The 285,791-nt window shown below is 35.0% G+C and overlaps 9 protein-coding genes, 7 long non-coding RNA genes and 2 pseudogenes across 36 annotated transcripts; 15 read left to right on the top strand and 3 right to left on the bottom strand.

The window, feature by feature from the left end:
* Nucleotides 1-36,876: 36,876 nt before the first annotated feature.
* Nucleotides 36,877-42,542, top strand: LOC122299024 (disease resistance protein RUN1-like). Its single transcript, XM_043108859.1, has 3 exons — nt 36,877-36,908; nt 38,644-39,243; nt 41,354-42,542. Exons 1-3 carry the CDS (start codon nt 36,877-36,879, stop codon nt 42,474-42,476), a joined length of 1,755 nt encoding a protein of 584 aa, XP_042964793.1. The 3' UTR covers nt 42,477-42,542.
* Nucleotides 42,543-42,666: 124 nt separating this feature from the next.
* LOC122299023 (disease resistance protein RPV1-like) lies at nt 42,667-45,754 on the top strand. Its single transcript, XM_043108858.1, has 4 exons — nt 42,667-42,708; nt 43,379-43,663; nt 43,755-44,735; nt 44,849-45,754. The coding sequence occupies exons 1-4, from the start codon at nt 42,667-42,669 to the stop codon at nt 45,752-45,754; spliced, it is 2,214 nt and encodes a 737-aa protein (XP_042964792.1).
* Nucleotides 45,755-51,682: 5,928 nt separating this feature from the next.
* Nucleotides 51,683-53,936, top strand: LOC122299142. Its single transcript, XR_006239603.1, has 2 exons — nt 51,683-52,000; nt 53,624-53,936. It is a non-coding gene; the product is annotated as an uncharacterized LOC122299142 (long non-coding RNA).
* A 9,840-nt stretch (nt 53,937-63,776) lies between these two features.
* Nucleotides 63,777-125,774, top strand: LOC122299131 (disease resistance protein RPV1-like). 10 transcript variants are annotated; one of them, XM_043109120.1, is made up of 13 exons: nt 63,777-64,362; nt 67,027-68,149; nt 69,087-69,368; nt 69,460-70,455; nt 70,565-71,595; nt 72,551-72,892; nt 72,977-73,050; nt 73,131-73,178; nt 73,370-73,458; nt 98,052-98,109; nt 124,886-125,027; nt 125,136-125,303; nt 125,479-125,774. In XM_043109120.1, the coding sequence occupies exons 1-5, from the start codon at nt 63,872-63,874 to the stop codon at nt 71,333-71,335; spliced, it is 3,663 nt and encodes a 1,220-aa protein (XP_042965054.1). In that variant the 5' UTR covers nt 63,777-63,871; the 3' UTR covers nt 71,336-71,595; nt 72,551-72,892; nt 72,977-73,050; nt 73,131-73,178; nt 73,370-73,458; nt 98,052-98,109; nt 124,886-125,027; nt 125,136-125,303; nt 125,479-125,774. The 10 variants fall into 10 exon arrangements, 9 of the variants coding, with proteins under 9 accessions (XP_042965054.1, XP_042965058.1, XP_042965056.1 ...); XM_043109124.1 differs by lacking the exons at nt 98,052-98,109; nt 124,886-125,027; nt 125,136-125,303; nt 125,479-125,774 and adding exons at nt 73,552-73,609; nt 73,744-73,884; nt 73,979-74,111; nt 74,285-74,524; XM_043109122.1 differs by lacking the exon at nt 72,977-73,050.
* Nucleotides 114,792-115,407, bottom strand: LOC122299143. Its single transcript, XR_006239604.1, has 2 exons — nt 115,265-115,407; nt 114,792-115,145 (listed from the first exon to the last, which is right to left on the bottom strand). It is a non-coding gene; the product is annotated as an uncharacterized LOC122299143 (long non-coding RNA).
* LOC122299137 (TMV resistance protein N-like) lies at nt 115,766-120,716 on the top strand. The gene is made up of 2 exons (XM_043109139.1): nt 115,766-116,304; nt 120,539-120,716. The coding sequence occupies exons 1-2, from the start codon at nt 115,802-115,804 to the stop codon at nt 120,567-120,569; spliced, it is 534 nt and encodes a 177-aa protein (XP_042965073.1). The 5' UTR covers nt 115,766-115,801; the 3' UTR covers nt 120,570-120,716.
* On the top strand, nt 120,623-122,476 carry LOC122299022 (disease resistance protein TAO1-like). Its single transcript, XM_043108857.1, has 3 exons — nt 120,623-120,820; nt 120,912-121,718; nt 121,832-122,476. Exons 1-3 carry the CDS (start codon nt 120,623-120,625, stop codon nt 122,474-122,476), a joined length of 1,650 nt encoding a protein of 549 aa, XP_042964791.1.
* A 16,955-nt stretch (nt 125,775-142,729) lies between the features above and the next one.
* LOC122299132 (disease resistance protein RUN1-like) lies at nt 142,730-152,730 on the top strand. Its single transcript, XM_043109127.1, has 12 exons — nt 142,730-143,342; nt 145,760-146,864; nt 147,584-147,865; nt 147,957-148,763; nt 148,877-151,053; nt 151,139-151,186; nt 151,293-151,340; nt 151,553-151,641; nt 151,735-151,792; nt 151,927-152,068; nt 152,177-152,344; nt 152,520-152,730. Exons 1-5 carry the CDS (start codon nt 142,840-142,842, stop codon nt 149,519-149,521), a joined length of 3,342 nt encoding a protein of 1,113 aa, XP_042965061.1. The 5' UTR covers nt 142,730-142,839; the 3' UTR covers nt 149,522-151,053; nt 151,139-151,186; nt 151,293-151,340; nt 151,553-151,641; nt 151,735-151,792; nt 151,927-152,068; nt 152,177-152,344; nt 152,520-152,730.
* Nucleotides 152,731-166,183: 13,453 nt separating this feature from the next.
* On the top strand, nt 166,184-166,923 carry LOC122299147. Its single transcript, XR_006239608.1, has 2 exons — nt 166,184-166,224; nt 166,779-166,923. It is a non-coding gene; the product is annotated as an uncharacterized LOC122299147 (long non-coding RNA).
* Nucleotides 166,924-203,435: 36,512 nt separating this feature from the next.
* Nucleotides 203,436-214,842, top strand: LOC122299130 (disease resistance protein RUN1-like). 7 transcript variants are annotated; one of them, XM_043109115.1, is made up of 11 exons: nt 203,437-204,103; nt 206,642-207,755; nt 208,680-208,961; nt 209,053-210,810; nt 210,921-211,151; nt 211,185-211,838; nt 213,415-213,462; nt 213,750-213,834; nt 214,093-214,234; nt 214,334-214,461; nt 214,622-214,842. In XM_043109115.1, the coding sequence occupies exons 1-6, from the start codon at nt 203,616-203,618 to the stop codon at nt 211,827-211,829; spliced, it is 4,518 nt and encodes a 1,505-aa protein (XP_042965049.1). In that variant the 5' UTR covers nt 203,437-203,615; the 3' UTR covers nt 211,830-211,838; nt 213,415-213,462; nt 213,750-213,834; nt 214,093-214,234; nt 214,334-214,461; nt 214,622-214,842. The 7 variants fall into 7 exon arrangements, with proteins under 7 accessions (XP_042965050.1, XP_042965049.1, XP_042965046.1 ...); XM_043109110.1 differs by having other exon boundaries at nt 203,438-204,103; nt 210,921-211,838; XM_043109111.1 differs by having other exon boundaries at nt 203,438-204,103; nt 210,921-211,838; nt 214,329-214,461.
* An 8,123-nt stretch (nt 214,843-222,965) lies between these two features.
* LOC122299146 lies at nt 222,966-224,334 on the top strand. The gene is made up of 2 exons (XR_006239607.1): nt 222,966-224,173; nt 224,244-224,334. It is a non-coding gene; the product is annotated as an uncharacterized LOC122299146 (long non-coding RNA).
* A 497-nt stretch (nt 224,335-224,831) lies between these two features.
* Nucleotides 224,832-226,571, top strand: LOC122299135 (annotated as a pseudogene).
* Nucleotides 226,572-228,023: 1,452 nt separating this feature from the next.
* LOC122299141 lies at nt 228,024-230,136 on the bottom strand. Its single transcript, XR_006239602.1, has 2 exons — nt 228,501-230,136; nt 228,024-228,360 (listed from the first exon to the last, which is right to left on the bottom strand). It is a non-coding gene; the product is annotated as an uncharacterized LOC122299141 (long non-coding RNA).
* A 7,925-nt stretch (nt 230,137-238,061) lies between these two features.
* Nucleotides 238,062-238,785, top strand: LOC122299145. Its single transcript, XR_006239606.1, has 2 exons — nt 238,062-238,256; nt 238,416-238,785. It is a non-coding gene; the product is annotated as an uncharacterized LOC122299145 (long non-coding RNA).
* A 123-nt stretch (nt 238,786-238,908) lies between these two features.
* On the bottom strand, nt 238,909-241,671 carry LOC122299144. The gene is made up of 3 exons (XR_006239605.1): nt 241,341-241,671; nt 239,353-239,457; nt 238,909-239,219 (listed from the first exon to the last, which is right to left on the bottom strand). It is a non-coding gene; the product is annotated as an uncharacterized LOC122299144 (long non-coding RNA).
* An 8,754-nt stretch (nt 241,672-250,425) lies between these two features.
* On the top strand, nt 250,426-250,881 carry LOC122299021. The gene has a single exon (XM_043108856.1). The coding sequence runs from the start codon at nt 250,426-250,428 to the stop codon at nt 250,879-250,881; it is 456 nt and encodes a 151-aa protein (XP_042964790.1).
* Nucleotides 250,882-268,845: 17,964 nt separating this feature from the next.
* On the top strand, nt 268,846-276,542 carry LOC122299020 (annotated as a pseudogene).
* On the top strand, nt 276,330-279,387 carry LOC122299140 (proteasome subunit beta type-7-A-like). 6 transcript variants are annotated; one of them, XM_043109147.1, is made up of 6 exons: nt 276,330-276,551; nt 277,972-278,019; nt 278,126-278,173; nt 278,448-278,532; nt 278,791-278,932; nt 279,032-279,347. In XM_043109147.1, the coding sequence occupies exons 2-6, from the start codon at nt 278,015-278,017 to the stop codon at nt 279,049-279,051; spliced, it is 300 nt and encodes a 99-aa protein (XP_042965081.1). In that variant the 5' UTR covers nt 276,330-276,551; nt 277,972-278,014; the 3' UTR covers nt 279,052-279,347. The 6 variants fall into 6 exon arrangements, 4 of the variants coding, with proteins under 4 accessions (XP_042965081.1, XP_042965082.1, XP_042965080.1 ...); XR_006239600.1 differs by lacking the exon at nt 276,330-276,551 and having other exon boundaries at nt 276,612-278,019; nt 279,032-279,159; nt 279,320-279,387; XR_006239601.1 differs by lacking the exon at nt 276,330-276,551 and having other exon boundaries at nt 276,612-278,019; nt 279,027-279,159; nt 279,320-279,336.
* The last annotated feature ends 6,404 nt before the right edge of the window (nt 279,388-285,791 follow it).

Raw genomic sequence — 285,791 nt, 5'->3', positions numbered from 1 at the left:
CCACCTCCTCAATAAGAATAGCTGCATCATCCACCAAAACTATCTGATCCCCTTCAGGCCTATCACTCTCCTGCAAATTAGTGTCTTCAACATTTACACCTACCACGGGCACCTCATTGCATTGATCCTCCATATTCGATTGTTTTGGCATTAGTTCCCCTGATGGTTTTTTCGTGCCACTCCTTTTCGGATTCGGTTTGCCTTTCTTACCACCAGCTTTACAAGTTCTCTCATTATGTCCTTGTAACTTACACTATGTGCAGAAAGCGGGAAGCATTTCGAAAACAACTTCATGCAACCAGCTAGAAGGAGACCCAGGGGAGCCAATCCAGAAAGAGCTCAGGGGAGGATTTGCGGCATCCATCTCCATGCAAATGCGAGTGCCATCAGTTCTTGTGGTGCACTGAGTAGAATTATCACGACAGATAAATCTCCCAATAGGCACATTGAAGATCTTCAGAAAGGATGAATGGTAAAAATGTGGTGGAAGCCCTGGAAGGTTAATCCAAATGGAGACAAATGTGGGTTCCTCATTCTCAGAAAATTCAATTGACCAACGAAAAGCCTGATAATGAACTCCATCAACATCCGTTGCTTCTTGGGACAAGGCTTTGTTTAAATCAACTTCAGATTGAAATCTAATAAAAACATTATGAGGCTTACTCATCGAGGAAACTATAAGGAGACCAGACAAACCCCATCGAGAATGGATGAACGACACAAGAGAAGGTCGTCGCAGGAGAAACTTCAGGACAAGAGAGAAATGAAACGGTTCTGCAGATCTTTTAATTTCATCATTTGAGAACAAAAAACAAAGTTCGCCATCTACAATTTTCGGTGCCTTGAACGGCACTTCAAACTCTGGAATCGGTTGGGGGGTCGCTTAGACAAAGTTTGTGAACATCCGAAGACGGCCCGGCGGAGCCACGGATCCAACGACGGCCTTAAGAGGTGCAGCCGCACCTACCCAGAGATCGTCAAACCAGTCGCCCTAATCGTCATATCAATCGTCAGAAAATTACAGAGCCAAATGAAAATTACAAAAATTAGTCGATAAATTTGCGCATTCATTACCGATGCTGGCATCGCACGTAAAATTTCCATCTCATCTCAACTTATTCTATCTTATTTCATTCTCAAATATCATTTCAATATAAATTCTATCAAATTAATCATTACAACTTTTTACAAACTAATCATTACAACTTTCTAAACCTTTTAAATAAAAAATAAAAAACAATTCAACTTTTTCAAATTCTAAAATAAAAATAATATAAAAAAAATAATATTTTAACAATATTTTAATTTTATAATATTTTTTATTCAACTTTTTCTCACTTATTTTCAAAAACTCAATAAATACTTAACTCAAACTATCTCATTACTATTTACAAACCATCTCACTACTAGTAACAAAATTTTAATCTCATTTCATTCCCTAAGCATCCCCTAAACTAATAAGCAGAGTCGGTGAGTTTTTGTGATACACTATGTTTCTCACAAGGGCCGGCCCTCCTTTTGTTATTAGTAAGTACAAATTGAGGGTGTAGCTTGCAAGCACTGCACAGTTGGATACACTCCCCACCTCTGAATCTTTCGGGTCTCGAACCTTCTACTTTGTTTGATTCTGCGTGTGTAGAATAGACGCTATTTCCGCCGCACATTCCTAATTGTAGCCAGCGATCCGAACTAACCAATTCTAGCTATTCGGTTATGTTTCAACTTTTCCTAATTGAGAATCTAGAGGATCCTATGCTCTCTCCTATTGTATTCTCTATTTTAATTCAATGCAAGTTTGTAGAAATAAAGGAATTACATTGGTGTGCACCTAGCATTGTCCTTCAAGTTGGTAAGAGTTGAGATAATTGGCAGATGGCTCTTTGAGAAGAAAGGTTTTCATTTGAAAGATATTATCTTTTTGCCCTGGCCCCTTAGGTTCAACCAATTAAGTCATTGGGTTTAAACGTTGAGAAGTGTTGTGAATAGTAATAAAAAAGTAGGTGAAAAATAATAAAAAGTAATGAATAGTAGTAAAAAGTAATAATAAAGTAGAGTTAATCTTATAATTGGTCCATCTGTTCTTCTTCAAATAACAGCCATCCAATGAGTGGATTTCACGTAGCCTCCTCACTTTAGCTTCCATGTGCCCCAATTGCATGAGAAAACCCACACGCTGTCCCTCTCTATTCCCTCCCAACCTACCCAGATGACTATCCCAGAGGCAACGCGAGCCCCCTCTCTTCCCTAACATTTCCATCATTATCAGTAAGAAACTTCTTTACTTCTCCCTCTTCGTTTGGTCGATGAGAAATTAAAATGAGCAGAATGAAAATAAAAAAATAAATCAAAAAGAGTTGGAAACTTAAAACATGCCTGTCAAAGGTTCCTTCTTTATGGTGCTCATTTATATTTTTTACGATGTAACAGAAACTTATAATCCTGTTTTTATGGCTTGGGAGGTTGAATTTTTATTTTGGTTATACAGAGAAGAAGACAGCCCCTTGTATTGATGGGTTCTTGGAGATATCTGATAATATGTTGCGTAGAGGGGGTTCTGAGAAATTGGAGGGTTTTTCAGAGAATGGGGGTGGTAGTTTAGGCTGTGCTTCATCCATCTTCCCTGTTTCAGAAACACCATGTTCTATACCTCATGGGCAACTGCATAGTAGAAGCCCTCAACTTCCGTGTGGAAGGGTCTGGGCAGAAGTTCCTGGTCCTTGCCCATGGCTTCGGCACCGACCAGTCTGTCCGGAAAGGCATTCTCCCCTCCTTCACCCCTTACTTCTGCGTCATTCTCTATGACGGAGACGGAATGGCCGATGTGGGCACAACGATCGACTCCAAGAACATCGAGAATATTCAGCAAGTCGTCAGCATAGGAATCGAGAGTGGTTGAAAATCGAAGTAATCCCGTGTGGTGATCTTCATAGTTTTAATGTGTGTAACGCTGAGCTGTCATGTTCTCGTTGGTGGCTGTTAAAGGGCTGAAACCAGCCCAACCGCTCCAAAGCGGTTTTGAATAAAGTAATGAATAGTAGTGTGTGGAATATGTTGAGAAGTGTTGGGGTACTTTCAGTACCCAAACACTTATGGTTATAAGTATTTTGTTGATAAATTATGGCCATCTTACTGTCACCGTTCGACCAACCCGAAAAATCCCCTTCTGACATGAAAACAAATGCTTTCGAAACTTACATATGCATTTACATCATTAAAAAAGTTTGAAAATTGTTCAGTTATTTTTTTATTTTATTTTATCAATATAAAATACACGATTCTAGTTATCAATTATAGTTTAGAAAACTCGTAAGTTCATTTTTTCTCAAACTTTTTTAATTTGAATTTTCTCAAAATGATCAATTATGGATAAAAATTACACAATTCTAAATAAAATCATGACCCGTACAGTTGTATAGTACGTAAGTGTCGTGCAGTCGTTTAAAAAAAAGTGGGATTCATTGTTAAAAAATTAATTTTTTTCATCAAAAACTCTATATGTATCACTTTTGCGTACTTTTTTATGTACTCTACTAATGTGATTGATTACGTTACTTTTTTTAATATAAAATACCTGATTTGACCAATTACTTTAATGGAATACGCAAGAAGTAAGCAAAAGTGACTATATGTAATAGAACTCTTTTTTCATATAAATTTCGTATTTATTTATTTTTTTTAAATAATTGTATGACACTTATACATTTACGACTGTAACTACCAATTCTTTAAAAAGAAAAGAAGATCAACCTACCCGCCCATAACATATGTGAAGAGAAAACGAAAAAAGTTGGGAAATAAAAGACATAAAAAAAAAGGAAAAAAAAAGACAAGGTCAGTACTGGGAGATGCTGATTGATTGGTGGGGTAGGGAACATGGTTACGAGTTCTTCTATGGAGCGACGACTATAGCTATGCACATAGCCACTGTAGCTGTGCACACATTGCACACTACGTGGCTGCTTCTGGTGTTATGTTTATTTTTTTTTTAATTTTTTAAAACCAAAACGTATGTTTTGGTTGAATTGGTTTCCCATTTTCATCTCATTCGAATTCATCACGCTAAACAGAGTCCTCCCTCGACAACAAGCCGCTTCAGCTTCCTTTACCCACCACCTCCAAGCGACACTGTTTCCTTCGTCAGTGACACCAAGCAGCACTCCTCCGTCTGACTAGCGCCACCACTCCCAATGAGCTCGTTGAATGGAGCAAATGAGATTTGAATCCCCCAAAACCCACGATCCTTCCTCGCCACGAACCCGTCGTTTGCTTCCTCGTAGGTAAAATTTTGTACCATGAATTTTTCTTCACACAAATACCAGCTCCAAGCCAAACACACACACGAAAAAATAAAGAAATATTGTGCTTCGCTCATGGTTTTCTTCTTTCCTCCATGAACTGAAACTTCACTTCTTTTACAGCTCCATACTTTTTTTTTTGTGTGTTGCCTTCTGGATTGGTGGTCATGTGTGGTTTGGTCTCTTCTATGGAAACCCACTTCCAAGTCTAAGAAATATCCAACTTTTTTTCTTTCATCTTTATTGTACTTGCTTTGCCTTTTCTGCTTTGATATTTTAATAAAACCAATTCGAATCCTCTAAATCCCAGTCCCATTCAAGTTACAAAATCCATTTTCCAAATTCCACCAGCACAACACTTTCAATCTCTCTACCAAACATTGATTCGCCAATTCCTCAAAAGCAAGTAATTTTCATCTCAAATTTTGGTATTTTTTTTTTTTTCTGATCTTGGAGGCTGTGGTGTGGTGGGCTTGGACTCGATGGCAGTCGAAGAAGACAAAGGGCTGTGTGTTTTGGGGTGGGGGCAATGACTGAGGGAGATTTTGAGACTGAGTGCTGAGAGATGAGAGTGTTTCTGAACTGGTTCAAAACTTTAGTGAACCCGGTCTACACAAAATGTGTGCAATGGCTTCACCGAAACAGTGGCTTTCGCGAAGAATTTTTCTGAAAGAAACTATGAGATGAAGTGAAATACGAAAGTGTTTTATAAAACGTTTGGAGATACAAGAAACTTTGGCCGTATGAAATCATCTTAGATGGGTTGTGTTTGATCTAAAGCTCCAAACGAGGCCTTATAATGTTTTAGTATATTTTTGAATAGTAATAAAATTATTTGAATTAAAATATTTTATTAGATTTTAGAAGATGTGAGAGGAAAAATTGAATAAAAATATTATAAAATTTAAAAATTATTTGAAAATAATAAGTTTATTTACAGTCTCTCTTCGTCTCTCCTCCTTACCGTATAATAGAGATCTCAAATATATCTGCTGACAAATATGTTCTCGCTTGAGCCCCTTTTAAGAGGTTGAAGAAGTTGAAGAAAAATTCGAAGCTCCCATAGAAATCGTTTGGCCATTTCCTTTTATCTAACCAATCTTTCTGCGTGCCCATAGGGAATAGTGAGGATTGGCCGCCTTCCTTTGCATGTCTGACATCTTCCTTTCATTTTTACTTTTTTCCTTCCCCTCGTATCATTTCCTGGCTTTTCTTTTGACATCCTCTTTCTCATTGTGCCCTCCTTGTCTTCCTTTGCTCTCTCTTTCTTGTCTCTTAGTAGTGGCTTTTAGGTGGGCTGAGCCTGGTCTTGGACTTGAGATATTTTATCTCCTTCACCTAGGCTTTAGGTTTTTTATTTATTTTTTTATGGGAAACAGACTTTATTCATTCATTAGATAAAAGTTACATCATTGATCTGATACATATAGAAAAATTCCTATATTACAAGCCAATTACTGCTATATGGGATTTTATGAGATTTACGCTTTAGTTTTTTTATGACTTTAGATTTGGGATTTTTTACGACCCTCAAACACTAGCTAGAAATTTTTTGTGATGAACGCACAGGTAGCAACTGTCCAAGCAATAATGGTAATGATCAGCTTGTCCAGCTAAGTCCAATAGTAGATGGAGAAAGAAAGAAGCCAAGTGTAAAATGAAGAAACAATATAAGTGGGTAGGGTAAAAGGGAATCCTATTTCCTGCACATGTATACGATATTAAATTAGGGTAGTAGCCATCTACTACCCAAGTAGATGTGTGGGACAAGAGCAGGACATGAACAGTGCTGGTCTTGTCATTCTAATTTTCATTTCTTTGCTGCTTTATGGTAGGATAGAAAACCGAAAGTATCGATGCAGTTTTGGTTCAAAATTGGTATCGGAGTTTAACAGTCAGCGCCATATCAGTTCATCAGTTAGGGGATCGATTGTCCCAGCCAGACGATTCCCCTCACCAAATTCACCATTCTCCAAACACAATCCACAAATAAAGTTTTGATCTCATTCTAACTACCAAATAGGCTAACAAAAGTTAAAAACCATTACCTGAGTCCTAAAGTCACGGAGTTCCATATTTTTCCATGGGCAGCGTCACAGCGAGATGAGTCACAGAGTTCTAGATCTTTCTATGGATGGCAAGGAGAGGGCAAGATGGCTGCAGGATGTGAGAGATGAGAGATCTGCAGCGTGGGACTTGGGTGGCCGCTGCTATGCATGAGAGAGAGCTAAAATCCATAAACGACGAAGGGAGAACTGGAGCAGTGGAGTGAAGAAGGAGAAAGATGGGGGGGGGTGAACCCTAAAGCGAAACAATGTTGTTTGGTGTTTTAAAGCAAACAACGTCGTTTCTCTTTATTTTTTTTAAAAGACAAGTAAAAAATGACGTTTCATATATAATGAAAAAACATATTTAACCCCCTATCGGCCAGTTCAGTGATTTGCCATTGGTTTAAACTAGGACCAAACTGACTGTCATCGGTTTCAAGGATCTGCAACTGCACGCAGACCGGTTCCTGAATCCGGCAGCCAATTCGCGTTGGTGGCAGCCAGTTCGCTTCGGTGACAGTCGGTTCAGGTACACCCCTACTTTATGGCAGATCTTGGTGTAGCCCATGTGATCAAACTTCTATCTCTCTTTTTCCCTTCGCACTTTTTTTAGACAGAGTGGGGTTGGAGGGACTGAAGACAGATGCCTCCACTAATTACCCGACCATCAAAGCTTATGTTGTTTTTCTTTCACCTTTGGTTCCAGTTAGTGATGATCATGAATAAAATGCACACAACGAACCTAAACAGAATCCTCTAAGCTTATGTCGACTTACCACTTAGAGCACTAGTAGTGGACTCAACAAATTTTGGCTAAAATTTGACTGAGAAATTCACTTTTACAAATTTAGCTAGTCACTTTTCAACGACATCAAATAATAAACTCAACAAATTTATCACATTTATTTTAAAATATTGATTTTAATATTTTCATTTATTTTAATTCTACTTGTAATTTAGATATTTATTCGTTATTAAAAAATTAACTTTTTAACGTTCATATTATTCTAACAGATAAAATGTTCAAACGGTTTTGTTTTTGTATTGGTCATATTTTTTCAACGGTTATATTTTTTCAAGTATAGTATAAATGCAAGTAAAAAGCTACACAAAAGATTAAATATGTTTAAGAAACAGAAACTAGGAAATGTAGTAGGTAAGAATTGAAAAGCAAGAGGGAGAGTGGATTTTTTATGCCAAAATAATATTTGGCCAGCAGTTGGGGCTCAACATATTTGTCTAGCGGAATTGATGAAAGTTAAAATTATTATAGTTTCGTTGAGTCTATTACAGCCCCTTTTTATACTTCATAATCAAATGTTGGCCAAATTTTAACTTTATTGAGCCCACTACTAGTGCTCTTAATAAGTTCTTTGACAAAAAAGAATCTACCATCGATATTTTCAAATTTTATTCTATGTTTGCTCTACGTACAATTTAGGGCTGGGCAACCGGGCCGGATTTTTTTCCAGTCCGGTCCGGAACCCAGATAACCGGGTTTCGGTTACGGGCACTGGCCTGAAAAAAACCCAGGCCGGTACCTGGTTTCTAAAACTCGGGTGTTCCCGAGTTGGATACCAGATTTAAAATTTGGTACTCGGGTTTTAAATCCGGTACCCGAGTTTTTTTTTTTAACCCAAACCCAGTACCAAAACGGCATCGATTTGGCATTGGGTTGTCACGCCTGTTTCCCGATTCCCCCCCCCCCCCCCCCCCCAATCTGACTCTCTCTCTCAACGAATCTTCCAGAAACCCTAGCCTCATCCCGTCGTCACCGTCATCTAGTCTTCGTTTTCATCTAGTCATCTTCAGAAACACTACAAATCAGGTTAGTTTTTTATTAACTCTTCTTCCATTTCAGTTCTTTAGTTTATGGTGTGGTTTGTTTAGTGAGTGTGATTTGTTTGGTGTGGTTTCTGTTTTTGGGTGTGATTTGTTAGGTGTGGTTTCTGTTTTTGGGTGTTTATCGGGCTGAATATATTTTTATTTGCCTCTGTTTATTTTTCTCTATCCATTTCCTATAACACAGAATGATTTGTTTATTTTTCTCTGTTTATTTCTGGGTGTGATTTGTTTATTTTTGGATGTGATTTGTTAGACAGAGACTTTATTCCTGACTAATCCAAAGTAAATGGAGCCTTAAATTTCTAAGATGGCTGCAAACCTGTAAATGGAGACTTCATCAACTTTTTCCTACGTTGTTTATGGAATTCTAGGAAATGCTTCAAGGCTAGTTTTTTTTTTTTTTTTCCTATTCTTTTTTGCCCTTTTTGAGCTAATGACGGCCAATACCTAACAATCTTTTTTTTTTCAGTTCTGTAGGATCAGTTACAAAATGGAAACAACATTATTGTATCTTAAATGGAAAGTACACTAACTACATCTTCATAATGAGGAGGAAACAACCCCCCAAAACAAAGTTTCGTTATGTTAATAAGGGCTTGAAATTGCCTGTAAGAGCGATCTCATCCCAAAACAAAGTTTCTGATTCCGAATGAGAACCAATTTTTTTTTGGCACTAGTATTAGTTTCCTCGTTTTGAATGGATTCCTTTGTTGTCTCATCATATTCATATTTTTCAATTCAAGGTTCGAGTTCTTTTTCTTTATCATTCTTTTTGTTTTACTACGTACAACTGATGTAAACTATAATAATAAATATTTAATTGTTGAGTGGAGCTCTGGCTGATGATTATATCTTATTCTTAATCATGAAAACATACTTAGAAGCTAACACAAGCACGTAGAGAGAGTGACATAAAGCTTGTCCTTTCAGTTTCCACCTTGTACTAGCGTTTCCTTATCCTTTGTCTTGTTTCAGTTTCCACCTTGTACTAGATGGGGAAGGGGAGGATGATGCAGTACGTCTTTACAAAAAAACAGTTCAAACTGTGCATATGATTTTTAAATTATGGTAATATCAAGATCAAGCCCGATTAGTTCTCTAATTTTTAAGTACCAAAACAAAATAAGTTTCCTAAAAAGTCAAGAAAATATTCCTTTGGCGGAAGGAGTACTCACGGACAAAAGGATTGAAAAAGTGTAGGGAGAGAAAAGAACCCTTTGCTTTCTACTCAAGGGATCTAAATGGTGTACATGATTTGAATTCTAACCCAAAATCAGCCTCTGGTGGTTCAATTAATATTGATCAGCCACGTACATTTTAATAACTTGTAAATATAACATCAAAATGCTAATCAAATCATGAGACCCTTTTTCAAAAGTGAATTCAGTGCATGATTTTTCTCCAGAGGCATGCACTTGAACGATATAATTAGAACTCTCATGTGTTTATTCTTCAGTTGCATAAGTTATGTACGTTTGAAGACTTAAGACGACAAAATTGCTGGGTTGGGGGGACCATTACTCTTATCCTCTGAATATCTTAGTATTAAGTTATTGTATGACATACATCATCTTCTTCAGTTTTCACCACTACGTACATATAACTTTCCTTTGTTTTTTGTACGTATATTAATATTGTCTACATTGAATATTGGTAGTAATTTGTTATACTTGTGTTTTAATTTCCTGCTTTTCTTTGATTTTGTTGTAACTTTAATAGATGGAAGAAGATTATGTGAGTTGTAATGTCGGTACAACCCAAGGGGTTGGCGACTCCTCTTCTATTCCATTGGATGTAGAGGGGCTTGGAACTCTTCCAACCCCTTCTTCATCCATACATACACAACAACCTACTCGTTCCATCCTACATTTACCCAAGAAATCCAAAAAAACACCTAGCAACTAATATGTAGTATGTGAACACTATACTAGAGTGCAACCTATTGACCACGATAACCCAAACGCTCAGTGCAATTATTACGCTAAGCTATACAGTTGCCACTACAAAAATAATACTTCATCTATGTTACACCACCTCCAGAATGCATGTGAGACTTCCCCTCTTAGAGTTAAAGGAGTTGGAAGAAGTCAATCCTCTAGTGTTAAGAGAGATGAGGAGGGAAGAGTGTGTAGTCCACAAGGCCTAGTGAAGTACGATGCAGAAAAACTTAGGGTGTCAACCGCTAAGTATTTTATTAGGTGCGAATTGCCTTTTAGGCTTGTGGAGCATGAAGGTTTTATTGAATATGTAGTTGATTTAGAGTCTCGATTTACTTTTCCATCCCGAGCCACTTTAAAAAGGGATTGTATTAAACTATATAATGAAGAGAAGATATAGCTAAAAAAATTATTGGATGGTCAAAGAATTTGTCTTACCACCGATACTTGGACGTCGGTGCAAAATCTGAACTACATGTGCATTACTGCACATTTTATTGATTGCAATTGGAAATTACACAAAAAAATACTTTAGTTTTGCCAAATTCCTGATTATAGGGACGAAACTATTGAGAGACTATTAAACTCGGGATTACATGAATGGGGTGTTGATAAAATTTTAACCATCACAGTTGATAATGCATCCTCAAATGATGTTACTGTTGATTACATGAGGAGGAGAATAAAAGACAATGATTGTACTATATTGGATGGTGAATTTCTTCACATGCGGTGTGCTATCCATATATTGAATCTGATTGTTATGGACGACTTGAAGGATGTTTATGATTTTGTGTCAAAGATTAGGGATGCCGTCCGGTATATGAAATCCTCGCCTTCAAGATTTGCCAAGTTCAAGGCTTGTGAGGTAAAGGAAAAAATTAGTGGAAGGATGATTTGCTTGGACGTTCCTACTAGATGAAACTTTACATATTTGATGTTGAGTACCGCTGAAAAACACAAACAAGCCTTTGAATAATATGTGTTTATGGATGACCAATTCGTGAACCCCACTAGCAATGATTGGAAAAATGCACGGATTTTTGTGGAGTTGCTGAAAGTTTTTTATGATGTTACATTGAGCATTTATGGTTCTTTGTATGTGACAACTAATGTTTATTTTGCGCAACTTTACACAATTGAGGATGCATTAAATGATATGTGCTTGAGTGATGATATTATCACTAGTACTATGGGCATAAATATAAGAAAAAAATATGAGAAGTATTGGGGTAGCACAAATAGGTTCAACTTGATGATATATGTTGCTTTTGTACTTGATCTACGATATAAAATGATGGCAATGAATTTCTGGTTGCAAAAATGCAGAGGGTATGAGTTGGCGAATAAGATAGAGGATAAGGTTAAACTCCTTTTAGGCCGCTTGATTGAGCAGTACAACACATTTCATGTGGCTAGTGGGAGGATTTCTAATGTGGCTCAAGGGAGGCCAAGCACTACTAATATAAATATTGGTAATGAGCTAGCACCGGTTCCTACTAAATTTAAGATCATGTTCACCAACTTCCTTAAGGAACGGGGTGTTACGGAATTTAGATCGGAGCTAGATAGATATTTTTTTGAGACGTGTATAGATCACTCGCTCGGTTTTGGATATTTTAGATTGGTGGAGAATTAATGTCGTTAATTATCCTGTCCTTGCTAAGGTAGCACGTGATGTGTTAGCCACCCCTATTTCCACTATTACCTTGGAGTCCGTATTTAGTACTGGATGACGCATATTGGATCATTTTAGGAGTTCCTTGTCTCCAGAAATAGTTGAAACTCTCATTTGCACCCAAAATTGGTTAAGGACCAAACCAATCAATATTTGGGATTTGGAAGAATACATACAGTCGATGGACCTTGAAGGTAAGTTTAAAACGTGAAATATTTTTTTTAATATCTATCTAACTCGTTTTATTATCTATCTAACTCAATTTTTAATTTTTTTTAGACGATCATCTAGCTTTATCTTCAACCGAGGCTGATGTGAGTCTCCATTCCCATTCATGCTGAAAAATTTAGATCCTGTTATGTAAGAGAATATGTTAATCTTCAATGGAGGTAAGAGATTTGTGCATTCTTTTTTAATTTTGGCAATGGAGAATATGTTAGGTTTGAAACCTAATGGAAATTAGGTGGCCACTCTTTGCTTGCAAATCTCAACCTATCCCTAATGACCCAAAGAGCTTCATGAGTACGCCCCTCTTAAGGTTAATCCTCTATACTTCACCATATCACTTTTATACTGTCTATGTACATTTTACATTATATATATATATATATATATTCGGTGAATTATATGCCTTCCCTCAACAAAGAAGCTAGCTAGGAAAGAGATTCTAATATTATAGGCCATTTGTTTTGAGGACTTCTATATTTTTTGGGTATCTTTGTAGTTTTATATTTGTTTCACACACACACTTTAATGAGTTTGGAGATCCCTCTTCCGATCAGTATGTACTGCCTTAACTCCAGTTGTTTGAGAAATATAGCATGCCACATTAGCATTGGCTGTCTAGTCGTTTACTGCCTCTTTCATGTCAAGGACTTTTTTTTTTGTTCCTAAGCAAGCTTCATTAATATATAAAAATACAGAATAAAGACTCAGGTAGATCCTTGCCACTATCAATATACAGATAACTAGAAGGGAGAGAAGCTAAAGGAATGCTACTGAACATAAAGTTGGTTGCGGCCCAACGCCACTGAGTGCGCAAATCGATTTTGTGAACGATCGATTTTTTAAAAGCTCCATCCTTTGTGGGAAAGTAGTTTAGATGCAATATCATCAGTAATAGTGGTAATTCTCCAATCAGTAGTGTCTCCTTCGATGGATGAGATTACTAGCTGAGAATCTCCTTCTATAGAGAAGGAAGGGAAATTTAGATGCTTTGCCATTTTTGTAGCCAAATTTGCCGCTGAAGCTTCCGCTAGGACTAGTATGATTGAATGAATTTTTTTTGTCCAGATCTCAATGATTGTTCCTTTAGAGCTTCTGCAAACTGCTGATGCTGTTGAATATGAATTTCTAACTGATGCATCAAAAGAAATGCTAAAATTGTCTTTAGTAGGGGCTGCCACTTTGGAGTTATTTTTGGCATTCTTTTCCTGATCCAAGCTTGAAGGTTTTCCTGATATGATAAATTCAGTTGCTTTGATGCTCTGTGTGGAGAGATTTCTAATTGATTGTGAGTTACTTCATTTCTCACCTTCCAAGTAAAATCAAGGATTAGTGCTGCAAATATCTAGAAAGGGTGTTCTTCTTGAGATGTCAGCCCCAATTTCCTCTTTGGGTTTAGGATGAAAAGAATCCAATCGTTTATGGAGTTTATCATCAACGAAAAGTTGTTTAGAGGCCAGCTACTTTGACTCCATAGAATTCTGGTGATTGGACCTTCGATGAAAAGATGGATAAGAGATTCTTAATGACCATTGCAGAGCGGACACTGAGTCGTTAGAATATTTGGAATGAAACTTTTGAGTCTGTCTCTTATGGGAAGAATATTCCAGGCTATTTTCCAAAGTAGGAGCTTATGTCGATCATGAATCTTCAGTTTCCAAATTGGAATAAGGTTCTCATTTTTGGAATATCCCCTATTTTGGAGATTTGGTTTATCAAATCAGAGACTTTAAGAGATGATGGGAATTCTGTAATATTACTCAGTGGGAGTGGTTTAAAATTATTCAGAGTTGGTATCCATGGATCTAGCCAAACCCTTACTGAAAAACCATTGGCAATTTGAAAGCATGTACCTTTTTCTAGAAGAGTTATTGTCTTGAGAATACCTTTCCAGAGATTTGAATCTGAGGTCTTCATTGATGCTTGTTCAAAGGAAGTAGAATGCAGATATTTCTTGGAGAGGAGTGTTTTCCACACATTGTTGCTGGGTAGTTTCATTTCCCATCCCATTTTTGTGAGCAAGGCTGCATTCATGTTTTCTGTTAGGCGCAGTCCTAAGCCTCCTGCTTTTTTGGGTTGACAAATGGATTTCCAGGATTTTAGATATAGCTTGTGCTTTTGGTCCTTTTTCGTACCCCACCAAAAATTTTTAAAGCTTGTATTTAGAGATTTGCACACTAACTTTGGAAGCTCATGAGTCGACATTTGGTAGGTGGGTATGGTATTTGCCACCGTTCTAATGAGCATCGTTCTTCCTGCTTGAGATAATACCTTTGATTTCCAACCTTCGAGTTTTTTGTTGATTTTCTCCAGCATTTCTTTGTAGTCATTCTTCTTTGATCTACTGAAAGCTGTCTGTATTCCCAAATATTTCATTCTGGCTGAGGCTTCCTTATAAGGTAGATTTGCCAAAATTGTCGCTCTTGCCGACCTGTTGGTGTTTTGAGTGATATAGATTGATGACTTCTGTTGGTTGATTTTTTGCCCCGACCAAGATTGATATTTTTCCAATTATCTCTCATAGATCTTGTTGTTTTCTCATTTGCTTTCCCAAAAATTATCAAATCATCTGCAAAGAAAAGATGTGATATAGAAGGGCTGTTGCGACTGATTTTGACCCCTTTAATTTGCCCTGTTGCTTCAGCTCTTGCTATGAGTCTTGAGAGTACCTCTGTGCATTGAATTAAAAGAAAAGGAGAAATTGGGTCGCCTTGTCTGAGACCTCTCTGAGCTTGGAAGAAACCTCTTGGAGAGCCATTGATGAGAATAGAGAAAGTAGTTGTAGTAATACACTCCCTGATTAAATTGATCCAAGTCTGGCTGTCTCCCAATGCTTTCATTATGGTGAACAAAAAATTCCATTCTATGTAGTCAAAAGCTTTCTCCATATCCAACTTCAAAGCCATTTGCCCTTTTTTCCCCATATCTTTTTTGAGGTAGTGGAACATTTCATGAGCAATGATAGAATTTTCTCTAATGTTACGGCCCGGGAGAAAGGCTGTTTGGAAAGGAGATATAATATTTGGGAGGGTTCTCTTTAATTTATTGGCCATGATTTTTGTGATGATTTTGTAGATGACATTTGTCAAGCTAATCGGCCTGTAACTCTGGGGGGAGTTTGGATTCTCAATTTTTGGGATGAGTGTAATGCTTGTATGATTCACTTGCTTTAGCAATTTACTACTTCTGAAAAAATTCTAGACTACTGTGATGACCTCTTTTTTGATAATCTTCTAGTAGTGTTTGTAGAAAACGGTGATCATTCCATCTGGACCTGGGGCTTTGTGATTCAGTATTTGCTTCGATGCTCCATATATTTCTCCTTCCATTGGTGAAGCTGTAAGTGACTCATTTTCTTGGTCTGAGATTTGCTTATCAAATAAATTTTCAAGATCCTCTGGGACATTTGTGTTCGAAGAAGCATAAATTGTCCTGAAATTGTTAATGAAAAGTGATTCAATAATATCCGGGTCCATGGTCCTATTACCTGGGCTTATTTTGATGGAGTCTATTCCATTTCTTCTTCTTCTGATTGTTGTTGAAAGATGATAGAATTTTGTGTTTAGATCTGAAGTCGAGAGCCAATTTACTCTTGATTTTTGTCTCCATAAAGTTTCTTCATTCTTGAGTTATTCTTGAAGCTTGAATTGTAAATATTTTTCTCTTTGCAAACCCCATTGTGTTGGAGGATTACTTTGTAAAAAATTGAGTCCCCCTTCAATTTTCTGAATATTGTCCTGGATTTTCCCGAAATGCACTTTGTTCCAATGCTTGAGAGCTTCCTTAGTAGCCTTTAATTTACTGCAGAGTATAAAGGCTAGGTTGCCATTGAAATTTTTCTGCCAACCTTCTTGGATGATAAGGCTACTAAGTGGATCCCATGTCCAGAATTCTTCAAATTTAAACGATGAAGCTCTTCTCTCTATTTTTGTTGTATTTATTAAGAGAGGATGGTGGTGCAAGGCTGAGTTTGTGAGGTGCTATTTTGAATTTGCTATTCCACGATCCAGTCGTTCTCTAATCATTGTTGAACCATGCCGGTTATTTGTCCATGTGAAAGAGGGTCTAGAGAAACCGATGTCAATGAGTCCATGCATGGCCATAAGGTGTTTCAGCCCTCCTATTGATGTTGAATTGACTGGCCGTCCTCCATATTTTTCAAATTGACTTATTAGACCATTGAAGTCACCAATACAGAGCTAAGGTCCTAGGAATGATTTTTGAGTTGATTCAAGGAGCTTCCAAAATTGAGTCTTGTTTTTCCATTGTGCTGGTGCATAAACAAAGGTAGCTAGCCAAGGATTGTTAGGAGGATCAGAGTAAACCAAAATAGATATTGCATTAGTAATAATATGGACCAGTTCAATATCAACACCTGGTCTCCAAAGCAACAAAAGGCTTCCTTTTTTCCCTGAGGCTGGGGATTTTACAAAATGGTGGAAACCCAGACTATTTACTATAGTACTAGTATTATCGTCTGACATCATGGTTTCCAACAAAAAAGATAATATCCGGGTTATGTATTCTAATATTTGCCCTTAGACTCCTGATTGCTTTGGGGCGGGCAAGTCCCCTGCAATTCCATACCAAAGCTCTCATGGAGGTGTTGGAGGCTTGGAGCCCATATCGTCAGCATGTTTTGGATTTTTTGGAGTGGTCATTTTTTTGGAGGTTCTGCTATATGGCTTTGCTTTTGCAGTTGCTTTTTGCTTCCTTGCTTTCACAAAGTTTTTTTGCTTGCATTGATAATAGCATAAGTGCCATTTCCTTATCCTCTGGATTGATATCCTTCTCTAATTGCATTGCTTGAGTAGAACTGCCTGAGGATATTTTTTGCATCTTCTGACTTGGTTGGTGATCAGCTTCAGCACTTGGAGATTTTTCCCTTTTCGGCACTACCACTGGTTGTGTAACCATTTGGGTAGAGGAGGATGTTCCTTTGAGATTGAGTTCTGAGAAGAAAGCTTGGGTGAAAGTAGATGGGGTTGCAACATGGGGCTATTTTTGTAGGTTGCCTATTGGTGGGTTGGGGGGGGGGGGGGGTGAGATGGACTGGACAAAAGGAAATTTTGGGAATGAAGTTAGTTGCTTTGATCCGTGGGTTGGATAGGTTTTTTCGCATCTTAGAAAGGGGATTGTGGGGGCTTGGGCTGATAAAAGGGGAAAGGGGTATTTTTGGGCTTACTGGAAAAGGCTCCTCATTTTGTGCGACTGGTGCTTCCACAGAATTATTCATGGCAATTGAAATTGCGGGCCCATCTTTTTTTTTTTTTCTGTTTCAGAAAATCTTCATCATTTTTTGGCTCCATTGTGGGCTTGAGATTCTAAGAGTTGGGCTTCAGTAGAGAAAGAAGTTGGCCCGTGAAATTGTTGTTGACTTTGCAGTGCTTTAAAGCTCATAACTGTTTGTTGTATTTTCAGCCATTGACTTGCCTACTCTTCTGAGTTCAAAGCTGATGGATATGTGAAACTTTGCAGTGCCGACTCCATTAAATTCGAGTAAAGAAGCTTGAAAAAGCAGTGGTTCTACCCAACACTACACCTAGAGGGGGGTGAATAGGTGTAATCTAATTTTTATGGCCTTTTGAAAATTAAACAAAGAAACAGTTAATAAATGAATTAAATAACACAAACAATCAACACATGATTTTGATCACGGAGTGGAAACTCATTTGAAGAACATCTTCAAAATCTAAAACCACTCCGGGTGTAAGGCACCACCTCAAATCCACTATAGAAATTTTAGTTTGTTACAACCAATTTAGAGACACTCACAAAACCTTTGTAGTAACTAAACTTGGCTTGCAACACCACGAGTGACCCACTCGATCTTTACACGCATGTAGTGTCGGAACTCCGACCTTCCTATAGCTTCCCACGAGAACCTCTCGATCTCTGCATCAACGGCAGCTCCGGACTCTTCCGGCCAACAAAAATGTCCACTTCAATGGACTCAAGTAAGAGTTGATTTTGAATGTGTTGTGGTGGAGAAATGTTTATCCAAGAGAGAATCAAACAAATGGGGGTAAGAAGTTCTTGGAGGCCCTTAGGGTTTTTGCTCTGATTCTCCACCCCAAGAACAGAAGTTAACCTGTTCTATTTATAGTTTCCATCAAATGAGGCGTTCAAAACCCTAGTGATCTGGAACATTGGCTCGAGCGAAGTGTCGAGCGAAACAATCTGCCAAAGTTCGCTCGAGCGACCTGTCGAGCGAGTATCGAGCGGTTGACTCTGCCTGAGTTCGCTCGAGCTCAGTGTCGAGCGAGGGTCGAGCGACTCACTCTGCCTGAGTTCGCTCGAGCTCAGTGTCGAGCGAGGGTCAAGCAGTTGAATCTGCCTGAGTTCGTTCGAGCTGTATGTCGAGCGAGGGTCGAGCGGTTGAATCTGCCTGAGTTCGCTCGAGCTGTATGTCGAGCGAAGGTCGAGCGGTGCAATCTGCCCAAGTTCGCTCGAGCGCTCCATCGAGCGAAGGTCAAGCGAAGTTGACTTCTTTGACCAATTTTCAAGCCTTTCCGCAACAACACTTGTTACAACACTATTTTACACAGGTTTTCACAAGAATATGCCAATACGCTCATTTTTCCCTCAACAATCTCCCCCTTTGGCATTTCTGTGACAAAACCTCTAACCTATACATATGACTTAATCCTAACACACCCAACTAGATCCATATTCTTGAACATGTTCAAATATTTCTGCACACGCTTAGCAAACAGTTAAACATACCCATTCACATATGCACAAAAACATATTTGCAATTCCCAAATCATAATTCATGAACAATCATGTCAAGAAAAGAAATATTTCATTAAACAACAAATCAGAGATTGAGTTCAAAGAAACATTAATCAAACAACAGCAGCTAACAAGAGATATAATTCAACAAACATAACCAAAAGCTGCTATTCCCCCAAAAAAATGTTAGTACAAGTAACACTCCCCCTGAGTTAATACTATTGTACTACTCCCCCTCAACAATATCTCCCCCTTTTTGTCACAAGAGGCCAAGGGTCTCAATCATCACCATCGGCATCCTCATCATCTTCATTGAGCTGCCTCTCGATGTCGTTGAAACGTTGAGTCACAAGTTGTTGCAGGTTATCAACTTTCACCTCAAGGCTGGCGAACCGGGCGTCAAGGCGAGCTAGATACTCAAGTACCTGCTGAAGACTAGGCTCCGACGAACTGGGGGCTGAGGAAGATGGCTGAGAGCTGGATGGGGCCGAGGTAGACGGCTGAGAACTAAATGGTCGGGAGCTCGAAGGCTGAGAGGAGGGAGCGGGAGGATGCTCAACACGGAGAGGGTGTGGAGTTGTGTGAGCACGACTCAGCTGGATGGTCCTACGACTAATAGGAGCCTTAAGTGCAATTCTAGGCTCCTGAGGATGGAAAGCAACAGATTGGGAGAGAGCTAGTTGGGTGATTAAGCACGGTAAGGGCAAACCAGTCCGTGTTTTGGAGGACCGATACGCCTCAATAATAACCCGACACAAAAGACTTCCTAGATCAATGGAGACACCATTGATCAAGGCATACAGCAGAAGGGCTCGGTCAAGACCCACATCACTATTATGACCAGTAGGATCTAAGTTCGTAAGAACAATCCTACTGAGAATGAGGTGATCAGGGGTAAAACGAGCAGTTGAAATAGGGGTTGTCCCTTCCCAACTACTAGGTCGACCACAAAGACAACTAGCAATGACTTGTGGACTGGGAGGAGATGTCCGTGAGTAGGGAAACTCAGGATAGGATACACGAGGGGCATTTAGCAGAGTCGCTATCATGCCCGGAGTTACTCGAAAAACAACGTTCCTGAGACTGACTTCAAACGAGTCGTCAACAGACACGTCATGAATATTGGAGTAAAACTCCCTAACCAACTCCACAGAAGGAGTGGGATGACCAGTGGTCAATGCCTGCCACTGACGAGACTCAAAAATACGGGGAATGATAGTCTCGGTAAGCTCACCTAAGGCCACTTCACGCTCGACTATGGGAGTACGATGCGAGAAGTTCTGAGAATATAACTCCTGAGCTCTAGCACTATGGAAGTGAGCTTGAGCGGGTGCAGGGGGGTTTTGGTGAGGATGAACTCGTCGAGACATGGTTTCAGCTGTAGACAGAGTCAACGACGTTAGACAAGGTTAAGGCAATGTGAAGACGTGATGAATGCATGCATGCTGACACAACAATGCCATCCGACAATGTAAGACTTGGTGCATGCCCTATGCCACTCTTCATTTTGCAAAACAATGATAAATGCCTAGTCCAACTCATGTGCATGATCAACATGCATGCTAATGCCAACCCATGTGCATGACTCTTATGCAATGACAATCCACATGCAAAGCCATTTGCAAGCCAATGCCACAATCTAAACCAAAATACCTTCAAACCCAATGCAATCCTAGTTAAACGATGTCCCAAACCTAGTATAGACATAAAATAGATATGGGGACAATGCTATGCCAATGCATGATGAAAAAGAGAATACAAACTTCATTTAGGCATTTTATCGAGCACTTGGAGTGCATTCAAGTGGGAAACTCGAGCATAAGCCCATGGGAGTTCCAAAAACTGCCTAAATACACTAAAAAACCCAACAATAGCTCCACAATAGCCTCAATAAATCAAAATAAATGGAAAACAATCGAAGAAAAATCTTAAACACCCAATTTGAAACCTATATGCATAACACTCGGAAAACACCCAAAATAAATACACCAAATCATGAAAATACTAAAGAGAAAGGGCTTTACCTTGATTTGGAGATGATTTCGGAAGTAAAACACTCGATTATACAAAGAAATTTGAGAAAAGAGGAAGAAAATCGCACGGGAGGGAGAAAAGAGCACGAAATAGAGCAGTCTGCTCGAGCGGCTCGAGCGGCGCTCGAGTTTTATAACAGTCGTTCGCTCGAGCGAACTTAAAACCCTCGAGCGGCTGTCGAGCGGGTTTCGCTCGAGCGGAGTCGAGCGAGGGTCGAGCGAGACCACCAGAAAATCACATTTTGCCCAGTTTTGAAGTACACAACACTCACATGACTTGGACAAATATTGGGAATGCCAATTTTCACACCAAGAGTACATATCAAATGTAGAAGAGCATCATATTCCCATAAAACACGCAGTTAAAAACAAAGTATCACAAGTAATATAGACGTGCGTGTTTAAAGTGGTCCTTGCTCAATCAAGAAATTTCAACCGTAAGGCGTGAGCGGGGTTGGGCTGAACATGAAACCATAAGTGCTTGGGAAGCTCATTCAAGATATAGAAAGTCAAACCCAATGCTGCTAGGACCTGAATCTTTCTGTTTAAATACTTGTTTCAGTATGTTCAAGAAAACAGAAAACTCATTCTGTTTTTCACCCCTTTTTTTATTTTTTATTTTTTTTATTTACAACTTCACTTTTTCTTTTCCTTTTGAGATACATATATATTTTTTTTTTTCACAAACGAACCATGATGAGGTCATCTAGCCCGTGGTCAATTCTATATGAAGATAGAGCTTCCAACCACTTTTGATTGCCTCCCCAATAAACTCACAAGTGGTGAAATGTCAATTGACCGAGTTTGGAGTGAAGTGTGTGATGCCAGTCACAGATTACACGAGATACTCATGTTCCAAACCTTTGTAAAACATAGGTATATGATACAAATCTCAAAAGATACATGCACCTAGATTTTAGAATTAACAACCCCACTATTATATAGCGCAATCATGGAGTGCATGTATGGGTAGCAAACAAGAACAAAGAAACCGAAAAAAAAATCAACAACAAAATAAAATAAAAATGCATGTAATGTATGTAATGCATGTAATGCATACTTGTCAGTCTACAGCACCAAGACCATGTGTGGCTTGCATCTTCCCCTTTTGGATAATCCACCTTGGTATCCATTTTCTTGGCTTTTCAGTTCTCTTGGTGTGCCTCCCAAGCTCAAAGCAGTTTGGTCGGATGTGACCAATCTTACCACAATGATGACACACGGGCTTGCTTTGTGAACTCTTTGTCTCACGAAGGTTGAGACATTCTTGGGGTCATTCATGTAATTCTTACCCCTTCCAGAAGGATAAGCAGTTCTACTGTTAACGAATGCAGGAGCATGCACAAAATGACTCATTAATTTAAAACAGTTTGGTCTAATATGGCCTAACTTCCCACAGTGATGACATATGGGGCTCATGTTGCGAGCGCCTTGTCTTTTGGGAGGAGGAACAGACTTTAGCGCTTGCATAGGCTTCTTACCCTTCTCAGATGGATGAGCCTTCATTTTCTTAGTCATTTCAGGAACAAACACTGTGGTTCTCACATTTTTACAAAAGGCTTTTGAGCTTGAAGGAGCATCAGGATTCTCTTTAAAATAGCCTAAACCACTCTTATCACTAGAGGACTTTCCTAAACTTAGGAGTTTGTCAAGCTGGTTTGTCCCAATGGAGAATTTCTGCAACTTAGTATTTAACAAAGTTAGCTCATTTTCATGAGTTGTCACTTTATCCTCCAAAGACACATTCCTCTTTTGTAACTCATCTGTTAGACCAATGGCTTCTCTTAGTTTGCCCTGAAGTCCTTCATTTTCTCTTTTGCATAAATCGATTTCCTCAATATGTGCTTTATTGAGTTTCCTCAATTTCACACATTCCTTATACAACTTCTCATAGATTTCCTGCAAGTCATCTTCATCCCCGGATTCATTTTCAGAAACACTCTCAATTTCAACCACAGATTCACTACTATGACTTTTTCCTGCAACAGAGGAAGTGAAAGCCATGTAGTTGTGATTTTTCTTCCTGGGAGAACTCTCTTGTGAGTCACTTGACTCAGACTCACTATCAGTCAAGGAAGCAGTATTAGCTTTCTCTTTGGCCTTTTTGTAATTCGCACACTCAAGTCGAATGTGACCAAAACCATGACATTCATGGCACTGAATATTGTCATTGACAGCTCTAGTTTCTCGTTTATACCTCCCTTCTCGGTTTTCTGAACTAGAACATCCATTGAAACCCTTGAACCTTCTCTTCTCCTGTCTTGGGTTTTTCTGGGCAAACATCTTCCTGAATTTTTTAGCATAAAATGCTATCTCCTTGTCACTCATGGCAAGTTCGTCAGAAGATTCACCAGACTCCTCTCTAATAGCATTGAGGGCTATGGACTTGTTTTTCTTATCCATAGGAAGAGTATGTTCATAGGTTTGTAAGGAACCCACCAACTCTTCAATTCTCATGTTGTCCAAGTCTTTGCTTTCTTCTATAGCAGTGACTTTGGGACGAAACCTCTCAGGAAGAGATCTAAGGACTTTTCTCACAATTTTGTCCTCAGGAATTCTATCCCCTAAATTAAAACGAGAATTGACAATATCATTAAGTTTGCTATAGAAGCCATCAAAAGTTTCATCATCCTTCATCCTAAGTTCTTCAAAGTTGGTGGTTAGCATTTGAAGTTTAGAATTCTTTACAGCCTTGGTACCTTCATGGGTAACCTCAAGAATGTCCCATGCCTCTTTGCAATTTTCACACATGGAGATTCTCTTGAACTCCTCCTGGGACACAGCCATGAATATCGCATTCAGGCCTCTGCTATTCCAACTACACTCGTTGACTTCATCCCTAGAGTAATTTTCCACACCCTTGGGGGTTTCGACTCCCTCAATGAATACAACCGGTTGTTTCCATCCCTTTGTTACGGAAGCCCACACTCGTTCATCCACAGACTTAAGGAAAGCTCTCATTCGAACCTTCCAATACGCATAGTTACTTCCATAAAAAAATGGTGGAGATATGAGTGATTGAGACCTATCCATTTAAACCACTACAGCAGGATCACACTCAGGAACTAAATCTTAGCGGAGTGAACCCGCTCTGATACCAATTGAAAAAGCAGTGGTTCTACCCAACACTACACCTAGAGGGGGGGTGAATAGGTATAATCTAATTTTTATGGCCTTTTGAAAATTAAACAAAGAAACAGTTAATAAATGAATTAAATAACACAAACAATCAACACATGATTTTGATCACGGAGTGGAAACTCATTTGAAGAACATCTTCAAAATCTAAAACCACTCCGGGTGTAAGGCACCACCTCAAATCCACTATAGAAATTTTAGTTTGTTACAACCAATTTAGAGACACTCACAAAACCTTTGTAGTAACTAAACTTGGCTTGCAACACCACGAGTGACCCACTCGATCTCTACACGCATGTAGTGTCGGAACTCCGACCTTCCTATAGCTTCCCACGAGAACCTCTCGATCTCTGCATCAACGGCAGCTTCGGACTCTTCCGGCCAACAAAAATGTCCACTTCAATGGACTCAAGTAAGAGTTGATTTTGAATGTGTTGTGGTGGAGAAATGTTTATCCAAGAGAGAATCAAACAAATGGGGGTAAGAAGTTCTTGGAGGCCCTTAGGGTTTTTGCTCTGATTCTCCACCCCAAGAACAGAAGTTAACCTGTTCTATTTATAGTTTCCATCAAATGAGGCGTTCAAAACCCTAGTGATCTGGAACATTGACTCGAGCGAAGTGTCGAGCGAAGGTCGAGCGAAACAATCTGCCAAAGTTCGCTCGAGCGACCTGTCGAGCGAGTATCGAGCGGTCGACTCTGCCTGAGTTCGCTCGAGCTCAGTGTCGAGAGAGGGTCGAGCGACTCACTCTGCCTGGGTTCGCTTGAGCTCAGTGTCGAGCGAGGGTCGAGCGGTTGAATCTGCCTGAGTTCGCTCGAGCTGTATGTCGAGCGAAGGTCGAGCGGTGCAATCTGCCCAAGTTCGCTCGAGCGCTCCATCGAGCGAGGGTCGAGCGAAGTTGACTTCTTTGACCAATTTTCAAGCCTTTCTGCAACAACACTTGTTACAACACTATTTTACACAGGTTTTCACAAGAATATGCCAATACGCTCATTTTTCCCTCAACAAAGCTGAGTTGTCGTCAATTGAGTATTCTGATGTGAGTGAAAGACTGATGGAACCGTATTAGGTGGGAAGGAGTAAACGCCCGGAGTGGTCTAGTACACACTGGTTGGTGACAAGCTTTTATTGCAAACAATGTTTGCATTACAGTACTCTACGGTGGGCGGAGCTCCTGTTTGAGTTACTGTTTGCGCAACAGTGCTACCCAGGATGGTGCAGCAGAGCATACCTGGGTTGTGGGTGTTTTCCGGCATGTATACATTTTCTGGCGTGTCAAGCTGTTCAGAGAAAACACTTTCCGATGTAGTCTTCTTCCCGTTGTTTTCTTTTCTACTGAACGGCTTTGTGATGCTTTCCATTTTCTGTTGCTTTTCCATCATGTTCATCTCGAGTGAAAGTGATTGTGCTGAGTCTAACTAAATTTCTTTCCTAGTGTTGATAGATATTCCCTTCCCGCTAGATTTTTTGCTTGTATCTTGAGTATAAGTGATGAGTTCTCTTGGAGAGTGAACCCGGATTGGCGTGTTGATTACTTTTTAAATTTTCCCCTGTAACTGCATCCAGCTTCCGACGTCGACCTGCATGTTTTGATCTTCAATCATCAATTCTTTCCCTTTTTTGAGTTTTGCTTCTTTTTTCATTTCTTCCGACTTCATTTTCAACCAGTGGGTATTTTCTTCATTTCCCCTAAAATGCAAGACTGGTTTGTGAGTAATGGGTTTAGCATTATTGGGTTTGGGATGTCCAGTATCATACTTGGACTGTTTTCGTTCATGACCGATTGATGCATTGGATTTTCACTCGCTGAAGAATTTTCCAGTTGGAGGAAACTAGATATTATCGCTTGGCTTTGATGGGGTGGGATATAAGGGGATGAATTTTGGAACTCAGCTCTCAGCCATGGTCCGTATGGAAGTGGGTTTGGAATATTTTTCAGGAAGGTACAGAAAACTTGGGAATGTCCTATTCGACCACATGCATAGCGAAAGTCTGAAAGACGTTCGAATTTTAGATAAACCCAAGTATCAATGTTATAATCCCTTGGAAGCCAGAAGCCTATTTTTAAAGGCTTTGTAATGTCTATTTCAACCTTGATTCTGAGTGACTTTTTACATGCGATACCAAACTGAGGGTCAACATCCATGTCCAGAAATTTCCCCAGTGCATTCCCTATTTTCTCAGCATTTATCTCATTCATAAGGTCTCTTGTCAACCCATGTACTTGAATATAAAAGATTGAGGTGTTGAGACTTATCTTTTGCCAAGTAGAACCAGTTGGCCATGGCTTTAGAATGAGAAGGTGACCTCTGATGTTCCAAGGAGCTTGATTCCAGACTCTTTGTTTGTCTCCTATTGTTTGGAAGGTGAATAGGAAAAAGTTAACGTCCAAATCTTCAATGTGAAAATTTTTTATAAAGCTCCAAGCTGCTTTGACGGTTGAATGTAAGGATATTCTATTAAGAAGGCGAGTCGCCACTACTCTTCCAATAAGGGATAGCTCAGAATTTTCATTTGAGGTGTTAGTATTTGGGTTAGTAGGATGGCTTTGAGTTCATAGGAAAGGAGTTTTAATAACTTGAAAGATGAAGATCGTTTGGAGACTTCTGGAGACACTATGCAGTGTAGAGAGACTCTAGTGAGAGAGTGGGAGATAAATCTAGTCTCGGAATAGTATATGTCATGGACTTGAATACAGTGAATTTCTTCATGTTTGATTGCCCACACCTGTAGTCAAGAAATGCATACAGCAACTCCTTAGTAAGATTTAGTAAAACAAAAGACTTGGGAACAAGTAGCAACTTTTTTTCCAAGAATTTATGCTTTAGCTTTATCTCAAACGTAAAATGTGGGACATGTTATCATGGAAGAATTGCGTTAGAGAGAGAGAGAGAGAGAGAGAGAAGAAAAGAAATATAAGAAATAGACAGCCCAATATTTACCTAGCATGTGTTTGCAAGTGTAGGTGTATGTATATTTATATGAATGGAATGATTTGTGTTCATGCAGGAATCTGTGACCTTCAGCAGGCATAAAAAATTTTCTGTCCCTGATTGCCCACACCTGTAGTCAAGAAATGCATACAGCAACTCCTTAGTAAGATTTAGTAAAACAAAAGACTTGGGAACAAGTAGTAACTTTTTTTCCAAGAATTTGTGTTTTAGCTTTATCTCAAACGTAAAATGTGGGACATGTTATCATGGAAGAATTGCGTTAGAGAGAGAGAGAAGAAAATAAATATAAGAAATAGACAGCCCAATATTTACCTAGCGCGTGTTTGTAAGTGTAGGTGTATGTATATTTATATGAATGGAATGATTTGTGTTCATGCAGGAATCTGTGACCTTCAGCAGGCATAAAAAATTTTCTGTCCCTTACTTGCATATAAAGTAGTGACTCGTTCTTCTTGTTTTTCGTTTCTTGAAATGTCTCTATCTACTGTATTCTATTTCTAAGTTCTACTTACCACTCACGCACCAATATCTAAGTACACCAACTGTACTGATCTGATCATTTCGTTTAATTACTATGATTTTGAGTTCTTAAACATCAAAAAGAGAAGAATATTTATACAAGGGCAAAACAACGTGGTTTTGATATATCTTGCTGTTCCTTCAGTAGGAAAACTGTGGCTAGCTAGCTTTGTTTGTAGGGCATTGTAACATATGACTGGTGACTGTTTTTGCTTTTAGTTCTGATGAAGGCAGGAAGCCTTGAAAGGATTTTGATTCTAAAGAAAGAGACTTGGGGTTGCTTTCACACTGTTTCTCGGATTTGTTATATATCTTCAGTTCTCACCAGCTCATATCCAGTGAAAATCTTCCTCTGGTAAATTGTGATTACCTTTGTACCTGACAATCTAGTTTTTGGGTGCATATCTGTTCGAGAATATGTGTATATGTACTTGGAATTGATACCAATGTTGGTGGGATTTTTTACTTACAAGATTGTAACTTTCATTCAAGCTATAGGGGAATCACTTCCAGTTATTGAGAAAAAAACATATATCTAGTAGTGGATTATATAATTTTTTCAGTAATCAATATAAATGAATATAGAATATAATCTTTCAATTTTAACATTATTTTTTCTTGAATATGTAATTTTGATATATTTTTTTGAAAAAAGTGCAATATAATATAGGCTTTGCATTATTTTTTTCTCGAAAGAAAATTTAATAATATAGACTTTGTTAAAAAAAAAATAGTATATGCCGGAATTCAGATATCCGGATTATAAAAACTCGGATCAATCTAGGTTTAAGCTTAGGTCATAATTCGAGTATATCCAAACTGAAACTCGACCCGAATTTAAAATTTGGGATACAAGCCGAATATTCCCAAATACCCAATCCAGTACCTGCTCTCCTAGCAATCCCATACAACCCATGGCTATATCTTTAAACTAAACGGTCAAAATATCATCTCAGTACTGAACAAAAGAATATAACTTGTGATCAAAATGATTAATTAACGTGGATCAGGAATTTTGAAAATAAAATTTTTATGTAGAATTATTTTTATGTATTTTTTATATATTTTATTAATATGACTAACTGTTTTATATTTTTTAATAAAAATTAAGTATATTATTTAATTATATTAATAAAATTTAAAATATATAAAAATAACCATACTTAAGTTTAGGAGGGCTTCTACGTACAGTCGGGTGTTGCAAGCGGCAGGGAGTCGCCTGACATCATTTCAGAAAAACAAAATAATAATAATAATAAAAAAGATCTAAAAGCAAAAGTAATAAATGATGAAAAGTAGAGGGACAAGCTGCAGCTAGGATAGGTAAGTGTAATAAAAATAAAGGTAAGAGGGAATAGGAATGGATGGATGGATGGATGATGCCATAAATGATCGACGGTGCAGAATGCTAGAGGGTGTGGGCACTGGTACAACTCAGAAAGCAAAGAAAAAAAAAAAAAAAGCAAAACGCTGGAATACGGAAAAGGAAACCAAAACAGAGTTTGCTTATCGGAGAGAAATTTTACAGTTTCGTCCATCATCCAATTCATCTCTTCGGATAGTTTCTTTTACAAATTTTATCTATCGTCCATCATTCTTTCCATCACAAGAAAACTCACTGATCAAGCTATTTACAGAGCTCGTCTGATCTCTACCCCAATTTTCGTGGGTCACGAACTCCATGTGGTTCATTTTGCAAGAAGCTGTAAGCAGCCGCTGAGCTGGTTTTTTTCTTCATGTGAGTATTTTTGTGGGTATTTTCTACTGGTTCATCTTTGTGGGGGTGTGGGTCATCTTCGCATAAGAAAAACTATGAAGGATTGCTGAAGAAGGATTGTACGTAGAAGGATTGCTGAAGAAAAACTCTGAAAAAAAACCAGTATTTTCTACTGGTTCATCTTCGTGGAGGAGTATTTTCGATTGTATGTAGAAGGATCGCTGAAGAAAAACTCTGAAGAAAAATCAGTATTTTCTACTGGTTCATCTTCGTGGGGGTGTGGGTCATCTTTGCTGGGGTCATCTCCATGGTGAGGACTTACGAACATAATGAAAATGGTTATAAGTTTCGTAGTCTGAAAATGAAATAATGAAAGAGTTAAAAGTTAAAATAGTGCGTTGTAATTTTTGACACATCAGAAAAGCCGATTATGTGCCGTTTGCGTTAGGCGACTGCATTTAGAGTTTTTCTAAGTTTAGTGGCATGAGTTTTCCACGAATCCAACTGGAAATTCTCAACATTAACGCGGGGCCAATGTAATTTGGACAGAGACAAGGCCTTCTAGTCCACGCTAACGACAAATTCCACCGAAAGCGAAGGCTCTAGTCATGCTTGTTGGGGCAAGACTGGCAACGTATGCAGTGAAAGCCCTGAATCAACTGCCCTATCTTTGTCTCCACGCAAAAATTATTTATAAATAATAATAAAGTAATTGAAAATAGTTATATTTTTAAATAAATCCTAAATAATTCAATGAAAGATCTTTCACCTAGCTTTTAGTAGTTGTTTATTAGATCTCATATCATTTTTGGAAAAGTTGTTTATTAGATCTCAAATCATTGACGGAAAATATAGAAAGATCTTTTATTTATTATCAATTTTTTTTATCATTCTTTTAACATTTCTTAATATAACATATAATATACAGCCATCTTAGATAGACATTAAAAAAGGTTAAAAATTGTTCATTTATTTATTTTATTTATAAAAAAAAAAAAAGGTAAGGGAAAGTCATGTTTCTGCAATTGAGTCTGCATTGCCATATATGTGAATGAGTAACGACAAATCCCACCGAAAGCTGCACTTGCCGAGAAATTTCTCCTCGTTTTCTTCCTATTTGTATTTCTTTTTCCTTTCCCAATAAATAATTGTGCAAAGCTGTATTGCTCCTCTATTTAAAGATGGTGGACATCTTATCTCTGTCAGAATTGCATACACTTCTCATCAATTCAATGGCATTCAGTTCACCATCTTCTTCGCCTTCTCTTCCTTCCATTTCACGATGGGCTTACGATGTATTCTTAAGTTTTAGAAAAATAGATACTTACGATAATTTTGCTTACTATCTATACTATGCTCTATGTCGAAGGGGAATCAAAATCTATAGAGATGATGAAGATTCTGAAATTGAAAGAGGAGAGGTAATTTCACCTTCACCTACAGCTCTTAAAGCCATTGAGGATTCAAAGATTATTATTATTATATTATCTCCAAATTATGTATCATCCTGGTGGTGCTTGGAGGAGCTAACGAAGATCCTTAAGTGTAAGGAAATTGTTTTACCAGTGTTTTATGATGTAAATCCATCAGAAGTACGAAATCAAAGAAAAAGTTTTGGAGAAGCATTGGCTAAACATTAGGAGAGGTTTAAAGAGAACCCAAAGGTGCAGAAGTGGAAGGAAGCGCTCCAAAAGGTTGCCGATTTGGCTAGCGAACATTTGATAGTCGGGTATTTCTTTAACTATTACATTAATTGAGAATAGAGTTTTCCTTCAAACTAAATTGTTTATTTAAAAAATTATAATATGTTTTTTAAGCATGTGTGAAACATATAGTTTTATGACATGTCAATTTTTTAACCTAACTTTTTAAAAAAGCATGTGCTGTCATATGTTTAATATAACGCTTTTCATTTTTATCGATCTATTAGAAAATTGGAATTTTCCCAATCCAATTTGAAGAAAAACTCTGAAAAAAACCCAATTGTTATACACTATCTTGAATTGTATGACCACATTTAGCTAGTCGTCAAATGCATAGTGTCAGCATAGTACTGACATAGTGAATGGCCGACATATGCACAGTGCATAGTGCCAGCATAGTATTAGCATAGTAAGCTAGCATAGTCCCCTTTGTACTCCTATATATATCGCCGTATCCTTTAAGGAATTTATAAGTTTGATAACATATCAGAATCTCCTCTCTCGCTCTCTCTCAATCTCTTGAAATTCTTTTTTTATTTTCATTGATTTACAACACGTTATCAGCACGATTACTCTCCATTCTCTCTTGCTCCCTCTTCTCTCTCTCTCTCGCCGACTCTGAAATCCACGCTGCCAAAGCTTTCGGTTCTTCTGGTTTGCTACCAGGAGCTCTAGGACGTTCAAGAAGAATACCGACGTTCTCGTGCACAGCATCGCCGAACGATTACGGAGGGAGAGAATCGCTGAGATTTTATACTCTTATGTTTTCGATTTTTGCTTATTATCACATGATCTGTAAAGCGATAATATCACTCACTTCATTCAATTTTCTGTCTTTTAATTACAAGCGAAATGATCTAACAAGCTGAACGATCCAACGATCCAACGATCCAACAGCCGAGAGAGACGCAGGTTTCCGTGTGAGCTTCATGCAAGATCTGCGCGGCGACCGAACAGAGTATCAGGATGGATCTAATGACTTGGAAGACTTCCCTTATGAGGAAAGAGTTGTAGAGCTCCTCCAACGATGGAGGCAAGAAGCACAGAAGGGTGTACAAGCACGCTGAGGAGAAGCTAATTTTTTTTATCTCTAATTTTTTTCTTTTAAGCTGCAGAAGATATGAGGAACTCGAAACAGGGACTTGCACAAGAACGATCTTCGATTGGCAGAGCAGCTTCGAAAGCCGATCGTGAAAGAACAAGAGATCGATCACCTGATGAGAACAAGAATCTGCAGTTTAATCTCAAACTCTGCTTCTCTGACAAACTTCTAGATCTGGACGGGGTCCTTTCGTTCGAGCTAGATAGAAAAACTCTGCTGCTCTACCCACTGGGTCCTTCCTTATCAGTTTACCACGAGAATTCATATATTAATTAACTTTGGTTTAAAGATTTTACGTACGGTAAAGAAAGATTGACATCTATGGCCGCCGATGTATATATACTCACTTCAAATAGGGAATAAAAAAAAAAAAGAAAAAGAAAAGAGAAAGAGAGGCAGAAATCTTGAAAAGATCATGATTATTTATGATGTCCTTTTTCAAATCTAACAATAGACCTGCAGGCATTCTACAACTTGAAAGGGTGGGACCCTTACTATTTCGGCTTTATGCAACAAAGTCAGCAAAGAAGGCGTTTGTGGATTTTAAATTATCACTTGAGCTATGCCATGCTAATGAACAAGGTTCTGTTGATTTTAAAATGCAGATGGCTAGCTTTCTGATGAGCACAGATCATAAAGCATGAAATTACTAGTTCCAGTACGCATCATTGGTATTTGTTTCGTCCATTCGAGATCCAGAGGCTTGTCAATCATGGCTGCGAATGGACGTAAAAGAAAATAGAAGAAAAGTCTGCTCTAATATACGAAGGTTATGATGATATCTTTTATTTCAAGTAAATTTTTTAATATATTATTTGAAATTTCTAAGATATAAATTTTATTTATTCTTTTATACTTGTTATAAATTATTGATATGATTTATCTGAGAATGGAAATGGAGCATCCCTGAAGGATCGCCCTAAATCAATAACAGCTTTTGAGTATCTCATAGTTTAAATGATTGATACTTATACCAAAAGCTCATTATGATTCATGCACCTGAAGTTGCATAATTGAAATTGTGGAAAGAATATATATTTGAATGAACGTCTCGAATATGCTCCTGAAGTAGCAATATCGAGTATGCTCCTGAAGTAGCAATATGAAATGCAAACGCTCCTGATATATATTTGAATGAACGTCTCGAATGTGCTCCTGAAGTAGCAATGTCGAGTATGCTCCTGAAGTAGCAATATGAAATGCAAACGCTCCTGAAGTAGCAATATGAAATGCAAACGTTCACAATATATTCTAAATTTATATCTAGTCTTTCAGTGACTGAGCAAAATAATGAGCTTTTGATAAGAATCATTAGTCACGTCTTACTAGATCTACATCATTCCCTGAAGTGAATGATAATGAATTTATATCATTCTATTCCCTGAAGTGAAAAGAATGATGCGTTTCATTCAAAGAAACTAAGAGATTGTACGTGATAATGAATATCTTTCCGGGCTAGAAGCTCGTATTGGAAAAGCTGTAAGCTTTCTCTTTGAGATGATATTATACAAATTATTGAATCAAATATTATGATGCATCAAAAGGTGATATGATTCAAAATATTTGTATCATTTATGGTTATCTTGATCATCCAAAATCAATTACGATAAGTCGAATGATTTTCATATGGACATCCATAAAAGAACCAGAAGATTCTTTTACTATAAAGTCTTACCACCAGAAGTGGAAAGAAAAATTTGCCAGAAGCAAATAAGATGAAATAATTCGACGTTATCTTGATTATCATATGTGAACCAGAAGTTCAGATGATAATTAAATTTTGGATGCAATAAGATAAAAAATGTCTCATATTCTAGCTGCTAAAATCCCAGCGAGGATTGAAGTCCCTGTAGGACAATTAAGAAATTCAGCAGTCTAAAGAGATGTCTAAAGGCATGTGAGACGTATTGATACAAAAGATAGAGCATCTCAAAAGAGAAAGACATAAATAATTGGCGCTCCTGAAGAGGCCATACCCACAGAACAAGCAATAAAGTCCATCCAAATTTTCTGTATAAAATTCTCCTATATAAACTCTTGAAGAGTATAAATCTCCTGAAGAGTGCCTCCTGAAGAGGTTTTTCATGAAAATGTCTTCCCTTGAAGAGGGACAGGTACCTGAAAATAACGAGATCTCGTTACATTTCATGAATAATGGAGAAATTATGGATAGAAATAAAATCGTTGTCGACAACGTATTTCCATATGAGATGGCAATTGACATTACCAGAAGTAATGATGAAAGTGAATCAAGAATCGTCGAAGAATACGACGTAAAATATTGGCCAAATTTGAAAGAAACAATTCCTGCAGAATTGATTCACTAGTAAAATATGATGCATCGGGACTTATAGTCCAAACACCTAAAGAGGTGATGCTTGTTGAATGTCAGTGGGTATTTATAAAAAGGAAATAAAAATGTGATATATAAATCACGAGTCAGTTCCTCAATTCCTGCAGAATTGATATCACTAAGTAAAATGTGATAAATATGGACTTGAAATCCAAATACCTAAAGAGGTGATTTTTGTTAAATATCAGTGGATATTTATATACATGATATAAAAAGCCTGAAGCTTTTAAATGAAAAGGTGATATAGAAATCACAAGTTAGTTTCTCGAAGAAACAATATTGATATGATTTTAAAGTGGTTGAAATCATATTGAGATTTTTATTAGCTTGAAAGTTACCGAGAGTTTGGATTGCATGATTAACTGCATATTTATATGGATCATTGGATCATGATATATATATATATATATATATATATGTGAAAATCCCTGAAGGATAGAAAATGCCTGAAACTTCTAATCTGAATGCATCAAGAAATATGTATTCTATCAAGTTTCAAAGATCCTTATATGATCTAAGGCAATCCAAACGCAAATGGAAACAAGCTATTATTGCAGTTTATGTTTTAAATGTCATTGAGGCTCCAGAAGAGCTCATGGAAACTGCACATATTTGAAATATAAATCTGAAACCCTTGCGACTTCAAGGGGAACAAGTTATTATTGCAGTTTATATATATGATTTAAATGTCATTGAGGCTCCAGAAGAGCTCATGAAAACTGCACATATTTGAAATATAAATCTGAAACCCCTGCGGCTTCAAGGGGAAGATGGATGATGTTATTAGTCATGAAATACCATCTTTTAATACAATTAGTATTTCAGATTCATATTATGGGTTTGATATGAAGTGTGCATTATTAAAGAAATAAAAGGGAGCACACAGAACATCTACCAGAAGATAGAAACACAAATATGAATATTTGTGAAATATTATTTTATTATCTTGAAGCAAGAATTACAGAAATTTGAGGCACTTTGCCTCATTCTTCAAACGCTCTTGTTCTTCAAGAATCTGCATGGCATCCCTATCTAAAGGGGTGGGCAATCGAAAAGAAGATTTAAGTAAGGATTTTAAATTCCTATTCTCTTGTTTTATTGATTCTATCTTCATGTTGGACTCCAGAAGAAGTCTCTGAAGTATAGCAATATTTTTATGGAGATTGTCAACTCCACAAGTTCTGGATTGCAGTCGCTGAGAAAATGCGACAATGGATGATGAGTATCGGGTACCGAGACTCACAAGCTCATAGATAGCTTCATTATCTGACCTATGAGTCAGATCATTACATTGCATGATAGCACCTGTGGTAGAAGCAGGTACAGCTGATGAACGAGGTGCAGAGTACCTCATATATTGGCCATGAGAAGATCGCTGAGTCATTGCAGAGTAAAAATGCAGAAAGAGATTGCAGAGTAAAAATGCAGTATGATTACAGAAAAGTGAAGAAGATGTGATGCGAATGAAGATGAGCTGAATATCTCTTTTATAGAGAAAATTATGATACAGCATCTCTCGTGAAACAAGAGAAAATAGACGAAATATAGCTTCATAGCTCTGCGGCGCCTGACAGCATGCCTGACAGCTGCGGCCCCTGACAGCACGCCTGACACCTACAGAAGAGTTGAAAAAACCTACGATGCTTGTCTGATCTAAAAAGGCTGGCCACCGTTTTTATGAGGTTAGCGGTTTAATGTTGATGAATTCTCCACTAACTGTATTATTTACAAGAACTCCAGAAGAGTACAACTCCAGAAGAGTAGTGATGAGCAGAAAGATCCAGTTGTGATTATTTTATCAACATGGATCAAGTCCACAGTTAGTTGGATGTACAGATGCAAGTTATCTTTCAGATACACACAAGAAGATCATTGCAATTCATGAGAAGAAAGTTGAAATTGATACGGTCAAGTAAAAATCTGGCAGATTTATTCACTAAAGCATTACCAACTGCAACATTTAAGAAGATTATGCAGAACATTGGAATGCGGAGGTTTGAAGACATGTTATCATGCACTTTTCAGGGGAAGTAATGTCTTGAAGACTTGTGCTGATTGTACTCTTTTTCCTTCGCTAAGGTTTTATCCCACTGGGTTTTCCTTTGCAAGGTTTTAATGAGGCAATCCTAAAGCACTCGGCGATACACATGAATACTGTACTCTTTTTCCTTCGCCATTGGTTTTTTTCCCACAGGGTTTTTCCTTGGCAAGGTTTTAACGAGGCATATTCCTTAAATATGGTCATCCAAAGGGGAAGTGTTATAAACTATCTTGAATTGTATGACCACATTTAGCTAGTCGTCAAATGCATAGTGTCAGCATAGTACTGGCATAGTGAATGGCCGACATATGCACAGTGCATAGTGCCAGCATAGTACTAGCATAGTAAGCTAGCATAGTCCCCTTTGTACTCCTATATATATCGCCGTATCCTTTAAGGAATTTATAAGTTTGATAACATATCAGAATCTCCTCTCTCGCTCTCTCTCAATCTCTTGAAATTCTTTTTTTATTTTCATTGATTTACAACACCAATGAGTGCGTATATCTATACCTATTTTCGTTATTGTCTTTCTCATTTAATATTAACGGGACATGGGCCTTATAACCATGGTGGACTTTACTGGGTTTTGTCTACCTTATATCAATACATTAAAAAAATGATAAATACACGTCACTTTTTACGATATTTTACGTAACAATGTTTTAAAATGAGGTATTTTTGTAAAATATTTTATAAAACTAATATCACTTTACAAAAATGTGTGAAATGCATTGTTTTTTTCCAAATTTCTCAGTAAGTAAGATTTGATCAAGCAAGGGGAAAAAGCAAAAAAATAAAAATAAAAAGAAAAAAAACTGTCACATGGCTTATGCAGAGAGGGATTCAATCCCAAGATCTCCTCACATGCTGGGAAAAAGCCAAATTGTTTATTTAAAAAATTATCATGTGTTTTTTGAACATGTGAGAAACATATAGTTTTTGAATTACATGTCACTTTTTAAACTTAGCATTTAAAAAAGCATGTGATAGCGTTTGTCATTTCTACATATCTATAAGAGGAAAATTCCGATCCAATTTAAAGAAAAACTCTCAATAAAAAATCCAATGAATGCATACATGATACATCTATTCCTATTTTCGTTATTGTTTTTATGATAGGTGTCACCACTTTTTTAAAAACTATATATAACTAGTCTTAAACAGTTTTTAAGTTTTACAACTATTTCACAAACGCACACTCTACACGAAATCACCTTATACCCAAACAAGTCCTTAAGCCCTTTTATAGAAGGATTTAACATTGAACTAGCACATTTATATATATGTCACTATAGATTTTAAAATTATGGATCAATTTCACCTGCTCGCTGTAAGTTCTCTCGAGTTTCCTGCTATCTTTGAATTTTTTTAAAAATAATTTCAGGTGCTAAGTAAGGTCGTGATCCCTAATTTCTTACAAATTTTAACAGATTCTCAAATTGCATAAGTGCATGCCATGCTAGGCTCATAATAGATAAGATATTACAATTTAAGCTTTTTCGTTTCTCAAATAGGAAGTTCCAAATCCATTATTTTCTAGGCATATCCATATGTAGGAGAAGTGCGCCAATTATAGCTAATAGAAACTTTATCACACTTGAAGCAATAAATGTACTGGAAAAAAAAAGGTTTTTAATGTAAAACCCTACAAACAAACAAGAACATACATAAATCCCCAATCTTCAATGTAGTGTTTCCTAGCTAATTAATTAAGTAGAGTATAAAATGAAAGCACAATTATCCATCAGCCACCACAGGCGCCTTAGACTCTTCATGAATTTAATCCACTGGCCTTCCTATTTGTCTATTGTCCTTGCGTTGGTTTGACTCATGCTTTGGGTAGGTTTTGTATCTCTACATTTCTTGTGCTACATTGGTTATGGTTTGTGCATCCGTGCAATGTGCTGATTTTTTTTCTACAAGATTTCTTTTGCTGCTATGAACACCTAAATTTGCTTTTATAGTTCTTTAATTTTGTGGTAGTCGCAGCCACTGTAATTTGGGTGTGTTGCAAATTGTAGCCCAATGGTGTCTTTTTGTTTCATTTTTATGGGTTTCATACTAATTTATTGGTATTGAGTAAGGAAATCTAAAGAAGAAAAAAAATCTTGTAACAAGACCATGTGTATCGAAGATGATCTTCTACATAAGCTATTATTAAAATTTATATATTAGTCTTTTCTTTTAACTTTTTCGTAATTGTAATGGATGATACTATAATTGATGTGTTGACACACCAATTTATATATAATGAAACTCTATATCTTTTTATGTGAAAAATGTGACTCATTTAATGTTCTTTTTCCTTGAATTGGCAGGCTTGAATCTGACTGTATACGTAAAATCCTTCAATGGGTGGACACAAAAATATTTCCATCTACATCTCAGTTAGACATTGCTGAAACTTCCTTATCAGTTAAATCTACATATGGGAGAGTGGACGTCTTATCTCGATCAGAATTGCATACACCTCTCTTCAATTCAATGACATTCAGTTCACCATCTTCTTCGTCTCCTCCTCCTTCCACTCCTAGATGGTCTTACGATGTATTTTTGAGTTTTAGAGGAACAGATACTCGCAATAATTTTATTGCCTCTCTATACGCTACTCTATGTCAAGGGGGAATCAAAACCTATAGAGATGACAATGATCTTGAAAGAGGAGAGATAATTTCACCTACACTTCTCAAAGCCATTGAGGATTCAATGATTTCTATTATTGTATTATCTCCAAATTATGCATCATCCTCATGGTGCTTGGAGGAGCTAACGAAGATCCTTGAGTGTAGGAAAACAAAACAACAGATAGTTTTACCAGTGTTTTATCATGTAGATCCATCAGAAGTACGAAAACAGAAAGAAAGTTTTGGAGAAGCATTGGCTAACCATCAAGAGAGGTTCAAGGAGGACCCGAAGGTGTAGAGGTGGAAAGAAGCCCTACAAGAGGTTGCCGGTTTGGCTGGAGAACATTTGGCCAAAGACAGGTACTTCTTTAACTATTATATTAATTGAGAATAGAGTTTTTCTTCAAACGAAATTGTTTATTTAAAAAATTATAATGTGTTTTTTGAGCATGTGTGAAACATATAGTTTTATAACATGTCAATTTTTTAACCTAACTTTTTAAAAAAGCACGTGCTGTCACATGTTTAATATAACGCTTTTAATTTTTATTGATCTATTAGAGGAATTGGAATTTCCTAATCCAATTTGAAGAAAAACTCTATAAAAACCCAATGAGTGCATATATCTATACATATTTTCGTTATTGTTTTTCTCATTTAATATTAACGGGCAGGGGCCTCATAACTATGGTAGACATTACTGGATTTTGTTCACCTTATACCAATATATTGAAAAATGATAAACACACGTCACTCTTCATGATATTTTACATAATAATGTTTTAAGATGAGAGATATTTTTGTAAAATACTTTATAAAACTAATATCACTTTACAAAAATGTGTGAAATGCATTGTTTTTTTTTTTCCAAATTTCTTGGTAAGTAAGATTGGATCAAGGAAGGGGAAAAAGCCAAAAAAAAAAAAAAAAAAAAATGGAAATTTGTCAATACACGAGTTTATAAACTTCATTTATATAAGGCCATGTTTGGCAAACAAGACCATCTCTAAATTCAAAGATAATCTTTAAGTTAAGAACTGTTTTATTTCCAAACAGATAACATGATCTATAGTCTTAAAACTCCTCAATATTTTATAAAGCATTTAAAACTCAAGAAACCATTTTCACATATTCATAAGAAAACCATCCCATAGGGTGGCTAGACACCACGTCAAACCGAGTTTTTTGGCCGCCAGTGGTGCAGCCACCTTTGGGCCGGAGGCTATACAACAGTACGAGTATGGTTCTCTCTTTCGAAAAAGTATTTAACTAATAAAATGTTTATTTAGTATATCATCTCTAAAGACTTCTTCAATATATTTTTCATATCTAGACATGATTTTATGATAGGTGTCACCACTGTTTTAAAACTATATCAAATTTTAAAATTATGGATCAATCTCACCTGCTTGCTGTAAGTTCTCTCGAGTTTTCCGCTATCTTTGAATTTTTTTAAAAATAATTTCAGGTGCTAAGTAAGGTCGTGATCCCTAATTTCTTACAAATTTTAACAGATTCTCAAATTGCATAAGTGCATGCCATGCTAGGCTCATAATATATAAGATATTACAATTTAAGCTTTTTCGTTTCTCAAATCGGAAGTTCCAAATCCATTATTTTTTAGGCATACCATATGTAGGAGAAGTGCGCCAATTATCGCTAACAGAAACTTTATCACACTTGAAGCAATAAATGTACTGGAAAAAAAAAAGGTTTTTAATGTAAAACCCTACAAACAAACAAGAACATACATAAATCCCCAATCTTCAATGTAGTGTTTCCTAGCTAATTAATTAAGTAGAGTATAAAAGGAAAGCACAATTATCCATCAGCCACCACAGGCGCCTTAGACTCTTCATGAATCCACTGGCCTTACTATTTTTCTATTGTCCTTGCGTTGGTTTGACTCATGCTTTGGGTAGGTTTTGTATCTCTACATTTCTTGTGCTACATTGGTTATGGTTTGTGCATCCGTGCAATGTGCTGATTTTTTTTCTACAAGATTTCTTTTGCTGCTATGAACACCTAAATTTGCTTTTATAGTTCTTTAATTTTGTGGTAGTCGCAGCCACTGTAATTTGGGTGTGTTGCAAATTGTAGCCCAATGGTGTCTTTTTGTTTCATTTTTATGGGTTTCATACTAATTTATTGGTATTGAGTAAGGAAATCTAAAGAAGAAAAAAAATCTTGTAACGAGACCATTTGTATCGAAGATGATCTTCTACATCAGTTGTTATTAAAATTTATATATTAGTCTCTTTTTTTGTTTTTTTTTTTTAACTTTTTTCGTAATTGTAATGGGTGATACTATAGTTGATGTGTCGACACACCAACTTATATATAATGAAACTCTCTATCTTTTTATGTGAAAAATGTGACTTATTCTTTTTGCTTGTATTGACAGGAATGAATATGAATTTATGCATAAAATCATTCAATGGGTGGACTCAAAAATAGATAAATCTACATATCGGTTAGACATTGCTGAGTATCCAATTGGACTAGAGTCTCGTATAAAAGAATTGAATACTAAGTTAGGAATTGGAAGGAATGACACTACTCTCATGATAGAGATTTATGGAACTGGTGGAGTTGGTAAAACAACTATCGCCAAAGCAGTCTTTAACTCAATTGGACAAGAATTTGAAGTTAGATGTTTTCTACCAAATGTTAGAGAGCTTTTGAGTCGAGAGGACGGTCTGGTCAAACTGCAAGAAAAACTTCTTCGTGAGCTCTCAGGAAACTTTGGAAGTTTTAATAATGGCAGTGTTGGAGGTACTAATGTTATAAAGCATAGGCTTTGCTCTAAAAGGATACTTCTAATTCTTGATGATGTGAATGAGTCGCGCCAATTAAAAGAATTAGCTGGTGATAGAAATTGGTTCGGTCCAGGAAGTAGAATAGTAATAACAACAAGAGATCAACATCTATTAACTTATCATCAAGTTGATTCAACGTACGAAGTGCAGGGATTGGACAACAACCAAGCTATTCAGCTATTTAGTTGGCATGCATTTAAAAGAGACAGGCCAGATGAAAGTTTTGTAAAATTCACAAAATGTATAATAGGTTATGCTAAGGGCCTTCCACTAGCTCTTGAAGTGCTTGGTTCAGATTTGCGTGGTAGAAGTATACAAGAATGGAAAAGTGCATTGGAAAAGTATAAAAGAAGTCCTCACAAGGATATTTATGAAATTCTTAAAATAAGCTATGACGGCCTGGATGATAATGAAAAGGATATTTTCCTTGACATTGCATGTTTTTTCAAGTGGAACTCTGTTGAATATGTCACAAAAATACTAGACGGCTGTCGTTTTTCATCATCTATTGGCATTGCAAAGCTTAAAGATAAGTGTCTCATCAATATTTGTGATCAGTTTGTGGAGATGCATGACTTGTTGCAAGAAATGGGTAAAGAAATTATTCGACAAGAATCGCCTAAAGAAGCTTGCGAACGTAGTCGATTGTGGTTTCATGAAGATGTTCGCCATGTATTAGAAGAAAATACGGTAAGATCACACAAATAAAAACCTTTGAATTTTTATTTGTTTTCTGCTCACAAATGAAACTCCCAAAAAACTTTTGAAGTTAAAAATGGCGAAGTAACTCGTTGGTGCATGTGTGTGTATATATTTTATTATATTTTCTTTTCTATTCGTAATTATGACCAATGCACCTCAGACTGGTGTTAAGTTTTGGTAGTTTTCTAAATGGAAAATGGTTAACCTACAACTCTTGCAACCTCTTAAGAACAGTTTTGTAAAGTTCAATTTTATTTTTATTGAAATGGCGTACGTGTTAGCTTTAGTTGATTGCAAAATGAATTATAAAAGAGTTTGTATGTATATGTGCTCCCGTTAAAGTTAACATTTGACTTTTCATAAAAGAAAATCACAATTCTCCCCTCAAAAAATTATATATTTTTTATTTTAATGAAACTTTATGTAGTTAAGTTTAAACTTAATTTATACAAATAAAATAGAAAAGTAGAAATAAAAAAACTTAATTTAAAATAGGGCCAGCGCCCATTTATAGTTGTGGCAGTCCAAAGCCACCATTAATGGTGGCCTTGTGGCAGCAACACAGAAAGGCGACCCATTGTGGGTACTGGCCCAACTAATATTTTTTATAATTATTTATTATGTTCTTTTTACATTATTTTCTTTTCTTATTTTCTTCTGAAATTATTTTTTCTTTTTTCTTATAATTTTCTAAGATTAAGTTTTCATTTTTCTGAATATTTTTCTATTTTTTAGTTTATAATGTCAATTGATTTGATTTTTTGAAAATTAATTTATTAAGTTTTTCATTTCAATAATTTAAGCTTAATTTGTTCTGATTTCTCTATGTTTTTGTAATTTTAGTGAGTGGTACTCGAAGAACTTTATGATTTGATTTTATTGGGATACTTATGCCTTTGTCTTTGTAGGGAACAATCAAAATTGAAGCGATTTATTTAGATATTCCTGAAGGCCATGATCACATGATATGTTTGCCTTCCGAGGCATTTATGAAGATGAGAAATCTTCAATTGTTTATAAACAAGAATGCACAATTTTCTGCAGCACCGAACTATCTCTCTAATGAGCTAAGAGTGCTTGTTTGGCCTCAATATCCTTCGTCATCTTTGCCTTCAGATTTTCATGGAAATAATCTCGTTGAATTTAAAATGCGAGATAGCCACATCAAGGAGTTAGGCGGCCTAAAATTGAAGGTACCACTATTATTTTCAATATTTCTTTCTTTAAAACTATGAAACAGAACTTCATTGAAGCTAATATATTTATTTTATTTAATTTGGACAGAACTTGACTGTTATGGATTTAATCCGTTGTAAATGCTTAACAAAAATTCCTGATGTTTCAAGTATCCCAAATTTAGAGAAGTTGGGTATTGTAGCTTGTGATAACTTAGTTGAGCTTCATCATTCCGTTGGATTCCTTGATAAGCTTGAGAGTCTTTCTGTTATCGGATGCTCCAAGTTTAGGATTTTGCCGAAAAGATTCAAGTTAAGATCTCTACATGTTCTTTTGCTTACCTATTGCTCGAGTCTTGAAGACTTTCCAGAGATTGAATGTGAAATGAAATTTTTATATGAGTTAGATCTTCGTGGCACTAGCATAAGAGAACTACCTTCATCAATTGAGAACTTCAAAGAACTTCAAACCTTATATCTAGAAGTCACTAGTATAATAGAGCTACCTTCATCAATTGGTAACCTTGCTTGGCTTAACGAATTATATGTAGAAGGCTTCATTGATCAGTTGGGAAGTGTACGTATTGTCAAAGTTGATGGTTATTCACAACCAATAAACATTGGAATGGTGGAGGAGGATGGTATACAATCCACGTCATTTGCGGAGTCTACAAGCAAATATGAAATTGCATCAACTACTCCGACAAATTCAAGCATTTGGGAATCGCTACAAGATTTAACGCTTAAATTCTGTCGCCTATCAGAATCAAATTTCTTCACGTATGCTAATTACTTTCCCGCTTTGACGAGGTTAGATCTAAGTGGGAGTGATATTGTTAACTTTCCAGCTCAAGGCGTCAGATTTCCTTGGTTGAGATACCTTAATTTGAACGAGTGCAAGAAACTTGAAGAAATTTTTCCTCTTCCATCGAGTATAATAAGTGTTGAAGCTCATGAATGCACGTCATTGGAAAGTTTTGCACTACTATCTGAAATACTAAATAAAAACAATGGAACGAATTTTCATGAACTCCGAATGATTGACTTGTATGGATGCCATAAACTGCTTGCGATTCCTTCATGGGAAGAGGTATGTATGTCTCTTTTCTCTCTTTCTCGATCTCTTTCAACGTGTTTGTGTGTGACCTTAGTTTATAACTTGTATTGCTGAATTTTTTTTTCTTTTTAATATTCGTATAACAGGGACTTCAAAATTTGGCATACCGGTCAAACTTTAACATTACATTTCCAGAAAAGAGGACTCCATGCTGGTTCAGCTATCGCAAGGAGGCCCATGATAATAATCTGTGTGAAATAGATATTAATCGACCGCATCATTGGAATGGCATAGATGAAATTCTTGTGATCTATGTTGTTTTTGGATTTGGATTTGGATCAGTTGGGATCATTCAGCCAACGAAGATCGAGAAGGTTTCTATTCGTGTTAAATTCCTTGATGGCTCGGATTGGAGGCTCTTAGATTATCTTGATACGGAATTTTATTGGACGGACAGCTCAAACCATGTATGGATGCACGGGATGATTTACAGTAAACAAGTGGACGTTTCAAGGTTTAGATTTGAATGTCGGTCAGAGCACGTGGTCTTTAAAAGAGTTGGGATCCATTTCGTAAAGAATCATGAAGAGAACGTAAGAGATGATATAGGTGATCACATAGAACCTAGTTACCCTTTTTCTTATTCCATTAATGATGAAGAAGGTGACAGATGTCTAGATTTAATGGATGAAAAGAGGCCGCATTCTTCAACCATGGGCATCATAATAACGGAATTAGAGAATGAAGATGAGTATCCAAAGGAAGATATGGATTTAGAGCTTAAACTTGGTTACCCTTTTTCTTACCCTTTTTTGGAATTGGAGAATGACGATGAGAATTCAAGTGAAGATTTGGAATTAGAGAAAGATGATGAGAATCTGAAGGAAATATTTGGTAAGAGGCATCGTGATGATGAATATGATTGCAACATGGAACCCAATAGGTGCCCTCAACAAAAGAGGCCGCATATATATTCTTCAACCATGGGCACAATAACGGAAGTAGAGAATGACTTGAACTTGGATTTAGAGCTTAAACTTGGATTGGTCTGATGTAGAAGGTATCTCTTAATTTACGGAAATTTATTTCTCTTTTGTGCATTGGTTATTTCATCTCCACAATTTTCTCACTCCAACCAAACAGACCCATGACTGTTTTTGCACACGAAACTTCGTTTGCCACTCTTTTCAAATTAAAGGGTTTGCTTTTGGAATATGCACCATGTTTTGTGATTCACACGAATGTGACAAGAAGTGAAAAACACTTGCAGCACTCGACTGTACGTAGAAGAATTGTTTCTTGATTAGATAAGGGTCAAAGACGTAAATATTATAATTCATGAGTTATGGTCGGTCTTTTTATTTTTATATAGGGGTGGAGAGTTTGGTACTTCTCTCATTTGAAGACGAAAAATTTTATTCATCATTCCTTACACTACACACCACATATAATTTTTTTATTTGTTATTTTTTTTCTTTCTAAATGTATTGTATATTAATGATGAGTAGAAGAATTCCTTTAATTTAACAAGAGTAAAACAAACAAAAATAAAAAAATAAAAAAGGATGTAATGTGTGGTGTAGAAAATGATGAGTATGATGACTCTTTGGAAACTGGGCCTTATGCCCTTTAGTCCATAGGACCTTGACTAGGGTCGGTCTTGGTCAGAGAATAATTTGCTTTTAAAAGTTAGATTCAAATACATTACCATCTATTCCAAATCGTCACACCTGCATTTTCTTTCGAAATGTTTCATGTACACTCAATATACAGTACTCATGAATCTATATGCTCTAGAAATATCATATATAGAAAATGTTTTCTACTATTTCTAATTATTCAATAAATATATAATTTAACAAGAACTATATATTTGAAATTAATTACTTTTACATGGTGCCAAGAGATGTTATATTGTTACAAGAGCCTAATGGCCTGATGGCATATAATCAGGTTCTTCAAATGAAAAATTTGGGTTTGAAACCCCCTACCCCCATATCAAAAATATATATATATATATATATATGTTATATTGTTTGAGTATTTATAAGTTTTAAATAATACTACTATAAAAAAAAAAAAAATTGGTTTCTTTTAATTTAAGTTTTACTAATTTAGGATGAAGCCCATTGATGATCACAACATAGGAATAACTAATACTAATTCTGTCATGCTACTTGTTTTTTTTTTTTTTTTTTCTTTCATCATGTTTATGAGGTAGATTGATTTTTATGTTAATGAGATACAAGGAGACAGCTTTAACTATGTTGTCTAGATGAGCACTGATAGGAAATAATGAATTGAACTTCACTTACTGTTATAGCCTCGTTCTATTTTGCTAAATTCTTGTTTGGGATCAACCAGTGCATCAGTTTTTCAAGTGTTGAAGATTCTTCAGTTTCCCTTCTCTACTATTGATTCTGAGTTGACATTCAGCTTTTGGATCGTGTGTTAGATTCATTACGAAACTCCTTGGCCCCAAAAACAGTTGAAACTCTTATTTACACACAAAATTGGTTAAAAGCTCCCTCCATCAATCATGACTTCCAAGACTTAATAGAAGATGCCGAAAGTTATAAGCTGGAAAAATGGTAAGATTCATTTTGAAATATCATATATTTTCCTATGGTTTTTTTAATAGTTATATTTTTAAAATAGTGTTTTTTTTTCATGTAGTGATAACTTTGAATAATGTTTTAATATGGATGGTTGAAGAATATGAGGTATTGTAACTTCCTGATCAATTGGGGTTTGTATTCATGATATATATTGAAATTCTAGCAATATTTATTTTATGTGTTGAAAATATGTTTAACTTGGTTGTTGCAAGGATATGATTCAATTCCAGCAAAGATTCCTGACCCAAAAGCCAAAAGGGTTAGTTTAGCTTAAGAAGCCATAGCATAAGCAAGGTCATGTGTATGAATTACTGCTTGGCTTTAATAATAATATTGACAAGACTTTGACACCTTTTGGAACTTCATTTGCAAACCAAAAGGCTGCTTTATTTTAATCTATTCTCCATGTTTCCACTTCCAGCGTTTATTTTTATTTTTTATTTATTTTTATTTTTTATGTTGACTGCTGCTATTTTGTGACATGATGCCTTTGAAAAGCATTAAACTAATATTAAAGATGGTGAAAACATCTCACTATTCTTTTACTGCTATTTTGTGACATGATGCCGTTGAAAAGCATTAAACTAATATTAAAGATGGTGAAAACATCTCACTATTATTTTCCCTTATAAGCTTGATCATTGGGACAAAGAAGAGGATGTGGAATAAGGAAACCCTCCACGGTACCTAACCCAGCATATAAAGGACCATGGAAGCCCAAGGTATGGCAATTAAGCTTAATTGCTACATAAAAAGTTTGAAACTTTATTCTTCTTTGCAGTTTCTGATAAAATTGCTCTTTTTGAATTTGACAGCAATTTAAGAACCCCAATTATAAAGGGAAATGGAAGACTCATTGGATTGATAATCCAGGTATTTTGAAGCATACACATTTATTTTTATTCATCAGTTTCAGCCTGAAGAAACTGCAATTGAAGTAGTTTCCATTTATCACATCCAGATTATGTATTTGATTAATGTTTTACTTGTTTTCAACATATATTCAGGATGGTATCATTCTTGGAGTAGATACAAGAACTATTGAAGGACCAATAATCACTGAAAAGAATGTGAAAAGATTCATTATGTGGCACCAAACATATATTGTTGTGGAACAGGAACTGCTGCCGATACAGGGGCAATGACAGGTATTTGTTAGATCTGAGTTTAAGGTGATGATGTTGCACTCTTTATCATCTTTTTTTAAGAATGGCTAATGCACTATTTTGGTGTTTGCTTTCTTTCAACATGGTCAGTTCACAACTGCAACTGTATTCCACCATATTGGTCAAGAATCAAGGTTGTCACAACACTCACCCTCATGAAGCATCACCTTTTCAAGTAAAGTTTCATTTGTTGCAAACCAAGAAATGAAAGTTGCATTTGATGAGTTGATGTTACAGGATGTCGTCTGCATACTGTGAGTCTATTTTCAAGAATTAAATTGGAAAATATCATGTGTTTTTTTTGGCTTACATATTTGGTGGTGTGTCATTGCCTGATCTTGTAGAAACTAGAATTGTTTTCATGATTTTATTAGGCTAAATGATTACTTTGGCTTGTTTATCATGTTTTGCAGGAGAAAGAATAACCAGATGTATCAAGTCATGTCAGAAGTTTTGTAGAAACAATATTGTTGTTGCTTTCCTTTTATGTATATATATATATTATAAATTTGTCGGGTTTGGTTTATTGAAGATCTTTGCTTATTTGTTTTTGGATTGGTGTAAGTTTCTTTCAAGAGTTGTAGCACATTGTTTAAAGTGTACCTACTCGAAGATATGCTTGATATTGCAACACAACTCATGCAAATAATAATAATAATAATAATAATAATAATAATAATAATAATAATAAAATTTGATAAAATAGTGATCAATCTTCTTCAATGTTTACTCGGCTTCTATGATTATCTGTAAGAGAGGCTACAAAAACTTCATGTGCATCTCCCATCTAACATTCATCAGTTGCAAAGTCTACGTTCTTTTGAACTCGACGGTTGTTCACAACCAATAAACATTGGAAAGGTGGAGGAGGATGATGGTACACATGAATCCATGCTGCCTGTTGTTCATGTAGGCAAATATGAAATTGGTTACTCCTCAAGCACGAATCGGGCATCGCTAGTTTTAAGTAGTAGAGTATTCTTTGAGAATACTCTACTACCCAAACTTCTGTCTTCAATTGATTTGTTGCCTCTAAGACTGAAATTTCTTCACGAATGCTAATTATTTTCGCAATTTGGTTGAGTTAGATTTAATTGGGAGTGATATTGTTATCTTTCCTCCAAGCGTCAGATTTGATGGGTTGAGACACCTTAATTTGTTTCAACAATTGCAAGCAACTTCAAGAAATTCTACCACTTCCATTGAGTATAGAAAGGTTGAAGCTTGTGGATGCACATCATTGGAAAGTTTTTCACAACTATCTAAAATATTTTTTAAAGACAATGGAACGGATTCAAGTGGCCCAAAGATTGACTTGTATGGATGCTATAGACTACTTGTGAATATGAGGACTCCTTCATGGGAAGAGGTATGTATGTCTCTTTTCCTCTCTTTCTTTTCAACGTGTTTGTGTGTGACCTTTGTAATTTATAACTTGTATTGCTCAATTTTCTTTTTATATATATTCGTGTCACAGAGAGATCATTGGGCATACCGATCATGTAAAGGAATGAGTATGGGCATTATATTTCCAAGCTGGTTTACCTATCGCAAGGAGGCCCATGATAGTGAATGGCGTGAAATAGATATTAATGAGCCACAACATTGGGACGACATAAAAAATATTGTTTTCTGTGTTGTTATTGGATTTGAATTTGGGATCAACCCAGAAATGGAGGAGACTAAAATTTGTGTTAGAATACATGATGGATGGAATTGGAATGTCTTACGTACTCCACATATATTTGAATGTGATGCATGGTCCGTGGTCTTTAGAAGTGTTGGGGTCCATTTCTTAAAGAAGCATGAAGAGAAGGAAAGAGATCATACTGATGTTGGTGTGCTCCCTGAAGATGTTAGTGCCCATTTTGATGCATTCAATAAAGAAATTGAAAGTTGGGTAGATTTAATGGATGATCATGATATTGCACGAGGCGTCGTGATGAATATGATTGCAACCTGAAGCCCCAATTGGTACACTCAACAAAAGAGGCATTCCTCGGCATCAGAACAACATAATTAGAGAATGACGATGAGAACAAGGACCAATCCCAGTCGATATTGGAGTCTAGTCCACCGCTGGCTAGGCTTTGGCCCATCGATCTTATCCGGGTCCGCCTCAAGAGTATAGCAGCCTATTTTCTGTAATGTTTTCTTCGATACTTGCACCATTACCTGCGATTTCGATTCGAATATGGAGGTCGATCGTACGACTTCCCACGGCTGTACCAAGGTCTGTCTCGGTTTTCTCTCTCCCTCATTGCGTTTTCTCACCAATTCATACTGGGATTTGACCTTGTTTTTCAATGTTACAAAGCTTCTCGAACATCTCTAGGCAGTGCCATCTCGCTCTCGAATACGACCAACCGCTGCTCCAAGATTGGGTAGGGTAGTCTGTCTCGGTTATGTTCTTTGGAATCATAATTGAGATGATGATGCATTTATTGAGATTTTGTGGGGTTTTCTTATTTTTTATAAATTGGAGGAGTTCAATTCGCTGTCCATGCTACAAACAATTGTTCATGTGGAATTTCATAGCTGTAAGTGTGTATGAAGAATTTGGAGATATGAAGATGTCACTGCAACTCGCATTGAAGGAATCTCTTTTAAGGTTTTTTTTTGTTTGGATGAAATTCCGTGTGCCACTCTTTTCAAATTAATGGGTCTGCTTGTGCACACAGAAAGAAGAATTTCATGCCTTTTATTATTTCTGATAGAAAGCATGCATAATCGTTTTCTATTTTACTTTTTAGTAACAAATATTTGTTTTCTCATGCTATCTATTAGATATATTACTTTTTAGGACTTAAAAGCTTAATTTGGGCTGCTTAGTAACAAAGGAGCTTGATTTTCTACAGCATTTATCTGCGTTTCAAGTTGGCAAGAATTGATATCATTGGCAGATTTGAGAAGAAAGGGTTTCACTTGAAAGGTAATATCTTTTTGCCCTTGATTGGGTTCAACCCATTCCTAGTTGAAATTGGGAAGTAACTTTATCTAATTCATTAATTGCTTGGCATTGTTTGTTCTCTCTCTTGTAGCCGTTGATCTTAGTTATTATTACGATCTATAAGTATTTTGTGGATAAATTAGTTATATAATTCACATCTCTTATTAAATAAATGGCATGGACATGGTAGATGTTTTGGCTTGAAAATACCACTCGATGCTCTTAAAAGGTCTAGAAATAAAAAGAAGCAGGAGCATCTATTTTATTGCAATCAACAAGAACAATGCACTTACAAGTTAGTTCTTGGATTTATTTGCTTGAAAGAGACATCAATTTTCAGACAGATAACACTAGCATCAATTTTCAGTGCACCACATAGACAGATAACACTATATAGGAATCTTTCTCAGTATACTATCTAGGTGTATGGTTCTTATATGGGTTATTTGGTTGTAAATGATGACACTGTTTTATTGTGATTAGGAGTATGTGACAGTGCATGATGGAGCCATAGTCAAGGCAAGGTGGGAGGTTGAGTTACCACAACAGCAGCAGCAACAACAGGTGGGGTTCAATGCCACTACTTTGCAGACTGAGATAAAAAAAGAAGAAAAAAGTTTGGGGAAAAGTGCTAATTTCAGAATTGCTTTTGGTCTTATTTTGGGTCATATGCTAGGTATGCTATGGTAAAGTTGTTTGATTGACTAGGGGTGATGTAACCCAGCAGAAAAGAAAAAAGTAGGAAAAAGGTTAGGGACACGGAGAAGAAACTTTGACAAACAAACAAAAAAAAAAATAGTTTGGGCATTTTTGTATGTTTCCTAAAAAGAAAGGCTTATATCCTGTAAACTGACATTCTTGACTCTATGTAAACTCCATGGTTAACTTAAAAAATCCCCCATAATAGGGCCCAAAGTCTCCAATCAACTCACTTTCAAAACAACATCACACCCTCCCAAAGATAATAAGTAAAAAGATGGAGCAATCTGGTTGTAACCTTGTTACAGAATACTTCGCTGTGAATCAGGTCACCATTAGCTATCTTTGCCACTGCCTCTTGTAGAAACTAGAATTGTTTTTGTAATTTTGTTAGCCTAAATGATTACTTTGGCTTGTTTATCATGTTTTGCAGGAGAAAGAATAACCAATGTATTAAGTCATGTAAGAAGTTTTGTAGAAACAATATTGTGGTTGCTTTCCTTTTATGTATACATATATATATATTTTATAAGTAATAATTTTATTGAAGAAATAGGCATAAGCCCAAGTACACACGAGGTATACAAAGGATAAACCTACAACTTCCAGAAAAAAAAAAAAAAAAAAAAAAAAAAAAAACAACCCAGAAAACTAAAACAGGTTCAGAAAATTATCCACATTACATAAGCTTTAGCCCAAAAAGCCAAAGTACTCATGAAAAAATCCCTAAGATCTTCCAAAGAACGTTCTTTATCTTCGAAGCATCTCCTATTTCTTTCGATCCATAAGCACCACATGAGACAAGGAGGAATCATCTTCCAAACACTCGCCGCCTTTTTACAGCCCTTCAAACCCTTCCACCCTACCAATAAATCCAGCAAATCTTTAGGCATTACCCAATGTAAACCTGTCCAGCTCAGAACCTCATCCCACAAGAATCTAGTCACTTCGCAGTGAAGGAGAAGATGATTTACTGATTCTCCATCCCTTTTGCACATGACACACCAGTCAGTAATAAACAATCCTCTCCTTCTAAGATTGTCAGTTGTCAAGACTTTGCCCAAAGAAGCCACCCAACAGAGAAAAGCGACCTTGGGAGGAACTTTCACTTTCCAAATACTTTTCCAAGGGAAAACACAACTACTATGACTTGACATAACTCTATAATAGGATGAAACTGAAAACTTAGCATTTCCAGCAGATGTCCATGCCATGCTATCCTCCCTTTCAAGCGCCAACTTTAAGTTGTAAAGTTTAACCAGCAATGCCTGAACTCCATCCACTTCCCAATCATTAACATCCCTTTCGAAAATAATATTCGATTCAACCTTATTATTGCTGCTGCAGTAAGAATCATAAACAGCAGCAATAATATATATATATATATATATATATTATAAATTTGTTGGGTTTGGTTTATGATTGTTTATAATGTGTTTGAACTAAAATGACATTTTAGTAGGACATTTATTTTTACCATTTGCACAGAAATGATATGACCAAGACAATGGTGTCCAACATATCTTATATGTGTTCAACTGTACGTCCAAAATATTAGATTTGCAACAAAAGTTCTTGGAGACATGATTCAATAATTGAGAGACATGGGAAAGAAATTGTTATGGTTCCCTGAAGCCCCTGTTAGCTGGGAGAGCAACCTTCCCCATTGAATGTAGGAGTAAATGCTTGATCATATCATTGCTTGATGGAAATACGGTTTGTTTCACATCTCCCTCAGCTTTCCAAGTACATGGTTGGTATATTTTTTTATCACAGCACATTGACCAGGCATTAGCTTTAATGTTGTTGCTCTTATTATTATTATATTTTATATTGTTTGGTTTTTCTATGCATGAACGTTTATGAATAAGGATAATATTTTTGTTTATTCCTAGACCTTACGTTTTTTATGAGCTTGGTTTTAGGTTTTTACTTTGTAACCTTCTAGCTCGTTCTTGTAAAATGTATTCTTCTGTCATAAATGAGGATATATTAATAAAATTCAGTTATCTGGTAGCGCTCTTTCTTGTATGCCAATCTGCTAACAAAAAACAGAGTATCTAAGCACATGTAGAGCATTTCAAAAAATTTTATTCTAGCAACAGCACCTATTTATAATAAAGGTTTATTGCAGCTTAATAGCCCAATGTGTAAGATGGGATGTCATGCATACATGTCTAAAGAAATAATATCGGATATCCGTGAAAGAAATTTTTAAGACTTCTATCACAGTTGACGTGCACAGTTCTGTGTGAAAAGCAAAACAAACGTATCATCCATATTTTTGTATATCCGATCATTAATTCAAAACACACCTAAACTGATCAAAAGCCACCCTGAAAAATTTGGATTAATTGCAAAATCAGTATCTCAATTTTCATTTTTAACAAATCGAAATCACAATTTTATCTCTCCAGCATTAATCTCTGTATTTAAAAAAAAGAGTAATTACTTTTCCAGTTTGGAGAAGTTAGATCTAAGTTGGGAGTGATGTTGTTAGCCTTCCTCCAAGCATCGAAAGATTTGCTAGGTTGCGGCATCTTTGTTTGAATGAATAATTGCAAGCAACTTGAAGAAATTTTGCATCTTCCATTGAGTATAGGAGAGGTAGAAGCTCATGGATGCACATCATTGGAAAGTTTTCAGAACTATTAAAACTATTTTTGGAAAACAATGCATGGGATATATGGATTGACTTGTTTGGATGCCATAAACTGCTTGTGAATGTAGAGACTCCTTCATGGGATGAGGCATATTATGTCTCTTTTTCTCTCCCCTTTTATATGTGTTTGTGACTGACCTTGGTTTATAGCTAATTAATCGTATTGCTGAAAATTTGTTATATTCGTTTAATAGGGTTGACATTATATGAAAGAATGTTGTAGAGAAAGAACTAGAATTATATTTCCAGGAAATAGGATTCCAAGCTGGTTGAGTCATCGCAAGGCGGCCAACATGTGAAATAGATATTAATGAGCCCCTCCTCCTGTATTTGTTTGCGATAGAAGAAATTTTTTTCTGTGTTGTTATTGGATCTAGAGTTGAGGTCAACCGAGAAGCTATGGCCAAAGAGAGAAAAGAACACGTAAAGGTGAAAAACCAGCTTCAACAAGTCCTACAAGACCTCCAGGTTGGTTTAGATAGACAATCATCATTGTGAAACCAAATTGAAGAATATGATGAGATGGTAACGGGTGTTAGAAAGGCATTCATTATAGCACTCAGATCAGGTGCAGCCATGGGCTTGCTCCTTACTGCAAGTGGTCTTTTTTTTTTTTTCTTTACATTGCCATTAAAATTTTTAGGCCTTGCCATGGTGATGTTTGGGAACGCTTTTTTAAACCAACACTGAAGAGGCTGCTCATTATCTCTCCATTGTTCTCATGACCATGGAAATTCTGATTGATAGCTGGATTACCCTACCATCATTCTTCATAATTTACAATTTTGATGTTCAAAGAGTTGTAAGGAATTAGGAACTCTTCTGGTGTGTGGGTGTTGGTCGTTGGGCTGGACTTATTGTTGGATTGGTAACTGAGTGCTACTCTAGCAGTGCATAAAGATGTTGTTGACTCCTACCAGGCGGGAGTTGCTATTAAGACCATTTTTGGCCTTGCACTGGGTTACAAATCTGTCAATATTCCTATCTTTTCAATTGCTGTTAGCACCTACATTAGTTTCAGTTTTGCTACTATGCATGGTATTGCTATGGCTGACTTTGGAATGCTGAGTAGCATAGCTACTGGATTGACCATTGATGTATATGGTCCAATTAGTGATAATGTTCGAGAAATTGCTTTGGAGATCGAGGTATCAATTGTCATGTCCAGGGAGCTAGTGTACACATCTGACATGCTTCATATATTAGAAAAGATTGATGGCATCTCTTTTGAGACAATGTTATTGTGGTGGAGCATGAAGGAGAGGCATAATTGCTTTTCAAAATTCAAGATTTATTTTGATATGCTGCCATCGATGAATATGTTATGGTCAGCTCAAGAAAATTGAAGACAAGAAACTTGTCTCAGCTACAAAGGCAGTATTGGAGCATAACGATGCCTTGTGGGCAAGGTGCTTTAAGGGGGGAGAATGTGAGGAACCTAACTGGTTGAGTTGGGGTAGGGGATGAAGTGAAGCTGTTACAATGGTCTGTTGAAGGATTGAAGTGAAGAAGAAGTTGAATCTCATTATGGTGCCGTTTGGTGCTTGGAGAGTGACAACGTCGTTTGAAGGAATAAATGGGACGCTGAGTTTTAAGGGTCGTTTGGTATTAAGGAAACAGAGGATCTTCCCATTGATAGCCAATCTTGCCAGCGAGCTGCCTCCCATGCAACGTGATTTGTATGTGCGTGAGAGGAGATGAGATGAGAATTTTGTGAATAGTAGTAATATAGTTTGTGAATAGTAGTGAGAAAGTCTAAGTTTGTATGTGCGTGACTTTGTTTATAACTTGTATTGCTAAGAATTTGTTTATATTCGAATAACAAAGACATTCTAAGGAACGACATTGGGCATACTGATTTAGAGCAATACGGGGCATTATATTTCCAGGAAAGAAGATTCCAAGCTGATTCAGCTTTTGCGAGGAGGCCCATGCATTCAACATATAATATTTGATTGGACGGACTCAGACCGTGTATTATGGATGGGATGCTTTGGTGCCTTACAATGAAGGGTATACTTCAAGCTAGTCCCTAGCTATTAGATGAAAAAAGTATATTGTTTTTATGTTTTGTGTGGAAGTTTGGAATAGTATGAAAAAATTATGTGATGATTTATGGCAGATCTTGGTGTAGCCCATGCCCAATAAATCTTGAACATTTGTCGACTTTTACTACTTAATCAGTTCTATGAGGAAACAAGAATCTCTTTTAATGTTGTTGCTCTTATTATTATTATTTTTTATATTGTTTGGGTTTTCTCTGCATGAACTTTTATGAATAAGGATAATATTTTTGTTTATTCCTAGGCCTTAGGTTTTTTATGCGCTTGGTTTTAGGATTTTACTTTGTAACCTTCAAGCTTTCTTGTAAAAGGTATTCATATGTCATAAATGAGGATGTATTAATAAAATTCAGTTATCTGTTAGCGCTCTTTCTTGTATGCCAATCTGCTAACAAAAAACAAAGTATCTAAGCACATGTAGAGCATTTCAAAAATTTTATTCGAGCAATATCTATTAAGCAAGATATCATTAGATTTTCCTTCCAAGTTCTTTTACCATTGTTGGCATCACAAATTAGAGAAAAAAAATATTAATTAAAAAAATACGTTCAATTATAATTTATAATAAAGGTTTATTGCAGCTTTATAGCCCAATGTGTAAGATAGGATGTCATGCATACATGTCTAAAGAAATAATATCGGATATCCATGAAAGAAATTTTTAAGACTTCTATCACAGTTGACGTGCAGAGTTCTGTGTGAAAAGAAAAACAAACGTATCATCCATATGTAATTAAAAAAAGTGTAATTACTTTTCCAGTTTGCATTAGTTAGATCTAAGTGAGAGTGATGTTGTTAGCCTTCCTCCAAGCATCGAAAGATTTGTTGGGTTGCGGCATCTTTGTTTGAATGAATAATTGCAAGCAACTTGAAGAAATTTTGCATCTTCCATTGAGTATAGGAGAGGTAGAAGCTCATAGATGCACATCATTGGAAAGTTTTCAGAACTATTAAAAATATTTTTTGAAAACAATGAATGGGATATATGGATTGACTTGTTCGGATGCCATAAACTGCTTGTGAATGTAGAGACTCCTTCATGGCATGATGCATATTATGTCTCTTTTTCTCTCCTTTTATAAGTGTTTGTGACTGACCTTGGTTTATAGCTAATTAATTGTATTTCTGAAAATTTGTTGTATTCGTATAATAGGGTTGACATTATATGAAAGAATGTTGTAGAGAAAGAACTAGAATTATATTTCCAGGAAATGGCTTTAGCAGACAGTCATCATTGGGAAACCAAATTGCAGAATATTATGAGGTGGTAAAGGGTGTTAGAAAGGCATTCATTATAGCACTCAGATCAGATGCAGCCATGGGCTTGCTCCTTGCTGCAAGTGGTCTGTTTTTTTCTTTACATTGCCATTAAATTTTTTAGGCCTTGCTATGGTGATGTTTGGGAACGCTTTTTTAAACCAACACTGAAGAGGCAGCTCATTATCTCCATTGTTCTCATGACCATGGAAATTCTGATTGATTGCTGGATTACCCTACCATCATCCTTCATAATTTACAATTTTGATGTTCAAAGAGTTGTAAGAGCATTCACATTGGCTTCATCAAAGCCATCTTCAAATTTTGAAAGTACAAGTTTTCCATAATTCAAAAATCTTCCTATCCATAATCCCACATTGGATTAGCCATTGGATTCATCAAAATAATAATATAATATTATTTTTTTAATAATTTTTTTTTCATATTTTGCAATTAAACCTACTATATGTAAATTAATAATTTAATTTGATATTTAAATTATTGATTTCCATTTAATTTGAAGGCAGTATATATTGTGCCTTTTATTAACTTATATGGATATATTTATATTTATTTATATTGAAGGCAATATCACAAATAATTATATGGAGCTAAATCTCGTATATAGCTGCAACATCTTCTTAAAAGCAAGACAAATTCAGCAGGTGGCATCAATACACATCTCTACAAATTCAGCTCCATAAAAGCTACACATCTCTACAAACTATACTATTAAGTTAAAAAATACAGCTGCAACATCTGGAGCTAATAAAACCTACACAAATTCAGCTTCTTAAGTTAAAAAATACAGCCTCAAAACAGAAAAATCCAGCCACATAACAGCTGCAACATCTTCTTAAAAGCAAGACAAATTCAGCTGCTTAAAAGCTACACATCTCTACAAATTCAGCTTCTTAAAAGCTACACATCTCTACAAACTATACTATTAAGTTAAAAAATACAGCTGCAACATCTGGAGCTAATAAAACCTTTTTTTTTTTTGATAGGTTGGAGCTAATAAAACCTACACAAATTCAGCTTCTTAAGTTAAAAAATACAGCCTCAAAACAGAAAAATCCAACCACATAACAGCATACAAAATCAGCCTTACTAAATGACATCCATAAACAACTTGCATTATCATTTTAATGTCCACTTTACAGATCCAAAAGACAAGTTTAAAAATACAACTTCCATTCACCAAACATTTCCAGCAAATACAAGTTGCATCACATACAATTGAGATTGCTATTTGCATGAATAGCAATCTCATACCAGAAAGAATCAATACTAAATGTTATAAGCACACATGAGTTGGTTTTCAGATGTTATGGATGCAGAAAATACAATACCAGAATCTGTGTGGTTGCTAGAGCCAAAAGCAAGACTGAGTGCACCTTAGAAAATCACAAAATTAATAAAACCAAAGTCAGTCATATGCATTGGAAGCCACCAAAGTTAAGTGCAGTAAGATAAATATGATATTTTTATGTACTTGGTATATTGGAACTCTAAAAATGCTTAGCCAAATGCTACTAAGTCAGAGTGTACCCCACAATCTGACTGGCCCTGCCCGTGACCCAAAATAGAGAGGAAATAAATACTTAATGTGTTGGTATAATGAAATTAGTACCAGGTTGTGAGATGGTTAAAATGCTTTACATACTTTTCTTTTTCTCCTCTCGGGCTTTGTATCCACCAAGGACCCCCCCCCTTCTCTCTCTCTCTGGTTTGGAAAGTTAAAAAACTCTTTTGACCACAGGTTGTTCTCTCTCTCTCTCTCTCTCTCTCTCTCTCTCTAGGTTGGGAAAGTTAAAAAACTCCCATTGACCACAGGTTGTTATGGGTTAGACTTCGAGAAGTACAACCCCACCAAGCTTTATTTTTTTTTTCTTCAAATATGGTTAAAATATGGTCGTGCTTGAAATTTCTCGGGTGCTTGAAATATGTATATATATATTGTGTTCGTGGCTTATTAATCTGGGTTCTTGTTCTTTTGCTGCAGAGCCCTGATGGTGATGTAATAGACTGCGTGCTATCTTATCTCCAGCCTGCTTTTGACCATCCTAAGCTCAAAGGACATAAACCATTGGTAACTTCACTCTTTCCTTCCCTCTTTTATCAAGATTTTTTAAACTTGGACAAGAAAAAAAAGGAACATGTTCTGTTATTTTAAAATCGTAAACGTTCATTTTTACATTTTCGACTTTGCAGAAAGATTTCTTCTTTTGATTATTATAGATAATTGAGGTAATAAAAGGCTTCAGCTCTACAGGATCCACCTGAAAGGCCAAAGGGCAATGACACTACGGATACAGTGGCAGAGAGCCTGCAGCTATGGACACAATCTGGCGAATCATGCCCAGAGGGAACTGTTCCAATTAGAAGAACCACAGAAAAAGATATTTTGAGAGCAAGTTCTCTTAGGAGATATGGAAGAAAACGAGCAAGACATGTGAGAAGAGACTCTATGGGCAGTGGTCACGAGGTTAGAATCCTGAAGAAAATTAGTTTATACACAAGCATAGAGAAAAGAACACCAAAAGGGTGAATGAAAATGGAAACTGGATTCTGAAAATCTGTCCTGGGAAGTAGATTTCATTACCACTTCAGCAAAATTCTTCTAAATTTCATTTTTCGTTGTCATCATTTGAAAGGTAAATCTGTTTTGTCATTTACGATCTCTCTCTGATTCCTAGGATCAAGGCAACAAAAGAGCTAATTTTCAGCCTCCTCTCTCAACCTCACCCTCGTTCTCCGATCCATAGGCTGAAAAGTGAACATGTTCACTGCATCATGACCCGCTCTCTAACACCCCATTATCCCCAACCCATCCTCTCCCAGACCCACCACCACAAAAACCACCCTCCGCTCCACCTCAAAACAAAACAAAACAAACAAACAAAAATAAGAAAAAACGAAAGATAGACCTAGGGTTGCAGAAATTAGGAGAGGAGACGAACCTGAAGGGAGCAGAAGGTTGCGCCAAGTGCTGAAGGAAGCAACCCAGTAAATCACTCTGCTTCTACGTGAAGAAAAGAGAAGGGGAAGAATCGGTGAGGAAATACCGTTACAGAGAGAAATAGAGAAAGGGAGAGAGCAAAAAACATGGGAAGAAAATAGAGAAGAAGATCGCACCTGATTTGAGGAGAGAAACCATGGATTTGCTTTGATTTTGCATGGAGGAGAAGAGTCCCTTTCGATTTTCTGAGCTCGGACGAAAACGAGAGAAAGAGAGAAAGGGGGGAGAAAGACGCGGGGAGGGAAAGGAGAGAGAGAGAAAATTAACCGGCTATGTATTAAAATTACAATAAAATATAAGGATAAATGTGATACAATAGCCTTTTAAATAAGAAAGAAGTGAACGAATCACTGTAGCTCAAAACTTGAGCGAATTACTTTTACCGAATCCAATGCAGGTCAGTTTTATGTATATTCATCAAATTTTAAAAATACATTGACTTTTGATAAATCAAATTTTAAAGATACATTAGTTTTTGATGAACCCAATGCCAATCCCAATGCTATAAGGAATTAGGAACTCTTCTGGTGTGTGGGTGTTGGTTGTTGGGCTGGACTTATTGTTGGATTGGTAATTGAGTGCTACTCTTAGCAGTGCATAAAGATGATGTTGACTCCTACCGGGCGGGATTTGCTATTAAGGCCATTTTTGGCCTTGCACTGGGTTACAAATCTGTCATTATTCCCATCTTTTCAATTGCTGTTTGCACCTACGTTAGTTTCAGTTTTGCTACTATGCATGGTTTTGCTATGGCTGACTTTGGAATGCTGAGTACCATAGCTACTGGATCCAGGTATCAATTGTCATGTCCAAGGGGCTAGTGTAGACATCTGACGTGCTTCATTTATTAGAAAAGATTGATGGCATCTCTTTTGAGACAATGTTTTCGTGGTTGAGCATGAAGGAGAGGCATAATTGCTTTTCAAAATTCAATATTTATTTTGATACGCTGCCATCGATGAATATGTTATGGTCGGCTCAAGAAAATTGAAGACAAGAAACTTGTCTCAGCTACAAAGGCAGTATTGGAGCATGACGACACCTTGTGGCCAAGGTGCCTTAAGGGGGAGAATGTTAGGAACCTAACTGGGTGAGTTGGGGTAAGGGATGAAGTGAAGCTGTTGCAATGGTCTGTTGAAGGATTGAAGTGAAGAAGAAGTTGAATCTAGCTGGGTGCTGTTTGGAGCTTGGAGAGTGACGATGCCGTTTGAAGGAATAAATGGAACGTTGAGTTTTAAAGGCTCATTTAAGGAATGAGATGAGATGAGATGAGAATTTTGTAAATAGTAGTAAGATAGTTTGTGAATAGTAATAAGATAGTTTGAGTTGAGTATTTTTTAAATTTTTAGAAAAGAGAAAAAAATTAAATAAAAAATATTATAAAATTAAAAATATTGTTGGAATATAGTTAATAATATTATTTTTGTTTGAAGATTTAAAAAATTTTATTGTATTTTATTTTTTGTTTGAATGGAAAGTTATAATGATTAATTTGAAGAAGTTGTAATAGTTAGTTTGAAAATATTTATATTTAAATTATGTTTAGAAATGAGATGGAATTTGAATGAAATACGATGAAATGAGATAAGATCTGTTACCAAACAAGCCCAAGCGCTTTGAGTGTATTGAAGCTGTTCGTTTAAAGGGGGCCCAATGCTGTGCGTTTTGGTGCCATCTTTTCAATGTACTACGGTCTGTCATTCTAGCTTTCTGCGCTTTCTGCTGGGTGGTTACTTCTGAGGGTGCCGAGTGACTTGTAAAAGGGGAGAGAGAGAAAAAGAAGAGGAAAAAGCAAGTGGTGAGGTGAGTGGAAAAGCCAAAGATAAGGTCGGTAGGCGAAGACTGTCGGCAAAGAAGACCCGTGAAGGAGGAAAAAAAAAAGCATGAAAAGATAAAGAGAGAACAACATAGGCTCGATTAATAAAATGACAAAGTTGGTGAAATAGTAATAAGACCTGTGAGTGGAAAAGAAAATTATTATTTAAATAATATGAATAGTATGTGAAATTTTCATAATACGAAAATAAAATAACACAATAAGAAAATTATAGTGCAATAAGAAAATAGACTGTAAATTAACTTAACTTATTTAAGCGTACTGTTTTTTTAATGGTTTTGATATTAATATTATTTAATACACCGACGCGTATTTGTAATCAAAACGTGGAGTGGTCCAAAAGTTGGAATGAAGTTGCAACTCTTTTCTCTATTTTTTATTTTATTTTTTGAAAGTAAACTCTTTTGTTTATTAATATGCAAACTCGACCTCATTTCTACTAACAGGAAAAAGTACATTTTTGATAAAATAATATGCTAGCCCTTATTTGAAATTTTTATTCTTTTAAACATTTTTAGCCATTAAAAAATATATAAATTTATTAATAATCAATTTTTTAATTATTAAAAAAATAAAAAAAATACTTATAATTTTAAACGATAATATTAAAAGATTAAATAGTATCTTACAAATAATACTAACCAGGACACAATGTTTGACTCAACTCAACTCACCTAGTACATTTGTCCACACTAACGACAAATGGGGCGCTAAAGTAGATTCCCACCGAAAGCTCCAAAGGCACTTGCCAAGAAGTTGCTCGACCTTTTTTTTCTCTTTTGTATTTGTTTTTCCTTTCCCAATAAATAATTGTGCAAAGTTGCATCTGCTCCTCCATTTAAAGAGAGTGGACGTCTCATCTCTATCAAAACTGCATACACTTCTCTTCAATTCAATGGCTTCCAGTTCACCCTCTTCTTCGTTTTCTCCTGTTTCTACTCATAGATGGGATGTATTTTTGAGTTTTAGAGGAACTGATACTCGCAATAATTTTATTGCCCATTTATACCCTGCTCTATGTCAAAGGGGAATCGATACCTATAAAGATGACGAAAATCTTGAAAGCGGAGAGATAATTTCACCTACACTTTTAGAAGCCATTGAGAATTCAATGATTTCTATTATTGTATTATCTCCAAATTATGCATCATCCTCATGGTGCTTGGAGGAGCTAACGAAGATCCTTGAGTGCAAGGAAACAAAACAACAGATTGTTTTACCAGTGTTTTACCATGTAGATCCATCAGAAGTACGAAAACAGGAAGGAAGTTTTGGAAAAGCATTGGCTAAACATCAAGAGAGGTTCAAGGAGGACCCGAAGGTGCAAAGGTGGAAGGAAGCCCTGCAAGAGGTTGCCGGTTTGGCTGGAAAACATTTGAAAGACGGGTACTTCTTTAACTATTATTTTAATTGAGAATAGAGTTTTTCTTCAAACAAAATTGTTCATTTAAAAAATTATAATGTATTCTTTGAGCATATGAGAAACATATAGTTTTATGACATGTCAATTTTTTGACCTAGCCTTTTAAAAATGTGCTGTCACATGCTCAATATAAGGCTCTTCATTTCTATCGATCTATTAGAGGAATTTCCCTCCGATTCAATTTGAAGAAAAACTCTACAAAACCCCAATAAATGCATACATCTATACCAATTTTTGTTATTATTTTTCTCATTTAATATTAAAGGGACAGGGGCCTTATAACCATGGTGGACTTCACTGAGTTTTGTCCACCTTATACCATTATAATGAAAAATGATAAACACATATCACTCTTCAGGATACTTTACACAACAATATTTTAAAATGAGGGATATTTTTGTAAAATACCTTATAAAACTAACATCCCTTTACAAAAATGTTTGAAATGTGTTGTTTGTTTTCTAAATTTCTCGATAAGTAAGATTGGATCAAGCAATCTTGTGTAAAGAGGGATTCAATCCCAAGATCACCTCACATGCTGAGTTGCAGCTCAATACTTAAAAAAGAAATAAGTCATTATTATAGCCATAAGACTGGCCCTATATATGCATGCGAATATTCGATAATCGTGCATACAATTAGCTATGATCTCAAAGATATGCATGTGAACATTATAAGAATCCTCATTAATCATTTAACTAATCAATCTTTCCATTATTTTAATCTTTGCATGTGACATATGTTTTGATTAATTCAAGTTGTTGGAAGGATGAGATCAGAAAGCATTAAACCAATGTGTTGATTAATGTATACAATTTACGTAGAATCATGTACGTACGTGGTAGTAACCTAACGATTAATTAGGAATTTATGTGTTGTAAAATATGTTGTATGGGTATCATTAATCTATCAAAAAGTTATTATATAAATTTATGTGATATATCAAATAAGTTATTTGTATTATAAAATAAATTTATAAACCTCATTTATATAAGGCCATGTTCGGCAATCAAAACCATGTCTAAAGTCAAAGATAACCTTTAAATTAAAAAGAGTTTCATTTCCTAACATATCACATCTATAATCTTAAAACTCCTCAATATTTTCTAAAGCATTAAAAACTCAAGAAAATATTTTCACATTTTCACAAGAAAACCACCCCACAAGGTGGCTAGACACCATGTTGGCCCGAGTTTTGTGCAGCCATCGTTGGGAGACTATACAACAGTATGAGTATGGTTCTCTCTTTAGAAAAAGTACTTAACTAAGAAAAAGTTTATTTATTATATATATCATCTATCTGAAGACTTCTTCAATATATTTTTCATATCTAAACACAATTTTATGATAGGTCTCACCACTTTTTTAAAACTATATCAAACTATTATCTTAAAAGTTTTTTACGTTTTACAACTATTTCATAAACGCATACACTCTACACGAATTCACCTTACACCCAAACAAGTCCTTAAGCTCTTTTATAGAAGGATTTAACATTGAACTAGCACATTTATATATATATATATATATATATATATATATATATATATATGTCACTGTAGATTTTAAAATTTTCGATCAATCTCACCTGCTTAATTGCTAGTTGTAAGTTCTCGATCTAGAGTTTCCCTCTATCTTTTTATTTTTTTTTAAAATAATTCCAGATGCTAAGTAAGGTATTCGTGATCCCTAATTTCTTACAAATTTTAACAAATTCTCAAGTTGCATAAGTGCATGCCATGCTAGGCTCATAACAGAGCAAATATTACAATTAAACCTTTTCAATTCATTTCTCAAATAGGAAGTTCCAAATGCATTATTTTTTAGGCATATCCATATGTAGGAGAAGCGCACAAATTATAGCTAACAGAAACTTTATCACACTTGAAGCAATAAATGTAGTGAAAAAAATGTTCTTAATGTAAAACCCTACAAACAAACAAGAACTTACATAAGTCCCCAATCTTCAATGTAGTGTTTCCTAGCTAATTAATTAAGTAGAGTATAAAATGAAAGCACAATTATCCATCAGCCACCACAGGCGCCAGACTCTTCATGAATCAACTGGCCTTCCTAATTGTTTATTGTCCTTGCATTGGTTTGACTCATGCTTTGGGTAGGTTTTGTATCTCTACATTTATTGTGCTACATTGGTTATGGTTTGTGCATCCATGCAATGTGCTGATGTTTTTTCTACAAGATTTCTTGTGCTGCCATGAAAGCTTGTATTTGCTTTTATAGTTCTTTAATTTTGTGGTAGTCGTAGCCCACTGTAATTTGGCTGTGTTGCAAATTGTAGCGAAACTTGGTTTTACCTAGTGGCCCGATGGTGTCTTTTTATTTCATTTTAATTGGTTTCATGCTAATTTATTGGTAGAGTAAGGAAATCTAAAAAGGCAAAAAAAAAAAAAAAAAAAAAAATCTTGTAACAAGACCATGTGGAAGATCTTCTACACTAGTATAAAAATTTATATATTACTCTCTCTTTTTTTTTTAACTTTTTCGTAATTGTAATGGGTGATACCATAATTGATGTGTTGAAACACCAACTTATATATAATGAAACTCTATATCTTTATGTGTGAAAAATGTGACTCATTGACTGTTCTTTTTCCTTGTATTGGCAGGATTAATGAATATGAATTTATGCATAAAATCATTCAATGGGTGGACTCAAAAATAGTTAAATCTACATATCAATTAGACATTGCTGAGTATCCAATTGGACTAGAGTCTCGTATAAAAGACTTGAATACTTATTTAGGAATTGGAAGGAATGACCTTACTCTCATGATAGGGATTTATGGAATTGGAGGAATCGGTAAAACAACTATCGCCAAAGCAGTCTTTAACTCGATTGGAAACCAATTTGAAGCTAGATGTTTTCTAGCAGATGTTAGAGAGATTTCGAGTCGAGAGGATGGTCTGGTCAAATTGCAAAAACAACTTCTTGATGATCTCTTAGGAAACTTGGGAAGTTTTAATATTGGCAATGTTGGTGCTACTAATGTTATGAAGAATAAGCTTTGGTATAAAAGGGTACTTCTAATTCTTGATGATGTGAATGAGTTGCGCCAATTAAAAGAATTAGCTGGAAATAAAAATTGGTTCGGTCCTGGAAGTAGAATAGTAATAACAACAAGAGATCAACATCTATTAACTTGTCATGATCAAGTTGATTCAACGTACGAAGTGCAGGAATTGGACGACAACCAATCTATTCAGCTATTTAGTTGGCATGCATTTATAAGAGACAAGCCAGATGAAAGTTATGTAGAACTCACAAAATGTATAATAGGTTACGCTAAGGGCCTTCCACTAGCTCTTACAGTGCTTGGTTCAGCTTTGCGTGGTAGACGTATACAAGAATGGGAAAGTGCATTGAAAAAGTATGGAAAATGTCCTCACAAGGGTATTTATGAAATTCTTAAAATAAGCTATGACGGGCTGGATGATAATGAAAAGGATATTTTCCTTCACATTGCATGTTTCTTCAAGGGGGAGTCTGTTAAATATGTCACGAAAATACTAGACAGTTGTTGTTTTTCATCATCTATTGACATTGCAAGTCTGGAAGATAAGTGTCTCATCAATATTAGTCACAAATATTTTGATCAGTATGTGGAGATGCATGACTTATTGCAAGAAATGGGTAAAGAAATTGTTCGACGAGAATCGCCTAAAGAAGCTGGCGAACGTAGTAGATTGTTTTTTCATGAAGATGTTCGCCATGTATTAGAAGAAAATACGGTAAGATCACACTAGTAAAAACCTTTGAATTTACATTTATTTTCTGTTCACGAGTGAAACTCCCAAAAAAATATTGAAGTTAAAAATGGTGAAGTTACTCTTTGTTGCATGTGTGTGTGTATATATATATATGATTATATTTTCTTTTCTATTCCTAATTATGACCAATACAACTCAGACTGTTGTTGAGTTTTGGTAGTTTTCTAAAGGAAAATGGTTAACCTACAACTCTTGCAACCCCTTAAGAACAATTTTGTAAAGTTAAATTTTTTTTTTTTTTTTTTTTTTTATTGAAATGGCGTGTTAGCTTTAGTTGATTGCAAAATGAATTATAAAAGAGTTTGTATGTATATATAATATTTGCTCCTGTACTTAAAGTTAACAATTTACTTTTCTGAAAAGAAAATCACAATCCTGTCCACAAAAAAGTATATTTTTTGTTTTAATGAAACTTTCTAAAATTTAGTATTAAACTTAATTTATATAAATAAAATAGTAAAATAGAAACAAAAAAACTTAATTTAAAAAAGGGCCACCGCCCATAGTTGTGGCAGTCCAGAGCCACCATTAATGGTGGCCTTATAGCAACAACACACAAGGGCGACCCATTGTGGGTACTGGCCCAACTAATCTTTTTTTTTTTTTTTTTTTTTTTACATTAATTTCCTTTTTTATTTTCTTCTGAAATTATTTTTTTTCTTTTTTCTTATAATTTTCTAATATTAAGTTTTCATTTTTCTGAATATTTTTCTATTTTTTAGTTTTTAATGTTAATTGATTTGATTTTTTGAAAATTAATTTATTAAGTTTTTTAATTCAATAATTTAAGCTTAATTTGTTGTGGTTTCTCTGTGTTTGCATGATTTTATCAAGTGGTACTGGAAGAAGAGCTTTGTGATTTGATTTTGTTGGGATACTTATGCCCTTGTCTTTTTAGGAAACGAACAAAATTGAAGGGATGTTGTTAGATTTTCCTCGAGGCCATGACAAGATATGCTTGCATTCCAAGGCATTTAAGAAGATGAGGAATCTTCGATTGTTTATAAACCATAATGCACAATTTTCTGTAGGACCGAAATATCTCTCTAATGAATTAAGAGTGCTTGATTGGCCTCAATATCCCTTGTCATCTTTGCCTCCAAATTTTCGTGGAAATAATCTTGTTGAATTTAAAATCCCAAGTAGCCTCATCAAGGAGTTAGGCGGCCTAAAATTCAAGGTACCACTATTATTTTCAATATTTCTTTCTTTAAAACTATGAAACAAAACTTCATTGAAGCTAATACATTTATTTTATTTTATTTGGACAGAACTTGATAGTCATGGATTTATCGAATTGTAAATTCTTAACAGAAACTCCTGATCTTTCAAGTAGCCCAAATTTAGAGAAGTTGGAACTTGCAGGTTGTAATAACTTAGTTGAGGTTCATCATTCTGTTGGATTACTTGATAAGCTTTGGAGTTTTTCTGTTACGGGATGCTGCGAACTTCGGATTTTGCCGAAAAGATTCAAGTTGAGATCTCTACAGTTTTTTCATCTTGAATATTGCTCGAGTCTTGAACACTTTCCAGAGATTGAATGTGAAATGGAATTTTTAGATGAGTTAAGTCTTTCCGGCACTAGCATAAAAGAGCTACCTTCATCAATTGAGAACCTCAAAGGACTTGAAACCTTATATTTAGACCGCTCTAGTGTAACAGAGCTACCTTCAACAATTGGTAACCTTGCTCGGCTTCGAGAAGTATATGCATCAGGTTGCATTGATCAGTTGGCAAGTCTACGTATTGTCAAAGTCAACGGTTATTCACAACCAATAAACATTGGAGAGGTGGAGGAGGATGGTCTACAATCCACGCCATCTGTTGTGTCTGCAGGCGAATATGAAATTGCATCAACTACTGTAGAATTGACTCCTACAAATTCAAGCATTTGGAAATCGCTAGAAGAATTAAGGCTTGAATTCTGTTGCCTCTCAGAATCAAATTTCTTCACCTATGCTAATTACTTTCCCGCTTTGCTTAGTTTAGATCTAAGTGGGAGTGATATTGTTATCTTTCCAGCTCATCAAGGCGTCAGATTTCCTAAGTTGCAAGAACTTTGTTTGAACAATTGCAAGAAACTTGAAGAAATTTTACCTCTTCCATCGAGTATAGTAAGTGTTATAGCTCATGAATGCACGTCATTGGAAAGTTTTGCACTACTATCTGAAATACTAATTAAAAACAATGGAAGGAATTTTTCTAACATCCAAAGGATTGACTTGTACGGATGCCATAAACTGCTTGCGATTCCTTCATGGGAAGAGGTATGTACGCCTCTTTTCCTCTCTTTCTGTTTCAACGTGTTTGTGTGTGACCTAGTTTATAACTTGTATTGCTGAAAGTTTTTTTTTTTTTTAAATATTCATATAACAGAGACGTTCTAAGGAACGAAATTGGCCATTTGATCTACCAAGAAATATTAGCTTCATATTTCCAGGAATGAGGATTCCAAGCTGGTTCAGCTATAGCAAGGAGGCCCATGATAGTAATCTGTGCGAAATAGACATTATTCAACCGCATCATTGGAATGGCATAGATGTAAATATTGTTTTCTATGTTATTTTTGGATTTAGATCAGTTGGGATCATTGAGCCAATGCAAGAGGATATTTCTGTTAGAATCCATGATGTCTCGGGTTGGAAGGACTTATATAGTCAACATACGAGTTTTTTTGGGACAGACTCAGATCATGTATGGATGTACTCAGACCATATAAAGGCAGAAGTTTCAAGGTTTAGATTTGAAAGTAAGTCAAAGCGTGTGGTCTTTAGAAGTGTTGGGATCCATTTCCTAAAGAAGCATGAAGAGAACTTAAGAGATGAAGATCATACTGGTGTGCTCTACAAAATTCGTTTCAAATATTTTGGTCCCCATTTCTTATATTCCAGTAGTGATAAAGAAGGTGACGATGAGAAGAGGCATTCCTCAATTTCGGAATTGGAGAATGACGATGAGAATCCAAATGAAGATTTGGAATTAGAGAAAGATGATGAGAATCCGAATGAAAGATTTGGAAAGTGGCGTCGTGAGGATGATTATAATTGCAACATGGAACCAAATAGGTGCCCCCAACTAAAGAGGCCGCATTCTACAACCACGGGCATCACAATAACGGAATTAGAGAATGATGATGAGAATCCATAGGAAGATATGGATTTAGAGCTTAAACTAATTGGGTTGTAATTAAAAGGTGCAATCTTCAATTTTCTTTGCTGTTTGGCTGCCTTCTTGAGATAGCGAGATGCATGAACTTGAGAAGATAGAATCTGGACTGAACCAAACATATCACTATCCATGCTTCCAAACAACTGGAATGTGGAATTTTATAGCTTTTAGTGCGTATAATGAATCTGTAGATCATGTGAAGCTGTCACAACCACTCGCATAAAATGCTGACATAGAAGGTATCTCTTAAATTTACCGAAATTTTTTTCTTTTTTGTGCATTGGTTATTTCATCTCCAAAATTTTCTCACTCCAACCAAACAAACCCATGACTGTTTTTGCACATGAAATTTCGTGTGCCACTCTTTTCAAATTAATGGGTCTGGTTTGGGAATTTGCTCCGTGTTTTGTAATTTTCTCAATATTTTTGTGATTTGCACGAATGCGACAGGAAGGAAACATTTGCAGGTATTTTCTTGATTAGATAAGGGTCAAAGATGTAAATATCATAATTCATGAGTTGTAGTCGGTCTTTTTACCTTTATATAGGGGTGGGGAGTTTGGTACTTCTCCTATTTGGAGATGAAAAATTTTACTCATCATTCCCTACACCACACACTACATATAATTTTTTTATTTGTTATTTTTTTTAAAATATATGGTATATTAATGATGAGTAGAAGAATTCCTTTAATTTAGCAAGAATAAAACAAACATAAAATTAAAAAAAGTGTAATGTGTGGTGTAAAAAATGATGAGTAAAGGACCTTGACTAGGGTCGGTCATGGTTAAAGATTTGCTATTAAAAGTTAGATTCACATACTTTACCATCCATTCCAAATCGTCACACATGCATTTTCTTTCGAAATGCTTCATGTACACTCAAGTAATATTTAAACAGTACTCATGAATCTATATGCTCCAGAAATACCATATAGAGAAAATATTTTCTACTATTTCTAATTATTCAATAAATATATAATTTAACAAGAACTATATATTTTAAATAATATTGCCAAAAAAAATAAAAAATAGTCTAGTTTCTTTTAATTTAAGTTTTACCAATTTAGGGTGAAGCCCATCGATGATCACAACACAGGAATAACTAATACTAATTCTGTCATGCTACAGTTTTTTTTTTTTTTCTTTCATCATGTTTATGAGTTAGATTGATTTTTATGTTAATGATATACAGGGAGACAACTTTAACTTTGTTGTCTAGATGAGCACTGATCGGAAATAATGAACTGAACTTCACGTACTGTTATAGCCTTGTTCTGCTTTGCTAAACTCTTGTTTGGGATCAACCAGTGCATCGGTTTTTCAACTGTTGAAGATGCTTCATTTTCCCATCTCTACTATTGCTTCTAAGTTGGCACTCAGCTTTGGGGTCATGTGTAAGATTCATTTCAAAACTCCTTGGCCCCAAAAATAGTTGAAGCTCTTATTTGCACACAAAATTGGTTGAAAGTTTCCTTCATTAATCATGACTTCCAAGACTTAATAGAAGATGCCAAAAGTTATAAGCTGGAAAATGGTAAGATTCATTTTGAAATATCATATGTTTTCCTTTGGTTTTTTAATAATTATATTTTTTAAATAGTGTTTTTTCTTCTTGTAGAGATAACTTTAAATAATGTTTTGAATATGGATGGTTGAAGAATACGAGGGATTGTAACTTCTTGATTAACTGGGGTTTGTATTCATGATATATATTGAAATTCTAGCAATTTTCATTTTATGTGTTGAAAATATGTTTAACTTGGTTGTTGCAGGGATATGATTCAATTCCAATAGAGGCTCCTGACCCAAAAGCCAAAAGGGTTAGTTTAGCTTAAGAAGCCATAGCATAAGCAAGGCCATTTCTCTTCTTTTTTTTTTTTTTTGAAGTTTTTTTTAAATTTTTTTAATGTTGACTCGATCTGCTGCTATTTTGTGACATGATGCCTTTGAAAAGCATTAAAACTAATATTAAAGATGGTAAAAACATCTCACTATTCTTTTCCATTATAAGCCTGATCATTGGGACAAAGAAGAGGATGTGGAATAAGGAAACCCTCCACGGTACCTAAACCAGCATATAAAGGACCATGGAAGCGCAAGGTATGACAATTAAGCTTAATTGCTACATAAAAAGCTTGAAACTTTATTCTTCTTTGCAGTTTCTAATAAAATTGCTTTTATTGACTTTGATAGAATATTAAGAACCCCAATTATAAAGGGAAATGGAAGACTCATTCGATTGGTTTTCCAGGTATTTTGAAGCATGCATATTTATTTTTATTCATTAGTTTCAGCCTGAAGAACATGCAATTGAAGTAGTTTCCTATTATCACCTCTAGATTATGTATTTGATTAATGTTTTACTCTTTTTCAACATATATTCAGGACCGTATCATTCTTGGACAGATACAAGAACCATTGAAGATCCCATAGTCACTGAAAAGAACTGTGAAAAGATTCATTTTATGGCACCAAACATATATTGTTGTGGAGCAAGAACTGTTGCCTATACAGAGGCAATAACAGGTATTTGTTAGGTCTGAGTTTAAGGTGATGATGTTGTACTCTTTATCATCTAATGGCTAGTGCACTGTCTTGGTGTTTGCTTTCTTTCAACAAGGTCAGTTCACAACTGAACGTCATGAAGAATCACCATCATGAAGAATCACCTTTTCAAGTGAAGTTTCATTTGTTGCAAACCAAGAAATGAAGGTTGCATTTGAGTTGGTGTTATTGGACGTCATCTGCATACTGTGAGTCTATTTTCAAGAATTAAATTGGAAAATATCATGTGTTTTTTTTTTTTTTTTTGGCTTACATATTTGGTGGTGTGTCACTGACTTTTGCAGAAACTAGAATTTTTTTTTTTTTTTTGTAATTTTATTAGGCTAAATGATTACTTTGGCTTGTTTATCATGTTTTGTAGGAGAAAGAATAACCAGATGTATCAAGTCATGCCAGAAGTTTTGTAGCAACAATATTGTGGTTTCTTTCCTTTTATGTATATATATTATAAATTTGTCGCGTTTGGTTTATTGAAGATCTTTGCTTATTTGTTTTTGGATTGGGGTAAGTTTCTTTCAAGAGTTGTGGTTACTTTTTGGAGATATTGAATACATTCTGATTGTTCATAATGCGTTTGAACTAAAATGACGTTTTAGTAGGACATTTATTTTTACCATTTGCATAGAAATGATATGACCAAGACAATGGTGTCCAACATATCTTATATGTGTTCAACTGTACGTCCAAAACATTAGACTTGCAACAAAAGTTCTTGGAGTTGGAATTGTTTAAAGTGTACCTACTCGAAGATATGCTTGGAATTGCAACACAACTCATGCAAAAAAACAAAAAAAGGATAAAATAGTGATCAATCTTCTTCAATGTTTACTAGGCTTCTATGATTATCTGTAAGAAAGGCTGTAAAAACCTTCATGTGCATCTCCCATCTAGCATTCATCAGTTGCAAAGTCTACGTTCTTTTGAACTCGACGGTTGTTCACAACCAATAAACATTGGAAAGGTGGAGGAGGATGATGGTACACATGAATCCATGCCATCTGTTGTTCATGTAGGTGAATATGAAATTGGTTACTCCTCGAGCACGAATCGAGCATCGCTAGTTTTAAGTACAAGAGTATTCTCCGAATACTCTTACCCAAGCTTCCGTCTTCAATTGATCTGTTGCCTCTCAGAATCAAATTTCTTCACGAATGCTAATTATTTTCACAATTTGGTTGAGTTAGATCTAACTGGGAGTGATATTGTTATCTTTCCTCCAAGCATCAGATTTGATGGGTTGAGACACCTTTGTTTGAACAATTGCTAGCAACTTCAAGAAATTCTCCCATTTCCAATATTGAGTATAGAAAAGGTTGAAGCTCGTGGATGCACCTCATTGGAAAGTTTTTCATAACTATCTAAAATATTTTTTAAAGACAATGGAACGGATTCAAGTGGCCTAAATATTGACTTGTATGGATGCTATAAACTAATTGTGAATATGAGGATTCCTTCATGGGAAGAGGTGTATATGTCTCTTTTCCTCTCTTTCTTTTCAATGTGTTTGTGTGTGACCTTTGTAATTTATAACTTGTATTGCTCTATTTATATATATAGATATATATATTCGTGTCCCAGAGAGATCATTGGGCATACCGATCATGTAAAGGAACGAGTATGGGCATTATATTTCCAAGCTGATTTAGCCATCGCAAGGAGGCCCATCATAGTAAATGGTGTGAAATAAATATTAATGAGACGCAGCATTGGGACGACATAAAAAATATTTTTTTCTATGTTCTTATTAGATTTGAATTTGGGATCAGCCCAGAATAGAGGAGACTAAAATTTGTGAGAATACATGATGGATGGAATTGGAATTGGAATGTCTTATGTACTCAACATATAAGATTTGATCGGACGGGCTCAGACTATGTATTTGAAGGAATCCCTAAGGCTTTTTCTTTTTTTTTTTTTTGGCAGATGAAATTTCGTGTGACACTCTTTTCAAATTAATGGGTCTGCTTGTGCACACATAAAGAAGAATTTCATGCCTTTTATCATTTCTGATAGAAAGCATGCATAACTAGACCTCAGGCCCAAAGGGCATCATGAGAAATTCGTAATGACCCTTGTAGGTCCTAAAGGCTGTTTTAGGCAAATCTTTAGGAACTACCCTAATTTGATGATAACTAGACCTCAGGCCCAGCTTAGAAAATACCACTGATCCATGTAACTCATCAAGTAGTTCATCAATTACCGGTACTGGAAATTTATCTTTAACTGTTTCTTGTTTGAGGGATCTATAGTCAACACATAGATGCCAACTGCCATCGGCCTTTCTAACTAGTAAAACAGAAGAGGAGAAAAGGCTAGAGCTTGGTCTGATCACCCCAGAAGCCAGTAGTTTAGTAGCTATCTTTCTATTTCAACTTTATGATAATAAGGGTAATGATATGGTTGTGTTGAGATAGGCTGGGTACCCTCTTTTAAAACAATTATGTGATCATGGGATTGTGAAGGAGGTAACCCCTAGGGAGTTTAAAAAACTTGCTGGAATTTTTATAATAGTTGTTGTGTGTCATTAGGCACACTACTGGGACAATCAACAATTTCCTTTCCCAACAGTTATAAAATTAGACCCTTGCCTTGGCTCACAGAAGTTAACATGAATTTGTCACTACCTTCAAATAATAATCCCTTAGCCCCAATCCCCTGTAAACTGACATTCTTGACTCAATATGTAAACGCCACGATTAACTTAAAAAAATCCCCCATAATAGGACCCAAAGTCTCCAACCAATTCACTCCCAAAACAACATCACACCCTCCCGAAGATAATAAGTAAAAAGATGAAGCAAAATGATTACTTGGAGTTTGGTTGTAACCCTATTATAGAATCCTTCGCTGTGTATCAGCTTACCATTAGCTAACTTGATTGGAAGTTTCCAAGCTTTATCCACCCACAACCTATTTTTCTGTGCAATCGAGGGATCCATAAAATTGTGCTACTACCAAAGTCAACTAAAATGACCATTTGCTCCTCTCCAATTTTCCCTAAAAGCCTCATAGTGTTAGGGCTAGGGGTACCCGAGATGGCACTTGATGAAATTTCTGGTTCAGCTTCAACAGTCACAACTAGATTGGCTTCTACTGTTTCTACTTCAGCAACTTCCTCTTCAACTCCAGTGCTGCCAGTTGTCTCATCATTGCCTTGCAATAGGTAAGTCTTGGGGGTCTTACAATTGTGTGAGGGGTTCCATTTCTAATCACAGTAGTAACAAAACCATTTTTCCATTTCTAATCCAAGGTTGTTGAAGATACCCTCCTGGTAGGGGCTGAAAGTCATGGGACCTTGTTGCTTCCTTCACCTGATGTGCCCCAAGATTAGAAAATCCCCCAGTTGGGTAAATGCCTCTATCATATACTGGTTTAAATGATTTCCTTGTACTAGCTAAGTACTCTTCTTGGATCTTAGCTAATCCAAAGGACGCCCCAAGAGTAAGTGAATTCAACATTCTGATTGGCAATCGAATCTCGTCCTTAAGCCCACTAACAAAACAGCTAAGCTTATGGTGATCTGATTAACCCCTCAATATGTTGAAGAGTGACTCAACTTGTGTCTTGTATGCAGATACTGAGGACCTTTGTTTGAGCCGTGTTTGAGTTTCCATAAATTCGTCGTATGCAGTAGGGCCAAATCTCAGTAATAAAGCTATACGAAAAAGTATCCCAACTTGTAAACTGACCAGAATCGACAACATCCTTGTGCCACACTAGAGCTTCATCATTCATGTGGTAAGAAGCCATTAATAAATGCTGGGCATGGGGTGTTCGGTGAAATTCAAAATACTGTGTGACCTTAAATACCCACCCTGATGCGTTTTCACCATCATACTAAGGGAAATCTAAACGAAACCCTTTGGAAAATCCTCCTCTGTGAAACATTTGCTCACCCTCCATACCCACTTGAAGCAGCTCCCCATTAACAATGTTGTTTTTGTTGTCAACTAGAGTTCTTATCATATCTGTGAGCTGATCTAACCTCTCTTTAACTTCTTGTAGGCCTTCTCCATGGGAATCCACTTGCTGTTGGAGACTTTCATGCTGTTGCTTGAAGCGTGTACCTTTTGCCATCAAGACCGTAGGCTCTACATACCAAAAGTTAAGCTCGTAGAGATGAAGGTTCTTGCAAAAATGGCTATAGAAACAGATCTAATAAGAATTATCAAGCAATGGAAGATGAAAAATGGGTGAAAATGTCATACGATTAATTCATTCATACGTAGTCAAAATCCAACCTCTTGGAAATATTTTGGAATTACAATTCTCTAGTCTAATCTATTCCTCTACTCCCTTCACTCTTATACATATCTCTGACACTCTGTAACCGAAACCCATAACAAAACAGGAAAAAAAACAGCTAATAATGGAGATTGATTTACAGTAGCATAAATCAGCACAACACAAAAAGAAAGGAAAGGAGATCATCAGTGCTGAAGAATAAAGTCTGCTACCTTTGTTCTCAGAAACTTTAGTTTTCTGTTAGTCTTTTGTCGTTTCTTTTGCTAAGTTGTATAGACAAAGCATTAGTGTCTTTACAGACTTGAAAGGCAGTTAGAATATTCTCAGGCAATTGTATATAGATACGTGACTTGTAATCTTTCTAGAATTAATTCAATTCACACGGATATCATTTTCCTCTCTTTCTAGAATTTCACTTCTGCAAACTTTTCTTCCATTTCGTTAAGGAATTGAAGCATCAAAAGAATCTACTGCACCACAAGAGAATGAAGACAGCACAACATCTCACAGCAGGACCACAACCATTTCAAAAAAGTCTAGAAGACTACAGTAGAGCAAAAAGGCATATTCGGAATACACGAAAAATAGACTGGAAGGACAAATGGCAGAAGATCCAAGAGCCATAGAATAAAAGTTTGTTACAATTTCTTCTATATATACGCACTGTACAGATTGTTATTTTCATCAAGTAAGAAATACAAAACAGAGGAATTCTCTTTCATCTTCTGTCGAATACTCTTTGTGCATGGTTACTCATAATCTCAATATGGTATCAACGCTTTCTAAAGACTCGCATCTCTCTCTTTTTTTTTTATTCTTATTTTTTTTACAATGCCCAACAATGGCTACCCCAGTTCCTCCTCCAATCTCCTTCTTAAATAAAAATTCCTCCACTCTCAGCACAGCAAGTCAGTTTGTCACTATCAAATTAACTATAGAAAATTACCTATTATGGAAGGCTCAAATGGTGCCTTTCTTGAAGAGTCATAATCTCTATCATCATTTAGATGGCTCCGTTCCAATGCCTTCTCCCATGATTGATGGAAAATAGAACCTTGCACACTCAAAATGGCCTCTCACAGACCAACGAGTCCTCTCTGCCCTCAATTCATCTTTGTCTGAGCAAGTTCTTGCTCAAGTGTTGGAATGCACCACCTCGAAAGAGGTCTGGACGCTTCTACATGAGTTGTTTGCTGCTCAATCTAGTGCTCATATAATGAACACTCAGTTTCAGCTTGCGACCTTAAAAAAAGGCTCCGAGAGTATTTCAGATTATTTCCAAAAAGTCAAATCTCTTGCTGCATCTATGGGAGCTACTGGGCATCCTCTTTCCACATCTGAGTTCACGGTCTATCTTCTTGCAGGTCTTGGTACTGATTACGAATCTCTTGTCACCTCTCTTACCACAAGAGTTGAACCTCTCTCCCCCCATCAAATTTATAGTTACCTTCTTACCCATGAGTCTCATCTAAATCATCAGACGAACACTCTCCTCAGTGGAAACTCTCTCTGCTAATCTCACCACCACCAAACCATATAACCCTTCGCCACCTTCTTCTCGTGGTAGAGATGGTAGAAACTTCAGGGGTCGTCGTGGAGGGGGTAGGAGTCAACCTTCTTATTTTTCTAATCGTCCAGACTAGTGTTCCCTGTGTCAGGTTTGTCAAAAACCAGGCCAGACTGCCATGGCCTATTATCACCGTTTTAATCACAGCTATCAAACATCTCCTTCCAACTCTTTTTCTGCCAATGTAACCACTGCCTCACCATATTCCAACCCCTGGTTTCCTGATATAGCAGCCACTCACCATTTTACCTTAGATTTCAATAACCTCAATCTGGAGTCGATTTCATATCAGGGCACAGACCAAGTCAGCATTGGTGATGGCTCAAATTCAATCTCCTTCTAGCACTTTCTTACTCTCTAAACTCTTGCATGTTCCTTCAATTACCAAGAATGTTGAACCCAAGGTTTCAAGTTTCATGTGATTATAAATCTACACATGGATTTTGATGATAACAAATGAATTCAAAGAATAAAGGAGTTTCAAGCTTAAGTTGTTCACACAATGGAATCAAGCACATCAAAGAACCAAGCATGAGCAAGAAGGAAACAAGTTCACATTAAAGTCATAGAGTAATGTTGTAAATCTCTTAAAATTTGAAATTAGGATTAATGCTCAAAATTAATATTTTATCATAAAGCATTAAAATACATTTTCCACATGTGCATGAATATTTTTGAAAATTAAATTTGAAAATTTTGAAAGATGATTGATTGTCATCTTTTGCATGTGCATGCCTTGATTAAAGGGTTGAACTTTGAAAATATTAAAGATGATTGATTGTCATCTTTCACATGTGCATGTTTTATTTGAATATTTTCAAAAGTGATTGATGCTTTTTTAGACTTATACAAAAGGTAGATGATTTTGTTTGAAAAATTTAAAAATTAAAATGTGCTCATTTTGTCATATGCAAAAAGTAAAAGATTAGGTTTGAATTTTTTGAAAAGGAAAATGGGCTCATTTTGTCATATGCCAAAAGTAAAATATTAGGTTTGATTTTTTTAAAAAAGTGAATGATGTTGTCTTTGACAATTAAAAAAGAAGAACCTTTTATTTGAATTTTTTGAAAAAGTGAATGACGTTGTCTTTGACATGTGAATCTTTTTAAATTTGAATATGAAGTCTCATATGCCTATAAATAGATCATTTGAGAGCTTCACATTTACAACACCAAGAGCATACAACATTCATTCAAAGCTTTCATTCTCTCTTCTCTAAGCATTGAGCATTAATCCTTGTTCATTTTGAGAGATATAGTTTGCGCTGTATTGTTCTTATTTCACTCATTGAGGAGTGCTTTCTGATAACCTACCCACTATCAGCTTTTGTATCAGAAAAAGGGGTGTGTATAACCCTTGTGCGTGTAGAAAGTATTCTACATGGGGAATAGTTGAATCATCACGTGTAAGGTGATTGCAAGTGTAGAGGGTGTTCTACATGGATCCTTTGTAGCGGTGTTGTTCAAAGGTGTAATAGGTTTCTATCTCCACCTGAAGGAGGTTGAATAGTGAATTTGGAAATTCTCAAGGGGTAGCTTGAGGCGAGGACATAGGCAGTGGGGCCGAACCTCGTTAACATACTGAGTTTGCTTCTCTCTTACCCTTACTCTTTATATTTATTGTTATTTCATATTTTGTTTATATTTTATATTATATATTTGATTTATAATTGTTATTTTTTTAATACAACTCAATTCACCCCCCCTCTTGTGTTAGTTATCTGGGCAACAAAGAATCCCTTATCTGTTTTACAATTTTGTCAGGATAATTTTGTAGATTTTGAATTTCACTCTAATTTTTTCCTTGTGAAGGATTCTCACACTCAGGCGGTTCTACTTCGGGGCCCCGTTAAAAATGGTTTGTATGTCTTACCAGCAGAGGCCACCATCTCCAAACCCACTGCTGTTTCTCCTCAAGCAAGTATTGGTGAGCGCACTTCCACTGATCACTAGCACTACCGACTTGGGCATCCTTCCACTAGAGTCACAAACTTCACTGTTAAGCATTTTCATCTTTCAGTTCAGTCCAATAAAGCACTTCAGCCGTGTACTGTCTGCTACCAGTCCAAACTTCATGCCTTACCGCATCTCACATCTGCCTCTAGATCTAAGAAACCTTTTGAATTAATGTTTATAGATGTGTGGGGTCCGACACCAATGCTATCTTCATCTGGTTGTAGGTTTTATTTTTCTATTGTTGATGATCACACAAAATATATATAGTTATTTTCAATTCAGTCAAAATCTGACGTGTCATCCATTTTTGTGGCCTTTATATAGCTTATTCGCAATTGTTTTTCATCAAGCATCAAATCAATTCAATCTGACTGGGAGGAGAATTTCGACCTCTCCATAAAAATTTTCAATCCTATGGGATTGTTCATCGCATTACGTGTCCATACTCTCATGCCCAAAATGGGACAATTGAGAGACGTCATTGGCACATTGTTAAAACTGGGATTTCACTATTGGCTCATGCCTCGGTGCCTTTTTAAATATTGGTCGGATGCTTTTAAAACATCAGTTTTTCTCATCAATAGAATGCCTACACCAATCCTACAAAATAAATCCCCTTTCAGGCTCTTTTTTTAAAAAATCCAGATTATAAATTTTTTAAAGTATTTGGATCAGCCTGTTGGCCCAATTTACGCCCATTTAATCGACATAAATTGGCCTTTCAATCTACTTTATGTGTCTTCATGGGCTACAGTCTAGATCATAAGGGATATATTTGTTTGGATCCTTCTTCGGGCCAGACCTACATTTCTAGAGATGTACTATTCAATGAAAATGAGTTTCCTTTTGCCACTAAATCCAACTCCATCTCCTCTAACCAACAATCTACGCTTGGCCCACTACATCCTTTTCCAACTCATATGGCCCCACCAATGCATGACGTCTCACACTACCCTCCTACCTCACAACCTCAGCAAACACAATCTATCTTAAGCCCAATCATTTCAAACCCAGCCTTGCAACATCAGTCCACTCCGTCCAGCTCAAGCCCAAACTTTCTTCCACACACTTCCAACCCAGATATCTATACACAACCCGATTCACAATTAAACATCTTGTCCTCTTTGAATTCAGATTCTCCATCTAGGGCTCTCAAACATTCTTCTTTAGAGCACGGGTCAGCCTCCATTTCTTCTTCTTCAAATACTGATGCGGTTTCTCCATGTCCCACACATATGGTTACTCGCTCTCAAGTAAATACTTTCAAACCTCTCACTCGTATGGACGACACCATTCCATGGCCCACACAAAAACCCTCTGCCTCACTCACCTCACACACAACTTCCACAAGCACAATGGTTCTTGAAGAACCAACTTCATACACAGAAGCAATTAAATTTCCAGAATGGTGTGAAGCCATGCAGCTTGAGTTTCATGCACTGTTACACAATAAAACTTGGGATTTAGTTCCTCCACCACCCTCCTTCAATGTTTTGGGTCCCAAATGGATACTCAAAACAAAGAGAAAGGTTGATGGAACTTTAGAACGGCACAAGGCACGCCTTGTTGTCAAAGGGTTTCACCAACAAGCTGGGATAAATTACAATGACATTTTCTCACTCGTAGTCAAACCCACCACCATACGCATTTTAGTCTCCCTTGCTGTTTCATCCAACTGGTCACTGCAACAATTAGACATACAAAATGCATTTTTGCCTGGGGAACTGGAGGAGGCCGTATATATGCAACAACCCACAGGTTTTGTTCATCCTGACTATCCTTCTTATGTGTGTAAATTGAAAAAGGCCATTTATGGTCTAAAACAGGCCCCTCGGGCCTGGTTTTCCAAGCTCAGTAACAAACTTCTTTCACTTGGTTTCATAAAGTCCAAATCTGATACCTCTTTGTTTATCTACAGAAATGCTTCACATGTGATGTTTGTTCTCATTTATGTAGATGATATTATAGTAACTAGATCCAGTTCTAGTCTCATTTTAGATTTCATCCTTGCACTTGGCAACTCATTTCCTGTTAAGCATTTAGGTTCATTACATTATTTCTTGGGCATTCAAATTCATCGAAATAATGATGGCCTTTTTTTGTGTCAATCCAAGTATATTTATGATTTGCTTCATAGAGAAAATATGCACAACTCAAAAACTGTTTCTACTCCAATGTCAGTGTCCTCGAAAATTTCAGCATTTTATGGATCTTCATTTGAGGATCCACATCTTTATAGAAGTTGTGGGTAGCCTACAATATTTATCTTTTACTCGACCTGACATATCTTTTGCTGTAAATAAAGTTTGCCAATACATGTATAATCCAAAAATTCCTCATTGGCAAGCTGTCAAAAGAATTCTTAGGTATCTTAAACTTACTTCCAATTTTGGCCTTTATTTCTCCAAATCATCTCCTCTCACTCTCTCAGCTTTCTCTGATGCGGACTGGGCTGGTTGCCCTGATGATAGAAAATCCACTAGAAGTTTTTGTATATTCTTTGGTAAAAATCTGGTTTCTTGGAGTTCCAAAAAGCAGCCAACCATAGCTAGATCTTCCACTGAGGCGGAATACAAGGTAGTTGCCAACACTACTTATGAGGTACTTTGGATTCAATCCCTTTAAAAAGAATTGGGAATTTACTTGAATGATCCACCGACTTTGTCGTGTGACAATCTAGGAGCAACTTATTTGTCTGTAAATCCAATTCTTCATGCTCGAACTAAACATGTAGAATTAGATTATCATTTTATAAGAGATAGGGTTGCTGCCAAAACACTTAAAGTGTCTTTTGTATCAAGTAAAGACCAGCTAGGAGATATCTTGACTAAACCATTGTCTACTGCTCGCATCATCTTACTCCGTTCAAACATCACCATCTCCTTGGTGCCGCTTGAATCGAGGGGGGCTGTTAAGGAAATTGAAGCATCAAAAGAATCTGCTGCACCACAAGAGAATGAAGATAGCACAACGTCTCATAGCAGGACCACAACCATTTCAAAAAAGTCTAGAAGACTATAGCAGAGCAAAAAGGCATATTCGGAATACACGGAAAATAGATTGGAAGGACAGATGGCAGAAGATCCAAGAGCCATAGAATAAAAGTTTGTTACAATTTATTCTATATATATGCACTGTACAGATTGTTATTTTCATCAAGTAAGAAATACAAAACAGAGAAATTCTCTTTCACCTTCTGTCTAATACTCTTTGTGCATGGTTACTCATAATCTCAATACATTTCAATTTGTTACAACAATGGCGACGGTGGGAACAATGCTACCGGGGGGGGGGGGGGGGGGGGGAGGGAGGGAGGGAGAGAGAGAGAGAGAGAGAGAGAGAGAGAGATGGGGAGAACAAATCTGTTTGACCTTTTGCGGCAACTGTTGTCGCCGCTAATAGTTCGTCCATAGCAAAAGCTTTTTTGGCAGCCCACTATCACCGCAAAAAGTTAACCTTATTGCGGCAAGAATTGTGTCGATTAAAAAATGGCTATAGTCCATTTCCCGCTGTGTTCTTTCCGCGATAAACTATGTAACAAGTCACACTTCCTTCAAGCTATTAAATCTCTTTTTTCTTTTTCGGATAGAGCTTGATAAATACAAAAGCTATTTTTGTTCCTCATGAAGCGGGTATCGAGCACCATTAGTTCTAAGTCTTCGATTCTGTACCCTATCAGAATCAGACATCTTCACAATAGATAATTACTTTTTCCAATTTGGAGAAGTTAGATCTAAGTGGGAGTGATGTTGTTAGCCTTCCTCCAAGCATAGAAAGATTTGCTGGGTTACGGCATCTTTGTTTGAACAATAGCAACTTGAAGAAATTCTGCATTATTCATCGAGTATAGGAGAGGTAGAAGCTCGTGGATGCACGTCAATGGAAAGTTTTCAGAACTATAACAACTATTTTTTGAAAACAAGGTAAGGGATTTAAGTGAGCAAATGTGGATTGACTTGTTTGGATGCCATAACCTACTTGTGAATATAAGGAATCATTCATGGGATGAGGTATCTCTCTCTCTTTCTTTTATATGCGTTTCTGTGTGACCTTGGTTTATAGTTTGCATTGCTGAAAGTTTTTTATATACGTATGATAGGGAAATTCTAAGGAACAAAATTGGATATACATATATAAGAAGAGCATTGGAAATATTATATTTATGAGAAAAAGGACTCCAAGCTAGTTCAACCATTGCAAGGAGGCTAATGATAGTAAATCGTGTGAAATAGATATTAATGAGCCCCTGTATTTGAATAGCATAGAAGAAATTGTTTTGTGTGTTGTTATTATATCTAGAGTTGTGATCAACCCCAAAATGAAGGAAATTGAAATGTGTGTTAAAATCAAGGATAGATCATAGATGGGGTCTGTTCTAGCTTCATGAGCATTTAAAATTTGATTTGAAAGGCTCAGATCATGTATGGCTGGGATGTTCTCCACTGCCTCAGAGTAACGTGGATAATTCGAGGTACTTTAGATTTGAATGTGATTAAAACCTTGTGGTATTTAAAAGTGTTCGAGTCCATTTGGTAAAGAAGTATGAAGAAAATGCAAAAGATCATACATGAGCACCCGAAACTCAGCTTGCAAATTAAAGTTAACTTCTTTGTTTGTATATTTCCACAAATCGTAATTGGTATTTAAGTGGAGCTTTTTTCCCTGTTGGCTGTTGGTGTTAGGGTCAGCATATATATGAATCTATGATCCTTGGAGTCTTGTCTCAAAGTTTCTCACAGTTTTTTGGGTAAGCATGTTTTCAAGACGTTCGACGTTGTTGCTTTTGAAGTAAGATTTCAATTTGTGCTGGCTCAAGTCATGCTTGTGGGGGGCAAGAGTGATAACCAGTAATGCTCGAATCAATTAATTCCCACGCCCCCGAGTTGTTCTGATATTGTCTACAAGCAAAAGAAGGTTACCAAACTAAAGTTTAATGCTTTCTATTAATTTTCTTGTTTTTGAGATCTAATATGCAAATAATAAATAGTTCAGTGAAAGATCTTTTTATGTTTCACTTCATTAATTTTTTTTTTTTTTGGAGAGAGATTTTATTTATCATCCTGTCAACATTTTTTAATATAACATTAAATAAATAATTTCTAGTTATTAAATATTGAGAGGATAAAAGGATAATAATAAAAATAGATGATTGACTACATTATTCATATATATTCTATCACCTATGATAAGTACGTGGAAAAAAGGAATTTGGCAATTATATATTGAATTCTAGACCAGAAAATTTCTATTTATAAGCCCTTAAAGGTAACATATGTGATAAAATGCTTATATGACATAATTCAATTTAAAAGATAAATTTAAAAATTAAAATTATATAAATTAAAATTTATCATTTAAATGATGTTGATGGATGGTACTGTAATTTCATCGAAAAGATGTCCATGTGAAAGAAGAAAAATGGGCTGTAAATTGAGTTTAAAGTACTCTTTACCAAGCAAAAATTCTCACCTTTGAAGGGAGCTTCATATTCCAAATAGACTTCCATACCTTTCTCAACACCCTAGCATTAGAGGATTCACCATTCTGTCTATTTGCATATAAAGAATGAAACATCCTATAAGCACTTTTGACAGTATAAAAGCCAGTAGCTTCATTCTTCCAACAGACTTGATCCTCCCCATCATGAGTAAGCACAATCTTCAAGATTTGCAGAGCTATAGATGGGATTCTACCAACTAAATCTAATTTACTGAAGAGGAGGGTGTTAACAGAGGAGGGTTGTGATTTCTGTAATGCAGAATCAGAAAATATAGTACATGCACTTTGTTCTTGTCCTTCCATCAAAGAGGTATGGTCTCTCTATTTCCCATCAGGGGTAGATATAAGAGAGCATGATACTTTTCTTGACTTAGTTCAGAGAGTGCAACTGAATCTGGGATCTGATATGCTTGAACTGTTTTTTCTGATATGCTGGAGCTGCTGGTATAAAAGAAATATGAAGAAGTTTGAGGCAAAGGATATTAAAGTCGAGACCATTGTTGGAAATGCATTAGCAATGCAAAAGTCCTATAAGGAATTCAGAACTAAATCTGTTTCAGTAATTAGACAGCAGTGTAGATGGGAAGCCCCACTAGCTGGTGTGTTTAAACTCAATACAGATGGTGCTTTTTCTTCTACGGGTTCATTGGCTGGAATTGGAGCTATTGTTAGGGATTCAAAGGGTGAGGTAATAATGTCTGCTGCAAAGAGAGAAGTTTCTGTTATGACTGCTGTTGAAGTGGAGGCTTTAGCTATTCTCAGAGGCTTACAGTTCTGTATTCATCTTGGTATTCAAAATCTTGTGATTGAAAGTGACTCATTGCTGGTGGTTAACGAGTTCAATAGACAGGATCTTCACAGGCTACTTTTGGTAATGTGGTTAGAGAAGCAAAGGAGTTGATGACACGCTTTGGCACCTGTCAAGTACAACATGTTATTAGAAGCTGCAATTCAGCAGCACATTCACTTGCCAAGTTTGGTTTAAGTGTACAGAATATTAGTTTATGGTGGGGAGCTTATCCCGATGTAATTTCTAATATTCTTTGGAGTGATTCAAGTATTTTGTAAGTTTTATTTAATGATAATGAAGTATATTTTCCTATCAAAAAAAAAAAAAAAAGTACTCTTTACATATTTAATTAAGCTTGTATTTTCTTTAATGGTAGTATTAATATTATTTAAAACAGCAACTCGTTTTCGTAATCAAACCTTTAGTGGCTTGACATTTCCACGAATCCAACCGAAAGTTGCAAAGAAGTTGCTACTCTTTTATTTATTAATTAACAGGACAACGATGTAATGCCAACCACTCTATTATAACTTGATGAGATCGAGTCAATGTTTCTTGTCCTTATCGTTTTCTTTCTTTTTGTATTTGTTTTTTATTTTCCAATAATTGTGCAAAGCTGCATCTTGCCATCTACTTCTATATTTTTCATTTATATAAGGCTATCTACTTTTATATTTTACAATATTTTCTAAAATATTTAAAACTCGAGAAACCACGCTAACGACAGATTTACACCAGTTTTTTCTTTAATGGTTTTGGATTAATATTAATTTATTTAATACACGAGATCACACACGAATCCAACTGGAACTGGTCAACAAGTTTGAATAGAGGCAATGCCTTCTGTCCCCGCTAATGACAAATCCCACCGAAAGCTCCAAAGGCGCTTGCCAAGAAATTTCTCCTCGTTTTCTTTCTATTTGTATTTGTTTTTCCTTTCCCAATAAATAATTGTGCAAAGCTCCATCTCTCCTCTATCTAAAGAGAGTGGACGTCTTATCTCTATCAGAATTGCATACACCTCTTCAATTCAATGGCATTCAGTACTTCTACTTCTTCCTCGTCTTCTCTCCCTTCTATTCCTAGATGGTCTTACGATGTATTCTTGAGTTTTAGAGGAATAGATACTCGCCGATACTTTTGTTGCACATCTATACCCTGCTCTATCTCAAAAGGGAATCAAAACCTATAGAGATGATGAAGATCTTGAAAGAGGAGAGATAATTTCACCTACACTTCTCAAAGCCATTGATGATTCAATGATTGCTATTATTGTATTATCTCCAAATTATGCATCATCCTCATGGTGTTTGGAGGAGCTAATGAAGATCCTTGAGTGTAAGGAAACAAAACAACAAATTGTTTTACCAGTGTTTTACTATGTAGATCCATCAGAAGTATGAAATCAAAGAGGAAGTTTTGGAGAAGCATTGGCTAAACATCAAGAGAGGTTCATGGAGGACCCAAAGGTGCAGAGGTGGAAGGAAGCTCTACATGAAGAGTTTGCCGGTTTGGCTGGAGAACATTTGGAAGACGGGTACTTCTTTAACTATTATATTAATTGAGAATATAGTTTTTCTTCAAACAAAATTATTTATTTAAAAAATTATAATGTATTCTTTGAGCATATGAGAAACATATAGTTTTATGACATGTCAATTTTTTGACCTAGCGTTTTAAAAAAGCATGTGCTGTCACATGCTCAATATGAGGCTTTTCATTTCTATTGATCTATTAGAGGAATTTCCCTCCGATTCAATTTGAAGAAAAATACTATAAAAATCCAGTGAATGCATACATCTATGCCTATTTTGTTATTATTTTTCTCATTTAATACGAAAGGGACGGGGGCCTTATAACCACAATGGACTTTACTGGACTTTGTCCACCTTATACCAATATATTGAAAAATGATAAACATACATCACTCTTCACAACATTTTACATAATAATATTTTAAATTGAGGGGTATTTTTGTATAATATCTTATAAAACTAACATCATTTTACAAAAATACCATTATTTTACAACATATATTAAGAAATATGTTGTTAAATGTGTTGTGTAAGTATCATTACTTATATATATTTGGGCTAGGAAATTAGCAACCAATTTCGCCCGATAAAGGTTATGACTTAAAAGAAAAAAAAAAATTATTATACAAATTTATGTGATATATCAAATAAGTTATTTTTATTATAAAATAAATTTAATTTTTCATATCATACATGCATGAGTTTATAAACCTCATTTATATAAGCCCATGTTTGGCAATCAAAACCGTCTCTAAAGTCAAAAGATTATATTTAAATTAAAAATAGTTTCATTTCCAAACATATAACAAATATCCATAATCTTAAAACTCCTCAATATTTTCTAAAGCATTAAAAACTCCATCGGGAGGCTATACAACAGGACGAGGTTTTCATATCTAAACATGTTTTTAATTATGATAGGTCTCACCACTTTTTTAAAACTATATCAAACTGTTGTCTTAAAAAAACTTTACGATTTACAACTATTTCACAAACACTTACACTCTACACGAAATCACCTTACATCCAAACAAGTCCTTAAGCTCTTTGATCGATGGATTTAACATTGAACTAGACATTTATATATGTCACTATAGATTTTAAAAAGTTTGCATCAATCTCGCCTGCTTACCATATGTTCTCTTGAATTTCACTCTATCTTATAATTGTTTTTAGGATAATTTCAGGTGCTAAGTAAGATTGTGATTCCTAATGTCTTACAAATTTTAACAGATTCTTAAATTGCATAAGTGCATGCCATGCTAGGCCTATAACAGATAAGATATTATAACTCAAGCTTTTTCGTTTCTCCAATAGCTAACAGAAACTTTATCACACTTTCCCGCTTTGGATAGGTTAGATCTAAGTGGGAGTGATATTGTTATCTTTCCAGCTCAAAGCGTCAGATTTGCTAGGTTGACAAAACTTTGTTTGAACAATTGCAAGAAACTTGAAGAAATTTTACCTCTTCCATCGAGTATATCAACTTTTGAAGCTCGTGAATGCACATCATTGGAAATTTTTGCACTACTGTCTGAAATACTTACTAAAAACAGTAGAACAAATTTTCCTATGCTCCTAAGGATTGACTTGTATGGATGCCATAAACTGCTTGCGAATATGAGGGCGATTCCTTCATGGGAAGAGGTATGTCCGTCCGTCTCTTTTCCTCTCTTTCTTTTTCAACGTGTTTGTGTGAGACCTTGGTTTATAACTTGCATTGCTGAAAGTTTTTATATTTTTATATTTGTATAACAGAGACATTCTAAGGAACAAAATTGGGCATACCCACTTCAAGAAAGACATATTGACATTATATTTCCAGGAAAGAGGATTCCAAGATGGTTTAGCTATCACAAGGAGGCCCATGATAGTAATCTGTGTGAAATAGATGTTAATCGACCGCATCATTGGAATGACATAGATGAAATTGTTTTCTACGTTGTTTTTGGATTTAAAGTTGGGATCATTAACCCAAGAATGGATGAGGCTCATATTTGTCTTGAAATCCATGATGGATCGGATTGGAAAGACTTAAATAATCAATTTATGAGAGTTTATTGGACGGACTCAGACCATGTTTGGATGCACTGGATGCAGAATTACGGTGAACAAGTGGAAGTTTCAAGGTTTAGATTTGAATGTAAGTCAGAGCTCGTGGTCTTTAGAAGTGTTGGGATCCATTTCCTAAAGAAGCATGAGTTAAATCTTGAAGACTTTCCAGATGCACAATTTTATGCAGGACCAAATTATCTCTCTAATGAGATAAAAGTGCTTGATTGGCCTCAATATCCTTCGTCATGTTTGCCTTCTAATCTTCGTGGAAATAATCTCGTTGACTTTCGAATGCCTTGTATCCTCATCAAGGACTTAGGCGGCCTAAAATTCAAGGTACAACTATATTTATTTCTTTAAAACTATGAAACACAACTTCATTTGAAACTAATACATTTATTTTATTTTCTTTGGACAGAACTTGATAGATATGGATTTAAGTGAATGTAAATTCTTAACAAAAATTCTCTATCTTTCAAGTAGCCCAACTTTAGTGAACTTGGATCTAGAAGATTGTTAGAATTTAGTTGAGGTTGATCATTCCGTTGGATTCTTTGATAAGCTCTCGAAATTTTCTGCTTATGGATGCTGCAAGCTTAGAATTTTGCCGAAAAGATTGAAGTTGAGATCTCTATGTTTTCTTTATCTTCAATATTGCTCGAGTTTTGAAGACTTTCCAGAGATTGAATGTGAAATGGAATTTTTACATGAGTTAAATCTTTTTGGCACTAGAATAAAAGAACTACCTTCATCAATTGAGAACCTCAGAGGAATTAAAAAGTTATCTCTAAAAGGCTCTAGTATAAAAAAAACTACCTCCATCAATTGTCAACCTTCATGATCAGTTGCAAAGTCTACATATTTTCAGATTCAACCGTAATTCACAACCAATAAACATTGGAAAGGAGGAGGAAGATGGTATACAATCCACGCCATCTATTAAGTCTACAGGCGAATATGAAATTGCATCAACTACTGCAGAATTGACTTCGACAAATTCAAGCATTTTTAATGATGTGGGTTCCTCCTCAAGCGCGATTTGGAAATCGCTGGAAGATTTATTTCTTCAAGTTTGTTGCCTGTCAGAATATTCAAATTTCTTCATGAATGGTAATTGCTTTCCCGCTCTGTTTTGGTTAGATCTAGGTGGGAGTGATATTGTTATCTTTCCAGCTCAAGGCGTCAGATTTGCTAGGTTGGAACGCCTTTGTATGAACAAATGCAAGAAACTTGAAGAAATTTTACCTCTTCCATCAAGTATATAATGTGTTAAAGCTCATGAATGCACGTCATTGGAAAGTTTTGCACTACTATCTGAAATAGTTATTAAAAACAATGGAAGGAATTTTCCAAAACTGCTTGCGAATATGAGGCCGATTCCTTCGTGGGAAGAGGTATGTATGTCTCTTTTCCTCTCTTTCTTTCTCAATGTGTTTGTGTGTGACCTTGGTTTATAACTTGTATTGCTGAAAGTTTGTTATTTTTATATTCGTATAACAGAGACATGCAAGATATATTAGCATTATATTTCCAGAAAAGACGATTCCAAGCTGGTTCACAAATGCAAGAAACTTGAAGAAATTTTACCTCTTCCATCAAGTATATCATGTGTTAAAGCTCATGAATGCAAGTCATTGGAAAGTTTTGCACTATTATCTGAAATAGTTATTAAAAACAATGGAAGGAATTTTCCAAAACTACTTGCGAATATGAGGCCTTCGTGGGATTCCTTTTCGTGGGAAGAGGTATGTATGTCTCTTTTCCTCTCTTTCTTTTTCAATGTGTTTGTGTGTGACCTTGGTTTATAACTTGTATTGCTGAAGTTTTGTTATTTTTATATTCATATAACAGAGACATGCAAGATATATTAGCATTATATTTCCAGAAAAGATGATTCCAAGCTGGTTCACAAATGCAAGAAACTTGAAGAAATTTTACCTCTTCCATCAAGTATATCATGTGTTAAAGCTCATGAATGCACGTCATTGGAAAGTTTTGCACTACTATCTGAAATAGTTATTAAAAACAATGGAAGGAATTTTCCAAAACTGCTTACGAATATGAGGCCGATTCCTTCGTGGGAAGAGGTATGTATGTCTCTTTTCCTCTCTTTCTTTTTCAATGTGTTTGTGTGTGACCTTGGTTTATAACTTGTATTGCTGAAAGTTTGTTATTTTTATATTCGTACAACAGAGACATGCAAGATATATTAGCATTATATTTCCAGAAAAGACGATTCCAAGCTGGTTCACAAATGCAAGAAACTTGAAGAAATTTTACCTCTTCCATCAAGTATATCATGTGTTAAAGCTCATGAATGCAAGTCATTGGAAAGTTTTGCACTATTATCTGAAATAGTTATTAAAAACAATGGAAGGAATTTTCCAAAACTACTTGCGAATATGAGGCCGATTCCTTCGTGGGAAGAGGTATGTATGTCTCTTTTCCTCTCTTTCTTTTTCAATGTGTTTGTGTGTGACCTTGGTTTATAACTTGTATTGCTGAAGTTTTGTTATTTTTATATTCATATAACAGAGACATGCAAGATATATTAGCATTATATTTCCAGAAAAGATGATTCCAAGCTGGTTCACAAATGCAAGAAACTTGAAGAAATTTTACCTCTTCCATCAAGTATATCATGTGTTAAAGCTCATGAATGCACGTCATTGGAAAGTTTTGCACTACTATCTGAAATAGTTATTAAAAACAATGGAAGGAATTTTCCAAAACTGCTTGCGAATATGAGGCCGATTCCTTCGTGGGAAGAGGTATGTATGTCTCTTTTCCTCTCTTTCTTTTTCAATGTGTTTGTGTGTGACCTTGGTTTATAACTTGTATTGCTGAAGTTTTGTTATTTTTATATTCGTATAACAGAGACATGCAAGATATATTAGCATTATATTTCCAGAAAAGACAATTCCAAGCTAGTTCACAAATGCAAGAAACTTGAAGAAATTTTACCTCTTCCATCAAGTATATCATGTGTTAAAGCTCATGAATGCACGTCATTGGAAAGTTTTGCACTACTATCTGAAATAGTTATTAAAAACGATGGAAGGAATTTTCCAAAACTGCTTGCGAATATGAGGCCGATTCCTTCGTGGGAAGAGGTATGTATGTCTCTTTTCCTCTCTTTCTTTTTCAATGTGTTTGTGTGTGACCTTGGTTTATTACTTGTATTGCTGAAAGTTTGTTATTTTTATATTCGTATAACAGAGACATGCAAGATATATTAGCATTATATTTCCAGAAAAGACGATTCCAAGCTGGTTCACAAATGCAAGAAACTTGAAGAAATTTTACCTCTTCCATCAAGTATATCATGTGTTAAAGCTCATGAATGCACGTCATTGGAAAGTTTTGCACTACTATCTGAAATAGTTATTAAAAACAATGGAAGGAATTTTCCAAAACTGCTTGCGAATATGAGGCCAATTCCTCTCTTTTTCAATGTGTTTGTGTGTGACCTTGGTTTATAACTTGTATTGCTGAAAGTTTTGTTATTTTTATATTTGTATAACAGAGACATGCAAGATATATTAGCATTATATTTCCAGAAAAGACAATTCCAAGCTGGTTCAGCTACCGCAAGGAGGCCCATGATAGTAATATGTGTGAAATAGATATTAATCGACCACATCATTGGAATGGCATAAATGAAATTGTTTTCTATGTTGTTTATGGATTTAGAGTTGGGATCATTAACCCAAGAATGGGGCATGATATTTTTGTTAGAATCCATGATGGCTCGGATTGGACTCAGACCATGCATGGATGCACTAGATGAGTTACGATGAACAAATGGACGTTTCAAGGTTTAGATTTGAGTGTGATTCAGACCTCATGGTCTTTAGAAGTGTTGGGATCCATTTCTTAAAGAAGCGTGAAGAAAGCGTAAGAGATGAAGATCATACGGGTGTCAAACTTGAGTAGATTTAATGTATGAAAAGAGGCATTCCTCAATTTCAGAATTGGAGAATGAAAATGAGAATCCAGAGGAAGATATGAAATTAGAGAATGATGATGAGAATCCAAAGGAAAGATTTGGCAAGAGGCATCGTGATGAATAAGATTCCAACCTGGAATTTAACTGGTACCCTCAACAAAAGAGGTAGCATTCCTCAACCATGGGCATCATAATAACGTAATTAGAAAATGACGATGAGAATCCATAGGAAGATATGGATAGATTTGGGTTGTAATTAAAAGGTGCAATCTTCACTTTTCTTTGTTGTTTGCTGCCTTATTGAGATACGGAGATGCATGAACTTGAGAAGATGGAATCTGGACTGAACCAAACATATCACAATCCATGCTACCAAACAATTGGTCAAGTGGAATTTTACAGCTTTAAGTGTGTATAAAGAATATGTAGATCATGTGAAGCTATCACAGTGACTCGCATCAAATGCTGACGTAGAAGGTATCTCTTAATTTACGGTAATTTGTTTCTTTTTTGTGCATTGGTTATTTCATCTGCACAATTTTCTCACTCCAACCAAACAGACCCATGACTGTTTTTGCACCTGAAATTCCGTTTGCCACTTTTTTCAAATTAATGGGTCTGTTTTTGGGATTTTCTCCATGTTTTGTGATTTTTTCAATGTTTTTGTGATTTACACGAATGCAATAGGAAGTCAAAATTTGTAGCTATTTTTTTATTAGATAAGGGTCGAAGACGTAAATATTACAGTTCATGGGTTATGGTGAGTCTTTTTATTTTTATATAGGGATGGGGATTTTCGTACTTTCTCCCAATAAGAGATGAAAAATTCTATTCATCATTCCCTACACTACACACCACATATAATTTTTTTATTTGTTGTTTTTTTTTTTAAATGTATGGTATATTAATGATGAGTAGAAGAATTACTTTAATTTAGCAAGAATAAAACAAACAAAAAATTAAAAAAAGTGTATTGTGCAGAGTAGCAAATGATGAGTATAATGACTCTTTGAAAACGGCCTTATGCCCTTTAGTCCATAGGATCTTGACTAGGGTCGGTCTTGGTTAGAGAATAATTTGCTTTTAAAAGTTAGATTCAAATTGTTTAGCATCCATTCCAAATCGTCACACATGCATTTTGCTTTCGAAATGCTTCAGAAATATTTAGGATATACTCCAAAAATATCATATATAGAAAATGTTTTCTACAATTTCTAATTATTCAATGAATATATAATTTAACATGTTTTCTACAATTTCTAATTATTCAATAAATATATAATTTAACAAGAACTATATATTTTAAATAATACTGCCAAAAAAAGGAAAAAAAAAATAGTATGGTTTCTTTTAATCTAAGTTTTACTAATTTAGGATGAGGCCCATCGATGATCACAACACAGGAATAACAAATGCTAATTCTGTCATGCTACCAGCTTTTTTTTTTTCTTTCATCATGTTTATGAGGTGGATTGATTTTTATGTTAATGATATACTGGGAGACAACTTTAACTTTGTTGTCTAGCTGAGCACTGATAGGAAATAATGAATTGAAGTTCACTTACTATTATAGCCTTGTTCTATTTTGCTAAACTCTTGTTTGGGATCAACCAGTGCTTCAGTTTTTCAAGTGTTGAAGATGCTTTAGTTTCCCATCTCTACTATTGATTCTGAGTTGACATTCAGCTTTTTGGTCATGTGAAAGATTCATTTCAAAACTCATTGGCCCCAAAAACAGTTGAAGCTCTTATTTGTACACAAAATTGATTGAAAGCTCCCTCCATTAATCATGACTTCCAAGACTTAATAGAAGATGCCGAAAGTTATAAGCTGGAAAATGGTAAGATTCATATTGAAATATCATATATTTTCCTTCGGTTTTATTAATAATTATATTTTTAGAATAGTGTTTTTTCTTCATGTAGAGATAACTTTAAATAAGGTTTTGAATATGGATGGTTGAAGAATACGAGGTATTGTAACTTCTTGATCAATTGGGGTTTGTATTCATGATATATATTGAAATTCTAGAAATTTTCATTTTATCTGTTGAAAATATGTTTAACTTGGTTGTTGTTGGGTTATGATTCAATTCTAGCATAGAGGTTCCTGACCCAAAAGCCAAAAGGGTTAGTTTAGCTTAAGAAGCCATAGCATAATGTTGACAAGACTTTGGCACCTTTTGGAACTTCGTTTGCAATCCAAAAGGCTGATTTACTTTAATCTATTCCCATGTTTCCACTTTTTTTTTTTTTTGACTGCTGCTATTTTGTGACATGATGCCTTTGAAAAGCATTAAAACGAATATTAAAGATGGTGAAAACATCTCACTATTATTTTCCCTTAAAAGCCTGATCATTGGGACGAAGAAAAGGATGTGGAATAAGGACCCTCCAGAGTACCTAACCCAGCATATAAATTAGGACCATGGAAGAGCAAGGTATGGCAATTAAGCTTAATTGCTACATAAAAAGCTTGAAACTTTATTCTTCTTTGCAGTTTCTGATAAAATTGATCTTTTTAAATTTGACAGCAAATTAAGAAGCCCAATTATAAAGGGAAATGGAAGACTCATTGGATTGATAATCCAGGTATTTTGAAGTATACATATTTATTTTTATTCGTCAGTTTCAACCTGAAGAAACTGCAATTGAAGTAGCTTCCATTTATCACGTCCAGATTATGTATTTGATTGATGTTTTACTTGTTTTCAACATATATTCAGGATGGTATCATTCTTGGAGCAGATACAAGAACCATTGAAGGACCAATAATCACTAAAAAGAACTGTGAAAAGATTCATTATATGGCACCAAACATATATTGTTGTGGAATAGGAACTGCTGCCGATACAGGGGCAATAACAGGTATTTGTTAGATCTGAGTTTAAGGTGACGATGTTGCACTCTTTATCATCTTCTTTTAAGAATGGCTAATGCACTGTCTTGGTGTTTCTTTCAACATGGTCAGTTCACAACTGCAACTGCATCCCTACCATATTGGTCAAGAATCAAGGTTGTCACAACACTCACCCTCATGAAGAATCACATTTTCAAGTGAAGTTTCATTTGTTGCAAACCAATAAATGAATGTTGCATTTGATGAGTTGATGTTACATGACGTTGTCTGCATACTGTGAGTCTATTTTTAAGAATTAAATTGAAAAATATCATGTGTTTTTTTTGGCTTACATATTTGGTGGTGTGTCACTGCCTGATCTTATAGAAACTAGAATTGCCTAATCTTGTAGAAACTAGAATTGTTTTCATAATTTTAATGGGCTAAATGATTACTTTGGCGTGTTTATCATGTTTTGCAGGAGAAAGAACAACCAGATGTATCAAGTCATGTCAGAAGTTTTATAGAAACAATATTGTTGTTGCTTTCCTTTTATGTATATATATAATATAAATTTGTCGAGTCTGGTTTATTGAAGATCTTTACTTATTTGTTTTCGTATTGGTGTAAGTTTCTTTCAAGAGTTGTGGATACTTTTTGGATATATTGAATACATTATGATGTTCGTAATGCGTTTTAACTAAAATGACATTTTAGTAGGACATTGTTTAACGTGTACCTACTCGAAGATATGCTTGGAATTGCAACACAACTCATGCAAAAAAAAAAAAAAAATTGATAAAATAGTGATCAATCTTCTTCAATGTTTACTCGGCTTCTATGATTATCTGTAAGAGAGGCTGCAAAAACCTTCATGTGCATCTCCCATCTAGCATTCATCAGTTGCAATGTCTACGCTCTTTTGAACTCGACGATTGTTCACAACCAACAAACATTGGAAAGGTGGAGGAGGATGATGGTACACATGAATCCATGCCATCTGTTGTTCATGCAAGCGAATATGAAATTGGTTACTCCTCAAGCATGAATCGGGCATCGCTAGTTTTAAGTAGCAGAGTATTCTCAAGTACCCAAACTTCCGTCTTTGATTGATCTGTTGCCTCTCAGAATCAAATTTCTTCACGGATGCTAATTATTTTCGCAATTGGTTGAGTTAGATCTAACTGGGAGCGATATTGTTATCTTTCCTCCAAGCGTCAGATTTGATGGGTTGAGACACCTTAATTTGTTTGAACAATTGCAAGCAACTTCAAGAAATTCTACCACTTCTATTGAGTATAGAAAAGGTTGAAGCTCGGGGATGCACCTCATTGGAAAGTTTTTCACAACTATCTAAAATATTTTTTAAAGACAATGGAATGGACTCAAGTGGCCCAAAGATTGACTTGTATGAATGCTATAAACTGCTTGTGAATATCAGGATTCCTTCATGGGAAAAGTTATATATGTCTCTTTTCCTCTCTTTGTTTTCAACGTGTTTGTGTGTGACCTTTGTAATTTATAACTTGTATTGCTGAATTTTTTTTTTTTTTTTAATATATTCGTGTCACAGAGAGACCATTGGGCATACCGATCATGTAAAGGAATGAGAATGGGCATTATATTTCCAAGCTAGTTTAGCTATCGCAAGGAGGCCCATGATAGTAAATGGTGTGAAATAGATATTAATGAGCCGCAGCATTGGGACGACATAAAAAAGATTGTTTTTTGTGTTGTTATTGGATTTGAAGTTGGGATCAACCCAGAAATGGAGGAGACTAAAATTTGTGTTAGAATACATGATAGGTGGAATTGGAATGTCTTATGTACTCCACATATAAGATTTGATAGGAAGGGCTCAGACCATGTATTGATGGGATGCCTTGTGCTGCCTTCCGATGAAGCGGGCATTTCATGGCTTATATTTGAATGTGATGCATGGTCCGTAGTCTTTAAAAGTGTTGGGGTCCATTTCCTAAAGAAGCATGAAGGGAAGGCAAGAGATCATACTAATGTTGGTGTGCTCCCCGAAGATGTTGGTGTACATTTTGATGCATTCATTAAAGAAATTGAAAGTTGGGTAGATTTAATGGATGATAATGATATACGAGGCGTCGTGATGAATATGATTGCAACCTGAAGCCCCAATTGGTACACTCAACAAAAGAGGCATTCCTCGGCATCAGAACGATGAGAACCAGGACCAATCTCAGCCGATGTTGGAGTCTAGTCCACCGCTGGCTAGGATTTGGCCCATCGATCTTATCCGGGTCTGCCTCGAGAGTATAGCAGCCTATTTTCTGCAATGTTTTCTTCGATACTTGCGCCATTACCTACGATTTCGATTCGTATAGGGAGGTCGATCGTAAGACTTCCCACGGCTGTATCAAGGTCTGTCTCGGTTTTCTCTCTCCCTCATTGAGTTTTCTCACCAATTCATACTGGGATTTGACCTTATTTTTCAATGTTACAAAGCTTCTCGAACATCTCTAGGCAGCGCCATCTCGCTCTCGAATACGACCAGCCACCGCTCCAAGATTGGGTAGGGAAGTCTGTCTCGATTATGTTCTTTGGAATCATAATTGAGATGATGATGCATTTATTGAGATTTTGTGGGGTTTTCTTATTTTTTATAAATTGGAGGAGTTCAATTCGCTGTCCATGCTACAAACAATTGTTCATGTAGAATTTGATAGCTGTAAGTGTGTATGAAGAATCTGGAGATATGAAGATGTCACTGCGACTCGCATTGGAGGAATCTCTTTTAAGGTTTTTTTTTTTTTTTTTTTTTGTGTAGATGAAATTCTGTGTGCCACTCTTTTCAAATTAATGGGTCTGCTTGTGCACACAGAAAGAAGAATTTCATGCCTATTAAATTTTTTGATAGAAAGCATGCATAATCGTTTTCTATTTTACTTTTTAGTAACAAGTATTTGTTTTCTCATGCTATCTATTAGATATATTACTTTTTAGGAATTAAAAGCTTAATTTGGGCTGCTTAGTAACAAAAGAGCTTGATTTTCTACGGCATTTATCTGCATTTCAAGTTGGCTAGAATTGATATCATTGGCAGATTTGAGAAGAAAGGGTTTCATTTGAAATGTAATATCTTTTTGCCCCTGATTGGGTTCAACCCGTTCCTGGAGATTTGTAGTTGCAATTGGGAAGTAACTTTATCTAATTCCTTAATTGCCTGGCATTGTTTGTTCTCTCTCTCTTGTAGTAGTTGATCTTAGTTATTATTACGATCTAAGTATTTTGTTGATAAATTAGTTATATAATTCACATCTCTTATTAGATAAATGGCATGGACATGGTAGATGTTCTGGCTTGAAAATACCACTCGATGCTCTTAAAAAGTCTGGAAATGAAAAGAAGCAGGAACATCTATTTTATTGCAATCAACAAGAACAATGCAGTTACAAGTTAGTTCTTGGATTTCTTTGCTTGAAAGAGACATCAATTTTCAGACAGATAGCACTAGCATCAATTTTCAGTGCACCACATAGACAGATAACACTATATAGGAATCTTTCTTAGTATACTATCTAGATGTATGGTTCTTATATGGGTTGTTTGGTTGTAAATGATGACACTGTTTTGTTGTGATTAGGAGTACGTGACAATGCATGATGGAGCCATAGTCAATAGTCAAGGCAAGGTGGGAGGTTGAGTTACCACAACAGCAGCAGCAACAACAGGTGGGGTTCAATGCCACTACTTTGCAGACTGAGATAAAAAAAGAAGAAAAAAGTTTGGGGAAAAGTGCTAATTTCAGAATTGCTTTTGGTCTTATTTTGGGTCATATGCTAGGTATGATATGGTAAAGTTGTTTGATTGACTAGGGGTGATGTAACCCAGCAGAAAGGAAAAAAGTAGGAAAAAAAGAGGTTAGGGAGACGGAGAAGAAACTTTGACAAACAAACAAAAAAAAAATAGTTTGGGCATTTTTGTATGTTTCTTAGAAAGAAAGGCTTATATCCTGTAAACTGACATTCTTGACTCTATGTAAACTCCATGGTTAACTTAAAAAAATCCCCCATAATGGGGCCGAAAGTTTCCAACCAACTCACTTCCAAAACAACATCACACCCTCCCAAAGATAATAAGTAAAAAGATGGAGCAATCTGGTTGTAACCCTGTTACAGAATCCTTCGCTGTGAATCAGCTCACCATTAGCTATCTTTGCCACTGCCTCTTGTAGAAACTAGAATTGTTTTTGTAATTTTATTAGCCTAAATGATTACTTTGGCTTGTTTATCATGTTTTGCAGGAGAAAGAATAACCAATGTATCAAGTCATGTCAGAAGTTTTGTAGAAACAATATTGTGGTTGCTTTCCCTCTATGTATATATAATATAAATTTGTCGGGTTTGGTTTATGATTGTTTATGATGCATTTGAGCTAAAATGACATTTTAGTTGGACATTTATTTTTACCATTTGCACAGAAATGATATGATCAAGAAAATGGTGTCCAACATATCTTATATCATGTGTTCAACTGTGCGTCCAAAATATTAGATTTGCAACAAAAGTTCTTGGAGACGTGATTCAATAATTGAGTGACGTGGGGAAGAAATTGTTGTGGTTCCCTAAAGCCCCTGTTTGCTGGGAGAGCAACCTTCCCCATTGAATGTAGGAGTAAATGCTTGATCATGTCATTTGCTTGATGGAAATACGGTTTGTTTCACATCTCCCTCAGCTTTCCAAGTACATGGTTGGTATATTTGTTATCACAGCACATTGACCAGGCATTAGGTTTAATGTTGTTGCTCTTATTATTATTATTATTTTTTCATATTGTTTGGTTTTTCTTTGCATGAACTTTTATGAATAAGGATAATATTTTTGTTTATTCTTGGGCCTTAGGTTTTTTATGAGCTTGGTTTTAGGATTTTACTTTGTAATCTTCAAGCTCGTTCTTGTAAAAGGTTCTCTTCTGTCATAAATGAGGATATATTAATAAAATTCAGTTGTCTGTTAGCACTCTTTCTTGTATGCCAATCTGCTAACAAAAAACAGAGTATCTAAGCACATGTAGAGCATTTCACAGTTGACGTGCAGAGTTGTGTGTGAAAAGCAAAACAAACGTATCGTCCATATTTTTGTATAGATCATTAATTCAAAACACACCTAAACTGATCAAAAGCCACCCTGAAAATTTTGGATTAATTGCAAAATCAGTATCTCAATTTTCATTTTTAACAAATTGAAATCACAATTTTATCTCTCCAACATTAATCTCTGAATTTAAAAAATTGTAATTACTTTTCCAGTTTGCAGAAGTTAGATCTAAGTGGGAGTGATGTTGTTAGCCTTCCTCCAAGCATCGAAAGATTTGCTGGGTTGCGGCATCTTTGTTCGAATTAATAATTGCAAGCAACTTGAAGAAATTTTGCATCTTCCATTGAGTATAGAAGAGGTAGAAGCTCATGGATGCACGTCATTGGAAAGTTTTCAGAACTATTAAAACTATTTTTTGAAAACAATGCATGGGATATATGGATTAACTTGTTGAGGTGCCATAAACTGCCTGTGAATGTAGAGACTCTCCTTCATGGGATGAGGCATATTATGTCTCTTTTTCTGTCTTCTTTTATACGTGTTTGTGACTGTCCTTGGTTTATAGCTAATTATTTGTATTGATGAAAATTTGTTATATTCCTATAATAGGGTTGACATTATATGAAAGAATGTTGTAGAGAAAGAACTAGAATTATATTTCCAGGAAAGAGGATTCCAAGCTGGTTGAGCCATCGCAAGGAGGCCAACATGTGAAATAGATATTAATGAGCCCCTCCTCCTGTATTTGTTTGCGATAGAAGAAATTTTTTTCTGTGTTGTTATTGGATCTAGAGTTGAGGTCAACCCAGAAGCTCTGACCGGCCAAAGAGAGAAAAGAACACGAAAAGGTGAAAAACCAGCTTAAACAAGTCCTACAAGACCTCCAGGTTGCTTTAGATAGACAGTCATCATTGGGAAACCAAATTGCTGAATATGATGAGATGGTAAAGGGTGTTAGAAAAGCATTCATTATAGCACTCAGATCTGGTGCAGCCATGGGCTTGCTCCTTGCTGCAAGTGGTCTTCTTTTTTCTTTACATTGCCATTAAAATTTTTAGGCCTTGCTATGGTGATGTTTGGGAACGCTTTTTTAAACCAACACTGAAGAGGCAGCTCATTATCTCCATTGTTCTCATGACTATGGAAATATTGATTGATTACCCTACCATCATCCTTCATAATTTACAATTTTGATGTTCAAAGAGTTGTAAGGAATTAGGAACTCTTCTGGTGTGTGGGTGTTGGTCGTTGGGCTGGATTTATAATTATTGGATTGGTAACTGAGTGCTACTCTAGCAGTGCATAAAGATGTTGTTGACACCTACCAGGCGGGAATTGCTATTTAGGCCATTTTTCGCCTTGCACTGGGTTACAAATCTGTCAATATTCCTGTCTTTTCAATTGCTGTTAGCACCTACTTTAGTTTCAGTTTTGCTGCTATGCATGGTCTTGCTATGGCTGACTTTTGAATGCTGAGTACCATATATAGCTACTGGATTGACCATTGATGTATATGATCCAATTAGTGATAATGTTCGAGACATTGCTTTAGAGATCCTGGTATCAATTGTCATGTCCAAGGAGCTATTGTACACATCTGACATGCTTCATATATTAGAAAAGATTGATGGCATCTCTTTTGAGACAATGTTATTGTGGTGGAGCATGAAAGAGAGGCATAATTGCTTTTCAAAATTCAAGATTTATTTTGATATGCTGCCATCGATGAATATGTTATGGTCAGCTCAAGAAACTTGTCTCAGCTACAAAGGCAGTATTGGAGCATAACGACACCTTGTGGGCAAGGTGCATTAAGGGTGGGAGAATGTTAGGAACCTAACTGGGTGAATTGGGGTAGGGGATGAAGTGAAGCAGTTGCAATGGTCTGTTGAAGGATTGAAGTGAAGAAGAAGTTGAATCTCGTTATGGTGCCGTTTGGAGCTTGTAGAGTGACGACGCCGTTTGAAAGAATAAATGGGACGCTGAGTTTTAAAGAGTATTTTCGTTTGGAAAGTGTGGGATGAGAAGAGAATTTTACAAATAATAATGAAACAGTTTGTGAATTATAATGAGATAGTTTGAATTGATCATTTTTAAGATTTTGAGAAAGAAAAAATTAAATAAAAAATATTATAAAGTTAAAATATTATTTTTATTTAGAAATTTGAAAATTTTAATTGTTTCTTATTTTTAGTTTGAAAGTTTTAGAAAGTTGTAATAATTAATATGAAAATATTTGTATTTGAATTATATTTAGAAATGAGATGAAATTATATGAGATGATATATATTACCCTACAAGCCCTTAGGGTGTCTTGAAGCTGTTCGTTTAAGGGGGGCCAATGATGTTCGTTTTGGTGCCATCTTTTCAATATACAACAGCCTGTCATTTTAGCTTTTTGCGCTTTCTGTTGGGTGGTTACTTTGAGCGTGCTGAGTGACTTGTAAAAGGGGGAGGATAGTTCGGGGATAATCCCTGAAGGTTTTCAAGAGTGGCCGGCGTTGGAGGATAGAGATGAGAGGAGTTGAGGCTGCTGGAATCGATGGTGAATGAGTCGGTTTCGAAGGAGAGAGAGAAAAAGAAGAGGAAAAAGAAAGTGGTGAGGTGAGTGGAAAAGTTGTAGAGTGCAAAAGCCAAAGATAAGGTTGGTAGGCGAAGACCTGTGAAGGAGACCTGATGAGATTACCCTTTGAAGAAAAGGATCTCGTCTTTCCTTTATGCTTCTATGAAAGATGTAAAGCAATTTCCTTTGGAATCCTATTATTGATTTGACGAAATTAACAGTTCATTTTCTGCAAATTGTTTAGTGATCTTCCTCTAAAAGAAGTTCTCTAGCACCGACGCCCTCAAGTGATCAGCCAATCGAAAGCACAACGGGGGAATAAATGCCTATTTCTATTTTTTTTACGAGAAGTGTTATATAAAGAAATTTTATGAAAAAAATTTAATTCAATTTCATGTTATATTTTAAATCTATTTTATAATAAAAATAGTTTTATAATTTTACATAACATATAAAATTATATTAATTTATGACTTTACTTAAATCTAAATCCAATAATAAATAGAGAAAGTGGAAAATGAAAATAAAAATGAAAATGTGTGAAGCATCACAAAAGTGGGGCTTTTTTTTTTTTTAAATAACAGATCACATCTATTTATTAAAGAACAAGCCAATTACAAACGTTAAGATAAACGAAGGTGGGGCTTTGTAGCATATACAGCGACGCATTTTTGTAATCAAAACGTTCAGTGGCCTGAGATTTCCACGAAACCAACTGGAAATTGTCAACTAGTTTATATTAACGCGGGGCCAATGTGATTTGAACAGAGACGTACAAGGCCTTCTGAGTCCACGCTAACGACAAATCCCACCGGAGGCTCCAAAGGCTGAAGTCATGCTTGTGGGGGGCCAAGACTGGCATCGTATGCAGTGAAAGCCATTAATCAAGGGTGCTTCTAGACTAGCATTTCTCATTAATCAATTGCCCCATCTTTATCTCCACACAAAAGAAGGTTACCAAACTTAAAGTTAAATAATTAGCACATTAGTGATGCATAATAAAATCATTTTCATTAATTAAATCTCACATCATGAGAGCATTAAAATAAAAATAGACAATAGATAGCGTATTTATATATATATATATATCCTATCACCTATGATTTAAAAAAAAAATGACTAAAAAATTTATTTTTAATAATTTAGCTGGTCACTTTTCAATAATATCAAATAACAGTCTCAACAAATCTATCACATTTCTATTAAAATATTGATTTTAATATTTTTATTTATTTTAATTCTAATTGTAATTTAGATATTTATTCGTTATTAAAAAATTACACATTCATTTTTTAACGTTCATATTATTCCAACGGATAAAATGTTCTAACATGTTTTTTTTTTTTTAATATCGGTCATATTTTTTCAACTAATATATTTTTCCAACGGTCATATTTTTTTAAGTATAGTATAAATGCAAATTAAAGTAAAAAGCTACGCAATAGATTAAATATGTTTAAGAAACAAAAACTAGGAAATATCGTAGGTAAGAATTGAAAAGCAAGAGGGAGAGTAGATTTTTTATGCCAAAATAATATTTGGCCAATAGTTGGGACTTTACAGATTTGGCTAGTAGAATTGATGAAAGCTAAAATTATTATAACTTTGTTGAATTCGCTAGAGTCCATTTTTATGCTTCCTAATCAAATATTGGCCAAATTTTGATTTTATTGAGCCTATTAATAGTCCTCTTAATCAGTTCTTTGATAAAAAAGTATCTACCACCGATATTTTCAAATTTCATTCTATGTCTGTTCTACATACAATTTCCCAGCAATCCCATACAACCCATGGCTATATCTTTAAACTAAACAGTCAAAATATCATCTGAGCACTAAACAAAAGAATATAACTTGTAATCAAAATAATTAATTAAAATGAATCAGAAATTTTAAAAATAAAAATTTTATGTGTAGTTATTTTTACGTATTATTTGTATACTTCATTAATATTAATGTGATTAATTAATTTATTTTTTTAATAAAAATTAACTATTTTATTCAATTACATTAATAGAATACAGAATATACAAAAATCACTATATATATATAACAACTCGTTCAGTGGCCTGAGATTTCCACGAATCCAAATGAAATTGTAAACAAGTTTATATTAACGGAATTTTGTTACGTACAAGTAAAGTCGCGTATTAATCTGTATACTAATATTAATTTATTCATATTCAAAATTTGAATTAGTACTATTTTAAATGAAATTTACTTTTTAACTAATCACATTAGATTGGTGTACATATTAATGCACAGTTATGCTTGCAACTAGATTTTTTCTTTTTGTTTTCGGTTAGGGTCCGACATTATCATGATCAGCCTAAGCTGCTCATCTATTCTCAAGTCGACATCTTCTCCATGATCTATCTATCTCATCATCTTCCAACTGCCCGCATTCAATCAGGCAGGAAAATTTCCTGGAAATTTGAAATTTCTCTAATGAGTAGATGGCTTAGTTTTTATGGCATTAATTATTTAGCCAAAGTCTCCCGGCCATCCTTTCTTTCCAAGTCTTTTTCCAATACTCTGCATTTTCTTTGATTCATTTAATTCAACCACATGCTATGAACAACTCCACATGGGTTGGCCACATTAATTCAAATAAAAACTAAAATAAAAAAAGAATCAACCACAATAATAACAATGCATGGCCAATTTGAAAGTTCTCCATAGACAAATCCCACCGAAAGCTGCAAAGGCTGTAGTCATGCTTGTGGGGGCCAAGACTGGCAACATATGCAGTGAAAGCCATTGATCAATTACCCTACCTCTGTCTCCACTCAAAAATTATTTATAAATAATAATAAAGTAATTGAAAATAGTTATATTTCTAAATAAACCCTAAATAATTCAATGAAAGATCTTTCTATATTTTCCGTCAATGATTTGAGATCTAATAAACAACTGCTACAGAGATATGTGAAAGATGTTTTATTTATTATCATTTTTTGAACATTTTTTAATATAACATTTAATATAAAAAAGTTTAAAAATTGTTCATTTATTTATTTTATTTACAAAGAAGAGTAAGAGAAACGTCATGTTTCTGCAACTGAGTCTGCATTGCCATATATGCAGAACTGAACTGCTACATACCCCTGGAAATAACCCCGCCGCGGCTCCGGGGCTGACGTGGTAATTAAAATATTAATTAAAAAAATAATAATTAAAAAAAAAAACACGGAAGTTTCTCAAGTTCATCCTCTATTTTACCTTTTTTGGGGTCTCTGTTCTCTCCTATGATTATCCCCCAGTTACCCTTCTTCTTCTACAGTTTTGACACACGCACACACCAGAGAGATTTATCATACAAAAATAGGATGTACTTCTCCAAAACTTTTTAGAGAGAGTGTGTGTGAGAAAGCTGTGGAAATGAACAATTATTTACATGAGAGAGAGAGAGAGAGAGGGGCAAAGGAGCTTTAAAGATAATATATGAACACCAATTTGAGATTCTTTTTCCCCTTCAATTAGAACGTTTTTTGGTCCTTCATTCGGCTTGCAGCATACCCATCTCGGATTTCTTCAAAATCTGAGCTTTTTGGGTCCTTCTATTTGTTCTTGTACACGGTCATCTGATATATTTGTCAATTCTTGATGTTTGATCGTTGCAGTTACAGAGCTTTTGATGAGTACGAAGGAATTGAAGTTGCTTGGACCCAGGTCAAGCTTTATGATTTCCTGCAAAGCTCAGAAGATCTTGAAATCTATACTGTGAAATTTATCTCCTTAAGACGTTGAAGCACAACAACATTATGGAATTTTACACTTTTTGGGTTGATACCGCAAATAGGAACATCAATTTTGTCGCTGAAATGTTCACTTTTGGGACTCTGAGGCAGTAAGCCTTTTTTAATGTGATCGCTTGCGAGAGATTGAAGAAGGTAGAAAAGATAGAAGAGAGAGAGAGATCGGTGAGAAGGTTGCGAAGAAAGAAGAGGAAGGGAAGGAAGTATTTAGAGCTGCGAAGATAAGACTATGCCAAATCTGTCATTCTCGAGCCCTGTGTTTGTTCCCATAGCCGGTTGTTCCCATAGCCGATTGTCATCCCACGGCCCCGGCAGCTTGGAGGTTTGGGGGAGAGGGAGACCGACGGGGATGGAGCTTCGCGAGTTTCATGGAGAAGAGAGAAGAAGATGGGCTTCGCAGATTTGAGGGATGAGAGGGATGATGAGAGGAACTGGTTAGGGGCCGACAGGCTTCAGAGAAGAGAGAGATGAGGGGGACGAGATTGAAGAGACACGAGAAAAAGGCTGAACACGGGAGTCATTTCTTTCAATTATCCTACTAAGCTGAAAACGGCGTCGTTGGATTTAGTTACCACGTAGGCAACGGGGACGCAGCCCGGGGGTGTTTAGAATTTTCCATATGCGAATTAACACAAGTAAATGTCCAATCAATATGTGAAGCATCACGATCACGTACGTTTGTGGGCCTTTGATATTAATATTTTGTGTGAGCTTCACGTGTGTGGGGCTTTGTAAGCGTGTTTTTTCTTTCAATGGTTCTGATGACGCCTTTTTGTAATCAAAACGTTCAGTGATTCGAAAATTACGAAGAAGTTTCTCCTCATTTTCTTTATTTTTATTTTTTGAAAGTAAATTCTTTTACCATTGTTAGCATCACAAATTTGACAAAAAAAAATACGTTTGCGACATTAATAAGATGAGGTCGGATTAGATGAGATCTATTACCAAACAAACCCTTAGGGTGCATTGAAGCTGTTCGTTTAAGGGGGGGCCAATGCTGTGCGTTTTGGTGCCATCTTTTCAATATACTAGAGTCTGTCATTTTAGCTTATATTGCGCTCTCTGTTGGGTGGTTACTTAAAACTTTGAGGGTGCTGAGTGACTTGTAAAAGGGGAGAGAAAGAAAGAGATGAGGAAAAAGAAAGCGGTGAGGTGAGTGGAAAAGTTGTTAGAGCTGGCGAGGACTGTCGGCAAAAGCCAAAGATAAATAGAGAACGACATAGGCTTGATTAATAAAATGACAAAGTTGGTGAAATAGTAACGAGACCTGATGAGGTTATCCTTTGAAGATTGAAAGATAGGGCAATCTTCATGCAGGTCTTTTGAATGGGAAAAAAAAAAAGAAAAAAAGATTCATATGAAGAAATTCCTGTTAGAATCCATGATGGAAGGTCTTGGAATTTCTTATGTTTTCAACATATAAGATTTGATTGGACGGACTCAAACCATGTATGGATGGCATGCTCTGTAGTGCCTTACCATGAAGGGTACACTTCAAGGTTGAGATTGGAATGTGATTCAAATTTCAAAGCTCGCGGTGTTTAGAGGTGTTGGGGTCCATTCGGTAAAGAAGCATGGAGAGAAGGCAATAGGTCATACAGATGTTGGTGTGCTCCACGAAGATGTTGGCCGTGCTCATTTTGGTAAGAGGCGTCTTGATGAATCTAATTGGTACCCTCAATAGAAGTAGATTAAGCTGATATAGTTTACCTTAATTTGGCTAGCAGCAAGTACAAGTTCATTGTTACAAAATTACCTTAACCAAAACCACTTGATTTAAGACTTAAAAGCTTAATTTGGGCTGCCATTGTAGGTAACAAAGAAGGAGCTCGGTTTTCTACTACATTTATTTGCGTTTTAGATGGAAAATAATAGTATGATTCTCAAATATATCTATCAAATGTGCCAATTCATATATTTTAATTTTTTTAATGATTAAAAAAGTGACTATTAATGAATTTATATATTTTCTTATTTTTTTTCTTAATGATTAATAATTAAAAGAAATCTCATTTACACTTGTGCATATTTTGGGTGCACATTGGTGTGCACCTAGCATTGTCCTTCAGGTTGGTAAGAGTTCAGATCATCGGCAAACTGCTCTTTGAGAAGAAAGGATTTCATTTGAAATGTAATATCTTTTTCGCTTGGCCCCTTAGGTTCAACCAATCGATTCCTTAGATTTAGGTGTTGAGAAGTGTTATGAATAGTGATAAAAAAGTAGGTGAAAGGTAATAAAAAGTAATAAATAAAAAGTATGTGAAAAGTAATGAATAGTAGTTAAGGGATTTTGCTACACAATCACCCAACACCCCAACACCCCATCCTTTTTTTAATTTTTATTATTTTATTTTTTATTAAATATTTAATATATAAATAATAAATAAAATAATTAAATTAATTTAAAAAGAATAAATTCAAAAAAAAATATTAAAAAAATATTAAAAAATTGAAAAAGGGTGGGATGTTGGGGTGTTGGGAGGTTGTGTAGATTTTTTCTAGTAGTTAAATATGTTGAGAAGTATTGAGGTATTTTTAGTACCCAAACACCTATGGTTATAAGTATTTTGTTGATAAATTATGGCCATCTTACTGTCATTGTTCAACCGACCCGAAAAATCCCATTCCGACCCAAAAACAACTGCTTCCGAAACTTACATACTCATTTACGGCATGAGTTTTGTTACGTATAAGTAAAGTTGCATACTAATTTACGTACCAATACCGATTCCTTCATATTCAAAATTTAAATTAGCACTATTTTCAATAAAATCTACTTTTTTACCAATCACATTAGATTGGTATACATATTAGTGTACAATTATGCTTGCAATTAGATTTTTCCTTACGGCATTAAATAAGTTTGTAAAATTGTTCAGTTATTTTTTTTATTTTATTTTATCAATATAAAATAAACCATTCTAATTATTAATTATAGTTTAGAAAACTCGTAAGTTTATTTTTTCTCAAAGTTATTTAATTTGAAATTTCCCAAAATGATCAATTATGTATAAAAATTACACAATTCTAAATAAAATCATGATCTGTAGAGTCTTATAGTGTATAAGTATTATACAATCGTTTTGAAAAAAATGGGGTTCATTGTTAAAAAACTAATTTTTTTATAAAAAAACTATATATGCATCACTTTTGCGTACTCTTTTATACACTCCATTAATGTGATTAGTTGTGTTACTTTTTCTAATATAAAATAACTATTTAACCAATCACTTCAGTAAAATATACAAAAAATAAATAAAAGTAACTTGTCAAATTCTTTTTTATATAAATCTTATATTTATTTATTTATTTATTTTTTAATAATTATACGATATTTAAACATTCAACCCATTCTCTAAAAAGATCAACCTACCCGCCCATAATATATGTGAAGAGAAAACGAAAAAAGTTAGGGAAGTAAAAGACGAAAAAAAAAAAAAAAAAGTAGAGACAAGGTCAGTACTGGCCCACTGGGAGATGCTGATTGAATGGTGGGGGTAGGGAACATGCTTACATGAACGGTTCGGTCTTCGTGACTTTAAAATAAACAGTTTGAAAATACTATAAGATGAGATGAGATACTATAACCATGTGTTAAGAAGAGTAAAGAAGAGTTAGGGTGAGTTTGGGTGTTTAAAAGTGTTTAAAAAAATTATAAATAGTAATAAAAAGTAGATAAAAAATAATAAAAAATAGGTAAAAAGTAATAAATAATAATAAAAGTAAGTAAAAAGTAATAATAAATAATAAATAGTAATAAAAGTATTGAAAGTATCTGAGATACTCTCAGTATCCAAACATAGTTTAAAGTGTTTTATAAAACGTTTGAAGATACAAGAAACTTTGGCCGTATGAAATCATCTTAGATGGGTTGTGTTTGAGAACGATTTTTCATCAATGGATGATCACATTTGCAACAGTTTTTTCCCTATTTGCAGCGCTATTGGTTCTATTTTCAGCGTCCCTATTACGTTGCAAAATACTATTTGCAACAATTTTTTAATTTTTCGCTGCAAATACCGGATATCAATTCCAGCAATTTATAGAGTATTTGCAAGGATTTAAAATATTGTAATTGTGATTTCTCAGCGATTTATCTTTATGGGCATGAGGACAGTTACAGCGATATTGTGAGTATTAGCAAAGAAAAGAAATCGTTGGTAAAGTTTTTTTATCAGCGAAATTTTTTTTATCGCTACTTTTGAGAAAAAAATACACGATAATTGCGGCGAACCTGCAGGAAGTCAAAATCGCTGGAAATGAGTATATGCAGTAATTTAAATGATTTTTTGCAATAATTTTAAGCGCTACAAATAACCTGATTTCTTGTAGTGATTAACCCAATGTCCAGTACTCTAGGCTCCTATACCATATGTCCTTCAAATTGACGAAGGAATTCCTTACTAATCATGATTGTAATCAGCTTCGCCCCTGCTTGCCAGACTTCTAATTGCCCTTCAAAGTGCCTATAAATTATAGGCTATAATGCATCCATCGGTGATGACGATGCCGTGGGATGAATAAAGCAAAATCACGGAATGGCATTGGCATGGAACCAAGCTCCGTACATGTGTGGGACAAGAGCAGGAGTACATGAACAGTGCTGATCTTGTCGTTCTACTTTTCCTTCCCTTGCTGCTTTATGGTAGATCTTGGTGTAGCCCATACGATCAAACTTCTATCTCTCTTTTTCCCTGCGCACCTTTTTTAGACAGGGTGGGGGGTGGAGGGGCCGAAGACATATGCCTCCACTAATTACCCGATCATCAAAGCTTATGTTGTTTGTCTTTCACCTTGGTTCCAGTTAGTGATCATGAATAAAATGCACACAGCGAACCTAAACAGAATCCTCTCAAGCTTATGTCGACTTACTACTTAATCAGTTCTTTGATAAAAATGAATCGACCCTTTGTTTTGTCAAGCCCCCAGGCCATACCGATATTTTCAAATTTCATTCTGTCTGTTCTACGTACAATTTCCCAGCAATCCCATACAACCCATGGCTATATGTTTGGAATATAATCTGAGCACTAAAAAAAAGAATATAACTTGTAATCAAAATGATTAAATTAACATTAACCAGGAATTTGGAAAATAATCAGAACAGATTATAGATGGTCATCTTACATACATAGGCATTAAAGAAGTTTGAAGGCCACTCTGCTCTTATTTAATGTGTGAAGCATCACGTGTGTGGGGCTTTGTATATATACAGCGACGCGTTTTTGTAATCAAACGTTCAGTGGCCTGAGATTTCCACGAATCCAAATGGAAATTGTCAACAAGTTTACATTAACGCGGGGCCAATCTAATTTGAACAGAGACAAGGCCATCTGAGTCCACGCTAACGACAAATCCCACCGAAAGCTGCAAAGGCTCTAGTCATGCTTGTGGGGGCCAAGACTGGCAACGTCCGTCGTATGCAGTGAAAGCCAATTGATGAAACTCTGAAACATCTTACGAAAGGAAAAAAAAAACAGATGTTGAAGCAAAAGCTACCAAAAGCAGATTTTGGACAATACCTTGCGAGAGAAAGCTGAGCTAGATGCATTGTTGATCTGTAAAAAGTGAATAAAGAACAACTCGTCGGCGGCGATGAAGCTTTCGTCGGTGGTTCAGAGAAAATACGAAAGAGGACGCCGGCACGGCTGAGCACACATAAACATGCATTTGACGCGCGCCGGAGCTGGGGAAAATTTCGAACTGGGAGAACTGAATAAAATTTCAAATGGGAGTGGAACAAAAACGCTCGTTTTAGTATTTGACAAAAAAAATAAAAAAAAAAAGCCACGTCACGTGTGCGGTGTAGGCTGTTTCACGAATCCAACTGGAACTTGTCACTTCTGGTCCACGCTAACGACAAATCCCACTGAAAGGCATTTCGACTTTCGAGGTCTTGCCAATCCTCCTTTTCTTTTATTTCCTTTTTGTATTTTTTTTTTTTGTTTTTTCAATAATTGTGCAAAGCTACATCTGCGTCTCTACTTAAGACTAGTGGACGTCTTTTCTGTATCAGATCAATTGCATTCTCTTCTTCTTCTTCTTCTTCTTCTTCTTCAATGGCATTCAGATTACCCGATTCCTCGTCCGCCTCTTCTTCTTCCGCTCTTAAATGGTCTTTCGATGTATTTTTGAGTTTTAGAGGAATAGATACTCGTAATAATTTTACTGCCCATCTATACCAGGCTTTACTAGCTAAGGGAATCAAAACCTACAGAGATGACACAGATCTTGAAAGAGCAGAAGGAATTTCACCTGGACTTCTCAAAGCTATTGAAGAGTCAATGATTTTTATCATTATATTATCTCCAAATTATGCATCATCTACGTGGTGCTTGGAAGAGCTAACGAAGATCCTTGAGTGTAAGGAAACAAAACAACAAATTGTTTTACCAGTATTTTACCATGTAGATCCATCAGATGTACGAAATCTGAAAGAAAGTTTTGGAGAAGCATTAGCTAAACATCATGAGAGGTTCCAAGAAGACCCGAAGGTGCAGAGATGGAAGGAAAGCTTACGAGAAGTTGCCACTTTAGCTGGACTACATCTGGCCAAAGACGGGTATTTTTTAACTATTATATTAATTGATAATAGAGTTTTCAAGTGAAATTATTTGTTTAAAAAATTATCATCTGTTCTTTGAGTACGTGAGAAATATGTAGTTTTGAATGACATGTCAATTTTTTTAACTCGGCCTTTTAAAAAAGCATGTGCTGTCACACGCTCAATATAACACCTGCCATTTTTATAGATCTATCGTTTAATATTAACGCGACATGGGCCTTATAACCACGGTGGACTTTACTGGGCTTTGCCCACCCTATACCAAACACCCTTCATCCCCGCCAAGCTGCATAGAAAAATATAAAAAAATCTTTTGAGTGCTGTTAGGTGTCGCTTATTTTGATCGTTGGACATGTCCACAATTACAAATGTCACATTTTAATTTTTTTTTTCTTTTATTTTTCACATTTTTTAAACATCTTTAAATAAATATTTTTAAAAATAAAAAAAAATACACTGATACACTAAAATTTACTTTCTTAACCATTAGAAATAAATTAAATACATGAGCATTCAAAATGAGAGAGTAAACTCACGTGATATCCTTATCTTTTTTCCAAAATCATTATAGAAATTTATGTGAGACATCAACTTTTAAATTTTTTTATTATAAAATAAATTTAATTTTCACATCAATACACATGAATTTATAAACTTTATTTATATAAGGCCCAATCAAAACCGTCTCTAAATTCAAAGATAATGTTTTAAGTTAAAAATTGTTTCATTTCCAAACATATAACATGATCTATAGTCTTAAAACTCCTCAATATTTTCTAAAGCATTAAAAACTCAAGAAACCATTTTCACATATTAACAAGAAAACCATCCCATAGGGTGGCTAGACACCACGTCAAACCGAGTTTTTAGGCCGCCAGTGGTGCAGCCGCCGTTGGGCAGGAGGCTATACAACAGTACGAGTATGGTTCTCTCTTTAGAGCAAGTATTTAACTAATAAAAAGTTTATTTATTATATATATCATATCTCAAGACTTCTTCAATATATTCTTCATATCTAAACATGCTTTTATGATAGGTCTGGCCACTTTTTTGAAACTATATCAGAACTATTGTCTTAAAAAGTTTTTACGTTTTACAACTACAAACACTTCCACTCTACACGAACTCACCTTAGATCCAAACAAGTCCTTAAGGTCTTTGATTGAAGGATTTAACATTTAACTAGCACATTTATACATGTCACTATAGATTTAAAAAATTTTGGATCAATCTCTCCTGCCTGCTGTAAATTCTCTCGAGTTTCCCTCCATCTTTTGCTTTTTCTGAAGGATAATTTCATGTGCTAAGTAAGGTGGTAATCCCTAATTTCTTACAAATATTAACTGATTGTCAAACTGCACAAGTGCATGCCATATGCTAGGCTTATAACAGACCAGATATTACAACTTAAGTTTTTTCATTTCTCGAATAGGAAGTTCCAAATCCATTATTTTCTAGGCATCCATATGCAGGAGAAGCGCACCAATTAGTTAATAGAAACTTTAATGTAAAAACCTACAAACAAACAAGAACATACATAAATCCCCAATCTTCAATGTAGTGTTTCCTATCTAATTAATTAAGTAGAGTACTATAAAAGGAAAGCTAAATTATCCATCAGCCACCAAAGGCGCCATTGACTCTCCATGAATCAACCGGCCTTCCTTGTTTGTTGTCCTTGCATTGGTTTGATTCATGCTTTGGGTAGGTTTTGTATCTCTTCATTTCTTGTGCTACATTGGTTATGGTAATTTGTGCTACGCTGATCTTTTTTTGCAAGATTTCTTGTGCTGTTATGAACAATTGTATTTGATTTTATAGTTCTTTAATTTTGTGGTACTAGTCATGGCCGCCATTGTAATTTAAGTTATATTTGGGTAGTGAAGTGATCTCAAATGATCTATGAATAGTAGTGAAAAATTAATGATAAAATATTAAATAATAGTGAAAAGTAATGAAAAAGTAGTAAAAAAAGTATTGATAAAATATGAGATCACTCCACTACTCAAACATAGCCTTAGAGTTGCAAAGTGTAGCGAAACTTGTTTTTCCCTAGTGGCCCAATGGTGTCTTTTTGTTTCATTTTTATTGGTTTCATACTAATTTATTGGTATTTAGTAAGAAAATCTTAAAAAAGGAAAACCTTGTAACTAGACCTTGTGGAAGATCTTCTACATCAGCTAGTATAACAATTTATGTATTAGTTATGATCTTTTTTTTTAAAAAACTTTTTTCGTAATTGTAATGGGTGATACTATAGTTGATGCGTTGACAAACCAACTTATAAATGATGAAACTCCATATCTTTTTATGTGAAAAATGTGAACCAACTTATAGATGATGAAACTCCATATCTTTTTATGTGAAAATGTGACTCATTGAATGTTCTCTTTCCTTGTATTGGCAGGAATGAATATGAATTTATGCAGGAAATCGTTAAATGGGTGGACTTAAGAATATTTAAATCTAGATACGAGTTTGACATTGCTGAGCATCCAATTGGACTAGAGTCTCGTCTAAAAGACTTGATTACTAATTTAGAAATTGGAAGGAATGACATTACTCTCATGATAGGGATTTACGGAATTGGTGGAATTGGTAAAACAACTCTCGCCAAAGCAATATTTAACTCAATTGGACGTCATTTTGAAGCTAGATGCTTTCTAAAAGATGTTAGGGAGAATTCTAGTCAACAGAGAGGTCTGGTGAAAATGCAAGAGAACCTTCTTTATGAGCTCTTAGGAAGCTTTGAAAGTTCTCATAGTGGCAGTTCTGGAGGTATTAATGTTATAAAGCGTAGGCTTTGCTCTAAAAGGGTACTTATAATTCTTGATGATGTGAATGAGTCGCGCCAATTAAATGAACTAGCTGGAAATCATAATTGGTTCGGTCCAGGAAGTAGAATAGTAATAACAACAAGAGATCAACATGTATTAACTTATCATCCAGTTGATTCAACGTACGAAGTGCAGGGATTGGACAACAACCAAGCTATTCAGCTCTTTAATTGGCATGCATTTAAAAGAGACAAGCCAGATGAAAGTTATGTGCAACTCACAAAATGTATAATAGGTTATGCCAAGGGCCTTCCACTAGCTCTTATAGTGCTTGGTTCAGATTTGACTGGTAGAACTATAGATGAATGGAAAAATGCGTTGGAAAAGTATGAAAGAAATATTCACAAGGGTATTTATGAAATTCTTAAAATAAGCTATGACGGGCTGGATAATATGGAAAAAGATATTTTCCTTGACATTGCATGTTTTTTCAAGGGAAAATCTTTGGAATATGTCATGAAAATACTAGAGGGTTGTGGTTTTTCATCATATTTTGGCATTGCAAGGCTTAAAGATAAGTGTCTCATCAATATTCGTAATCAATGTGTGGAGATGCATGACTTACTGCAAGAAATGGGTAGAGAAATTGTTCAACGAGAATCGCCTAAAGAAGCTGGCAAGCGTAGTAGATTGTGGTTTCATAAAGACATTCGCGATGTATTAGAAGAAAATACGGTAAGATCACACTAATAAAAACCTTTGAATTTACATTTGTTTTCTGTTCACAAGTGAAACTCCCAAAAATATGTTGAAGTTAAAAATGTTGAAGTAACTCGTTGGTGCATGTGTGTATATATATCATATATGATTATATTTTCTTTTCTATTCGTAACTATGACCAATGCAACTCAGACTGTTGTTAAGTTTTGGTAGTTTTCTATATGGAAAATGGTTAACCGACTACTCTTGCAACCTCTTAAGAACATTTTTGTAAAGTTAAATTTTATTTTTATTGAAATGGCGTCATGTTAGCTTTAGTTGATTGAAAAATGGATTGTAAAAGAGTTTGTATGTATTAACAATTTACTTTTCATAAAAGAAGATCACAATTCTCTTCTCAAAAAATTATATTTTTTGTTTTAATGAAACTTTCTGTAGTTTAGTATTAAACTAATTTATATAAATGAAATAGAAAAATAGAAACAAGAAAACTTAAATAATGAAATTTTATAATATTAAGTTTTCATATTTCTGAATATATTTCTATTTTTTAGTTTATAATGCTAATTGATTTGATTTTTTGAAAATTAATTTATTAAAATTTGTTATTTCAATAATTTAAGCTTAATTTGTTTTGGTTTCTGAGTGTTTCCATGATTTTAGCAAGTGTTAATAAAAGAAGAACAACTTTATGGTTTGATTTTGTTGGGATACTTAAGACTTTGTCTTTGTAGGGAACAAACACAATTGAAGGGATTTTGTTAGATTTTCCCGAAGGCGATGACAAGATATGCTTGCATTCCAAGACATTTGAGAATATGAGGAATCTTCGACTGTTTATAAACCGGAATGCACAATTTTCTGCAGGACCAAATTATCTCTCTAATAAGTTAAGAGTAATTGATTGGCCTGAATATCCTTCGTCGGTTTTGCCTCATAATTTTCATGGAAATAATCTAGTTGAATTTGAAATGCCTAATAGCCGCATCAAGGAGTTAGGCGGCCTAATATCCAAGGTACCACTATTATTTTCAATATTTCTTTCTTTAAAACTATGAAACAGAATTTCATTGAAGCTAATACATTTATTTTATTTTATTTGGACAGAACTTGACATATATGGATTTAAGGTATTGTAAATTCATAACAAAAATTCCTGATCTTTCAAGGAACTCAAATTTAGAAAGCTTGGATCTTGGAGATTGTGAGAACTTAGTTGAGGTTCATCATTCCGTTGGATTCCTTGAAAAGCTTTGTAGATTTTCTGTTAGTGGATGCTGCAAGCTTAGGATTTTGCCGAAAGGATTCAAGTTGAGATCTCTACGTTTTTTTGATTTTAAATATTGCTGGTGTCTTGAAGAATTTCCAGAGATTGAATGTGAAATGGAATTTTTAGCTAAGTTAGATTTTCAAGGCACTAGCATAAAAAAACTACATTCATCAATTGAGAACCTCAAAGGACTTAAAAGGTTAGATCTGTACGGCTCTAGTCTAAAAGAACTACCTTCATCAATTGGCAACCTTACTCGGCTTGAAGAATTACATGCAGCAGGTTCCTCCTCAAGCGCGATTTGGAAATCGCTACAAGTTTCAAATTTCTTTCCCGCTTTGGTTGAGTTAGATATAAGTGGGAGTGATATTGTTATCTTTCCAGCTCAAGGCGTCAGATTTGCTAGCTTGCGACATCTTTTGTTGAACAATTGCAAGAAACTTGAAGAAATTTTACCTATTCCATTGAGTATATCAACTGTTGAAGCTCGCGAATGCACGTCATTGAAAAGTTTTGCACTACTATCTGATATACTTATACTTATTAAAAACAGTGGAACGATTTTTTCTAACTTCCTAAGGATTGACTTGTACAGATGCCATAAACTGTGTGCAAATATGAGGCCGATTTCTTCATGTGAAGAGGTATGTACGTCTCTTTTCCTCTCTTTCTTTTTCAACATGTTTGTGTGTGACCTTGGTTTATAACTTGTATTGCTGAAAGTTTTTATTTTTATTTTTTTATATTTGTATAACAGAGACATTCTACGGAACAAAATCGTGTAGACCACTTTGAAGATAGATATATCGACATTATATTTCCAGGAAATAGGATTCCAAGCTGGTTCAGCTATAGCAAGGAGGCCCATGATAGTAATCTGTGTGAAATAGATATAAATCAACCGCATCATTGGAATGACAAAGATGAAATTGTTTTATATGTTGTTCTTGGATTTAGAGTTGGGATCACTGACCCAATAATGGACAATGCTGATATTACTGTTAAAATCCATGATCGCTCGGATTGGGAGGACTTATATACTCGGGATGTGACGTTTTCTTGGACGGACTCAGACCATGTATGGATGCTCTGGATGAGTTACGGTAAAGAAGTGGATGTTTCAAGGTTTAGATTTGAGTGTAAGTCAGAGTTCGTGGTCTTTAGACGCGTTGGGATCCATTTCCTAAAGAAGCATGAAGAGAACGTAAGAGATGAAGATATTACAGGTGATGAAGGAGGTGACTGTTGGCTAGATTTCATGGATGAAAAGAGGCATTCCTCAATTTCGTATTTAGAGAATGACAATAAGAATTCGGAGGAAGATTTTTATTGCGGTGCAATCTTCAATTTTCTTCGCTGCGGTGCAATCTTCAATTTTCTTCGATGTTTGTTGCCTTCTTGAGATATAGGAAGATGCATGAACTTGAGAAGATGGAATCCGGACTGAACCAAACATATCACTATCCATGCTACCAAACAATTGTTCATGTGGAATTTTATAGCTCTAAGTGGTTAAAGAATCTATAGATCATGTGAAGCTGTCACACCAACTCGCATCAAATTCTGAGGTAGAAGGTATCTCTAATTTACAATAATTTATTTCTTTTTTGTGCATTGGTTATTTCATCTTTACAATTTTCTCATTCCAACCAAACAGACCCATGAGTGTTTTTGCAAATGAAATTCCATTTGCCACTCTTTTCAAATTAATGGGTCTGTTTTTGGGATTTGCTCCGTGTTTTGTGATTTTCTAAGTGTTTTTGTGATTTGCACCAATGCGACAGGAAGTGAAAATTTGTAGGTATTTTCTTGATTAGATAAGGGTCGAAGATGTAAATTATATGATAATTCATGAGTTATGGTGTCTTTTTACTATACCACATACCACATATAATTTTTTTATTTGTTATTTTTTTTTTCTTTCTAAATGTATGGTGTCTTAATGATGAGTAAAAGATTTCCTTTAATGTAGCAAGAATAAAACAAACAAAAAATTAAAAAAAATGTAATGTGCGGTGTATATATAAGAAATGATGAGTAGAATGACTCTTTGGAGACCAGGCCTTATGCCCTTTACTCTTTAGTCCATAGGACCTTGACTAACTTCGGTCTTGGTTATAGAATAATTTCCTTTTAAAAGTTAGATTCACATACTTTACCATCCATTCCAAATCGTCACACCTGTATTTTCTTTCGAAATGCTTCACGTACACTCAAGTAGTATTTAAACAGTAATCGTGAATCTATATGCTCCAGAAATATCATATATAGAAAATGTATTCTACTATTTCTAATTAATCAATAAATATATAATTTAACAATAACTATATATATTTGAAATTAATTACTTTTTCTTGTTGCCAAGAGATGTTATATTGTTTGAGTATTTATAAGCTTTAAATAATACTACCAAGAAAAGAAAAAAAATTAGTCTGGTTTCTTTTAATTTAAGTTTACTAATTTATGATGAAGCCCATCGATGATCACAACACAGGAATAACTAATACTTATTCTGTCATGCTACCAGTTTTTTATTTTCTTTCATCATGTTTATGAGGTAGATTGATTTTTATGCTAATGAGATAGAGCTAGGGAGATAGCTTTAACTTTGTTGCCTAGCTGAGCACTGATAGGAAACAATGAATTGAACTTCACTTACTATTATAGCCTTGTTCTGTTCTGCTAAACTCTCATTTGGGATCAACCAGTGCATCAATTTTTCAAGTGTTGAAGATGCTTCAGTTTCCCATCTCTACTATTGCTTTTGAGTTGGCATTCAGATTTGGGGTCGTGTGTAAGATTCATTTCAAAACTCCTTGGCCCCAAAAACAATTGAAGCTCTTATTTGCACACAAAATTGGTTGAGAGCTTCCTCCTTTAATCATGACTCTCAAGACTTAATGTAAGATGTCGAAAGCTATAAGCTGGAAAATGGTAAGATTCATTTTGAAATATCATATATTTTCCCGTGGTTTTTTTAATAGTTATATTTTTAAAATAGTGTTTTTTCTTCATGTAGAGATAACTTTGAATAATGTTTTCAATATGGATGGTTGAAGAATACGAGGTATTGTAACTTCTTGATCAATTGGGGTTTGTATTCATGATATATATTGAAATAATAGCAATTTTCATTTTATGTGTTGAAAATATGTTTAACTTGGTTGTTGCAGGGATATGATTCAATTCCAGCAAAGGTTCCTGACCCAAAAGCCAAAAGGGTTAGTTTAGCTTAAGAAGCCTTTTGGAACTTCATTTGCAAACCAAAAGGCTGCTTTATTTTAATCATATTCTCCATATTTCCACCTCTTTTTTTTTTTTTTTAATTTTTATTTATATATGTTGACTGCTGCTATTTTGTGACATGATGCCTTTGAAAAGCATTAAACTAATATTAAAGATGGTAAAAATATCTCACTATTATTTTCCCTTATAAGCCTAATCATTGGGACGAAGAAGAGGCTGTGGAATAAGAAAACCCTCCACGGTACCTAACCCAGCATATAAAGGACCATGGAAGCCCAAGGTATGGCAATTAAGCTTAATTGCTACATAAAGAGCTTGAAACTTTATTATTCTTTGCATTTTCTGATAAAATTGCTCTTTTTGACTTTGACAGCAAATTAAGAACCCCAATTATAAAGGGAAATGGAAGACTCCTTGGATTGATAATCTAGGTATTTTGAAGCATACATATTTATTTTTATTCATCAGTTTCAGCCTGAAGAAACTCCAATTGAAGTAGTTTCCATTTATCACATCCAGATCATGTATTTGATTAATGTTTTACTTGTTTTCAACATATATTTAGGATGGTATCATTCTTGGAGCAGATACAAGAACCATTGAAGGACCAATAATCACTGAAAAGAACTGTGAAAAGATTCATTATATGGCACCAAACATATATTGTTGTGGAACAGGAAATGCTGCTGATATAGGGGCAATAACAGGTATATGTTAGGTCTGTGTTTAAGGTGATGATGTTGCACTCTTTATCATCTTCTTTTAAGAATGGCTAATGCACTGTCTTGGTGTTTGCTTTCTTTCAACGTGGTCAGTTCACAACTGCAACTGCATCACTATCATACTGGTCAAGAATCAAGGTTGTCACATTACTCGCCCTCATGAAGAATCAGTACCTTTTCAAGTGAAGTTTCATTTGTTGCAAACCAAGAAATGAAAGTTGCATTTGATGAGTTGATTTTATTGGACATCATCTGCATACTGTGAGTCTATTTTCAAGAATTAAATTGGAAAATGTGTTTTTTTGGCTTACATATTTGGTGGTGTGTCACTGCCTCTTGCAGAAACTAGAATTGCCTGATCTTGTAGAAACTAGAATTGTTTTCATAATTTTATTAGGCTAAATGATTATTTTGGCTTGTTTATCATGTTTTGCAGGAGAAAGAATAACCAGATGTATCAAGTCATAACAGAAGTTTTGTAGAAACAATATTGTGGTTGCTTTCCTTTTATGTATATATATATTTATAAATTTGTCGGGTTTGGTTTATTGAAGATCTTTGCTTATTTGTTTTTGGATTGGTGTAAGTTTCTTTCAAGAGTTGTGGATACTTTTTGGATATATTGAATGCATTATGATTCTTCATAATGCGTTTGAACTAAAATGACATTTTAGTAGGATATTTATTTTTTCCATTTGCACAGAAATGATATGACCAAGACAATGTGTTCAATATCTGCGTTTGATAAAACAATTTGATAAAATAGAGATCAATCTTCTTCAATGTTTACTCTTCTTCTATGTTTATGTATAAGAGGATGCAAAAACCTTCATGTGCATCTCTCATCTAGCATTCATCAGTTGCAAAGTCTACGTTCTTTCGAACTAGACTGTTGTTCATAACCAATAAACATTGAAAAGGTGGAGGAGAAGGATGTTACACATGAATCCACGCCATCTGTTGTGCATGCAGGCGAATATGAAATTGGTTCCTCCTCAAGCACGAATCGAGCATCGCAAGTTTTAAGTCTTCAATTCTGTTGCCTCTCAGAATCAAATTTCTTCACGAATGCTAATTATTTTTGCAATTTGGTTGAGTTCGATCTAACTGGGAGTGATATTGTTATCTTTCCCCCAAGCGTCAGATTTGATGGGTTGAGACACCTTAATTTGTTTCAACAATTGCAAGCAACTTCAAGAAATTCTACCACTTCCATTGAGTATAGACTTGAAATTCTACCACTTCCATTGAGTATAGAAAAGGTTGAAGCTCGTGGATGGACCTCCTTGGAAAGTTTTTCACAACCATCTAAAATCTTTTTTAAAGACAATGGAACGGATTCAAGTGGCCCAAATATTGACTTGTATGGATGCTATACACTGCTTGTGAATATGAGGATTCCTTCATGGGAAGCGTTATATATGTCTCTTTTCCTCTCTTTCTTTTCAACGTGTTTGTGTGTGACCTTTGTAATTTATAACTTGTATTGCTCTTTTTTTTTTTTTTTTTTATATATTCGTGTCACAGAGAGATCATTGGGCATACCGATCATGTAAAGGAATTAGTATGGGCATTATATTTCCAAGCTGGTTTAGCTATCGCAAGGAGGCCCATGATAGTAAATGGTGTGAAATAGATATTAATGAGCCGCAACATTGGGATGACATAAAAAAATTGTTTTCTGTGTTGTTATTGGATTTGAAGTTGGGATCAACCCAGAAATGGAGGAGATTAAAATTTGTGTTAGAATACATGATGGATGGAATTGGAATGTCTTATGTACTCAACATATAAGATTTGATAGGACGGGCTCAGACCATATATTGATGGGATGCCTTGTGCTGCCTTCCGATGAAGCGGGCACTTCATGGTTTATATTTGAATGTGATGCATGGTTAGTGGCCTTTAGAAGTGTTAGGGTCCATTTCCTAAATAAGCATGAAGAGAAGGCAAGAGATAATACTGATGTTGGTGTGTTCCACGAAGATGTTGGTGCCCATTTTGATGCATTCAATAAAAAAATTGAAAGTTGGGGAGATTTAATGGATGATCATGATATTGCACGAGGCGTCGTGATGAATATGACTGCAACCTGAAGCCCCAATTGGTACACTCAACAAAAGAGGCATTCCTTGGCATCAGAACAATATAATTAGAGAATGACGACGAGAACAAGGACCAATCACAGCCGATGTAGGAGTCTACTCCACCACTTGCTAGGCTTTGGTCCATCGATCTTATCCGAGTCCGCCTCGAGAGTATAGCAGCCTATTTTCTGCAATGTTTTCTTCGATACTTGCGCCTTTACTTGCGATTTTGATTCGAATAGGGAGGTCGATCGTACGACTTCCCACGGCCATACCAAGGTCTGTCTCGGTTTTCTCTCTCTCTCATTGCGTTTTCTCACCAATTCATACTGGGATTTGACCTTGTTTTTCAATGTTACAAAGCTTCTCGGACATCTCTAGGCAGCTCCATCTCGCTCTCGAATACGACCAACCACCGCTCCAAGATTGGGTAGGGTAGTCTGTCTCGGTTATGTTCTTTGGAATCATAATTGAGATGATGATGCATTTATTGGGATTTTGCGGGGTTTTCTTATTTTTTATAAATTGGAGGAGTTCAATTCGCTGTCCATGCTACAAACAATTGTTCATGTGGAATTTCATAGCTGTAAGTGTGTATGAAGAATCTGGAGATATGAAGATGTCACTGCGACTCGCATTGAAGGAATCTCTTAAGGGGTTTTTTTTTTTTTTTTTGTGCAGATGAAATTCCGTGTGCCACTCTTTTCAAATTAATGGGTCTGCTTGTGCACACAGAAAGAAGAATTTCATGCCTTTTATAATTTCTGATAGAAAGCATGCATAATCGTTTTCTATTTTACATTTTAGTAACAAGAATTTGTTTTCTCATGCTATCTATTAGATATATTACTTTTTAGGACTTAAAAGCTTAATTTGGGCTGCCCTTCACTTTCTTTTGTTGTTCTGCATTTATGGCTCCCAACTTCCTCCTAGTTCATTTTTCCCTTTTGGACATTGTTTTGTTTTTTTGCTTTGTGTGTGCAGTTGTCAGTAACAAAGGAGCTTGATTTTCTACAGCATTTATCTGTGTTTCAAGTTGGCAAGAATTGATATCACTGGCAGATTTGAGAAGAAAGGGTTTCATTTGAAAGGTAATATCTTTTTGCCCTTGATTGGGTTCAACCCATTCCTGGAGATTTGTAGTTGAAATTGGGAAGTAGCTTTATCTAATTACTTAATTACTTGGCATTGTTTGTTCTCTCTCTTGTAGCCGTTGATCTTAGTTATTATTACGATCTATAAGTATTTTGTTGATAAATTAGTTATATAATTCACATCTCTTATTAAATAAATAGCATGGACATGGTAGATGTTCTGGCTTGAAAATACCACTCGATGCTCTTAAAAAGTCTGGAAATGAAAAGAAGCAGTAGCATCTATTTTATTGCAATCAACAAGAGCAATGCACTTACAAGTTAGTTCTTGGATTTATTTGCTTGAAAGAGACATCAATTTTCAGACTGATAGCACTAGCATCAATTTTCAGTGCACCACATAGACAGATAACACTATATAGGAATCTTTTTCAGTATACTATCTAGGTGTATGGTTCTTATATGGGTTGTTTGGTTGTAAATGATGAGACTGTTTTGTCGTAAATAGGAGTACGTGACAGTGCATGATGGAGCCATAGTCAAGGCAAGGTGTGAGGTTGAGTTACCACAACAGCAGCAGCAACAACAGGTGGGGTTCAATGCCACTACTTTGCAGACTGAGATCAAAAAAGAAGAAAAAAGTTTGGCCTGGGAAAAGTGCTAATTTCAGAATTGCTGTTGGTCTTATTTTGGGTCATATGCTAGGTATGCTATGGTAAAGTTGTTTGATTGACTACGGGTGATGTAACCCAGCAGAAAAGAAAAAAGTAGGAAAAAAAGAGGCTAGGGACACAGAGAAGAAACTTTGACAAACAAACAAAAAAATAGTTTGGGCATTTTTGTATGTTTCTTAGAAAGAAAGGCTTATATCCTGTAAATTGACGTTCTTGACTCTATGTAAACTCCATGGTTAACTTAAAAAAATCCCCCATAATAGGCCCAAAGTCTCCAACCAACTCACTCCCAAAACAACATCACACCCTCCCAAAGATAATAAGTAAAAAGATGGAGCAATCTGGTTGTAACCCTGTTACAGAATCCTTCGCTGTGAATCAGCTCACCATTAGCTATCTTTGCCCTGCCTCTTGTAGAAACTAGAATTGTTTTTGTAATTTTATTAGCCTAAATAATTACTTTGGCTTGTTTATCATGTTTTGCAGGAGAAAGAATAACCAATGTATCAAGTCATGTCCCTGAAGTTTTGTAGAAACAATATTGTGGTTGCTTTCCTTTTATGTATACACACACACACATATATATATATTATAAATTTGTCGGGTTTGGTTTATGATTGTTTATAATGCATTTGAACTAAAATGACATTTTAGTAGGACATTTATTTTTACCATTTGCACATAAATGATATGACCTAGAAAATGGTGTCCAACATATCTTATATCATGTATTCAACTGTACATCCAAAATATTAGATTTGCAACAAAAGTTCTTGGCGACGTGATTCAATAATTGAGAGACGTAGGGAAGAAATTGCTGTGGTTCCCTGAAGCCCCTGTTAGCTGGGAGAGCAACCTTCCCCATTGAATGTAGGAGTAAAGATCATGTCATTGCTTGATGGAAATACGGTTTGTTTCACATCTCCCTCAGCTTTCCAAGTACATGGTTGGTATATTTTTTTATCACAGCACATTGACTAGGCATTAGCTTTAATGTTGTTGCTCTTATTATTATTATTATTATTATTATTATTATATTGTTTAGTTTTTCTCTTCATGAACTTTTATGAATAAGGATAATATTTTTGTTTATTCTTAGGCCTTTGGTTTTTTATGAGCTTGGTTTTAGGATTTTACTTTGTAACCTTCAAGCTCATTCCTGTAAAAGGTATTCTTCTGTCATAAATGATGATATATTAATAAAATTTAGTCATCTGTTAGCGCTCTTTCTTGTATGCCAATCTGCTAACAAAAAACTGAGTATCTAAGCACATGTAGAGCATTTCAAAAAGTTTTATTCGAGCAATAGTACCTATTAAGCAAGATATCATGAGATTTTCCTTCAAGTTCTTTTACGATTGTTAGCATCACAAATTCAACCAAAAAAAAAAAAAAACGTTTGCCACACTAATATTAATTAAAAAAATACGTTCAATTATAATTTATAATAAAGGTTTATTGCAGCTTAATAGCCCAATGTATAAGGTGGGATGTCATGCATACATGTCTAAAGAAATAATATCGGATATCCATGAAAGAAATTTTTAAGACTTCTATCACAGTTGACGTGCAGAGTTGTGTGTGAAAAGCAAAACAAACGTATCATCCATATTTTTGTATATCTGATCATAATTCAAAACACACCTAAACTGAGCAAAAGCCACCCTGAAAATTTTGGATTAATTGCAAAATCAGTATCTCAATTTTCATTTTTAACAAATCGAAATCACAATTTTATCTCTCCAACATTAATCTCTGAATTTAAAAAAAGTGTTATTACTTCTCCAGTTTGGAGAAGTTAGATCTAAGTGGGAGTGATGTTGTTAGCCTTCCTCCAAGCATCGAAAGATTTGCTGGGTTGCGGCATCTTTGTTTGAATTAATAATTGCAAGCAACCTGAAGAAATTTTGCATCTTCCATTGAGTATAGGAGAGGTAGAAGCTCATGGATGCACGCCATTGGAAAGTTTTCAGAACTATTAAAACTATTTTTTGAAAACAATGCATGGGATATATGGATCGACTTGTTCGGATGCCATAAAACTGCTTGTGAATGTAGAGACTCCTTCATGGGATGAGGCATATTATGTCTCTTTTTCTCTCTTCTTTTATACGTGTTTGTGACTGACCTTGGTTTATTGCTAATTAATTGTATTGTTGAAAATTTGTTATATTCGTATAATAGGGTTGACATTATATGAAAGAATGTTGTAGAGAAAGAACTAGAATTATATTTCCAGGAAATAGGATTCCAAGCTGGTTGAGTCATCGCAAGGAGGCCAACATGTGAAATAGATATTAATGAGCCCCTCCTCCTGTATTTGTTTGCGATAGAAGAAATTTTTTTCTGTGTTGTTATTGGATCTAGAGTTGAGGTCAACCCAGAAGCTCTGGCCGGCCGAAGAGAGAAAAGAACACGAAAAGGTGAAAAACCAGCTTAAACAAGTCCTACAAGACCTCCAGGTTGCTTTAGATAGACATTCATCATTGGGAAACCAAATTGCAGAATATGATGAGATGGTAAAGGGTGTTAGAAAGGCATTCATTATAGCACTCAGATCAGATGCAGCCATGGGCTTGCTCCTTGCTGCAAGTGGTCTTTTTTTTTCTTTACATTGCCATTAAAATGTTTAGGCCTTGCTATGGTGATGTTTGGGAACGCTTTTTAAACCAACACTGAAGAGGCAGCTCATTTTCTCCATTGTTCTCATGACCAGGGAAATTCTGATTGATAGCTGGATTACCCTACCATCATCCTTCATAATTTACAATTTTGATGTTCAAAGAGTTGTAAGGAATTAGGAACTCTTCTGGTGGGTGTTGGTCGTTGGGCTGGACTTATAATTATTGGATTGGTAACTGAGTGCTACTCTAGCAGTGCATAAAGAAGTTGTTCACTCCTACTAGGCGGGAGTTGCTATTAAGGCCATTTTTGGCCTTGCACTGGGTTACAAATCTGTCAATATTCCTATCTTTTCAATTGCTGTTAGCACCTACGTTAGTTTCAGTTTTGCTACTATACATGGTATTGCTATGGCTGACTTTGGAATGCTGAGTACCATAGCTACTGGATTGACCATTGATGTATATGGTCCAATTAGTGAAAATGTTCGAGAAATTGCTTTGGAGATCGAGGTATCAATTGTCATGTCCAAGGAGCTAGTGTACACATCTGACATGCTTCATATATCAGAAAAGATTGATGGCATCTCTTTTGAGACAATGTTATTGTGGTGGAGCATGAAGGAGAGGCATAATTGCTTTTCAAAATTCAAGATTTATTTTGATATGCTGCCATCGATGAATATGTTATGGTCAGCTCAAGAAAATTGAAGACAAGAAACTTGTCTCAGCTACAAAGGCAGTATTGGAGCATAACGTCACCTTGTGGGCAAGGTGCTTTAAGGGGGGGAGAATGTTAAGAACCTAACTGGGTGAGTTGGGGTAGGGGATGAAGTGAAGCTGCTGGAATGGTCTGTTGAAGGATTGAAGTGAAGAAGAAGTTGAATCTCGTTATGGTGCCGTTTGGAGCTTGAAGTGTGACGACGCCGTTTGAAGGAATAAATGGGACGTCGAGTTTTAAAGAGTGTATTGAAGCTGTTCGTTTAAGGGTGGGGGGGGGGGGGGGCCAATGCTGTGCGTTTTGGTGCCATCTTTTCAATATACTCGATACTAGAGTCTGTCATTTGAGCTTTTTGCGCTTTCTGTTGGGTGGTTACTTTGAGTGTGCTGAGTGACTTGTAATTTCCTTTGGAATCCTATTATTTCTGCAAATTGTTTAGTCTTCCTCTAAAAGAAGTCCTTTAGCACTGACGCCCTCAAGTGATCAGCCGAAAGCACAAAGGGGAACAAATTTTAAAATAAAAATCACAAATTAACGTAACTTTATGTTATATGTTAGATATATTTTATAATAAAAATAACTTTATAATTTAATGTAATCCATAAAGTCATATTAATTTGTGACTCTACTTTTATAAGATCTTATTGTAGTTAAAATATTTCACTTTTTCACTGTCTCAAAAACTAGAGGCAAACGAAGTTATTTGACTATTTCACTTGACAAGTCGACAAACATATTCTGTCCTTTAAGCGACGACATAAGGAGAACTATTCTCTCAAATTGTTGTGTGAATTTTTTGAAAGTCTTTAATTGAGAGAAAAACAAATACATTGAATTTTACAATATTTATTATAATCTGTATAATTATTTTTAACAATATTACACATAACCATACATGTTGATGTGTCAACTATTAAAATTCTAAAATTCTGAAATTTGAAATTCAATTTAAAAAAAATAAACTGATAAATTAAGATTTTTTTTTTTTTTTTTAACATGGAGAGGGCGACTCGATCCATGATTCTCACAGTGAGGAATCAAGGTGTTGTCATTGATTGATCCAACTTTATCGAGACTTTTTTTATTTAGTGATTAAATAATTTTTTTTGATAATGTTGTATTTTTTTAAAATATTTAATGATATAAATAAATAAATAAATAAAGATATTTAACTTTAATGGGACCCATCCTCGTGCTGCTACGACTGTGTAGCATGACTCGTAAAAGGATGCCAAGGCAATCATAAGATGAAGAATACTGATGTGTTTGTCGATGTTGTGACCGAACAACACTAGGCTGCATGTTATATCCAATGCATATAACATGTCTAAACGTATCTAGACATGATTTAGGACTCGTGACTACTGACCTGATCAAGCATCTCCCTGTATTTTCCTTTAATTTCTTTGTTTTTGTTTGCTTTAATAAGGAAGATCGATATTGTTCAATTTATCGCCATGGAAACATCATATGTGCCACACCAATATGCTTGCTAGTTGCATTTTTCAAAATCTATTTGGTAGTGCCGCAAAAAGATCATTGATGCAAAAATTTCACATATTAGAGCATTCCCATTACATTCTCCATAACACTATTTTTCCTATAATTTGAAAAAAAAAAATTTAGAGATTTGGTTAAAATCTCCCCTACATTCGAATATCTATTTTAGGAAAAAGGTTTAGGGGATGAACAATGATTCTCCAAATATAAGAAATCACTATTTATCCTCTAAATCATTTTTATCAATATTTTATTCTAATAAATAAAATAAATTTTTCTTCCAATCATCTATACTTTCTTTCATACTCATATTTATTATAGTTTTAAATAATAATTCTAAAAATAATTTAAATAATTACAAAAATATGAACAAATTAATTTTAAAAATATTATCATCCCCTCAAAAAAATAATTTAAATTTTTGTTTAAAACATTCACTAGAGTAATAGTTCGAAACATAAGAAAAAATATTGAGTAGTTAAATTTGTAAATGGAAATGAGAGAAAAAGGTAATAAAAAAAATAATACAAAATTATTATTTTAATAAAATAGAGAAAAGATAGGGAATAAGATATATGAGGTTTTTGAAAGATGAGTAAAATTTAGGAAAAAATTTTAGGGAATGTAGTTTTTAGCTAAATTATAAGGAATTTTATGGGGAATAGAATGTGAATGCTCTTACTACCATACATCTATCTAGACGTCTAAACATCACATTCACAGCATAATTGAACCCTCTAAGGAACATTCTAAGGAACAAAATTGGGCATGTGGATTTAGAATAATACGGCGCATATATTTCCAGGAAAGAGGAAGCCAAGCTGGTTCAACTTTCGCGAGGAGGCGCATGATAGTAATCCGTGTAAAATAGAAATTAATGGGCCACAACATTGAGATTCCGAAAAAGAAATTGTTTTTTGTGTTCTTGGATTTAGAGTTGGGATCAACCCAAGATTGGTGGAGAATATTATTCCTGTTAGAATCCACGATGGACGGGCTCAGACTATGTATGGATGGCATGCTCCGTAGTGCCTTACCATGAAGGGTACACTTCAAGGTTAAAAATTGAATGTGATTCCAAGCTCATGGTGTTTAGAGGTGTTGGGATCCATTTAGTAACGAAGCATTATGAGAAGGCAATAGATCATACCAATGTTGGTGTGCTCCACGAAGATGTTGGCCGTGCTCATTTTGGTAAGAGGCGTCTTGATGAATCCAATTGGTACCTTTAATAAAAACAGATTAAGCTGAGATAGTTTACCTTAATTTGGCTAGCAGCACGTAGAAGTTCATTGTTACAAAATTACCTTAACCAAAACCACTTGATTTAAGACTTAAAAGCCTCATTTGGGCTGCCATTGTAGGTAACAAAGAAGTAGCTTGATTTTCTACGGCATTTATCTGCGTTTCAAGTAGAAAATAATAGTATGACTCTTAAATATATCTATCAAGTGTACTAATTTATATATTTTAATTATTTTTCTTAATGATTAAAGAAGTGATTGTTAATTAATTTATATATTTTTCTTAATGATTAAAAATTAAAAAAAAAAAAATCTCATTTACACTAATGTGCACTCAAACTCATTGGTGTGCACCTAGCAAAGGACTGGTAAGAGTTGAGATCATTGGCAGATTTGAGAAGAAAGGTTTTAGGTAATATCTTACGCATTTACGGCATTAAATAAGTTTGAAAAATTGTTCAGTTATTTATTTATTTATTTTTTTTATCAATATGAAATACACCATTCTAATTATTAATTATAGTTTAGAAAACTCGTAAGTTTAATTTTTCTCAAACTTATTTAATTTGAAATTTCCCAAAATGATCAATTATGGATAAAAATTACACAATTCTAAATAAAATCAAGATCTGCACAGCTGTATAGTACGCAAGTGTTGTTCAGTCGTTTTGAAAAAAATTGAGGTCTATTATTAAAAAGTTAATTTTTTCAAAAAAAAAAATTATATGCAATCACTTTTGCGTACTTTTTTATGCACTCCACTAATATGATTGGTTGTGTTATTTTTTTTAATATAAAATAACTGTTTTGACTAATTATTTCAATGGAATGCGTAAGAAGTAAGCAAAAGTAATTATATGTAACAGAACTCCTTTTTCATACGAATCTTGTATTTATTTACTTTTTTCAAAATGTTTATACGACACTTGCACATTCACAACTGCAACTACCAATTCTCTAAAAAAAAAAAAAAGATCAACATACTCACTAGGGGTGTAAAAAAAAAGGGTGAACAGGTGGTTAACTGCACTGGACCGGACCAAATCGATGGGTTCGGTCCAGTCCCGAATTTGGTTCAGTTCGGTACTAGTTTTATTTTTATCAAAACCGATCAAAATCGGCCAGGTTTGGATTTTTCTTTTTTTAAAACTGGACCGGACCAGACTTGTTCATATATATATATTTTAATTTTTTCTATTGTATATAATTTTTATATATAATATATAATAATATATAAAATAGTTTTGTATTATATGATAAATTACTAATTAATATAATATTAAATTTTAATTAATAATCACTTTCTTAATCATTACGTAAAAGAAGATTTAAAAAAAAATTAAAAAAAATGATAAAGTGGTATTACAAGAATAGTAAGACTATCATTATTATTTTTTTTAAACAGAGTGAAAGTGGAGGAGCCAAAGGCATATGCCTCCACTAATTACCCGATCATCAAAGTTTATGTTGTTTTTCTTTCACATTTGGTTCCAGTTAGTGATTATGAATAAAATGCACACAGCAAACCTAAACAGAATCCTCTCAACTTATGTCGACTTACTACTTAATCAGTTCTTTGATAAAAATGAATCTACCCTTTGTTTTGTCAAGGCCCCAGGCCACACCGATATTTTCAAATTTTATTCTATGTCTGTTCCACGTACAATTTCCAAGCAATCCCATACAACCCATGGCTATATCTTTAAACTAATTAAACAATCAAAATATCATCTGTGCACTAAACAAAAGAACTTAACTTGTATTCAAAATGATTAATTAACATTAACCAAGAATTTAAAAAATAAAAATTTTATTTATAGTCACTTTTACGTATTATTTGTGCACTTTACTAATATTAAAGTAATTGGTTACTTTACATTTTTAATAAAAAAAATAACTATTTTGTTCAATTATATCAATAGAGTATAGAATATATAAGAGTCACTGTATATTACGCAACTCGTTCAATGGCCTGATTTCCACAAAGGGCGATGCTACTCCCACCGCTGGGAGCTCCTGACAGGACTCCCGCTTATATTATTTTGTGATTTTTTAATATTTTTTTACAATATCTTTTTAACACATTTAAATATTTTTAAAAAAATTAAAAAAATATATTATTAAAAAAATACTTACTTAATTATTAAATAAATAATAATAATAATAAAATAAAAAACTATGAATATCTACTCTAACAACCATTGGTAAAGTAGCATTTTCGTTTCACAAATCCAACTGGAATTGTCAATGTACTTTGAACTGAGACGAGGCCTTCTAAGTCCACGCTAACGACAAATCCCACCGAAAGCTCCAAAGGCTGTAGTCATGCTCGTGGGGGCGAAGACTGGCAACATATGCAGTGAAAGCCATTGATCAATTGCCCTAAATAATAATAAAGTAATTGAAAATAGTTATATTTCTAAATAAACCCTAAATAATTCAATGAAAGATCTTTCTATATTTTCCGTCAATGATTTGAGATCTAATAAACAACTGCTACAGAGATATGTGAAAGATGTTTTATTTATTATCATTTTTTTCATATTTTTTGAACATTTTTAATATAACATTTAATATAAAAAAGTTTAAAAATTGTTCATTTATTTATTTTATTTACAAAGAAGAGTAAGAGAAACGTCCAATCAATATGTGAAGCATCACGATCACGTACGTTTGTGGGCCTTTGATATTAATATTTTGTGTGAGCTTCACGTGTGTGGGGTTTTGTAAGCGTGTTTTTTCTTTCAATGGTTCTGATGACGCCTTTTTGTAATCAAAACGTTCAGTGATTCGAAAATTACGAAGAAGTTTCTCCTCATTTTCTTTCTTTTTATTTTTATTTTTTGAAAGTAAATTCTTTTACCATTGTTAGCATCACAAATTTGACTAAAAAAAAAAAACGTTTGCGACATTAATAAGATGAGGTCGGATTAGATGAGATCTATTACCAAACAAGTCCTTAGGGTGCATTGAAGCTGTTCGTTTAAGGGGGGGCCAATGCTGTGCGTTTTGGTGCCATCTTTTCAATATACTAGAGTCTGTCATTTTAGCTTATATTGCGCTCTCTGTTGGGTGGTTACTTAAAACTTTGAGGGTGCTGAGTGACTTGTAAAAGGGGAGAGAAAGAAAGAGATGAGGAAAAAGAAAGCGGTGAGGTGAGGGGAAAAGTTGTTAGAGCTGGCGAGGACTGTCGGCAAAAGCCAAAGATAAATAGAGAACGACATAGGCTTGATTAATAAAATGACAAAGTTGGTGAAATAGTAACGAGACCTGATGAGGTTATCCTTTGAAGATTGAAAGATAGGGCAATCTTCATGCAGGTCTTTTGAACGGGAAAAAAAAAAAAAAAAAGATTCATATGAAGAAATTCCTGTTAGAATCCATGATGGAAGGTCTTGGAATTTCTTATGTTTTCAACATATAAGATTTGATTGGACGGACTCAAACCATGTATGGATGGCATGCTCTGTAGTGCCTTACCATGAAGGGTACACTTCAAGGTTGAGATTGGAATGTGATTCAAAGCTCGCGGTGTTTAGAGGTGTTGGGGTCCATTCGGTAAAGAAGCATGGAGAGAAGGCAATAGGTCATACTGATGTTGGTGTGCTCCACGAAAATGTTGGCCGTGCTCATTTTGGTAAGAGGCGTCTTGATGAATCTAATTGGTACCCTCAATAGAAGTAGATTAAGCTGATATAGTTTACCTTAATTTGGCTAGCAGCAGGTACAAGTTCATTGTTACAAAATTACCTTAACCAAAACCACTTGATTTAAGACTTAAAAGCTTAATTTGGGCTGCCATTGTAGGTAACAAAGAAGGAGCTCGGTTTTCTACTACATTTATTTGCGTTTTAGATGGAAAATAATAGTATGACTCTCAAATATATCTATCAAATGTGCCAATTCATATATTTTAATTTTTTTAATGATTAAAGAAGTGACTATTAATGAATTTATATATTTTCTTATTTTTTTTCTTAATGATTAATAATTAAAAGAAATCTCATTTACACTTGTGCATATTTTGGGTGCACATTGGTGTGCACCTAGCATTGTCCTTCAGGTTGGTAAGAGTTTAGATCATTGGCAAACTGCTCTTTGAGAAGAAAGGATTTCATTTGAAATGTAATATCTTTTTCGCTTGGCCCCTTCGGTTCAACCAATCGATTCCTTAGATTTAGGTGTTGAGAAGTGTTATGAATAGTGATAAAAAAATAGGTGAAAGGTAATAAAAAGTAATAAATAAAAAGTATGTGAAAAATAATGAATAGTAGTTAAATATGTTGAGAAGTATTGAGGTATTTTCAGTACCCAAACACCTATGGTTATAAGTATTTTGTTGATAAATTATGGCCATCTTACTGTCATTGTTCAACCAACCCGAAAAATCCCATTCCGACCCAAAAACAACTGCTTCCGAAACTTACATACTCATTTACAGCATGAGTTTTGTTACGTATAAGTAAAATTGCATACTAATTTACGTACCAATACCGATTCCTTCATATTCAAAATTTAAATTAGCACTATTTTCAATAAAATCTATTTTTTTACCAATCACATTAGATTGGTATACATATTAGTATATAATTATGCTTGCAATTAGATTTTTCCTTACGACATTAAATAAGTTTGTAAAATTGTTCAGTTATTTTTTTATTTTATTTTATCAATATAAAATAAACCATTCTAATTATTAATTATAGTTTAGAAAACTCGTAAGTTTATTTTTTCTCAAATTTATTTAATTTGAAATTTCCCAAAATGATCAATTATGTATAAAAATTACACAATTCTAAATAAAATCATGATCTGTAGAGTCTTATAGTGTATAAGTATTATACAATCGTTTTGAAAAAAATGAGGTTTATTGTTAAAAAACTAATTTTTTCATAAAAAACTATATATGCATCACTTTTGCATATTCTTTTATACATTCCATTAATATGATTAGTTGCGTTACTTTTTCTAATATAAAATAACTATTTAACCAACCACTTCAATAAAATATGTAAAAAATAAATAAAAGTAACTTGTCAAATTCTTTTCTATATAAATTTTATATTTATTTATTTATTTATTTTTTAATAATTATACTATATTTAAACATTCATAATTGTAACTACCCATTCTCTAAAAAGATCAACCTACCCGCCCATAATATATGTGAAGAGAAAACGAAAAAAGTTAGGGAAGTAAAAGACGGAAAAAAAAAAAAAAAAAAAAAAAAAATGTAGAGACAAGGTCAGTACTGGCCCACTGGGAGATGCTGATTGAATGGTGGGGGTAGGGAACATGCTTACATGAACGGTTCGGTCTTCGTGACTTTAAAATAAACAGTTTAAAAATACTATGAGATGAGATGAGATATTATAACCATGTGTTAAGAAGAGTAAAAAAGAGTTAGGGTGAGTTGGGTGTTTAAAAGTGTTTAAAAAAATTATAAATAGTAATAAAAAGTAGATAAAAAATAATAAAAAATAGGTAAAAAGTAATAAATAATAATAAAAAATAGGTAAAAAGTAATAAATAATAATAAAAGTAATAAAAAGTATTGAAAGTATCTGAGATACTCTCAATCCAAACATAGTCTAAAGTGTTTTATAAAACGTTTGAAGATACAAGAAACTTTGGCCGTATGAAATAATCTCAATCCAAACATAGTCTAAAGTGTTTTATAAAACGTTTGAAGATACAAGAAACTTTGGCCGTATGAAATAATCTTAGATGGGTTGTGTTTGACAACGATTTTTCATCAATGGATGATCACATTTGCAACAATTTATAGAGTATTTACAAGGATTTAAAATACTGTAATTGAAATTTCTCAGCGATCTATCTTTATGGGCATGAGGACAGTTACAGCGATATTGAGAGTATTAGCAAAGAAAAGAAATCGCTGGTAAAGTTTTTTTATCAGTGAAATTTTTTTTATCGCTACTTTTGAAAAAAAAATACACGATAATTACGGCGAACCTGCAAGGAAGTCAAAATCGCTGGAAATGAGTATATGCAGTAATTTAAATGATTTTTTGCAACGATTTTAAGCGTTACAAATAACCTGATTTCTTATAGTGATTAGCCCAATGTCCAGTACTCTAGGCTCCTATACCATATGTCCTTCAAATTGACGAAGGAATTCCTTACTAATCATGATTGTAATCAGCTTCGCCCCTGCTTGCCAGACTTCTAATTGCCCTTCAAAGTGCCTATAATGCATCCATCGGTGATGACGATGCCGTGGGATGAATAAAGCAAAATCACGGAATGGCATTGGCATGGAACCAAGCTCCGTACATGTGTGGGACAAGAGCAGGAGTACATGAACAGTGCTGATCTTGTCGTTCTACTTTTCCTTCCCTTGCTGCTTTATGGTAGATCTTGGTGTAGCCCATACGATCAAACTTCTATCTCTCTTTTTCCCTGCGCACCTTTTTTAGACAGGGTGGGGGGTGGAGGGGCCGAAGACATATGCCTCCACTAATTACCCGATCATCAAAGCTTATGTTGTTTGTCTTTCACCTTGGTTCCAGTTAGTGATCATGAATAAAATGCACACAGCGAACCTAAACAGAATCCTCTCAAGCTTATGTCGACTTACTACTTAATCAGTTCTTTGATAAAAATGAATCGACCCTTTGTTTTGTCAAGCCCCCAGGCCATACCGATATTTTCAAATTTCATTCTGTCTGTTCTACGTACAATTTCCCAGCAATCCCATACAACCCATGGCTATATGTTTGGAATATAATCTGAGCACTAAAAAAAAGAATATAACTTGTAATCAAAATGATTAAATTAACATTAACCAGGAATTTGGAAAATAATCAGAACAGATTATAGATGGTCATCTTACATACATAGGCATTAAAGAAGTTTGAAGGCCACTCTGCTCTTATTTAATGTGTGAAGCATCACGTGTGTGGGGCTTTGTATATATACAGCGACGCGTTTTTGTAATCAAACGTTCAGTGGCCTGAGATTTCCACGAATCCAAATGGAAATTGTCAACAAGTTTACATTAACGCGGGGCCAATCTAATTTGAACAGAGACAAGGCCATCTGAGTCCACGCTAACGACAAATCCCACCGAAAGCTGCAAAGGCTCTAGTCATGCTTGTGGGGGCCAAGACTGGCAACGTCCGTCGTATGCAGTGAAAGCCATTAATCAATTGCGCTATTTACCAAACTTAAGTTAAAGTTTTTTTGTTAATTTTCTTAAGCAAATTCTATGATGTATTTGTACGTTAAAGCTGTTTGTGAAAAATAATAGAATAAAATGAATAATAAAAAATTATCTATAAATAATAATAAAGTAATTGAAAATAGTTATGTTTCTAAATAAATCCTAAATAATTGAGATCCAATAAACAACTACTAAAGAGGTATGTGAAATCTGTTTTATTTATTATCATTTTTTTAATCATTCTTTTAACATTTCTTAATATAGCATTTAATATATGGCCATCTTAAAGAAGTTTAAAAATTATTCATTTATTTATTTTATTTAAAAAAAATGGGTAAGGAAAACGTCATGTTTCTGCAACTGAGTCTGCATTGCCATATATGTGAATTAACACGAGTAAATGACAATCAGTATGTGAAGCATACACGACCTCATTCCTACCGACAGGAAATTCTTTATTAATATGCATACACGACCTCATTCCTACCGACAGGAAATTCCAAAGGCGCTTGCCAAGAAATTTCTCCTCCTTTTCTTTCTATTTGTATTTCTTTTTCCTTTCCCAATAAATAAATGTGCAAAGCTGCTTCTGCTCCTCTATTTAAAGAGAGTGAACGTCTTGACTCTTATCTCTATCAGAATTGCATACACTTCTCTTCAATTCAATTCAATGAAATTCAGTACTTCACCCTCTTCCTCGTCTTTTCTTTCTTCCATTCCTAAATGGTCTTACGATGTATTCTTAAGTTTTAGAGGAATAGATACTCGCAATAGTTTTGTTGCCCATCTATATTTTGCTCTGAAACGTAAGGGAATCTTTACCTATATGGATGACACAGATCTTGAAAGAGCAGAAGGAATTTCACCCACACTTCTCAAAGCTATTGAAGAATCAATGATTTCTATCATTATATTATCTCCAAATTATGCATCATCTACGTGGTGTTTGGAAGAGCTAACGAAGATCCTTGAGTGTAAGGAAACAAAACAACAAATTGTTTTACCAGTATTTTATCATGTAAATCCATCAGATGTACGAAATCTGAAAGGAAGTTTTGAAGAAGCATTAGCTAAACATCATGAGAGGTTCCGAGAAGACCCGAAGGTGCAGAGATGGAAGGAAAGCTTACGAGAAGTTGCCACTTTAGCTGGACTACTTCTGGCCAAAGACGGGTATTTTTTAACTATTATATTAATTGATAATAGAGTTTTCAAGTGAAATTATTTGTTTAAAAAATTATCATCTGTTCTTTGAGTACGTGAGAAATATGTAGTTTTGAATGACATGTCAATTTTTTTAACTCGGCCTTTTAAAAAAGCATGTGCTGTCACACGCTCAATATAACACCTGCCATTTTTATAGATCTATCAAAGGAATTGTCGTTTAATATTAACGCGACATGGGCCTTATAACCACGGTGGACTTTACTGGGCTTTGCCCACCCTATACCAAACACCCTTCATCCCCGCCAAGCTGCATAGAAAAATATAAAAAAATCTTTTGAGTGCTGTTAGGTGTCGCTTATTTTGATCGTTGGACATGTCCACAATTACAAATGTCACATTTTAATTTTTTTCTTTTATTTTTCACATTTTTTAAACATCTTTATTTATTTTTAAAAAATAAAAAAATACACTGATACACTAAAATTTACTTTCTTAACCATAAGAAATAAATTAAATACATGAGCATTCAAAATAAGAGAGTAAACTCACGTGATATCCTTATCTCTTTTCCAAAAAAATCATTATAGAAATTTATGTGAGACATCAACTTTTAAATTTTTTTATTATAAAATAAATTTAATTTTCACATCAATACACATGAATTTATAAACTTTATTTATATAAGGCCCAATCAAAACCGTCTCTAAATTCAAAGATAATGTTTTAAGTTAAAAATTGTTTCATTTCCAAACATATAACATGATCTATAGTCTTAAAACTCCTCAATATTTTCTAAAGCATTAAAAACTCAAGAAACCATTTTCACATATTAACAAGAAAACCATCCCATAGGGTGGCTAGACACCACGTCAAACCGAGTTTTTAGGCCGCCAGTGGTGCAGCCGCCGTTGGGCAGGAGGCTATACAACAGTACGAGTATGGTTCTCTCTTTAGAACAAGTATTTAACTAATAAAAAGTTTATTTATTATATATATCATATCTCAAGACTTCTTCAATATATTCTTCATATCTAAACATGCTTTTATGATAGGTCTGGCCACTTTTTTGAAACTATATCAGAACTATTGTCTTAAAAAGTTTTTACGTTTTACAACTACAAACACTTCCACTCTACACGAACTCACCTTAGATCCAAACAAGTCCTTAAGCTCTTTGATTGAAGGATTTAACATTTAACTAGCACATTTATACATGTCACTATAGATTTAAAATTTTTTGGATCAATCTCTCCTGCCTGCTGTAAATTCTCTCGAGTTTCCCTCCATCTTTTGCTTTTTCTGAAGGATAATTTCATGTGCTAAGTAAGGTGGTAATCCCTAATTTCTTACAAATATTAACTGATTGTCAAACTGCACAAGTGCATGCCATATGCTAGGCTTATAACAGACCAGATATTACAACTTAAGTTTTTTCATTTCTCGAATAGGAAGTTCCAAATCCATTATTTTCTAGGCATCCATATGCAGGAGAAGCGCACCAATTAGTTAATAGAAACTTTAATGTAAAAACCTACAAACAAACAAGAACATACATAAATCCCCAATCTTCAATGTAGTGTTTCCTATCTAATTAATTAAGTAGAGTACTATAAAAGGAAAGCTAAATTATCCATCAGCCACCAAAGGCGCCATTGACTCTCCATGAATCAACCGGCCTTCCTTGTTTGTTGTCCTTGCATTGGTTTGATTCATGCTTTGGGTAGGTTTTGTATCTCTTCATTTCTTGTGCTACATTGGTTATGGTAATTTGTGCTACGCTGATCTTTTTTTGCAAGATTTCTTGTGCTGTTATGAACAATTGTATTTGATTTTATAGTTCTTTAATTTTGTGGTACTAGTCATGGCCGCCATTGTAATTTAAGTTATATTTGGGTAGTGAAGTGATCTCAAATGATCTATGAATAGTAGTGAAAAATTAATGATAAAATATTAAATAATAGTGAAAAGTAATGAAAAAGTAGTAAAAAAAGTATTGATAAAATATGAGATCACTCCACTACTCAAACATAGCCTTAGAGTTGCAAAGTGTAGCGAAACTTGTTTTTCCCTAGTGGCCCAATGGTGTCTTTTTGTTTCATTTTTATTGGTTTCATACTAATTTATTGGTATTTAGTAAGAAAATCTTAAAAAAGGAAAACCTTGTAACTAGACCTTGTGGAAGATCTTCTACATCAGCTAGTATAACAATTTATGTATTAGTTATGATCTTTTTTTTTAAAAAACTTTTTTCGTAATTGTAATGGGTGATACTATAGTTGATGCGTTGACAAACCAACTTATAAATGATGAAACTCCATATCTTTTTATGTGAAAAATGTGAACCAACTTATAGATGATGAAACTCCATATCTTTTTATGTGAAAATGTGACTCATTGAATGTTCTCTTTCCTTGTATTGGCAGGAATGAATATGAATTTATGCAGGAAATCGTTAAATGGGTGGACTTAAGAATATTTAAATCTAGATACGAGTTTGACATTGCTGAGCATCCAATTGGACTAGAGTCTCGTCTAAAAGACTTGATTACTAATTTAGAAATTGGAAGGAATGACATTACTCTCATGATAGGGATTTACGGAATTGGTGGAATTGGTAAAACAACTCTCGCCAAAGCAATATTTAACTCAATTGGACGTCATTTTGAAGCTAGATGCTTTCTAAAAGATGTTAGGGAGAATTCTAGTCAACAGAGAGGTCTGGTGAAAATGCAAGAGAACCTTCTTTATGAGCTCTTAGGAAGCTTTGAAAGTTCTCATAGTGGCAGTTCTGGAGGTATTAATGTTATAAAGCGTAGGCTTTGCTCTAAAAGGGTACTTATAATTCTTGATGATGTGAATGAGTCGCGCCAATTAAATGAACTAGCTGGAAATCATAATTGGTTCGGTCCAGGAAGTAGAATAGTAATAACAACAAGAGATCAACATGTATTAACTTATCATCCAGTTGATTCAACGTACGAAGTGCAGGGATTGGACAACAACCAAGCTATTCAGCTCTTTAATTGGCATGCATTTAAAAGAGACAAGCCAGATGAAAGTTATGTGCAACTCACAAAATGTATAATAGGTTATGCCAAGGGCCTTCCACTAGCTCTTATAGTGCTTGGTTCAGATTTGACTGGTAGAACTATAGATGAATGGAAAAATGCGTTGGAAAAGTATGAAAGAAATATTCACAAGGGTATTTATGAAATTCTTAAAATAAGCTATGACGGGCTGGATAATATGGAAAAAGATATTTTCCTTGACATTGCATGTTTTTTCAAGGGAAAATCTTTGGAATATGTCATGAAAATACTAGAGGGTTGTGGTTTTTCATCATATTTTGGCATTGCAAGGCTTAAAGATAAGTGTCTCATCAATATTCGTAATCAATGTGTGGAGATGCATGACTTACTGCAAGAAATGGGTAGAGAAATTGTTCAACGAGAATCGCCTAAAGAAGCTGGCAAGCGTAGTAGATTGTGGTTTCATAAAGACATTCGCGATGTATTAGAAGAAAATACGGTAAGATCACACTAATAAAAACCTTTGAATTTACATTTGTTTTCTGTTCACAAGTGAAACTCCCAAAAATATGTTGAAGTTAAAAATGTTGAAGTAACTCGTTGGTGCATGTGTGTATATATATCATATATGATTATATTTTCTTTTCTATTCGTAACTATGACCAATGCAACTCAGACTGTTGTTAAGTTTTGGTAGTTTTCTATATGGAAAATGGTTAACCGACTACTCTTGCAACCTCTTAAGAACATTTTTGTAAAGTTAAATTTTATTTTTATTGAAATGGCGTCATGTTAGCTTTAGTTGATTGAAAAATGGATTGTAAAAGAGTTTGTATGTATTAACAATTTACTTTTCATAAAAGAAGATCACAATTCTCTTCTCAAAAAATTATATTTTTTGTTTTAATGAAACTTTCTGTAGTTTAGTATTAAACTAATTTATATAAATGAAATAGAAAAATAGAAACAAGAAAACTTAAATAATGAAATTTTATAATATTAAGTTTTCATATTTCTGAATATATTTCTATTTTTTAGTTTATAATGCTAATTGATTTGATTTTTTGAAAATTAATTTATTAAAATTTGTTATTTCAATAATTTAAGCTTAATTTGTTTTGGTTTCTGAGTGTTTCCATGATTTTAGCAAGTGTTAATAAAAGAAGAACAACTTTATGGTTTGATTTTGTTGGGATACTTAAGACTTTGTCTTTGTAGGGAACAAACACAATTGAAGGGATTTTGTTAGATTTTCCCGAAGGCGATGACAAGATATGCTTGCATTCCAAGACATTTGAGAATATGAGGAATCTTCGACTGTTTATAAACCGGAATGCACAATTTTCTGCAGGACCAAATTATCTCTCTAATAAGTTAAGAGTAATTGATTGGCCTGAATATCCTTCGTCGGTTTTGCCTCATAATTTTCATGGAAATAATCTAGTTGAATTTGAAATGCCTAATAGCCGCATCAAGGAGTTAGGCGGCCTAATATCCAAGGTACCACTATTATTTTCAATATTTCTTTCTTTAAAACTATGAAACAGAATTTCATTGAAGCTAATACATTTATTTTATTTTATTTGGACAGAACTTGACATATATGGATTTAAGGTATTGTAAATTCATAACAAAAATTCCTGATCTTTCAAGGAACTCAAATTTAGAAAGCTTGGATCTTGGAGATTGTGAGAACTTAGTTGAGGTTCATCATTCCGTTGGATTCCTTGAAAAGCTTTGTAGATTTTCTGTTAGTGGATGCTGCAAGCTTAGGATTTTGCCGAAAGGATTCAAGTTGAGATCTCTACGTTTTTTTGATTTTAAATATTGCTGGTGTCTTGAAGAATTTCCAGAGATTGAATGTGAAATGGAATTTTTAGCTAAGTTAGATTTTCAAGGCACTAGCATAAAAAAACTACATTCATCAATTGAGAACCTCAAAGGACTTAAAAGGTTAGATCTGTACGGCTCTAGTCTAAAAGAACTACCTTCATCAATTGGCAACCTTACTCGGCTTGAAGAATTACATGCAGCAGGTTCCTCCTCAAGCGCGATTTGGAAATCGCTACAAGTTTCAAATTTCTTTCCCGCTTTGGTTGAGTTAGATATAAGTGGGAGTGATATTGTTATCTTTCCAGCTCAAGGCGTCAGATTTGCTAGCTTGCGACATCTTTTGTTGAACAATTGCAAGAAACTTGAAGAAATTTTACCTATTCCATTGAGTATATCAACTGTTGAAGCTCGCGAATGCACGTCATTGAAAAGTTTTGCACTACTATCTGATATACTTATACTTATTAAAAACAGTGGAACGATTTTTTCTAACTTCCTAAGGATTGACTTGTACAGATGCCATAAACTGTGTGCAAATATGAGGCCGATTTCTTCATGTGAAGAGGTATGTACGTCTCTTTTCCTCTCTTTCTTTTTCAACATGTTTGTGTGTGACCTTGGTTTATAACTTGTATTGCTGAAAGTTTTTATTTTTATTTTTTTATATTTGTATAACAGAGACATTCTACGGAACAAAATCGTGTAGACCACTTTGAAGATAGATATATCGACATTATATTTCCAGGAAATAGGATTCCAAGCTGGTTCAGCTATAGCAAGGAGGCCCATGATAGTAATCTGTGTGAAATAGATATAAATCAACCGCATCATTGGAATGACAAAGATGAAATTGTTTTATATGTTGTTCTTGGATTTAGAGTTGGGATCACTGACCCAATAATGGACAATGCTGATATTACTGTTAAAATCCATGATCGCTCGGATTGGGAGGACTTATATACTCGGGATGTGACGTTTTCTTGGACGGACTCAGACCATGTATGGATGCTCTGGATGAGTTACGGTAAAGAAGTGGATGTTTCAAGGTTTAGATTTGAGTGTAAGTCAGAGTTCGTGGTCTTTAGACGCGTTGGGATCCATTTCCTAAAGAAGCATGAAGAGAACGTAAGAGATGAAGATATTACAGGTGATGAAGGAGGTGACTGTTGGCTAGATTTCATGGATGAAAAGAGGCATTCCTCAATTTCGTATTTAGAGAATGACAATAAGAATTCGGAGGAAGATTTTTATTGCGGTGCAATCTTCAATTTTCTTCGCTGCGGTGCAATCTTCAATTTTCTTCGATGTTTGTTGCCTTCTTGAGATATAGGAAGATGCATGAACTTGAGAAGATGGAATCCGGACTGAACCAAACATATCACTATCCATGCTACCAAACAATTGTTCATGTGGAATTTTATAGCTCTAAGTGGTTAAAGAATCTATAGATCATGTGAAGCTGTCACACCAACTCGCATCAAATTCTGAGGTAGAAGGTATCTCTAATTTACAATAATTTATTTCTTTTTTGTGCATTGGTTATTTCATCTTTACAATTTTCTCATTCCAACCAAACAGACCCATGAGTGTTTTTGCAAATGAAATTCCATTTGCCACTCTTTTCAAATTAATGGGTCTGTTTTTGGGATTTGCTCCGTGTTTTGTGATTTTCTAAGTGTTTTTGTGATTTGCACCAATGCGACAGGAAGTGAAAATTTGTAGGTATTTTCTTGATTAGATAAGGGTCGAAGATGTAAATTATATGATAATTCATGAGTTATGGTGTCTTTTTACTATACCACATACCACATATAATTTTTTTATTTGTTATTTTTTTTTTCTTTCTAAATGTATGGTGTCTTAATGATGAGTAAAAGATTTCCTTTAATGTAGCAAGAATAAAACAAACAAAAAATTAAAAAAAATGTAATGTGCGGTGTATATATAAGAAATGATGAGTAGAATGACTCTTTGGAGACCAGGCCTTATGCCCTTTACTCTTTAGTCCATAGGACCTTGACTAACTTCGGTCTTGGTTATAGAATAATTTCCTTTTAAAAGTTAGATTCACATACTTTACCATCCATTCCAAATCGTCACACCTGTATTTTCTTTCGAAATGCTTCACGTACACTCAAGTAGTATTTAAACAGTAATCGTGAATCTATATGCTCCAGAAATATCATATATAGAAAATGTATTCTACTATTTCTAATTAATCAATAAATATATAATTTAACAATAACTATATATATTTGAAATTAATTACTTTTTCTTGTTGCCAAGAGATGTTATATTGTTTGAGTATTTATAAGCTTTAAATAATACTACCAAGAAAAGAAAAAAAATTAGTCTGGTTTCTTTTAATTTAAGTTTACTAATTTATGATGAAGCCCATCGATGATCACAACACAGGAATAACTAATACTTATTCTGTCATGCTACCAGTTTTTTATTTTCTTTCATCATGTTTATGAGGTAGATTGATTTTTATGCTAATGAGATAGAGCTAGGGAGATAGCTTTAACTTTGTTGCCTAGCTGAGCACTGATAGGAAACAATGAATTGAACTTCACTTACTATTATAGCCTTGTTCTGTTCTGCTAAACTCTCATTTGGGATCAACCAGTGCATCAATTTTTCAAGTGTTGAAGATGCTTCAGTTTCCCATCTCTACTATTGCTTTTGAGTTGGCATTCAGATTTGGGGTCGTGTGTAAGATTCATTTCAAAACTCCTTGGCCCCAAAAACAATTGAAGCTCTTATTTGCACACAAAATTGGTTGAGAGCTTCCTCCTTTAATCATGACTCTCAAGACTTAATGTAAGATGTCGAAAGCTATAAGCTGGAAAATGGTAAGATTCATTTTGAAATATCATATATTTTCCTGTGGTTTTTTTAATAGTTATATTTTTAAAATAGTGTTTTTTCTTCATGTAGAGATAACTTTGAATAATGTTTTGAATATGGATGGTTGAAGAATACGAGGTATTGTAACTTCTTGATCAATTGGGGTTTGTATTCATGATATATATTGAAATAATAGCAATTTTCATTTTATGTGTTGAAAATATGTTTAACTTGGTTGTTGCAGGGATATGATTCAATTCCAGCAAACGTTCCTGACCCAAAAGCGAAAAGGGTTAGTTTAGCTTAAGAAGCCTTTTGGAACTTCATTTGCAAACCAAAAGGCTGCTTTATTTTAATCATATTCTCCATATTTCCACCTCTTTTTTTTTTTAATTTTTATTTATATATGTTGACTGCTGCTATTTTGTGACATGATGCCTTTGAAAAGCATTAAACTAATATTAAAGATGGTAAAAATATCTCACTATTATTTTCCCTTATAAGCCTAATCATTGGGACGAAGAAGAGGCTGTGGAATAAGAAAACCCTCCACGGTACCTAACCCAGCATATAAAGGACCATGGAAGCCCAAGGTATGGCAATTAAGCTTAATTGCTACATAAAGAGCTTGAAACTTTATTATTCTTTGCATTTTCTGATAAAATTGCTCTTTTTGACTTTGACAGCAAATTAAGAACCCCAATTATAAAGGGAAATGGAAGACTCCTTGGATTGATAATCTAGGTATTTTGAAGCATACATATTTATTTTTATTCATCAGTTTCAGCCTGAAGAAACTCCAATTGAAGTAGTTTCCATTTATCACATCCAGATTATGTATTTGATTAATGTTTTACTTGTTTTCAACATATATTTAGGATGGTATCATTCTTGGAGCAGATACAAGAACCATTGAAGGACCAATAATCACTGAAAAGAACTGTGAAAAGATTCATTATATGGCACCAAACATATATTGTTGTGGAACAGGAAATGCTGCTGATATAGGGGCAATAACAGGTATATGTTAGGTCTGTGTTTAAGGTGATGATGTTGCACTCTTTATCATCTTCTTTTAAGAATGGCTAATGCACTGTATTGGTGTTTGCTTTCTTTCAACGTGGTCAGTTCACAACTGCAACTGTATCACTATCATACTGGTCAAGAATCAAGGTTGTCACATCACTCGCCCTCATGAAGAATCAGTACCTTTTCAAGTGAAGTTTCATTTGTTGCAAACCAAGAAATGAAAGTTGCATTTGATGAGTTGATTTTATTGGACATCAACTGCATACTGTGAGTCTATTTTCAAGAATTAAATTGGAAAATGTGTTTTTTTGGCTTACATATTTGGTGGTGTGTCACTGCCTTTTGCAGAAACTAGAATTGCCTGATCTTGTAGAAACTAGAATTGTTTTCATAATTTTATTAGGCTAAATGATTATTTTGGCTTGTTTATCATGTTTTGCAGGAAAAAGAATAACCAGATGTATCAAGTCATAACAGAAGTTTTGTAGAAACAATATTGTGGTTGCTTTCCTTTTATGTATATATATATTTATAAATTTGTCGGGTTTGGTTTATTGAAGATCTTTGCTTATTTGTTTTTGGATTGGTGTAAGTTTCTTTCAAGAGTTGTGGATACTTTTTGGATATATTGAATACATTATAATTCTTCATAATGCGTTTGAACTAAAATGACATTTTAGTAGGATATTTATTTTTTCCATTTGCACAGAAATGATATGACTAAGACAATGTGTTCAATATCTGCGTTTGATAAAACAATTTGATAAAATAGAGATCAATCTTCTTCAATGTTTACTCTTCTTCTATGTTTATGTATAAGAGGATGCAAAAACCTTCATGTGCATCTCTCATCTAGCATTCATCAGTTGCAAAGTCTACGTTCTTTCGAACTCGACTGTTGTTCATAACCAATAAACATTGAAAAGGTGGAGGAGAAGGATGTTACACATGAATCCACGCCATCTGTTGTGCATGCAGGCGAATATGAAATTGGTTCCTCCTCAAGCACGAATCGGGCATTGCTAGTTTTAAGTCTTCAATTCTGTTGCCTCTCAGAATCAAATTTCTTCACGAATGCTAATTATTTTTGCAATTTGGTTGAGTTCGATCTAACTGGGAGTGATATTGTTATCTTTCCCCCAAGCATCAGATTTGATGGGTTGAGACACCTTAATTTGTTTCAACAATTGCAAGCAACTTCAAGAAATTCTACCACTTCCATTGAGTATAGACTTGAAATTCTACCACTTCCATTGAGTATAGAAAAGGTTGAAGCTCGTGGATGCACCTCCTTGGAAAGTTTTTCACAACCATCTAAAATATTTTTTAAAGACAATGGAACGGATTCAAGTGGCCCAAATATTTACTTGTATGGATGCTATACACTGCTTGTGAATATGAGGATTCCTTCATGGGAAGAGTTATATATGTCTCTTTACCTCTCTTTCTTTTCAACGTGTTTGTGTGTGACCTTTGTAATTTATAACTTGTATTGCTCATTTTTTTTTTTATATATTCGTGTCACAGAGAGATCATTGGGCATACCGATCATGTAAAGGAATTAGTATGGGCATTATATTTCCAAGCTGGTTTAGCTATCGCAAGGAGGCCCATGATAGTAAATGGTGTGAAATAGATATTAATGAGCCGCAACATTGGGATGACATAAAAAAATTGTTTTCTGTGTTGTTATTGGATTTGAAGTTGGGATCAACCCAGAAATGGAGGTGTGACGCCCCCAAATTCCGTTTGGGATCGAACGAAAATTTGAAGCGTCAAGACATGCAACACAAGGTTACCTGCCCCCGTTCATGACATATAAGATGCAATGTTCCTAACATGCATCTAACAATATACAATATTCGCAGCGGATAATTTTTTTTTTTTTTAGCAATACTATGCACCAAATTGAAAATATCCCAAATGCTTAAAACATACTCCATACAAAAAAACCAATTGAACAACTAAAATCACAACACTAGTCCAAAATAGTTATGATCCAAAAGTACTGGAGATGCAACTCCATCGTACAAGTAGTAATTTAACTTCTATATTAACATTATCGACGCACCGTCGTTCAATCGACTGTATCTAGTTGGTCAGCTCCTGATCCTCCTTCAGGTCCTGTAACAAGATCTACCATTCGGGGGGAATGGTAGTTGGGACTACCACAGTGAGATTTGATTTCAAATCTCAGCAAGTTAACAAAAAACTTCCACACATGCTAATGATGCATGGATGACAGTAAAAACATAAATGCATAATCAAATTCATAATTAATTAAAGCATAACTTAGCGTACAACATAGCATAATTGACATAACTTAAATTGAAACATGAACTGAACTTGACTTGACATGAACTTGATCTGAAACTTGACTTAGCATGAACTTACTCTGAAACTTGAATTAACATGAAAAATACATACTCCACAGTTGTTGTGGCCCCATGTATTCTACGTGTAAATACATACTCCACAGTTGTTGTGGCCCCATGTATTCTACGCAAACTTGACTTAACATGAAAAATACATACTCCACAGTTGTTGTGGCCCCATGTATTCTACGTGTAAATACATACTCTACAGTTATTGTGGCCCCATGTATTCTACACATCACAATGCTGTTAAATACAGACTCCACAGTTGTTGTGGCCCCATGTATTCTACGTGTAAATATATACTCCACAGTTGTTGTAGCCCCATGTATTCTATACAAACTGAATGTACTCAAGATGAAACGTGACTGGAAAACGAAAGGACTGGAGCCCTGACGTAACATAACGTGATTTGAACATAACTTGAAATACATGACCAACTTGAGATAGAAACATTTCGTAACATGGCATAACATATAATAGACAACATATTTAACATGACATATTTGTAATGTACAGTAATACATGACAGAATATATTATGTAACAGATAAAAATTGATGACAGAATAAATTCTGTATAATAGATAATTACGTGATAACTTGGCATAGCATGATATATATGATAACATACATACATACACTGTAGTTCCTTTACTTAGCACACATACACAGTAGACTGCCAGTAAGTTAAAAGCTAACTTACCTCGATCTCCGCGTTTCTTATAAAACTTCAAGTGCGATCACGAGGAACTGTAATTAGTGATTCTAAAAGTTAGAACTAAATCACTAATAATTTGAAATATGGAAAATACTAACTTAAAGAGTAAAATTTTCATTTTACTCTCTACATGTGGGAAAATGACCGTTTTACCCATAACTTAAGGATTTTGCATACTAACTCCAAAAGTTTTCAAAATTTACATTCCTCATGTAAATTTTGTCCTAAACTTAAATATCAACTCAGAAAAATTTAAAACAAAACACAACTATGAAACACACACTATGGCCGAAACATCCATAGGCCATTTCCCTTGATTTTTTTGTTGCAATTCTTTTCAACTTCAAAACTCATGCTTAAACCAAAATTTTACAACAAACATCTTCCAATCCTAAGTTCAAAACCATACTTAAAACATCCATTTAGAAAAAGCTAATAATCAACACCAAACTTTTTTGTAAAAAGATCCAAGCACTTGAATCACAAGTTTTGACCTTAAATCAAAACATCTCCAAGAGTTTCAAAAATCAAATCTTACTTCTAACATATTCATAATATCATCCTAACATCAACCATGCTTTAAATCATCAAACCAAAGTCACCAAAATCACAAAATAACATTTGGAGTTTTTGGTTTTACACTTAGTCCAAAAACAGAAACTTTTTCCTCAACTAGTTTTGATAAATCTCTTGATCTATGACTTATAAATATATGATCTTCAAACCAAACCATCACATGGTTTAAAAAGATGTCCTAAAACATATATAAGCTTCTAATTCAAGATCACATGGTTAGAAATTAACCAAAACATAAATTTAGCCAAGAATATCCACACTTTGGCTTATTTGAATATCTCTTTACATAAAATTTCATATCTTTGAAACTAACATCAAATATCTTCAAAATAATAATATAACATGTATATAAGATACTTAGGATCCTCCAATAAAATTATTAAAGTCATTAGAATAGGTTTAGACCACCAAAGAGTTAAACTTTCTCAAAACAGAAACTGTTTTTCTTCTTCCAGTTTCTAAGTTTCTAAATCTAAGAAAATCTTTCATCAAACCTTTAATCATGCAAAAATCCTCAACCAATAGTCACATATACATGTTAACAATACTCCATAAAAATTTCGGACCAATATCTATCCATTAGCTTGGTCAAAAACTCCAAACTATAACATATTCTCCAGTTTATCTCCCAGAATGACCTTTCTATAGTTTACACAATAGTTGACTGACCAAATAATCTTCAAATGGGGCAAATAAGATATTCATGTAAACTAGACTCAAAAAGGAACAACAAATATGAAGGAGACTTTATGATAAAACACTTACAACAGCTTCGAAATGAGCGTGCAAAAGAACTCCTAAAAACTATCCGAGAGAGAGTGTTTGATAATCTTTTATTGGAAGGTGTAATTGAAGATAAGTTCATGGGTGCTGGCTGGACATATTTATGGACGAGATAAGGGAGGTGATAAGGCTGGAGTTGAGAGTTGAGTGTGGTTTTCTCCTACCCAAAATATCTATAAAAGATTATCTCATAATCTTCTATCCAATAATATCTACAAAAAATCAACTTAAGATACTTTTATCTAATAATATCTATAAAAATCAACTCAAAATATTTTTACCCAATAATATTCACGAAAATTACCTCAAGATATTTCTTTTTATCCAATAATATCTACAGTTTTGAATAGACGTTTTGTCCGAAAATATGAAAAAATGTTATTGCGCCATAAGACTTTAAATAACCCTCCGAGTCTAATGGCACAAATCATAATAAATTTTGACACTTCTAACTATCTCCAATAATCAAAAACACACTTCTGATACTATAGTAAATAATAACACTAACTATGTAGTTAGACAAAAACCTATACGATTAATGGATTCGTGAAAACTTATGGGGTTTTCACGAGGTTCCTAAAGTTAATAGAAATTTCACAATTGAATTTCTAGCGGGCTATTACAATCTCCCCTCCTAAAAAAAAGATTTCGTCCTTGAAATCAAAGTAAGAAATAACAATTCAAAAGTTAAGGAAACACATATACTTTATTGATATTCGAATAACGAAGTACAACGTCTGATATTGTCAGTCTCGTACAAGTGAACCACAAAGTATCAATTAAGCAAAAGCCCAAAACAACTCTGCAAGACTGAATTTAGATGTCAAACAACTGGGGGTACTTGGCTCGCATATCAACTTCCTTCTCCCAAGTCGCCTCTTGAATATTATGATTTTTCCAAAGTACTTTGACCAACGGGATCTTACGGTTCCGCAACTCTTTATCTTTCCAGTCAAGAATTTGCATTGGCTTCTCTTCATAGGTCAAGTTGGGTTGTAAAGGTATGCTATCGGGATCCACTATCATTGGTGTCTGATTCCCAAAACTCTTTTTCAAAGAAGACACGTGGAAAACATTATGAATTCCATGGAACTCAGTTGGCAATTCCAAACGATATGCAACTACTCCCACTTTCTCCACTATCTCATAGGGTCCCACATATCTCGGACTTAACTTGTTTTTCACTCCGAAACGACTTACTCCTCTCATAGGAGATACCTTCACATAGACCCAATCTCCAACTTTAAAATCTAGGCTCCTCCTTCGATTATCAGCGTAGCTCTTCTGTCGACTTTGTGCTGTTTTCATCCTTTCTTTAATCAAGTGTACTTGGTCCTTAATCTCTTGTAAGACTTCTGGTCCAACTACTTTGCTTTCCCCTACTTCATCCCAATACAGAGGTGATCTACACTTTCTACCATACAAGGCTTCATATGGTGCCATTTGAATAGTGGCCTGGAAACTATTGTTATAAGCAAATTCTACCAAAGGTAATTGTTTCTCCCAATTCCCTTCGTAATCCAAAACACAGGCTCTTAGCATATCTTCCAAAGTTTGAATCGTCCTTTCTGTCTGTCCATCTGTTTGTGGGTGGTATGCACTACTAAACCTCAGACTAGAGCCCATCGATTCTTGTAAACTTTTCCAGAAGCGTGACGTAAAACGAGGGTCTCTATCTGATACGATCGTCTTAGGCACTCCATGCAATCTGACAATCTCTGCTATATAAATTCTCGTCAATCTTTCTAGAGAATCTGTATTCTTAATGGGTATGAAGTGAGCACTTTTTGTCAAACGATCAACTATTACCCAGATAGTATTATTTTCGGCTGAGGTCCGTAGAAAGCCTACTATAAAATCCATGGAAATATCCTCCCATTTCCATTCTGGGATTGGCAATGACTGCAATTTACGGCTGGCTTTTGGTGCTCTGCTTTTACTAATCTACAGACAGAACATTTGTTCACAAATTCTGCTACGTCCTTCTTCATTCCTTCCCACCAAAAAGACTGTTTCAAATCCTGATACATTTTTGTACTACCAGGATGAGCAGTGTAAGGTGTGTTATGAGCTTCCTTTAGTACTTTTTCCTTTAACTCTTCATCTGCTGGAATGACTCTTCGGTCCTTGTAATACAGAGTCCCATCCTCTCTGAGGCTAAAGTCCACTGGTCCTTTTGACTTTTCGATCTTTTTTACAACTTCCGCAAGTTTACTGTCCTTCTTTTGACGGTCTTTCAGTTCTTCCCAGTCCAATGGAATGAATTCTTGGATTGTAGTCAACATGGTTTCCTGACTACGGTTTCTAATCAACAGTTTTCTCATACTACATAAGAGGGAATTTACTTCTGATGAAGGAACTGATGAAGCTTCTTGTCTGCTCTTGCGGCTTAAAGCATCAGCTACCACGTTGGCCTTTCCAGGATGATACTTGATGTCGCACTGATAGTCGCTGATTAATTCCAGCCATCTTCTTTGCCTCATATTAAGATTCTTCTGCTCAAACAGGTACTTTAGGCTTTTGTGATCCGTGAAGACTTCACACTTCTCGCCATACAAATAATGTCTCCAAATCTTAAGAGCAAAAACTACTGCAGCTAATTCCAAATCATGAGTAGGATAATTCTGTTCGTGATTCTTCAGTTGTCGTGAAGCATAAGCAACCACTTTCCCTTCTTGCATTAGCACACATCCGAGTCCTGCCTTAGATGCATCGCTATATACCACAAAAGATTTAAGAGGTTCCGGCAGTGTAAGTACCGGTGCGGTGGTAAGTCTTTTCTTCAACTCAAGAAAACTTGTTTCGCACTTATCATTCCAAGTAAATTTCACATTTTTCTTAGTCAGGGCGGTGAGTGGTCCAGACAAACGGGAGAATCCTTCCACAAATCTCCTATAGTAACCGGCCAGTCCTAAGAAACTTCGGATCTCATGCACACTGGTCGGTCTTTGCCAGTTCGTTACGGCTTCAATCTTGCTCGGGTCTACTGCTACTCCTCTACTAGAGATCACATGACCTAGAAATTTTACTTCTTCCAGCCAGAACTCACACTTACTAAGTTTGGCATAAAGTTTCTGATCCTTAAGTATAGTTAAAGCCATGCTTAGATGATGTCTGTGTTCCTCCTTGTTCTTAGAGTAGATTAAGATGTCATCAATGAATACGACAACAAAATTATCCAAATAAGGTCTGAATATTTTGTTCATCATGTCCATGAATGCGGCTGGAGCATTGGTTAACCCAAAAGGCATCACTAAAAACTCGAAGTGGCCATACCTTGTCCTAAAGGCAGTTTTCAGCACATCTTGATCCTTGACTTTTAGCTGATGATACCCGGATCTCAGGTCAATCTTTGAAAACACTGCTGCTCCTTGCAATTGATCCAAAAAATCATCGATTCTGGGTAATGGGTATCTATTCTTAATCGTCACTTTATTCAACTCTCTATAGTCTATACACATCCTCATAGATCCATCTTTTTTCTTCACAAATAACACAGGTACTCCCCACGGTGAAGAACTAGGGCGGATAAAACCCTTCTCCAAAAGTTCTTCCAATTGTAGCTTGAGCTCCTTCAACTCGGTAGGGGCCATACAATATGGCGCCTTGTGAGTTGGAGTTGTTGCCGGCTCCAACTCTATTTGGAATTCTACTTCTCTATCCGGTGGTAAACCAGGTAACTCATCAACGAAAACTTCAGGAAAGTCTTCAACCACAGGTATCCCTTGGATTCCTATAGTTTTGGTTGTATCCTCTACGGTTATCAATAGAAACGCTGAGGCTCCATCATCAATACACTTCCTAGCTTGCAACGCCGAGATCAAAGGTGGGGTGGCCTTAACTGATGTTCCTGCGTAACTCATCCTGTCTTCAGTTGGAGGTTCAAACACAACCTCTCGTTTCCGACAGTCTATCTTAGCGTAGTGCTTGAAAAGCTAGTCCATCCCCAAAATCAGGTCAAATTCCATCTGACCGAATACTAACAAGTTAGCCTTCAGTGTCCTTCCTTCTAGCTCTAACGGACAATCATTAACTAAACGGGTACAAGATACTGTATTCCCATCGGAAATTAATACTACAACCCGTCGTGGTAATAGTTCAGTTTGCAAATTACAAATTCGTGCAAACGCTGCAGACACAAAGGACTGCGACGCACCTAAATCGAATAGTGCACAAGCCGAGAACCTAAACAAATTAACCCTTCCTAAAAAAAAATATATACACCAATATTAATACTAATTCTAACACATTCATAATACCTGCAACATCATAAATACTAAAATGAAAGAAAAAAAAATATAAAATAAAAAAAATACCAGTCATGACGCCAGCTTCATCAGTTTCAGGTGCGTCAACATCAAAATCACCGGGTGTTACTGCATACACTCGTGCCGGGATGTGGGGTCTTGGCTTGCGATCACCAGCTCCACTACCTTGTTTGGCGTTAGGACAATCTCTAATTATATGTCCTGGTTTTCCACATCGGTAACAGACTCCATATCCCTTGTAACATTCTCCAGAATGAAGCTTACCACACTTAGGGCATGGTGAATAAAATGACGGCTTCTGTCCTCCAATCATTATTCCCTTGCCTTTCTCCGGACTAGAAAAGGCCTCTTTTTCTCAGCACTACTGCTTGTAGTAAATGGCATGGCCCTCTTTCGATCGGTCATGTTCTGGATCGCCAATTCCTTCTGCTCAGCCTCTGCTATTGTCGCTACATTTACCAACTCTTGGTAATTCTCTATTCTAAGGCAAGCTACTTGACTTCAGATTCTAGGCAGAAGTCCTGCTTGAAACTTTTGTGCCTGCATCTTTTGAGTTGAAATCAAGTGTGGTGCAAACCTTCCCAATGCCATGAATTTAGCGGCATACTGCTCTACAGTCAAACTACCTTGTGTTAAGGACGCAAATTCCAGGGCTTTCAATTGTTTGACAGAGTCTGGGAAGAATCTGTTGTCAAACTCTTCCTTGAACCTCTCCCAAGACAATGCAGCCATACTACCTAGTTCCCTAACTAGAAGTTGCCTACGTGTATCCCACCATATTCCAGCTTCTCCTTGGAATAGGTATCCAGCATATAGAACCTTTTGGTCCTCAAGACATCCACAAATCTCGTACGTTCTCTCAAGATCTATAATCCATTTCTCAGCTCTCAGTGGTCCTTCATTACCAAAAAAATTTGGGTAACGGTAAAGCATAAACTTCTCATATGGACAACCCCTAACTTCGAGTCTAGGTGCGTTCACTTGTTGCTGGTGCTGATGTCCAAGAATGTCAGTCAGCATACGCACAGCTTCAGCTAATCCTCCATCCATCGGGGAATCATGATTCTCCTGATTGATACCACCTTCAGGGTTTTGAGGTATTCTACCATGAGTCATTTGTCCCTTCCTGTAACACACGAGGATACATATTACAATCACATAATATCTCTCATACCTTTAAGAAATTCAAGCCTAATGACAACTAAATTTCAAACCTAATATTTGGTGCATTTCCTAAGGACATGTGGATTTATTGCCCAGAGACGTATTGCTCTGATACCACCCTGTGATGCCCCCAAATTCCGTTTGGGATCGAACGGAAATTTGAAGCGTCGAGACATGCAACACAAGGTTACCTGCCCCCGTTCATGACATATAAGATGCAATGTTCCTAACATGCATCTAACAATATGCAATATTCGCAGCGGATAATTTTTTTTTTTTTTAGCAATACTATGCACCAAATTGAAAATATCCCAAATGCTTAAAACATACTCCATACATAAAAACCTATTGAACAACTAAAACCACAACACTAGTCCAAAATAGTTATGATCCAAAAGTACTGGAGATGCAACTCCATCGTACAAGTAGTAATTTAACTTCTATATTAACATTAACGACGCACCGTCGTTCAATCGACTGTATCTAGTTGGTCAACTCCTGATCCTCCTTCAGGTCCTGTAACAAGATCTACCATTCGGGGGGAATGGTAGTTGGGACTACCACAGTGAGATTTGATTTCAAATCTCAGCAAGTTAACAAAAAACTTCCACACATGCTAATGATGCATGGATGACAGTAAAAACATAAATGCATAATCAAATTCATAATTAATTAAAGCATAACTTAGCGTACAACATAGCATAATTGACATAACTTAAATTGAAACATGAACTGAACTTGACTTGACATGAACTTGATCTGAAACTTGACTTAGTATGAACTTACTCTGAAACTTGAATTAACATGAAAAATACATACTCCACAGTTGTTGTGGCCCCATGTATTCTACGTGTAAATACATACTCCACAGTTGTTGTGGTCCCATGTATTCTACGCAAACTTGACTTAACATGAAAAATACATACTCCACAGTTGTTGTGACCCCATGTATTCTACGTGTAAATACATACTCCACAGTTATTGTAGCCCCATGTATTCTACACATCACAATGCTGTTAAATACACACTCCACAGTTGTTGTGGCCCCATGTATTCTACGTGTAAATATATACTCCACAGTTGTTGTGGCCCCATGTATTCTATACAAACTGAATGTACTCAAGATGAAACGTGACTGGAAAACGAAAGGACTGGAGCCCTGACGTAACATAACGTGATTTGAACATAACTTGAAATACATGACCAACTTGAGATAGAAACATTTCGTAACATGGCATAACATATAATAGACAACATATTTAACATGACATATTTGTAATGTACAGTAATACATGACAGAATATATTATGTAACAGATAAAAATTGATGACAGAATAAATTCTGTATAATAGATAATTACGTGATAACTTGGCATAGCATGATATATATGATAACATACATACATACACTGTAGTTCCTTTACTTAGCACACATACACAGTAGACTGCCAGTAAGTTAAAAGCTAACTTACCTCGATCTCCGCGTTTCTTATAAAACTTCAAGTGCGATCACGAGGAACTGTAATTAGTGATTCTAAAAGTTAGAACTAAATCACTAATAATTTGAAATATGGAAAATACTAACTTAAAGAGTAAAATTTTCATTTTACCTCTACATGTAGAAAAATGACCGTTTTACCCATAACTTAAGGATTTTGCATACTAACTCCAAAAGTTTCCAAAATTTACATTCCTCATGTAAATTTTGTCCTAAACTTAAATATCAACTCAGAAAAATTTAAAACAAAACACAACTATGAAACACACACTATGGCCGAAACATCCATTGGCCATTTCCCTTGATTTTTTTGTTGCAATTCTTTTCAACTTCAAAACTCATGCTTAAACCAAAATTTTACAACAAACATCTTCCAATCCTAAGTTCAAAACCATACTTAAAACATCCATTTAGAAAAAGCTAATAATCAACACCAAACTTTTTTGTAAAAAGATCCAAGCACTTGAATCACAAGTTTTGACCTTAAATCAAAACATCTCCAAGAGTTTCAAAAATCAAATCTTACTTCTAACATATTCATAATATCATCCTAACATCAACCATGCTTTAAATCATCAAACCAAAGTCACCAAAATCACAAAATAACATTTGGAGTTTTTGGTTTTACACTTAGTCCAAAAACAGAAACTTTTTCCTCAACTAGTTTTGATAAATCTCTTGATCTATGACTTATAAATATATGATCTTCAAACCAAACCATCACATGGTTTAAAAAGATGTCCTAAAACATATATAGGCTTCTAATTCAAGATCACATGGTTAGAAATTAACCAAAACATAAATTTAGCCAAGAATATCCACACTTTGGCTTATTTGAATATCTCTTTACATAAAATTTCATATCTTTGAAACTAACATCAAATATCTTCAAAATAATAATATAACATGTATATAAGATACTTAGGATCCTCCAATAAAATTATTAAAGTCATTAGAATAGGTTTAGACCACCAAAGAGTTAAACTTTCTCAAAACAGAAACTGTTTTTCTTCTTCCAGTTTCTAAGTTTCTAAATCTAAGAAAATCTTTCATCAAACCTTTAATCATGCAAAAATCCTCAACCAATAGTCACATATACATGTTAACAATACTCCATAAAAATTGCGGACCAATATCTATCCATTAGCTTGGTCAAAAACTCCAAACTATAACATATTCTCCAGTTTATCTCCCAGAATGACCTTTCTATAGTTTACACAATATTTGACTGACCAAATGATCTTCAAATGGGGAAAATAAGATATCCATGTAAACTAGACTCAAAAAGGAACAACAAATATGAAGGAGACTTTATGATAAAACACTTACAACAGCTTTGAAATGAGCGTGCAAAAGAACTCCTAAAAACTGTCCGAGAGAGAGTGTTTGATAATCTTTTATTGGAAGGTGTAATTGAAGATAAGTTCATGGGTGCTGGCTGGACATATTTATGGACGAGATAAGGGAGGTGATAAGGCTGGAGTTGAGAGTTGAGTGTGGTTTTCTCCTACCCAAAATATCTATAAAAGATTATCTCATAATATTCTATCCAATAATATGTACAAAAAATCAACTTAAGATATTTTTATCTAATAATATCTATAAAAATCAACTCAAAATATTTTTACCCAATAATATTCACGAAAATTACCTCAAGATATTTCTTTTTATCCAATAATATCTACAGTTTTGAATAGACGTTTTGTCCGAAAATATGAAAAAATGTTATTGCGCCATAAGACTTTAAATAACCCTCCGAGTCTAATGGCACAAATCATAATACATTTTGACACTTCTAACTATCTCCAATAATCAAAAACACACTTCTGATACTATAGTAAATAATAACACTAACTATGTAGTTAGACAAAAACCTATACGATTAATGGATTCGTGAAAACTTATGGGGTTTTCACGAGGTTCCTAAAGTTAATAGAAATTTCACAATTGAATTTCTAGCGGGCTATTACAGGAGGAGATTAAAATTTGTGTTAGAATACATGATGGATGGAATTGGAATGTCTTATGTACTCAACATATAAGATTTGATAGGACGGGCTCAGACCATATATTGATGGGATGCCTTGTGCTGCCTTCCGATGAAGCGGGCACTTCATGGTTTATATTTGAATGTGATGCATGGTTAGTGGTCTTTAGAAGTGTTAGGGTCCATTTCCTAAATAAGCATGAAGAGAAGGCAAGAGATAATACTGATGTTGGTGTGCTCCACGAAGATGTTGGTGGCCATTTTGATGCATTCAATAAAAAAATTGAAAGTTGGGGAGATTTAATGGATGATCATGATATTGCACGAGGCGTCGTGATGAATATGACTGCAACCTGAAGCCCCAATTGGTACACTCAACAAAAGAGGCATTCCTTGGCATCAGAACAATATAATTAGAGAATGACGATGAGAACAAGGACCAATCCCATCCGATGTAGGAGTCTACTCCACCACTTGCTAGGCTTTGGTCCATCGATCTTATCCGGGTCCGCCTCGAGAGTATAGCAGCCTATTTTCTGCAATGTTTTCTTCGATACTTGTGCCTTTACTTGCGATTTTGATTCGAATAGGGAGGTCGATCGTACGACTTCCCACGGCCATACCAAGGTCTGTCTCGGTTTTCTCTCTCCCTCATTGCGTTTTCTCACCAATTCATACTGGGATTTGACCTTGTTTTTCAATGTTACAAAGCTTCTCGGACATCTCTAGGCAGCTCCATCTCGCTCTCGAATACGACCAACCACCGCTCCAAGATTGGGTAGGGTAGTCTGTCTCGGTTATGTTCTTTGGAATCATAATTGAGATGATGATGCATTTATTGGGATTTTGCGGGGTTTTCTTATTTTTTATAAATTGGAGGAGTTCAATTCGCTATCCATGCTACAAACAATTGTTCATGTGGAATTTCATAGCTGTAAGTGTGTATGAAGAATCTGGAGATATGAAGATGTCACTGCGACTCGCATTGAAGGAATCTCTTAAGGGTTTTTTTTTTTTTTTTTTGTGCCGATGAAATTCCGTGTGCCACTCTTTTCAAATTAATGGGTCTGCTTGTGCACACAAAAAGAAGAATTTCATGCCTTTTATAATTTCTGATAGAAAGCATGCATAATCGTTTTCTATTTTACATTTTAGTAACAAGTATTTGTTTTCTCATGCTATCTATTAGATATATTACTTTTTAGGACTTAAAAGCTTAATTTGGGCTGCCCTTCACTTTCTTTTGTTGTTCTGCATTTATGGCTCCCAACTTCCTCCTAGTTCATTTTTCCCTTTTGGACATTGTTTTGTTTTTTTGCTTTGTGTGTGCAGTTGTCAGTAACAAAGGAGCTTGATTTTCTACAGCATTTATCTGTGTTTCAAGTTGGCAAGAATTGATATCATTGGCAGATTTGAGAAGAAAGGGTTTCATTTGAAAGGTAATATCTTTTTGCCCTTGATTGGGTTCAACCCATTCCTGGAGATTTGTAGTTGAAATTGGGAAGTAGCTTTATCTAATTACTTAATTACTTGGCATTGTTTGTTCTCTCTCTTGTAGCCGTTGATCTTAGTTATTATTACGATCTATAAGTATTTTGTTGATAAATTAGTTATATAATTCACATCTCTTATTAAATAAATAGCATGGACATGGTAGATGTTCTGGCTTGAAAATACCACTCGATGCTCTTAAAAAGTCTGGAAATGAAAAGAAGCAGTAGCATCTATTTTATTGCAATCAACAAGAGCAATGCACTTACAAGTTAGTTCTTGGATTTATTTGCTTGAAAGAGACATCAATTTTCAGACTGATAGCACTAGCATCAATTTTCAGTGCACCACATAGACAGATAACACTATATAGGAATCTTTTTCAGTATACTATCTAGGTGTATGGTTCTTATATGGGTTGTTTGGTTGTAAATGATGAGACTATTTTGTCGTAAATAGGAGTACGTGACAGTGCATGATGGAGCCATAGTCAAGGCAAGGTGTGAGGTTGAGTTACCACAATAGCAGCAGCAACAACAGGTGGGGTTCAATGCCACTACTTTGCAGACTGAGAGCAAAAAAGAAGAAAAAAGTTTGGCCTGGGAAAAGTGCTAATTTCAGAATTGCTGTTGGTCTTATTTTGGGTCATATGCTAGGTATGCTATGGTAAAGTTGTTTGATTGACTACGGGTGATGTAACCCAGCAGAAAAGAAAAAAGTAGGAAAAAAAGAGGCTAGGGACACAGAGAAGAAACTTTGACAAACAAACAAAAAAATAGTTTGGGCATTTTTGTATGTTTCTTAGAAAGAAAGGCTTATATCCTGTAAATTGACGTTCTTGACTCTATGTAAACTCCATGGTTAACTTAAAAAAATCCCCCATAATAGGCCCAAAGTCTCCAACCAACTCACTCCCAAAACAACATCACACCCTCCCAAAGATAATAAGTAAAAAGATGGAGCAATCTGGTTGTAACCCTGTTACAGAATCCTTCGCTGTGAATCAGCTCATCATTAGCTATCTTTGCCCTGCCTCTTGTAGAAACTAGAATTGTTTTTGTAATTTTATTAGCCTAAATAATTACTTTGGCTTGTTTATCATGTTTTGCAGGAGAAAGAATAACCAATGTATCAAGTCATGTCCCTGAAGTTTTGTAGAAACAATATTGTGGTTGCTTTCCTTTTATGTATACACACACACACATATATATATATTATAAATTTGTCGGGTTTGGTTTATGATTGTTTATAATGCATTTGAACTAAAATGACATTTTAGTCGGACATTTATTTTTACCATTTGCACATAAATGATATGACCTAGAAAATGGTGTCCAACATATCTTATATCATGTATTCAACTGTACATCCAAAATATTAGATTTGCAACAAAAGTTCTTGGCGACATGATTCAATAATTGAGAGACGTAGGGAAGAAATTGCTGTGGTTCCCTGAAGCCCCTGTTAGCTGGGAGAGCAACCTTCCCCATTGAATGTAGGAGTAAAGATCATGTCATTGCTTGATGGAAATACGATTTGTTTCACATCTCCCTCAGCTTTCCAAGTACATGGTTGGTATATTTTTTATCACAGCACATTGACTAGGCATTAGCTTTAATGTTGTTGCTCTTATTATTATTATTATTTTTATATTGTTTAGTTTTTCTCTTCATGAACTTTTATGAATAAGGATAATATCTTTGTTTATTCTTAGGCCTTTGGTTTTTTATGAGCTTGGTTTTAGGATTTTACTTTGTAACCTTCAAGCTTATTCCTGCAAAAGGTATTCTTCTGTCATAAATGATGATATATTAATAAAATTTAGTCATCTGTTAGCGCTCTTTCTTGTATGCCAATCTGTTAACAAAAAACTGAGTATCTAAGCACATGTAGAGCATTTCAAAAAGTTTTATTCGAGCAATAGTACCTATTAAGCAAGATATCATGAGATTTTCCTTCAAGTTCTTTTACGATTGTTAGCATCACAAATTCAACCAAAAAAAAAAAAAAACGTTTGCCACACTAATATTAATTAAAAAAATACGTTCAATTATAATTTATAATAAAGGTTTATTGCAGCTTAATAGCCCAATGTATAAGGTGGGATGTCATGCATACATGTCTAAAGAAATAATATCGGATATCCATGAAAGAAATTTTTAAGACTTCTATCACAGTTGACGTGCAGAGTTGTGTGTGAAAAGCAAAACAAACGTATCATCCATATTTTTGTATATCCGATCATTAATTCAAAACACACCTAAACTGATCAAAAGCCACCCTGAAAATTTTGGATTAATTGCAAAATCAGTATCTCAATTTTCATTTTTAACAAATCGAAATCACAATTTTATCTCTCCAACATTAATCTCTGAATTTTAAAAAAGTGTTATTACTTCTCCAGTTTGGAGAAGTTAGATCTAAGTGGAAGTGATGTTGTTAGCCTTCCTCCAAGCATCGAAAGATTTGCTGGGTTGCGGCATCTTTGTTTGAATTAATAATTGCAAGCAACTTGAAGAAATTTTGCATCTTCCATTGAGTATAGGAGAGGTAGAAGCTCATGGATGCACGCCATTGGAAAGTTTTCAGAACTATTAAAACTATTTTTTGAAAACAATGCATGGGATATATGGATCGACTTGTTCGGATGCCATAAAACTGCTTGTGAATGTAGAGACTCCTTCATGGGATGAGGCATATTATGTCTCTTTTTCTCTCTTCTTTTATACGTGTTTGTGACTGACCTTGGTTTATTGCTAATTAATTGTATTGTTGAAAATTTGTTATATTCGTATAATAGGGTTGACATTATATGAAAGAATGTTGTAGAGAAAGAACTAGAATTATATTTCCAGGAAATAGGATTCCAAGCTGGTTGAGTCATCGCAAGGAGGCCAACATGTGAAATAGATATTAATGAGCCCCTCCTCCTGTATTTGTTTGCGATAGAAGAAATTTTTTTCTGTGTTGTTATTGGATCTAGAGTTGAGGTCAACCCAGAAGCTCTGGCCGGCCGAAGAGAGAAAAGAACACGAAAAGGTGAAAAACCAGCTTAAACAAGTCCTACAAGACCTCCAGGTTGCTTTAGATAGACATTCATCATTGGGAAACCAAATTGCAGAATATGATGAGATGGTAAAGGGTGTTAGAAAGGCATTCATTATAGCACTCAGATCAGATGCAGCCATGGGCTTGCTCCTTGCTGCAAGTGGTCTTTTTTTTTCTTTACATTGCCATTAAAATGTTTAGGCCTTGCTATGGTGATGTTTGGGAACGCTTTTTAAACCAACACTGAAGAGGCAGCTCATTTTCTCCATTGTTCTCATGACCAGGGAAATTCTGATTGATAGCTGGATTACCCTACCATCATCCTTCATAATTTACAATTTTGATGTTCAAAGAGTTGTAAGGAATTAGGAACTCTTCTGGTGGGTGTTGGTCGTTGGGCTGGACTTATAATTATTGGATTGGTAACTGAGTGCTACTCTAGCAGTGCATAAAGAAGTTGTTCACTCCTACTAGGCGGGAGTTGCTATTAAGGCCATTTTTGGCCTTGCACTGGGTTACAAATCTGTCAATATTCCTATCTTTTCAATTGCTGTTAGCACCTATGTTAGTTTCAGTTTTGCTACTAAGCATGGTGTTGCTATGGCTGACTTTGGAATGCTGAGTACCATAGCTACTGGATTGACCATTGATGTATATGGTCCAATTAGTGAAAATGTTCGAGAAATTGCTTTGGAGATCGAGGTATCAATTGTCATGTCCAAGGAGCTAGTGTACACATCTGACATCACTACAAGAAATTTAATTTTTAGGGACGAAATTTTTTAGGGACGAAATTAATTTCGTCCCTAAAAGTACTTTTTCTGAGACGAAATTTTAATTTCGTCTCAGAACATGGAAAACCTTATAAATCCGTTCGAACTAAAACAAATTAGTTCGAACTTGAGATTCTGAGACGAATTAGGTCGTCTCCAAAAATCTATACCGTTCGAACTAATTAAATTTAATTCGAACAGAAAATTAATTAATTCGAATGCAATATTATTTGTTCGAATTAGTATTAACGTGTTCGAACGGTATTATTTAATTGAAAAGATATATTGTTAAAATTGTAAGAATACATATTTTTTCTATTTATTTTTTTATCATTTCCAAAGTAAATAAAAAGTTCTATATATTATATATTATGATTTACAATGAATTAAAATATTTACAAATTCATAAATAATTAATTTTATGTAATTAATTTAAAAATATTTTAGTTAACTAAATATTAATTTAAAGATAGTGTCATTTTTTCAATTATCGTGAACACTAAGTATAATGAGAAGAAATGTGTTATTAACAATAAAGACTAGGCTAGCAAACACTAAAAATAAAAACTATACTGCATTAATAATTACATTCCAAAATGAGTTAGACGTTCTATACAACATAAAAAAGTAAAAAAATTACTAACAATATTTATTTATTATATAAATCAAAATCCTCCTGTAAAGTTTGCAAGCGTCCTTCTAGGTCCTTAAGCTTCTCCATCATGGGCTGAATGAAGTCCCTCAATAAAATGTCGCGGTGGTCCGCCAATATAGCTCGTACCTCATCTGGAGTAGCCCCAGCAGGGTGTCTCTCAATAGGGGCAGCAGCAGTAGAAGCTGGATCAGTAGGCAGAGGCTGATCCTGTAGGGCTGGACGAGTTTTCGACAAGTGACCCTTGCTCTTACTGAATGTGATCTTGTTAACGGGCCCCATCTGTGGCGACCTCCGCTCAGTCAAAGTCACTGTAACCCCTGAATGGAGTAAGAGGTTAGATATCAAAAGCGCAAATGGTAGACTACCTCCACCCGAATAGCGTGACTCTGTGCGAATGAGGAGGAAGAAATATAATGCCAGATCAATCGGCTCTCCTTGTGCTAACCGTAACAAAAATCTGGCCCGCTCGATCCCAAAATCAGTCTTGTGTTTTTTCGGATCAATGTTATACACAACAATCAAATTAAGCATTCTGAAAAATGCTATACAGTCGGCCTATCGGATCACTTTACTGCCATCATATGGAGGAGCCTCAGGGTCTCGCACTAGGTCACGAACCTGATCGTCTGTGAGACCATCATCAGGTACCTCATCACCGCTCTCGCTATCATCCGAGCTAGCATCCAGCTCTGCGGTCTGTACATCCGGCACTGGCGATGAGGATGCGACTGTTGTGTCCTCTCCAGATGGTGCAGTCGTTGATCTCGCAGCTGCTCTCGTTGCTGCTGTTGCAGGATAGGCACCGGGCTCTCGTCGCAAATCTAGAAACTCAGCAATAACGCGGGGAGAGAATATAATACTCACTCCCCGGACCACTAAGTTATAGCATAGAGCATCACCAGGCTGCTCACCCATGGCACGGTAAAACTCACCGACCATCTCAGGATATGCTGTGCCACTCTGTCGACAGATCGGGGTCCATCCACGATCGGTGATGATGTCATGTATGCTCCGCCCCTCCCAAGTGAGGTCACGGAAGTCACCTAGAATGATCTCCCGCTCAACTAGTATAGGCCTGACGGCCGGCTGAGAAGGAGATGCGGAGGTACTTTCTACTGTCTGGGGTCTGGAACGTTTTCTTCCACTGCTGCTTGCCATTAGTATACTGTTGATGTATAAAAGATATATGTGATCTAATTAAATTTAATTAGAGGAATGATGATGTTGTGCTATCATGGTTGACAACTGCTTATTCGAAGGGCCTTTAATTCCATTCGAATTAAATTATATTCATTCGAATGAAATTTAAATTCTTTATAATGAACATAAAATTAATTCGAATGACCTCAGATACTGCCATTCGAATTAGCCTAAAATCCATTCGAATAAAATTATATCCCATTCGAATGAACATAAATTTAATTCGAATGGACTTGAATTCAATTCGAATGGAATTTATATTCATTCGAACGGACCTGAGCCAAACAGACATGGCTGAGTCGACTCAGAACCGAACCGACACATTCATTTTTATGAAGGAATCCAATATTTTAATCGGTAGAAATGATTTAGGAGTAAATCCCTATCATTTCTACCGATTATAATTGTGTCATTTGCCCCCAAAACAACAAAATGGGGCCGGATTGATTCAAAATCCGAACCCCCCAAAACTAACTAAAAAACTAATGAAAATAAAGCACCTTTAACCCATACCTCTTGTTCTAGGAGATTTGAGGAGTTGGTCGGAGTTGGTGGCGGCGTTGTGGCTGCTAACGGCGGAGGAATCGAAGAGTTCGAATGAGAGGAGGAACGAAATGATCCGGAAAGGAAACTGGTTCGCGGCTTAAATAACGTGATTTCGTTCGAATGGAAGAATAATTAGTTCGAACTAAAAGGGTATAAGTTCGAATTAGTAGGGTATAAGTTCGAATGAATTATATAATAGTTCATAAAAATATATATATATATATATATATATATATATATATATAAGTACAAGAGGTAAAACAATTGAGAAGTATTAGTAATAATAGTATATAATACAGAGTATACTAGTACTAATAAAAAATTTAGTTCCAAGTATATATAATAATATATATTAGATAACTATATATCAATAGTATAGAGTTTTATACTAGTTACTTATATATATTGTAAGTATCTAGTATATATATATGTAATAGTATATATATTATGGATTAGATGAGTATAAAATAGTATTGTCTAAAGCATTGCATTATAAAGTAAATATAGTAAGTATATAGTAAAACATTGCATTAATTATATGTATAAAAAACATATTTCTAATATATTTAGTTTGTATATTAATAATAAACCAAGTACTTGGACTATATTATAAAGTATTACAGTATTATTAGTTTTCATATTTTGATGGTATCTATACTTTAATATCACTTAGTATTATACTATTAGTGATACTTAGTATTATACTTATAGTGATACTAACTTATAAGTATAACACTATTAGTGATTGTAAATAAAATATTATACTATTTTAAATACATAATATTATAGATTGATAAGAAACTTAGTATTATGATATTAGTGACACTTAGTATTATATAGTCTATATAATTTTTACATATACACATAATAATATTGGGTGTATTATGTGTATAGTTATATATTTATCTAATTATCTGTTCGAACTAATATGCAGTTAGTTCGAATAGAGATAATTTATGTTCGAACGAATATTTTTTTGTTTGGAGGGAAAATTTGCGCCAAGTTATCAGTATATGCTGGAGAATATTCCTTTTTCTGTTCGAACTAGAAAAATATTAATTCGAACGGGAAAAAATTGTGGGAAAAATTAGCGGTATTTGGATTTTCGCGTTCGAACTGATTAAAAGTTAGTTCGAACTGAAATGCACATATTATTAATCCGATCCTTTCACTTCATTTTCACTCGGATTGAAGATTGAGAAAAGGAGAGAGAGCGTGGCAGAGGCTGTGAGAGAGTGTTGTGGAGAGAGAGAGCTTGAAAGCGTTGAGAGAGAAGAGATTCTTGAGAGAGAAAGGAGAAGGACAAGAGGTAAGTTGTGTTTTTTTGTATTTTTCATTCCGATTTTCGTTTACAAATATCTATAGAGTTTTTGCATTTATTTGTTGGGATAGAACAACAGTTTAATGTGTTTTATGTAAATATATAGGTATTGTGGATTGACTAAAGTTTGAATTGCTAGTACAAGAGGTAAGTTTTATTAGTTTTCTAAATTGTTTAATAATCATATTTAGATATATTCATATAGTTTTGAGTTTGTTGTATTGAAATATGGCATCATGAATGCAGAAATTGTGTTTTGTTTATCAGTTTTGTGCTCTGTTTCGTGACTGGTTTCTGGGTTGGTTTAATTCGAACGCTCTGAATACCGTTCGAATTAATTTTTATTTGTTCGAACGGAATAAAACTCGACCAGCGTTCCATTCGAACTTATAGAGTGTTTGTTCGAACAGTATCACAGAATTAAATACTTATTATTTGCAGTGATAATTAAATAGTTTAATACTCCAAATATAATAATAAGATATTTAATTAAAAAATTATAATTAAATATGTGAAGATATTTAAGTACTCAAGTAATAAGATTATTAATACATAATGTATAATTAATTATATCTAAGTACACTAATTAAATAGCTTAATACTCCAAATATAATAATAAGATATTTAATTAAAAAATTATAATTAAATATGTGAAGATATTTAAGTACTCAAGTAATAAGATTATTAATACATAATGTATAATTAATTATATCTAAGTACACTAATTAAATAGCTTAATACTCCAAATATAATAATAAGATATTTAATTAAAAAATTATAATTAAATATTTGAACATAAGTAAGTACTCAAGTAATAAGATTATTAATACATAATGTATAATTAATTATATCTAAGTACACTAATTAAATAGCTTAATACTCCAAATATAATAATAAGATATTTAATTAAAAAATTATAATTAAATATTTGAACATAAGTAAGTACTCAAGTAATAAGATTATTAATACATAATGTATAATTAATTATATCTAAGTACACTAATTAAATAGCTTAATACTCCAAATATAATAATAAGATATTTAATTAAAAAATTATAATTAAATATGTGAAGATATTTAAGTACTCAAGTAATAAGATTATTAATACATAATGTATAATTAATTATATCTAAGTACACTAATTAAATAGCTTAATACTCCAAATATAATAATAAGATATTTAATTAAAAAATTATAATTAAATATGTGAAGATATTTAAGTACTCAAGTAATAAGATTATTAATACATAATGTATAATTAATTATATCTAAGTACACTGATTAAATAGCTTAATACTCCAAATATAATAATAAGATATTTAATTAAAAAATTATAATTAAATATTTGAACATAAGTAAGTACTCAAGTAATAAGATTATTAATACATAATGTATAATTAATTATATCTAAGTACACTAATTAAATAGCTTAATACTCCAAATATAATAATAAGATATTTAATTAAAAAATTATAATTAAATATGTGAAGATATTTAAGTACTCAAGTAATAAGATTATTAATACATAATGTATAATTAATTATATCTAAGTACACTGATTAAATAGCTTAATACTCCAAATATAATAATAAGATATTTAATTAAAAAATTATAATTAAATATTTGAACATAAGTAAGTACTCAAGTATTAAATATTTCAAAATCTTTAATGGCCCATCATGTATACTTGTAATGTAATCTTCCCATGTGATGTATGCTTGTTATGTTTACTACTGAGTGTTTGGATTTTGTAGTTATTTTACATGTAGTTAAACATTAGACCCGTTCGAGAGTTGTGGCCAAATATTCTCTTAAAGAATATTTGGGTATAACTCTTGAATTGTCCAAAGTGGACAGTTTGGGATTCTATCATCTATATGGCATATATACTTAGTTATAACTCCTGTGTTAGTCAATTTAAATTTTGGTTTAGCATTTTTCTACATTCTTCGAGTATGTAGTTCATAAGCTTCTCGGCTCCTGAATAGGGTCGACGGCTTATCGTGACTAGCATACTTGGAGAATTGTAGGGAAATGCTGCCGAAATTTTTACTAACATACGAGTTCTAGACTGAGTATATATGCGATATAGATGATAGTCTCTCGAATGGGATAGGACCAACTACCTTAAAAGTACAGGGTAATTAAACACATGTATTGTAATAGTTGAATGATAGTGTTTATCCCATGATTATGGTTTTCTTTTATAGATGGACAAAAGTTGGATGTTGTTGGGAGATAGACTTGGTCGAGACTATAAGCAATATGCACAAGGGGTGAAGTCTTTCTTAGAATTTGCTTGTGGGAGTGTTGATAGTCGAGGATTTATAAGATGCCCATGTAAGAAGTGCAAAAACCTTAGTTCTTATAATATGACGGCTGTGGAGGATCATTTATTCGTAAATGGAATTGATGGTAAATATTCACATTGGGTTTTACATGGAGAACCATTTCCCCAAGGAGTTAGATTTGGCAGTCACACCAACCAGATGGATGAATGTAACGAGATCGACACGGAGGACATAAATGTTGATATTTCTGATGATGGTTATGATAATGGAGAAGATATGACTGAAATGTTAGGAGATCTTGGCGCAGGCATATTTGGTGCCAGGGTTGGAGAAGGAACATCTACCCAGTCATTTGGGGGAAATGAAGACTTTGGATCATTGTGGGAGGATGCACAACGAGAATTGTACGAAGGGTGCACCCGTCATAGCAAGTTGTCATTCACTGTCAGGTTGCTCCATATAAAGTCTATTTGTCGTATTTCTGCAAAGGCTATCGATATGCTGCTTGAATTATTTCTCCCATTACGAGGGGTGTCTGCATAGAAAAGGTAAGGAAAGTGGGTAAAATTAAAGTTGATATATCTGATGATCACACCGGTGGCTCTGGGGATTCGGCAGCTTGGCTTCCTTCTTATGTTGGTACACTTACTCGCACGTATGCACCGATGGCTACATCATCCTGGGCTAAAGTTCCCCAAGATGTGAAAGACCACATCAAAAATCGTTGTCTGGTAATAAGTTACTTTGTATAACATTTTTATTTAAATGCGAATGTTTGAAATTATACTAATTGTTTATAATTCTTTGAAGGACGAGTTTGAATTAAATTTTGGTCGGCGGGAGGATCGACTAACGATTGAAGAACTCATGTCGAATGCATTTCGGAGGTACAAAGGTCGATGCCATGCACACTACCAGAAGTTCAGTACTACGACAGAGGCGCGTCAAAATCCATTCCAAGCAATGCCACCAAACGAATGGGAGAAAGTTTGTGATCTGTTTGAAGATCCTGCTTATCAGGTAATTTCGCTACTATTTTTTTTTTAATAATATATAATAGATGTATTAAATAAAAATTATAATTCTTTTTTTTAGAAACGGAGTACAGTGAACAAAACAAATAGATCAAATTTAACGATACACCATCACGCGGGTTCTCGATCTTTTCATCGCTTGTCAAAAAAAATGGTTAGTTCTTATTTTCTCCAATAAATCTTAATATATACACTTTTTTTGTATAAATTATGATATTAATTTTCATTTTGCAGCAAGAAGAAAATCCTACTGATTATGATCTGACCCAATTGTATGCTAAAGCACATAAAAATCGTGATGGTGTTTGGAGCAATCCTAAGGCAGAGGCAAATTATGTAAGTTTAAGTTTATTTAATTTCATTGTCTAAACATATTTTTGTTACATATACTAATTTTAATGTTTTTCTTTTTCCAGGACAAGATGATATCTCTTAAAGACACTGTTGCGGATCCATCTGATGAATCATCTGTCAACGATGCTCAAATCTTTTCTCAAGTTCTTGGATCACGTTCTGGATATTTGAGGGGCTTAGGACGTTGCGTGAAGCCATCCTCAACATCTTCATCATCTTCTAAAGCTAGATCGAATGACGACAACACTAAAAAATTAGAGGAAACTGCACTTGAGATAGAACGATTGAGATCGAAGGAAAAAGAGTTGTTGACCCGATTAGATCAAGCAGCAGATTTAGAAGCAAGATTAGAAGAGAGGCTACAATTAAATAACCAAAAAATGTTTGAACAATTTCAATTAATGATGTCCCAAAACCCTATACCACCACCACCACCACAATCATAATTCATTTGTTTTTTTTTAATAGCCTTTAATATTTACGATGTTTGTAAACATTTGAATAATTGATGTATATAGATTACAATTTGTATTAGTATCAATTTCATTTTGTTTGATCAATGCCGTTTGAATGGTAAATTACCATTTCTGCATACATTCGAACAAAAACATATCCATTCGAACCAATAAATTCCCATTCGAACAAAAATATACCCATTCGAACTTACCGGGAAATACAATCCTTGCGTTCGTTCGAACAAATAAATACTCATTCGAATAAATTCATTTCTAAAAGTCCGTTCGAACAGAAGATTTCTGTAAATAGATTATTTGTTCGAACAGTTAATATTTTTCTTCGAACTAAAGTCGCTTACGAACTTTTTTGTTCGAACGGACTTGGTCAGATATGGTTATTGGTTCGAATTAACATTTCATGTTGTTCGAACAAAAATATTCCCGTTCGAACTTGATTCTGAGACGACATTTTTTTGTCTCAGAAAAAATTTCCCGTTCGAACGGTTTCGACCGGTTCCGCCCAATTTCGTCCCTAAAAATACTTTTCGGAGACGAAAATCAATTTTCGTCTCCGAAAACTTTCTGAGACAGCCTTTTTGAGACAAAATAGAGAAAAAATTTTTCGTCTCCCAAAACTTTTAGGGACGAAATTTCCATTTTTTGAGACAAAATTTTTTGTCTCAAAAAATCATATCTCTTGTAGTGCATGCTTCATATATCAGAAAAGATTGATGGCATCTCTTTTGAGACAATGTTATTGTGGTGGAGCATGAAGGAGAGGCATAATTGCTTTTCAAAATTCAAGATTTATTTTGATATGCTGCCATCGATGAATATGTTATGGTCAGCTCAAGAAAATTGAAGACAAGAAACTTGTCTCAGCTACAAAGGCAGTATTGGAGCATAACGTCACCTTGTGGGCAAGGTGCTTTAAGGGGGGGAGAATGTTAAGAACCTAACTGGGTGAGTTGGGGTAGGGGATGAAGTGAAGCTGCTGGAATGGTCTGTTGAAGGATTGAAGTGAAGAAGAAGTTGAATCTCGTTATGGTGCCGTTTGGAGCTTGAAGTGTGACGACGCCGTTTGAAGGAATAAATGGGACGTCGAGTTTTAAAGAGTGTATTGAAGCTGTTCGTTTAAGGGTGGGGGGGGGGGGGGGGGCAATGCTGTGCGTTTTGGTGCCATCTTTTCAATATACTCGATACTAGAGTCTGTCATTTGAGCTTTTTGCGCTTTCTGTTGGGTGGTTACTTTGAGTGTGCTGAGTGACTTGTAATTTCCTTTGGTATCCTATTATTTCTGCAAATTGTTTAGTCTTCCTCTAAAAGAAGTCCTTTAGCACTGACGCCCTCAAGTGATCAGCCGAAAGCACAAAGGGGAACAAATTTTAAAATAAAAATCACAAATTAACGTAACTTTATGTTATATGTTAGATATATTTTATAATAAAAATAACTTTATAATTTAATGTAATCCATAAAGTCATATTAATTTGTGACTCTACTTTTATAAGATCTTATTGTAGTTAAAATATTTCACTTTTTCACTGTCTCAAAAACTAGAGGCAAACGAAGTTATTTGACTATTTCACTTGACAAGTCGACAAACATATTCTGTCCTTTAAGCGACGACATAAGGAGAACTATTCTCTCAAATTGTTGTGTGAATTTTTTGAAAGTCTTTAATTGAGAGAAAAACAAATACATTGAATTTTACAATATTTATTATAATCTGTATAATTATTTTTAACAATATTACACATAACCATACATGTTGATGTGTCAACTATTAAAATTCTAAAATTCTGAAATTTGAAATTCAATTTAAAAAATATAAACTGATAAATTAAGATTTTTTTTTTTTTTTTAACATGGAGAGGGCGACTCGATCCATGATTCTCACAGTGAGGAATCAAGGTGTTGTCATTGATTGATCCAACTTTATCGAGACTTTTTTTATTTAGTGATTAAATAATTTTTTTTGATAATGTTGTATTTTTTTAAAATATTTAATGATATAAATAAATAAATAAATAAAGATATTTAACTTTAATGGGACCCATCCTCGTGCTGCTACGACTGTGTAGCATGACTCGTAAAAGGATGCCAAGGCAATCATAAGATGAAGAATACTGATGTGTTTGTCGATGTTGTGACCGAACAACACTAGGCTGCATGTTATATCCAATGCATATAACATGTCTAAACGTATCTAGACATGATTTAGGACTCGTGACTACTGACCTGATCAAGCATCTCCCTGTATTTTCCTTTAATTTCTTTGTTTTTGTTTGCTTTAATAAGGAAGATCGATATTGTTCAATTTATCGCCATGGAAACATCATATGTGCCACACCAATATGCTTGCTAGTTGCATTTTTCAAAATCTATTTGGTAGTGCCGCAAAAAGATCATTGATGCAAAAATTTCACATATTAGAGCATTCCCATTACATTCTCCATAACACTATTTTTCCTATAATTTGAAAAAAAAAAATTTAGAGATTTGGTTAAAATCTCCCCTACATTCGAATATCTATTTTAGGAAAAAGGTTTAGGGGATGAACAATGATTCTCCAAATATAAGAAATCACTATTTATCCTCTAAATCATTTTTATCAATATTTTATTCTAATAAATAAAATAAATTTTTCTTCCAATCATCTATACTTTCTTTCATACTCATATTTATTATAGTTTTAAATAATAATTCTAAAAATAATTTAAATAATTACAAAAATATGAACAAATTAATTTTAAAAATATTATCATCCCCTCAAAAAAATAATTTAAATTTTTGTTTAAAACATTCACTAGAGTAATAGTTCGAAACATAAGAAAAAATATTGAGTAGTTAAATTTGTAAATGGAAATGAGAGAAAAAGGTAATAAAAAAAATAATACAAAATTATTATTTTAATAAAATAGAGAAAAGATAGGGAATAAGATATATGAGGTTTTTGAAAGATGAGTAAAATTTAGGAAAAAATTTTAGGGAATGTAGTTTTTAGCTAAATTATAAGGAATTTTATGGGGAATAGAATGTGAATGCTCTTACTACCATACATCTATCTAGACGTCTAAACATCACATTCACAGCATAATTGAACCCTCTAAGGAACATTCTAAGGAACAAAATTGGGCATGTGGATTTAGAATAATACGGCGCATATATTTCCAGGAAAGAGGAAGCCAAGCTGGTTCAACTTTCGCGAGGAGGCGCATGATAGTAATCCGTGTAAAATAGAAATTAATGGGCCACAACATTGAGATTCCGAAAAAGAAATTGTTTTTTGTGTTCTTGGATTTAGAGTTGGGATCAACCCAAGATTGGTGGAGAATATTATTCCTGTTAGAATCCACGATGGACGGGCTCAGACTATGTATGGATGGCATGCTCCGTAGTGCCTTACCATGAAGGGTACACTTCAAGGTTAAAAATTGAATGTGATTCCAAGCTCATGGTGTTTAGAGGTGTTGGGATCCATTTAGTAACGAAGCATTATGAGAAGGCAATAGATCATACCAATGTTGGTGTGCTCCACGAAGATGTTGGCCGTGCTCATTTTGGTAAGAGGCGTCTTGATGAATCCAATTGGTACCTTTAATAAAAACAGATTAAGCTGAGATAGTTTACCTTAATTTGGCTAGCAGCACGTAGAAGTTCATTGTTACAAAATTACCTTAACCAAAACCACTTGATTTAAGACTTAAAAGCCTCATTTGGGCTGCCATTGTAGGTAACAAAGAAGTAGCTTGATTTTCTACGGCATTTATCTGCGTTTCAAGTAGAAAATAATAGTATGACTCTTAAATATATCTATCAAGTGTACTAATTCATATATTTTAATTATTTTTCTTAATGATTAAAGAAGTGATTGTTAATTAATTTATATATTTTTCTTAATGATTAAAAATTAAAAAAAAAATCTCATTTACACTAATGTGCACTCAAACTCATTGGTGTGCACCTAGCAAAGGACCGGTAAGAGTTGAGATCATTGGCAGATTTGAGAAGAAAGGTTTTAGGTAATATCTTACGCATTTACGACATTAAATAAGTTTGAAAAATTGTTCAGTTATTTATTTATTTATTTTTTTTATCAATATGAAATACACCATTCTAATTATTAATTATAGTTTAGAAAACTCGTAAGTTTAATTTTTCTCAAACTTATTTAATTTGAAATTTCCCAAAATGATCAATTATGGATAAAAATTACACAATTCTAAATAAAATCAAGATCTGCACAACTGTATAGTACGCAAGTGTTGTTCAGTCGTTTTGAAAAAAATTGAGGTCTATTATTAAAAAGTTAATTTTTTCAAAAAAAAAAATTATATGCAATCACTTTTGCGTACTCTTTTATGCACTCCACTAATATGATTGGTTGTGTTACTTTTTTTAATATAAAATAACTGTTTTGACTAATTATTTCAATGGAATGCGTAAGAAGTAAGCAAAAGTAATTATATGTAACAGAACTCCTTTTTCATACGAATCTTGTATTTATTTACTTTTTTCAAAATGTTTATACAACACTTGCACATTCACAACTGCAACTACCAATTCTCTAAAAAAAAAAAAAGATCAATATACTCACTAGGGGTGTAAAAAAAAAGGGTGAACAAGTGGTTAACTGCACTGGACCGGACCAAATCGATGGGTTCGGTCCAGTCCCGAATTTGGTTCAGTTCGGTACTAGTTTTATTTTTATCAAAACCGATCAAAATCGGCCAGGGTTGGATTTTTCTTTTTTTAAAACTGGACCGGACCAGACTTGTTCATATATATATATATTTTAATTTTTTCTATTGTATATAATTTTTATATATAATATATAATAATATATAAAATAGTTTTGTATTATATGATAAATTACTAATTAATATAATATTAAATTTTAAAATTTTATATCATTTTATTTATTGTATTAATAGTTATACTAATACCATATCACTATATATTATAATATATTACTATATTATTATATATTATATAATATACTATATAATGTATTAAAATTAAAAAATTAGACTGAACTGTTAAAACCAGAATATTAATTTAGGAGGATAATCGGTGCATAATCGATTTAAAAAATATAAAATTGGTAAATATCGATTTGGTCTTAAATTTTATCTAAAATTAGACTGAATAGATTCAATTCAATCTTAAATTTTATCCAAAATTAGATCGGATAGATTATCCCCTGCTACTCACCTATAATATAGAAAGCGAAAAAAGTTGGGAGATAAGAGACATTAAATAAATTTAAAAAAAAAAAAGAAAAAAAAAAAAAAAAGAAAAGGGGAAGACAAGGTCAGTACTGGGAGATGCTGATCGATTGGTCGGTACTCGGTAGGGAACATGAGCGGCTCGGTCTTTGTGACTCGTTCAACAATGAACAGTTTAAAGAAACTATGAGATGAAGTGAAATACTGAAGTGTTTTATACGACGTTTGGAGATACAAGAAACTTTGGCCGTATGAAATCATCTTAGATGGGTTGTGTTTGATCTAAATTCTAAAGCTCCAAACGAGGCCTTATAATGCTTGAGAATGTTTGTAAATAATAATAAAATTGAATTAAAACGTTTTATTAGGATTTAGAAGATGTGTGAGAAAAAATTAAAAAAAAATATTATAAAATTAAAAAAAAATTTTAAATATAATAAACTTATTTACGATATTAAATTAACCTAATGTCCAGTACTCTAAGGCTCCTATACCTTAATTAAGATACCAAAGGATGTCGCAGGACATGAACAGTGCTGGTCTTGTCGTTCTGTTTTTCCTTTCCTTGTTACTTTACGGCAAATCTTGGTGTAGCCGATGTGAATCTTCTCTCTCTTTTTTTCTGTATACTTTTTTTTAGGGGAGATGATACAGTTACTATTTTTTTACTATCAGTTTATTATTTGTAATGTATTTATTTTTTTCTTTATTTTCTTTTAAGTATATTTTTAATATATTTAATTATTAATAAAAAATTTAAAAAATAAAAAATTTAATTAATAATCACTTTCTTAATCATTACGTAAAAGAAGATTTAAAAAAAAATTAAAAAAAATGATAAAGTGGTATTACAAGAATAGTAAGACTATCATTATTTTTTTTTTTAAACAGAGTGAAAGTGGAGGAGCCAAAGGCATATGCCTCCACTAATTACCCGATCATCAAAGTTTATGTTGTTTTTCTTTCACATTTGGTTCCAGTTAGTGATTATGAATAAAATGCACACAGCAAACCTAAACAGAATCCTCTCAAAAATTATTTATAAATAATAATAAAGTAATTGAAAATAGTTATATTTCTAAATAATATAACTATTTAGAGATACAAGAAACTTTGGCAGTATGAAATCATCTTAGATGGGTTGTGTTTGATCTAAATTCTAAAGCTCCAAACGAGGCCTTATAATGCTTGAGAATGTTTGTAAATAATAATAAAATTGAATTAAAACGTTTTATTAGGATTCAGAAGATGTGTGAGAAAAAAATAAATAAAAATATTATAAAATTAAAAAAAAAATTAAATATAATAAACTTATTTACGATATTAAATTAACCTAATGTCCAGTACTCTAAGGCTCCTATACCTTAATTAAGATACCAAAGGATGTCGCAGGACATGAACAGTGCTGGTCTTGTCGTTCTGTTTTTCCTTTCCTTGTTACTTTACGGCAGATCTTGGTGTAGCCAATGTGATATTCTCTCAGACGACTAACACAAGAGGGGGAGTGAATTGAGTTGTATTAAAAAATAACAATTATAAATCAAATATATAATATAAAATATAAACAAAATATGAAATAACAATAAATATAAAGAGTAAGGGTAAGAGAGAAGCAAATTCAGTATGTTAACGAGGTTCGGCCCCACTGCTTAGGTCCTCGCCTCAAGCTACCCCTTGAGGATTCTCAAATTCACTATTCAACCTCTTTCAGGTGGAGATAGAAACATATTACACCTTTGAACAACACCGCTACAAAGGATCCGTGTAGAACACCCTCTACACTTGCAATCACCTTACACGTAGTGATTCAACTATTCCCCGTGTAGAATACTTTCTACACGCACAAGGGTTATACACACCCTTTTTCTGATACAAAAGCTGATAGTGGGTAGGTTATCAGAAAACACTTCTCAATGAGTGAAATAAGAACAATACAACGCAAACTATATCTCTCAAAATGAACAAGGATTAAGGCTCAATGCTTAGAGAAGAGAGAATGAAAGCTTTGAATGAATGTTGTATGCTCTGGATGTTGTGAATGTGAAGCTCTCAAATGATCTATTTATAGGCATATGAGACTTCATATTCAAATTTAAAAAGATTCACATGTCAAAGACAACATCATTCACTTTTTCAAAAAAATCAAATAAAAGGTTCTTCCTTTTCAATTGTCAAAGACAACATCATTCATTTTTCAAAAACTTCAAACCTAATCTTTTACTTTTGGCATATGGCAAAAGGAGTACACTTTCCTTTTTCAAAAAATCAAACCTAATCTTTTACTTTTTGCATATGACAAAAGGAGCACACTTTACTTTTCAAAATTTTCAAACAAAATCATCTACCTTTTGTATAAGTCTAAAAAAGCATCAATCACTTTTGAAAATATTCAAATAAAACATGCGCATGTGAAAGATAACAATCAATCATCTTTAATATTTTCAAAATTCAACCCTTTAATCAAGGCATGCACATGTGAAAGATGAGAATCAATCATCTTTCAAAATTTTCAAATTTAATTTTCAAAATATTCATGCACATGTGGAAAAAGTATTTTAATGCTTTATGATAAAATATTAATTTTGAGCCTTAATCCTAATTTCAAATTTTAAGAGATTTACAACATTACTCTATGACTTTAATGTGAACTTGTTTCCTTCTTGCTCATGCTTGGTTGTTTGATGTGCTTGACTCCATTGTGTGGACAACTTGAGCTTGAAACTCCTTTATTCTTTGAATTCATTTGTTATCATCAAAATCCATGTGTAGATTTATAATCACATGAAACTTGAAACCTTGGGTTCAACAATCTCCCCCTTTTTGATGATGACAAATACTTGATAGAACTTGAAACCTGTATTAATACTTAAGCTCCCCCTGAAAATATGCGTTAGTTTTTCAAACAAAAGTATAAATATAATTCCAAGCATATATAACAAGTTTAGCAATTCAAACAATGTTAATGTTCTAGTCTAAAACTTCTCCCCCTTTTGGCATCATTAAAAAGGATCGGCAACAAGTAAATGGACTGAAGAAAATTGTGCGTTAATAGATACTGTAGATAGTTGAAAAAAGGAAGTCGTCCGTGACCAGACAAGTTCTGCAAAGCGTTGAGGCCTAACTCTATGAATTTAGTGCGGTTGAAGATTGAAACAATCGCCTGATGTTGTTAACAAACGGGGATTGAAGGCTCTGAGTTTTTATAAAAAAAAATGATCATTTTCATCTATCGGATGCCAAAAAAATACATCGCTTCTTGACCTGAGTTCTGTTTTTCCACAACGATAGAATGGCTGAGCAATTCTCTTCCACTAATGTTTCAGACTTGAATCAGGAGCCCTTGACGCATCAATCATCAATCTTCTCTCCTGAGGCCGTCAATACCATGATAGGAGCAGAGAATCGTTTTTCTAGTAAGGCTGATTCTGAGATTATTGTAGAATCAAGAATACTCAGTAGTCAATATGCTGCTTCTGTTACGATCATGTCTCGGAGGTTAATGGCGAGGGTGAGTGAGATTGATCATCTTAACATGCAAATATCTGAGTTACGACAGAAGCTTGCTAATAAGGATAGTGAGAATAAAAGGCTAAAGCAAGAAAACCAAGAGTTGAAAAAATTTACAGATTGATATGCTCATGATCTGCAACCACGAATAGAGGAGCTGGAACGAGAAAGGATTCAGATACAAGGTCAACATCGGCAGATAACAGCAGAGGTTCATCGTTTACTAGAAAAATAGAGACAATCTACTGTTAATCTCGCTGGCTTAGTAAGAAAACTTTTGGCAATGTGTGTCCAGCATATCTTGTATTTCTTTTGACTAAAAAAGATTTGAAGAGACAATAGTTTGTCTTATTCTTTATGCTATCTCTATAAAATCTGTCCTGAAGTTCATCCAATCCGCATCAAGTTTTATTCTCATCTCTATAACTCATCTACATTCTTTCAACATTCTCGTTTTAAGTCTTCTATTCTTTTCTCAATGGCTCATTCTTCTAACATTTCTCTAGATCCATCCATGAGGCATTCTGCATCTCAACCTCCTGTCCTTTCTGCAGCTGCCATTAGTACTATGTTGCAGCAAGAAAATAATAATATGACTAATAAGTCAGATTCTGATGCTATTTATGACTTGGTGAGTCTTGGGACTCGCTACTCTTCCTCTATTGTTGCTTTTTCTCAGCGGCTACAAGCCAAAAATCATGAAGTTGAAAAGCTCAAAGAACAAATTGTTGTACTTCAATGAATTGTTCAAGAGTCTCACACAAGGGAATGAATCATTCGGCAGAAGAATAAACAGTTGAAATCTTTATTAGATTCTTCATTCCGCTTGCCGGTTCCCATGGATAAGAATGACATGATATTGTATGAAGAGAATGAGCGTCTCAAACATGAGGCTAAGAATCTCAAGTTTATGTAAAAGTATTTAAAAAATTTATCTCTATTTTTATTGACTCTAGTCTATCTTTTAAGAGATATTCATAGCATGCATCATACCTATTTCTCTTATGATCATATATAATCTATCTTCTGATAAAGACTTTGTGAAAATATCTGCTAACTGATCGTGTGTGTTTGTGAACTCTAGTACTATATCGCCTTTCTGCACATGATCTCGAAGAAAATGATATCTTATTTCAATATGCTTAGTTCTAGAATGTTGTATTGGGTTCTTTGAAAGATTTATAGCACTTGTATTATCACATTTGATTGGAATGTGATTATACATGAGTTTAAAATCTTCAAGTTGTTGCTTCATGTGGAGAACTTGAGCACAACAACTACCCGCAGCAACATATTCTGCCTCAGCAGTAAATAGTGCAACAAAATTTTGTTTTTTACTAAACCAAGAAACTAGTGCATGACCTAAGAAATGACATGCTCCACTAGTAATTTTTCGATCTATTTTACAGCCAGCATAATCTGCATCTGTGTAGCTGATTAGATCGAAAGATGTGTGCTTAGGGTACCATAACCCTAGGTTAATTGTACCACTAAGATATCTAAGAATGCGCTTAACTGCAATTAAATGTGATTCTTTTGGAGATGATTGAAAGCGTGCACATAAGCACACACTAAACATAATATCTGGTCTACTGGCTGTTAAATATAATAAGCTACCAATCATACCTCGATATATCTTCGAGTCAACTGGCTTACCGAATTCATCTTTATCAAGTTTAGTTGATGGGCTCATTGGTGTTCCAATTTCCTTAGCACCTTCCATCCCAAACTTCTTCAGTAATTCCTTAATATATTTTGATTGATTGATGAATGTCCCACTTTTTGCTTGCTTAATTTGCAATCTGAGAAAGAATGTAAGTTCTCTCATCATGCTCATCTCAAATTCTTCCTGCATAGTCTTAGCAAAAACTTGACACATATTTTCATTAGTAGCACCGAATATTATATCATCAACATAAATCTGAATCAAAAGAATATCATCATTTTCATATTTAATGAAAAGAGTTGTGTCGATTTTTCCTCTTGAAAAACTTTTTTCAATCAAGAAACCACTGAGTCTCTCGTACCAAGCTCTAGGAGCTTGTTTGAGTCCATATAGTGCTTTTGTGAGTTTGAAAACATGATTTGGGGAAATATGATTTTCAAAACCTGAAGGTTGCTCAACATATACCTCTTCATTTATAAAATCATTTAAGAAAGCACTTTTAACATCCATTTGAAAAAGTTTGTAATCTTTATAACAAGCATATGCAAGTAGCATTCGAATAGCTTCTAATCTTACGACTGGTGCATATGTCTCATCATAATCGTTTCCTTCTTCTTGATTAAAACCTTGGGCTACAAGTCGAGCCTTATTTCTAGTAATGATTCCGGACTCATCTTTCTTGTTTCTAAAAACCGATTTTGTTCCAATAATAGTATGATTTTTGGGTCTAGGAATAAGTGTCCAAACATCATTTCTTTCAAATTGATTCAACTCTTCTTGCATAGCTAGAATCCAAGATTCATCAAGAAGTGCTTCATCAATATTTTTGGGTTCAATCTGAGATAGAAAAGTAATATGATTGCAAATATTTCTAAGAGATGATCGAGTACTTACACCTCGTGAAAGTTCTCCCAAAATTTGTTCCACTGAATGATCTTTCACAAATTTTCACTGTTTGGTTGCATCTTGTATTAAATTTTGATGATCTTTCCTGATGGCTCCATATTGAACTTCCTCTATTGTGCTCTCTTTGTTGAGATTGAGATTTTCCGTATTATTTATACCTCATGTTTCTTCATCAATAGATTTCAATTTTACATATTTCCACGATCTTCCCTTTCGAGTTGTCTCCAAATGTCACGTGTCATTCTTCTTTAGATCTAAGATCAAAGAATTTAGTCTTGTCTCCCGTCATATGTCTTGAACATCCACTATCTAAAAATCACTTGTTTTTGCTTGTGGATGACTTCATGCATACCTATAAAAACAATTAAAACGATTTTTTCTTAGTACCCAAGTTCTTTGGGTCCTTTATTTATTAGTATTAGAAGAAACAAGATTTTTAGGTACCCATATGGCCCTAATAGTCATTGTATGATTTCTTCTAATACGACAAGTATGATAATTATGACCATTTCTATTACAGAAATTGTAAATAGCATGTGACATATATGAAGAACTTAAATGATTATAATAATATCCTTTTTTGATAAAATTATTTTTATGAAAAGAATTTTGAATATTGGTCTTTGATGTAGAAGGATTATCAAAGAAATTTTTATAAGGTTTGTATTTTTGTTTTGGCATATATCTCAACCCTGCCTTGTCAAAAACACATCTTTGACTACCAAGAAGTTTTTCAAAATTTCTTTTTCCATTCGTAAAGTTTTCAACAATATTTTCTAAATCAGTTTTCTTCTTATTCAATTCAAGATTTTCATCTTTCAAAATGATACTTTCTTTTCTTAAAATATCGATTTCATTTGTTAAAGAAGAATTTTTCTTTTTCAAAGCAGTATATTTGATATCCAATTTTTCAAATTCCTCATAAACCTCTTCTAAAATATTTTGCAATTCTCCATATGAAGGATCTTCAATATTATCAAGATTTGTTACCTCAATGTCATCTTTAGCCATAAGACAAAGATTTGTTGATTCTTCATTGCTTGCTTCACTATCTGAGCTACTTGAATCATCATCCCATGTAGCATTCATTGCTTTCTTGCCCTTGTTTAGATCTTTCTTTAACAGAGGACAATCTGGCTTGATATGACCAGGCTTATTACATTTATAACAAATTAAAGTGTCATTTTTACCTGAATCTTTCTTGGAAAAATTTTTGAAGGATTTCCTCGAAGGAGTTTTATTTTTCTTTAAGAACCTCTGAATTCTTCTTGTTATCATCACAACTTCTTCATCTTTATCTTCATTTTCCTCATCTTCATCACTTTCACTTTCATGAGGAACAGCTTTAAGTGCCAAGCTCTTATTTGGCTTTCCTTCTTCTTCTCCTCTTTTCAATGTGTACTCATGGGTGATAAGTGACCCGATGAGTTCATTCACTTCGAGCTTCTTGAGGTCTCTAGCTTCAAGAATCGCTGTTACTTTTGATTCCCAGCGTTTTGGTAAAGAGTTGAGAATTTTTCTTACTATCTCCACCTTGGAATAAACTTTGCCAAGAGCTGTCAAGCTGTTTATGATGTTAGTAAAACGAGTGTGCATACTAGAAATAGATTCATCATCATTCATCTTAAACATTTCATATTCATGAGTAAGAATATAAATTTTTGATTCCTTAACTTGCGAAATTCCTTCATAAGTAATTTCCAAGTTATCCCAAATTTCTTTTGCCGTAGCACAAGTCATTATTCTATTAAACTCATTTCCATTGAGAGCATTAAATAATAAATTTATAGCAGTTAAATTCAAAGTATAAAGTCTATCGTCTTCACGATCAAACTCTTCTTCTTCCTTTTTGACCTTTACTCCATCAACCACTTTTGTTGGAATATAAGGTCAATTTACAATACATTTCCAGATTTCTCGACTTTGAGCCTGTAGGAATATTCTCATTCTAACTTTCCAGAATGAGTAATTATCTCCACAAAAGAGTGGAGGCCGACTGCTAGATTGACCTTCACCAAATGAAACTACAATGTTAGCCATAAGATCTTAACTCAAAAGATAGTTAATCTTATAATAGAGCTCTTAGCTCTGATACCAATTGTTACTGATCATAGGCCGCACCTATGTCACCTAACAATTGTACCTACCAGACTAGCCGGCCACCGTCTCTACCGGTGCACCGTCACTCATGGTCGGAGAGTCTTGCTTCGATGACACAGTCACAAGCGAGAGTTCCCATGAGTGATCTGCCTGTATGAACAGTACAGGTCAACTAGCTCTGATACCAATTATTGCCCAGATGACTAACACAAGAGGGAGGGTAAATTGAGTTGTATTAAAAAATAACAATTATAAATCAAATATATAATATAAAATATAAACAAAATATGAAATAACAATAAATATAAAGAGTAAGGGTAAGAGAGAAGCAAACTCAGTATGTTAACGAGGTTGGGCCCCACTGCCTACGTCCTCGCCTCAAGCTACCTCTTGAGGATTCTCAAATTCACTATTCAACCTCCTTCAGGTGGAGATAGAAACGTATTACACATTTGAACAACACCGCTACAAAGGATCCGTGTAGAACACCCTCTACACTTGCAATCACCTTACACGTAGTGATTCAACTATTCCCCGTGTAGAATACTTTCTACACGCACAAGGGTTATACACACCCTTTTTCTGATACAAAAGCTGATAGTGGATAGGTTATCAGAAAACACTCCTCAATGAGTGAAATAAGAACAATACAGTGCAAACTATATCTCTCAAAATGAACAAGGATTAAGGCTCAATGCTTAGAGAAGAGAGAATGAAAGCTTTGAATGAATGTTGTATGCTCTGAATGTTGTGAATGTGAAGCTCTCAAATGATCTATTTATAGGCATATGAGACTTCATATTCAAATTTAAAAAGATTCACATGTCAAAGACAACATCATTCACTTTTAAAAAAAAATCAAATAAAAGGTTCTTCCTTTTCAATTGTTAAAGACAACATCATTCATTTTTCAAAAATTTCAAACTTAATCTTTTACTTTTGGCATATGACAAAAGGAGCACACTTTTCTTTTTCAAAAAATCAAACCTAATCTTTTACTTTTTGCATATGACAAAAGGAGCACACTTTACTGTTCAAATTTTTCAAACAAAATCATCTACCTTTTGTATAAGTCTAAAAAAAATCAATCACTTTTGAAAATATTCAAATAAAACATGCGCATGTGAAAGATAATAATCAATTATCTTTAATATTTTCAAAGTTCAACCCTTTAATCAAGGAATGCACATGTGAAAGATGACAATCAATCATCTTTCAAAATTTTCAAATTTAATTTTCAAAATATTCATGCACATGTGGAAAAAGTATTTTAATGCTTTATGATAAAATATTAATTTTGAGTCTTAATCCTAATTTCAAATTTTAAGAGATTTACAACATTACTCTATGACTTTAATGTGAACTTGTTTCCTTCTTACTCATGCTTGGTTCTTTGATGTGCTTGACTCCATTGTGTGGACAACTTGAGCTTGAAACTCCTTTATTCTTTGAATTCATTTGTTATCATCAAAATCCATGTGTAGATTTATAATCACATGAAACTTGAAACCTTGGGTTCAACACAACCAAACAGTGAAAATTTGTGAAAGATCATCCAGTGGAACAAATTTTGGGAGAACCTTCACGAGGTGTAAGTACTCGATCATCTCTTAGAAATATTTGCAATCATACTGCTTTTCTATCTCAGATTGAACCCAAAAATATTGATGACGCACTTCTTGATGAATCTTGGATTCTAGCTATACAAGAAGAGTTGAATCAATATGAAAGAAATGATGTTTGGACACTTATTCCTAGACCTAAAAATCATACTATTATTGGAACAAAATGGGTTTTTAGAAACAAGAAAGATGAGTCTGGAGTCATTACTAGAAATAAGGCTCGACTTGTAGCTCAAGATTTTAATCAAGAAGAATGAATCGATTATGATGAGACATATGCACCAGTCGCAAGATTAGAAGCTATTCGAATGCTACTTGCATATGCTTGTTATAAAGATTTCAAACTTTTTCAAATGGATGTTAAAAGTGCTTTCTTAAATGGTTTTATAAATGAAGAGGTATATGTTGAGCAACTTTCAGGTTTTGAAAATCATATTTCCCCAAATCATGTTTTCAAACTCACAAAAGCACTATATGGACTCAAACAAGCTCCTAGAGCTTGGTATGAGAGACTCAGTGGTTTCTTGATTGAAAAAGGTTTTTCAAGAGGAAAAATCGACACAACTCTTTTCATTAAATATGAAAATGATGATATTCTTTTGATTCAGATTTATGTTGATGATATAATATTCAGTGCTACTAATGAAAATATGTGTCAAGTTTTTGCTAAGACTATGCAGGAAGAATTTGAGATGAGTATGATGGGAGAACTTACATTTTTTCTCAGATTGCAAATTAAGCAAGTAAAAAGTGGGACATTCATCAATCAATCAAAATATATTAAGGAATTATTGAAGAAGTTTGGGATGGAAAGTGCTAAGGAAATTGGAACACCAATGAGCCCATCAACTAAACTTGATAAAGATGAATCCGGTAAGCCAGTTGACTCGAAGATATATCGAGGTATGATTGGTAGCTTATTATATTTGACAGCCAGTAGACCAGATATTATGTTTAGTGTGTGCTTGGGTGCACGCTTTCAATCATCTCCAAAAGAATCACATTTAATTGCAGTTAAGCGTATTCTTAGATATCTTAGTGGTACAATTAACTTAGGGTTATGGTACCCTAAGCACACATTTTTTGATCTAATCAGCTACACAGATGCAGATTATGCTGGCTGTAAAATAGATCGAAAAAGCACTAGTGGAGCATGCCATTTCTTAGGTCATGCACTAGTTTCCTGGTTTAGTAAAAAACAAAATTCTGTTGCACTATCTACTGCTGAGGCAGAATATGTTGCTGCGGGTAGTTGTTGTGCTCAAGTTCTCTACATGAAGCAACAACTTGAAGATTTTAAACTCATGTTTAATCAAATTCCAATAAAATGTGATAATACATGTAACAGCCCGCTAAAAATTCAATTAAGGAATTTCTATTGATTTTAGGAACTTCGTGAAAACTCCGTAAGTTTACATGAATCGACTAATTGCATAGGTTTTAGCCTGTCAACATAGTTAGTGTTATCACTCACTATGGTGCCAGAAATGCGATTTTAATTATTTGAGATAGTTAGAAGTGTCAGAATACATTATAGTCTACACCACTAGGCTTAATTAAATATTTAATATTTTTCAGTACTAAGTTTATTACGTTTATTTTTGGAGTGAATAGTAACCTCGGTAAACGTACTAAGCGCAGTGTTTTCAAAATCACAGTATGTAATGTCCAAATTAGGTTCGCGAAATTTTATTTGGACACATGGAAATATTTTAGCCACCTTACTCTTCCAAGTCTACTCCACATTTGGAAAATATCTTGAGCTGATTTTTATAGATATTATTGGATAGAATATTTTGAGATAATCTTTTATAGATATTTTGGATAGGAGAAAATCACACTTAACTCTCAACTCCAGCCTTATCATCTCCCTTATCTCATCCATAAGTGTCTCCAGCCAGCACCCACGAACTTATCTTCAATTACACATTCCAATAAAAGATTATCAAACACTCTCTCTCGGACAGCTTTTAGGAGTTCTTTTGCACGCCCATTTCGAAGCTTTTGTAAGTGTTTTATCATAAAGTCTCCTTCATATAAGTTGTTCCTTTTTGAGTCTAGTTTACATAGATATATTATTTTCCCCATTTGAAAATCATTTGGTCAGTCAAATATTATGTAAACTATAGAAAGGTCATTCTGGGAGATAAACTGGAGAATATGTTATAGTTTGGAGTTTTTGACCAAGCAAATTGATAGATATTGGTCCGAAATTTTTATGGAGTATTGTTAACATGTATATATGACTATTGGTTGAGGATTTTTGCATGATTAAAGATTTTGATGAAAGATTTTCTTAGATTTAGAAACTTAGAAACTGAAAGAGGAAAAGCTGTTTCTGTTTTGAAGTTTAACTCTTTGGTGGACTAAACCTATTCTAATGACTTTGATAATTTTATTGGAGGATCCTAAGCATCTTATATACATGTTATATTATTATTTTGAAGATATTTGATGTTAGTTTCAAAGATATGAAATTTTATGTAAAGAGATATTCAGATAAGCCAAAGTGTGAATGTTCTTGGCTAAATTTATGTTTTGGTTAATTTTTAACCATGTGATCTTGAATTAGAAGCTTATATATGTTTTAGGACATCTTTTTAAACCATGTGATGGTTTGGTTTGAATATCACATATTTATAAGTCATAGATCAAAAGGTTGATCAAAACAAGTTGGAAACAAAAAAATTAATAGAAATAGCATATGAGAATTTCGGCCCTATGGAGTTTTAATAGTTGTGATTAGTTTTAAATTTTTCTAAATTGATATTTGAGTTGAGGATAAAATTTACATGAAGCATGTAAATTTTGGTGACTTTTGGAGTTAGTATGCAAAATCCTTAAGTTATGGGTAAAACGGTCATTTTCCTACATGTAGAGAGTAAAATGGAAATTTTACTCTCTAAAGTATTTTCCATATTTCAAGTTATTAGTGATCTAGTGCTAACTTTTAGAATCACTAATTACAGTTCCTCGTAATCGCACTTGAAGTTTTATAAGAAACGCGGAGATCGAGATAAGTTAGCTTTTAACTTACTAGCAGTCTACTGTGTATGTGTGCTAAGTAAAAGAACTACAGTGTATGTATGTATGTTATCATATATGTCATGCCATGCCAAGTTATCACGTAATTGTCTATTATACAGAATTTATTCTGTCATTAATTTTTATCTGTTACATAATATATTCTGTCATGTATTACTATACATTACAAGTATGTCATGTTAAATATGTTGTCTGTTATATGTTATGCCATGTTACGAAATGTTTTTATCTCAAGTTGGTCATGTATTTTAAGTTATGTTCAAGTCATGTTATGTTACGTTAGGACTTTAGTCTGTTCGTATTCCAGTCACGTTTCATCTTGAGTACATTCACTTTGTGTAGAATACATGGGGCCACAACAACTGTGGAGTATGTATTTTTCATGTTAAGTCAAGTTTATGTAGAATACATGGGGCCACAACAACTGTGGAGTATGTATTTAACTGCATAGTGATGTGTAGAATACATGGGGCCACAACAACTGTGGAGTATGTATTTACACATAGAATACATGGGGCCACAACAACTGTGGAGTATGTATTTTTAATGTTAAGTCAAGTTTGTGTAGAATACATGGGGCCACAACAACTGTGGAGTATGTATTTACACGTAGAATACATGGGTTCACAACAACTGTGGAGTATGTATTTTTCATGTTAATTCAAGTTTCAGAGCAAGTTCATGCTAAGTCAAGTTTCAGATCAAGTTCATGTCAAGTCAAGTTCAGTTCATGTTTCAATTTAAGTTATGTCAATTATGCTATGTTGTACGCTAAGTTATGTTTTAATTACTTATGAATTTGATTATGCATTTATGCTTTTACTGTCATCCATGCATCATTAGCCTGTGTGGAAGTTTTTTGTTAACTTGCTGAGATTTGTAATCAAATCTCACTGTGGTAGTCCCAACTACCATTCCCCCCGAATGGTAGATCTTGTTACAGGACCTGAAGGAGGATCAGGAGCTGACCAACTAGACACAGTCGACTGAACGACGGTGCGTCGTTAATGTTAATATAGTAGTTAAATTACTACTTGTACGATGGAGTTGCATCTCTAGTACTTTTGGATCATAACTATTTTGGAATAGTGCTGTGATCTTAGTTATTCAATGGATCTTTATGTATGAAGTATGTTTTAAGTATTTGAGATATTTTCAGTTTGGTGCATAGTATTGCTAAAGAAAAAAAAATTATCCGCTGCGAATATTGCATAATGTTATATGCATGTTAGGAATATTGCATCTTATATATCATGAACGGGGGCAGGTAACCTTGTGTTGCATGTTTCGACGCTTCAAATGTCTGTCCGATCCCAAACGGAATTTGGGGGCGTCACAATACAAGGGCTATAAATCTTTCAAAGAACCCAATACAACATTCTAGAACTAAGCATATTGAAATAAGATATCATTTTTTTCGAGATCATGTACAAAAAGGCGATATAGTGCTAAAGTTCACAAACACACACGATCAGTTAGCAGATATTTTCACAAAGCCTTTACCAGAAGATAGATTATGTATGATCAGAAGAGAAATAGGTATGATGCATGCTATGAATATCTCTTGAAAGATAGACCAGAGTCAATAAAAATAGAGATAATTTTTTTTTTTAAATACTTTTACATAAACTTGAGATTCTTAGCCTCATGTTTGAGACGCTCATTCTCTTCATACAATATCATGTCATTCTTATCCATAGGAACTGGCAAGCGGAATGAAGAATCTAATAAAGATTTCAACTGTTTATTCTTCTGCCGAATGATTCCTTCCCTTGTGTGAGACTCTTGAACAATTCGTTGAAGTACAACAATTTGTTCTTTGAGCTTTTCAACTTCATGATTTTTGGCTTGTAGCCGCTGGGAAAAAGCAACAATAGAGGAAGAGTAGCGAGTCCCAATACTCACCAAGTCATAAATAGCATTATAATCTGACTAATAAGTCAGATTATTATTTTCTTGCTGCAACATGGCACCAATGGCAGCTGCAGAAAGGACAGGAGGTTGAGATGCAGAATGCCTCATGGATGGATCTAGAGAAATGTTAGAAGAATGAGCCATTGAGAATAGAATAGAAGGTTTAAAATGAGAATGTTGAAAGAATGCAGATGAGTTATAGAGATGAGAAGAAAACTTGATGCGGATTGGATGAACTTTAAGATTGATTTTATAGAGATAGCATAAAGAACCAGACGAGCTATTATCCAAGTCAAAGAGCAATGTGATTTTTTTTCCCGATCGGTGAAAATGACACTTTTTAGAAACTCGGAGCCTTTAATCTCGTTTGTCAACAACATCAGGCGATTTTTTTAAATCTCCAGCCACACTTGTCGGGTCACGGACGGATCTAATTTTTTTTCAACTATTTACAGTGTCTACTAACGCACCGTTTTCTTAGTCTATTTACTTGTTGCGGATCCTTTTTAATGATGCCAAAAGGGGGAGAAGTGTTAGACTAGAACATTAATATTGTTTGAATTGCTAAACTTATTATATATGCTTAGAATTATATTTATACTTTTACTTGAAAAACTAACGCACATTCTCAGGGGGAGCTTAAGTATTAATACAGGCTTTAGGTTTTATCAAGTATTTGTCATCATCAAAAAGGGGGAGATTGTTGAACCCAATGTTTCAAATTTTGTGTAATTATATATTTACACATGGATTTTGATGATAACAAATGAATTCAAAGAATAAAGAAGTCTCAAGCTCAAGTTGTCTACACAATGGAGTCAAGCACATCAAGAAAACAAGTATGAGCAAGAAGGGAACAAGTTCACATTAAAGTGATAGAGTAATGATGTAAATCTCTTAAAAATTCGAAATTAGGATTAAGGCTCAAAATTAATATTTTATCATAAAGCATTAAAATACATTTTCAACATGTGCATGAATATTTTGAAAATTATATTTGAAAATTTTGAAAGATGATTGATAGTCATCTTTCACATGTGCATGCCTTGATTAAAGGGTTGAACTTTGAAAATATTAAAGATGATTGATTGTCATCTTTCAAATGTGCATGTTTTATTTGAATATTTTCAAAAGTGATTGATGCTTTTTTTTTACTTATACAAAAGGTAGATGATTTTATTTGAAATATTTGAAAAGTAAAGTGTGCTCCTTTTGTCATATGCAAAAAGTAAAAGATTAGGTTTGAATTTTTTGAAAAATAAAGTGTGCTCCTTTTGTCATATGTCAAAAGTAAAAGATTAGGTTTGAAGTTTTTGAAAAATGAATGATGTTGTCTTTGACAATTGAAAAAGAACCTTTTATTTGAATTTTTTGAAAAAGTGAATGATGTTGTCTTTGACATGTGAATCTTTTTAAATTTGAATATGAAGTCTCATATGCCTATAAATAGATCATTTGAGAGCTTCACATTTACAACACCAAGAGCATACAACATTCATTCAAAGCTTTCATTCTCTCTTCTCTAAGCATTGAGCCTTAATCCTTGTTCATTTTGAGAGATATAGTTTGCGCTGTATTGTTCTTATTTCACTCATTGAGGAGTGTTTTCTGATAATCTACCCACTATCAGCTCTTGTATCAGAAAAAAGGGTGTGTATAACCCTTGTGCGTGTAGAAAGTATTCTACACGGGGAATAGTTGAATCACCACGTGTAAGGTGATTGCAAGTGTAGAGGGTGTTCTACACGGATCCTTTGTAGCGGTGTTGTTCAAAGGTGTAATAGGTTTCTATCTCCACCTGAAAGAGGTTGAATAGTGAATTTGGGAATCCTCAAGGGGTAGCTTGAGGCGAGGACGTAGGCAGTGGGGCCGAACCTCGTTAACATACTGAGTTTGCTTCTCTCTTACCCTTACTCTTTATATTTATTGTTATTTCATATTTTGTTTATATTTTATATTATATATTTGATTTTATAATTGTTATTTTTTTAATACAACTCAATTCACCTCCTCTCTTGTATTAGTCGCAACAATAATATTATTAAAAAAATACTTACTTAATTATTAAATAAATAATAATAATAAAAAAATGAAAACTATGAAAATCTACTATAATAACCATTGGTAAAGTAGCATTTTCGTTTCACAAATCCAACTGGAGTTGTCAATAAGTTTATATTAGTGCGGGGCCAATGTACTTTGAACTGAGACAAGGCCTTCTAAGTCCACGCTAACGACAAATCCCACCGAAAGCTCCAAGCCTCCAAAGGCTGTAGTCATGCTTGTGGGGGCCAAGACTGGCAACGTATGCAGAGAAAGCCCTTAATCAATTGCCCTATCTTTGTCTCCACGCAAAAATTATTTATAAATAATAATAAAGTAATTGAAAATAGTTATATTTCTAAATAAACCCTAAATAATTCAATGAAATATCTTTCTATATTTTCCGTCAATGATTTGAGATCTAATAAACAACTGCTACAGAGATATGTGAAAGATGTTTTATTTATTATCATTTTTTTCATATTTTTTTAACATTTTTTAATATAACATTTAATATAAAAAAGTTTAAAAATTGTTTATTTATTTATTTTATTTACAAAGAAGAGTAAGAGAAACGTCATGTTTCTGCAACTGAGTCTGCATTGCCATATATGTGAATTAACACAAATAAATGTCCAATCAGTATGTGAAGCATCACGATCACGTACGTTTGTGGGCCTTTGATATTAATATTTTGTGTGAGCTTCACGTGTGTGGGGCTTTGTAAGCGTGTTTTTTCTTTCAATGATTCTGATGACGCCTTTTTGTAATCAAAACGTTCAGTGGTTCAAAAATTATGAAGAAGTTTCTCCTCGTTTTCTTTCTTTTTATTTTTAATTTTTGAAAGTAAATTCTTTTCTTTATTAATATGCATACACGACCTCATTCCTACCAACAGGAAATTCCGAAGGGGCTTGCCAAGAAGTTTCTCCTCGTTTTCTTTATTTTTGTATTTGTTTTTATTTGGTTTTATGATTTTATTTTGTAATCTTCAAATTCATTCTTGTAAAAGGTATTCTTCTATCATAAATATGGATATATTAGTAAAATTCAGTTATCTGTTAGCGCTCTTTCTTGTATGCCAAGCTGCTAACAAAAAATAGAGTATCTAGGCACATGTTGAATATTTAAAAAAATTTTATTCGAGCAATATATATTAAGCAAGATATCATGAGATTTTCCTTCATGCTCTTTTACCATTGTTAGCATCACAAATTTGACAAAAAAAATACGTTTGCGATATTAATAAGATGAGATCGGATAAGATGAGATCTATTATCAAACAAGCCCTTGGAGTGCATTGAAGCTGTTCGTTTAGGGGGGGGGCAATGCTGTGCGTTTTGGTGCCAACTTTTCAATATACTAGTCTGTCATTTTAGCTTATATTGCGCTTTCTGTTGGGTGGTTACTTAAAACTTTGAGGGTGCTGAGTGACTTGTAAAAGGGGAGAGAGAGAAAAAGAAGAGGAAAAAGAAAGTGGTGAGGTAAGTGGAAAGTAGTTAGAGCTGACGAGGACTGTCGGCAAAAGCCAGAGACAAGGTTGGTAGGCGAAGACCTGCGAAGGAGAAAAAACAAAAAAAAAAAAATAAAAATGAAAAGATAAAGAGAGAACGACATAGGCTTGATTAATAAAATGAGAAAGTTGGTGAAATAGTAATGAGACCTGATGAGGTTACCCTTTGAAGAAAAGGATCTCGTCTTTCCTCTATGCTTCTATGAAAGATGTAAAGCAATTTCCTCTAAAAGAAGTTCTCTAGCACCGACGCCCTCAAGTGATCATGCAATCGAAAGCACAACGGGAAATAAATGCTTATCTCTATTTATTTTATTTTTTTATGAGAAGTATTTTATAAAAAAATTTTATAAAAAAAATTTATAAATTGACGTAACTTTATAATTTTACATAATACATAAAGTTATATCAATTTATAACTTTACTTTTATAACATCTCGTACCAATAATGGGAATGATCAGCTCGTCCAGCCAAGTCCAATAATAGATGGAGAAAGGAAGAAGCCGAGTGGAAATTGAAAGAAACATAAGCGGCTAGGGTAAAAAAATGTGTGAAGCATCACGTGTGTGGGGCTTTGTAACATATCATCTTTTCATCGTTCTCTTAATATTTCTTAGTATAGCATTAAATAATTAGCTCATTAGTGATACATAATAAATCATTATCATTCATTAAATCTTACATCATGAGAAGATAAAAATAAAAAATAAAAATAGACCATAGATAGCGTTATTTTTATATATCCCATAACCTATGATAAAGTAAGGAAAAAAAATGAATTTCGGAATATATTTAATTTTAAATGAGAAAAACTTTATTTATAAACCGGATAACATATCTAATAAAATGTTTATATCACTTAAAGTGATTTAAGAAAAATTTATAAATTAAATTTTATTATTTAAATAATATGTGCAATTTTCATAATACGAAAATAAAATAACACAATAAGAAAATTATAGTGCAATTTCATCGACAAGCGTGTCCAGGTGCAAGAAGAAAAATCGACTGCAATTTGACTTAAGAGCACATTTGAAATTTTTATTTTATTTTTATTTTTTAAATATTTTTCAACATTTTTAACTATTAAAAAAATATACAAATTTATTAATAGTAATTTTTTTAATTATTAAAAAAATAAAATAAAATACTTATAATTTTAAATGATAATATTAAAAGACTAAATAGTATTTTACAAATAATACTTACCAGGACACAATGTTTGACGAGACTCAACTCAACTCGTACATTTGGCCACGCTAACGACTAAAGCTGTAGATTCTCACCGAAAGCTCCAAAGGAGCTTGCCAAGAAGTTGCTCGAACTTTTCCTTCTTTTTGTATTTGTTTTTCCTTTCCCAATAAATAATTGTGCAAAGCTGCATCTGCTCCTCCATTTAAAGAGAGTGGACGTCTTATCTCTATCAAAATTGCATACACTTATCTTCAATTCAATGGCATTCAGTTCACCTTCTTCTTCGTCTTCTCCTCCTTCCACCCACAAATGGCATGTATTCTTGAGTTTTAGAGGAGATACTCGCAATAATTTTACTGCCCATCTATACCCTGCTCTATGTCAAAGGGGAATCAAAACTTATAGAGATGACAAAGATCTTGAAGGAGGAGAGCCAATTTCACCTACACTTCTCAAAGCCATTGAAGAGTCAATGAGTTCTATTATTATATTATCTCCAGACTATGCATCCTCTACATGGTGTTTGGAGGAGTTAACGAAGATCCTTGAGTGTAAGAAAACAAAACAACAGTTTGTTCTGCCAGTATTTTACCATGTAGATCCGTCAGAAGTCCGAAAACAAGAAGGAAGTTTTGGAAAAGCATTAGCTAAACATCAAGAGAGGTTCAATAAAGATCCGAAGGTGCAGAGGTGGAAGGAAGCCCTACAAGAGGTTGGCAGTTTGGCTGGAAAACATTTGGAAGACGGGTACTTCTTTAACTATTATATTAATTAATAATAGAGTTGTTCTTCAAATGAAATTGTTTATTTAAAAAATTATAATGTGTTTTTTGAGCATGTGTGAAACATATAATTTTTGAATGACATGTGATCAATTTTTTAACCTAACTTTTTAAAAAGGTACGTGCTGTCACATGCTCAATATAACGCTTTTCATTTTTATCGATCTATTAGAGGAATTGGAATTTTCCTCATCCAATTTGAAGAAAAACTCCATAAAAACCCAATGAGTGCATATATCTATACCTATTTTCGTTATTGTCTTTCTCATTTAATATTAACGGGACAGGGGCCTTATAACCAAGGTGGACTTTACCGGGCCTTGCCCACCTTATACCAATATATTATTGAGTGTTGCTAGTGTTCGCCCAATTTTATCCATTGGGAGTGTCCGTTAGTTCAAATTTTATATTTTAATTTTTTTCTTTTCTTTTTCATAATTTTTAAACATCCTTAAATATTTTAAAAAATAAAAAATACACTAATACACTAAAAATTATTTTCTTAATCATTCAAAAAAATTAAATACATAAGTTGTCAAAATGAGGGAACAAACTCATAATTACTATCATTTTCCCAAATCATTATTTAAATTTATGTGAGGAATCAAATTTTAAATTTATTTTTATTTTAAAAGAAATTTAATTTTTTCACTTCAATACACGAGTTTATAAACTTCATTTATATAATGCCATGTTTGGCAAACAAAACTGTCTCTAAATTCAAAGATAATCTTTAAGTTAAAAACTGTTTTTTTTTTTCCAAACAGATAACATGATCTATAGTCTTAAAACTGCTCAATATTTTATAAAGCATTAAAAACTCGAGAAACCATTTTCACATATTCATAAGAAAACCATCCCATAGGGTGGCTAGACACCACGTCAAACCGAGTTTTTTGGCCGCCAATGGTGCAGCCACTGTTAGGCCAGAGGCTATGCAACAGTACAAGTATGGTTCTCTCTTTCGAAAAAGTAATTAACTTATAAAATGTTTATTTATTATATCATCTCTCAATACTTCATCAATATATTTTTCATATCTAGACATGATTTTATGATAGATCTCACCACTTTTTTAAAACTATATCAAACTATAGTCTTAAAAGGTTTTTACGTTTTACAACTATTTCATAAACGCATACACTCTACACGAAATCACCTTACACCCAAACAAGTCCTTAAGCTCTTTTATAGAAGGATTTAACATTGAACTAGCACATTTATATATGTCACTATAGATTTTAAAATTTTGGATTAATGTCACCTGCTTGCTAGCTATAAGTTCTCTCGAGCTTCCCTCTATCTTTTAATTTTTTTTTTTAAATAATTCCAGGTGCTAATTAAGGCCGTACGTGATCCCTAATTTCTTACAAATTTTAACAGATTTTCAAATTGCATAAGTGCATGCCATTCTAGGCTCATAACAGATCAAATATTACAACTTAAGCTTTTTCAATTCGTTTCTCAAATAGGAAGTTCCAAATCCATTATTTTCTAGGCATATCCATACGTAGGAGAAGCACACCAATTATAGCTAACAGAAACTTTATCACACTTGAAGCAATAAATGTACTGAAAAAAAATGTTTTTAATGTAAAACCCTACAAACAAACAAGAACGTACATAAATCCAAAATCTTCAATGTAGTGTTTCCTAGATAATTAATTAAGTAGAGTATAAAATGGAAGCACAATTATCCATCAACCACCACAGGTGCCATAGACTCTTCATGAATCAACTGGCCTTCCCAATTGTTTATTGTCCTTGCACTGGTTTGACTCATGCTTTGGGTAGGTTTGGTATCTCTACATTTATTGTGCTACATTGGGTATGGTTTGTGCATCCGTGTAGTGTTTCCTAGATAATTAATTAAGTAGAGTATAAAATGGAAGCACAATTATCCATCAACCACCACAGGTGCCATAGACTCTTCATGAATCAACTGGCCTTCCCAATTGTTTATTGTCCTTGCACTGGTTTGACTCATGCGTTGGGTAGGTTTGGTATCTCTACATTTATTGTGCTACATTGGGTATGGTTTGTGCATCCGTGCAATGTGCTGATTTTTTTTCCTACAAGATTGCTTGTGCTGTTATGAACACCTGTATTTGCTTCTATAGTTCCTTAATTTTGTGGTAGTCGTAGCCCACTGTAATCTGGCCGTGTTGCAAATTGTAGCAAAACTTGGTTGTACCTAGTGGCCCGATGGTGTCTTTTTATTTCATTTTAATTAGTTTCATACTAATTTATTGGTATTGAGTAAGGAAATCTTAAAAAAAAAAAATCTTGTAACGAGACCATGTGGAAGATCTTCTACACCAGCTAGTATATATAAAAATTTATATATATATGAGTCTTTTTTTTTTTTTTTTTAACTTTTTGGTAATTGTAATGGGTGATACTATAATTGATGTGTTGAAACACCAACTTATATATAATGAAACTCTATCTTTTTATGTGAAAAAAGTGACTCATTGAATGTTCTTTTTTCTTGTATTGGCAGGAATGAATATGAATTTATGCATAAAATCATTCAATGGGTGGACTCAAAAATAGTTAAATCTACATACAAGTTAGACATTGCTGAATATCCAATTGGACTAGAGTCTCATCTAAAAGACTTGAATACTAAATTAAGAATTGGAAGGAATGACATTACACTTGTGATAGGGATTTATGGAATTGGGGGAGTTGGTAAAACAACTATTGCCAAAGCTTTCTTTAACTCAATTGGAAACCAATTTGAAGCTAGATGTTTTCTAGAAAATGTTAGAGAGATTTCTTGTCAAGTGAACGGTCTGGTCAAACTGCAAGAAAAACTTCTTCGTAAGCTGTTAGGAAATTCTGGAAGTTTTGATATTGGCAGTGTTGGAGGTACTAATGATATAAAGGATAGGCTTTGCTCTAAAAAGATACTTCTAATTCTTGATGATGTGAATGAGTTGAGCCAATTACAAGGATTAGCTGGAGATAAAAATTGGTTTGGTCCAGGAAGCAGAATAGTAATAACAACAAGAGATCAACGTCCACTAACTTGTCATAATCAAGTTGATTCAACATACGAAGTGCAGGGATTGGATGACAACCAAGCTATTCAGCTATTTAGTTGTCATGCATTTAAAAGTGACAGGCCAGTTGAAAGTTATGTAGAACTCACAAAACGTATAATAGATTATGCTAAGGGCCTTCCACTAGCTCTTACAGTGCTTGGTTCAGCTTTGTATAATAGAAATATAGAACAATGGAAAAGTGAATTGGAAAAGTATGAAATAAGTCCTCACAAGGATATTTATGAAATTCTTAAAATAAGCTATGACGGACTGGATGATAATGAAAAGGATATTTTCCTTGACATTGCATGTTTCTTCAAGGGGAAGTCTGTTGAATATGTCATGAAAATACTAGACAGTTGTCGTTTTTCATCATCTAGTGGCATTCCAAAGCTTCAAGAAAAGTGTCTCATCAATATTAATCATGATGATCATTGTGTGGAGATGCATGACTTGTTGCAAGAAATGGGTAAAGAAATTGTTCGACAAGAATCACCTAAAAAAGCTGGCAAACGTAGTAGATTGTGGCTTCATGAAGATGTTCGGCGTGTATTAGAAGCAAATACGGTAAGGTCACACTTATAAAAACCTTTGAATTTTCATTTATTTTCTGCTCACAAGTGAAACTCCCAAAAAAGTGTTGAAGTTAAAAATGGTGAAGTAACTCGTTGGTGCATGTGTGTGTATATATATGATTATATTTTCTATTCTATTCGTAACTATGACCAATGCAACTCAACAGTATGGTTAACCTACAACTCTTGCAGCCTCTTAAGAACACTAGTTTTGTAAAGTTAAATTTTATTTTTATTGAAATGGCGTGTTAGCTTTAGTTGATTGCAAAATGAATTATAAAAGAGTTTGTATGCATATCATGACCATTTCTATATATATAATATGCTCCCGTACGTAAAGTTAACAATTTACTTTTCATAAAAGAAAATGATCACAATTTTCTCCTCAAAAAATTATATTTTTTGTTTTAATGAAACTTTATGTAGTTAAGTATTAAACTTAATTTGTATAAATAAAATAGAAAAATAGAAACAAAAAAAAACTTAATTTAAAAAAGGGCCACCGCCCATAGTTGTGGCAGTCCAGAGCCACCATTAATGGTGGCCTTGTAGCAACAACACACAAGGGTGACCCATTGTGGATACTGGCCCAAGTGATCTTTTTATTTTATTTTTATATTCTTTTTACATTATTTTCCTTTTTTTATTTTCTTCTGAAATTATTTTTTTCTTTTTTTTTTATAATTTTCTAATATTAAGTTTTCATTTTTCTGAATGTTTTTCTATTTTTTAGTTTTTAATGTTAATTGATTTGCTTTTTTGAAAATTAATTTATTATGTTTTTTAATTCAATAATTTAAGCTTAATTTGTTGTGGTTTCTCTGTTTTTCCATGATTTTATCAAGTGGTACTACTTATTAGAAGAAGAACTTTATGATCTGATTTTGTTGGGATACTTACGCCCTTGTCTTTGTAGGCAACAGACAAAATTGAAGCGATGTTGTTAGATTTTCCTGTAGGCCATGACAAGATAGACTTGCATCCCGATGCATTTGGGAAGATGAGCAATCTTCGATTGTTTATAAACGAGAATGCACAATTTTCTACAGGACCAAACTATCTCTCTAATCAGATAAGATTGCTTTATTGGCCTCACTATCCTTCCTCATCTTTGCCTTCTAATTTTCGTGGAGATAATCTCGTTGAATTTCAAATGTCTCATAGCCTCGTCAAGGAGTTAGACGGCCTAAAATTCAAGGTACCCTTATTATTTTCAATATTTCTTTCTTTAAAACTATGAAACAAAACTTCATTGAAGTTAATACATTTATTTTATTTTATTTGTACAGAACTTGACTGATATGCAATTATGGAGATGTGAATTCATAACAAGAATTCCTGATCTTTCAAGTAGCCCAAATTTAAAGAATTTGGATCTTGAAGAGTGTAGTAACTTAGTTGAGGTTCATGATTCCGTTGGATTACTTGATAAGCTTGAGTATTTTAATGTTGAGGGATGCTGCAAGCTTAGGATTTTGCCGAAAAGATTCAAGTTGAGATCTCTAAGTAATTTTGATTTTGCTCATTGCTTAAGTCTTGAAGACTTTCCAGAGATTGAATGTGAAATGGAATTTTTACGAAGTTTACTTCTTTTTGGCACTAGCATAAAAGAACTACCTTCATCAATTAAGAACCTCAAAGGACTTCAATTCTTCCATGTAGAAGGCTTCATTTATCAGTTGGGAAGTGTACCCATTTTTAATGATGCAGGTTCCTCCTCAAGCTCGATTTGGAAATCGCTACAACATTTATATCTTAAATACTGTTGCCTGTCAGAATCAAATTTCTTCACGTATGTTAATTACTTCCCCGCTTTGGAGAAATTAGATCTAAGTGGGAGTGATATTGTTATCTTTCCACCTCATCAAGGCGTCAGATTTCCTAAGTTGCGATACCTTTGTTTGAACAATTGCAAGGAACTTAAAGAAGTTTTTTTACCTCTTCCATCGAGTATAAGAGATGTGCGTATAGGAAGGGTTTGCAGCATTTTCGAAGTCAGCATTGTCGAAGTCGACGGTTATTCACAACCAATTATAAACATTGGAAAGGTGGAGAAGGAGAATGGTATACAATCCACGTCATCTATTGTGTCTACAGGCGAATATGAAATTGCATCAACTACTCCGACAAATTCAAGCATTTTTAATGATGCAGGTTCCTCCTCAAGCTCGATTTGGGAATCGCTAGAATATTTATATCTTCAATACTGTTGCCTGTCAGAATCAAATTTTTTCACGTATGTTAATTACTTCCCCGCTTTGGAGAGCTTAGATCTAAGTGGGAGTGATATTGTTATCTTTCCACCTCATCAAGGCGTCAGATTTCCTAAGTTGAAACACCTTTATTTGAACGAGTGCAAGGAACTTAAAGAAGTTTTTTTACCTCTTCCATCGAGTATAAGAAGTGTGAGTATAAGAAGGGTTTGCAGCATTGTCAAAGGCAGTATTGTCGAAGTCGACGGTTATTCACAACCAATTATAAACATTGGAAAGGTGGAGGAGGAGGATGGTATACAATCCACGTCATCTATTGTGTCTACAGGCGAATATGAAATTGCATCAACTACTCCGACAAATTCAAGCATTTTTAATGATGCAGGTTCCTCCTCAAGCGCGATTTGGAAATCGCTACAAGAATTATATCTTGAATACTGTTGCCTGTCAGAATCAAATTTCTTCACGTATGTTAATTACTTCCCCGCTTTGGAGAAATTAGATCTAAGTGGGAGTGATATTGTTATCTTTCCACCTCATCAATACTGCATATTTCCTAAGTTGCGAGACCTTTGTTTGAACAATTGCAAGGAACTTAAAGAAGTTTTTTTACCTCTTACTTTACCTCTTACTTTACCTCGTCCACCGAGTGTAAGGAGTAAAATAAGCTTTTGCAGAGTTTGCAGAGTTTGCGCTCGTGGATGCACGTCATTGGAAAGATTTGCACTACCATCTAAAATGCTAACTAACAACAATGGAAGGGATTTTTCTATCAACCTAGACATTGATTTGTACGGATGCCATAAACTGCTTGTGATTCCTTCATGGGAAGAGGTATGTACGTCTCTTTTCCTCTCTTTCTCAATCTCTTTCAACATGTTTGTGTGTGACCTTAATATTCGTATTGCTGAAAGTTTTTTTTTTTTTTAATATTTGTATAACAGGGATTTCAAAGTTTGGCATACCCAGCACTTGATCCACGAAGTGGTATTAGCATTATATTACCAGGAATGAAGATTCCAAGCTGGTTCAGCTATCGCATGGAGGCCCGTGATAGTAATCTGTGTGAAATAGATATTAATCCACCGCATCATTGGAATGGCATAGATGAAATTCTTGTGATCTCTGTTGTTTTTGGATTCAGATCAGTTGGGATCAATGAGCCAAGAATGGAGATGGATTCTTTTTTTTTGATGAATAGAATGGAGATGGATTCTACAATTGATGTTCAAATCCTTGATGGCTCGGATTGGAGGAACTTACAGCGTCGTATATTTATGGGCTTTCATCGGACGGACTTCTCAGACCATTTATGGATGCAGGGGATACTCTATTACAGAAAACAAGTGGACGTTTCAAGGATTAGATTTAAATGTCAGTCAAAGGTCGTGGTCTTTAAAAGTGTTGGGATCCATTTCCAAAAGATGCATGAAGAGAACTATTCCAGTAGTGAAGAAGCCAGTAGTGATGAAAAAGGTGACAGATGTCTTGATTTAATGGATGAAAAAAGGCCGGATTCTTCAACCATGGGCATCACAATAACGGAATTAGAGAATGAAGATGAGTATCCAAAGGAAGATATGGATTTAGAGCTTAAACTTGGTTACCCTTTTTCGGAATTGGAGAATGACGATGAGAATCCAAATGAAGATTTGGAATTAGAGAAAGATGATGAGAATCCGAAGGAAATACTTGGTAAGAGGCATCGTGATGATGAATATGATTGCAACATGGAACCCAATAGGTGCCCTCAACAAAAGAGGCCGCATATATATTCTTCAACCATGGGCACAATAACGGAAGTAGAGAATGACTTAAACTTGGATTTAGAGCTTAAACTTGGATTGGTCTGACGTAAAAAGGTATCTCTTAATTTATGGAAATTTATTTCTTTTTTGTGCATTGGTTATTTCATCTCCACAATTTTCTCACTCCAACCAAACAGACCAATGACTGTTTTTGCACACGAAATTTCGTTTGCCACTCTTTTCAAATCAATGGGTCTGTTTTTGGAATTTGCACAGTGTTTTGTGATTTTCTCAATGTTTTTGTGATTTGCACGAATGTGACGGGAGTGAAAATTTGTAAGTATTTTCTTGATTAGATAAGGGTCAAAGACGTAAATATCATAATTCATGAGCTATGGTCGGTCTTTTTATTTTTATGTAGGGGTGGGAAGTTTGGTACTTCTCCTATTTGGAGATGAAAAATTTTATTCATCATTCGCTACACCACATCACATATAATTTTTTTATTTGTTATTTTTTTCTTTATAAATGTATGGTATATTATTGACGAGCAAAGGAATTCATTTAATTTAGCAAGAATGAAACAAAGAAAAAATTAAGTGTAATGTGTGGTGTAGAAAATAATGAGTAAAATGACTCTTTGGAAACCAGGCCTTATGCCCTTTTAAAAGTTAGATTCACATACTTTACCATCCATTTCAAATCGTCACACCTGCATTTGCTTTCAAAAAGCTTCATGTACAGTACAGTCAAGTAATATTTAAATAGAACTCATGAATCTATATGCTCAAGAAATATCATATATAGAAAATGTTTTCTACTATTTCTAATTATTCAATAAATATATAATTTAACAAGAACTATATATTTTAAATTAATTACTTTTTCCTGGTGCCAAGAGATGTTATATTGTTCGAGTATTTATAAGCTTTAAATAATACTACCAAAAAAGAAAAAAAAATAAGTCTAGTTTCTTTTAATTTAAGTTTTACTAATTTAGGATGATCACAACACAGGAATAACTAATGCTAATTCTGTCAAGCTACCAGTTTTTTTTTTCTTGCATCATGTTTATGAGGTGGATTGATTTTTATGTTAATGGGATATAGGGAGACAGCTTTAACTTTGTTGTCTAGCTGAGCACTGATAGGAAATAATGAATTGAACTTCACTTACTGTTATAGCCTTGTTCTGTTTTGCTAAACTCTTGTTTGGGATCAACCAGTGCATCAGTTTTTCAAGTGTTGAAGATGCTTTAGTTTCCCATCTCCACTGTTGATTCTGAGTTGACATTTAGCTTTGGGATCATGTGTAGGATTCATTTCAAAACGCCTTGGCCCCAAATATAGTTGAAACTCTTATTTGCACACAAAATTGATTAAATGCTCCCTCCATTAATCATGACTTCCAAGACTTAAAAGCAGATGCCGAAAGCTATAAGCTGGAAAATGTTAAGATTCATTTTGAAATATCATATATTTTCCTGTGGTTTTTTTAATATTTATATTTTTAAAATAGAGTTTTTTCTTCATGTTGAGATAACTTTGAATAATGTTTTGAATATGGATGGTTGAAAAATATGAGGTATTGTAACTTCTTGATCAATTGGGGTTTGCATTCATGATATATATTGAAATTCTAGCAATTTTCATTTTATGTGTTGAAAATATGTTTAACTTGGTTGTTGCAGGGATATGATTCAATTCCAGCAGAGTTTCTTGACCCAAAAGCCAAAAGGGTTAGTTTAGCTTAAGAAGCCATAGCATAAGCAAGGCCATGTGTATGAATTGTTGCTTGGCTTTCATAATAATATTGACCAGACTTTGGCACCTTTTAGAACTTCATTTGCAAACCAAAACTGCTTTATTTTAATCTATTCTACATGTTTCTACTTCCTTTTTTTTTTTTTTTTTTTTTTTTTTTTTAAATGTTGACTGCTACTATTTTGTGACATGATGCCTTTGAAAAGCATTAAACTTATATTAAAGATGGTGAAAACATCTCACTATTCTTTTCCCTTATAAGCCTGATGGGACGAAAAAGAGGATGTGGAATAAGGAAAACCTCCACGGTACCTAACCCAGCATATAAAGGACCATGGAAGCACAAGGTATGGCAATTAAGCTTAATTGCTACATAAAAAGCTTTAAACTTTATTCTTCTTTGCAGTTTCTGATAAAATTGTTCTTTTTGACTTTGACAACAAATTAAGAACCCCAATTATGAAGGGAAATGTATTTTGAATCGTGCATATTTATTTTTCTTCATCAGTTTCAACCTGAAGAAACTGCAATGGAAGTAGTTTCCTGTTATCACATCTAGATTATGTATTTGATTAATGTTTTACTCTTTCTCAACATATATTCAGGACCGTATCATTCTTGGAGCAGATACAAGAACCATTGAAGGACCCCTAATCACTGAAAAGAACTGTGAAAAGATTCATCATATGGCACCAAACATATATTGTTGTGGAGTAGGAACTACTGCCGATACAGAGGCAATAACAGGTATTTGTTAGGTCTGAGTTTAAGGTGATGATGTTGTACTCTTTATCATCTAATGGGTAATGCATTGTCTTGGTGTTTGCTTTCTTTCAACAAGGTCAGTTCACAACTGGACGTTATGAAGAATCACCATCATGAAGAATCACCTTTTCAAGTGAAGTTTCATTTGTTGCAAACCAAGAAATGAAGGTTGCATTTGAGTTGATGTTACTGGACGTCATCTGCATACTGTGAGTCTATTTTCAAGAATTAAAATTCGAAAATATCATGTGTTTTTTTTGGTTTACATATTTGGTGGTGTGTCACTGCCTGATCTTGTAAAAACTAGAATTGTTTTTGTAATTTTATTAGGCTAAATGATTACTTTGGCTTGTTTATCATGTTTTGCAGGAGAAAGAATAATCAGATGTATCAAGTCATGTCAGAAGTTTTGTAGAAACAATATTGTGGTTGCTTTCCTTTTATGTATATATATATATTATAAATTTGTCGGGTTTGGTTTATGATTGTTTATAATGCGTTTGAACTAAAATGACATTTTAGTAGAACATTTATTTTTACCATTTGCACAGAAATGATATGACCAAGACAATGGTGTCCAACATATCTTATATCATGTGTTCAACTGTACATCCAAAATATTAGATTCGCAACAAAAGTTCTTGGAGACGTGATTCAATAATTGAGAGATGTGGGGAAGAAATTGTTGTGGTTCCCTAAAGACCCTATTAGCTGGGAGAGCAACCTTCCCCATTGAATGTAGGAGTAAATGCTTGATCATGTCATTGCGTGATGGAAATACGGTTTGTTTCACATCTCCCTCAGCTTTCCAAGTACATGGTTGGTCTTTTATGAACTTGGTTTTAGGATTTTACTTTGTAACCTTCAATGGTTCTTGTATGCCAATCTGTTAGCGCTCTTTCTTGTATGCCAATCTGCTAACAAAAAACAGAGTATCGAAGCACATGTAGAGCATTTCAAAAACTTTTATTAGAGCAATAGTACCTATTAAGCAAGATATCATTAGATTTTCCTTCAAGTTCTTTTACCATTGTTAGCATCACAAATTCAAAAAAATATTAATTAAAACTATGTTCAATTAGAACTTATAATAAAGGCTTATTGCAGCTTTTCGACATCTTAATAGCCCATTGTGTAAGGTGGGATGTCATGCACAACTTTATGAAGATGAAGAACCTTCGATTGTTTGTAAATCATAACGCACAACTTTTTGGAGGACTCAATTATCTTTCTAGTGAGTTAATAGTTCTTCATTGGCCCGAATACTCTCCGTCATTTTTTCCATCTAATTTTCATGGAAATAAGCTCACTATATTTGGAATGCATGATAGCCTCATCAAGGAGTTAGACGGCCTAAATCCCAAGGTATCATTATTATTTTCAATATGAGAATTTAATTGAGATTCATCATTCTGTGGGATTTCTTTATAAACTTTCGACTTTCCTTGTTAAAGGATGCAGCAAGCTTAGGAATTTTCCAAATAGATTCAAGTTAAGATCTCTAAGCAGGCTTTTTCGACTCCATGGTTGCTCTAGTCTTCACAACTTTCCCGAGATTGAGTGTAAAATGGTATTTTTCAAAACTATACCTGCATGAATTATTGAGAACTTCACTAAACTTAAATCCTTAAATCTCAGCTACACTAGAATAAAAGAGCTACCTTCATCAATTGGGAACCTCTCTAAACTTAAATCCTTATATCTAAACCGCTTTGGTATAAAAGAGATACCTTCATCAATTGGTAATCTTACTCGGCTTCTATGTTTATCTGTAAGAGTCTGCAAAAACCTTCATGGGCTTCACCCATCTAGCATTCATCAGTTGTAAAGTCTATGTTCTTTCGAACTCGACAGTTGTTCACAACCAATAAACATTGGAAAGGTGGAGGAGGAGGGTGGTACACATGAATCCACGCCATCTTTTGTCTAGGTAGGGGAATATGAAATTGGTTCCTCCTCAAGCACGAATCGGGCATCGCTAGTTTTAAGTCTTCAGTTCTGTTGCCTCTCAGAATCAAATTTCTTCACGAATGCTAATTATTTTCGCAATTTGGTTGAGTTAGATCTAACTGGGAGTGATATTGTTATCTTTCCTCCAAGCGTCAGAGAGATCATTGAGCATACTGATGTAAAGGAATGAGTATGGGCATCATATTTCCATGAAAGAGGATTCTAAGTTGGTTTACCTATCGCAAAGAGGCCACGAGAATAAATGGTGTGAAATAGGTATTAATGAGCCGCAGCATTGGGATGACATAAAAAAGATTGTTTTTTGTGTTGTTATTGGATTTGAAGTTTGGATCAACCCAGAAATTGAGGAGACTAAAATTTTTGTTAGAATACATTATGGATGGATTTGGAATGTCTTATGTACTCAACATATGAGATTTGATAGGACGAGCTCAGACCAGGTATTGATGGGATGCCTTGTGCTGCCTTCAGATGAAGCGGGCACTTCATGGTTTACATTCGAATGTGATGCATGGTTCGTGGTCTTTAGAAGTGTTGGGGTCCATTTCCTAAAGAAGCATGAAGAGAAGGCAAAAGATCATACTAATGTTGGTGTGCTCCACGAAGATGGTGGCCGTGCCCATTTTGATGCATTAAAGAAATTGAAAGTTGGGTAGATTTAATGGATGATCATGATATTGCACGAGGCATCGTGATGAATATGATTGCAACTTGAAGCCCCAATTGGTACATTCAACAAAAGAGGCATTCCTCAACTATGGGCATCAGAACAATAGAATTAGAGAATGACGATGAGAACAAGGACCAATCCCAACCGATGTTGCAGTCTAGTCTACCGCTGGCTAGGCTTTGTGGCCCATTTTATCCGGGACCGCCTCGAGTGTATAGCAGCCTCATTTGTGCAATGTTTTCTTTGACACTTGCGCCATTACTTGCGATTTCGATTCAAATAGGGAGGCCGATCGTACGACTTCCCACAGCTGTACCAAGGTATGTCTCAGTTTTCTTTCTCCCGCATTGCGTTTTCTCACCAATTCATACTGGGATTTGACCTTGTTTTTCAATGTCACAAAGCTTCTCGAACATCTCTAGGCAGCGCCATCTCGCTCTCGAATACGAACAACCACCGCTCCAAGATTGGGTAGGGTAGTCTGTCTCGGTTATGTTCTTTGGAATCATAATCGAGATGATGATGCATTTATTGAGATTTTGTGGGGTTTTCTTTTTTTTTTTTTTATAAATTGGAGGAGTTCAATTCGCTGTCCATGCTACAAACAATTGTTCATGTGGAATTTTATAGCTTTAAGTATGTATGAAGAATCTGCAGATATGAAGATGTCAGTGCGACCCGCATAATCTCTTTTAAGGGTTTTTTTTTCCTGTGCAGATGAAATTCCGTGGGTCACTCTTTTCAAATTAATGTGTCTGCTTGTGCACACAGAAAGAAGAATTTCATGCTTTTATAATTTCTAATAGAAAGCATGCATAATCATTTTCTATTTTACTTTTTAGTAACAAGTATTTGTTTTCTCATGCCATCTATTAGATATAGTACTTAATTCAGACTAGAACCACTTTATTTAGGACTTTTAAAATTTGCGTTTCAAGTTGGCAAGAATTGATATCATTGGCAGATTTGAGAAGAAAGGGTTTCATTTGAAAGGTAATATCTTTTTGCCCTTGATTGGGTTAAGCCCATTCCTGGAGATTTGTAGTTGAAATTGGGAGGTAGTTTTATCTAATTACTTAATTGCATGGCATTGTTTGTTCTCTCTCTTGTAGCCGTTTATCTTAGTTATTATTACGATCTATAAGCATTTTGTTGATAAATTATGTCCATCTTACATGGCCATCTTTGAAACCATGTGATTTTCACTTTTGATCACAGCCCCATGATGTCATTATTAGAGTATTGGCATTGGATAAGCCATTCCAATATTAAAAAATTTGACAAATATGTAATTTTTTTTTAATTTTAGCTAATCACTCAAAACTTGAAGTCTAGATTAGCCATCACACTCTATAATAATTAAATATTTTTTTAACAACAACAGCTTCCTCTTTATAGGCAACAGCAAAAGCAGCCCAATATTTGAAAAAACCACAAAATAGCAGCCAATAAAAAAGGTCTCATACTACCATAAACAAATTCTATAACAGTAATGACATTTAAGCTGTAATGACATTAAAGCTGTAAAACCACAGAAATAACAAAGGGTGCAAAGTGAGAAGTGTTTCTTAAGCCAATAAAAATTGTGAGAAGTGCAAATGAAATACAATAATGAGATGCAATGTGATAGTAATGAGCTGCAACAAAGAATTGGCACTTATATAAATGCCGTTGAGAATCTTATACAATTCACATCTCTTATTAAATAAATGGCATGGACATGGTAGATGTTCTGGCTTGAAAATACCACTCGAAGCTCTTGATGCCAATAGTCAGATTTAACAGTATAATATATTTTTAAATGGCTGCACTTAAAAAGTCTGGAAATGAAAAGAAGCAGTAGCATCTATTTTATTGCAACCAATAAGAACAATACACTTACAAGTTAGTTCTTGGATTTATTTGCTTGAAAGAGACATCAATTTTCAGACAGATAGCACTAGCATCAATTTTCAGTGCATCAGATAGACAGATAACACTATATAGGAATCTTTCTTAGTATACTATCTAGGTGTATGGTTCTTATAAGGGTTGTTTGGTTGTAAATGATGACACTATTTTGTTGTGATTAGGTGTACGTGCCGGTGCATGATGTAGCCATAGTCAGGGCAAGATGGGAGGTTGAGTTACCACAACAGCAACAGCAACAACAGGTGGGGTTCAATCCCACTACTTTGCAAACTGAGATTAAAAAAAGGAAAAAGAAAAAAGTTTGGGGAAAAGTGCTAATTTCAGAATTGCTTTTGTCTTATTTTGGGTCATATGCTAGGTATGCTAGGGTAAAGTTGTTTGATTGACTAGGGGTGATGTAACCCAGCAGAAAAGAAAAAAGTAGGAAAAAAAGAGGTTAGGGAGACGAAGAAGAAACTTTGACAAACAATAAGAAAAAAATAGTTTGGGCATTTTTGTATGTTTCTTAGAAAGAAAAGCTTATATCCTGTAAACTGACATTCTTGACTCGATATGTAAACTACATATTTAAAAAAAATTCCCCATAATAGGGCCCAAAGTCTCCAACCAACTCACTCCCAAAACAACATCACACCCTCCCAAAGATAATAAGTAAAAAGATGGAGCAATCTGGTTGTAACCCTGTTACAGAATCCTTTGCTGTGTATCAGCTCACCATTAGCTATCTTGACTGGAAGTTTACAAGTTTTATCCACCCACAGCCCATATTTCTGTGCAATCAAGGGATCCATAAAATTGTGCATACTACCAAAGTCAGCTAAAATTACCACTTGCTCCTCTCCAATTTTCCCTAAAAGCCTCTTAGTGTTAGGGCTAGGTGTACCCGTGATGGCACTTAATGAAATTTCTGGTTCAGCTTCAACAGTCACAACTGGATTGGCTTCTACTGTTTCTACTTCAGCAACTTCCTCTTCAACTCCAGTGCTGTCAGTTGTCTCTTCATTGCCTTGCAATAGGTAAGTCTTGGGGGTCTTACAATTGTGTGAGGGGTTCCATTTCTAATCACAATTGTAACAAAAACATTTTTCCATTTCTCATCCATGGTTGTTTAAGATACCCTCTTGGTAGGGGCTGAAACTCATGGCCCCTTGTTGCTTCCTTCACCTGATGTGCCCCAAGATTAGAAAATCCCCCAAATGGGTAAATGCCTCTGTCAGATGCTGGTTTAAATGATTTCCTTGTACTAGCTAAGTACTCCATACCCACTTGAAGCTCCCTATTAACAATAGGTTGTTAACTAGAGTTCTTATCATATCTGTGAGCTGATCTAACCTCTCTTTAACTTCTTGTAGGCCTTCTTCATGGGAATCCACTTGCTGTTGGAGACTTTCATGCTGTTGCTTGAAGCATGTACCTTCTGCCATCAAGATTGTAGGCTCTACATACCAAAAGTTAAGCTCCTAGAGATTAAGCTTCTTGCAGAAATGGCTATGGAAACAGATCTAATAAGAATTATCAAGCAATGGAAGATGAAAAATGGGTGAAAATGTCATACGATTAATTCATTCATACGTAGCCAATGGATTGGTTGAAGCAATCCAACCTCTTGGAAATATTTTGGAATTACAATTCTCTAGTCTAATCTATTCCTCTCCTCCCTTCACCCCTATACATATCTCTGACACCGAAACCCATAACAAAACATGGAAAATAAAAAGCAGCTAATAATGGGTAGTGACGACCGAGACGGTGGGCACAGCGAGAGGGAGACAGAGAGAGACCCTACAAGAACAAAAGACAGAGTATTGGGATGGGGGAGAACAAATATGTCTGATTTTGAAACTTAGACCAATAGTTGCCGCTAATACTTCGTCTATACGAAACACTTTTCTATTTTCTGGCCGCTCACTATCACCGTAAAAGGTTAACAAGTGTCAAGAGCCACAATAAGTTGGGGCGGCGAGAGTAGTCTTCGATTCTGTACGTGTGACAGAATCGGGCACCATTAGTTTTAAGTCTTCGATTCTGTACCCTTTCAGACTCGGACATCTTCACAATAGGTAATTACTTTTTCCAGTTTGCAGAAGTTAGATCTAAGTGGGAGTGATGTTGTTAGCCTTCCTCCAAGCATCGAAAGATTTGCTGGGTTGCGGCATCTGTGTTTGAACAATTGCAAGCAACTTGAAGAAATTTTGCATCTTCCTTTGAGTATAGGAGAGGTAGAAGCTCATGGATGCACGTCATTGGAAAGTTTTCAGAACTATGAAAACTATTTTTGGAAAACAATTTAAGGGATTTAAGTGAGCATAAGCTACTTGTGAATATAAGGAATCATTCATGGGATGAGGTATATCTCTCTCTCTTTCTTTGATACGTGTTTCTGTGTGACCATGTTTTATAGCTTGCATTGCTGAAAGTTTTTTATATGCGTATGATAGGGAAATTCTAAGGAACAAAATTGGATATACAGATATAAGAAGAGCATTTGCAATATTATATTTCTGGGAAAAAGGACTCCAAGCTGGTTCAACCATTGCAAGAAGGCTAATGATGGTATGAAGAAAATGCAAAAGATCATACATGAGCACCCGAAACTCAGCTTGCATAGGTAACATCATCTTTGTTTGTATATTTCCACAAATCATTGTTATTTAAGTGGAGCTTTTTTCCCTGTTGGCTGTTGATGTTAGGGTCAGCATATATATGAATCTATGATCCTTGGAGTCTTGTCTCAAAGTTTCTCACAGTTTTTCGGGTAAGCATGTTTTCAAGACATTTGACGTTGTTGCTTAATTTTGATGTAAGATTTCAAATCACTTTTTGCTTATTTAATTAGGCCTTTTTTTTTAATGGTAGTATTAATATTATTTAAAACAGCAACGTGTTTTCGTAATCAAAGCTGCATCTTGCCATCTACTTCTATATTTAACAACAGCAGACGTCTTATCTGCGTCAGAATTGCATAAACTTCTTCAATGGCATTCAGTTTACCGTTTTCCTCATCATCTTCTTCTTCCACCTCTAGATAGTCTCACGATGTATTCTTGAGCTTTAGAAGAATAGATACTTGCAATACTTTTACTGCCCATTTATACTATGCTCTATCTCACTACTATTCACAAAATCCTCATCACATCTCCCTCTCCAAACATCCCCTTAAACTTAATTAAGATAAATAAAATAGAAAAAAATTAAATAAAAAAAGGGCCACCTCCCCTAGTTGTGGCAGTCCAGTGCCTCCAGTGGTGGCATTGTAGCAGCAACACACACGACACTAGTATAAAAGAGCTACCTTCATTAATTAGAGTCTATGTATCTCCATACTTTGCTTGTAACTCTCACTAGTTCTTAGTTGTAACCTGGCATGATCTTTGTATACCTCTAGTGTACTCAGGCTATGCCTTTTTCATTAATAAAATTTACTTTTACCTATAAAAAAAAAAATGTATCTTTCAGTTGCAGAGTTTATGTAATTTCAAACTCGACGGCTGTTCACAACCAATAAACATTGGAAAGGTGGAGGTGGATGATGGTTCCTCGAGCACAAATCATGCATCGCTATATATTTTTAAGTCTTCGATTATGTTGGCTATCAGAATCAACTTTCTTCACGGATGCTAATTACATTCCCACTTTGGATAAGTTAGATTTAAGTGGGAGTGATATTGTTATCTTTCCCCAAAGTGACAAATTTGATGGGTTGAGACACCTTTGTTTGAACAATTGCAAGCAACTTGAAGAAATTCAACCTCTTCCACTTTGTATGGAAACGGTTGAAGCACGTGGATGAAGATTGACTTGCTCGGATGCCATAAACTGCTGCTGGATATGAGAACTCCTTCATGGGAAGAGGTATGTCTCTTTTCTTCTCTTTCTTTTCTTTTCAACGTGTATGTGCATGACTTTGTTTTTTTTTTTTTTTTGTTTTTTTCAAAGAGTCCGAGCGGCCACATGTCAAGTGACCCTTCCCCGATTATATTACTAAGAGTTTTGCTACATATAAGCACAGTTGCGAACTAATTTGTGTACCAACACTGATTTATTCATACTTAAAATTTAAATTAACACTGTTTTCAATAAAATCTACTTTTTGACCAATCATATCACATTGGTGCACAAATTAGTGCACAATTGTGCTTGCAACTATACTTTTCCTATTACTAAAGCCTCACTTGTGGTGGAGGAAACCATGGTTACAAGTCTAAACAATATCCACAAAAAATTGCTAGGCCACCTTCCAACAATATCCACAAAAGAAAACAAAAAAAAACTCCGTGTATATCAGCACTTTCTGATGTAAGGTAGACCAGCTCTGTCAGTTCTTAACAAGCCTCTTAACAGGGGAGGCACCAACTCCGACTGACTCCAAGACAGCATAGCAGCACCATTATTTGATGCAAGCGAGCCAGGCAATCTGCCGGAGCATTTCTTGTCTATAAATGTGACAAATAGTGAAGCATTTTCCTCTTAGTAACCTCATAAGTTCATCCCAATAATCCTCAAAGTACCAGACAGGACACTTAGCCAGTTGGAGCCAATTGACTACTATCATTGAATCCAACTCAATTTCCACGTTATTCAGTCCGAGTTGGCATAGGAGTCTCACCCCTATAAGTTAGCTCATAAACTCTACATAATTATTTGTTCCATTACCAAGAGGAAAGGAAAAGGCTTTTATTAAATTACCATGAGGATCCCGTAGTAAACCCCCTGCCCCTGCTATGGTTGGGTTGCCTCTGCTACTTCCATCAGTATTTAATTTAATCCAGCCTTATATCTATCAAAAAAAAAATTTAATCCAGCCTTGCTTCGGCCTACACCAGTAGACAGCCTTCAATACTTGGTTGTGTCGGCCCCTTGAGTGAATATTCAAGTCAGCTAATATAGTCTCATCTTGTGAAGACAGGCACTGCTTTACACAATTTTTCTCACTTAACTTGGCAAGCTAGAATTTTACTTTCCTCCATGTCTCCTCCACCGAGTCCACTTTACCTTCCATCCTAGCACAGCACCTATGAGTCCATAGCTGCCATGTAACAACAGCCGGAATAATTCCATTTATAAATCCATGGGTAGACTTTTTTGATGCTCTGTGATACCAAAAGTTCACCGCTAAGAATTTGTTTATATTCGAATAACAAAGACATTCTAAGGAACGACATTGGGCATACTGACGTAGAGCAATACGAGCATTCTATTTCCAGGAAAGAAGATTCCAAACTGATTCAGCTTTCGAGAGGAGGCCCATGCATTCAACATATAAGCTTTGATTGGACGGACTCAGACCGTTTATTGTGGATGGGATGCTCTGGTGCCTTACAATGAAGGGTAAACTTCAAGCTAGTCCCTAGCTATTTTAGATGAAAAAGGTATATTGTTTTTATGTTTTGTGTGGAAGTTTGGAATAGTATGAAAAAATTATGTGATGATTTATGGCAGATCTTGGTGTAGCCCATGCCCAATAAATCCTGAACTTTTGTCGACTTTTACTACTTAATCAGTTCTATGAGGAAACAAGAATCTCTTTTAATGTTGTTGCTCTTATTATTATTATTATTGTTATTTTTTGTTTTTCTCTGCATGAACTTTTATGAATAAGGATAATATTTTTGTTTATTCATAGGCCTTAGGTTTTTTATGAGCTTGGTTTTAGGATTGTCCTTTGTAACCTTCAAGCTCGTTCTTGTAAAAGGTATTCTTCTGTCGTGAGGATATATTAATAAAATTCAGGTATCTGTTAGCGCTTTTTCTTGTATGCCAATCTGCTAAAAAAAAACAGAGTATCTAAGCACATGTAGAGCATTTCACAGCTGACGTGCAGAGTTGTGTGTGAAAAGCAAAACAAACGTATCATCCATATTTTTGTATATCAGATCATTAATTCAAAACACACCTAAACTGATCAAAAGCCACCCTGAAAATTTTGGATTAGTTGCAAAATCAGTATCTCAATTTTCATTTTTAACAAATCGAAATCACAATTTTATCTCTCCAACATTAATCGCTGAATTTAAAAAAAGTGTAATTACTTTTCCAGTTTGCATTAGTTAGATCTAAGAGGGAGTGATGCTGTTAGCCTTCCTCCAAGCATTGAAAGATTTGCTGGGTTGCGGCATCTTTGTTTGAATGAATAATTGAAAGCAACTTGAAGAAATTTTGCATCTTCCATTGAGTATAGGAGAGGTAGAAGCTCATGGATGCACGCCATTGGAAAGTTTTCAGAACTATTAAAACTATTTTTTGAAAACAATGCATGGGAGATATGGATTGACTTGTTCGGATGCATAAACTGCTTGTGAATGTAGAGACTCCTTCATGGGATGAGGCATATTATGTCTCTTTTTCTCTCTTCTTTTATACGTGTTTGTGACTGACCTTGGTTTATAGCTAATTAATTGTATTGCTGAAAATTTGTTATATTCGTATAATAGGGTTGACATTATATGAAAGAATGTTGTAGAGAAAGAACTAGAATTATATTCCCAGGAAATAGGATTCCAAACTGGTTGAGCCATCGCAAGGAGGCCAACATGTGAAATAGATATTAATGAGCCCCTCCTGTATTTGTTTGCTATAGAAGAAATTTTTTTCAGTGTTGTTATTGGATCTAGAGTTGAGGTCTACCCAGAAGCTCTGGCCAAAGAGAGAAAAGAACACGCAAAGGTGAAAAACCAGCTTAAACAAGGCCTACAAGCCTCCAGGTTGCTTTAGATAGACATTCATCATTGGGAAACCAAATTGCAGAATATGATGAGATGGTAAAGGGTGTTAGAAAGGCATTCATTATAGCACTCAGATCAGATGCAGCCATGGGCTTGCTCCTTGCTGCAAGTGGTCTTTTTTTTCTTTACATTGCCATTAAAATTTTTAGGCCTTGCTATGGTGATGTTTGGGAACGCTTTTTTAAACCAACACTGAAGAGGCAGCTCATTATCTCCATTGTTCTCATGACCATGGAAATTCTGATTGATAGCTGGATTACCCTACCATCATCCTTCATAATTTACAATTTTGATGTTCAAAGAGTTGTAAGGAATTAGGAACTCTTCTGGTGTGTGGGTGTTGGTCGTTGGGCTGGACTTATAATTATTGGATTGGTAACTGAGTGCTACTCTAGCAGTGCATAAAGATGTTGTCGACTCCTACCAGGCGGGGAGTTGCTATTAAGGCCATTTTTGGCCTTGCACTGGGTTACAAATCTGTCAATATTCCTATCTTTTCAATTGCTGTTAGCACCTACGTTAGTTTCAGTTTAGCTGCTATGCATGGTCTTGCTATGGCTGACTTTTGAATGCTGAGTACCATATATAGCCACTGGATTGACCATTGATGTATATGGTCCAATTAGTGATAATGTTCGAGACATTGCTTTGGAGATCCAGGTATCAATTGTCATGTCCAAGGAGCTAGTGTACACATCTGACATGCTTCATATATTAGAAAAGATTGATGGCATCTCTTTTGAGACAATGTTATTGTGGTGGAGCATGAAAGAGAGGCATAATTGCTTTTCAAAATTCAAGATTTATTTTGATATGCTGCCATCGATGAATATCATGTTATGGTGGGCTCAAGAAAATTGAAGACAAGAAACTTGTCTCAGCTACAAAGGCAGTATTGGAGCATAACGATTAAGGGGGGGAGAATGTTAGGAACCTAACTGGGTGAGTTGGGGTAGGGGATGAAGTGAAGCTGTCGCAATGGTCTGTTGAAGGATTGAAGTAGTGAAGAAGTTGAATCTCGCTAGGGTGCCGTGACGACGCGGTTTGAAGGAATAAATGGGATGTTGTGTTTTAAGGCTGGTTTGGAGAGTGAGATAATATGAAAATTTTTTGAATAGTAGTAAGATAGTTTATGAATAGTAGTGAAATAATTTGAGTTGAGTATTTTTTAAATTTTGGGAAATGAGAGAAAAAATTAAATAAAAAATATTATAAAATTAAAATATTGTTATAATATAATTAATAATATTATTTTTATTTGGAGATTTAAAAAAGTTTAATTGTTTTTTATTTTTTGTTTGAATGTATTGGAAGGTTGTAATGATTAGTTTGAAGAAGTTGTAATAATTAGTTTGAAAATATTTACATTCAAATTATGTTTAGAAATGAGATGAAATTTGGATGAAATGAGATTATATGAGAATTTTGATACGAGATCTATTACCAAACAAGCATTAGAGTGTATTGAAGCTATTCGTTTGAGGGGGGCCAATGTCGTGCGTTTTGTTGCCATCTTTTCAATATACCACAGTCTGTCGTTTTAGCTTTTTGCGCTTTCTGGGTGGTTACTTCGAGGGTGCTGAGTGACTTGGAAAAGGGGAGAGAGAGAATTGATTGGATTATATTTTTTTTAATATATAACTAATTATATCACTGGAGTGTACAAATATATATAAAAAAATTACTATACGTAGAATTTTTGTTAAAATTAATATTTTGTGTGAGCTTCACGTGTGTGGGGCTTTGTAAGCATGTTTTTTCTTTCAGTGGTTCTGATGATACGTTTTCGTAATCAAAACGTTCAGTGTTTCAAAAATTACGAAGAAGTTGCTTTTCTTTTCTTTTCTTTTTTTAATTTTATTTTTTGAAAGTAAATGATTTTCTTTGTTAATACGCATACACGACCTCGTTCCTACCAACAGGAAATTCCAAAGGCGCTTGCCAAGAAGTTTCTCTTCGTTTTCTTTCTATTTGTATTTGTTTTTCCTTTCCCAATAAATAATTGTGCAAAGCTGCATCTCTCCTCTATTTAAAGAGAGTGGATGTCTTAATTATCTCTATCAGAATTGCATACACCTCTTCAATTCAATGGCATTCGGTACTTCACCCTCTTCCTCGTCTTCTACCCCTACCACTTTTAAATGGTCTTACGATGTATTCTTAAGTTTTAGAAGAGAAAATACTTGTGATACTTTTATTGCCCATCTATACCCTGCTCTAAATCATAAGGGAATCCATACCTACAAAAATGACAAAGATCTTGAAAGAGGAAAAACAATTTCACCTACACTTCTCAAAACTATTGAGGAGTCAATGATTTCTATTATTGTATTATCTCCAAATTATGCATAATCCTCATGGTGCTTGGAGGAGCTAACGAAGATCCCTGAGTGTAAGGAAACAAAACAACAAATTGTTTTACCAATATTTCACTGGACTTTGTCCACCTTATACCAATATGTTGAAAAATGATAAACATACATTACTCTTCACAACATTTTACATAATAATATTTTAAATTGAGGGATATTTTTGTAAAATATCTTATAAAGCTAACATCATTTTACAAAAATACCATTATTTTACAACATATATTATGAAATATGTTGTTAAATGTGTTGTGTAAGTATCATTAATCATAAGAAAATCCTCAGCCGGTCTGGTATCCGGCCATAACCAGCCCTCCAATGTCATTTTGCCACGTCAACATATTATGTGATTATCTGTACACTTATCTACACCATATCTCATCCCTTACCCAAACTCCCTGATGAAGAGCTCTGCGCCAGTACTCATCGCCCCAATATCTCCACATGGAAACTGGAAAGTGATTCCTAGTTCCAAAACAAAAACTGAAACTTTAAAGATCTAATCTTTTTTGGATTTGTGGGTATTATGAATGGTTTGGTTTGTGGAAACTTCAGAAAAGATCAGGGGAAATTCAAAATAATTGACGTAAAAGTAGAAATCATACCATGGCCCAATAGAATAGAGTTTGTAGAAGCCAAAATGGCACCAGCAAGAGCAAATTTGTTCAGATAAGCCTTCCTATGAACAGGCATACCCTTCGGGAGCTTGGATTTGTGGGATTCACTTGCAGTGGCTGTAAGGATCCCCTTACTTTTTCCAGATTATATAACAAATGCTAGAACAGGATAGTAAGTTGATGATAGACTAGTGCTGAAAATACCTCAAATCTTCATACGCCTTGGGGTATTCGAGGTCCCCAATTCCTCCATAGAAAAGTATTCAGCTACAAGATAAAAGCTCCAGAATGGCCTCCCCACTCATTCTGGCATGATACTTAGCAGATTCAAAGGAAATTACATGCAAGTCCCTCCTAACTAACTTCCAGAATTAAAGCCAAAGCCCACCGTTTTATACTAACGGTTTATTACATTTAAACCCTCCCAACTTACTTAAGCTACGTCGTTTTCCTCATTACTGAAGTGATGTCGTTTTGGTCCTTGATGCTTGCTGAAACTGCACCGTTTGGTACATCTGCTGGAGACATACTCAAGCCCGAACTCCTCCTTCATTTCGCAATCTGCCCTGAAGTCTTCTTGTTCTTGAAACCTAACTCTTTTATCTTCATCTTCTATGTCTCCACCAATCAGCATCATAACAGTGGCTGAGGCTCCTTCTCTTCTTCTTCCATTCTTCAGATCATTTCCCACAGGCAAAGCCGATTCTGAATCAAGAAGGTGGTGGTAGTCATGGTGCTTCTCTAGTTCCATAGCAGAACCGATGACTTGCATCTTTGCTGAAGAAGGAATGCGAATGCTAGCTTATGTGAGATTCTAGAAACAAAAAATACCTTCTAGTAATTAAAGACCATCATCTATCCATGTTTGCTTAGACAAATTATCGATGGCGCGAAGGGGAAGGGTGGGTTTCGAACGTATTCGGTGCAGCGGGTTTTTGGAAGAATTAATCAGCTGCTTCTCATTTTATTGTAGAACAAATTCCTTTGTCTTACGTGTAGCAAGCCTGTTGGTGGGCTGTTTTTCGCCCAACAGCAACAAGAGTCCGTCTACAGATCAGCCACTGTAGCGGTGTACACCAAAACACACCCTACGTGGCTTTTTTTTTTTTTTTTCAATTAATCAAAACGCACGTTTTGATTCAAATCAAAACATTGGCTTCAGGACTACATTTGCTTTCAAATTTGTCCCGCGAAACCCATCCCCTCGACGGCAACCCGTTTGTGCAATCACCGCCCAGAGCCTCCCGCCGACGCCGTGTCTCCCATCAGCATGACTGAGGGCACGCTACTCTGTCTGGTCAGCCTCGCTTGTCCCCGCGAGGTCATTGACCGGTGGAAAGCAGATCCGAAACCCGCGAAACCCAATGACCGGTGAAAAGCAGATCCGAAACCCGCGAAACCCAAACCCACCCGCCTTCCATCCAGGAACTCGCCGTCACGTACCTCTTCCCAGTGCCGCCTGGAGACGGTGTGTTTATGTTTAGTGCCAGACGCCCTTACTTGTTTAGTGCCGCCACTTCCTTCGGGGGTGGGGATGGGTTCGGCGAGCGAGGGAAGGGAAGGAAGAGAGGATGGATTTGGGGGTGGGGATGGGTTTCGGGGGTGGAGGATGATTTCAGGGGGGGGCCGGATGGGGTTCGCGGGAGAGGGGGGGATGGGTCGAGGGTTTGAATCTGAGAGGGAAGAGGGACCGTGGGGTGTGGGGTCTGCTGCGTAGGGAGAGAAGTGGAATTTCACTTCCTCCACGTAAGGTGTGTTCTGGATATTCTGAAATAGTGGCTGATCTTAAGATTAATTCATATAAGAAAGAATAATTCTACATAGCAGTTCTGTTTAGGATCAGCCGAACGCACACCATACATGGTGCTGGCTAAATGACCAAATTCTCGCCAGCTTTCCGTTCTCTCTCTCAGTATTTTCAAATTTGATTTTTGAGAAACAGAGCTCGAGCTCCTCTCCCCCAAACGTGTGCCCGAGTCGTTCCGTCGTCAGCACTCTCCCCCCACCAGCACCTCCTCGTCGTCGTCTTTCCGTGTGCACTCTCAGCCCACTCTCCCCCTCGTCTCGCGCATCCTCTCCCTCAAACCCAAGGCCCCCCTCGCATTCTCTCCCCCAACCCAGTCTCTGACCAGCACCTCCGTAGCTGTCGACCCTCCCTCTACCCAGCACCCCCGTCGCCGTCGACCCACCTCCCTTCTGTCAGTTCTCCTATTTGACTGAGTGCTTCATCATTTCTCTTCTTCTTCATCTCTTCATCCCTCTTCTCTTCAACGTCTTCCTTTATATTCTCACCGGCGGCGTCGCTGGGAAACCAAAAGGAGTCAAACTGAAGATGATTCCGAGCCGAAGTTGCTCTATCTCCGAAATCATTGGATAGCATAGCGAGATGCTGAACGAATTGAGAAAATGAGAAGAGCCTCTTCGATCGCTTCATCTTTTTTCTCGTTAGAGTTAGCTCCTCGAACCTTGAAGTCTCGCATCAATGCAGTTCGCCCCTACTCTGATCCATCCTATATATCTTCTCTTAAGCCTTCAGGTTCTCTCTCTCTCTCTCTGCGCATACACCCACCTATGTAGGTATATATGTTTCTGTATATAATGTGTATATAACATCATAGTACCAGTATGTTGTAAGGTATGTCCACTGAATCTCATATCATGCCTGTTCAATTTATATCATTTTTACATAAAATTTGATACTTTAAGAGGGATCTCATGAAGAAAATGGAATCATATGTCTTTGCTGGTTTTGAATTTCCTGCTACATTTTTTTTTTGGAATCATATCTCTGCTCTCTCTGTGTGAAATTTTTATTTTCATCTTCACTTTGTGTCTAATCGAAGTTTTCTGTGATAGAAATTTTTTTTATTCATCTCCGTATTTAAGAACTTTCTCTTGACTCAGGAAAAAAAAACTGAAAATGTAGAATCGGGAGTGGGGAAATGGATTTCATATCTCAACCGAGCAAAGAAGCTAGATTCTCTTGTTGGTCGCCGTCCAACTGCTCCTCCTGCCCCCAAAAGGACTATATGTATATGCCAATGTTGGAAGCCGTATTATGCTAAAATAATTTATTCATCTTTAGAGTCAATATTTTTCTTTAAAGCCAGTACTTGCCAACAAAAAATGCTTTTGGTTTCTCATTTGACTGCATCTCCCAATGTATCATTCCATCATTCATAACTGCAAAATATGTTGCTGTGGATTTAAGCCTCTTGCCTTCGCAGTCATTTTGAGTTTCTCTGTCCATTTAACTTGTTTCAAAATGGTTTACTGAAAATAATACAATTAACTGAAGTAACTATTGCAGTTTTTGTCGGGAAGACAATGCTTATGGATATGTTTTATAGTGACACTGATGGAATTGTTAAACATCGAAGAAAGTATCACTTTCATGAGGTGAGCTTTTGTTTATGTTTTCACAACACTTGGTCCAAGTATGATGATCATCAATCCTGCATTCTATATGGTCGATTGAAGATATGGCATCTGACTATAGTATTCGTGAACACACACGGAGTAAGTTATGTTTGATTTTTATTTTCTTATGCTCAGGCTATGCTTAAAATTAATGAACATATGCATAAGATATGGAAGAGCCAGATGGAAGAAAAGTCTTTGCTATCTAGCATTTCGAGTTGGATTATGAATCTTCCATTTGATACAAAAGTTAAGCAATGGTTGGCAGCATAAGAAAGAGACAAGCAAGGCATACATATGAAAAATATTCTCCCAGCTGTAGGGCTGTGATATTATTTGGGAGGTTGAAATTACGTAACAACTTATTGAGGCTTAAAGTCAATTCAATATGATTTTGGCACTTTTAAAAACCTGTAACAACAACTCAGGAGACAATTTCCAGTGATACACAGATTGCTAGCGTAGTAACCTTTAATGAAAACTCTTATTTTTCACTTATAATTAGTACACTTTACAGCTGATAATGACTATCTCATTAGTCATCAATTTCATTTACAAACAGATCTTCACTCCTTTTCAAAGAATGTCCTACAATGGCCTAGTGAAAGTAATCTTGACAATTTCATGCAGTTGGGAATTGTTTATAAATGTTTATACCTGTAAACGAAAATGGAGAGAAAAGTGGGGAGAAAAATATTACTCACATTCTTATTTCCACAGTGTACACACAAGCATATATATATACCCTAAAACCAAGAGACACATATACCCCTATACAAACACATTATAGACAATATATTCTAACACTCCCCCTCAAACTGGGGCATATACATCATATAAACCCAGTTTGAAACAAATAGGTTTTAAACGACTCCAACACAAGGATTTAGTAAACACATCTGTGAGTTGATCTGCGGACTTCACAAAAGGCGTAGCAATGTCACCACTTAGTATCTTATCTCGAATGAAGTGACAATCAATCTCTATATGTTTAGTCCTCTCATGAAATACCGGGTTAGAGGCAATATGCAGTGCAGCTTGATTATCACAAAATAGCTGGAGAGGGATAGGAGCTGGAAACCCAATCTCTTGAAGAAAGTGTTGTAACCATGTCAGCTCACTAGTAGTATGTGCCATTGCCCTATATTCCGCTTCCGCACTAGAACGAGCTACTACTGTTTGTTTCTTACTCTTCCATGTAACCAAGTTACCTCCTACAAAGGTACAATATCCAGTAGTAGATCTTCTATCTGAAGGAGATCCTGCCCAATCAGCATCTGAAAATGCTTCAACTCTAAGATGTCCATTTGGTCGATATAATATTCCAAGACCAGGTGCTCGCTTGAGATAACGAAGAATATGAACCACAGCATCCCAATGTGAGATCCTAGGCGTTTGTAAAAACTGACTCAGTACACTCACTGCATAAGAGATGTCTGGTCTAGTGATGGTAAGATAGTTCAATTTCCCAACAAGTCTTTGATACATACCTGGATCTCTAAACAGCTCCCCTTCTTCTTTCAAGAATTTACGATTGGGATCCATAGGGGTGTCAATAGGTCGTGCACCCAACATGCCGGTTTCTTCTAACAGATCGAGTACATATTTCCTCTGAGATAAGTTGATGCCCTCTTTAGATCTACTGACTTCAATTCCAAGGAAATACCTAAGCTTGCCCAAGTCTTTCGTCTGAAACTGATCATGTAAAAATTGCTTTAGTCTAATAATTCCAGCAGAGTCACTCCCAGTGATTACAATATCATCTACGTATACAACCAACAAAATGTGACCTGCATCACTATGCAAGTGAAATACCGAGTGGTCTGTTTGGCATCTGTGAAGACCAAAGTTCAATACAGCATCAGAGAACCTTCCAAACCATGCTCGAGGAGATTGTTTCAAGCCGTATAATGCCTTTTTCAACCTGCATACAGTACCTCGATACTCCCCCTGAGCAACAAACCCAGGTGGTTGCTCCATATAAACTTCCTCATGCAAGTCGCCATGGAGGAATGCATTTTTTACATCCAGCTGAAATAAGGGCCAGTCTAAATTAGCAGCAAGAGAGATTAGCACTCGGACAGAAGAGATTTTGGCAACTGGAGAGAATGTCTCTTCGTAGTCAATGCCATAGGTTTGAGTATAGCCCTTTGCAACCAGGCGGGCTTTCAGACGTTCCACAGAACCATTAGGATGAAATTTGATAGTGTATACCCATTTACAGCCAACAGGTTGTTTACTAGGAGGTAGTGGAACAAGATCCCATGTGCCATTATGATGAAGAGCATCCATTTCACTTTCCATAGCTGTCCTCCATCCCGGATCAGATAATGCATCCTGAAGTGTCTTAGGAATAGAGAGTTTTGAAACTTGAGATGTAAAACATGAAAATGAAGGAGATAAGGCATGATATGAGACAAATTGACTAATAGGATGTTGAGTAACACAAGAACGACTACCTTTGCGAAGAGCAATAGGTAGAGAGTCTGAAGTACTGGGTAACTCAAGATCTGAAGATGGAGGCACGACTGGTTGGGGCAACTCAAGATCTGAAGATGGAGGCACGATTGGTTGAGGCAACTCAAGATCTGAAGATGGAGGCACGACTGGTTGAGGCATGGGAGCCGGCGGCCGCGAGCGACGTGAGTAAACCTGCGGTTGTGAGGGAGATTGTGAGGGAGATAATGTAAGGGTAGGTAATGGTAGAGGGTCACACTCAACACTTGAAGATGTATTTGAAAAAAAAGGTATGGACTCAAAGAAGGTAACATCAGCACTTGTGAAATAGCGTCTAAGAGTAGGACTATAGCAGCGATATCCTTTTTGAGTCCGAGAATAACCAACAAAGAGACACTTGGTAGAACGGGGGTCAAGTTTATCAAAGCCTGGACCAAGGTTATGAACAAAGCAAACACATCCAAAGATTTTTGGTGGAAGAGAAAAAGGTGAAGATGACGGAAACAAGACGGAGAAGGGAGATGAACCATTAAGAACAGATGAAAGCATACGATTAATAAGATGACAAGCAGTAAGAACACCATCACTCCAAAACCGTTTAGGAACATGCATATGTAGCAATAGTGCTCGGGTTACATCTAACAAATGCCGATTTTTGCGTTCTGCCACCCCATTCTGTTGGGGTGTATATGAACATGATGTTTGATGAACAATTCCTTTGTCACTTAGGTAAGTAGCAAAGGCACCAGATAGATATTCCCTACCATTATCAGAACGCAAAATCTGAACTTTTTTATTAAACTGAGTTTTAATTTGTTTCCAGAACATTTGAAATATGGAAAGAAGTTCAGATCTGGCCTTTATCAAAAACAACCATGTCACACGAGAGTAGTCATCAACAAATGTAACAAAATATTGAAACTTGTTTGACTCAATGTTGATTGGTCCCCATATATCAGAGTGAACCAATTCAAAAGGACTCGATGCACGTTTATCAATACGAGGAACAAAAGACACACGATGGTGTTTACTAAGTTGACACGCTTCACAAGAAAAGGGGGACACACTCCCCAAGTTCTTAATTTGACACTTCAAAAGAGAAAGTGAGGGATGACCCAGGCGACAGTGCCATTCAAAAGCAGATGATGAGGGGGTTGTAAGAGCTCGAGTGGGTGACTGTTGAACATCAAGATAATACAGACCACCAGCTTCATGCCCCGTACCAATCTTGTTCCCCGTCTTGAGATCCTGAAAAACACATGAAGAGGGATAAAAGGTCACTGAACATTGTAAACTTTGAGTAATCCTACTAATAGACAACAAACTAAAAGGAAAACTCGGAGCATGTAGGACAGATGACAAGGATATGGAATCAGTGAGTTTAGTGGATCCAATGCCTGTAACTTTAGCAAGAGAACCATTAGCAAGAGTGACACTTTTTACAGATGGTACAGTATTTAATTTAGACAGGACAGAAGACAAACCGGTCAAATGTTCGTTAGCTCCTGAATCAATGATCCATGGACCCTGAGTGGGTGAAACAAGACATGCAGATGCTATACCTGAGTGGGTAAGAGTAGCTGTGGAAGATGAAGCCCCTGTGTGACCCAAAAACCGCTCATACTCCTCCTTTGATATACTGATCATATCTGAAGATCTGTTGGAGCTCGTTGGCTGTGAATCATCTTGAACAGTGGCTTGATTAGCAGACCCAGATGGTCTACCATGCAGATTCCGATTAGCAGACCCAGATGGTCTACCATGTAGATCCCAACAATAATCCACTGAGTGGTTAGTGCGACCACAATGGGTGCACTTACGAAATTCACGACCTCGAGTGCGATTATCTCTTCCCCCACGTGCACCCCCACGTGCACCTCTTCCACTCTGACCTCCACGTCCAGCAGGAGCAACATAGGAAGCAGTTAAAGCAGATCTCTCGTTACTCTGATCAGAAGATAATGTAGCTCGTTGAAGTCGAGAGAATACATCAGGAAATGACGGAAGCTGTGGACTTGCCAAAATCTGAGAACGCACTGACTCATATTCCGGTTTTAAGCCAACCAGGAAGCGAACAATATTAAAATCTTCTCGTTGTTTCAGCATACTTGGAACATCAGAAGTGACGGGTTGATACACTTTGAGTTCTTCACATATGCCCATCACTTGAGAATAATATTCTTCCAGGCCCAAAGCATTCTGTTCCAACACGAAGAATTGTTTACACAACTCATAAATACGAGTTATGTTTCCAGCACCTGAATACATCTGTTTAAGATGCCCCCACACCTCTTGAGCAGTGTCAAAGTGTATTAAACTCGAGCAGATACTAGGTTCAATACTAGTCAACATCAGAGATAATATTTGAGCATCTTCCTGCTCCCATTGAGCAAATGTAGGACTAGTCGAAGCAGGAATAGGATCAATCAGATGAGTACGGCGAAGACCCTTGCCTTTCAAAAACATTTCAACGGATCTTGACCACAGCATGTAATTCTTTCCATTTAACTTCACTGAAGTCATAGGCATACTGATATTTGGTGCAAGTGACATCGACTCAAATTTATTTGCCATGGGAAATATACCAATATATCACAACAGTCCACTTAGAAACAAAGATTTCACATAAAAATCATGAAACGTGGACCAAAACTGGAAAAAACAATCTGGAAACGTAGAAATCCAGATTAAAAACCCAAATCCCGAGCCTGTATTGAGTGAAATAAGTCTGAACCGGTCAAAAAAGCGTTGTACCGGTTCGGAACCGGACTGTATCGGGCTGAAAGTCGCCGGAATCGGACTGTATCGGCCGAAATCGGCTCTGTTTCGGCCGGAATCGGCCTGTTTCGGCTCTGTTTCGGCCGGAATCGGCCTGTTTCGGCTCTGTTTCAGATCGGATCCGGTTCGAGGCCGGTATGCACTGTCCCGGACCGGGTCGGACTCGGATCGGGTCCGGGTTGGACTCGGATCGGGTCGGGTCCGGCTTGTTTGGGCTGCGCCGGATAAGCCTATCCTAACCGAGGATAGGTTTAATCTATCCGTGTTACCAAACACGTTTTATTCCAATCTGGAATAAAACCCTATACAGGTTCAGGAGTATTCCTACTCCAGAACTAGAATACGAGTTTACCTGCAACCAAACGAAGCTGGATCGACGGACGGCAACCTCTTCCGGCGGCTGGAGACGACGGCAACCAAGCTTGGAGACAACAGAATCGGCCGGCGAGCTCACCCCTAGTGTCCAGTACCCGAGAAGATGCCGGAAACTGGCCGGAAAACACTTCAACCACCACACGGCGCCGGCAACCACAAAACCCACACGGAAAGCACACGGAAACACTCCGGCGAGCACAAACACCACACGAGCTACACTTGAAAAATATTCTCAACCCACACAGAGCTCGGATTCGTGAGAATCGGCTCTGATACCATGTAAACGAAAATGGAGAGAAAAGTGGGGAGAAAAATATTACTCACCTTCTTATTTCCACAGTGTACACACAAGCATATATATATACCCTAAAACCAAGAGACACATATACCCCTATACAAACACATTATAGACAATATATTCTAACAATACCCGTAGTACATATCTCAAACAGAACATTAGAATTGTTTATAAATGTCTATAAATGCATATTGTTTTTTAGTTTGGGAGGTGTACTTTATCATGTTAATTAAATGTTCGTACTATGTGCAGGGAGAAGTTGCACAAGCGAGATGTGAATTTTTCATATGGGCAGATATACTTCATTTGATAAAGGAGAACATTCATAGAAGAGACAATGCAGTTCGGAAGACGTGGGATGATATATTTTTGTCTGGGCTTTTGCTTCTCTAGGAGGGTTTGGGCATTTTAAAACTGTAAAGCCATTAGAATTTATTATTATTATTATTATTATTTCTTTTTATTGGCACCTGTTGTAAAAGAAAATTGATTTTGGCAATTATGCAACGTATGATTTATGAGTTTTGTAGGTATGCTAAATGCTAATAGAAAAGAACTACTACTCTTGTTCTTAGGTTGAAGGAGGACAAGAAGTTGTAAACCAAGCAGAGATGGATGCCATATTCTCATAGTAAATAATTGGCTCTAATTCTCAGTGCACAAACATTAGAAGATGCAAGCTTGCTCAGTTGATTATTTGGAGTCTTGTTGTTTATAGTTTTGGATTTCAAGTTTGCTCAAGTTGATGTATTTGATCTTGCTCAGTTGATGATTTGAATCTTTTATGATGTATTCTCAAATCAGTTCATCCGTTGTATAGTTTTGGATTTCGAGTTTTTGATGATGTATTCTCATACTTGTTATAGTTTTGGACTTCGAGCTTTTAATGAAGAACTGAACTGCAATTTTTACTATTGGCATTTTTTGAATTTGCTTCTGAAGTTATATTCTTTAGTGATGTCTATTTTTATCATTTACAATTTTTACTTTGCTACTGCTGGAAAGTACACTGTTGTTTGTATTTCACAGATGCAATGCTATATAAATAAAAAACACAAAAGCAAAGAATTTGTGAAAAACTCTAGTCATTTATTGTAACATCATCAGTTTGGTACAGTGTAGCACATAAAGTAATGTCACCACAACTTTACAAGTGACCCGTCTAACTACAATGCTTACAAACTTAACCAATCAACTAAGTCCCCAACACAACATTAGCAAAACTAATTTTCCTCTCTTTTGGTGTTGTTCCTCTCTTTGATGGAATTCACCCTCTCTCTACTGGAGATCTCTTTTCTTGGCAACTGGACTATCATTGTATTCTTCGTGAAGATTCTGGGATGTGCTTGTGGTTCTGAGAATTAAGATATGTTACATTTCTGCCATAAAAAATGGGCAAAATGAGAAAAGAAAAGTTAATGATTAATGAAACTTTAAGTTCTTAAGCTACAATAATTTTTTTTTTTTGTTTTTTTGATAAGCTTAAGCTACAATAATATGAGGGGAACTTACAAGATTTGATTGCCATATGTGTCTTGCAATCCACTGATAGGGGAATGGACTATACTTTGTAAATTATTTCTCTCACATAACCAAAGATATTCATTAATTCCACCACTGCAAAACTGCAGGGTGTATAAAATGGCAAACAATCACAATTATTCAATCTCCCAAAGAAATTTCTCATGCAGGGGTAGATGGAAACATATTCTGTAATACTGGATATTTTGTAAAGCCATAGGATGAACAGGATGTACATAAAGCAAATCAAACATCACGCTATTCCTAACCTTATCTTACTCCTGCATAAACCAGATTGAAGAGGAGCACACTTGAACATTCAAAGCATAAAAAATAAAATTTCAACTTTATCAGGCTTTTCATTGATGGTAATGGCCCTAATAACCCAATAAATTATATCCATCCACAGTACTTGAAACTATAGGAGATGAACCTAATTAAAAGATAAGTGCTGCCTAATTTAGCAAAATGAATTGATTGGTTTATGCATTTGGAGGAAATTAAAGATGCTCATTGACAAGAGTCAATAAACTAGTTTACCATGAAACAAGACATAAAAACCCCTATTGCAGACCGCTAAAGTTCCTTCAAGCTTCTTTGTTGCAGCAAGCAACTTCTTCTCATCAATGAACGACAACTTGACAACACCCTGTTTTTAGGTCATCAATTTTCTGTATTTTTCTGGCAGAGCACTTGAAATGTAACATGAAAGTAACAGGTTTACCCACCACCACAAGCAATAAAAAGAAAAATAACTCAATAAATTAATCCCCATAAAGAGAAGGAAAAAAAAAAAAAAAAAAAACCTTGCTGCTGGAAGTGTTCCCATGAGCTGATCAAAGGGTTTAAAAGGCTTCCACAAGAAAAATGTAATTTCTAAATCAATAAGATCTTTGAGATCAGAAGCAAAAGGAGAATAGTGGTAGGGATAAAACCTGAGAGAGGCAGTAGATAGATGCAAATTCGAAACTCATTGGTCGTTAATCAAAGTTACACGAAGTCGGACCTTAATTGGTCATTAATCAGATAAATTTATTGAGCAGTTAGTGCAAAGATTGTTACAAACTTATAGAGAAAATATGACTTCTCATCATTAACTGAAAAAGCTATCGAGAGCAGCTTTAGAAGGGAATCAACACAAGAAATTAATGGCGGATAAGCATATGCAAACGACTGTCCATCCCAACAAAAAAAAAAAAAAAAAATAGCAAGTATTTGGGAGTTGGCACTTGAAACAGGCAAAAAAAAAAAAGAGCCTCAAATAGCACCAGAGTTCAAAATATTCTGATATACAAAGTCGTGAAAGAATTATACGCTTGTTATGAAATCAAGTCAAAGAAAAATTCTAAACCTCAAGCCCAAAAGGGTTAAGGAAGCGTCTGAACTCTACATACTGGAAAAGAAAAAAGAGGAACTTACAAGTAAATGATGAAAACAGAGAACTTCAAATGACATTATTTTATGAGTAACAAAAAAAATAACATTTTTCTCAAAGAGAGAGGAGGGAAACACGTACATTTCCCCCAACACAAAAAATTAGCGCCTGAAACTGGAGGACAACACGATTAGGACTAAAAAATAATGCATCACAAATGATACAATGATTCTGAGAATCCGTATTTCATATCCTAGCATCTGGCTTCCTCTCATTTTTTCTACATTTAGCGACACACGGAAAGAGTTCACCAAGATAAACTTAAGAGCCATACAGAAAAGATTTACCCACACGATTGAGAATAAAAAAGAAACTGAAGTCCTATCTGATGCAAAGAAAATAAATTGCTAAACACCAGGGATGGTCATCTACATTTCCTTTCTCTCGGTGTCTATATAATCTGGGAAGAAGAAACGAATACTCCAGTTCTCACTTTTCTATTCCTCGGTGTCTGAGCAACAAACACAGAAGAGCAAACTACCACTCGAAATGTAAGATACCAATGGCAAAAAGATCAAAAGGTGTATCCAGGATCTAAAAGTACCTCAGCAGGGAGATATTCAAGAACCGCGGCGAGGTAGATCGAAGCACCAGAGCCTGTCCTCTGAGCGTAGCGACCCTTCTTCAAATACCGAGCAATCCGACCCACGGGGAATTGAAGCCCAACCCTGATAGACTTCGGACCGACTTCTTCCTGTCTTCACCTCTTCTACCTCCCGCTCCCCTCGTCGTCTTCGCGGCCTCCATCGTTAAGGGAATCGAAATGTTCTTTGAAAATAATTGAAATGAAATGCCTTGGAGAGTTGAAACTTTCGGAGTGCTAGTTTTGAATTTGGGAGTGTTGTGGAATGGAGAGGGCGGCGGCATTCAAACCGATAAAACGCACGTTTTGATTTTTTTTTTTTTTTTTTAAAATGATACGTAAAGTGTGTTACGTATCAGTCGTGAACAGTAACTGATCCGTAACTTTACCTAAAGCATTAAAAACACCATCGGGAGGCTATACAACAGAACGAAAATGGTTCTCTTTTGAAAAAGTATTTAACTAATAAAAAGTTTATTTATTATATATATCACCTCTCAAAACTTCTTCAATAGATTTTTCATATCTAAACATGTTTTTATGATAGGTCTCACCACTTTTTTAAAACTACATCAAACTGTTGTCTTAAAAAAATTTAAGATTTTCAACTATTTCACAAACACTTACACTCTACACGAAATCACCTTATATCCAAATAAGTCCTTAAGCTCTTTGATCGATGGATTTAACATTGAACTAGACATTTATATATGTCACTATAAATTTTAAAAAGTTTGGATCAATCTCACCTGCTTGCTATATGTTCTTTTGAATTTCCCTCTATCTTATAATTTTTTTTAGGATAATTTGAAGTGCTAAGTAAGATTGTGATTCCTAATGTCTTACAAATTTTAACAGATTCTTAAATTGCATAAGTGCATACTATGCTAGTCTCATAACATATAAGATATTACAACTTAAGCTTTTTCGTTTCTCCAATAGGAAGTTCCAAATCCAATATTATTTTCTAGGCATATCCATATGTAGGAGAAGGGCGCCAATTAGCTAACAGAAACTTTATCACACTTGAAGCAATCAAAGTTATGAAAAAAAAATGTATTTAATGTAAAACCCTACAAACAAACAAGAACATATATAAACCCCTAATCTTCAATGTAGTGTTCCCTAACTAATTAATTAAGTAGACTATAAAAGGAAAGCACAATTATCCATCAACCACCACAGGCGCCATAGACTCTCCATGAATCAACTGGCCTTCCTAATTGGTTAATGTCCTTGCATTGGTTTGACTCATGCTTTGGGTAGGTTTTTGAATTTCTACATTTCTTGTGCTACATTGGTTATGGTTTTTGCATCCGTGCAATGTGTTGATTTTTTTTTCTACAAGATTTCTTATGCTGCTATGAACACTTGTATTTGCTTTTATAGTTCTTTAATTTTGTTGTAGTCGTGGACACTATAATTTAGGTTATGTTTGGGTAGTGAGGATTTCAGATGATCTATGAATATTAGTAAGAAAGTAATGATAAAATATTGAATAATAGTGAATAGTAATAAAAAAATAATGATAAAATATTAAATAGTAGTTAATAGTAGTGAAAAATAGTGAAAAAGTACTAATAAAATCTGAAATCACTCCACCTAGGGCCCCAATGGTGTCTTTTTGTTTCATTTTTCTTAGTTTCATACTAATTTATTGGTATTGAGTAAGCAAATCTTAAAAATAAAAAAATAAAAAAATCTTGTAATTAGACCATGTGAAAGATCTTCTACGTACATTAGCTAGTATAAAGATTTATATATTAGTCTTCTTTTTTCAAAAACTTTTTTGGCAGTTGTAATGGGTGATAATATAGTTGTCAGTTGATGTGTTGACACACCAACTTATAAATAATAAAACTCTATATCTTTTTATATGAAAAACGTGACTCATTGAATGTTCTTTGTCCTTGTATTGGCAGGAATGAATATGAATTTATACATAAAATCATTCAACGGGTGGACTCAACAATAGTTAAATCTACATACCAGTTAGACATTGTTGAGTATCCAATTGGACTAGAGTCTTGTCTAAAAGACTTGAATACTAATTTAGGAATTGGAAGGAATGACATTACTCTCATGATAGGGATTTATGGAACTGGTGGAATTAGTAAAACAACTATTACTAAAGCAGTCTTTAACTCAATTGGACAACAATTTGAAGCTAGATGTTTTCTAGCAAATGTTAGAGAGATTTTGAGTCGAGAGGACGGTCTGGTCAAACTGCAAGAAAAACTTCTTTGTGAGCTCTTAGGAAACTTTGGAAGTTTTAATATTGGCTATGTTGGAGGTACTAATCTTATAAAGCATAGGCTTCGCTCTAAAAGGGTACTTCTAATTCTTGATGATGCGAATGAGTCACGCCAATTAATAGAATTAGCTGGAAATAACAATTGGTTCGGTCTAGGAAGTAGAATAGTAATAACAACAAGAGATCAACATCTATTAACTTATCATCAAGTTGATTCAACGTACGAAGTGCAGGGATTGGACGACAACCAAGCTATGTATTAGAAGAAAATATGGTAAGATCACATAAATAAAAACCTTTGAATTTACATTTGTTTTATGTTCACAAGTGAAACTCCCAAAAAAAGGTTGAAGTAACTCGTTGGTGCATGTGTGTGTGTGTATATGATTATATTTTCTTTTCTATTCATAACTGTGACCAATGCAACTCAAACTGTTGTTAAGTTTTGGTAGTTTTCTATGTGGAAAATGGTTAACCTACAACTCTTGCAACCTCTTAAGAACAGTTTTGTAAAGTTAAATTTTATTTTTATTGAAATGGCGTGTTAGCTTTAGTCGATTGCAAAATGGATTATAAAAGAGTTGGGATGTATATCATGCCCATTGGTCCAATTCTCTTCTCAAAAAATTATATCATTTGTTTTAATGAAACTTTCTGTAGTTTAGTATTAAACTTAATTTATATAAATGAAATAGAAAAATAGAAACAAAAAAACTTAAATTAAAAAAGAGCCACCGCCCTTTGTTGTGGCAGTCCAGAGCCACCATTAATGGTGGCCTTGTCGAAACAACACACAAGGGCGACCCATTGTGGGTACTGGCCCAAATGATTTGTTTTATAATTATTTATTATGTTATTTTTACATTATTTTCATTTTTTTTTATCTTTTTCTGAAATTAAGTTTTCATTTTTCTTATAATTTTTAATATTAAGTTTTCATTTTTCTGAATATTTTTCTATTTTTTAGCTTGTATTAATGTTAATTGACTTGATTCTTCGAAAATTAATTTATTGAAAATTTCATTTCAATAATTTAAGCTTAATTTGTTATGGTTTCTTAGTGTTTCCATGGTACTAAAAGAAGAATTTTTAATTTGTTATGGTTTCTTAGTGTTTCCATGGTACTAAAAGAAGAATTTTATGATTTGATTTTGTTGGGATACTAATTGCCTTTGTCTTCGTAGGGAGCAAACAAAATTGAAGCGATTTTGTTAGATTTTCCTTAAGGCCCTAACATGATATGCTTGCATTCCGAGGCATTTATGAAGATGAGGAATCTTCGATTGTTTAGAAACCGGAATGCATAATTTTCTGTAGGACCGAATTATCTCTCTAATGAGATAGGAGTGGTTGATTGGTCTCAATATCCTTCATCATTTTTGCCTTCTAATTTTTGTGGAAATAACCTCGTTGAATTTAAAATGCATCGGAGCCTCATCAAGGAGTTCAGCAGCCTAAAATTCAAGGTACCACTATTATTTTCAATATTTCTTTCTTTAAAACTATGAAACAGAAACTTCATTGAAGCTAATACATTTCTTTTATTTAATTTGGATAGAACTTGATAGATATGGATTTAAGTGTTTGTAAATTCTTAACAAAAAATCATGATCTTTCAAGTAGCCCAAATTTAGAGAAGTTGAATCTTGGACATTGTGTGAACTTAGTTGAGGTTCATCATTCCATTGGATTCCTTGATAAGCTTTGGACATTTTCTGTTAGTGGATGCTAGAAGCTTAGGATTTTACATAAAAGATTCAAGTTGAGATCTCTACGTTTTTTTGGTCTTGAATATTGCTCAAGTCTTGAAGACTTTCTAGAGATTGAATGTGAAATGGAGTTTTTACATGGGTTAAATCTTTTTGGCACTAGCATAAAAGAACTACCTTCATCAATTGAGAATCTCAGAGGACTTCAAAAGTTATATATGGTCCGCTCTAGTCTAAAAAAACTACCTTTATCAATCGGCAACCTTACTCAGCTTGAAGAATTATATGCAGAAGGCTGCATTGATCAGTTGCAAAGTCTACGTATTGTCAAAATCGACGATTATTCACAACCAATAAACATTCGAAAGAAGGAGGAGGATGGTATACAATCCACGCCATCTGTTGTGTCTGTTGCGCCTCTGGCCTGTCTAAAAATCACACAAAACAATAGAGAGACAATATTTAAGTGGTTCGGCAACTTGCCTACGTCCACTAAATGAAAACTCAGTATTTTCAATATGTTTGTATAAAATTACAAACACTCATAAACAAACTCTCTATCTCTCAAAATGCCCTCTGTTCTGGGTTTCCCCAAAACCTATATTTCGCCCACAACCCTCTACTTGATCACTCACCTCAGTGAGGATGATTTTGATCTTCAGCAAATGACCTCCTTTTATAGGGGAAGCCATAGGGGACAAACTCTCACACTTCTTGACCAAGAGGAAGGCTTCTTTCGGTGCAGCAATTTTGGTCAATATTTGCTTCTAGAGAAGGGACTTTCGGTGGGTGGGTGGCTGCAAGTTCAAATGGCATTTCACACTTGGGGGTTTCAAACAATCACCCCCTCTATCCAAGTGTGCCATACTAGGATACTACAAACGGTTGCATCATTCAAATGATTGCACTCCTTCATTGGAATGCTTGTTAGCCATAAGAGATTTCCGCTATCAAATGTATCTGCAGGTATGTCTTCAAATGGATGTTCAGATGCCTCTCCAAATGCATCTTCAAATGCATCAGCATCATCTACATCCACGGAGCTTATAAGGAATTTTCTTCAGAGGAGATTTACAAGTGCTCAACTGCACAATCTCAACTCCCTAGGATTCTTCTTTCGCTCGAGTCCATGAGTCCGCACTCATGTACAACTTGAGCAAATTGAGCTTCGCTCGAGCTGCAGCCAAACGAACAATCTACCTGGTACCTTTACAGCTTTCAAACCAGGCTCCATAATCCTACAATCACACCAATCTCCAACTTGGAGACTGGTTCTCAACATGCCAGCTTCTATCTCCAGCATGATCTCTTATCATCTCTACAATTTTACAGCTCATCTCTTCGAGTTAGAAGACTAACTACAGTGATGCATAACTTTAGTTCATCACGTATAGTGCCTTAATCAACACATCTATATAGGGCAACACATCTCCCACTGCACTGGGAATCAAATGGTCTCGCACGGACCTTGACACATATTAGAGAATCTATTGCTGAGGTCTCCATCTCTGATCTAGGCGACTGACTCCTCATCCTGCTGCTAACATATCCTGTCTTCAGTCGATGTGTCCATCTTGTGCAACTGTTAACTTCGAATTCCATAATCTCCATTCTTGCAAGATTTTTTCTTCATACTGTAGTTCACTACCTTCATTCAGCAGGATATAGCTTAAGGTAGTAACCACCATGGAGGTCTGATCATCTTGGCAGTCATGCGATCATCAACTTTAGGTGTAGATATCTCTGGAACATTTGACGTTTTGTTCCCATCTCTCACACCTTTGCTTCATGTCGTGGTCTAGGGAGATTTCTTCAGGTTTAGATGAGGAAAAGTAAAACTGAGTTCCTTTAACTTCCTCATCTAATTCACACGACCATTATCATGAGCCAAGACCAATGAATCATTCGTGACCTTCCACGCCCTTTTGAGAAAACACACCTGAATGACTGTTGTCTTCAAGCTGTCTTTAACAGCATTGTGCATTCCAAGAAATACGACGTCATGTATTTCTTCAGTCACCATATTCACAATATCATTCTTAGTTTTCTCCTAATTTTAGCAGTCTCTTGTGGCCTATCTTGCCACAATTCCAAGCGAGTCATCTGTTGTCCAGATCTTGACTTGCCTCTGCCGTTATTCATGGACTTTGACTAATCCAAGCTTCTGCCCTGATTATCAACATTCAAGACCAACAAACTCTAGATCTTTCCATGATCTCTTCTGCGCACCTCCTCATCTAGGATAAGATCTCTTGCATTATGAAACTTCAACTTGAACTTCTTTATAGAATTACTCGTAGCCATTCTCATGACCTCCCAACTTTTTGACCACAACGCCAAATACTATTGGGCACCAAAAGTACCTTTTGTCTTTTTGAAGTTGAACAATTTCTTCATCTGCACTTTGTTATTTGCAATTGGCTTTTCAAAAAGAGCCACATTGAGATTCGTTGCGGTTCTCCTCTTAATAAAATTATACTCCATGAGTTGTATGACTGCCAAAACTTGCTGATATAACAAGTTAATCAACATCGTCCAATGATCTGAAATTTGCTCCTCAAACTTCATGATCCCAACTAGCTTAAATCAAGCCCAAAAGAACTGAGTCCGACAATATTGGATTCCAACTGGTTGACATCAAGCCCAAAGCCAATGAGTCTAGCACGACTCCAACTGGCTGAGATCAAGCCTAAAACAAATGAGTCCATCACAACTCCAACTGGTTGCGATCAAGTCCTAAATAAATGAGTACGTCACGACTCCAACTGGTTAAGATCAAGCCCAAAACAAATGAGTCTATCACGACTCCAACTGGCTGTGATCAAGCCCTAAACAAATGAGTCCATCACAACTCTAACTAGCTAAGATCAAGCCCAAAAAAAATGAGTCAATCACGACTCCAACTGGCTAAGATCAAGCCCAAGATTGATATCAATTCTGAACGGTTCAGATCGAAAGTACCGATGGCGAATCCCAACATTTCCACCATACATATGAATCCAGAATGATCCAAATAGTTTGTCAGCACTATTTGATCATCGCAATTGAACTCCAACTGGTGTAGATCAAGCCCAAAATGATCTGCAACTCATGGTCAGTTCAGATCGAAAGTACTAATGGCGAATCTCAATATTCCCACCGTGCGGATGAGTCTGAAATGATCCAAATAGTTTTTCAGCACTATTTGATCATCACAATTAGACCCCGAATGGCTTAGATCTAGCCCAAAATGATTTGCAACTTATTGACGGTTCAGATCGAAAGTACTGATGGCAAATCTCAACATTCCCACTGTACGGATGAGTCCGGAATGATCCAAATAGTTTGTCAGCACTATTTGATCATTACAATTGGACTCTAACTGGAGTAGATCAAGCCCAAAATGATCTGTAACTCATGGACGGTTCAGATCGAAAGTACCGATGGTGAATCTCAACATACCCATCATACGAATGAGTCCAAAATGTTCCAAATAGTTTGTCAGTACCATTTGATCATCGCAATTGAACTCCAACTAGCGTAGATCAAGCCCAAAATGATCTGTAACTCATGGACAGTTCAGATTGAAAGTACTGATGGTAAATCTCAACATTCACATTGTACGGATGCCGTTTGAGGCAACGAATTCGTCTTGACGTGAGAAACATCATTATGTGATCAAAATTTGCTTTCAATCAACTTGATTTTTCTGGACTGTCCAAAGCTCTGATATCAATTTTTGTGCTTCTGGCCTGTCCAAAAAATACACAAAACGATAGAGAGACAATATTTAAGTGGTTCGGCAACTTGCCTACGTCCACTGAAGTGGAAACTCAGTATTTTCAATATGTTTGTACAAAATTACAAACACTCATAAACAAACTCTCTATCTCTCAAAATGCTTTCTGTTCTACATTTCTTCAGAACCTATATTTCACCCACAGCCCTCTGCTTGATTGCTCACCTCAGTGAGGATGATTTTAATCTTTAGCAAATGATCTCCTTTTATAGGAGAAGCCATAGGGGACAAACTCCCACACTTCTTGACCAAGAGGAAGGTTTCTTTTGGTGCAGCAATTTTTGTCAATATTTGCTGCCAGAGAAGGGACTTTTGGTGGGTGGGTGGTTGCAAGTTCAAATGAAATTTCACACTTGGGGGGTTTCCAACAGTGTCTACAGGCGAATTATATGAAACTGCATCAACTACTGCAGAATTGATTCTAACAAATTCAAGCATTTTTAAAGATGCAAGTTCCTCCTCAAGCGCTACTTGGAAATCGCTAGAAGAATTAATTCTTCATTACTGTTGCCTATTTCTTCATGTATATTAATTACTTCCCCGCTTTGTTTAGTTTAGATCAAAGTGTGAATGATATTGTTATCTTTCCAGCTCAAGGCATCAGATTTGCTAGGTTGACAAAACTTTGTTTGAACAATTGCAAGAAACTCAAAGAAATTTTACCTATTCCATCGAGTATATCAACTTTTGAAGCTCGTGGATGCACGTCACTGGAAAGTTTTGCACTATTGTCTAAAATACTTACTAAAAGCAGTGGAACAAATTTTCCTATGCTCCTCAGGATTGACTTGTACGGATGCCATAAACTGCTTGCAAATATGAGGCTGATTCCTTCATGGGAAGAGGTATGTTCGTCCGTCTCTTTTCCTCTTTTTCTTTTTCAACGTGTTTGTGTGGCACCTTGGTTTATAACATGCATTGCTGAAAGTTTTTATATTTTTATATTTATATAACAGAGACATTCTAAGGAACAAAATTGGGTATACCCACTTCAAGTAAGACATATTGACATTATATTTCCAGGAAAGAGGATTCCAAGATGGTTTAGCTATCACAAGGAGGCCCATGATAGTAATCTGTGTGAAATATATATTAATCGACAGCATCATTGGAATGACATAGATGAAATTGTTTTCTATGTTGTTTTTGGGTTTAGAGTTGGGATCATTAACCCAAGAATGGTTGAGGCTCATATTTGTGTTGAAATCCATGATGGATCGGATTGGAAAGACTTTAATAATCAATTTATGAGAGTTTATTGGATGGACTCAGACCATGTATGGATGCACTGGATGCAGAATTACGATGAACAAGTGCAACCCAGTACCAGCGGGTGCAGGGGGAGTATTGAGGGATTCGGATGGAAATATCAAGATGGCGTTTTCAGTGAGTCTGGGCCATGGAACCAATAATTTTGCAGAACTCTTGGGATTGTTGCATGGTATTCAGCTGGTTCAGGAACAAGGGATAGTAGACTTCGATGTTGAACTTGACTCTTGGTTGGTGGTTCACTGGATAAAAGAAAAGAATTGTAAGACTTGGTACCTTGAGGACTTTTGGGAGAAGGTAATGGAGGTGTTGCAGGGACTAAATGTTCAAATATCTCATATATTCCAAGAAGGGAATAAAGCGGTAGATTATTTAGTGAGAATGGGGGCGGAAGGGAGGAATGAGACATTGTGGTCGGTTCAGGAGCTGCCTCTTCTTCTTAGAGGCATTTTACGGCTCGATAAAAATGGACTTCCTTCTATTCGGATGTAGTGTGGTTAGAGAGTTTTGATTTGTTGGGTGTTTATGTTTTTGTTGTTGGCATTGGAATGATTTGGGTAGTTTTTGTAATGCCTTTTTAAAGTTCTCGGTTTTCCTCTGCCATAAGTGAGGGTTAATAAAAGTCGGGGGAGATCACTCTTGGACATGTGATCTTCTCTCTTAGTTAAAAAAAAAAAAGGTTTAGATTTGAATGTGAGTCAGAGCTCGTGGTCTTTAGAAGTGTTGGGATCCATTTCCTAAAGAAGCATGAGTTAAATCTTGAAGACTTTCCAGATGCACAATTTTCTGCATGACCAAATTATCTCTCTAATGAGATAAAAGTGCTTGATTGGCCTCAATATGCTTCGTCATGTTTGCCTTCTAATCTCCGTGGAAATAATCTCGTTGACTTTTGAATGCCTTACGGCCTCATCAAGGACTTAGGCGGCCTAAAATTCAAGGTACAACTATATTTATTTCTTTAAAACTATGAAATACAACTTCATTTGAAGCTAATACATTTATTTTATTTTCTTTGGACAGAACATGACAAATATGGATTTAAGTGAATGTAAATTCTTAACAAAAATTCTCGATCTTTCAAGTAGCCCAAATTTAGTAAACTTGGATCTAGAAGATTGTCAGAACTTAGTTGAGGTTGATCATTCCGTTGGATTCCTTGATAAGCTTTCGAAATTTTCTGCTTATGGTTGCTGCGAGCTTAGGATTTTGTCGAAAATATTCAAGTTGAGATCTCTACGTTTTCGTTATCTTCAATATTGCTCGAGTCTTGAAGACTTTCCAGAGATTGAATGTGAAATGGAATTTTTACATGAGTTAAATCTTTTTGGCACTATCATAAAAGAACTACCTTCATCAATTGAGAACTTCAGAGGACTTAAGAAGTTATCTCTAAAAGGCTCTAGTATAAAAGACTACCTCCATCAATTGTCAACCTTCATGATCAGTTGCAAAGTCTACATATTTTCAGATTCAACCGTAATTCACAACCAATAAACATTGGAAAGGAGGAGGAGGTTGGTATACAATCCACGCCATCTGTTAAGTTTACAGGCGAATATGAAATTGCATCAACTACTGCAGAATTGACTTTGACAATTCAATCATTTTTAATGATGTAGGTTCCTCCTTAAGTGCGATTTGGAAATCGCTGGAAGATTTATTTCTTCAAGTTTGTTAGCTGTCAAAATATTCAAATTTCTTCACGAATGGTAATTACTTTCCCGCTTTGTTTTGGTTAGATATAAGTGGGAGTGATATTGTTATCTTTCTAGCTCAAGGCGTCAGATTTGCTAGGTTGGAACGCCTTTGTTTGAACAAATGCAAGAAACTCGAAGAAATTTTACCTATTCCATCAAGTATATCATGTGTTAAAGCTCATGAATGCACGTCATTGGAAAGTTTTGCACTACTATCTGAAATACTTATTAAAAACAATGGAAGGAATTTTCCAAAACTGCTTGCGAATATGAGGCTGATCATTCCTTCGTGGGAACAGGTATGTACGTCTCTTTTCCTCTCTTTCTTTTTCAACGTGTTTGTATGTGACCTTGGCTTGTAACTTGTATTGCTGAAAGTTTTGTTATTTTTATATTCGTATAACAGAGACATGCAAGATATATTAGCATTATATTTTCAGAAAAGACGATTCCAAGCGGGTTCAGCTACCGCAAGGAGGCCCATGGTAGTAATCTGTGTGAAATAGATATTAATCGACCACATCATTGGAATGGCATAAATGAAATTGTTTTCTATGTTGTTTATGGATTTAGAGTTGGGATCATTAACCCAAGAATGGGGCATGATATTTTTGTTAGAATCCATGATGGCTTGGATTAGGTTTTGTAACTTCTTGATCAATTGGGGTTTGTATTCATGATATATATTGAAATTCTAGCAATTTTCATTTTATGTGTTGAAAATATGTTTAACTTGGTTGTTGCTGGGATATGATTCAATTCCAGGAGAGGTACCTGACCCAAAAGCCAAAAGGCTTAGTTTAGCTTAAGAAGCCATAGCATAATGTTGACAAGACTTTGGCACCTTTCGAAACTTCATTCGCAATCCAAAAGGCTGATTTATTTTAATCTATTCTCCATGTTTCCACTTTTTTTTTTTTTTTTTTTGTTGACTGCTGCTATTTTGTGACATGATGCCTTTGAAAAGCATTAAAACTAATATTAAAGATGGTGAAAACATCTCACTATTATTTTCCCTTATAAGCCTGATCATTGGGACGAAGAAGAGGATGTGGAATAAGGAAACCCTCCCTAGTACCTAACCCAACATATAAATTAGGACCATGGAAGCGCAAGGTATGACAATTAAGCTTAATTGCTACATAAAAAGCTTGAAACTTTATTCTTCTTTGCAGTTTCTGATAAAATTGCTCTTTTTGACTTTGACAACAAATTAAGAATGCCAAATTAAGATTCATTATATGGCACCAAACATATATTGTTGTGGAGTAGGAACTGCTGCCAATGCAGTGGCAATAACAGGTATTTGTTAGGTCTAAGTTTAAGGTCATGATGTTGCACTCTTTATCATCTTCTTTTAAGAATGGCTAATGCACTGTGTTGGTGTTTGCTTTCTTTTAACAAGGTCAATTCACAACTGCAATTGCATCGTTACCATATTGGTCAAGAATCAAGGTTGTCAAAACACTCACCCTCATGAAGAATCACCTTTTCAAGTGAAGTTTCATTTGTTGCAAACTGAGAAATGAAAGTTGCATTTGAGTTGATGTTATTGGACTTCATCTGCATATTGTGAGTCTATTTTCAAGAATTAAATTGGAAAATATCATATGTTTTTTTTTTTGGCTTACATATTTCATGGTGTTGCACTGCCTGATATTGGCTTATGTGTATATATATTATAAATTTGTTGAGATGAGGAGTCTTTTGGAGGGGGTCCGAAGGTGTCATCAGATGGGTTTTTATAAGGTGGATATAGAATCAGACTCTCATATTTTGGTCAACTGGATTATTAAAGGTGAATGTAATATTTGGTATCTGGAAGATATTGGGACGAATTAAGTAGCTATCTTACCTGCATGGATTATCGTGTGAGTCATGTTTATCGTGAAGGAAATTGTGTGGCTGATTTTCTTGCTAAGCAGGGTGCCAGGGGCCTCAATAAGGATTGGCCTGCTGACGGTGACTTGCCTAGTCATTTACGAGGTCTTCTTCGTATGGACAGACTTGGTTTTCCTTACCTGCGTATCTCCTAAGATGTCCCAGGTTTGTCTTGTTTTGTTTTCTTGTTTTGATGCGTTTTTTGTCTTGGTTTTTTTGGCTTTCTTTGTTTTGCAGGTTTTTTTGGTTTCTGGTGGGATCCTGTTTTAGAGCTGGGTTATTTATGTTTTGTGGGGCTCTTTGTATTTGGTTTGGTGTTTGTAGTTTGTTTTTGTTTTGTTAGTTTTTGATGCCTGGGTTTGGTCTTCTTGTTTTATTCTGTATCCCCCAGGTGTCCTTTTTGTAACCACGGTTTTCCTCCGCCACAAGTGAGGGCTATTAATAAACTTGGGACGGGGCTGCTATGTAGGTGGCTACCGGCTCTTTTTTTTTTAAAATATATATATATATATATATATTATAAATTTGTTGAGTTTGGTTTATTGAAGATCTTTGCTTATTTGTTTTTGGATTGGTGTAAGTTTCTTTCAAGAGTTGTGGATACTTTTTGGATATATTGAATACATTGTGATTGTTCATAATGCGTTTGAACTAAAATGACATTTTAGTAATTCATTTATTTTTTCCATTTGCACAGAAATGATAAAACCAAGACTATGGTGTCCAACATATCATATATGTGTTCAACTGTACGTCCAAAATATTGGATTGCAACAATAGTTCTTGGAGTGTTGCATGAGGATTTAAAAATATTTGATACTAAAATTACTTTCTGCTTGAACGTTGTTCATGGAAGTGAATCAATAATTGAGAGACATGGGGAAGAATTTGTTGTGGTTCCCTGAAGCCCCTGTTAGCTGGGAGAACAACCTTCCCCATTGAATGTAGGAGTAAATGCTTGATCATGTCATTGCTTGATGGAAATACGGATTGTTTCACATCTCCCCCAGCTTTCCAAGCACATGGTATATTTTTTTTATCACAGCACATTGACTAGGCATTAGCTTTAATGTTGTTTGGTTTTTCTCTGCATGAACTTTTATGAATAAGGATAATATTTTTGTTTATTCCTAGGCTTTAGGCTTTTTATGAGCAGATTTAACAATATGCTATATTTTTAAATGGCTGCACTTGAAAAGTCTGGAAATGAAAAGAAGCAGCTATTTTATTGCAACCAACAAGAACAAGCCACTTAAAAGTTAGTTGGATTTATTTGCTTGAAAGAGACATCAATTTTCAAATAGATAGCACTAACATCAATTTTCTGTGCACCATATAGACATATAACACTACATAGGAATCTTTCTCAGTATACTATCTAGGTGGATGGTTCTTATATGGGTTGTTTAGTTGTAAATGATGACACTGTTTTGTTGTGATTAGGAGTACCACATGCTCCTCTCCAATTTTCCCTAAAAGCCTTTTAGTGTTAGGGCTAGGGGTACCCGGGATGGCACTTAATGAAATTTCTGGTTCAGCTTCAACAACCACAACTAGATTGGCTCCTACTGTTTCTACTTCAACAACTTCATTTTCAACTCCAGTGTTGTCAGTTGTCTCATCATTTCCTTGCAACATGTAAGTCTTGGGGGTCTTACAATTGTGTGAGGGGTTCCATTTCTAATCACAATAGTAACAAAACCATTTTTCCATTTCTCATCCATGGTTGTTGAAGATACCCTCTTGGTAGGGGCTGGAAGTCATGGCCCCTTGTTACTTCCTTCACCTGATGTGCCCCAAGATTAGAAAATCCCCTGAATGGGTAAATGCCTCTGTCAGATACTAGTTTAAATGATTTCCTTGTACTAGCTAAGTACTCCATACCCACTTGAAGCTCCCTATTTACAATATTGTTTTGGTTGTTAACTATAGTTCTTATCAATCTGTGAGCTGATCTAACCTCTCTTTAACTTCTTGTAGGCCTTCTTCATGGGAATCCACTTGCTGTTGGAGACTTTCATGCTGTTGCTTGAAGCGTGTACCTTCTGCCATCAAGACCGTAGGCTCTACATACCAAAAGTTAAGCTCCTAGATATGAAGCTTCTTGCAAAAATGGCTATGGAAACATATCTGATAAGAATTATCAAGCAATGGAAGATGAAAAATCGGGGAAACTTTCATACGATTAATTCATTCATACGTAGCCAATGGATTGTTTGAGGCAATCCAACCTCTCAAAAATATTTTGGAATTACAATTCTCTAGTCTAATCTATTCCTCTCCTCCCTACACCCTTATACATATCTCTGATACTCTGTAACTAAAACCTATAACAAAACAGGGAAAAAAATAGCTAATAATGGATAGCGACGACTGTGACGGTGAGCACAACGTGAGGTAGACAAAGAGAGACTACAAGAACAAAGGACAGAGTATCAGGATGGGGGAGAACAAATATGTCCGATTTGAAACTATGACCAATAGTCGCTGCTAATAGTTCAATAAGTTACGGCGAGAATAGTATCGAAGTAAAAAAGGCTATTTTAGTGCATTTCTTGGCTGTTCTTTCCGGCGATAAGCAGTTGCCGCAAAAAGTTATATTTCTAGCGATTTTCTTTGTCCCTAGAGAGAAAACGTGGCTATAGGAAAAAAAAAAAAATCACTTTTTGCAGCCAAATATTATTCACCACATATAAATTTAGCCACGAAAGTCCCTTTTTCTTGTAACGCTTGGTAATTTGCTTATTCTCCGTGAGTTAGGCGCCATAGACTCTCCATGATTTTTTCATATATTCTGCAAGACTTCTTGTACTATTCTTTGGAGGGCTTAATTATCTCACTAATGGATTAAGGGTACTGCTTTGTTGGCCTAAATATCATTTTCCATTTTTGCCATCTAATTTTCTTGGAAAGAATTCAATATTTTTTAAATGCCTGATAACCTCATCAAGGAGCTAGGTGGCCTAATACTCAAGGTAAAATTATTTTCAATATTTGTTTCTTTAAACTATGCAACAAGCCAGACTCCCTTCAAGCTTATAAATCTCTTTTTTCTTTTTCGAATACAGCTTGATAAATACAAAATTTTCTTTCTTATATCCTTAACAAAAATTCCCCATTTCAATAAAGATTGGAAAAGATGTCAAACAATAAAGCACCACATATGTTGTGTCTACAAGCGAATATGAAACTGCATCAAGTCCAAAGTTGGCTCCAACAAACTCAAGCATAAGCTATTTAACGATTTTTGTTCCTCAAGTGGCTATCGGGCACCATTAGTTTTAAGTCTTCGATTTTGTACCCTATCAGAATCAAACATCTTCACAATAGATAATTACTTTTTCTAGTTTGGAGAAGTTAGATCTAAGTGGGAGTGATGTTGTTAGCCTTCCTCCAAGCATCAAAAGATTTACCGGGTTGCGGCATCTTTGTTTGAACAATTGCAAGTAACTTGAAGAAATTCTGCACCTTTCATTGAGTATAGGAGAGGTAGAAGCTCATGGATGCATGTCAATGGAAAGTTTTCAGAACAATTAAAACTATTTTTTGAAAACAATGTAAGGGATTTAAGTGAACGAATGTGGATTGACTTTTTTGGATGCCATAGGCTACTTGTGAATATAAGGAATCATTCATGGGATGAGGTATATGATCTCTCTCTTTCTTTTATACGTGTTTCTATGTGACCTTGGTTTATAGCTTGCATTGCTAAAAGTTTTTTATATACATATGACAGAGAGATTCTAAGGAACAAAATTGGATATACAGATATAAGATGAGCATTAGCAATATTATATTTCCAGGAAAAATGACTCCAAGTCGGTTCAGCCATTGCAAGGAGGCTAATAATAGTAACTCATGTGAAACAGATATTAATGAGCCCCGATATTTGAATGGCGTAGAAGAAATTGTTTTCTGTGTTGTTATTGGATCTAGAGTTGTGATCAACCTAGAAATGGAGGAGATTGAAATGTGTGTTAAAATCAAGAATAGATGGGGTCTCTTCTAGCTTCATGAGCATTTAAAATTTGATTTGTATCAAGAATGCATATGCTTTATCCACGTGTACAGAGAGTTAGTTAGTTTGTCTATAATCAGAGTTATGTGTAACTTAGTATATGTGAAATTAGAGGTCTCGATATTATTGATATGGTATCAGTAGAAATTAGGTATTTTCTCCTCTAATTTCTCATAACTTCTTTCCAAGTATGGTTGATCAAGCGAATCCTTCTTCTGCTGTTGAATCTAATCCTCGTAGTCTTTACTTTCTCACTAACGTTGATCATCCTAAAGTTCTTCTGGTTAGTGAAAATTTGAGTAATAGCAACTATCGTTCATGGTCACGATTCATGTTTCTTTTGTTGAAGGCTCGCAACAAGCTTGGCTTCATTGATGGTTCACTTCCTGCTCCATCAGCAGATGATCATCTGTTTTCTTCTTGGAGTAAATGTGACATGATTGTACTTTATTGGCTGTTGAATTCTTTGTCCTTGAAGTTTGCTCAGAGTTTCATATATGTGGGTTCCTCTCGTGCGATGTGGCTTGAGCTAAAGGAGCGTTTTTCACAAGGGAATGGTCCTTGCATCTTCGAATTACAGTCTGCAATATCTACACTGCGTCAAGATTAGAACAATGTTAGTACATATTTTACAGATCTCAAGGTACTATAGGATGAACTTCTGAATTATTAGCCCTTACCTTTATGTTATTATCAAGGTTGCAAATGTAATTCTTCTAAGGTTTTTGCTACATATCATCACCGAAATTATGTCATGAAGTTCCTCATGGGACTCACTAATGCTTTTGAAAATGTCAGAGGTCAGATGTTAATGATGGATCCATTACCTTCCATTAACAAAGTCTTTTCTCTAGTCATACAAGAAGAGAAACAAAAACGTGTCAGCTACCTAATGGTTCTTATGCAGAAGTTATACATGTTGGTGACATAACCTTGAGTCCTACTCTGACTTTAACAAATGTCCTGTGTGTCCCTACCTTTTTCTTTCAATCTTATCTCAGTCAGCAAGTTAACTCATACTCTCAATTGTTCTCTACTCATTAATGCTGACAAATGTTTTCTGAAGGACCTAGCCACTTCGAAGATGATTGGGATGGCTGAATTGCAAGATGGCCTCTACAAGTTGGTTACTCCCAATCCCATACCTACTTGTTTTTCTGTTCAAACTTATGTAGCCTTGTGGCATTTTAGATTAGGTCATTCTTCTGTCTCTAGAATGCAACTTTTGAATAAACACATTCCAAATTTGAATTCTTCATTTCAACAATATACTACTTGTCCTATTGCTAAACAAAAGTGTTTACCATTTCCTATTGGTCATCATAAATGCGTTGCCCCTTTTGATTTAGTACATTGTGATATCTGGGGACCTATGGCCATTTCTACTCCTGATGGCTTTAGGTATTTTCTTTCCATAGTTGATGACTTTTCTCGGGCCACTTGGATATACCTCATGAAATCCAAGTTTGAAGTTGGTCCTCTTTTACAATCCTTCTTTAGTCACATAGAAACTTAGTTTTAGTCAAAATTAAAGCTCTCAAGTATGATAATGGAATTGAGTAGGCCTTAAAATCCTTCTTTGCTTCCAAAAGAGTGCTTTACCAATTGAGTTGTGTTGCAACTCCACGACAAAATTCTATTGTGGAGTGCAAACATCAACACATCCTCAATGTGGCAAGATCACTTCTTTTTCATGCTAAATTACCTATCTGTTACTAGGGGGACAGTGTTCTTATAGCTATATACCTCATTAGTAGAACACCAACACCTCTTCTTTTGAATAAGACTCCTTTTGAGCTCTTGTATCATCAACCTCCATCTTTTTCACATTTGAGTGTTTTTGGCTATTTATGTTTTGGCTTAACACTCTCTCATAATTGATCTAAATTTTCACCAAGAGCTGTGAAGTCTATTTTTGTAGGATATCCCTTTGGTGTTTAGGGATATAAGTTGTTAAATCTAGACACTTAGACTTACTACATTTCTCGAGATGTAGTATTCCATGAAGAAGTTTTTCCTTTTGATGCTTCTTCATCAACACCTTCTTTACCTTCAAATCCTTTTTCTCCTATCTCTAAGAACAATTCTCTTAATTGTTCTCTACCATTTCCTGCTCCAAACTCTAGTTTCCCTCTACCTAATTCAGTTTCAGAAAATTCTACACCTAATTCAGTTTCAAAAAGTTCTCAAGCTGCACCTCGAAGATCCACTCGATCCAAACATCCTCCCACATATCTCCAATCATATCATGTCAACATGCTAGCTTGTAATCGGTTCCTTCCAATGATCATGAAGCTATTGGTTCTTCTCCCTCGAATATTGCTTATCCTCTTAGCAATTTTCTGTCCTATTGGCTACTGGTTTTACTCAATCAAAGTCAAATTATTCTCTCTTTAGCAAGCAAGAGGGTTCTTCAATCATCATGTTGTTGGTTTATGTTGATGATATACTAATTGCAAGCAATGATGTTTCAGTTGTGGATTCGTTGAAAGAATATATGAATACTCATTTTAATTTGAAGGATTTAGGATCCTTGAAATACTTTTTGGGTCTAGAGGCTGCTAGATCCTCCAAGGGGATCCATCTTTGTCAAAGAAATTATTCCTTAGAGATCATAGAAGATTGTGGATTGCTCGGTTGTAAGCCTACTTGCTCTCCAATGGAGCAGAATCTGGTTTTAAGTGCAACAAGTGGTGATGAATTAGAAGATCCCTCTCAATACAGAAGATGGATTGGGAGGTTAATATGCTTAACCATTACAAGGCCAGACATAGCCTTCTCAGTACAAAGGTTAAGCCAGTTCATGCATAAGCCTAGAAAACCACACATGGTAGCAGCTCATAGAATAGTTCAATATATCAAAAACTCTATTGGTCTAGGCTTGTTCTTCTCTTTTGCTTCAACTGATCTACAACTCAAGATCTACACATACTCAAATTGGGCAACATGCCTCGATACCAGGAGATCCGTGACTAGCTATACTGTTTTCTTGGGTGATAATCTTGTCAGTTGGAAATCAAAGAAACAACATACCATCTCTAGATCCTCTGGTGAAGCAGAGTATAAAGCTATGGCATCAACTGTTTCTGAAATAGTTTGGTTGAAAAACTTGCTGGCAAATTTTGGTGTTGTGCATTCTCAACCTATTCTAACGTACTGTGATAGTCAAGCTGCTATCTATATATCTTCAAATCTAGTATATCATGAAAGAACAAAGCACATAGAATTGAACTATCACATTGTGAGAGAGAAACTACAAGTTGGGGTCATAAAGCTTTTTCACATGGCATCTACTCATCAAATAGTAGACATTTTAACGAAGGCACTTGGTTTGTATCAGTTTAATAATCTCATTGGTAAGATGGGACTAGTGAATATATATAGTCCATCTTGAGGGAGAGTATTAAGAATGCATGTGCTTTATCCATGTGTACAGAGAGTTAGTTTGTCTATTAATGTATTATCTAATCAGAGTTATGTGTAACTTTGTATATAAGCAGTTTTGTAACAACACTTCATTCAATACATACAAATTCCTACTCTTTTTAAATTAGAGGTCTCGATATTATTGATAATTTGAAAGATTAGACTATATATGCTTGGGACGCTCTCTACCGCCTCAGAGTAATGCGGATAATTGGAGGTTTAGATTTGAATGTGATTCAAACCTTGTGGTATTTAAAAGTGTTGGAGTCCATTTGGTAAAGAAGTATGAAGAAAATGCAAAAGATCATACATGAGCGCCCGGAACACAGCTTGCAAATTAAAGTAAACTTCTTTATTTGTATATTTCCACAAATCGTAGTTATTTAAGTGGAGCTTTTTTCCCTGTTGGCGATTGGTGTTAGGGTCAGCATATATATATGAATCTATGATCCTTGGAGTCTTGTCTCAAAAGTTTCTCAAAGTTTTTTGGGTAAGCTTGTTTTCAAGACGTTTGACTTTGTTGCTTAATTTTGATGTACGATTTCAATTTGTGTTGGGTCTAGTCATGCTAATTGTTGGGGTGCAAGAGTGAAAGCCACTAATACTCGAATCAATTAATTCCCTGCCCCCGAGTTGTTCTGATATTGTCTACAAGCAAAAGAAGGTTACCAAACTAAAGCTTAATGCTTTCTATTAATTTTCTTGTTATATATTGAGATCTAATAAGCAAAAACTACAAGCAAAAGAAGTCATGCTTGTGCTGGTTTGGTTACACAAAACCAAATTATTTCATTGATTCTCATCTTATATAATAATTACAACTTTTCCAAATTTTCACACAAAATAATATAATAAACAATTCAAAATTCTCAAATCTTAAAACAAAAATTATATTAAAAAATTATATTATAACAAAATTTTATTCAACTTTCAACAAAACATCTCATCTCATCTCATCTAAATTGTGTAATCAAACGAGCTCAATGAAAGATCTTTTTATGTTTCGCTTCATTAATTCTTTTTTTTTTTTTTGGAGAGATTTTATTTATCATCCTATCAACATTTTTTAATATAATATTAAATAAATCATTTCTAGTTATTAAATATTGAGATGATAAAAGGATAATAATAAAAATAGATGATTGACAATTTTATGCTTATATATTCTATCATCTATGATTCTATGATAAGTAAATGGAAAAATGGAATTTGGCAATATATTGCATTCTAGAGTAGAAAATTTCTATTTATAAGTCTGTAAGGGTAAATATGTGGTAAAGTGCTTATTGACATTATTTGATTTAGAAGATAAATTTAAAAATTTAAATCATACAAATTTATAAATGTTATCATTTAAATAATATGGATGGTATAATCTACCTATAGACCATAATTGTGACACACCCAACTCCCACGTACGGATATACGGAAATCGAAGCGTCGAGATAATGACAATACGGGTCACACACCCCATCGACAAGTGCTAAGTGTGTGTGCACATACAACACGTGTAAGACAAAAGACATAGCTGATAAGTTATAGTCAATCAACTAAGTACTTGAATTTTAAATACAAATTCACTTAAATACAAGTGTTTAAAAAAGTAGTATAATTATCCAATGAAAACATAAATAAATCAAAGTACAATATCCAAAAGCGGGAAACAAATCTCATTCCACGAGAAAGTGATTCTCGATCACTCCTCCGGCGAAGCCGCATCCTCAGGCTCTACTTCATCATATGCATCAAAATCTACGATACCATAAAACGGTACCGTAGGGTGTCGAATATCGTCAGATTATGAATCTCAGTAAGTAACAACTCAAGAGATAAAAATAAATTAATGCAACCAACAAATATGCGTGCATATGATGAAATATGCATGCTACCCAAAACATCATTTTCTCGAAAAAGATTATTTTCCAACACACGCCAAAATTCTATTTTGGCCCAAAAACCAAGTCCTTCAAATATAACATCCGCCATTTTTCCAAAAAAGGGCCCAGTATAAAAATCTACAATTTTCCTAGAATCTACATTATGCATCATGATCTCCCCTAGGGATTATCTGCACACCCTGGCTCCATTCGTCACACCACAGGTAACGACCGTGCGTGTAACTTCGTAATGAGCGATGCCCAATTCCGCGCCAAGCGCGTTCGTGGCCAGTAGAGGGGTCACGGAGTCGGCACGAGAGCATTACCATACTGTCCAATCCCGTTGTTGCCAAGCGACAACTCAGGGGATGTCACTCAATATATATATTACGCTCTCGAGTGACTAAAGGAGCTCCACCGAAATAATACCCCATCTTGGCTTGGGGTCATGATATACAAACACACCCAAAAATCATCTTACACATGAAAACCTAGTTTTCATTTATTCACATGGAAATGCATGCCATAATGCAATAAATAACATAACAAAAATCTCAACAGAAAACAACCCAACTCAATCCAGTTTCACAACAACTCCATCCTCCAATCCAACCAACTCCCAAACTCCTCAGACTCAACGCCCAGCAAAACCAACCAGATCACAAAATATTATTAGTGCAAAATATATTTAAATCTCAAAAATTTATTTGAAAAGTTACTTATAGTGCTAAAATATAATTTTAGAATGATCAAGGAGGTGCAAAAGACGGCGGCATAGCAACGTAACAATGCAATTTGGGCTAAGGCCGTGAGTCTCAAAATATCCAATTTTGAACGGGGACAAACGAAGACTTGGAATGGCTAGGGAAGGGCTTGGAGGTGTTAGTGAAGCTACTGGTGGTGGTGGTGGTTAGCCATGGGTGGCGGCGTGGGTTGTGGTTGAAGGCCAAAACACTCAAATTGGAAAATGCAATATTGGATGGGCTTCACGGGTGGCGGATCGAAGCTTGGGAAGGGTGGTTTGGGTCGCTGGAGGGCCGATGGTAGTGTGGTGAAAAACTAGTGGCCAATGGTAGTGGCACGGCAGCGCTGAAGTGAAAATGGCCCTAGGCTTGCAGCCTTGCGGGGGGCTAACGGCAGCATGGGGTGGGTTGAAAATGGGTGGGGATGTTCACCGGCCGGATGGAAAGAGATTGAGAGGGGCGGTGTTGGCCACGCCAGTGCATGGCGGCTCACTAGAGGGTTGACGAAAAATGGATGGGGAGAGGGAGGGGGTGGCTCGCGTGCGGTTGTAGGGAAGCAAAGGAAGGAACGGAGAAAAAGAAAAAGGAGAAAGAAAAAGAGGAGGAAAAGAAAAACTGAGGGAAATAAATGATGTCCAATCCTCACAACTTGGGTTACAAAATTGATCCAACGAAAAGAATTTCAAAATAGTAAGTTGAATAAAAATAATTTAAACGCAGTGACTAGCTAAAATAAAGGAATAATAAAAAAACTCACAACTCAAATAATTTTAAAGCCCAAAAAATAAACTAATTTAAATTAAAGAGTAATTTAAATACAAAACAATAATTAATATTAAGAAAGTATATTAAAATAAATTTCACAACTTAAAAATCATAAAAATAAACTAAAGAGAAACACGCTAAATTTAAAACAAGAGAACCAATCTTTAAATTAAATAAAATATTCCTTCAATTAAAATACACTAAAATACAAGGTATCATAGTAATAAAATAACCGGAAAAGAAAATTAGATGAGTACTGCAATTTCATTGAAAAGCATGTCCATGTTGTTGTTGTAAAAATTAGTTGACTGGCATATTCTTGTAAAAACCTGTGTAAAATTGTGTTGTAACAAGTGTTGAAGTGGGGTGACATGAAATGGGTTGAAGTGTGCTCAACACGGCTCAAGCATAACTCATACAGAGAGTTCGCTCGACAGGCGCTTGACACATCACTCGAGCATAACTCAAACAGAGAGTTTGCTCGATAGGCACTCAAGTGGAACTCATAGTCTCATACAAAGAGTTCCCTGGACATGAGCTCGACAAAGCGCTCAAGCGAGCTGAACTCATATAGAGAGTTCGCTCGACTTGCGCTAAAGCGGGACTCATACAGAGAGTTCACTCAAGCATCGCTTGACGTGGAGCTTGAGCAGCAACCCTGACAAAGAGTTTGTTCAAGCCTCGCTCAACGTGGCACTCGAGCGGCTTTTAAAGTACAACGTGCACTCGACTCGCACTTGACACTTCGTTCGAGCGAATGTTCAGACAACTTAATTTCTTTAGGGTTTGAGCGCCGTGCTTCTTGGGAGGTATAAAAGGAACATTTTATTCTACCCTTAAGCTATGGAGAAACAGAGCAAGAATTTAGTTTTCTTCCAAAAGGCTTCGAGAGATATATCTCCCCACATAGTTGAATTTCTCTTCAAAAAACGTACTTCTACTACACCACACTCAAGATCAAACATTAGTTGAGTCCATTGAAGTGGACGTGTTCATTGGCCAAGAAGAGTTCTAGAGCTGCTGTTGATGCAGAGATTGAGAACTTCTCGTGGGAAACTATAGAAAGGTCAGAGTTCTGGCACTACGTGGGGGTAGAGATCAAGTGGATCACTCAGGGTGTTGCAAGCCAAGTTTAGCTATGGCAAAAGTTTTGTGAGTGTCTCTAAATTGGTTGTAACAAACTTGTTCTATAGTGAATTTGAGGTGGTGACTTACAATTGGAGTGATTTTAAATTTTGAAGATGTTCATTAAATGAGTTTCCACTTTGTAACCAAAATCACTGTATTGATTATTTGTGTGATGTGCTTCCTTGATTGAGTTTTATGCTGGTCTTTATTTCTATTAAACTTCTAATTTCAAAGTATATCTACTCACCCCCCTCTAGGTGTTGTGTTGGGTAGAACCATTGCTTTTTCACATGTGAAAGAAGAAAAATGGGTTGTAAAAAATAAATAATTTTTTTAAAAGCACTCTTTAATTGTTTAATTAAGCTTGCTTTTTCTTTAATTGTAGTATTAATATCATTTAAAAAGAGAAGTTTGTACTAATGAGCACGCCTAGCAGTCAAAGCTAGGTGACACACTAGCACCACCCTATTAATAAAGGAAAGAGTTTACTTTCAAAAAATAAAAATAAAGAAAAGAGCATCAATTTCATCATAAATTTCGGGTCACTAAACGTTTTGATTATGAAAACAAGTTGCTGTATTAAATAATATTAATATCAAAACCATTAAAGAAAAAATACACTTAAATAAGTTAAGGGGTTTCTGGATTAAGAAACCACCTCATCTCTTCTCATTATATATTATCATTATAATTTTTTTAAATTTTCACATAAAATATAATAAAAAATTTAATTTTTTCAAATTCTGATTCAATATTTTCAAATTTTCAAATAATAATAATATTAAAAAATAATATTTTAATAATATTTTATTCAACTTTTAACTTTTATATAAAACCATCTTATCTGTGTCTAAATCGCACCTTAGTAATAGTTTTGATATTATTTAAAACAGCAACGCGTTTCGTAATCAAAGCCAAGAATCCAACCGAAAGTTGCAAGGAAGTTGCTACTCTTTTCTTTATTAACAGGACAACGATGTAATACCAACAACTCTATAACTCCACGAAAGTCAATGTTTCTTGTCCTGATCGTCTTCTTTGTTTTTGTATTTGTTTTTCCTTATAACCACGGTGACTTTACTGGGCCGTGCCCACGTTGTATCAATTATTTAGTCTAGCAATCAATTCCTGCCACGTCAAAGATGATCAAGAAGGATGTGTTTGAGTATTAAAGTCATTTCAGATAATTATGAATAGTTATAAAAAAATAAGAGTAATGCTATATATAATTATAGAGTATATAAATATCACGCAATTATTTTGAAAAAGAGTAGAGTCCACGATTAAAAAAGTTAATTTTTTTTCATATGAATCTCGTATTAATTCACTTTTTTCAAAGAGATTGCATGGCGTTTGTACAACTACGATTGTAAATATCATTTCTCAAAAAATAATAATAAAATATAAAATAATAATAAATAGTTATAAAAATTAATAATAAATAATAATAAAATAATATCGTATCACTCCACAATCGGACAAATTTGTCGGGTTTGGTTTATTAAAGATCACTTCCACGTGGTCTAGTTAAAAGCCGATATTCTTTTTAGATTTCCTTACTCTATACCAATTACATTTGTATGAAACCAAGAAAATTAAAACAAAAGGACACCATTGGGCCACTAGAAAAAACTACCAATTGCAACACCAAATTGCAGTGGTCACAACTAGTAAACTACCACAAAATTAAAGAATATAGTTGTTTCATATTTTATAATATTGCTTGATCTCCTGCATGTGGATGCCTAGAAAATAATGGATTTGATCTTCCTAGCTAGAAAATAAAGTTCACTACCAACACCAAATGGTGGCTGCACCACTGGTGGCCAGAAAGCTGATCTGGTCGACCATGTCCTATGGCTATGGGGGTGGATTTCTTGTGAAAATGCTTTGTTTTAAATTTTTCTTGTGAATGCCATTGAAGAAGTGTATGCAATTCTGATGCAGATAAGACCTCCGCTGTTAATTTTAAATATAGAAGTAGATGGCAAGATATATGCAGCTTTGCATAATTATTGGAAAAGAAAAAACAAATACAAAAAGAAAGAAAATGATCAGGACAAGAAACATCGACTCTCATTAAGTTATAGGGTAGTTGGTATTACATCGTTGTCCTGTTGATAAAGAAAAGAGCAGCCAGCTTCTTTGCAACTTTCAGTTGGATTCGTGGTTTTTGAAAACACGTTGCTGTTTTAAATAATATTTAATATTACCGTGATTTGGATTGAGATGAGTTGGTTTTAAATAATATTCAATAGTACAAACTTTTCTTTTTATTCTCTTATTCTTTTCATTTTTTTAACATATTTAAATATTTTTAAAAAATAAAAAAATACATAAATATATTAAAAGTGACTTCCTTAATTATTAAATAAAGAAAAAAAATTTAAAACTAAACAGACAAACTTATATAGAATATATAACATTTTTCTTATTAATATGCAAACACGAGTCCATTCGTACGAATAGAAAAGTACATTTTTTGTAAAATAATAGCCCGTAATTCAAATTTTATTTTTATTTTTTATTTTTTATTTTTTAAATACTTTTTTACATCTATAACTATTAAAAAAAGTTAAAAAGTTATAAATTTATTAATAATTACTTTTTTAATTATTAAAGAAACAAAATAAAATATTTATAATTTTAAACAATAATATTGAAAGACTAAATAACATTTTACAAATAATATTATCCACGCTAACGACAAATGGCGCTCTAAAGTAGATTCCCACCCAAAGCTCCAAACGCGCTTAATAAGAAGTTGCTCGACCTTTTCTTTCTTTTTGTATTTGTTTTTCCTTACCTAGTAAATAATTGTGCAAAGCTGCATCTGCTCCTCTATTTAAAGAGAGTGGACATCTTGACTCTCATCTCTATCAGAATTGCATACACTTCTCTTCAATTCAATGGCATTCAGTTCACCATCTTCTTCATCTCCTCCTCCTTTCACTCACAGTTGGGATGTATTTTTTGGTTTTAGAGGAGTAGATGCTCACAGTACTATTCTAAGTCAAAGGGGAATCAAAACCTATAGAGATGACAAAGATCTTGAAAGAGGAGACAATTTCATCTCCTCCTCCTTCCACTCACAGTTGGAATGTATTTTTGAGTTTTAGAGAAATAGATACTCGCAATAATTTTATTACCCATCTATACCCTACTCTAAGTCGAAGGGGATTCAAAACCTATAGAGATGACAAAGATCTTGAAAGAGGAGAGACAATTTCACCTACACTTCTCAAAGCCATTGAGGAGTCAATGAGTTCTATTATTGTATTATCTCCAAACTATGCATCCTCTACATGGTGCTTGGAGGAGCTAACCAAGATTCTTGAGTGTAAGAAAACAAAACAACAAATTGTTTTGCCTGTGTTTTACCATGTAGATCCATCAGAAGTACGAAATCAGAAAGGAAGTTTTGGAGAAGCATTGGCTAAACATCAAGAGAGGTTCAAGGAGGACCCAAAGGTGCAGAGGTGGAAGGAAGCCCTACAAGAGGTTGCCAGTTTGGCTGGAGAACATTTAGAAGACGGGTACTTCTTTAACTATTATATTAATTGAGAATAGAGTATTTCTTCAAATGAAGTTGTTCGTTTAAAAAATTATAATGTGCTTTTTGAGCATGTAAGAAACGTATAGTTTTATGACATGTCAATTTTTTAACCTAGCCTTTTAAAAAACTCAATATAACGCTTTTCATTTTTATCAATCTATTAGAGGAATTTTTCTCCTATCCAATTTGAAGAAAAACTCTATAAAAATCCAATGAATGCATTCATCTATACTTAGTTTTGTTATTGTCTTTCTCATTTAATATTAATGGGACCGAGGCCTTACAACCATTTTGGACTTTACTGGGCTTTGTCCACCTTATACCAATATATTGAAAAATAATAAACACACATAACTGATCTTTAGGATACTTTACACGATAATATTTTAAAATGAGGGATATTTTGTAAAATACCTTATTAAACTAACATCGTGAAATGTGTTGTTGTTTTTTTTTTCAAATTTCTAATCGCTAAAGATTTGATCAAGCAAGGGGGAAATAGCAAAAAATATAAAAAATAAAAAGGAAAAAAAACAACTGTCACATAACTTGTGCAGAGAGAGATTCAATCCCAAGATCTTCTCACATGCTGGGTTGCAGCTCAATGCTTAAAAAAGAAATAAGTCATTAATTGGTATAACCATAAGACTGGCCCTATATATATATGCATGCGAATATTCGATAATCGTGCATACAATTAGCTATGATTTCAAAGACATGCATGTGAACATAACAATCCCCATTAATCATATTAACTAATCAATCTTTACATTATTTTAATCTTTGCATGTGACATATGTTTTGATTAATTCAAGTTGTTGGATGGATGAGATCAGAAAGCATTAAACAAATGTGTTGGTTAATGTATACAATTTACGTATAATCATGTACGTGGTAGTAACCTAACGATTAATTAGGAATTGATTTACGTAAATCATGTGTTGTATGGTATCATTACTCTATAAATAATTTTGATGTAAATTTATGTGATATATCAAATAAGTTATTTTATTATAAAATAAATTTAATTTTTCACATCAATACACATAAGTTTATAAACTTCACTTATATAAGGCCAAGTACTTTGGCAATCAAAACCATCTCTAAATTCAAAGATAATCTTCAAGTTAAAAATAGTTTCATTTCCAAACATATAACATGATCTATAGTCTTAAAACTCCTCAATATTTTCTAAACCATGTCGGCTCGAGGTTTTTGGCCGCCGGTGGTGCAGCTACCATTGAGAGGCTATACAACCGTACGAGTATGGTTCTCTCTTTAGAAAAAGTATTTAACTAATAAAAAGTTTCTTTATTATATATATATCATCTCTCAAGATTTCTTCAATATATTTTTCATTTCTAAACATGCTTTTATGATAGGTCTTGCCACTTGTTTAAAACTATATCAAACTATTGTCTTAAAAAGTTTTTTATGCTCTACAACTATTTCACAGACACTTACACTCTACACGAAATCACCTTACATCCCAACAAGTCCTTAAGCTCTTTGATCGAAGGATTTAACATTGAATTAGCACATTTATATATGTCCCTATAGATTTTAAAAACTTTGGATCAATCTCACTTGCTTGTTGTGAGTTCTCTCGAGTTTCCCTCTATCTTATAATTTTTTTTATAAGGATTATTTCAGGTGCTAAATAAGGCCGTGATCCCTAATTTCTTTTAGTCACATTCTCAAATTGCAAAAGTGCATATGCCATGCTAGGCTCATATCAGATAAGATATTACAACTTAAGCTTTTTTGTTTCTCAAATAGGAAGTTCCAAATCCACTATTATTTTCTAGGCATATCCACATGCAGGATAAGCGCACCAATTAGGTAACAAAATTTTTATCACACTTTAGGCAATAAATGTTCTGAAAAAAAATGTGTTTAATGTAAAATTCTACAAACAAACAAGAACATACATAAACCCTCAATCTTCAATGTAGTGTTTCCTAGCTAATTAATTAAGTAGACTATAAAAGGAAAGCACAATTATTGATCATCCGCCACCACAGACGCCATAGACTCTCCATGAATCAACTGGCCTTCCTAATTGTTTATTGTCCTTGCATTGGTTTGACTCATGCTTTGGGTAGGTTTTGTAACTCTACATTTCTTGTGCTACATTGGTTATGGTTTGTGCATCCGTGCAATGTGCTGATTTTTTTTTCTACAATATTTCTTGTGCTGCTATGAACACCTACATTTGCTGTCATAGTTCTTTAATTTTGTGGTAGTCAAAGCCACTATAATTTGGCCGTGTTGCAAATTGTAGCGAAACTTGTTTTTACCTAGTGGCGGGCCCCGATGGTGTCCTTTTGCTTCATTTTTATGGGTTTCATACTAATGTATTGGTATTGATCAGTAAGGAAATCTTAAATAGAAAAAAAAAAAAAAAAAATCTTCTACTCCAGCTAGTAGAAAAGTTTATTTATTAGTTTTTTTTTTTTTTAACTTTTTCATAATTGTAATGGGTGATACTATAATTGATGTTTTGACACACCAACTTATATATAATGAAATTCTATATATTTTATGTGAAAAATGTGACTCATAAATGTTCTTTTTCCTTGTAATGGCAGGAATGAAAATGAATTTATGGAGAAAATCATTCAATGGGTGGCCTCAAAAATAGTTGAATCTACATACCAGTTAGACATTGTTGAGTATCCAATTGGACTAGAGTCTTGTTTAGAAGACTTGAATACTAAGTTAGAAATTGGAAGGAATGACATTACTCTTATTTTAGGGATTTATGGAACTGGTAGAATTGGTAAAACAACTATCGCCAAAGCAGTCTTTAACTCAATTGGAAAAGAATTTGAAGCTAGATGTTTTCTAGCAGATGTTAGAGAGATTTCGAGTCGAGAGGAAGGTATGGTCAAGCTGCAAAAACAACTTCTTGTTGATCTCTTAGGAGACTTTGGAAGTTTGAATATTGGCAATGTTGGAGCTACTAATGTTATAAAGGATAGGCTTCGCTCTAAAAGGGTACTTCTAATTTTTGATGATGTGAATGAGTCGCACCAGTTAGAAGAATTAGCTAGAAATAAATATTGGTTCAGTCCAGGAAGTAGAATAGTAATAACAACAAGAGATCAACATGTATTAACTTATCATCCAGTTGATTCAACGTACGAAGTGCAGGGATTGGACAACAACCAAGCTATTCAGCTCTTTAATTGGCATGCATTTAAAAGAGACAAGCCAGATGAAAGTTATGTAGAACTCACAAAATGTATAATAGGTTATGCTAAGGGCCTTCCACTAGCTCTTGAAGTGCTTGGTTCAGATTTGCGTGGTAGAAGTATACAAGAATGGGAAAGTGCATTGGAAAAGTATAAAAGAAGTCCTCACAAGGATATTTATAAAATTCTTAAAATAAGCTATGACGGGCTAGATGATAATGAAAAGGATATTTTCCTTGACATTGCATGTTTTCTCAAGGGGAACTCTATTGATTATGTCACGAAAATATTAAACATTTGCCCTTTTTCATCATCTTTTGGCATTGCAAAGCTTAAAGATTAATGTCTCATCAATATTAATCTTTATCACTGTGTGGAGATGCATGACTTGTTGCAAGAAATGGGTAAAGAAATTGTTCGACAAGAATCGCCTAAAGAAGCTGGCGAACGTAGTAGATTGTGGTTTCATGAAGACGTTCGGCATGTATTAGAAGAAAATACGGTAAGATCACATTTATAAAAACCTTTGAATTTTCATTTGTTTTCTGCTCACAAGTGAAACTCCCAAAAAAATGTTGAAGTTAAAAATGGTGAAGTAACTCGTTGGAGCATGTGTGTGTATATATTTGATTATATTTTCTATTATATTCATAACTATGACCAATGCAACTCAGACTGTTGTAGCATGTGTGTGTATATATTTGATTATATTTTGTATTCTATTCGTAACTATGACCAATGCAACTCAAACTGTTGTTAAGTTTTGGTAGTTTTCTAAATGGAAAATGGTTAACCTACAACTCTTGCAACCTCTTAATAACAGTTTTGTAAAGTTAAATTTTATTTTTATTGAAATGGTGTGTTAGTTTTAGTTGATTGCAAAATGAATTATAAAAGAGTTTGTATCATGTATATATGCTCCCGTTAAAGTTAACAATTTACTTTTGATAAAAGAAAATCACAATTCTCTCCTCAAAAAATTATATTTTTTATTTTAATGAAACTACGTAATTATATTTTTTATTTTAATGAAACTTTATGTAGTTAAGTATTAAACTTAATTTATATAAATAAAATAGAAAAATAGAAACAAAAAAATTAATTTAGAAAAGGGCCACCATTAATGGTGGCCTTGTAGCAACAACACACAAGGGTGACCCATTGTGGATACTGGCCCAACTGATCTTTTTATTTTTATTTTTTATGTTCTTTTTACATTATTTTCCTTTTTTTATTTTCTTCTGAAATTATTTTTTTCTTTTTTCTTATAATTTTCTAATATTAAGTTTTCATTTTTCTAAATGTTTTTCTATTTTTTAGTTTTTAATGTTAATTGATTTGATTTTTTGAAAATTAATTTATTATGTTTTTTTATTCAATAATTTAAGCTTAATTTGTTGTGGTTTCTCTGTTTTTCCATGATTTTATCAAGTGGTACTACTTACTAAAAGAAGAACTTTATGATTTGATTTTGTTGGGATACTTACGCCCTTGTCTTTGTAGGGAACAAATAAAATTGAAGCGATTTATTTAGATATTCCTGAAGGCCATGATCAGATGATATGCTTGCCTTCCGAGGCATTTAGGAAGATGAGGAATCTTCGATTGTTTAGAAACGAGAATGCACAATTTTCTACAGGACCGAACTATCTCTCTAATAAGTTGACAGTGTTTCATTGGGCTTACTATCCTTTGTCATCTTTGCCTTCTAATTTTCGTGGAGATAATCTCGTTGTATTTCAAATGCCTCATAGCCTCATCAAGGAGTTAGGCGGCCTAAAATTCAAGGTACCCTTATTATTTTCAATATTTCTTTCTTTAAAACTATGAAACAAAACTTCATTGAAGCTAATACATTTATTTTATTTTATTTGGACAGAACTTGACTGATATGAGTTTATATGAATGTGAATTCATAACAAAAATTCCTGATCTTTCAAGTAGCCCAAATTTAGAGAATTTGGATCTTGAAGATTGTAGTAACTTAGTTGAGGTTCATCATTCCGTTGGATTACTTGATAAGCTTATGAATTTTAATGTTATGTCATGCCGCAAGCTTAGGATTTTTCCGAAAAGATTCAAGTTGAGATCTCTACGTTTTCTTGATTTGATATATTGCTCGAGTCTTGAAGACTTTCCAGAGATCGAATGTGAAATGGTATTGTTAAACTTTATATCTCTTCAAGGCACTAGGATAAAAGAACTACCTTCATCAATTGAGAACCTCAAAGGATTTACAAGATTCTGTGTAGAAGGCTGCATTGATCAGTTGGCAAGTGTACGTCTTGCCGAAGTCGACGGTTATTCACAACCAATTATAAACATTGGAAAGGTGGAGGAGGAGGATGGTATACAATCCACGTCATCTATTGTGTCTACAGGCGAATATGAAATTGAATCAACTACTCCGACAAATTCAAGCATTTTTAATGATGCAGGTTCCTCCTCAAGCGCGATTTGGAAATCGCTACAATATTTATATCTTAAATACTGTTGCCTGTTAGAATCAAATTTCTTCACGTATGTTAATTACTTCCCCGCTTTGAAGAACTTAGATCTAAGTGGGAGTGATATTGTTATCTTTCCACCTCATCAAGGCGTCAGATTTCCTAAGTTGCAAGACCTTTGTTTGAACAATTGCAAGGAACTTAAAGAAATTTTACCTCTTCCATCGAGTATAAGAAGTGTGAGTATAAGAAGAGTTCGCGCTCGTGGATGCACGTCATTGGAAAGTTTTGCACTACCATCTGAAATACTAACTAACAACAATGGAAGGGATTTTTTTATCAACCTAGACATTGACTTGTACGGATGCCATAAACTGCTTGTGATTCCTTCATGGGAAGAGGTATGTACGTCTCTTTTCCTCTCTTTCTCGATCTCTTTCAACGTGTTTGTGTGTGACCTTAATATTCGTATTGCTGAAAGTTTTTTTTTTTTAATATTTGTATAACAGGGATTTCAAAGTTTGGCATACCCACCATTTGATCCACTAAGTGATATTAGCATTATATTACCAGGAATGAAGATTCCAAGCTGGTTCAGCTATCGCATGGAGGCCCATGATAGTAATCTGTGTGAAATAGATATTAATCCACCGCATCATTGGAATGGCATAGATGAAATTCTTGTGATCTATGTTGTTTTTAGATTCAGATCAGTTGGGATCATTGAGCCAATAATGGAGAAGCATTCTAGAATTGATGTTCAAATCCTTGATGGCTCAGATCGAAGGAACTTACAGCGTCGTAGATTTATGGACTTTGATTGGACGGACTTCTCAGACCATTTATGGATGCAGGGGATACTCGATTACAGAAAACAAGTGGACGTTTCAAGGTTTAGATTTGAATGTGAGTCAGAGCTCGTGATCTTTAAAAGTGTTGGGATCCATTTCCAAAAGATGCATGAAGAGAACGTAAGAGATGATATAGGTGATCACATAGAACTTGGTTACCTTTTTTCTTATTCCAGTAGTGAAGAAGCCAGTAGTGATGAAAAAGGTGACAGATGTCTTGATTTAATGGATGAAAAGAGGTCGGATTCTTCAACCATGGGCATCACAATAACGGAATTAGAGAATGAAGATATGGATTTAGAGCTTAAACTTGGTTACCCTTTTTCGGAATTGGAGAATGACGATGAGAATCCAAATGAAGATTTGGAATTAGAGAAAGATGATGAGAATCCGAAGGAAATACTTGATAAGAGGCATCGTGATGATGAATATGATTGCAACATGGAACCCAATAGGTGCCCTCAACAAAAGAGGCCGCATATATATTCTTCAACCATGGGCACAATAATGGAAGTAGAGAATGACTTAAACTTGGATTTAGAGCTTAAACTTGGATTGGTCTGACGTAAAAAGGTATCTCTTAATTTATGGAAATTTATTTCTTTTTTGTGCATTGGTTATTTCATCTCCACAATTTTCTCTCTCCAACCAAACAGACCAATGACTGATTTTGCACACGAAATTCCGTTTGCCACTCTTTTCAAATCAATGGGTCTGTTTTTGGAATTTGCACAGTGTTTTGTGATTTTCTCAATGTTTTTGTGATTTGCACGAATGTGACGGGAGTGAAAATTTGTAAGTATTTTCTTGATTAGATAAGGGTCAAAGACGTAAATATCATAATTCATGAGCTATGGTCGGTCTTTTTATTTTTATGTAGAGGTGGGAAGTTTGGTACTTCTCCTATTTGGAGACGAAAAATTTTATTCATCATTCGCTACACCACATCACATATAATTTTTTTATTTGTTATTTTTTTCTTTATAAATGTATGGTATATTATTGACGAGCAAAGGAATTCATTTAATTTAGCAAGAATGAAACAAACAAAAAATTAAGTGTAATGTGTGGTGTAGAAAGTAATGAGTAAAATGACTCTTTGGAAACCAGGCCTTATGCCCTTTTAAAAGTTAGATTCACATACTTTACCATCCATTTCAAATCGTCACACCTGCATTTTCTTTCAAAAAGCTTCATGTACAGTCAAGTAATATTTAAATAGAACTCATGAATCTATATGCTCCAGAAATATCATATATAGAAAATGTTTTCTACTATTTCTAATTATTCAATAAATATATAATTTAACAAGAACTATATATTTTAAATTAATTACTTTTTCCTGGTGCCAAGAGATGTTATATTGTTCGAGTATTTAAAAGCTTTAAATAATACTACCAAAAAAGAAAAAAAAATAAGTCTAGTTTCTTTTAATTTAAGTTTTACTAATTTAGGATGATCACAACACAGGAATAACTAATACTAATTCTGTCAAGCTACCAGTTTTTTTTTTTTTCTTGCATCATGTTTATAAGGTGGATTGATTTTTATGTTAATGGGATATAGGGAGACAGCTTTAACTTTGTTGTCTAGCTGAGCACTGATAGGAAATAATGAATTGAACTTCACTTACTGTTATAGCCTTGTTCTGTTTTGCTAAACTCTTGTTTGGGATCAACCAGTGCATCAGTTTTTCAAGTGTTGAAGATGCTTTAGTTTCCCATCTCCACTGTTGATTCTGAGTTGACATTTAGCTTTGGGATCATGTGTAGGATTCATTTCAAAACGCCTTGGCCCCAAATATAGTTGAAACTCTTATTTGCACACAAAATTGATTAAATGCTCCCTCCATTAATCATGACTTCCAAGACTTAAAAGCAGATGCCGAAAGCTATAAGCTGGAAAATGTTAAGATTCATTTTGAAATATCATATATTTTCCTGTGGTTTTTTTAATATTTATATTTTTAAAATAGAGTTTTTTCTTCATGTAGAGATAACTTTGAATAATGTTTTGAATATGGATGGTTGAAAAATATGAGGTATTGTAACTTCTTGATCAATTGGGGTTTGCATTCATGATATATATTGAAATTCTAGCAATTTTCATTTTATGTGTTGAAAATATGTTTAACTTGGTTGTTGCAGGGATATGATTCAATTCCAGCAGAGGTTCTTGACCCAAAAGCCAAAAGGGTTAGTTTAGCTTAAGAAGCCTTAGCATAAGCAAGGCCATGTGTATGAATTGTTGCTTGGCTTTCATAATAATATTGACCAGACTTTGGCACCTTTTAGAACTTCATTTGCAAACCAAAACTGCTTTATTTTAATCTATTCTACATGTTTCTACTTCCTTTTTTTTTTAAAAAAAAATGTTGACTGCTGCTATTTTGTGACATGATGCCTTTGAAAAGCATTAAACTTATATTAAAGATGGTGAAAACATCTCACTATTCTTTTCCCTTATAAGCCTGATGGGACGAAAAAGAGGATGTGGAATAAGGAAACCCTCCACGGTACCTAACCTAGCATATAAAGGACCATGGAAGCACAAGGTATGGCAATTAAGCTTAATTGCTACATAAAAAGCTTTAAACTTTATTCTTCTTTGCAGTTTCTGATAAAATTGTTCTTTTTGACTTTGACAACAAATTAAGAACCCCAATTATGAAGGGAAATGTATTTTGAATCATGCATATTTATTTTTCTTCATCAGTTTCAGCCTGAAGAAACTGCAATTGAAGTAGTTTCCTGTTATCACATCTAGATTATGTATTTGATTAATGTTTTACTCTATCTCAACATATATTCAGGACCGTATCATTCTTGGAGCAGATACAAGAACCATTGAAGGACCCCTAATCACTGAAAAGAACTGTGAAAAGATTCATCATATGGCACCAAACATATATTGTTGTGGAGTAGGAACTACTACCGATACAGAGGCAATAACAGGTATTTGTTAGGTCTGAGTTTCAGGTGATGATGTTGTACTCTTTATCATCTAATGGGTAATGCATTGTCTTGGTGTTTGCTTTCTTTCAACAAGGTTAGTTCACAACTGGACGTTATGAAGAATCACCATCATGAAGAATCACATTTTCAAGTGAAGTTTCATTTGTTGCAAACCAAGAAATGAAGGTTGCATTTGAGTTGATGTTACTGGACGTCATCTGCATAATGTGAGTCTATTTTCAAGAATTAAAATTGGAAAATATCATGTGTTTTTTTTGGTTTACATATTTGGTGGTGTGTCACTGCCTGATCTTGTAAAAACTAGAATTGTTTTTGTAATTTTATTAGGCTAAATGATTACTTTGGCTTGTTTATCATGTTTTGCAGGAGAAAGAATAATCAGATGTATCAAGTCATGTCATAAGTTTTGTAGAAACAATATTGTGGTTGCTTTCCTTTTTTTTTTTTTTGAAATAGAAACTGATCTCATTAATCAATTTAACTACATTTCAGAGGTTACAATAGAAGTAATGCACTCAGGACATTCTTCAATGTTGTACAAATCCTCTAATAACAGTACAACAGACTTTGCTAGAACATGAGCTGCAGAATTCGCTTCCCTCTGGACATGACAGGCTCTCCAGTGAGCTATGTTTGTCAAGACATGTCTTGATTCTTCAACAAACCACCCCCCCATGCTACCATCAACCTCTTGACCAAGCAGTTGGGTAACTACCTGTCTCGAGTCTCCCTCCAAAACGACCTGGTTAAGTCCCAGTTCCCTGCAAAAAGTTACTGCCACAAAAAGACCACAGGCTTCTGCTTCATATGCTTCTCCATTGAGAGGTCTGGGTGCCCTTAAAGTACCAACAACAAATCCTTGATGGTCACGGATTATGACTCCCAAACCAATCCTGCCCGAATTCTGCCTTACTGCAGCATCCCAATTAATCTTAAACATACCTTCATTTGGCTTAGACCATGTTTGTAAGGACCTTTCTGATCTCAACTGGGGGTTTTCTCCTACCAGATTTGCTTCAGTGAATGCAATGGATTCTAGCTTGGCTCCCTGGTACAAAATGGAAGGGTGTTTAAAATCTTTGCCATGAACTAGATCATTTCTTCGAGACCATATACCTCTCAGTGTAACTGCAGCTTCCTCCAACTCACTGACCTCTAGTCTTTCGACCAACATTGCCCAAACTTTGAAGAACTGGTTACTATGGAAGGACATTTTCTGAATTTTTACACTGGCTTGATTCCACACGTCTCTTGCAGCAGGACATCCCCAGAGAACATGGCTTGAGGTCTCAGGTTCTGATTTGCACACAATACAGCTGCTGTCTTCCACTACTCTCCTTTTGTTTAAGTTTGCTAGGGTAGGAATGGCTTCATTACACGCTTTCCAGATAAAAAGTTTTACTGCAGGGGCCACTTTCAGCTGCCAAATTTTCTTCCACACTGTAGATTCTAGTTGCCTGTTTGAGTGTTCCCCTTCTACCTCAACCTCCACTTGCCTCTGATGGTGATATCCACTCTTGACAGTGTACATCCCATTTGCAGTAAAACTCCAGAACATTTTGTCCTCCCTACCTCCCAGGCTGATGGGGATCGAAGTGATGCCTTGAATCTCAGGCTCTGAAAACATTTCCTGTAGCAACTCTTTTTTCCAGCTTCTTTGCCTTGGGTCAATAAGGTCACTCACCATTTCACACCAACAATCCATTTCTCTTGGAGATGCCACTGAACCCGAGGGAAGAGAGGGTATCCACTTGTCAGTCCATATGTTGATACTTTTGCCATTTCCAACTCTCCATCTTAGCCCAGGTTTGAGAATAGATAAACCAGCCATAACACTCCTCCACACATAGGAAGGGCCTGGTCCTAACTTTGCATTCAGTAATTCCCCTGAGTTGAAATATTTCTGTTTTAAAACACGTGCTGCAAGAGAGGTGGGTTCTTGCAATATTCTCCAGCTTTGCTTTGCTAGCAAGCCTAAATTGAACATTCTGAAGTCCCTAAATCCAAGACCACCTATCTCCTTAGCTGAACTTAGTTGGTCCCACGAGACCCATTGAATCTTTGAGGCCTCTTCACTGAATCCCCACCAGAATTTCCTCAGGAGTTTGTTTAATTTTTGAGTAATGGAGTATGGAAGCAGGAACAAACCCATTGAGTACGTTGGTATGGCTTGAAGAACTGCCTTTAGGAGGATCTCTTTCCCTGCTGCAGATAAGTGGTTGGTTTTCCAGTTCACTACCCTAGACCATGTCCTATCTACAAGGGAGTGGAAAGCTGCTACTTTAGCTCTTCCTAAGACTGCAGGGAGGCCTAGGTATTTTTCAAAAGTACCAGTAGCCTCTATACCTGCTAGCTGTAGGATCACATTCTGCACCTCCTTCACTGTGTTCTTACTGAAATAAACTGAGGACTTATCCTTGTTGAGCACCTGACCCGAGGCTTGTTCATACACATCCAAGATCTCAAGCACTTTGGTAAGCTCCTTTGGTGAAGCTTGGCAAAACAGCAGGCTGTCATCTGCAAAAAATAAATGGCTCACTTTGGTGGGACCTTTTCCTATGGGGGCACTAGTTATTTCCCCCATCACTTCAGCCTTTTGCAGGAGAGCCGAAAGGGCTTCTGCACATAGAATGAAGAGGTAGGGTGAGATGGGATCTCCCTGATGAATGCCTCTTGATGAGGTAAAAAACTGTTGAGGTTCCCCATTCACAAGAATTGAGTAGGACACTGACTGAATACATCTCTGAACCAAGTCCACTCACTGGGGAGGGAAACCAACTTTGGTCATTACAGCTTCTACAAAGGCCCATTCCACCCTGTCATAGGCCTTACTCATGTCCAATTTGAGGGCCATGAACCCTTTCTTGCCTTTCATCCTCGTTGGCATTGAATGGAGAATTTCATAAGCAACTAAGGTGTTGTCTGAAATAAGTCTTCCAGGTACAAATGCACTTTGGTTTGCTGATATGATCTTAGGCAAGATGAGTTTCATCCTATTTACCATTGTTTTTGAAACCACTTTGTATAGGACATTGCATAGACTAATAGGTCTGAATTCCGTTATTTTCTTTGGGCTTTTAACCTTTGGAATGAGGGCTATATAAGTATCATTGACCTTTTTAAGAGAACCCCCTTTGTTTAGGACACCCAGTGCATAATCACTCACCTCTTTCCCAACCAATTCCCAATGTTTTTGGTAAAAGTGGGCTGGGAATCCATCAGGTCCAGGAGATCCTAATGGATTCATTTGGAAAATGGCATTCCTGACCTCCTCTGCAGTAAAGGGTGCAGCTAAAACCTCCTTCATTGTTTGACTGATTTTTGGCTTGAGAGCATTGAGGCATATATCGATATTAAATGGCAAAGAAGAGCTAAAGAGGTTAGAGAAGAAACCTGTGAAGATGCCACCTATCTCTCCCTGTTCAGAGGTAGTTCTGCCCGTGTCATCATCTATGGATGTGATAGCATTTGTCTTTTTTCTTTGGTTCGCTTGCATGTGGAAATATGTTGTATTTCTATCCCCCTTTCTCAGCCAATGTTGTTTAGCTCTCTGCCTCCATTTCATGTCAGTTTCGGCCAGGGACTTTTAAGCCTTCTCTTGCATTTGCCTCATAGCATCAATGTGTTCCCCATCTCCACTATCTTGTAAATGAATAATCTTTGCCCACATTCGAGTATTCTTTTGCAGTTCAACTCTGCTGTGATTGTTCTCCCATTTGGTTAGGCCTTTTTGACAGATTTCCAGCTTCATTCTCAGATCTTCAGCTAAGTCCCCTCCCACTCCCATTTTTGACCATGCTTGTTCTACAACATGACCACAGCCTTCTCTGATGTCCCAAGCAGCCTCATATCTAAAAACTTTTTTTTTCCTGCTTCCCCTTCCACCATAAACCTCTCCTACGAGGTATATGGTTAGTCTTCGAAAACCATAAACTGTGGATTTCTTTTAAATATGAACGCCTGCAGAATCTTTGTTTCCACTGTGGGGTTTTATTTCATAAGGGAAGAGTCTGTGGAAGGCCATATTTTGAAGCACAATGTGAAGAAAAACAAAAACTGCAGTATGGTCCGTGGCTCAGGGCCCAGCCAATGAACACTTCGATTTTTGACAAACGTAAATATGGGGGTAAAACTGATAAAGAGGAACAGAGTGATCATAAAACTACAAGGAAAATGGATGTAGGGGGTGAAAAACCAGATCAGCAGGAGAGTATTGGAAAAAAAAAAACATACCTGAGGTCGTAGCTGAGGAAGAGAGGAAGTTAGATCCTACTGGACTCGAGGGAGGTATTAGACTAATGCCTTGCCAACAAAATCCTGCTAGAAACACTTCCCATGAACCTGAGGAACAGCCTGGTACCTTTTACAGAAAGACTAGAGAGCATAACGTACATGGCAGTAAAGAAGGGTACAATCAGGATAGAAGTACTCATGATCAGGTGAAAGCCTTCCCCGATCCTATTGGCTTAAGGTGTTTGATGGACCTTGACCAAGATACGGATATGAGCAATAACCAAACCTTCCAGAACAAGGAACTAAGTCCAACAATAATCCAAGCCACCAGTCAAAGGGAGAAGGGACTACATCTAGAAGTCAAACCTAATTTTTCTGAAGCCCAAGTTCCTACACTGCCACAGAGGGACAAATCCACTGATGTGGAGCCAGCCCAGACTAATCCTCACACAAATACCGCGAGTAGCAAGGGGAGGTGGAAAAGGAAGGCCAGGAGCAAATTGGATATCCAGAGCACGTTGAGTGAGATCATCAGCAACCATCAGGAAAATAGCCAAAAGAAAAGGGGGATGTGTGGTGAAAAGGAGGGGGTCTATCCTGTTAAAAAGACCAGGTACAATGGAGGAGGCAAAGAGAATCAAAATGATAAGGCAGTGGCTGGCTCCCAGCACTGCCACCCCAAATGAGTCTCCTATCGTGGAATTGTCGGGGGCTTGGGAACCCTCGAACAATTCGAATCCTTAGAAATCTTACTAAGGATAAGTGTCCCAGCTTAGTGTTCCTTGTGGAAACTAAGTCTAATAAGAATCGAATGGAAATGGTTAGACAGTCCCTAAAGCTGGATGGGTGTTTTGTTGTTGACAGTGTGGGCCTGAGTGGGGGCTTAGCATTACTCTGGAAGGAGGGGTGGCAAGTCAGAATTATTAGTTACACTAGGTGGCATATAAGTGCCAGTATCATTAGTGAAAAGGACAGCAGGCCATGGCAATTTACTGGTTTCTATGGGCATCCTGAAGTAGGAAAAAGGAAAGGGAGTTGGGAGTTACTACAACTGCTAAAACCTGATCCGGTGGTACCTTGGGTGTGTGCAGGTGATTTTAATGAGATCCTCCACCAAAGAGAGAAAGTAGGAGGGCAGGGCCGACCCTACAAACAGATTGAGAACTTTAGACAGGCACTAGTACACTGTGGTATTAGAGACATTACTTATACTGGTCAAAAGTTCACGTGGTCTAATAATAGAAGGGGCAGGGGCTTTACAAAGGAAAGGATAGATAGAGTAATGGCCAACAGAGAGTGGTTTGATCTTTTTCCTTCTGCAGTATGTAATGTGATGGCAGCTATCAAGTCTGATCATTCACCTCTAAGTACCTCAATTCTTCATAGTGGTTGCTTTCCTTTTATGTATATATATATATATTATAAATTTGTTGGGTTTGGTTTATGATTGTTTATAATGCATTTGAACTAAAATGACATTTTAGTAGAACATTTATTTTTACCATTTGCACAGAAATGATATGACCAAGACAATGGTGTCCAACATATCTTATATCATGTGTTCAACTGTACATCCAAAATATTAGATTCGCAACAAAAGTTCTTGGAGACGTGATTCAATAATTGAGAGACGTGGGGAAGAAATTGTTGTGGTTCCCTAAAGACCCTATTAGCTGGGAGAGCAACCTTCCCCATTGAATGTAGGAGTAAATGCTTGATCATGTCATTGCTTGATGGAAATACGGTTTGTTTCACATCTCCCTCAGCTTTCCAAGTACATGGTTGGTCTTTTATGAACTTGGTTTTAGGATTTTACTTTGTAACCTTCAATGGTTCTTGTATGCCAATCTGTTAGCGCTCTTTCTTGTATGCCAATTTGTTAACAAAAAACAGAGTATCGAAGCACATGTAGAGCATTTCAAAAACTTTTATTAGAGCAATAGTACCTATTAAGCAAGATATCATTAGATTTTCCTTCAAGTTCTTTTACCATTGTTAGCATCACAAATTCAAAAAAATATTAATTAAAACTATGTTCAATTAGAAATTATAATAAAGGCTTATTGCAGCTTTTCGACATCTTAATAGCCCATCGTGTAAGGTGGGATGTCATGCACAACTTTATGAAGATGAAGAACCTTCGATTGTTTGTAAATCATAACGCACAACTTTTTGGAGGACTCAATTATCTTTCTAGTGAGTTAATAGTTCTTCATTGGCCCGTATACTCTTCGCCATTTTTTCCATCTAATTTTCATGGAAATAAGCTCACTATATTTGGAATGCATGATAGCCTCATCAAGGAGTTAGACGGCCTAAATCCCAAGGTATCATTATTATTTTCAATATGAGAATTTAATTGAGATTCATCATTCTGTGGGATTTCTTTATAAACTTTCGACTTTCCTTGTTAAAGGATGCAGCAAGCTTAGGAATTTTCCAAATAGATTCAAGTTGAGATCTCTAAGCAGGCTTTTTCGACTCCATGGTTGCTCTAGTCTTCACAACTTTCCCGAGATTGAGTGTAAAATGGTATTTTTCAGAACTATACCTGCATCAATTATTGAGAACTTCACTAAACTTAAATCCTTAAATCTCAGCTACA

Source organism: Carya illinoinensis, chromosome 16 (genome assembly GCF_018687715.1).
Source record: "Carya illinoinensis cultivar Pawnee chromosome 16, C.illinoinensisPawnee_v1, whole genome shotgun sequence".
Taxonomy (NCBI): domain Eukaryota; kingdom Viridiplantae; phylum Streptophyta; class Magnoliopsida; order Fagales; family Juglandaceae; genus Carya; species Carya illinoinensis.
The sequence above is the reverse complement of the archived record's forward strand: the minus strand, read 5'-3'. Positions and strand labels throughout refer to the sequence as shown.

Bases quoted from the DNA above. Each gene is read 5' to 3' on its own strand.
- LOC122299132 (XM_043109127.1), top strand. From the start codon at position 142,840: ATGAAATTCAGTACTTCACCCTCTTCCTCGTCTTTTCTTTCTTCCATT. The intron at 146,865-147,583 runs GTAAGATCACAC...TTGTCTTTGTAG, and splicing joins ATGTATTAGAAGAAAATACG to GGAACAAACACAATTGAAGG. The intron at 147,866-147,956 runs GTACCACTATTA...TTATTTGGACAG, and splicing joins TAGGCGGCCTAATATCCAAG to AACTTGACATATATGGATTT.
- LOC122299140 (XM_043109147.1), top strand. The intron at 278,533-278,790 runs GTATGGCAATTA...ACATATATTCAG, and splicing joins AAGGACCATGGAAGCACAAG to GACCGTATCATTCTTGGAGC. The intron at 278,933-279,031 runs GTATTTGTTAGG...CAACAAGGTTAG, and splicing joins CGATACAGAGGCAATAACAG to TTCACAACTGGACGTTATGA.
- LOC122299131 (XM_043109122.1), top strand. From the start codon at position 63,872: ATGGCTTCCAGTTCACCCTCTTCTTCGTTTTCTCCTGTTTCTACTCAT. The intron at 64,363-67,026 runs GTACTTCTTTAA...TTGTATTGGCAG, and splicing joins GGAAAACATTTGAAAGACGG to GATTAATGAATATGAATTTA. The intron at 69,369-69,459 runs GTACCACTATTA...TTATTTGGACAG, and splicing joins TAGGCGGCCTAAAATTCAAG to AACTTGATAGTCATGGATTT.
- LOC122299021 (XM_043108856.1), top strand. From the start codon at position 250,426: ATGAACAAGTGCAACCCAGTACCAGCGGGTGCAGGGGGAGTATTGAGG.
- LOC122299137 (XM_043109139.1), top strand. From the start codon at position 115,802: ATGGCATTCAGATTACCCGATTCCTCGTCCGCCTCTTCTTCTTCCGCT. The intron at 116,305-120,538 runs GTATTTTTTAAC...TTGTCTTTGTAG, and splicing joins CTACATCTGGCCAAAGACGG to GGAACAAACACAATTGAAGG.
- LOC122299022 (XM_043108857.1), top strand. From the start codon at position 120,623: ATGAGGAATCTTCGACTGTTTATAAACCGGAATGCACAATTTTCTGCA. The intron at 120,821-120,911 runs GTACCACTATTA...TTATTTGGACAG, and splicing joins TAGGCGGCCTAATATCCAAG to AACTTGACATATATGGATTT. The intron at 121,719-121,831 runs GTATGTACGTCT...TTTGTATAACAG, and splicing joins CGATTTCTTCATGTGAAGAG to AGACATTCTACGGAACAAAA.
- LOC122299023 (XM_043108858.1), top strand. From the start codon at position 42,667: ATGGTTAACCTACAACTCTTGCAACCTCTTAAGAACAGTTTT. The intron at 42,709-43,378 runs GTAAAGTTCAAT...TTGTCTTTGTAG, and splicing joins AACCTCTTAAGAACAGTTTT to GGAACAATCAAAATTGAAGC. The intron at 44,736-44,848 runs GTATGTATGTCT...TTCGTATAACAG, and splicing joins CGATTCCTTCATGGGAAGAG to GGACTTCAAAATTTGGCATA.
- LOC122299130 (XM_043109114.1), top strand. From the start codon at position 203,616: ATGGCATTCAGTTCACCTTCTTCTTCGTCTTCTCCTCCTTCCACCCAC. The intron at 207,756-208,679 runs GTAAGGTCACAC...TTGTCTTTGTAG, and splicing joins GTGTATTAGAAGCAAATACG to GCAACAGACAAAATTGAAGC. The intron at 210,811-210,920 runs GTATGTACGTCT...TTTGTATAACAG, and splicing joins TGATTCCTTCATGGGAAGAG to GGATTTCAAAGTTTGGCATA.
- LOC122299024 (XM_043108859.1), top strand. From the start codon at position 36,877: ATGGGCCTTATAACCATGGTGGACTTTACTGG. The intron at 36,909-38,643 runs GTTTTGTCTACC...TTGAATTGGCAG, and splicing joins ACCATGGTGGACTTTACTGG to GCTTGAATCTGACTGTATAC. The intron at 39,244-41,353 runs GTAGAGGTGGAA...TTGTATTGACAG, and splicing joins TTCAAGGAGGACCCGAAGGT to GAATGAATATGAATTTATGC.